At 38.6% G+C, this 283,839-nt stretch overlaps 23 protein-coding genes, 2 long non-coding RNA genes and 3 pseudogenes across 29 annotated transcripts; 21 read left to right on the forward strand and 7 right to left on the reverse strand.

The window, feature by feature from the left end:
• Window positions 1-792: 792 nt before the first annotated feature.
• Window positions 793-2,060, reverse strand: LOC136277961 (uncharacterized). The gene is made up of 2 exons (XR_010716121.1): window positions 1,946-2,060; window positions 793-938 (listed from the first exon to the last, which is right to left on the reverse strand). It is a non-coding gene; the product is annotated as an uncharacterized lncRNA (long non-coding RNA).
• Window positions 2,061-3,838: 1,778 nt separating this feature from the next.
• On the forward strand, window positions 3,839-15,940 carry LOC131797891 (uncharacterized). Its single transcript, XM_066161243.1, has 8 exons — window positions 3,839-3,975; window positions 4,044-4,141; window positions 11,874-11,959; window positions 12,383-12,943; window positions 13,438-13,737; window positions 14,197-14,526; window positions 15,038-15,322; window positions 15,723-15,940. Exons 2-8 carry the CDS (start codon window positions 4,050-4,052, stop codon window positions 15,938-15,940), a joined length of 1,872 nt encoding a protein of 623 aa, XP_066017340.1. The 5' UTR covers window positions 3,839-3,975; window positions 4,044-4,049.
• LOC131797901 (macrophage colony-stimulating factor 1 receptor) lies at window positions 15,043-27,362 on the forward strand. The gene is made up of 15 exons (XM_059115560.2): window positions 15,043-15,322; window positions 15,844-16,146; window positions 16,815-17,114; window positions 18,561-18,851; window positions 19,359-19,664; window positions 20,085-20,435; window positions 20,592-20,715; window positions 20,954-21,153; window positions 21,386-21,570; window positions 21,981-22,061; window positions 22,556-22,783; window positions 23,192-23,403; window positions 24,107-24,147; window positions 24,927-25,023; window positions 25,605-27,362. Exons 2-15 carry the CDS (start codon window positions 15,978-15,980, stop codon window positions 25,837-25,839), a joined length of 2,820 nt encoding a protein of 939 aa, XP_058971543.2. The 5' UTR covers window positions 15,043-15,322; window positions 15,844-15,977; the 3' UTR covers window positions 25,840-27,362.
• A 4,902-nt stretch (window positions 27,363-32,264) lies between these two features.
• On the reverse strand, window positions 32,265-40,874 carry LOC131797893 (aldehyde dehydrogenase, mitochondrial). Of its 2 annotated transcripts, none has more exons than XM_059115552.2 (14): window positions 40,735-40,874; window positions 40,107-40,221; window positions 38,989-39,027; window positions 37,955-38,059; window positions 37,444-37,584; window positions 36,697-36,826; window positions 35,805-35,995; window positions 34,949-35,062; window positions 34,211-34,498; window positions 33,674-33,838; window positions 33,425-33,582; window positions 33,254-33,328; window positions 33,045-33,084; window positions 32,265-32,737 (listed from the first exon to the last, which is right to left on the reverse strand). In XM_059115552.2, exons 2-14 carry the CDS (start codon window positions 40,209-40,211, stop codon window positions 32,705-32,707), a joined length of 1,584 nt encoding a protein of 527 aa, XP_058971535.1. In that variant the 5' UTR covers window positions 40,212-40,221; window positions 40,735-40,874; the 3' UTR covers window positions 32,265-32,704. The 2 variants fall into 2 exon arrangements, with proteins under 2 accessions (XP_058971535.1, XP_058971536.1); XM_059115553.2 differs by lacking the exon at window positions 40,735-40,874 and adding an exon at window positions 40,677-40,719.
• LOC136277960 (uncharacterized) lies at window positions 39,602-40,219 on the forward strand. The gene is made up of 2 exons (XR_010716120.1): window positions 39,602-39,712; window positions 39,943-40,219. It is a non-coding gene; the product is annotated as an uncharacterized lncRNA (long non-coding RNA).
• Window positions 40,875-42,165: 1,291 nt separating the features above from the next.
• Window positions 42,166-45,390, forward strand: LOC131797894 (microfibril-associated glycoprotein 4-like). Its single transcript, XM_059115554.2, has 4 exons — window positions 42,166-42,498; window positions 44,024-44,138; window positions 44,454-44,865; window positions 45,168-45,390. Exons 1-4 carry the CDS (start codon window positions 42,166-42,168, stop codon window positions 45,388-45,390), a joined length of 1,083 nt encoding a protein of 360 aa, XP_058971537.2.
• A 2,213-nt stretch (window positions 45,391-47,603) lies between these two features.
• On the reverse strand, window positions 47,604-65,455 carry LOC131797896 (aldehyde dehydrogenase, mitochondrial-like). The gene is made up of 5 exons (XM_066160907.1): window positions 65,416-65,455; window positions 56,590-56,704; window positions 53,155-53,193; window positions 52,491-52,631; window positions 47,604-51,067 (listed from the first exon to the last, which is right to left on the reverse strand). Exons 2-4 carry the CDS (start codon window positions 56,692-56,694, stop codon window positions 52,503-52,505), a joined length of 273 nt encoding a protein of 90 aa, XP_066017004.1. The 5' UTR covers window positions 56,695-56,704; window positions 65,416-65,455; the 3' UTR covers window positions 47,604-51,067; window positions 52,491-52,502.
• Window positions 58,897-63,396, forward strand: LOC131797895 (microfibril-associated glycoprotein 4-like). The gene is made up of 4 exons (XM_059115555.2): window positions 58,897-59,268; window positions 62,034-62,148; window positions 62,464-62,875; window positions 63,174-63,396. The coding sequence occupies exons 1-4, from the start codon at window positions 58,936-58,938 to the stop codon at window positions 63,394-63,396; spliced, it is 1,083 nt and encodes a 360-aa protein (XP_058971538.2). The 5' UTR covers window positions 58,897-58,935.
• A 5,656-nt stretch (window positions 65,456-71,111) lies between the features above and the next one.
• Window positions 71,112-74,564, forward strand: LOC131797900 (microfibril-associated glycoprotein 4). The gene is made up of 4 exons (XM_059115559.2): window positions 71,112-71,444; window positions 73,095-73,209; window positions 73,607-74,018; window positions 74,342-74,564. Exons 1-4 carry the CDS (start codon window positions 71,112-71,114, stop codon window positions 74,562-74,564), a joined length of 1,083 nt encoding a protein of 360 aa, XP_058971542.2.
• A 4,042-nt stretch (window positions 74,565-78,606) lies between these two features.
• On the forward strand, window positions 78,607-80,841 carry LOC136278055 (microfibril-associated glycoprotein 4-like; annotated as a pseudogene).
• Window positions 80,842-85,375: 4,534 nt separating this feature from the next.
• LOC136278151 (microfibril-associated glycoprotein 4-like) lies at window positions 85,376-89,240 on the forward strand. Its single transcript, XM_066161521.1, has 4 exons — window positions 85,376-85,620; window positions 87,527-87,641; window positions 87,957-88,368; window positions 88,665-89,240. Exons 1-4 carry the CDS (start codon window positions 85,387-85,389, stop codon window positions 88,885-88,887), a joined length of 984 nt encoding a protein of 327 aa, XP_066017618.1. The 5' UTR covers window positions 85,376-85,386; the 3' UTR covers window positions 88,888-89,240.
• Window positions 89,241-94,928: 5,688 nt separating this feature from the next.
• Window positions 94,929-97,170, forward strand: LOC131784411 (microfibril-associated glycoprotein 4-like). The gene is made up of 4 exons (XM_059101227.2): window positions 94,929-95,261; window positions 95,933-96,047; window positions 96,371-96,788; window positions 96,948-97,170. Exons 1-4 carry the CDS (start codon window positions 94,929-94,931, stop codon window positions 97,168-97,170), a joined length of 1,089 nt encoding a protein of 362 aa, XP_058957210.2.
• A 4,180-nt stretch (window positions 97,171-101,350) lies between these two features.
• Window positions 101,351-105,045, forward strand: LOC131784323 (microfibril-associated glycoprotein 4-like). The gene is made up of 5 exons (XM_066161578.1): window positions 101,351-101,484; window positions 101,996-102,254; window positions 103,700-103,814; window positions 104,108-104,519; window positions 104,823-105,045. The coding sequence occupies exons 2-5, from the start codon at window positions 102,021-102,023 to the stop codon at window positions 105,043-105,045; spliced, it is 984 nt and encodes a 327-aa protein (XP_066017675.1). The 5' UTR covers window positions 101,351-101,484; window positions 101,996-102,020.
• A 6,242-nt stretch (window positions 105,046-111,287) lies between these two features.
• Window positions 111,288-122,297, forward strand: LOC131769974 (microfibril-associated glycoprotein 4-like). The gene is made up of 4 exons (XM_066161503.1): window positions 111,288-111,620; window positions 113,087-113,201; window positions 113,478-113,889; window positions 121,704-122,297. Exons 1-4 carry the CDS (start codon window positions 111,288-111,290, stop codon window positions 121,924-121,926), a joined length of 1,083 nt encoding a protein of 360 aa, XP_066017600.1. The 3' UTR covers window positions 121,927-122,297.
• A 5,109-nt stretch (window positions 122,298-127,406) lies between these two features.
• LOC131769975 (microfibril-associated glycoprotein 4-like) lies at window positions 127,407-130,933 on the forward strand. Its single transcript, XM_059085703.2, has 4 exons — window positions 127,407-127,663; window positions 129,573-129,687; window positions 130,003-130,414; window positions 130,711-130,933. The coding sequence occupies exons 1-4, from the start codon at window positions 127,430-127,432 to the stop codon at window positions 130,931-130,933; spliced, it is 984 nt and encodes a 327-aa protein (XP_058941686.2). The 5' UTR covers window positions 127,407-127,429.
• Window positions 130,934-137,739: 6,806 nt separating this feature from the next.
• LOC131797886 (microfibril-associated glycoprotein 4-like) lies at window positions 137,740-139,872 on the forward strand. Its single transcript, XM_066161517.1, has 4 exons — window positions 137,740-137,970; window positions 138,641-138,755; window positions 139,073-139,490; window positions 139,650-139,872. Exons 1-4 carry the CDS (start codon window positions 137,740-137,742, stop codon window positions 139,870-139,872), a joined length of 987 nt encoding a protein of 328 aa, XP_066017614.1.
• A 4,817-nt stretch (window positions 139,873-144,689) lies between these two features.
• LOC131784410 (microfibril-associated glycoprotein 4) lies at window positions 144,690-149,763 on the forward strand. 2 transcript variants are annotated; one of them, XM_066161423.1, is made up of 5 exons: window positions 144,690-144,800; window positions 145,743-146,010; window positions 147,699-147,813; window positions 148,120-148,537; window positions 148,836-149,763. In XM_066161423.1, the coding sequence occupies exons 2-5, from the start codon at window positions 145,780-145,782 to the stop codon at window positions 149,059-149,061; spliced, it is 990 nt and encodes a 329-aa protein (XP_066017520.1). In that variant the 5' UTR covers window positions 144,690-144,800; window positions 145,743-145,779; the 3' UTR covers window positions 149,062-149,763. The 2 variants fall into 2 exon arrangements, with proteins under 2 accessions (XP_066017520.1, XP_066017519.1); XM_066161422.1 differs by lacking the exon at window positions 144,690-144,800 and having other exon boundaries at window positions 145,678-146,010.
• Window positions 149,764-152,749: 2,986 nt separating this feature from the next.
• Window positions 152,750-155,427, forward strand: LOC136278177 (microfibril-associated glycoprotein 4-like). The gene is made up of 4 exons (XM_066161582.1): window positions 152,750-153,082; window positions 154,053-154,167; window positions 154,482-154,899; window positions 155,202-155,427. Exons 1-4 carry the CDS (start codon window positions 152,750-152,752, stop codon window positions 155,425-155,427), a joined length of 1,092 nt encoding a protein of 363 aa, XP_066017679.1.
• A 1,412-nt stretch (window positions 155,428-156,839) lies between these two features.
• LOC131784398 (uncharacterized) lies at window positions 156,840-165,781 on the forward strand. 2 transcript variants are annotated; one of them, XM_059101209.2, is made up of 11 exons: window positions 156,840-156,941; window positions 157,711-157,811; window positions 158,763-158,850; window positions 159,404-159,492; window positions 160,058-160,134; window positions 160,923-161,000; window positions 161,109-161,155; window positions 161,899-161,982; window positions 162,300-162,395; window positions 162,521-162,604; window positions 163,017-165,781. In XM_059101209.2, the coding sequence occupies exons 1-11, from the start codon at window positions 156,843-156,845 to the stop codon at window positions 165,057-165,059; spliced, it is 2,886 nt and encodes a 961-aa protein (XP_058957192.2). In that variant the 5' UTR covers window positions 156,840-156,842; the 3' UTR covers window positions 165,060-165,781. The 2 variants fall into 2 exon arrangements, with proteins under 2 accessions (XP_058957192.2, XP_058957193.2); XM_059101210.2 differs by lacking the exons at window positions 156,840-156,941; window positions 157,711-157,811 and adding an exon at window positions 158,486-158,544.
• A 7,646-nt stretch (window positions 165,782-173,427) lies between these two features.
• On the reverse strand, window positions 173,428-181,125 carry LOC131784400 (tartrate-resistant acid phosphatase type 5-like). Of its 2 annotated transcripts, none has more exons than XM_059101211.2 (5): window positions 180,880-181,125; window positions 178,631-178,852; window positions 178,056-178,145; window positions 177,017-177,231; window positions 173,428-173,992 (listed from the first exon to the last, which is right to left on the reverse strand). In XM_059101211.2, exons 1-5 carry the CDS (start codon window positions 181,079-181,081, stop codon window positions 173,735-173,737), a joined length of 987 nt encoding a protein of 328 aa, XP_058957194.1. In that variant the 5' UTR covers window positions 181,082-181,125; the 3' UTR covers window positions 173,428-173,734. The 2 variants fall into 2 exon arrangements, with proteins under 2 accessions (XP_058957194.1, XP_058957195.1); XM_059101212.2 differs by lacking the exon at window positions 173,428-173,992 and adding an exon at window positions 173,999-176,447.
• Window positions 181,126-182,883: 1,758 nt separating this feature from the next.
• Window positions 182,884-233,639, forward strand: LOC131784321 (cytoplasmic dynein 2 heavy chain 1). The gene is made up of 76 exons (XM_059101124.2): window positions 182,884-183,642; window positions 184,504-184,898; window positions 185,095-185,346; window positions 185,630-185,703; window positions 186,624-186,795; window positions 187,220-187,395; window positions 188,394-188,589; window positions 189,240-189,497; window positions 190,065-190,163; window positions 190,629-190,768; window positions 191,150-191,500; window positions 192,081-192,324; window positions 192,729-192,878; window positions 193,387-193,589; window positions 194,036-194,191; window positions 194,615-194,726; window positions 195,258-195,428; window positions 195,616-195,774; window positions 195,989-196,212; window positions 196,728-196,860; window positions 197,376-197,606; window positions 198,033-198,158; window positions 198,541-198,844; window positions 199,495-199,733; window positions 200,241-200,423; window positions 201,026-201,249; window positions 201,564-201,673; window positions 206,951-207,159; window positions 207,852-208,028; window positions 208,598-208,893; window positions 208,987-209,272; window positions 209,688-209,786; window positions 210,234-210,397; window positions 210,754-211,000; window positions 211,227-211,378; window positions 211,985-212,129; window positions 212,759-212,970; window positions 213,326-213,570; window positions 213,873-214,105; window positions 214,539-214,902; window positions 215,404-215,630; window positions 215,943-216,080; window positions 216,248-216,522; window positions 216,805-216,928; window positions 217,200-217,321; window positions 217,569-217,655; window positions 218,048-218,174; window positions 218,737-218,988; window positions 219,353-219,451; window positions 219,583-219,706; window positions 219,829-219,886; window positions 220,192-220,297; window positions 220,684-220,803; window positions 221,012-221,146; window positions 221,518-221,661; window positions 221,986-222,075; window positions 222,182-222,247; window positions 222,692-222,745; window positions 223,343-223,420; window positions 223,992-224,123; window positions 224,488-224,560; window positions 224,916-225,025; window positions 225,639-225,689; window positions 226,027-226,152; window positions 226,662-226,772; window positions 227,032-227,187; window positions 227,346-227,427; window positions 229,454-229,596; window positions 230,132-230,200; window positions 230,336-230,440; window positions 230,763-230,879; window positions 231,044-231,256; window positions 231,781-231,980; window positions 232,553-232,637; window positions 232,889-233,005; window positions 233,381-233,639. The coding sequence occupies exons 1-76, from the start codon at window positions 183,018-183,020 to the stop codon at window positions 233,537-233,539; spliced, it is 13,011 nt and encodes a 4,336-aa protein (XP_058957107.2). The 5' UTR covers window positions 182,884-183,017; the 3' UTR covers window positions 233,540-233,639.
• On the reverse strand, window positions 203,031-204,384 carry LOC136278169 (adenosine receptor A3-like). The gene has a single exon (XM_066161564.1). It carries the CDS (start codon window positions 204,373-204,375, stop codon window positions 203,458-203,460), a length of 918 nt encoding a protein of 305 aa, XP_066017661.1. The 5' UTR covers window positions 204,376-204,384; the 3' UTR covers window positions 203,031-203,457.
• LOC136278025 (cannabinoid receptor 1-like) lies at window positions 227,793-228,758 on the reverse strand. The gene has a single exon (XM_066161194.1). It carries the CDS (start codon window positions 228,756-228,758, stop codon window positions 227,793-227,795), a length of 966 nt encoding a protein of 321 aa, XP_066017291.1.
• Window positions 233,640-235,417: 1,778 nt separating the features above from the next.
• LOC131784324 (PDZ domain-containing protein 8) lies at window positions 235,418-249,644 on the forward strand. The gene is made up of 18 exons (XM_066161461.1): window positions 235,418-235,606; window positions 236,163-236,403; window positions 237,812-238,038; window positions 238,696-239,049; window positions 239,714-239,934; window positions 240,546-240,812; window positions 242,005-242,251; window positions 242,642-242,761; window positions 243,220-243,329; window positions 243,891-244,038; window positions 244,508-244,539; window positions 245,029-245,104; window positions 245,742-245,836; window positions 246,368-246,572; window positions 246,709-246,819; window positions 247,763-247,825; window positions 247,991-248,104; window positions 248,338-249,644. The coding sequence occupies exons 1-18, from the start codon at window positions 235,460-235,462 to the stop codon at window positions 248,443-248,445; spliced, it is 2,886 nt and encodes a 961-aa protein (XP_066017558.1). The 5' UTR covers window positions 235,418-235,459; the 3' UTR covers window positions 248,446-249,644.
• A 1,068-nt stretch (window positions 249,645-250,712) lies between these two features.
• On the forward strand, window positions 250,713-255,482 carry LOC131784391 (G2/mitotic-specific cyclin-A). The gene is made up of 8 exons (XM_059101199.2): window positions 250,713-251,111; window positions 251,231-251,483; window positions 251,687-251,841; window positions 252,520-252,819; window positions 253,296-253,436; window positions 253,793-253,906; window positions 254,429-254,562; window positions 254,957-255,482. Exons 1-8 carry the CDS (start codon window positions 250,917-250,919, stop codon window positions 255,006-255,008), a joined length of 1,344 nt encoding a protein of 447 aa, XP_058957182.1. The 5' UTR covers window positions 250,713-250,916; the 3' UTR covers window positions 255,009-255,482.
• Window positions 255,483-264,726: 9,244 nt separating this feature from the next.
• Window positions 264,727-267,392, forward strand: LOC131784396 (uncharacterized; annotated as a pseudogene).
• A 2,618-nt stretch (window positions 267,393-270,010) lies between these two features.
• Window positions 270,011-283,126, reverse strand: LOC136278364 (uncharacterized). The gene is made up of 4 exons (XM_066161961.1): window positions 283,095-283,126; window positions 272,614-272,681; window positions 271,383-271,488; window positions 270,011-270,461 (listed from the first exon to the last, which is right to left on the reverse strand). The coding sequence occupies exons 2-4, from the start codon at window positions 272,663-272,665 to the stop codon at window positions 270,077-270,079; spliced, it is 543 nt and encodes a 180-aa protein (XP_066018058.1). The 5' UTR covers window positions 272,666-272,681; window positions 283,095-283,126; the 3' UTR covers window positions 270,011-270,076.
• Window positions 273,836-279,652, forward strand: LOC131784325 (uncharacterized; annotated as a pseudogene).
• Window positions 283,127-283,839: the final 713 nt, after the last annotated feature.

The following is a 283,839-nucleotide window of genomic DNA, read 5'->3' on the forward strand; positions in this document are numbered from 1 at the left end:
CGAACGTTCTTCCGAGAAAATGGAAACACTCTCTCTGAAGTCACTCTTAAACCTTTGTATGTCATTGTTCTGTCGCCTTGTAAAGGCGTAAGAAGATCCAATGCTTTGGAAAATCCAGGTAAACTGAATATTTTGGAAAAGTTTTTTACCACAGTGGCTTCTTCGCCGAATGACACTATCGCAGTATTAAGTTTTGGACATAAATTAAAGATCTGGCCAGTGACCGCTTTGACAAAGTATCGTACCATCCACAAGTCAATGTCTTTCACAATTCCACTTACATCCAAAATTAAAGCTATGTCAGGCCCATTCTCGCACTGGCTATCAACTGTAAAAAATTTTAAAAAGATGATTAAAGGACTGAAAATGAATCCTATGCAAGATAAATTCGCATAAATTTCAAATGGGTTTTCCCGAAGCATAGGGCAGAAGGACAGACGGAATAAAAAAGAAACTGTTTTCAAAGCTCGAAGATAGTTTGATCGGAATTGTAATTACTTTTTCTTTTTGATGAAGATGACAACCAAAACCAAAGCAAGGGCGTTTATCGAAATTTTTTGTTTCAATCAGATTTTCTAATAAATAATCTGCCATAACTGAGGTTCTGGTATTTCTGAGAAAGAGGGTGGGAGAGGGCGGGTTTGGCAACATACCTGAAAAAAGAATAAAGAAGGAAACGTTTGCACTTAGTTTCGATTTGCCTCTCGTTAGAGAAAAATAACTCGAGGATCAATTACAAAGAAAATCACGATATATTAAAGGCACAGTTTTGGTCTCACGATAACACAGATAAAGAGCACACGTCCTTTATTCAAAATTGTTTTTACATACGCGTCACTGCAGGTTTTTGAGCTACCAAAACACAATAAAAAGCGATAAGGAGTCGACAATATTCCATCGCTATCACCTTTACTTGAAGGAATACAATCAAGAAAGATCTGAAAGAAAGAAAATAGACATAGTTTTCTTAAGAGATATACGAACCTTAAACCCTGAAAATAGAAGCTTCAATCTTATTCAAATATTTCTTCATTGAAAAACTGAAGGAAGGAATCAAATTTTCATTAAGAAAGAACTCTTGAATATCAACAATATATTCCTTTTATTTTATATGGAAAACCCGTCGCATTTCTTGGTTGCTCAGGACGTTATGATTCTTTTCTTTTTGACAAAACATCACAGTTTACTTGGCTAAATTTGCTTTTGTTCTCTGAGTTTTTAAAGTGATTCATGATTTGAAAAGGAAGAACGTTTTAGAAGTTTTTGGTGTGCCAGTTTAGGAGAGCAAATTAAGTAAGTTCGCGATTAAATATTAAACACACTGAAATTGCCACAAGCTTGAATTCCTCGATATAAAGTTTTATAATTCCGTCAAGGTTTTGGGTCAGTTTTATTCCTTGAGGAACGATAGATTTACAAAGCAAAACAGTTTTTCACAATAATTTCTCTACTTTAATAGCACGTTTTATTCGACAGAAGCAAAGCCGTAATTTTCAATGAAACCTGAAAGTATCGGTGCTGTTCAAAAACTGCAGTCAAATGCTAAGGAAATGCTCAACGTGCAGATGTTGGAAACTCCTTGTGTATGCTTGTATTTTGGTTAGGTACATGGTTCCATAGAGAATAAAGAGGTTTTCCTTTACTTTAAGTTTCTGCTTTTGATCATGCGAAAATCTAAAAAGGTGACCAGGAAACCTAAATTTATCCTTTGATTTCGATTAAAGGTAAGCAAAGAAATTACTGGAAACAAAAATATTGCCCCTTCTTTCAGTTCTCCATTCAGTAAAGTGAAAAAATTGAATTTATTATGACAAGACACATTTTTTGGCTTGTTCTGACGCAGAATTTTGGGAAAAGAAAACAATGTTAAGAGGAAGTTTATTTTAGCAGTTTTCCCGCATTGCCAGGAACCTAATGCGCATCTCTTTATCGTAAAATTTCGTACCTTGATGTATTTAGTTCAACCAGGTTTGTCCTGTATTGATAAGAATAGATCACAATCTACAGGTTTTCCTCTGTAATTTTCAGCGTTTGAGAGTACCTATTTTGCCTTCGCTCAGAGATATATTATTTAGCATATTACGGTCAATAATTGAAATACACAGGAACATAAGTTCAATAATAATAAGCAGGTGATATTTTATAGTCCGTCATTTACTGAGGATGAAATACTTCTCGATTGGAGGATCTATAATACAATCGTCAACAGAGAAAGTTTTTTTCACTTATTGATATTAAGTGTCCATTACCTGTTCAGTGTTTTAAGTAAGGGAACATTCTATTTTGCATTTTCCAACAACCTCACTTTCTCATCCTTTTTTGAAAGTGATCGTAAAAGTTCTAGGACAAAAGAACATGAGCGCGGCATTGTTCATCACGATCATGATTTTTGTATGTCATATTTTTGTTCTTTAGATCTTTCCCGTTTCAAAAATTTTGAAGCTTGGGTTATCAACTTCACAAATGGTGTGCTTCAAAAGTCAGAAGTGCACCGGTTAAACCGGTGCTGTCGATTCCTCGAAAGGAGAAAGATTAATTCGCATGTTTATGTGATAGAATTGAGAAAGTCACTCTTGCCTGACGTAATTTAAGTCTGCTGAACAATTATTAGTCACAATTCGCTTCGGTAGTCACTTGTAGTCGGACAAAGAGCAAAATTGGCAGCTTATCGAGAGTAAAAGTCTGGAACATTCTACATGACAAGAGATCTTTCGGTACGACTAGAGATCTCTGTGCCACAATGGTGTAAAGAATTTCCATCACGAGAAAGGGAAAAAGCATCGGCAAACGTGCCAACTGTCCTCCGCTAGAGGATCAACAGAGCACAAAGTTTGACCAACACCTAGCTTTATGAACTCGAAAAACGATTTTTACAAACCAGCCAATTAAGAAGCTGTACGTGGACATGACGATAACGCTTAAGTGAAAGATTGAATAAAACACTCATGAATATTGCGAGAGGCTTGACGCGTTTACCATCTCAAACAGCGCCATTCCTTTCTTCAGAATAACGTGCGAAGACAAAGTCAACTTGAAAATGGAAGATCGAACAATTTTCTGCCGGGGTTCCCCATCTCTGATTTAAAAAAAAATTGGAGATTTTACGCTTTCGTTGTAAATTGGCTTGCTCTACTCTTATTAAGTTCAAAAAACCAATATGTTATCGGGATCGCTTCAGTAGTCACTTGTAACGTGCAACACTGAGTAATATTGACAGCTTTTCGAGAGTTAAAGTCTGGAACATTCTACATGACAGGAGATCTTTCGGCACGACTAGAGATCTCTGTGCCACAATGGTATAAAGAATTTGCATCACGAGAAAGGAAAAAAGCATTGGCAAACGTGCCAGCTATACTAACCCAGAAGTACGCTTTTGTTTTACAAAGCAACTTTGAAAATTGAACAAAATTTTATGCGGCAGGTGCACAATCACTAATTTGTTCACATAATTTTTATTTTCTCCACATATAATCTTGCTATCAATAAAAAGATGTAGATATGATAATAGAGCTTTACGTTTAATTGTTTAAAAGTTATTGCTTTGTTTAATGAATATGCCTTGAACGCGAAGCTCATTTGATTGATTAGCTGGGCCTATCTAGCGAATTTAAAACAAGATGTAGTCTTTTGATATGTAATTACTAAAAACTCCAAGAAATTTACGTTAATTTCGATTTTTAACGAGCAGTTACATATTACTTTTCCATAATTGGCGTGTTGCCTTTGAAATTTGACACCAAATTCACTTTCGTTCGTTACAGAAAATTGGACACATCAGGTGAGGACATGATCTAAAAGCTTCGTGTATACGCCGCCTAACATTGAGTAAAAATACTTGGGAGAAATATCTCAGTGGTGTGCAGGCCAGAGGTTGATAAGAATTTGTACAGCATCACTGTACTTGCTCGACATTACAGAGAAACCGTCTAAATCACTTGCACCATCTGTCTAAAATTTAGACCGGCACATCACAGCGTAAGTACCGCAAAGATGAAAAATGTTTCGTTGTGGATCATGTTGCCTAGACTACCTGTGTCCCCTAGGAGCTGATGATGCCTTCAAATACATGCATGACTCGAATACATGGAATACGTGAGCCAGGAAATAAGAAACATCAGCTTGTCCACGCCTTTAAACTGCAGTAAGTAGAAAACCTTTAATAAAGTTAAGGAAAATGCACAAAAAACAATTTATTCTTTTGAATGTAAACTGTAACTCGCCTTCTTTCGAGTGTGCAGCTGCTTCCGTTGAAGCTAAGTGTTACCGCTTCCGAGAAAAGCTACGAAATATTTTCTGGTTAGGTTGATGCTCCCGTGATTAGTTCTTTTACACAGAAAATTATAGTTAGAGTTTCAGTTCAAGATAAGACCCGGAGTGATCAAGATCGTTTTTGAATAGAAGACAAGTTAGACTGTAATCCTCGATAAAGTAATCAAGACCCCCAAACGTTGGTAAGCAATAACTTGTTTTGTGATTATGTTATCTAGCTCGTAGTCGTTACTCAAAGCGAAATTTATCGCTCGTTTTTTACCTTTCTTTTGATTCTTTTAATTACCACGTGCTCGTTTCCAAAATCGAGATTATTCTTAAGCTATGATCACAATACTTAGGTGATTTCTTTACAAAATAATTTCAGTTGACCACTTCGATATAATAACGCCCCAAGGAATAGGAAAAGGAATAAAGAAAAAAAGGATCCTATTTTGGTTTGTTGTTTATCGCATGCGCGTGTATCAACCCGGGAATCGAGTTTTCAACTCTAGCTTAAGAAGAAACATCTACAGAGTGCTTTAGAAAAAATTGCAAGTTGAGTTCAGGAAAAGTTTGACCGAGGTTGAAGAGAAATTTCTTTGCCCTGTTTAATCGTTGTGGAATGGTTTTAGTATGAAAACACTTGATGAATAGAATGTAGCATGTACACGATTAGTGCGACCTTAAACAACGTGACTTAACACTGAGCATGTGTCACCCGAATAAGGTTTATGCCAATGAAGCAAGTCACCTTGAACCACGTACTCGATAAGAAGGAAAAAAGGTTCGGTCGTAGTCCAACAGCCGAGGAAACTTAAAACATTCCATTGTTTACCAACTAGCTTCATCAGGTCTATTTCATCTAGGAATTGCCTTCTCTGCTCTTCACCAGCATTTTCTAATTAACGAAAGATATAAAGAGAATAACACATGGGCGTGCGTTTACATGGAATTCCTCTTCGAGTGTTTAACTCGATAGCACACGAGTAAGATGTCGAGTTGAACAGGAGAAGAGAGATTCAGGATTTCAGTGTAATCTGAGAAAACATCACCGTAGGGAAGAAGCATGGCGGGTTTAATGAGTTCATTTTGTTGACATCACTGACTTTTAATTTTAAACTTGATGAAAACGCACAAAAGAACGAACTGACCTTAATGAACGACGGAAACGATGCAAACTCAACGAGATCGAATTCGAAGTGACTTTACTACGTAACCAACGTTTATGGTTTTTTCCTTTTGTACTCACTTGTATGTCGGTATTTATTACCTTTTCATTAATCCTCTACTCAATACGTATTTTTTTCACTTATTGAAATTTATTGATTACCGAATACCCAGATTAACTTTTGAGATTTTCGCGTGCACTAAGTCTTTTTTTCCGATAAACTTTCGGCAAACAGATGTATACACTGATGTTCGTTTATTCGAAAGAGAGGGTTTGCTTTACCTTCTCTTTTTTATTTGTTTTAGAGAATTAAATTCCTCATTCTAAATACTCTGTCAACTATGATATGAAAAGAGATAACAACCCCGTTAGTTAATGTAATAGTTGCAGAAATGTTAGCATAAATATGCATGTTCCGTTGTTTTCAGTTTAAATTGCATTGCCTACTGTGCAAATCTTTGAAAACTGAAAAGCAATAAACGAATCTTTGCTGCTTTAAAACCTTATATGATCGAATCGCAATAAGTCAACTCTCCGAGCAAATTGATAGGGGCTCAATTTATCGTGAGTTCGAGTTAACGGGAGTCGGGAAAAATTGCCTAGCCAGAGGAAAAACAAAGCTGTAAATCTATTGATGAAGGATCCGTAGGATGTACGTTTTAATGGAGTTTTAAAACGTCCCACAAATATGAACCACTTTTAACATGGAAATAATTATTCGTTTATCTATCATCTTATTATTTTTAGTTTATATGATGCATCGCGTACACTTCGGTTACTAAGGAGTACCAGTCCATGGTTACTTTTCAATAATAATTGTTAAGTAGACGATGCCATTCTTGCTTTAAAATTAGAGTTTTGTATCCTCATGATCGAATGCGTCGTTTTCAAAGTCCTCTCTCTCTGACTATTCAGCATCTTGAAGCATTCCGCAAGGTTTTCACTTCCTTTGTTTTACGTTGATCAGGCCTCTGCACGTTATAGCCCAGAGCTCATTATTTCCATCTTGATCGAGAAGAAAATCATATTTTCTTACATACGGAGTTAATTCAGAAAGCTAAAAGCTCTGCTAGAGGGTCACAGAACATAAAGTTTCACCAACGCCTAGCTTTATGAACTTAAAAAACAATTTCTATAAGCCAGCCAATTAAGAAGCTGTACGTAGACATGACGACGACGCCTAAGTGAAAGATTGAGTAAAAACACTCATGAATTTTGCGAAAGACTTGACGCGGTTACCATATCAAACGGCGCCATTCCTTTCTTCAGAATAACGTGCTTGATCGAGAAGAAACGAAATCATATTTTCTTACACACGGAGCTAATTCAGAAAGCTAAAAGCTCTGTTAGAGGGTCACAGAACATAAAGTTTCACCAACGCCTAGCTTTATGAACTTAAAAAACAATTTCTATAAGCCAGCCAATTAAGAAGCTGTACGTAGACATGACGACGACGCCTAAGTGAAAGATTGAGTAAAACACTCATGAATTTTGCGAAAGACTTGACGCGGTTACCATCTCAAACGGCGCCATTCATTTCTTCAGAATAACGTGCGAAGACAAAGACAACTTGAAAATGGAAGATCGAACAATTTTCTGCCGGGATTCCCCATCTCTGTTTCAGAAAAGAAAAGTGGAGATTTTACCCTTTTTTTAGCAAAGCAAATTTGAAAGTTTTGAAAAAAACACTTATTTTTTCATTAAGAATTTTTTTCTCCTTGTATTAACTAGCTATCAAAGCAAAGATGTAGATATGACAATAAAGCTTTACTTTAACTTGTTTAAAAATTATCGCGAAGGTAATTTGATTGATTAGCTAGCCCTTTCTCGTAAATTTAAAACTAGATGTAGTCTTTTGATATATAACTACGAAAAACCACAAGAAATTAACGTTAATAATCTTACCGAACATTTACATATCACGTTCGATGCATTTGAAATTTGACACTGAATTCACTCCCCTTCATTGTGGAATAATTTGACATGTTAATTAGGTAAGGACATGTCCTAAGAACCTCACGTATACGCTGCCTACTGCTGAGTTAAAATACTTGAGAGAAATATGTCAGTGATGTACAGCCCAGAGATCGATAAGAATTTGTACGCCATCTCTATACTTGTACGACATTACAGAGAAACCTTCTTAATCACTTGCACCATCTGTCTAAAATTTAGACCAGCACATCACAGCGTGAGTACCGCAAAATGAAAAATATTTCACTTTGGATCATGTTGCCTAGACTTCCTGTGTCCCCTAAGAGCTGATGATGCCTTCAAATACATGTATGACTCGAATACATGGAATACGTGAGCCAGGAAATAAGAAACATCAGCTTGTCCACGCCTTTAAACTGAAGTAAGTAGAACACCTTTAATGAATAATCTTGGTCAGAGAAAATGTACAAAAAATAATTATTTTAAATGTAAATTGTCACTAATTTCCTTTCGAGTACTTTTGAAAAAATTGCAAGTTGAGTTAAGGAAGGTTGAAGAGAAATTTCTCTGCCCTGTTTAATCGTTGTTGAGTGGTTATAGAATTTAAACAAACGACGAATGGAACGCAGCATATTGGAAAGGAATCTACAAGGACTGATCTTCTTTGCGAGGCAGGGCGAATTTAAAGGAGCTAATTCGAGATTGGACGTGCATCAAGCATTAATTTTTCACACTAACTTGAGTCAGTGAAGCATTTTCCGATTATATTATCCTAACAAAAAAATTCATAACATTCTTGGAAAGATTACAACTCTTCAAGGCCATCTATTATCCCATCATCGTCAGAGAAATTGAGAGAAATTTAGAACACAGTCATTTCTGCGTAAACAAAGCCTAGATATTTAGGTTTTGAATAACTCTTTATCGGTGGAAGTTATATTGCACGAAAATTACTCATGATTTACGTACAATACACCTAGAGCAGTTTTATTAAGGCTTATTCACCGAAAATTTGGTAGATATTCGTCGAAAGTTACCGTGGATAGTGACTTACAAATGACGTATGCTTTAGCAACCTTGTATGATACAAAATGTTAAAATATGTTGGTTTGTCATTTCAAACAAAGTCATATCGAAAAGAAATGTCGAAAATTTTACTATGGTTTATTTTCAGAGCCGCAAGAAAAAATGGTTCTGCAGAACTTTTGTTCAGGGAGGCATAAATTCCATTTGAGGTTACGAAAAAGGAACTTTTTAAAGGCGTCACGTCTTCGTGAAGCAAATTCAAATATTTCCCAATCTTTCGCGAGCCAAAAACTGGCAAAAATTTTGGCGGCGGTCGCATCGAACTTTAACTAAACTTCATTGATTGACACATACGTCAATCACAAACCAATCTCCCTCTAATGAAAGATAAATAAAAATTCTCGCTCGAATTACGAAAGCAAAATTACAGAAAGTCTGAAAGGCTCAAAATTTAACGAGCGAACAACTAATAATGTAATAAACGCACTGACTCTTATGCATACCCTTTGTAAATACGTAGTTGAAAAACTGACAGCTCAATTACAGAAACTCTGAAAGGCTCAAAATACAGCAAGCAAACAACTGTTGATGCAGTAAACGCACTGACTCGTATGCATACTCTCTGTAAATATGTATATGAAAAGCTGACAGCCCTCACATATTGGGTATTTAATTTTGAGGGCGCAGAAACGTTCGTATGAAGCCGGTTGTTTTCCAAATTACCGCCAGTGGAAGGGCCCACGGTAAGAGTCAGACATTCGAATAAAAACCTCAAATTCCTCGTTACCCTCAAACGAAAACTGAGGATCAGATGGACAAAGAAAAAAATCGTGTCGTGCCATCGCGTGCGCAAAACAACACTAGCGGACTACTGTGTATTTTTCCCGCTTAAATGTTATCTAGACATGTCCTGCGTACGATGACAGCTTAATGGTTAAAAAAACAAGATTGTTTGGTTTTCCAAAATTTGGAAGCCTTCAAGGCAGGACATTAGCTCCTTTGTAGATTGGCGAAATTTTGGCTATCCGCAAAAATTTGGGGAGTTTTTAAAATTGGTGGTCGAACTTGTTGACAGATTTTTCCGCTGAAAGAAACAAAATATGTTCTAGTGCGACCCGGACCGAAGTAATACGCTATGCTCAATTGGCTGTATATATGAAATTCTATTCAGTTCTGATTGGTTAGAAAAGGAGAAGTTCTCATGTACCATAAGTGAAAAATTTGTAATACTAGTGCAAATTATTTAAGGACTCTCATTGGCCTAAAGACAATACAAGAAAACAGGAGCCAATCAGATGAGAGCTGTTTCTATAGCAACATTTTGGCGGAAATTCGAGAAAGAATGGTCGGGATCTTCAGCAACAACGATTTGGATTTGCGAGGGAAACAGCTAATAAATTATTCAGAAACCCAAACAATTAAAATAACGTATTTTTTTGACTGGCTGAGGGGAAAACGAAGTTTGAAGAGGAGAATGTCGACAAAGGAATCAAGGAAAGCGAGCCAGAGATAAAGACACTAAAGATAAAGCCAAAAATGGTGACGACTACGAGCCAGAAAACTTAAGAGTGATGATAGTTTCTCTTGATCGACTTTAAAATGAAGGATAAAACAAGAGAGTTTCACACCTCCAAGCAAGTATTATAAGGAGAAGCTAGGCAGCTTTGTCGGTTCGGCATGGGTGAATATCCAAAAAAGGGGTGAAGTTAACTGAAAAAGAAAAGGAAGGACTATGGAGGGCAAAAAAATTGGGTTTCAAAGCTTCGGACGCACTACTAGTTCCTTTATGTAGTGATTTTTGGACTAAACGGCCGTCAAGAAAGTTAAAGTACGAAAAAGGGAGATTTTTGACAATACAAAAGGACGAAAGCGTGAAGTTCATACATGTTACGGACGGTTCAACAAAGACGAGACAGAATGGCGGCAGAGCAAGAATATAGATTTCTGAAGAAAAAACCTTCTTGTCTCGATTTGTTTAATGATCTAACGCGATGAAGGCGTCCTATAAATAAATAAGTAAAGGGGGTAAGTTTCTAGAGAAACTGTGGTGCTGCGTCGTTGGGAGAGTATAGCAGGTAATTTAGTGTTAACAACTGAGTTGAAAACGTAAATTGGCCTCTTTAAAGAGTAAAAAGGCTGACGTTTGGAGCGTTAGCCCTTCGTCAGAGCGATGGTCGCTTATTTACGTTCTCAACTCAGTTGTTAACCCTAAATTACCCGCTATAAATAAATACTCAGGTACGATTACGATGGCATTAACGGACTAAATAATCCAGCGAGGACCGAACAATGTCCTGAGAGCTGGCTACCAGTAACAGGCGTACTTACATGAAAATATACGCAAATAATGTTCCATGAAGTCAGGAGAAAGTTCGGATCGATAAACAAAACAACATGACCGGCTCCTTTCTGAGCCAGTCCGTAGTCCTGAGGTCTGATTGGCCCTCCGTACATTAGTACAGAGGTGAACTCTTCAATTTCCAGCCACCAATGCTAGCAGTTGGTGGAAAAAGGTGTCCAATTGCTCTCATCAAACAATTTGTTGAACGAGGCCAATAGCAGCCAATAGGTATAAAATAAGTGGGTCCTTTCCACCTAAGTGCCAAACGGAACCTAAACTTGAATAACAACTTCAACCTATGGGCGTTAATACCATGAACATTACGATGAAACGACTGTGGTGCGTACTAGCCTTGAATGACAAATCGAGAAAAAGTTCGCGAATCATACAGCAGGTAAAACAACTGTCAGCAAGCTGAAGAATGCAAATGCTGGGTTCTCAGGTGTCGTCAAAGTCCCAAATCATAGAAGCTTTAAGTCCCACGACGACTACGATGAAGCCGATGAGCAGGAGCACCTCTATCTTACTATATCAGAAAAAGAAATTATGCAAGCGCTTAACTAAGTAGAATCCAATATCAGTTTCCAACATCTCGACAACTGTGAATTTGCCCCAAATTACAGACGATCTCATAGTCGAAAAAAAACATACTCCCACCTGCAAATTTGTGTTTGAAGTCTCTGAATTTCTTCATAAGTTCAGCCACTGCAACAATATTGTCGTTTCAATAGCAGACCATGATGAATATATTTAACAACTGCCAGGTTTCTTTCAATTTTGGCACTCAAAGCGTGCACCTGAGGTTTAAAAACGCCAGTCGAGTTCTTGTAGGCGTAAAGGTTTCATAATCATGGGTGATACCGACGTTTACCATCACTGATCATTGAATTTCTTAATTTGTTTAGACTACATGTCAAGTCGTATTTCAGTGCCTTTCGGGCTTATTTCATTTTTCCGGTTAGTCTAAAAATTGTCCTCTTGCTTATCTATATCAAATTAAACTCAAAATCATGTGAATATTGATACTTGAAGACATCACCTGTTAAAGCTACAATGTTTTCAAGAAATAGAAATCGAACGTAAACCGAGGGAGGGAGTACCATCCGCCGTGCTTTTGACAGAAAACTGATTTTAAAATTATTTTCGTTTCAGGATGATTTCCTTGGTCAAGGTGGAGGCAGTTTTTATCACCATTCTGTTGTGCTTTCTTTGTTCTCAACTTCCATCTTCGGCTGCAGGTAAAAAAAAAGCATCATAACCAGCCTGTGGGAGAAAGTGATTTGTTAAGACACAATATTTTTGTATTTAAGGAATAAACAAAGTCGCTTTATTTCAGTCTAAACATATTTTTCCGAATGGTTCGGAAATCATCTGGATTTTTTTACTAAAGACCACCGAAAATTTCGTTCGTCCATTACTTACTTCATTCATACATAAATTCACCCATTTATTCTCTTTGCCCAATTTGCCGACTGGATACAGCTCTCAAGTCTCTTCTTCGGTATATATAATGCCTATTTCATTTACCCATCTTTATGGTACATTTTATGCTATCATTAAGATATCTTCCTTTTCTGTCCAAATCTTTGAAGAGATGTTTAACTCCAACTGCACAATTCAGCGAGCCAAAATACATATACTCTTTTTCTTATTGTTTGCAGAAGATAGCTACTACGCTGATAGAGCAGATATAGCAATCGTCGTGGATGACAGTGGAGGTTTATTTCAAGAAGAATACCTGCTACAAAAAGATATTATTATGAAAATTGTGGGAAGAATTGCCCCAAACGTTACTAAGCTCTCTATCTCATTAGTTTCATCAAACAGTGGCCGTGTTCTTTTTATATCTGATTTGAATCAATTTATACAAAATGGAGAGGGTTTTCCACTTCATGAATATGGTTGGCCATTTGCCAACTTGAACTTACCTTTGAATGCGGTATCGAGTGAAGTTTTCAAGAATCCTGAGCAGAACGTATCTAAGATTACAATTTTTTTTTCCAAAGGGTTTATTATTGAGAGTCTTTCAAACTCACCTCCTGCACCTGTGAAAACACTAAGACAAAAAGGTGTTCGAATTTTTGCCGTCTCATTTGGTGAATATGTTCCAGATATGCTGGAGACGATTACAGAGAGAAAAGAAGACTTAATTGTTGAGAGGAGCTTATACACTTTACAGGATAATGTTGAACATCTGGTTAAAATGATTCTTCAAGCCATTGGTAAGCTGGAAAAAAAATTTAACTAAAACTAATACAATTCATCTCTGTATTTGCTTTAAAGCTATGTTATTGCGTTAATCTCTTTCCAGGCCGGGGTAGGTATAAATGTATATTCTTTAAAAAGCTAACTAATCAAAGTGTTAAGCTTCAATATGCCACGACTGTTGATGAAACAGAAATTACCGTGGCTCCTGATGTTACCATTGTTGTTCGTGAATTAAAGGATCTCGATTCCTATACGATGAACGATTTTTTTATCCTTTCTTCGCCAAAAAAGCATCCAGTTGGAAAGTTAGATGGAATTATGTGATATTTCATTCTTTGGGGGGATGCTTTCTATCAAAAGAATCCTCAGGTCTTACGGTGTGGGACTTAGATTTTTTACCAGGGTGTCACGCTACATTTCAATCATAAAAAGATTTGTTGCTACTGTTTAAGCAACGACTTTTCCATTGAAGACTTGTTCTAAAACAGTTGGGTGATTTTTTCGGCAGATAATCCTTCAGTTCGTTTTAGGAAGCATCAAAACTGGTTTTTCGCCGGAAGAAAAGCTGAATTACGTTGTGTTGCATCAGGCTGGCCCCCTCCAACAGTCAAGTGGCTGATGAACGGCAAGCAAGTTAAAGATGGGGACCTTAACGAAACGGTTTATTTCAGTGAATCAGTTGCCGAAGAATCAATAACTCTGTCGCTTCACTTTTCTGAGGTAAAGCCTCAGCATGTTGGAGAATTTACCTGCGAAGCTGAAAACAAGTTCAAAGTAACAAGGCGTAATACTGAAGTATCAATCAAATGTAAGGGACTATTTCGTATTTTGCATACTTGTAATAATAAGTTGAGTAAGGACAAAAATAGCATTAGAGCTCTATACATTTAACACTTTTTCCTTGCATAACCCCCTCTCAGTTTCTATTGTTTTACACCTCCACAAAAGCTGCTTACCAGCTGCAAAACACTTCCATTTTCCTGCATTGACTCCAAGTACGCATGACTGTCCTGATCCAGCAAGAGTACTGTTGAAGAGTGTCAGAGAGGGAGCTCCATCATTTATGAGAAGGAATTCAGCATTAGTTAGTTTGTTTTAAGAAACTCAGTTAAAAAAAATGCCTTACTTGTTCCATTGATGCCCATCCTATTTGCACGTGGATGATTAAAGGCTAATAAACAGCTTGTGCAGAATCAGAGCAGATAGTTCTAGGGAAAATCAATCTTACTTCAGACGCAACCAGTAATATATGAGTTGTGTTTCAAAGGCCCACCAGTTGTTATTACGCTAACTGCAAGTTACAAGGCATTTCGATCAAACTCAAGTGTTACATTAAGATGTCGAGTTGACGGTCTGGATTATCAGCAGCTGCCTTCTTACCACTGGCAATGGAAGTTCCAAGGCCGGGAAATAAAAGACACGGCAAGGCACAAAGTGTCCAATGATACTCAGTCTCCCAACGTATGTCAGCTGTTTAGAGGATCTACAATTCTTTGTATAACAAACATTTCCAGTGAGGATTTTGGACAATACACCTGTGTAATACTACATTCTAATACCAAATTTGCAGAAAGAGAAATATCTTTTCATTCATTTGGTAAGCTTTCGATTATTTTGATGATTTTTAAGTTAATTTTCTCTTTTAATCATTGTGAATTTTAGCTTTGTTTAAGTATTATATAATGAGAGTTGGCTGGCTTAAGTTTTGTTTTTCTTTTTTAATAAGTATGAATTTTAGCTATGTTTAAGTATCATATAATAGGATATGGTTGTAAATTTTTATAAATATTGTATGATTTCGTACGATTGTAAAGCGCCTTAAGCAGAGGATACGAGCGCTATATCAATAAAGTTCTTATTATGTTATTATTATTAACACCATTACATTCTCGAGAGACTTTAGCAGTCTCCACTTCATTACTTTGAAGAAACCTGGGTGACAGCGGAACTCGGAACAAGTGCCATCGAAAGCTTTATTTCAATTGTCAGTATCATCATTGTATATGATGCCATTTAGATGTGAATTGTTCAACTGGTCAATGTGTTGTTAGTTTTACTTCTTATATTGATTTCCTCGTCATCGTTAAGTGGTTTGTTGAATTTTTCAGAGCTACCACCACCCCAAATTGTCAGGGCGGATTCTTATAAGTGTGGACGCGCTATAAAGCTGCAGTGGAAACCTCCACTTCTGATCGAGAGTGAAGTGAATGGTTACCAAGTTACTTTGAGATCAGTCAATGGAAAATCCAAGCACATATCTAATTTCTCCGACGAAGTTTTTTCCCACGAATTTGACGGACTCGAGATCAATGCAGTTTATGAACTCAGTGTTCAAGCAAGAGATTCAAACGGATTTGGTTTTTGGGCAAGAGAACAACTAACGACGGCCGCAGGTAAGATCGAAATGAAACCATTGAAAATATCCTCACCAAGACATGTTCATCTTCTGAAGGCGATAGTTTGTGTAATTTGATATTTGATAAAAGTCTCTCTAACTGAAATCGCCGTTGGGACTAGATGTAACCTGCCTATGAAGCATTTACAACAATAATGGTGCCACGTGCGACAACTGTGTCTTTAATATGCATATAACCTTGTTAATAATATACATAAAGAAAATTACGCGCGTCTGATTTGCTTATAACACTGGAGTGCTTTTTTCCTGTAACACAAGTGGAAAGCTGTAACATGAATGCAATTACAAATAGCGCGCTGCCAAAAATTTTGTCCGTCTTGACTTTCTGGGATGCATTTTTTATGTAAATTAGTAACAATTAACAACATGATTTTTAGTGCAATTTTGTGTAAATAAGCGCTTCAAAGACCGTAAATTGCACTCGCCCTACGGGCTCGTGCTTATTGACAACAAATTGCGTTCAAAATCATGTTTTTACGTCTACAAATTGTATTACAGATGTACCAGCCGCGTTGAAAGTCCAAGCAAAACCGTTTGGCTGCAGTGCCAACCTGTCGTGGAATACAGCCGTGAACCAAAGCTGCCCAATCACTAAGTACGAGATTTACTATAGGGAGTCAACTACAGGAAGGATGTCGGCCAATAGCAGCGTGTGGTTCGTGAAAAGCCTCAAAGGGGCAAACAAATATCGTCTCTTGTTGGATTGTGCCCAGAGATATGAAATCATGGTTATGGCCTGGAATCAAAGGGGACATAACGACTTCAATGAAAGCTCTGTGTTATCAGTACTTACCGAAGAAGGTAAAGATACGGATTTCATCGGCATACACCATGGAAAATGCTCCATCAAAATTAAATTTCTCACCAAACAGGATGGTCCTTTTTACAGTTGTGTGCTTGGTTGCCAAGCCTTTGAACAGGAGTGAGGCTAAGATTGACTTTGTTCTTATGATATAAACCTTGCTGCTTTTCGAGCTTTTTCGAGTGCAAATTACTTTGTTGTCATGCTAAGTAGATACTGGTCTCTATTACAACAGGATCACTTTCAGTCCAAATCAAAGGCTTGGCAACGAAGTACACAACTGCAAATGGCCTATTAGCTGTTTTTATTCTTGTTCATATTGTTGTTGTTGTTGTTTTAAATAAATGCACACATAAGACATGGCGGTATCATCCCAGGGGCATCATCAATATATCATTTTAAAGTGAAGAAAAGAGAAGTTTAAACTTAACATCTACGAAGCGTGGCAAAGGAAAGAGTGATAGCGTGGAGTGGACATACACGAAGAACTTTCTGTGTGTCTCCTTCATAAGGTCATCCCTTATCCGATATGTGTGAAGTAGAGGTTGCTTTGATCGGGGGCACAATATCAAAAGACCAGAAAAAGGAATGCACATTGACGATTCTTATGCATTGAGAAATGAGTTATTGTATGTTAGTTTTTAATTAATCATGAATGTGTTGTTAGGTTTCCCGTTTACACCGTCGATAACAGTTATCAAAAGAAAGCAATGTGGTATTGTAGAGGTTTTGGGGAATAGATCACCTTCAGATTCTGGTGGAGGTCCAATAACTGGTTTCGAAGCGCAGATTAGAAAGAGGAATAGCCTGAACTGGAATAATTGCACGTATGATCTTTCAAATGTTAATTATTCCTGTTCGTTCGATGGTTCACTGAGTAAGAATACCTATGATATTCGCGTAAGAGCCGTCAACCAGAAAGGGCCGAGTCACTGGGCGAACCGAACATTTACGACAAAAAGAGTAGGTAAGTAATACAATTACTGCGGGTAAAACAAGAAGTGATCTGGTCTGGCGATTCATTCTTTCTCCTAGTTAATGAATCATTATTTGTGGTTAAGTGTATAATTAACAGATCTAGATAAATTTATCGAATTTGAGCTTTCAAGCAACCGTTTAAAAATCCTTTCCAAAGGATGCAAATGCTTTCGTAAACAGTAATTTGCACGGTAGAGTCATTCAGTTCTTTTTTTATACAATTATATAATTTTATACAATCAATACCTTGCATGCTTTTAAAAGCAGGTCGCATGATTTAAGCTGATATCTATCAGATAATGATAACAAGATCTGGCCATTGTGCATGGAGGTCATTTTAAAAACAACCTTGTAGTCATTTGTATATGCGTTTCACTAGAAAAAAAAAGTCTTGCACATTGTCGTCAAGTGCTTTGATGACAACAATAGAGGGTAATACATGATTGCGCGTACACATGGATACACTCTACGAGTTTTATAATTAATTAGGTATCTCGTAAATGAGGGAGTTATCAAATTCAACCTGAGAGGAGGAATTCCGCATCTTCAAGCAACCATACATTATTTTGTTTCTCTGACAAACTAACAGGAACAGGTCAACTTCATTAAAGATTGAAATATATATTAGGAGATTATAACCTAGTGATGGGAAAAGTGAAGAGTCAAAAGGAAAAAGCTGAGCTTCAATGGAAAGTAATTAAGTGAGCGATAGGGCTTAATAATATTAGAGCGAAAATTTTCTTTTAGAACTAACCTGCTGTCTAATCCTGTTGGTAGTAGAAAGTAAATCCCTATTTTTTTTTCATTTTCCGAGAAACTGTAGAAATGCCCTCAAAGTAGCTGCATTACCCTTGGTCTTTATATGAGTGTTTTTGTAATCTTCCAAGCCACTTATCTACATGCATCATGGTTGTTGAACTATAGAATTATTTCACTGATTGGCGATCTCAGACGTACATAGAATTATCACAAAAAATCACGTGTTGAGATACGTCTTTCTTCTTGGTGATCGAAATCCACCAAACAGAGCAGATACAGTGAAACAATCATGATGCTATTCCATGAGTGCAGCTTCGAACAATTATAGAATTAGCGACGTGCACACGCTTTAGCAGCTTTAAACACACTGATTTAAGTCAAAACGTCGTTCCTGTAGAACTTTTTTTAATAAACACTTAGTGGAAAATTTTGGCAATGATGCCAAAGATTTAAAAGTTTCTTTAATTCTTGCGTAATATTGATTGCATGATTCTCATGCAATTTTACTTTGGCTCATTAATATTGATAGTTTCAGCTATCCGGACTCTCGGATAGTTTATAAAATAACTTGAACAATCTCTTCGAAGTAGTTTTATAAGTGTAGCAAAGCTGCATTTGGAGTTTTTTAGTGCTTTTTCTCTCATAAATCAAGCTAGTATGTTCAACTGGGTTACAGGTCCACCTGATTCACCTAAGATTTTGTACGACAATTCTACAATTTCTGGAAGAAATGCTTCCGTGAAGTGGACTTCTCCTGAACACTATCATTGCAACATTACCATGTACTCCATTTGCTACAGAGAGACAGAACCAAGTGTCAATGGTTGGAAGCAATTAAACGTTTCGGGAATAACAAGTTATGAACTGCATCTTAAATACAGCAAGAAATATGAAGTCATAATTGCTGCTTGGAACAAACTGGGACGAAGCGAAAGCAGCCAAGCGTGGGAACCAAGAACAGCACAAGGTACTGACATTATTGTGCTAAATATGAAATCAAGGTCTGCATTTCAAATTTTCGCCATGGTGCAAATCAAATAAAAGCCCTTCACATCACATGGTTCAAAATCTGTGTTGCTGGGTAATACATGTCTCCGAGGCAATTGCGCGAGATCAATCTCTTGAATGGTTGATTGCTGTTTGTTTTAGATTTACTCGTGGATATCTGGCCTTACAATGCTGGTAAATATGTCCTATTTAATAAAGTCAAACAAGGAGCCTATAATCGCTCAGAAAATTTTTTTCTTCTGATTTTTTTTGACTATTACTTTAATGAAGAGGAAATTACCGGTATTTTATAGAGTTATAATCTACTTATTTATATCACTGGCCATATATTTTGATGAAATATATATTGACTTTTTTCGCAAAGGAAGTAAAGTAATGACAGCTACAAGGTGATCATTCTTTTCACATACCTTTTACACATTTATCCCAGCGTTGAGTGTTGTTTTCATATCTACGATACTTACAGATGTGCCGTATGAACCAATCTTGCATCAGCCAATCCTTGGACAGTGCAACATCATCAACGTATCTTGGAGTCCCCCAACGCGAGAGGCACTCGGAGATCCAGTTACCCTCTATGTACCTCAGATAAAAATGACTGAGCCTAAAGGATCTTGGATCAACTGCACATGTTTCAGCGTTTTAAATCCAATGTCTTGTCTGTTTACTAACTCGACGCAGTATACACATTATGACGTCAGAGTGCTGGCAAAAAATAAAATAGGATACAGTTTGCCCTCCAGCGTATTGCAAATTTCTACAGAAGAAGCAGGTATACAGAGCAATCATCATCATTATTCAATAATAAATTATGATTTAAAAAAAAAAAACCTGTTTCATACATCACTTAGCAAATAACAGTAATAATACCTTAAACAACCAAGAATTTTCAGTCATTTTAGAGGGAAGAAAAGAACTTCCTGTAGTGGATTAAATACATATTCAAAACATAATTTATTTGCTTTATGGAATGAGTGACCCAATCAAAGGGAAAAGCCTGAACTGTGTTTTTCGGTATTATATATCTGTTCTAACAAAATATTTCCCTTTGTCATCTCTAAAAAATACTCTCAGTTAAAACAGAAACTCTCCCTATCTTATGCCTAACGGCGTAATAGGTAAACTTTGAACGATTATGTCAATAACACAAGCATCATACAAGTATTCCACTCTTTTCTCTTAAAATTTTCAGACCAGCCTGGCACACCTGAAATAATTGAACGGAAAGTGTCAGGATGCAATGTGACCTTAAAGTGGACCACGCTTTTGTCAAAAAACTGCCCAATACGTTTCTACACAATCAGCTACAGACAAAAAGGTGCACCCCCTGATGCCATCGAGTGGACTGTGATAAATATTACGGACGTTGCAGTCAATCAAGTCACCATCAAACTGAATTGCACCACGACTTATGAGTTTCAGGCCAGGGCTTGGAACCTGTTGGGAGGGAGTGCCAATTCTAGAAGACAGGCGGCAACTACAGAAGATGTTCAATCTGTTCAATCTGACTTTGACCAGGTGACTGCGAAACATCACCCATCAGGTATGGACATAAAACGAGCAAAAGCTTCTTGCTCTCCGTAGGAGCTAGGATATGTCATGCAATAAATTGAAAATGAGAGAACAAAAGATATGGATATTCAGCCTAAAAAGTTTGCTAATGCTTTTAAGATCATAGCTTTGCTTATTTACCTTGTAGATTCCTCAATGATGACCAGTCTAATAGGAGCGCTGATCGCCTGTTTGGGTTTCTTGCTCTTTATCCTACTGGTCATTGGCTTTTGGTATTTCCACAAGAATCAGGCGACTAAACGTTCAAAAAGGTATACGTTATTATTATTTTTTTCAGGTACTTAGAAATTGATTCGTTGTACAGGATCTAAAATGGCAAAGGAACGCTCGTTCTAAGAGAGAAATAATGCAGCAGGAGTAACTTCACTTCCAAGTTTCTCTTGATAACGGCTAAAAACAAGATCGAATATCGAACGAGGAGCTAATTAGTACAAGTTTAGTTTATACTTAAATATGTCTCTAAATAAAGATGTATTCTTTCCAATAAAGAACTGCCAAAGACCTTCAGGTTTTGGAGCAGTCCGAAATCCATCCGATCAGAATAGAATTTCTCGAAGCACTGGGCGAAGGAGCGTTTGGAAAAGTTCACAAAGCAAGACTTAAGGATAGTTTGGATCTTTTTGCAAACGATGAAAAATTTTTTGGAAGAAAAAAGCAGTCAAAGACTGTAGCAGTGAAAGAATTACATGGTATGATGGAATTATATTACGTTAATGTTTTTCTGTTTGCTTGCTTTAGTTTTACCACATATTAAACGCAGACCATTGGTAAAATTCACGTTACGATTTTAAAAAATCAAAATGAAGTCCTTATATTTGATCATTATTAATACCACTAATATTATAAGGATGCAAATATGTTCCAAATAATTCTGAAATAATGTTTGTAATTTAATGAGCCCTTGTTTGCTTATCAAAAAAGAACGCGCTGACGAGGAGCAAAGGAGAGAATTTTTAGAAGAGATTGACCTCATGAAGCAAGTGGGAAAACACCAGAATGTGTTGAGTTTCCTAGGTTGTTGGACCACAACCGAACCTTTTCTTCTGATGCTCGAGTATGTAGCCCATGGAGATTTGCTTCAATGGCTGAAAAGGAAAAGGGTCCAGGTAATTCTGATAAATAATAATAATGATAATAATATTAATAATAATAAACATCGCAAACACCACTCTCTAATTAGCTAGGTAACGTCTGCATTTCTCAAAAGTTATTTTGCTTTACCACAACAACACGGTTAGAATCTCATATTTTGCACATCCTTCCTCTTTTATCTTCGCACACTAAGATGTTCCCCATTGTTTCGAATGTTGAAAATTACAAAATATCCATCATTGATGCCAATCATTTAGTAGCTCAACGAAACTCGGAGGGGCGAGCATAATTCAACGTAGAAACCGATCAGATCGAACTTTTGTATTTTATTCCTTTCATTCACACAATGAGACCAAAAAGGAAGAGAGAACGAAGGTAAACTGTGTAAATTTAGACAACTCATGACTTCTCGTCGCCGTTACAGATTAACAGTTCCACCAGCAGCTGCCCACAGGGAATTAGTTTTTATGCTGAAAGCACGAATCTCAAATCAACTGCAGAAGAGGTAAAAAAAATAAATTTGCAATCAACTTTTGATTAGTAAGGCACTTAGGAGGGTTCTTATGCATTTCCCCCAAATGGTACTGAGCTGCAATTCATGATTATATCTGTTTAACAACTGAAGAAGTTACAGTAAAAGGCATTATGTGGGGCAACAGAATAGGAATAAAGAATGATTGTCCAGCGCTTGGAGGCAAAGAGTGGAATAAAACACTGTAATTCTGGACGTTCTATAAAAGGATAGAGATACAAAAAAACAGCCAAAAAGATGATTATAGAATAATTGAAGCAGATTTAAACATACGACGTTTGGAGTATTGACGAATGCGTCCTTGAGGAGAATAAAGAGTTCTTTTGTTGTAATTTAGTTTAAACTTGGTCAGTAAAAGAATTCTGTCCTTCTAGTGAGAGGCTCTAAGCCGAAAATTAGAAGGTGTTTCAAGTACTTAACACATTATGTTCCATAACCTAATTTTAAGAACCTATCTTTTGGATCAGGTCAGTGATGTAAGAGGCAAGAACATACCAGAGGCATGCAACTCTGCCCCTTCTCCTGGTGACACATCACAACCAACTGAAGCTAAAATTCCTCTCGTTGTTTTCTCCACTGAGCTGCAAGAGGGTGACGCTTTGACGGAGAAGAAAGACGATGAGTGCAGTGATGATTGCGAGTCATTTATTCCGGCTGATCTCATGTCCATGGCTTGGCAGATCGCAAAAGGCATGGTAGGGTGAGACTTAAGTGCATGCAGGGACCGTGTTTTTGGCTTTAATAATTAATATTCATTTCGGTATTCATTAATACCCCTAAGAAATAAAATACCTCGATGATAAAGATTATAATATAAGCCCTTCGTCGTTCGCTCTGACGAAGGGTTAACGCCACGGGGCCAATTTTCGTTATCAACTCCGTTGATAATACCAATTCACCCTGTTATATACTATCCCACCGACGCAGCACCACAGTTTCTTTAGAAACTTACCCTCTTTGCTCAGTTAGAATAGTTTTGCAAATTCGGCAAGGGGAACATCGTCCAACGTTTCCCTTTTCGAATCAATCTCAAATACTTTCCCAATAAGGATCTCCTCCCCTTACGGCAATCATCAAATTAATTTCACTATCTTATTGGTCAGGCTTACCTTTCCGGAAAGGGGCTAGTCCATAGAGATCTTGCGGCAAGAAACATTCTAGTTGGACACAGCAAACGGCTCAAGATTTCAGACTTTGGTCTAATGCGAGAAATGTACCATGAACTGTATGAGGTAAAAAAGCATACAAAGCTACCAATCAAATGGATGGCGCCTGAGTCACTTTATAGGCAGATATTTACGTCAAAAAGTGACATGTAAGTAACTTTATTACTTTTGTGGTTGTTTAACGAAACCAGAAGTAATGCAATGACAGCGACAACAAACATATGATACCTGTTGATGATGACGACTGAGATGATAGTGATAATAATAATAATAATAATAATAATAATGATAAAAATGATAATAGACATTAATAATAATAATAACAAAAGTAATTAAGACGTGTCTGTGAATTTTTAACCCTTTAGCTAGTAAAAGTGACCGGCATTTAATTTCTCCTTACTATATCCTCCCTGAATCAAACATGAAAGTCATGAGAATAGAAAAGATGACCAACTAAAGCAGCTCTTGATTGTTAAACAAATTCTCCTTGTCAGCCTCTTTAGAAATGTATGGAGAACAGTATGGAGAATATGCATACTGATGTTAGGATGTAAAGGGTTAAGGTAAACAGAAATAAACAGATGATTCTATGACGCTAAACTGATAAAAGTTACGACAGCGACTACAAACCAATGATAACTGTTGACAAAGACGACAAAGATGGTAATGATAATAATAAATTAAAGTAATGATAATTATCACTTAAGGATGATGACAGAAGATAATAGTATTTTTCTTAAAAGAAGTGTAGCATATTGTGGTGTAAAATAAATTCTACTCATTGGATGATGTATATATACTATATGTCTATCCTCTAACCTAATAGATTTATTCATTTTCTTAATTTTACAGTTGGTCTTATGGAGTAGTCATGTGGGAAATCGCGACTGTCGGTAATCTAACCAGAGGGGGCCCAATCTCTTTATGAAAGGGACAGATATTACAGGGTTTAGTATGAGAGTTTAAACTCCGCTATGTAACTCCGTAAATAATGAAGTAAATAAACTCTAATTAACCTTTGGGTAGTGGTGCTTGTGTTATGTGTTCTCTGGTAGCAATTTAAGGCCATTTCGTCGAGTTTTAGCTGAGCTCTCATCCCACTGCTGCCTGTTCTAAGTCTCATTCTTCTTACTTCAATACTATTACCTTGAAACTCGCCTCGAGGGCCTAAAAACGCTACTAGAGAACAAAAATAACTCACGAAAAAAGAAACACTACAAAGAGTTTAATTACTTTACTATCTACGGAACTATAGAGCAGGGCCTAACCCCCTATAGAAAGCTCTATACTGTTATCCTCTTATCGAGAGCTTGGGCGCCATGTGATCTAACTTAAGATAACAATAACAATCACAACACACAGATTACATTACATCTCGTTGAATCAAAATCCAATCTTTTCCAATTGTGCGTCATGATGGGATATCATAATTCAAAAAATAAATTGAACGAGGATTCCTGTTACTAAAAATTTCTCGAATGTACTACATTTTTCTATCTAGCTGTCTATAAATCTCCTTAGTTTTTGTCCCGAACGGCTTTCACAGCCCTTACCATTTTTTATTTTGCGTTGTAATGGGATGATGCAAAGTCCGCATATCCACGGAAAGCAACCTTCCACAACGCTCTAATTTATTTTCATTTATTCTTAAATCTGTATTTTTTTTTTCTAGGTGGTTCTCCATATCCACTGTTAACCAATACAGAGGTCATGAGACGTTTGAAGACAGGTTACCGCATGGAAAAACCTGATTTGTGCTCAGATCATGTGTAAGTTGATTTGTTTTGCGATCAATTAATTTCCTGTTGAATTAAATTACGTTTCAATATTCCTCTCTTATTGAAAACCTACTTTAAATCACGGAAAGCTAAGTATATATTATTCACCAGAGGGAGGTCCGTATTGGGAAAAACTGTACCCGAGGTCTTGGATACCGCCCGAGGCCCACGACCCCGGGCGGTACACAAGACATAAGGCACAGTTTTTCCCAATACGGACCGACCTTGGCTGATGAATAACATTTTTATTTTTTCCTAAAACCTAACCAATGGTTGCGAAAAGAACCGCCCGCTGTGAGCGGGCCGGATGGGGAGAATACTGCCCACTCTCAGAACCAATCAGATTGCAGGATTTGTAGAATACCGCCCGCTCACGAACTGAGAAAAAAATAGTCACCCATTATTCTTACGGTATCCACACACCGTGCTCCAGCTCTAGGTTTTGGCTCGAGTTCACTTTTGTAAGTATCTTCAACATGGCGAATTAGAGAAAATTTCCGGTGTGCTGAGGTTTGGAGACTATTTGACATTTTAATCGGAGTGCTTCAATTTGTCCTGTATTTTTGTCTCAGTTACTCTTTGATTTTGGATTGTTGGAAACAAGACCAAGATGAACGGCCTAGTTTTCAAGAGATGGTTGGAAGGCTAGAAGAGCTGATGCATCAAGAAGCTGAATATTTTGATTTTAACCAAATGGACGAGTCAAAAGATTATTATCAGGTGCAGGATTCAGAGGCTGAAGACTTGGAAGATGGCGAAGATAATCATGAGAATGATGATGTAAATTCTAATTTACTGCATAACTGACCCTGCTAACTTAGTGCACTTTATTTTCTCTCTGTCGCGCATCATAGCGCATTTTGCGGGCTAACAGGGAGATTTCGGTAGTCTAAAATAACGCATTAGTTGGACAGAGCGGAAAAAAAGGAGAGAAGCTCTGATGAAGCCAGCGACCCGACGCAAATCTCCTCTCCTTTCTTTCTGCCTACCTATCACCCTTCTCATGGACAAGTAGAACAGGCTGTCTGAACACCCCTCTTGGAGCGCACGTGACATGAAGCTAGTCGATCGTGCGACACGTGTAATCTGCCTAAGTTGGTTTTATCGATTGAATTTATAACGTGAATTGGCCCCAGTTAAAAGTTTCGAGCGTCAGCCCTTCTGCAGAGCGAAGGTGTGTCTAGGATATATGGGAAAGGTGCCGCACGCCTAACGGTTTAATTTCACCGAGGGATTTTTTTTTGCAAGAACAGCCCTGACCATTACCCTCTTTCACAGCCACTTGCAGCTTTCATGTTGTTTTTTATGTACATTTGAGCTGGGGATAACAAACGTCGAGGGCGTTTCTGCACTACACTGACATCCTCGATGTAACATTCTTGATTAAGGATTTAGCATGCATCTTCGGAAAAATTTTGGTCAAAGATTCCCATTTAGCCGAAAATAACCCAGTGCGCCCCATAAAACGGGTGTTCATTATTTCTTTGGACAGTGTTGAAGGTCTTTGTTAAGTTCCAGCAATGTCAATCTCCTCAGGTTCAAAACCCTGAAAACATCTACATTGTGCATCAAAAACATCCCTAAACTTCATTATTCGAAAAACTTGTATCGATGCGTCTTACATCTTCCTCACTCATAAAATAAGTCGGAAAATTGTTAGTTGCATGCATAACACCCAGTGAAGCATATGTAAATAGCTATGGTTTACAAATTCAATTGGATAAGAAGAAAAGAACGTAAAAAGAAACAAAGCTGAAAGGACGGGTGTAGGTGTGTGAGAAGATTTGTAAGGTATGCAAATTTCCTTGCACTTTTCACACGCTTTCATGAATACCTCGGTTCGGTTTCTTCTGACGGGTGCCCTCACATTTTCAAACACTCACAAAGCTTGCCAAAAACCTTGCCATGCAAGACGTGCAAGGACCCGTCGTTCAGTACCAGCGACCGTGAACACGCAAAGCACGTGAGTTATAACTAGTTTTTGAATACGGATTATGGCAGATAATTGGCGCTAATTGCTGTTCTAGTTTTACAACAGTGAAACACTGCCCCAGAAATCACATTTTTAGATGCCCTCTGTCGCAAGAGGTCCTAGACTACAACACTTCAAAATTAGAACAAGAAACTTCCTGTCATGTGTTTCAACCCTGATCTCGAGTGAGTTTGTCATAACTTGCGGGAATATCGTTTTGAGAGACCAATTCAGGGTGCCTCAAACATTTCAATTGATCCTTTGTTTCTTTCACGTAAGGTTAAATGAGTGTTCAGAAGTTACGCATCTCTTGGATTTTACATTCTTTATTGAGATTAAACAGGTGAAATGTTCCAAAGTTTATGTTTATTTCAAGAACTTTGTTATCTATCTTTTATTCCATCTATTTGATTTCTATCAAAATTTGCGGAAGAGTTCCTCTAAGAAACAATGACATTTGTTCTAAAGCTGTACCTTTTCAAGTCAGAGAATGGTTTGGTTCATTTTGCTTTATTCTTTCTTACCACTTCTAATAGACTAATCAGTTTGTGCTTAATCCTCTTCAAACGAAAACTACATCGTTCATGCTTCCTGAGCTTCTTAGCATCAAAACAAACTAAATTTTTAAGCTCAGTGGAAGAACATTCACGTTCTATAAACAATTTCTCGTTTGTAAGGTAACGTCCGGGCAACGGTTTATCCACACAGTAAAAATGCAGTACAAGGACAGTTTCTGGACAAAAAGTCAACTTCAATCTCATTTGCAAAGTTATCTCTTCGTCATAAATACAAGCTTTCCTTGCGATGCGATAGGGAAGTGAAGCCATAATAAATACTGGAAACACGGCACACCAAAAGAGCCAGTGATTTGTTGATAAGAACTGGTTTGGTCTGCAGTGGTTGGTGATATAAAACTCACAGTTAAACCAGTAAACGAAGCTTTTGAACTTAGCCAGAGTTGATCCCTCTAAAAGATCAGAAAAGTGGGTTTTTAAACAGAATTTTTGTACAGACTTTAGGCGCTCCTCGACGCGATCAACAACTTTTTGAATCTGCACTGCAACATTTGGATGTTTAGGATCCAGCAGTATTACGAAGTCCGTATCAAATCCGTTGATCATTGCCTCACATTCTTGTCTTCTGGTGGCACAGAACACTATCGGCTTGCTCAACATGACCCTCAAGTCTTCCAGATCGTCAGTACTTTTGATTCTAAACAATTGTTTGTCTGAACTCCAAATTGGCTCCAATTCGTACACAGGTTGGAACATTTGATTGCAGGACAGAACAGTTACCACGTTTGGATTGTATACAATCCAGCCAGGTCTGATTTCGAAATCGAGCAGAAAGCCCTCTTGCAGCTCTGGTCTGCTGTTCAAAATGAATGGCAATGATGTTATGGGAAACATCAGTACTTCTGGGGAAAGGTTCTCCATTACTTCTAAAGTCGTGGTCTTCAGGAACTGGTGCAGCCGTGCAGAGCGAAAGTGGGTCTTATAGACTTTAGAGCTAATCACGCTTAGTCTTTATGCAGAGGCACTTTGTATTGTTCGGTAAGGTATTCTAGAACGACGCCGATGACTAATGGCTTGTAAATGAAAGTCTTTATCGGAAGCATTGTAAGGACAATAGATAAAAGCTCTTTGAGCTTAATTACTGAACGCAGCCCGTGTGGTCGGTCTCTGCATTGATTTGAACTCAAAATTCAGCTATTTTTTTAATTCACTCCCAGTAAATTAAAAAGAAAAGATTTGAGACGATGAAAATAACAGCAGGTTAGTTTTTTCGTTTAATCCCGTTTTTGACATTACTCGCATTTTTACTAATTATCAGTTATGAAAATCACAACATTTTTCTCGTGTTACGTAAGAGGATATTGCAAAATTCGAGCATTTGCGGAGTTGACATACCGCGCAACTTCAAATTCCAGATACAGGTAAAGTGACAGCCTCACAGACAGCGAGTTTCTTTAGGAAAGTACAGTAAGTTACGACGAACGACAGATTTTTCTAGCAATTTAGAAGACTGCACATATGTACTTCGAGATAAAATTTCACCTAAGGGATAACGTTACCCTGCTACGTGACCTTGTAGTTCATCCTGGCTTGGTCGAGAATTCCAGTGAATCATTTCACGCTTGGTTTATGTCGTTAATCTGTTATCAGTCAACCGAAAGCAGTTTCCATCAGATCATATACCTCCTGGACGTTTTAAAGTCATCTGGAATTCAAGTCACATACTTTGTTCTCCCTGTCATTCCCCGTTTCGTGACCACTAAGCCAGGTAACCGTTTGACATGTGAAAAACTTGTCGGCCAGGTTACACAGTTGGAATACAGGTACGTGACTTGTTTCGCTTGACATGTGATTCGTATACAAGTTGCGTGAGAATAACGGCTACAGTCACTATTTAGCAGATAGGTTTATTGTATAATTTTCAAAACTTTTGATATCCCCATCTTGATTAATCTTGAATGAGACAGAACAGCTTTACGGGCCCGTAAAGTTACCGGGACCTTCAAGAAACGGGCCCCAGGTCCCCCTGTGAAATGGCGGGGTGCGACTGTACATCACCGTCATTATCAATATTAATGCATTAATCTAAATTAACATCATCATAATCATCGTTATCGTTATTACTGAGTCAGTTGATTTGTTTGCTTGTTCTTTTATTTATTCTAAATTTAGTGTTTTTTCTTTCTGCTTCATTTTGAGTGTCTGAACTTCCGCCGGAAGTGATTGTTAATAAAAGAAAACCTATGAAAAAAATCACTTGTTTCCCTTCAAATGCAAGTTGCGTTAACACAAGAATCGAAGACGAAGATTTGGAGAAGGCCTGTGTCAGAGAAACTATATTGAGTACTAGCAGTTCATTAAGTAGAGTAATGATCTAAGTTCTGTCCCAGGGCAGGCTCGCAAATGGTATTTGTGGCTTTCAGTTCGGTAACGACCGGGGTTGGGCGGGCAACCAGAGAAGAAGTACAAAGCTAAAGGCACGGAATCTGTCGCTTCCAAAAAGAACTGAATGTTCAAGTCTATTTTCCTGTCCACACAGCGCAGCTTTCTGTAGAGTCTGTAAGGCAATGCAACGGCGATACAACATGGCAGAAGAATGAACCAAAGATAGAAGATGTCCAGGGTCAAAACGGGATTGGGTGCATGGTAATTTGTGACGTGAAAAAAACAATTCAACCACATAACGTGTTTCTTGAAATCCAACGGTGATATTTCGTCAAGCTTCTCTGATAAATCTATCGTAAGGTGAAATTTCTTTCTTTTACGAAGATGTTTTTCGACATATTCGGTTACTCTTGAAAGTTCTTGCGCAACTTTGGAATCCGAAGGGTCGAAAACGATAACGAAGTCCGTGTCGAAGCCATTGATCATGGCCTCATCTTCTTGTCTCCTCGTAACGCACATGATTAGCGGTTTCTTAAACAACGCTATCAAATTCCCCAAATCAACGTCCGAGTTTATTTTGAAGGTGTGTTCTTCAGGGTGGAAGAGATGAGGCACTTGAAGAATCGGCTCGAACATTTCATTACTTGATAGAATTGTAACCTTGTCTGAGTTAAAATGAATCCACCCCGGTTGAATTTCGCTGTCGAAGAAAAGACTATCCTCGAGGCAAGAGATCTTTCCCTTTTCGATCAAATCTGGCAAAGATGAGATTGGACAGAAAAACACACCAGCGCTGTATAAAAGTTCTCTACTCATTTCTAGCCGTATAGATAATTCGTCTTAATCGAGTTAGTTTTACAACGGGAATATTGTGCTTTTGGTTTTTCCCAGTGGAATGAAACAAAGCAAAAATTTCGCTCAAAAGAAGTTGCTAACGGTTACACAGAGGAGAATCATGTAAACGAAAATTGCACATCTTAGTAATCGCTTGATAACAGTGAGCAGGTTCGCCGAGTTTTTTCAAGAGGGCCAAATTCGTTCTCGCAACATTCCTATTAGAATCTAGGAGTATAGCTTGCCTAATGTATCGTCAGCCAACATTCCTGACAAAAATTAACTTATTTCCCTCTGGAGTTGGGACAAAGCCATTAAGAAATGCTCAGATTTAATGTGATGGTCATGCAAATTGAGTTGACCACACTACAAAGAAACTTCTCTTTGTTTTGCGGTTGACTGATTAAGCCAAGAACTACGGGTTCTACTGTTGTCCCTATTGAATAAATAGATCTATTTTTAAACGTGAACAACGAATTTCGAACTTTAAGTAAGCATCAGGTACAGTTGTGCCAAAACATGCTTATGCTGATAAGTAGGTGACAGGGCATTGTCGCAAGATGGTGACGTATTTTTCAGCATAGTGTATTCCCTTTCAACACTTTTCCTCTTCTTTATCTTTGTTTTCGTATTTCGTAATAAAATATGATCAGCTTATGTCAAAGGGCGCTAAAGTTGTGTTTACGGCATTTTAAAACTTCAATATCAATATTCTAACGCTACGGTTAACGAGGGATGACACTGATTCCATAATCTAAATAAACATCATCATCACACTTCTCATTAGGGTACCAGGTCGTTCCGTACCCAAGTTTGAGTCGATTTGTATTTCATCTGAAAGTGTAGGAATTTCATCAGTATCTATAAAATAGAGTGCTGAAAGTATCTCTCAAAAATAGTATCTCTCTAAAATTGGTAAACGAACACACAAACAGGTCTACTGACCGGTAATAGGGATAATATTACCTACGTTAAATAAGTTTTGTTAACATGGAGTCCCTTTTTGAGGCGCGACCACGGGAAATACTATGGAGTATCTCTCTCGCTTCGCTCACTCGTTAGAGATGCTTTCAGCACTCGAAGATAAAATTCGTATCCTCAAGCGGTCATCTCACCATGTCAACAAAACTTATTTAACGCAGTAATATTTCTATTCACACTAAAAACCGACCATACTTTCTCCGTACTTAACATGGAAAATATACTTTATTAGTTTGGCTACGAAACGACCGAGCTGGGTACGAAACGACCGTGGGTACGAAACAACCGTGAACCCTCATTATCCCCATTACCAGGTCAGTAGACTTGTTTGTGTGTTCGTTTACCTATTTTACTTTTTCAGTGTTATTTTTCTGCATCATTTTAATAGTCTGATGGTTCGCCCGACGTGACTCTTAACAAAAGAGAATCCTTCAAAAATTTTACAATTTTTTCCCCTCAAGTTGCACTGCGCAAGTAACGTCAACGTGAGAATCGAAGATGAAAAGGTTCTGCGGTGAATATGTAGATTAAAAATTTTAAAAAAATCAGGAGGTTTCTTTTTATTAAGTTACGATTTATCATTGCGATTACAAAAAGAGATTTTAATTTGGACTACGAGCATTAACTGTACTAACTGGACAATTACATGTATGTATTTGTCGTTCAGTGAGGTGTAGAACGTTTGGGCTAGTTGAACATGATTTAAATTTCTAAATCATACTGGTAAAAACGGTTTTGACCAACAGGCTACCTTTTCCACGCAATGCAAGTCACAGCTTAAGAAGTTGAGCATATTTATGAAAAGAAAAGTCTGTTGAAGTTCCTTATGATTACGGTACAAAAAATTGTCGAAGTTACGTTAACTGAGTGCTACACTTTGGGTTTGAGAATGAGGGACGTATTAAATAACTTGTGAAAATCGCCTGAACTGAATGGTTTTGAAGACATTTCAAGGTTCAGAGCATTCGATTTACCACTCAGCTGTTTAAGAATTCTTCTGCGGGAGCTTGATCGTTATCTGTCAAAACAAGGAACAACAAGTTACTGAACAGAAAAGACAAGGTAGGAAGAGAGGTGAACTTTACGATCAGACGATAGACTGAGTGATTGCCAGGGCGTCGGAGCGCATAACCAACAAAAACAAAATTATAAGAATTAAAATAACACTTAACCTTTAATGGTGTTTTAGTTCGTGCTTATTGCTTTATCAGGGACTGGATAAGATGGAAGGGTTTATGTTTCTGTGGAAACTACGTGGAACACCACCTATAGATCCTATGAACACACCAGTGGAGAAAGCACAGTTTCCATAAATTGTCACCTACCGTTTTCACCTCCGAATATTGCTCAAGACCATACTCTCCCCTAATAAATAAAATAAAATAAAAATAAATAAATAAGTATCAAATAAGAAAATAGATAGAAATAAAATAAGCAGAATTTCCTTATGAGCGTGAGATGTTATTTATGGCGGGTATTTTGGGAACATTGCACGAAGCTGTGAGAGAAAGAAGCATCAAATACGAGAACTCACAATTCCCTCCCTGATCCAGACATTTTAAAGCCACCAAATGGCGCTTGGACATCCAGAACATCGTAGCAGTTGACCCTGTAACAGGAGAGAAACACACGTTCCCATATGGAAATATAATGAATTCATTCAATTAACTTGTGGAGTAAGGTGTTCCTTAAATCTGATACTCACCAAACAGTGCCAGCACGGATGCTGTGGGCGATAGTATTCATCTTGTCAATGTCCTTGGTAAACACAGAGGCAGCCAAACCATAAATGGTATTGTTAGCTCGTTCAATCAATTCGTTCATGTCCTTGAATTTCATGATCTGCATCACGGGTCCAAAAATCTGACACAACACAAAATTATAGTCATTAGTTCGCTAATAGCTTCTGTCATCTTATTAATATTTTAACGACCAATTCAATCAATTAGTGCACCTCTTCCTTTGCAATTCTCATGTGATCTTGGACATCAGTAAAGACGGTGGGCTGCACAAAGTAGCCTTTGTCACCATGCCTCCCTCCTCCAAAGACCATATTGGCACCTTCCTTGTTTCCACTTTCTATCAGGGACATAACCTTGCTAAACTGCTCCTGATCAACCTTTAGGAAAGTAAAGAGAGCAGCAGTTTTAGAAATTTTGCAAAGACCAGGCGTTTCCATAATCTTTCCTTCGGTGTAGCGCGAAAAGCAGGAGTGGCATCCCGAATCCGTTGGCTTAGGGATGAATTGGGCGGGGAAGAGTTGATAGTTCTACTCTTTTCCTGTCCAGTATCAACAACCCCCCCCCCCAAAAAAAAAAAAATTTTTTTTCCAGTTGGCCATTAAGAAACGGCAACATTGGATTGTAAGGTTGGCACTAAGGAATGGCCAAAGAGAGCACGACTATCCAAGCCAAAGGCAACGGATGTCTACCGAAAACGACGACGGCGAAGATGACCGAAGCGCCCTCCATTTTTCACCAATTATTATTACCTGTGGTCCTTGTTCTGTATTCAAATCAAAAGGGTTGCCAACGACACGGCTTTTGGCCCTCTCCACACTTCTTTGCACAAACTCGTCGTAAATCGGCTCCTCTACGAAACAGCGGCTGCCAGCGCAGCAACACTGACCCTGGTTGAAGAACAGAGCAAAGTGACTCATTTCCACTGCGCTGTCGATATCGGAATCAGCAAACACCACGTTAGGACTCTTGCCACCAAGTTCCAGGGTGACGTTCTTCAAGTTGCTTCTGCCAGCTGCTTGCATAATTACATGCCCAATCTACGAGATAAAATTACACGTGAAAAAGAGTAATATTCGCTTTTTGCAGGAGTAGTTCTGTCCCAGATTTCACAACAAATATTCTATGACTAAGAAGTTCAACCGTATAAAAACATTCAAAAATAAAACATTCAAAACGGCCCCAAAAGAGTGTAGACTCCCGACAATATCCCATGATGAAAAAAAGGCCTAGTGGAATTTGGCGGACTGGATAATGATCATTGTCTGGAAGAGATTTCAGGTTTGGTTTTTGCTTTTTTCTTTTTTTCTTTTTCCTGTGCTTTTTTAGGCTGTGATGATCAGTTCATCTGTTTGCTTTTACATGCAATCTTGGGCCAATTTAAACAAAACACTGTCTACCCTCTCCTCTTTCCTAGAAGAATATTTACCGTTCAATTTTTAAAACAAACCACTTTTCAGTGTGTTCTCGTTATATTACATGACCTTTACCTCAGTGGAACCAGTGAAGGCAACTTTATCAATCTCCATGTGTTCAGCGATTGACATTCCTGCTGTAGGTCCGTAGCCTGGAACCATATTTACAACACCTGGCGGGAAACCAGCCTGTCAAGAAACCAACAAAAAAGGTTTGTCTTCTTACTGGGCTGAACTCGGACAAACTTTTGGCGAAATAAGCTGTCCTTTCAGCCTCCCCTCCCCCCCCCCCTCACCTTCATTATGCATATTCTTCATATTGTTGTCAATAGATTAAAAAGTTACTTAGTTGGCCATCATTTCCTTCATTCTCATTATCTAAGTGTGTTTTTTAGAGGTGATAATGTACGGGGAATTTCGATGCTTGTCCCCCCTACAAGTTAAAAGAGTTACAGTAAAAACCCGCATATTGAAACCTAGGTTTTCCAAGTTTGCCTCCATAGGTTCTTACATAAATGGTGTTTACTGTGAAATAAGGCTACCTAAGTTCTTAATTACGTTCTTAATTTTTGTTTAAAAACAAAAAACAAAAAAAAATAAACACTTGTATTGGTTGGTGTGGGTGTGATAATGCGCTGTTTGCCAACCTCATAGTGCCCTACTTTACACGGTTTACTTGTACACACAGTCTGATATGTTGTACAACTATGGGTGTATCGACAATACAGCATTGTGGTCTTAAAACACAGCCAGTGTTCTGGCGTTGTTACCTTTTTGTATTGCATGCGATTTACCGTGTCAAATTTGAACAAATTGCTCATTCCAAAAACAAGAACCTGTATAGAGATTTTAGTCTTAAATGAGTTTTTATGAGAGGAGTGCTTAACAGGGAAATTTTAGACTTTCTATCTTTCTAATTAAGATTAAGTACCTCAGCAATTAGAGACGCCACATATAAGGCAGTCAGTGGTGTCTGTTCTGCTGGTTTCATTACAATTGCATTTCCAGCCGCCAGGGCTGGACCAAGTTTCCAGGCTTGCATCAGCAGTGGGAAGTTCCATGGGATTATTTGACCAACAATACCAACAGGTTCATGGCGGGTATAGGTTAAGAAACTGCCATCTGTTGAGTGAATTAAACGATTCATAACAATGAAAATACTACGATCAGCATCAAATGATAGAACACATTTCTTTGCTACCAGGTAAAACGTTTGAAAAGGTTTGTAGGGGGAATATAAGGAAGAGGTCCACAAACTTAATGTTCGCCTCTTGTTATCACCCTATGGGTAGAGCTGGTTGTTCCATGGAGGTTAGGCAGAAGCAAGCAGCAGGAAGCAAATAACTGGCATCAAAAATGATCAATTTTTTGAGAGTTAACCAACATCATTTGACAATGAACACTTCAGCAGATGTTAAATTGACATAAAATGCAAACACATTGATATCAATTATCAACTGAAGTTCCACAGGGTGTAGAATGAATAAAAGAAGACTGGACACATATTTACAGCACTACTGTTTTGTGAGAGCATAAGTGAGCCTGTCTAAGATAAGCCAGTCTGTTTCATTAGTGCACCACGTGCCTGTCTTTCAAAAAGTAACTACAGGCATAATGCCTTAAAGCTGGGTTTCCAAGAGAATCACAACCAAGGAATGAACAAGCCTTACTGGAGGAGCTTACTGCCTATTATAGTAAAAGCTTAAAGAATTCTTGGTCACCTAAGACAACATGTGGTTATGTGGTTGATAACTCGTTAAAATGAATATGCAAAATTCCATTGAGTTTATTGGCTTTCCATAACTTCAAAGTAATAAACTTACCAATTGGAATTGTCTTGCCATGAATTTTGTCTGCCCACCCAGCATAGTATCGATAGCACTTAATTGTCATGGATAAATCAATATTGAAAGAATCATTGAATGGCTTGCCATTGTCCAAAGTCTCTAAACTCTAGGAGAGAAGAACCACATTTTGTCTTATTTCATACTTTATAGCTGAATTAACAAAATGTACAAGGTTGTGTACTCTGAGAACAACCAATGTTGTGAGTACGTTTTTCTTTTTACAGTCAGAGTTTGAACACCCACAGAATGATTTAATGTATATGTTCTTGCAACAAAATGAGGCTGGCTTTCTTAACAAGCTTAACTAAAACAAATCAAGAATGCATCCTGACTAGCTAATCTAGTTTACAAGATTACATATAATTGAACTGCCTAGAACTGCCTGCTTTGCTGCAAAAAAACAAAATTCACATGAAAATATGCAAACAAATAAGACAAAAATTGCCTCTATTTCACTTTGAAGTACAGCAGACATGCTTTACCCTTAGTGTAGTCATTAGGCTAAAATATATCACAGATCATTCATTCCCTTCACTCATTTTGGTCAAGATGGCTTTATTTAATTTCTTTTTTTTTTGCATTTGTTCACGGCAAGTTTATGTAACAGCTTTGATTGACTCTAGTTATTGAATAAAAGGAAAGGACTTCACATTTTACCTCTAAAGTTTAGGACTATGATTGCTAATAATTTCACTTTTACTCCAACAAAATGTTAGTACTTACTGCAAGATAAGCTTGATCTCGTTCAAGCAAATCAGCCAGTCTGTTCAAAAGCTTTCCACGTTCTGATGCATCCATTGTTCTCCAAGGACTGCCTAGCTTAAAGGCCTCTTTGGCTGCCTTAACAGCAATATCAGCATCTGCCTAAAGAACATATTGGTTATTAGCACTTCTGCATGCCTCACCTGCATAAGCAAGATTCAAGCATTTTGCAAATCTATCTCCCACAAGTCCATACATGTAAATCACATTTTGTTTGTTCCCATACTGATAATTTGTAAAACATTTTATCTGTTTAGACTAAATTAAAATCCCTCCTGATCAAAAGTTTTTGCATTGATTTATCAGTTTTGTGGTGATTGTTACAATTGTAGCATTGATCTCTATCAGTGTTTACAGCCATTTTCCAACCAAGCCTGTTTTCACCAAATAATGCATGAATGACCACTGCAATAAAAATAGAATGTTATCTTCAAAGCCAATGTTATCATAGTTTGTAAAGTGTATGGTTTACCTTGTCACCCTCAGCCACATCACATATTTTTTCCCCAGTTGCAGGGTTGATTGTGGGGAATGTCTTGCCACTGACAGAGTCCACAAACCTGTTGTTGATGAAAACCTGGGGAACAAGGACTTAACTTTTACCATACTGATTCAGTCACATTTTTGCTTAAGTTATGCTAGCAGTTACTGCTAACCAGTAAAGTTTAGTTGAGTTAACTAAACTTAACTGATTAGCAGGGGCATTAAAGAACCCATACACTTCTCTCAAAGAGTGGGGAACATAGCTCCTGGAGTTGTGGCCAGGCCTCGTGACAGTCACTGTTTATTACAAGCCCCAATTTAAATCACCTTTGTGTTGAACTAGACCAGCCTGTTGAAATATTGCAAATACATACAACACATATATGTATGTACAGTGTGTACACACATCATTTGCAAAGGGTTTTAATGGCAGCCTACTTATGGAGATGCTATGCCCACTGAAACTGTATCTACATAACAAAGATGACAAACAAAAAATTTCTTAATTGGCCCAGTCCCTAAAAGCCTGCAAAGGTCAGAGAAAGGCATGCTTCATAAAACCCAAGACACAACAGTTTCAATGAACACACTTCTCAAAATTCATTGAGACAATTCTTCATTGGATTTCAGTTAACCCTTTAACTCCTGTGAGTGACCAAGACAGAATTTCTCCTTCTATATCTAGACAATGTTAAGCAGACAAGTGATGAGAATAAAGTAAAATATCAATTATGGGATTGCTACTTGATCCCATACCAAATTCTCCAAATTGACATCATTATAATTGTATGGAAGGTAGTAATGAGAATTACAGAGAGATCTTGAGAGTTAAAGGGTGAAAAATCTTTGGGAAAACCATATTCTTAACTACGAATGATTAATAAATGTCTGTGTTTACCTTTATCTGAAAACTATACTCTGACTGCTTTCATTGCGAAAACAAGATAGCAAAAGCTTACACAAACACTTAAAAAAGCATATGCAAAGTGTCACAGTGGATGAGAATTTTTCAAAATGATTTACCTGATTGTACTTCACTTCAGGACTGTCATCAATCTTACGCTGTCAAATAAAAAAAGACCCATGTCAGACAACTGTCATATTTATCCTGATATTTTACAAATTTTAATCACTGTCAAAAAATGGAAGTTAATCAGATATGAAATCACTACACATAAGGGATTACATTGTGAGATAACAGGGCTGTAGCCAGACTTCAGAACAAGATGACGCAAGTTTCAAGCAATGAATATGCAAGCCACTATGGGGGTCTGGCATGCCCCTCCAGAAAATTAATTTTCAAAGCTGGAGGCTCAGAAATGCTCTTTTAAGCATTTTCCATGGCATTTTTCTCCAGAAAAGTCAATCTTGGGCCAAAATCAGGACAAGGCCTCGTCTTGCCTCATGCTAACTACAGCCCTGGATAATTATAATGCAGTTATGTGGTTTACTTGCATTTCTACATTGGTTTGTTTTCATGACTTTTTCCAAAACCTCAAAATGACCTTTACCTCACAGAATTAGTTTGCTCCAATCAACCATAATAAAAGAACAATGCGCATTGCCTATTTTAAATAGTACAGTTGACGCCATGTGGTATATATTGTCAATATGCTCAACTTTCCTTTTCTGCTCATGTACATCACATTGCTAGAGAGAAAATTTTAGTCAGAGAACAAAATGTGGAAAATAAAAAAGTCCTAGAGGCAAGCTTCAGTGAGAGCAGAATGTAAACATTCTTACACAGGTATGTTTAAAATTCATGTTTTTTTTTTTCCTGTAGTCAAAGTAATCACAAGTCATCTGACGTCATTGCTCTAGAGTTGTTACTCGCCAAGATATTCTACAAGAGGGGTTTGCAAAGGTCTTGATCTTAAAAACAAAATAAAACTGCAAGATGCGAAATAATAAACACTGCGTCACGTTCGTGAAGCAGTCATGATTTTGTTCAAAACTCTGATTAGCTCAATATTGTAGGTTCCTTTTTTAATCGAATACTTCGAAAACTTGTAAACCTGCCCACAGACGAGAAGTTAGAATAAAAGACGCTGTTTACTTGACCTACATCGTGCAAGAACAAATACTGTTTCCCGTGGTGCAACATGAAACCAGCCAACATTTAACGTATTTGATTACGTTACCTCAGCGAGCGTTGCGAAAGAAGACCGACTGATGGAAGCAGGAGGAGCAAAAAGCCTTCTTGGAACGACTCGTGAAAGTGACCTCAAGGGAAGACGAAATGCCATGACGAGATTTCTAGAAGAGGAGAAAAAGAAACACCCCACTTAATGTATCCGTTAGAATGCAACATTGTAACTCAGAAAAGTCACTGCATAATGTTAAATTTCAGTTGACTCGTCAAATCTCATAAGGTTAGAGCTCATAAGATGACTTCGACAACCAGACATCGCATTTATTTTGTTTCCATTTATATGTAAACACGCCTCATTCGAAAACAACTCACGTTTAGCAAGTTTCAGTCAGATATGTAGAGTACAGGCACATTCGTTTTCAAATTTTCGGGCATCATACTATTGACTTCAAAATTATACAAACAATATATGTACGCTAAGAAAACACTAACAACGACAGGCTCTGAATACAGCTCATAATTAGATAACGAGCATTTGCGAACACGAAACTATAATTAGAGAGCTTTCTCGCGCGAGATTCCCAAATCCCAACACGACGTTCGTAAAAATGCACCTTACCCAGGCACCTACAATCGTTCCCAACTAGGAGGCCACGCAATTAGGGTCTTTCACTCACCTTTCGATAGAAAAACCACCGTGATCACCTGAGTCGATCGAACTTTCTACGCGTTGGCTTAAGGAAACCGCACTTATCGAGTAGTGTCCAATATCTCCTCGGATCAAACACTCCCTCTGGGAGCCTGGGGAAAAGGTGTGTTGAAGTTCTTGAACGATAAAAGTTCAAAATTAATAGTTTACAGAGAGATATCGCACAGCGTTTTTATTACCTAATAGGATAATGGTTGCTGTGTTGGTTTCGCAAGAAAAATGGGGCAAGTTGAGGAAGAAAGTGTCCCTAAATATGAGACGCTCACTTCGTTCCTTAGCCCCCTCCCCCAGACACACCTCTAGATGGTCAGCCAACCACGAGGCTTGGACGCACGTACGGCTGTCATTCTCGCTAAGCTTCAGTGAACACGCTGTTGGATTGTATGACCGCCTGTCGAGGCAGATCCTTCCAAACAATTCTTATGAATTGATTCACGTTTTAGTAAGACTTACTTATGCATTAGTAATTACTAATCGATCTTTCTACTCTTCAAATACTCTCTCTTAGAGCCAATAGAATCATAACTGGATTAACATCGTGAGAATAGCGATAATAAACCGTCACAAAGGAAACTTCACATGTAAAAACGCGTAAAATGTAAATTTAATATCCTTTCAAGAATACAGCGCAAGAAGCAGAAGCTTTTACTGTAATCTCTAGGATTTCTATGCAAGACTTGTTCACATGCAGTCTTCGTGTGAGGGTGTCACGCATTTCTTACAGGCAGAGTTTCGTGACGAAGGGCTACCGCCGAAACGTCAGCTTCGAAACTCTTTGCGATGAACACCACAGTTTCTCTAGAAAATTATCCCCTTTATTCATTTTTTCCTTATCCTACTTATCATTTGTGTTCAGCTCACACAATTGCGAAGAAAGCCTCCCAATCAATTCATCGCAAGCCCGTTAAAAAAAAAAAAGTTTGATGAGAGGACTAAGCTTTAAAAAACAAGTAACAAAGAAACCGTTGGCAAAATATCACTTATGCCCTATTTTTTAGATAAAAGATACCTCTTCCGACGGATCTTTTAAATATTAAATAGAGAACTGCTAGTCTAGCCTATCTGAAAGGTCCAAGTAGGTTACAAAGACTAAACTATTTCCATCCTAATTGTTTTTCTCTTCAAAGTAGAAGTGATTACATGAGATAATATTTGTTTGAAATTACGCCAGATGTTAACCACCTAGTGCTGACTGGCTGGGAATTCAGCAAATAATTTTTACAATAACAAAGGTAGAATTAAAAATAGGCAAAATTGCCAGGTGCCAAGCGCATTGTGATTAGGAGTCTTTCGCTGGATCAGAGTCAAAAACGAAATACACAACGAGTCTAAATAATAACCCTGGCATCCCAATCTTGGCTAAGGAACTGAACCTCTTTATCTACCTATCTACTTAAACATGCACCTACTAATATTGTTCTTGATCTGTGTCACTGCTTATGCAACAAGTCGCATTTCAAACAGGTTTCCCAGATTTCAAGCCGCTAATTTTGGCGAGAGGATGGACGGGAGACAACTCAACGGGAGCGTGATAAAGGAGATAGAGGTGGAATCAGAAAGTTCATGTAGATTGGAGTGTGTCAACGAAGAGCGATGTAAGTCTTACAACTTTGGAGGCAAAAAGAACAAACCTGAGAGATGGAAGTGTCAGATCAGTGACTCGGGTCGATTTGAGAGGCTAGCTAGGGCCAACTTCATTGAGAACAAAGACTTCAGTTACAGAGGGATAAAGGTATTTGCAATGCATTTCAAATGACTTTGACTACCGCCTAGATATACGAAAAAATTCGAGAAAAAGACAATTAATGGTAAAAGAAAATAAATTGATAAAATTGCAGAATTCATCTAAGGAGGCTCTATAGTGTATTTTTCTTAATGTTGGCGCGCACGCCAATGTATTGTTTTTGAAAAGTTTAGAAAAGTTTTACGATTTTGCCTTTCAGGGTCACTAAAAGCCATCAAAAGGCGATGAGCAAGGTTCGGACAATCGTTTGCTGTAGCAAATTTTATCAAAGTGATTTTCGTGATAAAGCTGAGGCTCCACGAAGGGAGGCGCTCGCCAGTTATAATTCTTCAAATTCGATGAAATTTTTCAAAATATTCATAAGTTGTGAAATTTGTCCTGCCGATCATTTTAAAGTTGGAGAAAAAGGGTTACAAATTAAAGGCAGTTTCCACACTATTTGCAATTTGGTGTTATCTTTCTCTATCTCAAATTTGGTCCTATGAATTGTTTTATCAACAGGCACTAGGAAGGGCACAAATATGTTTAATGGTCCGACAAATCTTAGGAAATTCCATCTTAGGAAACGCCATAAATCGTGCTCAAAAGATCCCTAATTTCTCTGTCGCAAAACATTACGCGATGGAATAGAACTTCGCTAGGATCTACATCTGAGCAAGCGTAAACTTTCGAGTCTGTCGCCTTTTAGCAATCTTTCCCATTGTGTTTTGTTTTCGGTTGACCTCTTTTCAGGCGTATTGAGCCGCCATGTTATTTTGTCACTTTCAAGGCCCCCACTATGTTCACACCCAGATCTCGCGCGATCAAAAAACCCTATGAAGCCTCCTTAAACGACAAATATAAAAAAAAAATGCGAAATTGAAGCAGACACGTTCGTTCAAGCATTTTTACAAAACATTAGGGAATCATAGAGAACTCTCTTTCATTACTAACCACAAAGTTTAGTTAAGAAGTTTTTTTTCTCCGATTGAAAGCTAGAGATTATCTCAGTTCATCATAACATAAAACGACCTAGTAGATTGACAATGGCGCTGCTATTTAACAAGTCGAGAGTAGCCTAGCGTGGTCTATACTCTTATCGACAAAGATATCGGTCATTACATTGGTCAGAGAGCTGATAAAGCCATTGTGTGACACATAGACGCCAGCAGCCGACATCGACAAATTGGCCAATCAAATTGCGACTTTGCTACTAATTGTGGTAAAAAGATTTCAGTTTCCAAGCGTATTGTAGTAGATTGGCTAATTCTTTTGTTATCTGTATGGTATAAACTAAAACAGTTACTCTCCTCTGTGTCGTTGAAAGCGGTGGATATTTACCTCGTAGGCCACTCAAAGGCTCGCTAAATATCCAGCACTATCCACCTCTACTTCGATAAACAATTGTTAATAATAATAATGACATCATCTTCATCAATTTAATCGTCGGCATCATTGATATATTATCATCATCATTATAAATTTTATTACTCTCACTAATATTATTATCATCATTGTTGTTGTTTACAATCAGAGCGTATGCGAACGAGATAAGTCAGATTGCGGCAAAAACGAAATCTGCATCGTAGACATTCGAACCAACAGTGCACGATGCATTTGCAAGCATGGTTACACGGGAAAGCCCTGTAGTAAGTGAAATAATAATGACAATAATAATGCAAAGAAAAAAAGCAAAGAAAACCGGCACAATAGTGCTTTCACTGCTCGAACTTAGAAATTTCACACCTCGAGCACTAGGTGTACACAATTTCTATATTTGTTGATCAACCCCTCCTCTCAATAAATTTCCTTTGTTGTTGTAATTGTTGTTGTTGTTGGTATTTTCCAAACGTAATAATCATTCATCATCAAGAGAAACACTACCCCCATGACTAAGTAAAAATAAATTACTTTTACTATAGTCCAAGCGTACGATTCAAATCAAATTTTTCGTCAACCAGGAGAACCCAAAAGTTGTGCTCTACTTTATCAAGATGGTGTCACATCTAGCGGCGTGTACACTATTAATCCAGATGGCGGAAATGCCATGCAAGTGTTGTGTGACATGACCACGAACGATGGAGCTTGGACTGTTTTTCAGAGACGTTTAAACGGCTCTGTTGATTTCTATCGAGATTGGTCGTCCTACAAAAATGGCTTCGGAGATTTACACGGCGAGTTTTGGCTTGGAAATGACAATCTTCATCGTTTGACAGCCGCTGGTAACGTTTCGTTGAGAGTTGACCTGGAGGACTTCGAAGGTAACATCACATACGCTGAGTACGCGACATTTAAGGTGGCGGACCAGACAGATAAATACCGAATTCTTATTGGTGGATACAGTGGGACAGCTGGAGACGGTATGAATGTACACAGGTATTAAAAACAGTAGTTTAGAAATGAGGAATGGGGTTGTTGAAAGTAAAATGTCTGATAATTTGCAGGCAAATATTTTTATATCTATTCTTTTACGAGACTTGTGCGAGTAAAGAGATGGAATCCTAAAAATATTCTCAATTCATTCATTTTCTATTTATTTTCCTTTTTGTATCTGCCATTTCCGATTTTGGCTTATGAGATGTTGAACTAGTGTACCAAAAGCTCAAATTCTATCTAATGTTCATTCAATTTAATCATAAGATCTACAAACCGTATTTTGTGGTATTAACTTTTTGTAGTGATATGCAGTTCTCCACGAGAGATAGTGATAACGACGTAAAACCGGACGGCAGCTGTGCTCAGAAGTTCAAAGGCGCCTGGTGGTACAGAGCCTGTCTGCATTCCAATCTAAACGGGTTGTATCTCAACGGAAGTCACTCCTCATATGCTAATGGTGTCAACTGGTTTCCTTTTAAAGGATATCTCTACTCACTGAAACGTACAGAAATGAAAGTAAAGTAGATCAGTGTTGTTGTTTCTTTTCTTTTTTCTTTTGATTTTTCACAAAGAGACTAGCTAGGTCCAGACCACGGCCATAACACACTCCAGTTATCGATCCTTTTCGCATTTTTTATTAACGTATATAACGAAGCTACACATTGGTTTGTTGATCGGGCTTTTGAGCCCTGTACAGCGGTTTACGTAATTTTAGGGCCATTTTCAATTCATCCTGTGGAGGTGTGAATTATAATGTGATTCGGAAAATTAGCGGCACCGCCAGAACCAGTTCAGTGCAGAACTAAAACAATTGGCGAGAGTGGGCCACCTCATGCGATACTAAAGGAGATAATTCATTGTTCTAATGGTCATTATTTTTTTAGCTGCTGGTAATAGGAATGAATATAATCACAGTAGTTAACATATCGGTTACATATTGCATGGTCAAGATAAAGGAGCAAACTCAACAAAATTAACATGGGAAAGGGATTAAATATTTGAAAAACTTTTAAAACATTTATTGAACTTAGAATAATGCAACTTTCTTCTCATAGAATATGTGTGTGAAATTATTATGATTTCATTATTTTCAACTTATAATTCTGTTCACTTCCCGTTTTTTTTTTATTTGCCACTTTTTGAGTATTCATCTGTCTACATGTTAATGATTAAGTTGTCTTTGTTGATCCTGGCGCAAAGTAACATTTGTTGGGAAAGGGAGCCTAATGTAAAGGGTTTTAATGCATATGCCGTCAATTTTATTTAAGAAAACCATAACTTCATCTCTAGCTTCTGGTCTTACCATAGCCGTTTACTATTATTCCGGGTTTATTTCCTTAGTTATTGAATAATCATTTTTATAACAGTCTACAGTCACGTGGCTGTAGCATTATATCAAATCAAAAGATTAGTTCATATTATGCAGTTCTGTATAATAAAGCAGTTATGTAAAGCACTTGTCTACTGCTTGCTCTTTATTGTGGTCGTCCAAGTCCGAACGCACGGCACTTCATAATTACTGTGCGTAATAACTGCGAGCAGACACGTATCCTGACTTTAAAAAATCGAGAAATTATTTTCATAAATGGTGTGTTCTGCATCAGATGGTTGCCGCGGGAATGTCAAGCATATTTGCAAAATTGTCAGGAGTTGTACCATGCATCCAGCCCAGGCTGAGTTATTTGATAACAGGTCACATTAACTTGGGTAACTAAAAACGGTTACCCCTCCCCCCTCTCACCCTGCTAGAGAGAGGTTATGTCATAATCTCCTGCCTAGGTCCTACCTGAAATAGTCGTGGAAGGTCAGGATAGTAGATTAGATGTGTCAAGCTAACTATCACGCTACATATTCTGAATAAAGAGGAATAAAGAAACTGTTATTCTGCGTGAATGGAAAAGTATAACAGGGTAATGAAGTATTATCAAGTGAGTCGATGACGTAAATTGGCCTGCGTAAAGAGTTTCAAAGCTGACGTTTCCAGGCTTAGCCTTTCGTCAGAGCGATTCGTCAGACCCTGGTCGATCGAACCTTTCGGTGTGTTGACTTGAGAGAAAACCGCAGTTAGTGAGTCGTGTCCAATATCTCCTCGGATGAAACACTTGCCCTGAGGGCCTGGGGAACAGTTCTTGAACGATAAAAGAGGGTCTGGGTGGGGTTAACTGACAACTGACACATGGCCAAAATTTTTACTAACAACTGTATGGTGGGCTTTCACTGACAGGTGACAAAAGACCGGAACGCCCTAAATACCCTAAAACTGGATGTAAAATGAGGAGTTGATTTATTTCGTCCCATAAAAGTACGTTTTTTATCACATATCAGTAAGAGTAGACCAGAGTGTCATATTTCGTTAATAATTACCGCATGGACCATCCACATCAAGGTCATATATCACATATTGGTTATATGGTCTTTGATACCCAACTCGAGTGTCAAATTACGCGATGGCCATCAATGCTTGTAAGCTTTTATCGAATTGATTCGGAAACGGCATTTGAGAGTCACAGAAGCCGCATTCCTATTAAGAATATAAACACCGCACTCACGCTGAAAAAGCACCTTATTTGGTTCCTTGGTCTAAAGGAGTTGCCCAGTAAATATGGCCTCCGAGATTAACTAAGGAGGGAAGAGCGTCAATTTTGTCTTAGCTACGGACGAGCAGTGGAATCTGGGGCTTCCGACCATACTGGCTGGAACAGGAAGCGAATTAAACAGTATGTATTGGCATGGTTTGGTATTTGGTATTGATATAAATATATTAGTTAAAAGTCTACTCTGTTGTATAGAACGCCTATAGATACCGATTTATAAGCATTAAAGCATAGAGAAAGCACACGTCTCTTCAAGATGCCGTAGACCAAGCATCGTATGTAAACGACAACATCACAAAGACCGTTTCTGAGGTGGAACAACGGCACGGTATAAAAGAAACCACAGCAACCAATGGCCCTAAAGAAACTGTGTCTAATAAAACTCAAGTCTCACGTCTCGAAGAAGGAATGCGCCGCGTGCACAACAGCATAGCTTCAATTAACAATAATTATGTCGAAGACATTGAATTATGCACATTACTCACAACAGTTGTGGAGAATCTACACGAAGTTTCCCATTTTAAGGATAAGACCTTCACCACATGCAGTATTCCCAAGACTTTGGAATAATTACTAAGGAGTCGTTGAAGAGAGCAACAAATGGGCAACAAAGTATTTTACTCATGTAAAATCCTACTATTTTGTCCCCCGCACCAGCACGGAGTTTGCAAATGTCAACATTTTGCGACCGCTACCTTTAGAGGAGATCAACCTCGAGGCTGAAAGTGCTATGAAAGAATTTGTGGAGAGGTATCGTCCGTTGAGGCAAAGGACAGTTCGGGAGGAAACTACCAAGGGTAAGACAGGGGCTTTACCACTGGGCGTCTACACGAAGCAACAAGATTCCACCAAAGTGGACTTGTTGGCGGACTAGGGAACGATTTTAACTCTGGAGATCAGCCAGTGGGGCTCAGCAGCGATAGAGGCATTCAAGCTACTTCGGAAGGTGGGAATGTGACAGATGTCACATTTGTTGAGACTGTGCCGTTGAAGTAGCAGTTAAGGAAATATGCAGACGAATATGACACTCAAAAAACGACTTCCCTCATCGAGAGGTGGAAGATATTACCCCAATTACGGTTTCTAAATCCCGGCGGCCCATTCGCGCCCATTTTCGTCAGGATTTCTAAGGTACGCTTACAGTAGATATCTCTAATAACCTAATTGAAAAGTAGACAAAAGAACATTCCTTTCCGATCATTTCATTGTAGCCGATCGCAATCGACGCATTGTAAAACAAAACATAAAACCATGTGCTAGAGGACTCTTCACAAGTTTGTTGTCTTTCTGACGATCTTCTTTCCAACATTTTGACCGTTAAGTGGTTGAAAAGGAATGTTTCAATGTTTTGCACGGGCAAACAGAAGTTTGCTTGCAGAAGAGTTGTAACACCCTTCCAACAAAGACTGAAAGTCACTTGGAAGATCTTGGAATTATTTCATTCTAGAACTGATAAAAAGGAGTTCCTATTGTTTCAATTTTCGACTTAATTTTCGAGTTTAAACTACATGTGCCTTACTAGCCAAAAAGTAGGTCACAAATATAGGCTGTGACCAAATGCTCGGCAGCCGGGCACGGTCTCAAATAGACTAAATGCCTGGCACTCAAAAGTTTTCATGCAACTTCCAAAATTTAATTTGTTTTTTTTTTTAGTGGACAAATTCTCCGAGCTTGTGCATACCACCGCTTGGTTGTCGACACTTGGAGATTCTGCGCTTCTGATCAAACTGCCGGAGAACTTATCCAATAAAAAGAAAATTCATCTTTGGAATCGCTTTACATTTCTTAACAAACATCTGATTCTTTTAAGAAGTTTGTGGCATTTTGGTGAATATTTCTAACTGCCGGGCATTTAGATCATTTGAGACCATGCCCGGCAGTCCGATCAGAAGCGTAGAATTTCCAAGTTGTCGACAACCGAGCGATATTATAGTATGCACAGGCTCGGAGAATTTGTCCCCTAAAAAACCAAATAAATTTTTGTAATCGCTTGATATTCCTTCACAAACATTTGACATTCTTAAGAAGTTTAAAAGAACCTTTCGGCGGAAATTGCGTGAAAACTTTTGACTGCCGGACATTTAGTCTATTTGAGACTATGCCTGGCTGCTGGAAATTTAGTAGTTTAAAGAAAGAAATCGCACACTGTTTATATTACGACGTAGGATAGTGGTTGCCGTATTGGTTTCACAAGAAAAACGAAGCGAAAGTGTCCCTAAATATGAGAAACTCACTTCGTTCCTTCGCCCCCTCCCCCAGACACACCTCTAGATGGTCAACCAACCACGAGACTTCAATGCGTATGCAGCTGTCATTGTCACTAAGCTTTTGTAAACACACTGTTGGAATGTCTGACCGCCTGTTGAGGCACATCTTTTCAAACATTTGTTATGAATTAATTTCTGTTTTTTAGCTTTGTTTTGCTTGATCACAAGCAGTGTTTCGTGACGAAGGGCTAACACACGAAACGTCAGCTTTGAAACTCTTTACGGTGGCCACCACAGTTTCTCTAGAATATTACCCCCTTCGTTCATTTGTACCTTACCCTACTTATCAGTTTGTGTTCAGCTCACACCATCACAATGAAAGCCTCTCAGTTTATCGCAAGCACATAAAAAAAAAATTTAATGAGAGCAACTTCAAAGCTATTGAAAATAAGTAACAAAGGAACTGCAGGTAATTTAGTGTTAACAACTAAGTTGAAAACGTAAATTGGCCACCGTAAGGAGTAAAAAAGCTCACGTTTCGAGCGTTATCCCTTCGTCAGATCAATTAGTCAGCACTCTTCGCTAATCGCTCTGACAAAGGGCTAACGCTCGAAACTTCAGCTTTTTTCCTCCTTACGGTGGTCAATTTTGGTTTTCAACTTATATTTAACACTTAATTACCTGCTATACTCTCCCACCGACGCAGGACCACAGTTTCTTTAGAAAATACCCCTTTTAATAAAGGAGCTGTTGGCAAAATATTCCTTTTATCCTATTTCTTTTCAAATTAAAGGGATCTCTTCAGACGGATCTTTTAAATATTAAATAGAGACCTTCCATTCTAGCTTATCTGAAAGGTTCAAGCAGGTTACAAAGACTAAAATATTTCTATCCCAATTGTTTTTCTCTTCAAAGTAGATGTTATTTCATAACATGGTTGTTTAAAATTACGCCAAATGTTAACCACAGAGTGCTGGAGGTGCTGACTAGGAGTTCAGCGAATAATTTTTACAAACAAAGGTAAGAATTAACAAGAGGCAAAATTGCCAGGTGCCAAGCGCATTGAGATTGGGAGTCTTTGGCTGGATCAGAGTCAAAAATCAAATTACGCAACGAGTCTAACTAATATCCTAAGCATCCTAATTTTGGCTGAGGAAACTTCTTGACCTACCTATCTGCTTAAACATGTACGTACTAATATTATTCTTGATCAGTGTCACTGCTTATGCAACAAGTCGCATTTCAAACAGGTTTCCCAGATTTCAAGCCGCTAATTTTGGCGAGATGATGCCAGGGCTGGACCAAGTTTCCAGGCTTGCATCAGCAGTGGGAAGTTCCATGGGATTATTTGACCGACAATGCCGACGGGTTCATGGCGGGTATAGGTTAAGGAACTGCCATCTGTTGAGTGAATTAAACGATTCGTAACAATGAAAATATTACGATCAGCATCAAATGATAGAACACATTTCTTTGCTACCAGGTAAAACGTTTGAAAAGGTTTGTAGGGGGAATATAAGGAAGAGGTCCACAAACTTGATGTTCGCCTCTTGTTATCACCCTATGGGTAGAGCTGGGTGTTCCATGGAGGTTAGGCAGAAGCAAGCAGCAGGAAGCAAATAACTGGCATAAAAAATGATCAATTTTTTGAGAGTTAACCAACATCATTTGACAATGAACACTTCAGCAGATGTTAAATTGACATAAAATGCAAACACATTGATATCAATTATCTACTGAAGCTCCACAGGGTGTAGAATGAATAAAAGAAGACTGGACAAATATTTACAGCACTACTGTTTTATGAGAGCATAAGTGAGCCTGTCTAAGATAAGCCAGTCTGTTTCGTTAGTGCACCACGTGCCTGTCTTTCAAAAAGTAACTACAGGCATAATGCCTTAAAGCTGGGTTTCCAAGAGAATCACAACCAAGGAATGAACAAGCCTTACGTGAGGAGCTGACTGCCTATTATAGTAAAAGCTTAAAGAATTCTTGGTCACCAAAGACAACATGTGGTCATGTGGTTGCTAACTCGTTAAAATGAATATGCAAAATTCCATTCAGTTTATTTGCTTTCCATAACTTGAAAGTAATAAACTTATCAATAGGAATTGTCTTGCCATGAATTTTGTCTGCCCACCCAGCATAGTATCGATAGCACTTATGGAAAAATCAATATTGAAAGAATCATTGAATGGCTTGCCATCGTCCAAAGTCTCTTATTTAGTACTTTATGACTGAATTGACAAAATGTACAAGGTTTTACACTCTGAGAACAACCAATGTTGTGACTACGTTTTTCTTTTTACAGTCAGAGTTTGAACACCCACAGAATGATTTAATATATATGTTCTAATGCAACAAAATGAGGCTGGCTTTCTTAACAAGCTAACTAAAACAAATCAAGAATGCCTCCTGACTAGCTACTCTAGCTTACAAGATTACATATAATTGAACTGCCTAGAACTGCCTGCTTTGCTGCAAAAAAACAAAATTCACATGAAAATATGCAAACAAATAAGACAAAAATTGCCTCTATTTCACTTTGAAGTACAGCAGACATGCTTTACCCTTCATGTAGTCATCAGGCTAAAATATATCACAAATCATTCATTCCCTTCATTAATTTTGGTCAAGATGGCTTTATTTAATTTCTTCTTTTTCTTTTTTTTTGCATTTGTTCATGGAAAGTTTATATCATAATAACAGTTTTGATTGACTCTAGTAATTGAATAAAAGGAAAGAACTTACATTGTATCTCTAAAGTTTAGGACTATGATTGCTAATAATTTCACTTTTACTCCAACAGAATGTTAATACTTACTGCAAGATAAGCTTAATGTTGTTCGAGCAAATCAGCCAGTCTGTTCAAAAGCTTTCCACATCCTGATACATCCATTGTTCTCCAAGGACTGCCTAGCTTAAAGGCCTCTTTGGCTGCCTTAACAGCAATATCAACATCTGCCTAAAGAACATATTGGTTATTAGCACTTCCACATGCCTCACCTACATAAGCAAGATTCCAGCATTTTGCAAATCTATCTCCCACAAGTCCATACATGTAAATCGCATTTTGTTTGTTCCCATGCTGATAATTTGTAAAACATTTTATCTGTTTAGACTAAATTAAAATCCCTTCTGATCAAAAGTTTTTGCAATAAGCAGACAAGTGATGAGAATAAAGTAAAATATCAATTATGGGATTACTACTTGATCCCATACCAAATTCTTCAAATTGACATCATTATAATTGTATGGAAGACAGTAAGGAGAATTACATTGAGATCTTGGGAGTTAAAGGGCGAAAAATCTTTGGGAAAACCATATTCTTACTACTTATGATTAATAAATGTCTGTCTTTACCTTTATCTGAAAACTATACTCTGACTGCTTCCATCGTGAAAACAAGATAGCAAATGCTTACACAAACACTTAAAAAAGCTTTAGCAAAGTGTCACAGTGGATGTGAATTTTTCAAAATGATTTACCTGATTGTACTTCACTTCAGGACTGTCATCAATCTTACACTGTCAAATAAAAAAAGACCCATGTCAGACAACTGTCATATTTATCCTGATATTTTACAAATTTTAATAAACTATCAAAAAATGGAAGTTGATCAGATATGAAATCACTACACATAAAGGGATTACATTGTGCATTTATCTAAAGATAACAGGGCTGTGCCAGACTTCAGAACAAGATGAGGCAAGTTTCAAGCGCTGAAGGTGCAAGTCACTATGGGAGTCTGGCATACCCCTCCAGAGTATAGTACAGTTGACGCCAAGTGGTATATATAGTCAATATGCTCAACTTTCCTTTTCTGCTCATGTACATCACATTGCTAGAGAGAAAATTTTAGTCAGAGAACAAAATGTGGAAAATATCTAACAAAAATTTTCAAAGCTGGAGGCTCAGAAATGCTCTTTTAAGCATTTTCCATGGCATTTTTCTCCAGAAAAGTCAATCTTGGGCCAAAATCAAGACAAGGCCTCATCTTGCCTCATGCTAACTATGGCCCTGGATAATTATAATGCAATTATGGGGTTTACTTGCATTTCTACATTAGTTTGCTTTCATGACTTTTTCCAAAACCTCGAGATGACCTTTACCTCACAGAATTAGTGTGCTCCAATCAACAAATATAAAAGAACAATGCACATTGCCTATTTTAAATATTACAGTTGACGCCATGTGGTATATATAGTTAATATACTTAGCTTTCCTTTTCTGCTCATGTACAATCATATTACTGGAGAGAAAAACTTAACTTGACTCCAGAAAAGTCAATCTTGGGCCAAAATCAAGACGAAGCAATTGCCTCGTCTTTTTTTAAAATTTTTATTTTTATTTATTTATTTTTTATTTATTCCTCCAATTCCTAGCTGATACATAGTTATGTAAATATAACATGATATAACATAGTATCAGATAAAGATTTACAAAGGAAAAAATGCGTATAACAGAAATTACAACACTTAAATTGAATTACATTGTATATTGAAGGAGAGGAGAGGGACACATCTAGAAAAACTAATATTGTGCCCCTTAAAGTTATGTATAACAAAGGACTCGAGATTTTTAATAAAAAAGTAAAGGAAAAATGACAAATAGCTCAGAAAATTATAAAAGAGATAATGTTTCATTAGTATTGTGCTAGGTACCAGCCCAAAAGTGCTTTCTAAACATTTTTTTAGATGGTTTATCTCTAATGGATTGCGGAATATCATTCCAAAAGAAACTTCCAATGATGCTGGGGCCAAATCTCCTAAGACTAGTTCGAAATAAAGGTATTGCAACTTGATTGGATGATGCACTGTGGGTAGTGTAATTATGTAGTTCAGATACTAACAAAACCTACTTTACTTTTACTTTCATGAAAAGTTTCTTAGTGTAAACTTTTCATGGTGGAAATAATCATAAAAAAGCATACATGTGTTCAGTTTAACAATATCAGGAAATTTCAAAAGGCCTAAGGATGTGTAGTGTGGATTTATTGATTCCATTAAAGGAACATCATTTATAACATGAACTGCTTTGTTTTGTAACTTTATGATTTGAGACAATGGAGCATTATAATTATTTCCCCAAAGTGTACAAGCATAAGTAAGGTAAGGATAAATAAGAGAATAATACACACTTATAAGCATTGCTTTTGATATATAATGCTTCAACTTAACCATTATATTTATATTTTTGGTCATTTTGCCACATATGTAGTCAATATGGTCGTGCCAAGTAAGGTGACAATCAATATACACACCAAGATATTTTACACAAAAGGACTTTTCTAAATGAACATTTGCTACAGTTAATGGTGGATAAAGATTGTAGCTTTCCTTTTGACGAGGCATAAAAATGAGAAACTTAGTTTTTGTAAAATTAACAATCAATTTATTACTGCATAACCATTCGTAGACAGCTGGTAAATGATTGTTAATTTCACGCAATAAACTGTCAAGATCACTTCCAGAAGCAGTTGAAGATGTATCATCAGCATATAATCTAGTAGAAAAAAGGTGGAAGACTTTGGAAGGTTACTAATGAAAATAGTAAACAGCAAAGGTCCTAGTATCAATCCTTGAGGCACACCAGTGGAGATAAAACGTGTAACAGAAGCAACACCATTTGCATGCACCTGCTGTTTCCTGTTACTTAAGTAAAATTGAAACCAGTTGTATTCACTTTGTTGTAATCCATAAGTTTATTTAGTGATATTTGATGGTTTACTGTATCAAATGCTTTACTTAAATCTAAGAATAAAGAAACCACATAAAGTCCTTTATCAACAGAAGAAGTTATTTCTTCAGTAAGGTCAATTAGACAATCAAAGGTTGTAAAACCTGTTCTAAATCCATAATGTTTTGAGGAAATCATGTTATTATTTGTAAAATAGAACATCAGCTAATTAAAAATACATCTCTCAAATATTTTACTTATGGAAGAGAGAATTGAGATAGGTCAATAATTACTACATGCAAAACAAGAGCCTTGTTTAAAAACTGGAACAACTTTAGCACGTTTCATACTATCAGGAAAAATACCGTAGTTGATGGAAAGATTAAAAACAAATGTTAGGGGATGGTATATTTGAAGTGCTGCAGTTTTTAATAACAGTGGATGAATCTTATCAACCCTAATGACCTGTTTGTATCAAGACTTTCCAGTAATAAGAATACCTCTATTTCAGAGACTTGTGTGAAGCAAAATTGTTTTTGTTTCTGAGAGAGATAAGAGGTTGCACTCTTATCAGATTTAGGCCGTTGTTCGAAAACCTCCAGATGACCTTTACCTCACAGAATTAGTGTGCTCCAATCAACCATAATAAAAGAACGATGCGCATTGCCTATTTTAAATAGTACAGTTGACGCCAAGTGGTATATATAGTCAATATGCTCAACTTTCCTTTTCTGCTCATGTATATCACATTGCTAGAGAGAAAATTTTAGTCAGAGAACAAAATGTGGAAAATATCTAACAAAAAAAGTCCGCTTCAGTGAGAGCAGAATGTAAACATTCTCAAACAGGTATGTTTAAAATTCATGGTTTTTTTTTTTTCCTGTAGTCAAGGTAATCACAAGTCATCTGACGTCATTGCTCTAGAGTTGTTACTCGCCAAGATATTCTACAAGAGGGGTTTGCAAAGGTCTTGATCTTAAAAACAAAATAAAACTGCAAGATGCGAAATAATAAACACTGCGTCACGTTCGTGAAGCAGTCATGATTTTGTTCAAAACTCTGATTAGGTCAATATTGTAGGTTCCTTTTTCAATCGAATACTTCGAAAACTTGTAAACCTGCCCACAGACCAGAAGTTAGAATAAAAGACGCTGTTTACTTGACCTACATCGTGCAAGAACAAATACTGTTTCCCGTGGTGCAACATGAAACCAGCCAACATTTAACGTATTTGATTACGTTACCTCAGCGAGCGTTGCGAAAGAAGACCGACTGATGGAAGCAGGAGGAGCAAAAAGCCTTCTTGGAACGACTCGTGAAAGTGACCTCAAGGGAAGACGAAATGCCATGACGAGATTTCTAGAAGAGGAGAAAAAGAAACACCCCACTTAATGTATCCGTTAGAATGCAAAATTATAACTCAGCAAAGTCACTGCATGATGTTAAATTTCAGATGACTCGTCAAATCTCATAAGGTTAGAGCTCATAAGATGATTCGACAACCAGACATCGCATTTATTTTGTTTCCATTTATATGTAAACACGCCTCATTCGAAAACAACTCACATTTAGCAAGTTTCAGTCAGATATGTAGAGTACAGGCACATTCGTTTTCAAATTTTCGGGCATCATACTATTGACTTCAAAATTATACAAACAATATATGTACGCTAAGAAAACACTAACAACGACAGGCTCTGAATACAGCTCATAATTAGATAACGAGCATTTGCGAAACACGGAACTATAATTAGAGAGTGTTCTCGCGCGAGATTCCCAAATCCCAACACGACGTTCGTAAAAATGCACCTTAACCAGGCACCTACAATCGTTCCCAACTAGGAGGCCACGCAATTAGGGTCTTTCACTCACCTTTCGATAGAAAAGCCACCGTGATCACCTGAGTCGATCGAACTTTCTCCGCGTTGGCCTAAGAAAACCGCACTTAACGAGTAGTGTCCAATATCTCCTCGGATCAAACACTCCCTCTGGGAGCCTGGGGAAAAGGTGTGTTGAAGTTCTTGAACGATAAAAGTTCAAAATTAATAGTTTACAGAAAGATATCGCACAGCGTTTTTATTACCTAATAGGATAATGGTTGCTGTGTTGGTTTCGCAAGAAAAATGGGGCAAGTTGAGGAAGAAAGTGTCCCTAAATGTGAGACGCTCACTTCATTCCTTAGCCCCCTCCCACAGACACACCTCTAGATGGTAATTTAGTGTTAACAACTGGGTTGAAAACGTAAATTAGCCACCGTAAAGGGTAAAAAAGCTGACGTTTCGAGCGTTAGCCCTTCGTCAGAGCGATTAATTTCAATAAAGAAACTGTGGTGCTGCGTCGGTGGGAGTGTATAGCAGGTAATTTAGTGTTAACAACTTTAGCCCAGCGTTAGCCCTTCGTCAGAGCGATTAATCGCTCTGACGAAGGGCTAACGCTGGGCTAAAGTTGTTAACACTAAATTACCTGCTATACACTCCCACCGACGCAGCACCACAGTTTCTTTAGAAACTTACCCCTTTACACCTCTAGATGGTCAGCCAACCACGAGGCTTGAATGCACGTACGGCTGTCATTCTCGCTAAGCTTCAGTGAACACGCTGTTGGATTGTATGACTGCCTGTCGAGGCAGATCCTTCCAAACAATTCTTATGAATTGATTCACGTTTTAGTAAGACTTACTTATGCATTATTAATTACTAATCAAACTTTCTACTCTTCAAATACTCTCTCTTAGAGCTAATAGAATCATAAACCGTCACAAAGGAAACTTCACATGTAAAAACGCGTAAAATGTAAATTTAATGTCCTTTCAAGAGTACAGCGCAAGAAGCAGAAGCTTTTACTGTAATCTCTAGGATTTCTATGCAAGGCTTGTTCACATGCAGTCTTCGTGTGAGGGTGTCACGCATTTCTTACAGGCAGAGTTTCGTGACGAAGGGCTACCGCCGAAACGTCAGCTTTGAAACTCCTTGCGGTGAACACCACAGTTTCTCTAGAAAATTATCCCCTTTATTCATTTGTTCCTGACCCTACTTGTTATTTGTGTTCAGCTCACACAATCGCATTGAAAGCCTCCCAATCAATTCATCGCAAGCACGTTAAAAAAAAAGTTTGATGAGAGGAACTTCTAAGCTTTAAAAAAAAAGTAACAAAGAAACCGTTGGCAAAATATCACTTATGCCCTAGTTTTTAGATAAAAGGTACCTCTTCCGACGGATCTTTTAAATATTAAATAGAGAACTGCTAGTCTAGCCTATCTGAAAGGTCCAAGTAGGTTACAAAGACTAAACTATTTCCATCCTAATTGTTTTTCTCTTCAAAGTAGAAGTGATTACATGAAATGATATTTGTTTGAAATTACGGCAGATGTTAACCACCTAGTGCTGGCTGGCTGGGAATTCAGCAAATAATTTTTACAATAACGAAGGCAGAATTAAAAATAGGCAAAATTGCCAGGTGCCAAGCGCATTGTGATTAGGAGTCTTTAGCTGGTTCAGAGTCAAAAACAAATTACGTAACGAGTCTAACTAATATCCTTAGCTTCCCAATTTTGGCTAAGGAAACCTCTTGACCTACCTATCAGCTTAAACATGCACGTACTAATATTATTCTTGATCGGTGTCACTGCTTATGCAACAAGTCGCATTTCAAACAGGTTTCCCAGATTTCAAGCCGCTAATTTTGGCGAGATGATGGACGGGAAACAGCTCAACGGAAGCGTGATAAAGGAGGTAGAGGTGGAATCAGAAAGTTCTTGTAGATTGGAGTGTGTCAACGAAGAGCGATGTAAGTCTTACAACTTTGGAGGCAAAAAGAACAAACCTGAGGTATGGAAGTGCCAGATCAGTGACTCGGATCGATTTGAGAGGCCAGCTAAGGCCAACTTCATTGAGAACAAAGACTTCAGTTACAGAGGGATAAAGGTATTTGCAATGCATTTCAAAAGATTTTGACTACCACCTAGATATACGAACAAGTTCCTGAAAATGACAGTTAATGGTAAAAGAAAATAAGTTGATAAAATTTCAGAATTGCATCTAAGGAGGCTCTATAGTGTATTTTTCTCAATGTTGGCGAGCACGCCATCGTATTGTTATTGTAGAAAAGTTTTATGATTTTGTCTTTCAAGGTCACTAAAAGCCATCAAAAGGCGATGAGCAAGGTTCAGACGATCGTTTGCTGTAGCAAATTTTATCAAAATGATTTTCGTGATAAAGCTAAGGCTCCACGAAGGGAGGCGCTCGCCAGTTATAATTCTTCAACTTCGATGAAATCTTTCAAAATGTTCATGATTTGTGAAATTTGTCCTGCCGATCATTTAAAAGTTGGAGAAAAAGGGTAACAAATTAAATTAAATCAAATTTGGTCCTATGAATTTTTTTTATCAACAGGCACTAGGAAGGGCACAAACATGTTTAATGGTCCAACAAATCTTAGGAAATTCCATCTGAGGAAACGCCATAAATCGTGCTTAAAAGATCCCTAATTTCTCTGTCGCAAAACATTACGTAATGACATCGCGTTTTGGCAATCTTTCCCACTGGGTTTTGTTTTCGGTTGACCTCTTTTTCAGGCGTATTGAGCCGCCACGCTATTTTGTCACTTTAAAGGCTCCCACTATTTGACTCCCACTATCTTGACTCTGATGATGACTTCCGCTCAGGTTGTCGAAACGTCAGTCACCACTACCGACAAAAGTTCTTCTCAGGACTACACTCACCCGGACGATCAAACTACACTATTACATGTTACCCCCGGGTTCAAACCATTTACTGTAAGGCTCCCACTATGTTCACACCCAGATCTCGCGCGATCAAAAAACCCTATGGAGCCTCCTTAAACGACAAATATAAAAAAAAACGCAAAATTGAAGCAGAAACGTTCTTTCAAGCATTTTCACAAAACATTAGAGAATCATAGAGAACTCTCTTTCATTACTAGCCACAAAGTTTAGTTAAGAAGTTTTTTTTTTCCGATTGAAAGCTAGAGATTATCTCAGTTCGTCATAACATAAAACGACCTCGTAGATTGACAATGGCGCAATGGCGCTGCTATTTAACAAGTCGAGAGTAGTCTAGCGTGGTCTATACTCTTAGCGACAAAGATATTGGTCATCACATTGGTCAGAGAGCTGATAAAGCTATTGTGTGACAATAGACGCGAGCAGCCGACATCGACAAATTGGCCAATCAAATTGCGACATTGCTGCTAATTGTGGCAAAAAAATTTCAGTTTCCAAGCGTATTGTAGTAGATTGGCTAATTCTTTTGTTATCTGTATGGTTTAGACTAAAACAGTCACATATCAAGCTCTTTCCCCAGTGCGACGAACATTTGTTTTTTTCGGTTCCAGGTGTACGCAACCACTAACCCCACGTAGTGCGCATGCTCTCCTTTACGAATTTTTAAAATGGTGGACAAGCCCAAGAGGGAAATAAAAAAAAAAGCGATTTTGCAATGAATACTCAACATACACCCTCGTTAGAAAGGCAAATCTACGGAAGAAAGATACAAAACTGTATGATATTGAGATCGATATGATATTAAATCGATACCGAGGGCCCGTTTCCATCTTGCTAAGAAGTGCATTTAATTGCCTTCCGCCACGATTAATAGCTTTCTTGACAGCTTTCTGAAGACAGAATACTTTCTTTCTGAAGACTTCTGATATGCAGCTATTGATTATATTACACCTCGTATACCTGACTGTTCAAACACTTTGTTTACGATGGTTGAAAGGACCTACTCATGGTTCTCCGTCTTCGTCTTTACATTGCTTTGAAATAGTATAGATTAGTAAGCTGAAACGAAAAATTAATCAGAGAAGTTTACGAAAAATACAGCAAACAAGCTTAAAAAAGGCATTTATTTAGACTTCATACTTCAACGAACTTCACAAATCTTACTTGTTTATCTTGTAAGTAAACGATGGCAGATTAATTCCCGAAGCGCTTACTGAGTTTCCCGATCCCTTTCCAACTGCTTTCACACTTACAAAACAGGAAAAAATCAAAAAGAGGAAGATACAGCTGTTTTGAAACGCCATTTGACGAGGGTAAATCTGCTTTTTGTTCGACACTTTACATATCAAAACAAAGGAAATTTGTTCCTCTTTTTGATTCTGGTAGTACATTTTTAATTTGCGCCTGCGTAAAGGAGATATCGCCCGAGACCCTTCGCTCGGTCGTGTTTTGATCAAAAACGCCTTGTCAATTTCACGCAACCGCTCGGAGAAAAGGTAAAAATGACGAGGGAAAAACTTTACCTTCAAGTTAGAAAATTAGCGAAATAGAAAGCCACAATATTGTAGTTTGATATTTCAGAGGTACATTGAGTGCTTTTTCCGTAGAGAATCCGTACGATGCTAAAACATTCGAAAATTACACTCGATTTGAGTGGGGTGTTGAAGTGGGCGTGGTCACCACATTCATGTTGAGACTACTTGTACCCCATGAGTTTGATATGCTCCTCTGTGTCGTTGAAAGCGGGGGATATTTACCTCGTAGGCCACTGAGCGTCTCGCTAAATATCCACCACTATCCACCTCTACTTCAATAAACAATTGTTAATAATAACTTCATCATCATCACCAATATCATCGTCGGCATGATTGATATATTATCACCATCGTTATAAATTTTATTACTCTTACTAATATTATTATCATTATTGCTGTTGTTTACAATCAGAGCGTATGTGAACGAGATAAGTCAGATTGTGGCAAGAACGAAATCTGCATCGTAGACATTCGAACCAACAGTGCACGATGCATTTGCAAGGATGGTTATACGGGAAAGCCCTGTAGTAAGTGAAATAATAATGACAATAATAATGCAAAGAAAAAAAGCAAAGAAAACCGGCACAATAGTGATTTCACTGCTCGAACTTAGAAATTTCACACCTCGAGCACTAGGTGTACACAACTTCTATATTTGTTGATCAACTACTCCTCTCAATAAATTTCCTTTGTTGTTGTAATTGTTGTTGTTGTTGGTATTTTACAAACGTTATAATCATTCATTATCAAGAGAAACACTACCCCCATGACTAAGTAAAAATAAATTACTTTTACTATAGTCCAAGCGTACGATTCAAATCAAATTTTTCGTCAACCAATAGAACCCAAAAGTTGTGCTCTACTTTATCAAGATGGTGTCACATCTAGTGGCGTGTACACTATTAATCCAGATGGCGGAAATGCCATGCAAGTGTTGTGTGACATGACCACGAACGGTGGAGGTTGGACTGTTTTTCAGAGACGTTTGAACGGCTCTGTTGATTTCTATCGAGATTGGTCGTCCTACAAAAATGGCTTCGGAGATTTACACGGCGAGTTCTGGCTTGGAAATGACAATCTTCATCGTTTGACAGCCGCTGGTAACGTTTCGTTGAGAGTTGACCTGGAGGACTTCGAAGGTAACATCACATACGCTGAGTACGCGACATTTAAGGTGGCGGACCGGACAGATAAATACCGAATTCTAATTGGTGGATACAGTGGGACAGCTGGAGACGGTTTGAATGTACAAAGGTATAATAAACAGTAGTTTAAAAACGAGGTTATTAAAAGTAAAATTTCCGATAATTTGCAGGCAAAAATTTTAATATCTATTCGTTTCGAGACTTGTGTGAGTAAAGCGATGGAATCTTAAAAATATTCTCAGTTCATTCATATTTTATTTATTTATTTATTTATTTATTTTTTTGTATCTGCCATTTTCGATTTTGGCTTATGAAATGTTGAACTAGTGTACCAAAAGCTCAAATTCTATCACAATATTTAATTATAAGATCTACAAACCGTATTTTATGGTGTTAACTTTTTGTAGTGACATGCAGTTCTCCACAAGAGATAGTGACAACGACATAAAACCGAACGCCAGCTGTGCTCAGCAGTTCAAAGGCGCCTGGTGGCACAGGAGCTGTCATCATTCCAATCTAAACGGGTTGTATCTCAATGGAATTCACTTCTCAATGGCTGATGGCGTCAACTGGATTCCTTTTAAAGGATATTACTACTCACTGAAACGTACAGAAATGAAAGTAAAGTAGATCAGTGTTGTTGTTTCTTTTCTTTTCTTTTCTTTTCTCTTTTGGTTTCACGAAGAGACTAGCTAGGTCCAGTCCACGGCCACAACACACTCCAGTTATGGATCCTTTTCGTCCCAGTCTCCCGTCGCATCTTTATTTACGTATATAACGAAGCTACTCATTAGTTTATTGATCGGGCTTTTGAGCCCTGTACAGCGGTTTACGTGATTTTGGGGCCATTTTCAAATCACCCCGTAGAGGTGTGAATTTTTATGTGATTCTTCGGAACATAAGCAGCACCGCTTCAACCAGTTCAGGGCAAAACTAAAATCATTGGCGAAACTGGGCCACCTCATGCGATGCTAAAGGAGATACTTTTATGATTTCATTACTTTCAACATATAATTCTGTTCAATTCATGTTTTTTTTTTCATTTGCCACTTTTTGAGTATTCATCCGTCTACAAATAAATGATTTATTTGTCTTTGTTGATCTTGACGCAAAGTAACATTTGTTGGGAAAGGAAGTCTAATGTAAAGGGTTTTAATGCGTATGCCTCCAATTGTATTTGAGAAAACCAGGACTTCATCTCTGCTTTCTGGTCTTAATGTAGCCGTTTACTACCATTCCAGGTTTATTTCCTTAGTTATTGAATAAACTTGTTATAACAGTCTCTAGAGCACCTTTACCACAGTCACGTGGTTTTACCATTATATCAAATCAGAAAAATAAGTTCATATTTTGCAGTTCTGTATAATAAAACAGTTATGTGAAGCATTTGTCTACTGCTTGCTCTTTATTGTGATTGTCCAAGCCTGAACGCACAGCACCTCATAACTACTGTGCGAAATAATTGCGAGCAGACACGTATCCTGACTTTAAAAAGTCGGGCAATTACTTTCATAAACTTACTCCAAAGCTATGGACTTTTTTCTTATCGTTCGATAAAAAACGCCTAGGGAACCCTGGGGAAGTGTTTCGCAAGTGGTAAGAAGAGAGAGAACCCTAGAAACGACGTTGGTTTGTACTTAGACTAAGTCTCTCTTCAACAAACAGACCTCCGAAACATGGCGGACTTAGGAGAGGGTTAAACCTGTTTAGAATGTGGGAAAAGTTACAACAAGAAATGGAGGCTTCAGAAGTATAAGAGGTCTCATACAGGAGAGGCAGGTTTGTTTCCTGCGTCCTTCGAACAAAATCTGTAAATTTTAATCACTTTAAATTGTGAATTTAAAGGGTACTTCATCTGAAACGTGCTGTTACTCTGTTCGTCTGGTACGTTTTGGTTCGTCACCAAGGCATTGAGCGTAGGTTCGAGGAATTGTTATATGTTGAGAACTTGGCCAAGAAAATATGTGATTTCGAGAAATTTGAAGGTTTTTAAACACAACTCGCTTTTTTCCTTTAACTTTCATTTAAAATGAATTTAGCATCAGTTTGCGATTCGGTTATGCCGAAATCCTGCATTCCAGACGACGTCATATAATAGCCGCAAGTTGCATGTATTACATGATCTTACATGCTTCTTTCACACCAAAACGCCAACTCCTTGAACTGTGGAAGATACAGTGCTTTCTTCTCAGAAATACACAGTGAATTTTATTGGAAAGCAATCAAAGGCAAATTCTCTCCACTCCAATTTTGCCACTTTCTGGCTTTCTTCTATGGGGTGCACGTTGACTTTATCAATTGAGGTGAAAATCTAAACTTAGGGGATGCCAGATTTTTATGAAGGTGGATGGATACTGAGCAATTTCTTTTTATTGCATTTTTTGAAATTTGGCCTATTTATAGCCTTTATGAACACTTGCTCATTAATCCATGTGTAAGAAATGGTAAACTGCAATAAACGCGAGATAATGGCATTCAAACATGCTTTCTCCCTGCAGTGTTTGTTTAGAAATATAAGTATTGGTTGTAATCGTAATTTTACTTCCAGAGACCTTTTAAGTGCGAGTATGAAGGATGCGAAAAATCCTTACCCAGGCACCTACAATCGTTTCTAAATTGAAGGCTATGCAACTAGGGTCTTTTACCCACCTTTCGATAGAAAAACCACCGTGATCACCCGGGTCGATCGAACCTTTCTCCGTGTTGATCTGAGAGAAGACACCAATTGAGTGTCCAATATCTCCTCGGATCAAACACTTCCCCTGAGGGCCTGGGGAAAAGGTGTGTTGTTAAAGTTCTTGAACAATAAAAGTTCAAAATAAATAGTTTAAAGAAAGATATCGCACAGCATTTGTATCACCTTGTAGGATAATGGTTGCTGTGTTGGCTTCACAAGAAAAATGGGGCAAGTGGAGGAGGAAAGTGTCCCTAAATGTGAGAAACTCACCTCGCTCTTTAGCCCCCTCCCCTAGACACACCTCTAATAATCAACCAACCACAAGGCTTGAATGCGCATACGCCTGTAAAAGTCGATAAGCTTTTGTAAACATGCTGTTGGATTATCTGAGCGCCTGTCGAGACAGATCCTTTCAGACATTTCTTATGAATTGATTCATGTTTTAGCAAGACTTATTTGCGAACTACTAATCACCACTCTATTTTCCTACTCTTTCAATACTTTCTCATAACGCTAAAAGAATGGATTAATATCGTGAGAATGGCGGTAATAAACTATTATAGAGGAAAAACTTCACACGTAAAAACGCGTAAAATATAAAGTATAATTTCCTCACAAGAGCACACCGCAAGAAACAGGAGTTTTTACAGTAATCTCTAGGATTTCTATGCAAGACTTATTCACAGTCCTCTTGTCACGCATTTCTTACGGGCAGTGTTTCGTGACGAAGGCTCTTTACGGTGGCAGCCATAGATTCTCTAGAAACTTACCCCCTTTATTCATTTGTTCCTTACCCTACTTATTATTTGTGTTCAGCTCACACAATCACGATAAAAGCCTCCCAATTAATTTATCGCAAGCACGTTAAAAAAAAAAGTTTGACGAGAGGAACCTCTAAGCTTTTAAAAACAAATAACAAAGGAACTCTCGGCAAAAGTATCACTCCTACTCTATTTTTTAAACAAAAGAGACTTCTTCCGACTGATCTTTTAAATATTAAATAGAGAACTACCATTCTATCCTATCTAAAAGGTCCAGGCAGGTTACAGAGACTAAACTATTTCTATGCCAATTGTTTTTCTCTTCAAAGGAGATGTGATTACATGAATTTTTTGTGTAAAATTACGCCAGATGTTAACCACGTAGTGCTGGAGTAGCTGACTGGGAATTCAGCAAAGAATTCTTATAATAACAAAGCTAAGAATTAACAATAGGCAAAATTGCCAGCTGCCAAGCGCATTGAGATTACGAGTCTCTGGCTGAATCAGAATCAATACGCAATAATGAGTCTAACTAATACCCTTGGCATCCCAATTTTGGCTGAGGAAACCTCTTGATCTACCTATCTGCTTAAACATGCACGTACTAATATTATTCTTGATCAGTGTCACTGCTTATGCAACAAGTCGCATTTCAAACAGGTTTCCCAGATTTCAAGCCGCTAATTTTGGCGAGATGATGGACGGGAGACAACTCAACGGGAGCGTGATAAAGGAGATAGAGGTGAAATCAGAAAGTTCTTGTAGATTGGAGTGTGTCAACGAAGAGCGATGTAAGTCTTACAACTTTGGAGGCAAAAAGAGCAAATCTGAGAGATGGAAGTGCCAGATCAGTGACTCGGATCGATTTGAGAGGCCAGCTAGGGCCAACTTCATTGAGAACAAAGAGTTCAGTTGCAGAGGGATAAAGATATTTGCAATGCATTTCAAATGACTATGACTACCGCCTAGATATACGAAAAAATTCGAGAAAAAGACAATTAATGGTAAGAAATGATGTGATAAAATTGCAGAATTGCACCCAGGGAAGTTCAGAAGGGTTTTTGCTCAATGTTGGCGTGCACGCCATCGTATTGTTTTTGCAGAAATGATTTTTCTTTTCAAGGTCACTAAAAGCCGTCAATAGGCGATGAGCAAGATTCGGATCATCGTTTGCTGCAGTAAATATTATCAAAATGATTTTCATTATCAAGCTAAGGCTTGACGAAGAGATGCGCATACTTTATCTAGATGGTGTCACATCTAGCGGTGTGTACACCATCATTCCAGATGGCGGAAATCCCATACAAGTGTTATGTGACATGACCACGAACGGTAAAGCTTGGACTGTTTTTCAGAGACGTTTGAACGGCTCTGTTGATTTCTATCGAGATTGGTCGTCCTACAAAAATGGTTTCGGAGATTTGAAGGGCTTGGAAATGACAATCTTCATCGCGTAACAGTCGCTGGTAACGTTTCTTTGAGAGTTGACCAAGATGACTTCGAAGGTAACATCAGATACACTGAGTACGCGACATTTAAGGTGGCGGACCAGACAGATAAATACTGTATTCTAATTGGTGGATACAGTGGGACTGGAGACGGTTTGAATAAACAAAGGTATAATAAACAGTAGTTTAGAAATGAGGTTATTGAGAGTAGATGTCCGATAATTTGCAGGCAAATATTTTTATATCTATTCAGCCATAACACACTCCAGTTATTGATCCTTTTCGTACCAGTCTTACGTCGCATTTTTATTTACGTATATGACGAAGCTACTCATTGGTTTATTGATAGAGCTTTTGAGCCCTGTACAGCGGTTTACCATATTTAGGGGCCATTTTCAATTCATCCAATAGAGGACCGCTTCAACCAGTTCAAAGCAAAACTTAAAACCAATCGCGAAATGGCCACCTTATGCAATGAAAAGCAATATTCACTTATGATTGTAATGGCCATTATTTATACGCTGCTGGTAATATGAACAAAGATCATCACAGGAGTTGGTATATCAGTTAGATATTGCATGGTCAAGATAAAGGAGCAAACTTAGCGAAGGTAACATGGGAAAGCTGCATTAAAATTTGGATCACTTTTAAAACATTTATTGAACTTAGGATAACGCAACCTCCTTCTAAAAGAATATGTGTGTGAAATAATTATTTTCAGCATATACTTCTGCTCAATCCCTGTTTGCTTTCATATTTGAATAAAGGGGTAAGTTTCTAAAGAAACTGTGGTGCTGCGTCGGTGGGAGAGTATAGCAGGTAATTTAGTGTTAACAACTGGGTTGAAAACGTAAATTAGCCACCGTAAAGGGTAAAAAAGCTGACGTTTCGAGCGTTAGCCCTTCGTCGAGCATTAGCCCTTCGTCAATCGCTCTGACGAAGGGCTAACGCTCGAAACGTCAGCTTTTTTACCCTTTACGGTGGCTAATTTACGTTTTCAACCCAGTCGTTAACACTAAATTACCTGCTTTCATATTTGCCACTTTTTGAGTATTCATCTGTCTGCATATAAATGATTAATTTCTCTTTATTAATCCTGGCGCATAGTAGCATTTGTTGGAAAAGGGAACCGTATGCGAAATTGTCAGGAGTGGCACCATGCATCAAGCCCAGGCTGAATTATTGGATAACAGGTCACATTAACTTAGGTAACCGAAAACGGTTCCTCCCCCCTCTCAACCCTGCCAGAAAGAGGTTATGTCATGATCTCGTACCCAAATCCCACCTGAAATGGTCGTGCACGGTCTGGATACTGAATTAGATGTGTCAAGCTAACTGTCAAGCTAAATATTCTGAATAAAAGGAGTTAGTTTCCAAAGAAACTGTCGTCCTGCGTCGTCGCCCTTTGTCAGAGCGTTCGATCGAATCACTGGCTCCAATTTTGCCACTTTCTGGGTAGAATCTCATTTTATGGGGTACATGTTGACACTATCAATTCAGTTGAAAGCTTAAGCTTAAGATTTCTATGAGGGTAGATAGATACTGGGCAAATATTTTTTGTTATGAAGGGTATAAAGAGTACAAGCACGTTCTTTTTTCAAATTTACGGGCATCAAACAATTGACTTTAAAATTATACAAACAATATATGATCGCTAAGAAATCACTAAAAACGACAGGCTCTGAGTACAGCTCTTATTTAGATAACGAGTATTTGCCAACAAGAAAATGTACATGGTGAGCTTTCTCGCGCGAAATTCCCAAATCCCAACGCCACGTTCATAAAAATTCACCTTACACAGGCACCTACAATCGTTTCTCACTTGAAGGCTATGCAACTAGAGTCTTTCATTCACCTTTCGATAGAAAAACTACAGTGATTACCCGGGTCGATCGAACCTCTCTGCGAGTTTGCCTTAGAGGAAACCGCAGTTAGTTAGTCGTGTCCAATATCTCCTCGGATCAAACACTTGCCCTGAGGGTTTGGGTAAAAGGTGTGTTGTTGAAGTTCTTGGATGATAAAAGTTCAAAATGAGTTGTTTAAAGAAAGAAATCGCACACTGCTTATATTACCTAGTAGGATAACAGTTGCCGTGTTGGTTTCACAAGAAAAACGAGACAATTGTTGGTAGAAAGTGTCCCTAAAAGTGAGAACCTCACTTCGTTCCTTAGCCCGCTCCCCAGACACATCTCTAGATGGTCAACCAACCACGAGGCTTCAATGCATATGCAGCTGTCTTTGTCGCCAAGCTTTTGTAAACACGCTTTTGGATTGTCTGACCACCTGTCGAGGCACATCCTTTCAAACATTTGTTATGAGTTAAATTCAGTTTTAGCTTTGTTTTAGCAAGACTTATTTACGCACTACTAGTAACTACATACTCTATTTTCCTAGTCTAAAAATACTTTCTCTTTGAGCCAAAAGAATCGTAAATGTATAACATCGTAAGAGTGGCGAAAACTTCACATGTAAAAACGCGTGAAATATAAATATAACTTCTTTACAAGAGCACAACGCAAGAAGCAGAAGCTTTTACAGTGGTCTCTAGGACTATGCTAGACTTGTTCACAAGCAGTGTTTCGTGACGAAGGGCTAACACACGAAACGTCAGCTTTGAAACTCTTTACGGTGGCCACCACAGTTTCTCTAGAATATTACCCCCTTCGTTCATTTGTACCTTACCCTATTTATCATTTTGTGTTCAGCTCACAGCATCGCAATGAAAGCCTCTCAGTTAGTTTATCGCAAGCACATAAAAAAAAAGTTTAATGAGAGCAACTTCAAAGCTATTGAAAACAAGTAACAAAGGAACTGCAGGTAATTTAGTGTTAACAACTACGTTGAAAACGTAAATTGGCCACCTTAAGGAGTAAAAAAACTGACGTTTCGAGCGTTATCCCTTCGTCAGAGCGATTAGTCCGAACTGTTCGGATTAACACTTAATTACCTGCTATACTCTCCCACCGACGCAGCACCACAGTTTCTTTAGAATATACCCCTTTTAATAAAGGAGCTGTTGGCAAAATATCACTTCTACCCTAATTCTTTTCAAATTAAAGGGATCTCTTCTGATGGATCTTTTAAATATTAAATAAAGAACTTCCATTCTAGCCTATCTGAAAGGTTCAAGCAGGTTAGAAAGACTAAACAATTTCTATCCTAACTGTTTTTCTCTTCAAAGTAAATGTAATTTCATAACATATATATTTGTTTGAAATTACGCCAAATGTTAACCACATAGTGCTGGAGGTGCTGACTGGCAATTCAGCAAATAATTTTTACAATAATAAAGGTAAGAATTAACAATAGGCAAAATTGCCAGGTGCCAAGCGCATTTAGATTACGAGTCTTTGGCTGGATCAGAGTCACAAACAAATTACGCAATAATGAATCCAACTAATATCCTTAGCATTCCAATTCTGGCTAAAGAAAACTTTTGATCTACATATCAGCTTAAACATGCACGTACTATTATTATTCTTGATCAGTGTCACTGCTTATGCAGCAAGTCGGATTTCAAACACGTTTCCCAGATTTCAAGCCGCTAATTTTGGCCAGATGATGGACGGGAGACAACTCAACGGGAGCGTGATAAAGGAGATAGAGGTGGAATCAGAAAGCTCTTGTAGATTGGAGTGTGTCAACGAAGAGCGATGTAAGTCTTACAACTTTGGAGGCAAAAAGAACAAATCTGAGAGATGGAAGTGCCAGATCAGTGACTCTGATCGATTTGAGAGGCCAGCTAAGGCAAACTTCATTGAGAACAAAGATTTCAGTTACAGAGGGATAAAGGTATTTGCAATGCATTTCAAAAGATTTTGACTATCACCTAGATATACGAACAAGTTCCTGGAAATGACAATTAATGGTAAATAATGCGATAAAATTGCAGAATTGCACTTAAGGAGACTCTGTGAGGTTTTTGCTCAATGTTGGCGCGCACGCCATCGTATTGTTTTGGTAGAAAAGTTTTATGATTTTTCTTTTCGATGGCATTGAAAGCCATCAAAAGGCGATGAGCAAGGCTCGGACAATCGTTTGCTGCAGTAAATATTATCAAAATTATTTTCCTTATGAAGCTAAGGCTCCACGAAGGGAGGCGCTCGCCAGCGATAATTCTGCTTTGCAATTTGCTTCGATGAAATATTTCAAAATGTTCACAATTTGGGAAATTTGTCCTGCCGATCATTAAAAAGTTGGGAAAAAAAGGAATTACAAAGGCAGCTTCCTCGCTATTTGCAATTTTGTGTCACCTTTCTATATCTCAAATTTGGTCCTACGAATTTTTTTTATCAAAAGGCACTAGGAAGGGCACAAATGTGTTTAATGGTCCGACAAATCTTAGGAAATTCCATCTGAGGAAGCGCGATAAATCTTGCTTAAAATATCCCTATTTTCTTTGTTGCAAAACATTACGTAATGGAATAGAACTTCACTAAGATCTACACCTGAGCATGCGTAAAATTTCCAATCTGTCGCCTTTTAGCAATCTTTCCCACTGTGTTTTGTTTTCGGTTGACCTCTTTTTTCAAGCGTATTCAGCCGCCACGTTATTTTGTCACTTTAAAAGCTCGCGCTATGTTCGCACCAGGTTCTCGCGCGGTCAAAAAACCCTATGGAGCCTCCTTAAACGACAAATATAAAAAGTCGCGCAAGTTCAAGCATTTTTTACAAAACATTAGAGAATCATAGAGAACTCTCTCTCATTACTAGCCACAAAGTTTAGTTAAGAAGATTTTTTTTTCGATTGAAAACCATAGATTATCTCAGTTCGTCATAACATAAAACCACCTAGTAGATTGACAATGCCGCAATGGTGCTGCTACTTAACAAGTCGACAGTAGCTTAGCGTGGTCTGTACTCTTATCGACAAAGATATTGGTCATCACATTGATCAGAGTGCTGATGAAGCCATTGTGTGACACATGGACGCGAGCAACCGACATCGACAAACTGGCCGATCAAATTGCGACATTGCTGCTAATTGTGATGAAAAAATCGCTGTATCCCTTATTGGTATATACCACAAAGGTGAAGAGTGCTTTTCGCGCTTTGATTGGCTGGTTAAGAGGCGATTAGCAAATACTTCTCACCTCCGAGCAGCCCGAGAGACAAAGTCGCGCGTCAACTTGTCAGTTTCCAAGCGTATTGTGGTAGATTGACTGATTCTTTTGGTATATGTGTTGTATATACTAAAACAGTTACTCTCCTCTGTGTCTTTGAAAGCGGTAGATATTTACCTCGCGGGCTACTTAACGGCTCGCTAAATATTCACCACTATCCACTCCCACTTCGGTAAACAATTGTTAATAATGATAATGACATCATCATCATCATCAATATAATCGTCGGCATCATTGATATATTATCATTATCATTATAAATTTTATTACTCTCACTATTATCATTATTATTATTGTTGTTGTTGTTATTTACAATCAGAGCGTATGCGAACGAGATGAGTCAGATTGTGGCAAGAATGAAATCTGCATCGTAGACATTCGAACCAACAGTGCACGATGCATTTGCAAGGATGGTTACACAGGAAAGCCCTGTAGTAAGTGAAAATAATAATGACAATAATGTTGCAAACAAAAAATGCAAAGAAAACCGGCGCAATAGTGCTTTCACTGCTCGAACTTTCACACCTCGAGCACTAGCTGTACACAACTTCTATATTTGTTGATCAACCCCTCATCTCAATAGATTTCCTTTTTGTTGATGGTATCTTAGAAACGTAAGGATCATTCATTATCAAGAGAAACACTTACCCCGTGACTAAGTAAAAATAAATTACTTCTACTATAGTCCAAGCGTACCATTCAAATCAAATTTTTCGAAAACCAACAGAACCCATCGCCAAATGTGTGCTCTACTTTATCAACATGGTGTCACATCTAGCGGTGTGTACACTATTAATCCAGATTCAAATCAAATTTTTCGTCAACCAGGAGAACCCAAAAGTTGTGCTCTACTATATCAAGATGGTGTCACATCTAGCGGCGTGTACACTATTAATCCAGATGGTGGAAATGCCATGCAAGTGTTGTGTGACATGACCACGAACGGTGGAGGTTGGACTGTTTTTCAGAGACGTTTTAACGGCTCTGTTGATTTCTATCGAGATTGGTCGTCCTACAAAAATGGCTTCGGAGATTTACACGGCGAGTTTTGGCTTGGTAATGACAATCTTCGTCGTTTGACAGCTGCTGGTGACGTTTCGTTGAGAGTTGACCTGGAGGACTTCAAAGGTAACATCAGATACGCTGAGTACGCGACATTTAAGGTGGCGGACCAAACAGATAAATACCGAATTCTAATTGGTGGATACAGTGGGACAGCTGGAGACGGTTTGAATGTACACAGGTATTATAAACGGTAGTTTAGAAATGAGGTTGTTGAAAGTAAAATGTCCGATAATTTGCAGACAAATATTTTTACATCTATTCGTTTCGAGACTTGTGCGAGTAAAGAGATGGAATCCTAAAAATATTCTCAATTCATTTATTTCTTACTTATTTTTCCTTTTCCTTTTTTTTTTGTTTTTTTTGTTTTTTTTTTTATCCGCCATTTTCAGTTTTGGCTTATGAGATGTTGAATTAGTGTACCAAAAGTTCCAATACTATTACAATATTCATCCAATTTAATAAGATCTACAAACCGTATTTTGTGGTATTAACACTTTGTAGTGATATGCAGTTCTCCACAAGAGATAGTGACAACGACATAAAACCAAACAGCAGTTGTGCTCAGAAGTACAAAGGCGCCTGGTGGTACAGTGACTGTCATCGATCCAATCTAAACGGGTTGTATCTCAGCGGAAGTCACTCCTCAATGGCTGATGGCGTCAACTGGATTCCTTTTAGAGGATATCAATACTCACTGAAACGTACAGAAATGAAAGTAAAGTAGATCAGCGTTGTTATTTCTTTTCTTTTTTCTTTTGATTTTTCACGAAGAGACTACCTAGGTCCAGATCACGGCCATAACACACTCCAGTTATCAATCCTTTTCTTTCCAGTCTCCCGTCGCATTTTTTATTTACATTAAAGCTACACATTGGTTTATTGATCGGGCTTTGAGCCCTGTACAGCGGTTTACATAATTTTAGGGCCATTTCCAAATCATCCTGTAGAGGTGTGAATTGTAATGTGATTCTTCGGCACATTAGCGGCACCGCTTCAACCAGTTCAAAGTAGAATTAAAACCACTGGCGAAACTGGGCCACCTCTGGCAATGCTAAAGGAGATAATTTATTATTCTAATGGTCATTATTTTTAAGGTTCTGGTAATAGGAACAAATATAATTACAGAAGTTGAAATATCGGTTACATATTGCATGGTCTAGGTAAAGGAGTAAACTCAATATTTGGATCACCATTAAAACATTTTTTGAACTAAGAAAACCGCAGCTTTCTTTTCATAGAATATGTGTGTGAAATTATTATTATTTCATTATTTTCAACATACATGTATACTTCAGTTCAACTCTCATTTTTTGTTAATTTGCCACTTTTTGAGTACTCTTCTTTCTACATATAAATGATTAATTTTTCTTTATTGATCCTGGCGCAAAGTAACATCTTTTTGGAGAGGGAGCTTAATGTATGGGTTTTAATGCGTATGTCGTCAATAGTATTTAAGAAAACCATGACTTCATCTCTAGCTTCTGGTCTTAATGTAGCCGTTTACTCCTTTTCCAGGTTTATTTCCCTAGTTATTAACAGTCTAGAGCACCTTAACCACAGTCACGTGGCTGTACCATTCTATAATATCCTAAAAATTACTTCATATTAAGCAGTTCTGTATAATAAAGCAGTTATGTAAAGCACTTGTCTACTGCTTACTCTTTATTGCGGTTGTCCAGGCCCGAACGCACAGCACCTCATAATTATTGTGCGCAATAGCTGCGAGCAGTCACATATCCTGACTTTAAAAAATCGGGCAATTACCGACATAAATGGTGTTTTCTGCATCAGAAGTTTAACGCGGGAATGTCAAGTATACTTGCGAAATTGTTAGGAGTGGTACCATGCATTAAGTCTGGGCTGAGTTATTTGATAACAGGTCGAGGATCTCTTGTGTTCAGGTCACATTAACCAAGGCTACTTAAAGCGGTTACTCCTCCCCCTCTCAACCCCGCCAGAGAGGCTATGTCATAATCTCGTACCCAGATCCTACCTGAAGTGGTCGCGGAAGGTCTGGATACTAGATTAGATGTGTCAAGCTAACTGTCAAGCTAAATATTCTGAATAAAGGGGGTAAGTTTCTAAAGTAACTGTAATGCTGCGTGGAAGAGAATAACAGGGTAATGTAGAATTAACTAAGTTGATAACGTAAATTGGCCAACGTAAAGACTTTAAAAGCTGACGTTTCGAGTGGTAGTCCTTTGTTAGAACGAATTACTGGCTTCAAGACCGCAGACATTTCATAACCGTACGATGAAACACCCTTGGGGAAGTGTTTTGTAAGTGGCAAGAAGAGAGAGGACCCTGGAAACGATGTTGGTTTGTACTTAGAACTAGTCTCTCTTCAACAAACAAACCTCCAAAACATGGCAGACTTCGGTGAGGGTCATACCTGTTTAGAATATGGGAAAAGTTACAACAACAAAATAAGGCTTGAGAAGCAAAAGAGGTTTCATAAAGGAGAGGTAGGTTTATGATCTGTGTCCTCCGAACGAAATCTGTAAATTTTAATCGCTTTAAACTGTGACTTGAAAGGGTAGTTTATTTGACACGTGCTGTTACACTGTTCGTCCGGTACGTTTTTTAGTTCGTCATTATGGCTTTGAACCTGGGTTCGAGTGATTGTTATATGTTGAGAACTTGACCAAAGATATATCTACTTTCGAGAAATTTGAAGGTCTTTCAATACAACTCGATTTTTTCCTGCAAGTTTTATTTAAAGATGAATTCAACTTCAGTATGTATTTCGGTTATGACTGAATAGTGCATTTATATGCTCATCCAATAGCCGCAAGCTTACATGTATTACACGATCTTACATACTTGTTTCACACCAAAGCGCAAACTCCCTGAACTGTGGGAGACACGATGCAATGCTGTCTTCTCCAGAAATACGGAGTGATTTTTACGGGAAGGCAATCAAAGCAATTTCTCTTCACTCCAACTTTTCCACTTTTTGGGTAGAATCTCATTTTATGGGGTACATGTTGACGCTATCAATTCAGTTGAAAGTCTAAACTTAAGATTTTTATGAAGGTAGAAGGATACTGGCAATTTTTTTTATGAAGAGTAGGAAGAGAACAAGCACATTCTTTTTTCAAATTTACGGGCATCAAACTATTATACAAACAATATATGATCGCTAAGAAAACACTAACAACGACAGGCTCTGAGTACAGCTCATATTCAGATAACGAACATTTGCGTACACGGAAATGTACTTGGTGAGCTTTCTCGCGCGAAATTCCCAAATCCGAACACCACGTTCGTAAAAATTCACCTTACCCAGGCACCTACAATCGTTTCTAACTGGAAGGCTATGCAACTAGGGTTTTTCATTCACCTTTGGATAGAAAAACCACCGTGATCACCCAGGTCGATGGAACCTTTCTACGAGTTGGCCTAAGAGAAAACTGCAGTTAGTAAGTCGTGTCCAATATCTCCTCGAACCCAACCACTTGCCCTGAGGGCCTGGGGAAAAGGTATATTGTTGAAGTTCTTGAGAGATAAAAGTTTAAAATAAGTAGTTTAAAGAAATAAATCGCTCAGTGTTTATATTACACCGTAGGATAATAGTTGCCGTGTTGGTTTCACAAGAAAAACGAGGCAATTGGAGGCAGAAAGCATCCAAATGTGAGAACCTCACTTCGTTCTTTAGCTCCCTCCCCCAGACACACCTACAGATGGTCAACCAACCACGAGGCTTCAATGCTGTGCAGCTGTCATTGTCGCCAAGCTTTTGTAAACCCGCTGTTGAATTGTATGACCACCTGTCGAGGCACACCCTTTCAAACATTTCTTATGAATTAATTTCTGTTTTAGCTTTGTTTTAGCAAGACTTATTTGTGCGCTACTAATTACTACATACTTTATTTTCCTACTCTAAAAATACTTTCTCTCTTTGAGCCAAAGAAATCGTAAATGTATAACATCGTAAGAGTGGCGAAAACTTCACATGTAAAAACGCGTGAAATGTAAATATAATTTCTTTACAAGAGCACAACAAAAGAAACAAAAGCTTTTAGAGTGATCTCTGGGATTTCTATGCGGGACTTGTTCACACACAGTCTTCGTGAGGGTGTCACGCATTTCTTATAGGCAGTGTTTCGAGACGTAGGGCTAACGCACGAAACGTCAGCTTTGAAACTCTTTACGGTGGCCACCGCAGTTTCTCTAGAATATTACAGCCTTCATTCATTTGTACCTTACTCAACTTATCATTTTGTGTTTAGCTCACACAATCACAATGAGTCATTAGTCTATCGTAAGCACATAAAAAAAGTTTAATGAGAGCAACTTCAAAGCTGTTGAAAACAAGTAACAAAGGAACTCATGGCAAAATATTACTTCTATCCAATTTTTCCTTTAATTAAAGAGACTTCTTCACATGGATCTTTTAAAAATTAAATGGAGAACTGCCATTCTAGCCTATCTGAAAGGTCCAAGCAGGTTACAGAGACTAAAACATGTTTCTGTCCCAATTATTTTTCTCTTTAAAGAGTGATGTGATAACATATTTGTTTGAAATTACGCCAAATGTTAACCGCGAAGTGCTAAAGGTGCTGGCTAAGAATTCAACAAAAAATTTTTATAAAAACAAAGGTAAGAATTAACAATAGGCAAAATTGCCAGGTGCCAAGCGCATTGAGATTACGAGTCTTAGGCTGGATCAGAGTCAAAAACAAATTGCGCAACGAGTCTAACTAATATCCTTAGCATCACAATTTTGGTTAAGGAAACGTCTTGATCTACCTATCCGCTTAAACATGCACCTACTAATGTTATTCTTGAACAGTGTCACTGCTTATGCAGCAAGTCGCATTTCAAACAGGTTTCCCAGATTTCAAGCTGCTAATTTTGGCCAGATGATGGACGGGAAACAGCTCAACGGGAGCGTGATAAAGGAGATAGAGGTTGAATCAGAAAGCTCTTGTAGACTGGAGTGTGTCAACGAAGAGCGATGTAAGTCTTACAACTTTGGAAGCACAAAGAAGAAATCTGAGAGATGGAAGTGCCAGATCAGTGACTCAGATCGATTTGAGAGACCAGCTAGGGCCAACTTCATCGAGAACAAAGAGTTCGGTTACAGAGGGATAAAGGTATTTGGAATGCATTTCGAAAGATTTTGGCTACCACCTAGATACACGAATAAGTTCCAGAAAATGAGAATTAATGGTAAAAAAAATAATAATGTGATAAAATTGCAGAATTCCACTTAAGGAGGCTCTGTGGGGTTTATTGCTCAATGTTGGAGCGCACGCCATCGTATTGTTTTGCTTTACAAGGTCACTAAAAGCCATCGAAAGCCGATGAGCAAGGTTCGGATAATCGTTTGTTGTAGTAAATCATTTTGCGTACACAGAAATATACGTGGTGAGCTTTCTCGCGCGAAATTCCCAAATCCGAACACGACTTTCGTAAAAATTCACCTTACCTAGACACCTACAAAATGATTTTCGTTATGAAGCTAAGGCCCCACGAAGAGAGGTGCTCGCCAGTAACATTCTGCTTGGCAATTTGCTTCGGTGAAATCTCTCAAAATGTTCACAATTTTTCCTGCCGATCATTAAAAAGTCGGGAAAAAAGGGATTACAAAGGAACTTTCCTCGCTATTTGGTCCTATGAATTGTTTTATCAACAGGCACTAGGGAGGGCACAAATATGTTTAATGGTTTCACAAATTTTAGGATATTCCATCTGAGGAGACGCGATAAATCTTGCTCAAAAGATCCCTATTTTCTATCTGCTGTTATTGTTGTTTACAAACAGAGCTTATGCGAACGAGATAAGTCAAATTGTAGCAAGAACGAAACCTGCATCGTAGACATCCGAACCAACAGTTAACGATGCATTTGTAAGGATGGTTACACAGGAAAGCCTTGTGGTAAGTGGAAATAATAATGACAATAATGTTGCAAAGAAAAAAAGCAAAGAAAACCGGCACAATAGTGCTTTCACTGCTCGAATTTAGAAATTTCACACCTCGAGCCCTAACTGTACACAACTTCTGTATTTTTTGATCAACCCCTCCTCTCAATAAATTTTCTTTGTGGTTGTAGTTGTTTTTGTTGATGGTGTTTTAGGAACGTAATGATCATACATCATCTCGAGAAACACTACCCCCCGTGACTAGCTGAAAACAAATGACTTCTACTATAGTCCAAGCGTACCATTCCAATCAAATTTTTCGTCAACCAACAGAGCCCATCCCTAAAAGTTGTGCTCTACTTTATCAAGATGGTGTCACATCAAGCGGTGTGTACACTATCAATCCAGATGGCGGAAATCCCATACAAGTGTTGTGTGACATGACCACGAACGGTGGAGCTTGGACTGTTTTTCAGAGACGTTTGAACGGCTCTATTGATTTCTATCGAGATTGGTCGTCCTACAAAAATGGCTTCGGAGATTTGAAGGGCGAGTTCTGGCTTGGAAATGACAATCTTCATCGCTTAACAGTCGCTGGTAACGTTTCGTTGAGAGTTGACCTGGAGGACTTCGAAGGTAGCATCACATACGCTGAGTACGCGACATTTAAGGTGGCGGACCAAGCAGATAAATACCGAATTCTAATTGGTGGATACAGTGGGACAGCCGGCGACGGTATGAATAAACAAAGGTATAATATACAGTAGTTTAGAATTGAGGTTGTTGAAAGTAAAATTTCCGATAAGTTGCAAGCAAACATTTTTATATCTATTCGTTTCGAGACTTGTGCGGGTAAAGAGATGGAATCCAAGATTTGCAAACCGTATTTTATGGTGTTAACATTTTGTAGTGACATGCAGTTCTCCACAAGAGATAGTGACAACGACATAAATCCGGACGGCAGCTGTGCTCAGCAGTTCAAAGGCGCCTGGTGGTACAGTTACTGTCATCATTCCAATCTAAACGGGTTGTATCTCAATGGAAGTCACTCCTCAATGGCTGATGGCGTCAACTGGATTCCTTTTAAAGGATATTACTACTCTCTGAAACGTACAGAAATGAAAGTAAAGTAGATCAATGTTGTTGTTTCTTTTCTTTTTTCTTTCCATTTCTCACCAAGAGACTAGTTAGGTTCAGACCACGGCCGCAACACACTCTAGTTATCGATCCTTTTCGTCCCAGTCTCCCGTCGCATTTATTATTTACGTATATAACGAAGTTACTCATTGGTTTATTAAATTAAACGGGTTTTTGAGCCCTGTACAGCGGTTTACGTAATTTTAGGGCCATTTTTTTCAAATCATCCTGTGGAGGTGTGAACTGTAATGTGATTATTCGGAACAGTAGCGGCACGGCTCCAGTTCAGGGCAGAACTAAAACCATTGATGAAACTGGGCCACCTCATGCGATGCTTAAGGGGATAATTTATGATTGTAATGGCCATCATTTTTAAGATGCTGGTAACAGGAACAATGATAATCACAGGAGCTGACATATCGGTTACATATTGCATGGTCAAGATAAAGGAGCAAACTCAGCAAAAGTAACATGGGAAAGGATATGAAATATTTGAAAAACTTTTAAAACATTTATTAAACTTAGAATAATGCAGCTTTCTTCTCGTAGAATATGTTTGTGCAATTATCATGATTTCATTATTTTCATCTTATACTTCTGCTCAATTCTTGTTTTTTTTTATTTGCTACTTTTTGAGTTTTCATCTGTCTACATATAAATGATTAAGTTGTCTTTGTTGATCCTGGCGCAAAGTAACATTTGCTGGGAAAGGAAGCCTAATGTAAAGGGTTTTAATGTGTATGCCGTCAATTGTATTGAAGAAAACCATGACTTCATCTCTAGCTTCTGGTCTGAATGTAGCCGTTTACTTCTATTTCCTTAGTTATTGAATAATCTCTTTTATAACAGGTTAGAGCACCTTAACCACAGTCACGTGGCTGTAGCATTATATCATAAAGATAAGTTCATATTATGCAGTTCTGTATAATAAAGCAGTTATGTAAAGCACTTGTCTACTGCTTGCTCTTTATTATGGTTGTCCAAGTCCGAACGTACAGCACCTCATAATTATTGTGCGCAATAACTGCGTGCAGAGACGTATCCTGACTTTAAAAGATCGGGCAATTACTGACATAAATGGTGTGTTCTGCATCAGAAGTTTGTCGCAGGATTGTTAAGTATATTTGCGAAATTGTTAGGAGTGGTACCACGCATTAAGTCTGGGCTGAGTTATTTGATAACAGGTCGAGGATCTCTTGTATTCAGGTCACATTAACCAAGGCTACTGGAAGCAGTTACCCCTCCCCCTCTTAACCCTACCAGAGAGGCTATGTCATAATCTCGTACCCAGGTCCTACCTGAAATGGTCGTGGAAGGTCTGGATACTAGATTAGATGTGTCAAGCTAACTGTCAAGCTAAATATTCTGAATAAAGGGGGTAAGTTTCTAAAGTGACTGTAATGCTGCGTCGGTGGAAGAGAATAACAGGGTAATGTAGAATTAATTAAATTGATAACGTAAATTGGCCAACGTAAAGAGTTTAAAAGCTGACGTTTCGAGTGGTAGCCCTTTGTCAGAGCGAATTACTGGCTTCAAGACCGCAGACATTTCCTAACCGTACGGTGAAACACCCCTGGGGAAGTGTTTTGTAAGTGGCAAGAAGAGAGAGGACCCTGGAAACGATGTTGGTTTGTACTTAAAACTTAGTCTCTCTTCAACAAACAAACCTCCAAAACATGGCGGACTTCGGTGAGGGTCATACCTGTTTAGAATATGGGAAAAGTTACAGCAAGAAAATGAGGCCTTAGACGCATAAGAGGTTTCATAAAGGAGAGGTAGTTTATGATCTGTGTCCTCGGAACAAAATCTGTAAATTTTAATCGCTTTAAACTGTGACGTGAAAAGGTAGTTCATTTGACACGTGCTGTTACACTGTCCGGTACGTATTGGTTCGTCACGCAAGCTTACATGTATTACACGATCTTACATACTTGTTTCATACCAAAGCGCCAACTCCCTGAACTGTGGGAGATACGATGCAGTGCTGTCTTCTCCAGAAATACGGAGTGATTTTTACGGGAAGGCAATCAAAAGCAATTTCTCTTCACTCCAATTTTGCCACTTTTTGGGTAGAATCTCATTTTATGGGGTACATGTTGACACTATCAATTCAGTTGAAAGTCTAAACTTAAGATTTTTATGAGGGTAGAAGGATACTGGCAATTTTTTTTTATGAAGAGTACAAGCACATTCTTTTTTCAAATTTATGGGCATCAAACTATTATACAAACAATATATGATCCCTAAGAAAACGCTAACAACGACAGGCTCTGAGTACATCTCATATTAAGATAACGAACATTTGCGTACACGGAAATGTACATGGTGACCTTTCTCGAGCGAAATTCCCAAATCCCAACACCATGTTCGTAAAAATTCACTTTACTCAGGCACCTACAACCGTTTCTCACTGGAAGGCTATGCAAATAGGGTCTTTCATTCACCTTTCGATAGAAACACCACCGTGATCACCCGGGTCGATGGAACCTTTCTGCGACGTGACCTAGGAGAAAAACCGTAGTTAGTGAGTCGTGTCCAATATCTCCTCGGATCAAACACTTGCCCTGAGGGCCTGGGGAAAAGGTGTCTTGTTGAAGTTCTTGAACGATAAAAGTTCAAAATAAGTTGTTTAAAGAAAAAAATCGCACAGTATTTATATTACATAGTAGAATAATGGTTGCCGTGATGGTTTCACAAGAAAAACGAGGCAATTGAAGGCAGAAAGTGTCCCTAAATGGGAGAACCTCACTTCGTTCCTTAGCCCCCTCCCCCAGACAGACCTCTAGATGTTCAACCAACCACAAGGCTTCAATGCGTATGCAGCTGTAACTGTCGTTAAGTTTTTGCAAACACGCTGTTGGATTGTATGACCGCCCGTCGAGGCACATCCTTTCAAACATTTCTTATGAATTAATTTCTGTTTTAGCTTTGTGTTAGTAAGACTTATTTATGCACTACTTATAACTACATACTCTATTTTCCTACTCTAAAAATACTTTCTCTCTTTGAGCCAAAACAATCGTAAATGTATAACATCGTGAGGGTGGCGAAAAGTTCACATATGAAAACGCGTAAATTTAAGAATTTTGTCATGCTTAGCGTGCGTACATTGAGTTATAGATGCACGCAGGAAGTTTGGAGAGCACGACAAGGATCTGCGCGAAGAAGCCTTTTATTATGATAGAGTGCAAAATTCTCACAAAGCACAAAAAAAAAGGAACCAAACGTCCCTATTGGCTGGTCAAAAACACGCCACATTTTATACTTTTGTTTGAGCGAGTACATTTGATCCAGTTAACCGATAACTGTGAATGAGAAGCTTAAAATTTACGCGGAAAATGGAGAAAATCAGAGCTAAATGAACTCAAGTGTCACCCAGCTGGTCTTCCGGCAAATTTGCGAAACTTGCAACTTGCGAGTTTTTTTTGGCTTTATTTTTGTTGTTTGTTGGATCAGGACCCAAAAGGTCAATGCCGATAGGAAAATTGGGCAGTTCTTCGTTGGTTTCTTCCATATTTCAAAGAGAAGGAAACTTCACTGCAGCTTAACAGGACGGAAACTCTGAAGCCAGGTAAAAAAATGCTCACGTCATTTGATTTACGCACGGGCGTACGTAAATAAAGATTTTGTTCATAGCGGCTCAGTAGCACTTACAGAGGGCAAGCACGCGCGCTATGTTATAAATAAATATAAATTCTTTACAAGAGCTCAACGCAAGAAGCAAAAGCTTTTGTAGTTTATAGTGATCTCTGGAATTTCTGTGCAGGACTTGTTCACACGCAGTCTTCGTGAGGGTGTCACAAGCAGTGTTTCGTGACGAAGGCCTAACGCACGAGACTTGAGCTTTGAAACTCTTTACGGTGGCCTCCACAGAATATTACCCCCTTCATTCATTTGTACCTTACCTTACATATCATTTTGTGTTCAGATCACACAATCACAATAAAAGCCTCTCAGTTCGTTTATCGCAAGCGCATAACAAAAGGTTTCATGAGAGCAACTTCAAAGCTGTTGAAAACAAGTAACAAAGGAACTCATGGTAAGATATTACTTCTATCCTATTTCTTTTTAAATTAAAGAGATCACTTCGGACGGATCTTTTAAATATTAAATAGAGAACTACCATTCTAGCCTATCTGAAAGGTCCAAGCAGGTTACAAAGACTAAATAAAACTATTTCTATCTCAATTGTTTTTCTCTTCAAGGTAGATGTGATTTCATAACATATTTGTTTGAAATTACGCCAAATGTTGACCACGTAGTGCTAAAGGTGCTGGCTGGGAATTCAGCAAATAACTTTTATAATTACAAAGCTAAGAACTAACAATAGGCAAAATTGCCAGGTGCCAAGGGTTAAAACAAATTACGTAACGAGTCTAACTAATACCTTAGCATCCCAATTTTGGCTAAGGAAACCTCTTGACCTACCTATCAGCTTAAACATGCACGTACTAATATTATTCTTGATCAGTGTCACTGCTTATGCAACAAGTCGCATTTCAAACAGGTTTCCCAGATTTCAAGCCGCTAATTTTGGCGAGATGATGGACGGGAGACAACTCAACGGGAGCGTGATAAAGGAGATAGAGGTGGAATCAGAAAGCTCTTGTAGATTGGAGTGTGTCAACGAGGAGCGATGTAAGTCTTACAACTTTGGAGGCAAAAAGAACAAACCTGGGATATGGAAGTGCCAGATCAGTGACTCGGATCGATTTGAGAGGCCAGCTAGGGCCACCTTCATTGAGAACAAAGAGTTCAGTTACAGAGGGATAAAGGTATTTGCATTGTATTTCAAAAGATTTTGACTATCATCTAGATAGATAGTTCCAGAAAATGAAAATTAATGGTAAAAATAAATAAGTTGATAAAATTGCAGAATTGCATCTAAGGAGGCTCTATAGTGTATTTTTCTCAATGGTGGCGCCCACGCCATTGTATTGTTTTGTAGAAAAGATTTATGATTTTGCCTTTCAAGGTCACTAAAATCCATCAAAAGGCGATGAGCAAGGTTCGGACAATCGTTTGCTGTAGCAAATTTTATCAAAATGATTTTCGTGATAAAGCTAAGGCTCCACGAAGGGAGGCGCTCGCCAGTTATAATTCTTCAATTTCGATGAAATCTTTCAAAATGTTCATAATTTGTGAAATTTGTCCTGCCGATCATTTAAAAGTCGGAAAAAAAGGGGGTTACAAAGGCACTTTCCTCGCTATTTTCAATTTTGTGTCATCTTTTTCTATCTCAAATTTGGTCCTTTGAATTTTTTTTATCAAAAGGCACTAGGAAGGGCACAAATATGTTTAATGGTCCAGCAAATCTTACTAAATTCCATTTGAGGAAACGCAATAAATCTTGCTCAAAAGATCCCTATTTTCTTTGTCGCAAAACATTACGTAATGGAATAGAACTTCGCTAGGATCTACATCTCAGCATGCGTAAACTTTGGAGTCTGTCGCGTTTTGGTAATCTTTCCCACTGTGTTTTGTTTTCGGTTGACCTCTTTTTTCAGGCGTATTGAGCCGCCACGTTATTTTGTCACTTTAAAGGCTCCCGCTATGTTCACACCCAGATCTCGCGCGATCAAAAAACCCTATGGAGCCTCCTTAAAAGACAAATATAAAAAAATGCGAAATTGTGAATCATAGAGAAATCTCTCTCATTACTAGCCACAAAGTTTAGTTAAGAAGTTTTTTTCTCCGATTGAAAGCTAGAGATTATCTCAGTTCGCCATAACATGAAACGACCTAGTAGATTGACAATGGCGCAATGGCGCTGCTATTTAACAAGTCTAGAGTAGCTTAGCGTGGTCTATACTCTTACTCACAGAGACGCGAGCAGGCGACATCGACAAATTGGCCAATCAAATTGCGACATTGCTGCTAATTGTGGTAAAAACATTTCAGTTTCCAAGCGTATTGTAGTAGACTGGCTAACACTTTTGTTATATGTGTGGTATAAACTAAAACAGTTACTCCCCTCTGTGTCGTTGAAAGCGGTGGATATTTACCTCGTAGGCCATTCAACGGCTCGTCAAATATCCACCACTATCCACCTCTACTTCAAAACATTAGGGAATCATAGAGAACTCTCTTTCATTACTAGCCACAAAGTTTAGTTAAGAAGTTTTTTTTCTCCGATTGAAAGCTAGAGATTATCTCAGTTCATCATAACATAAAACGACCTAGTAGATTGACAATGGCGCTGCTATTTTACAAGTCGAGAGTAGCCTAGCGTGGTCTATACTCTTATCGACAAAGATATCGGTCATTACATTGGTCAGAGAGCTGATAAAGCCATTGTGTGACACAAAGACGCCAGCAGCCGACATCGACAAATTGGCCAATCAAATTGCGACATTGCTACTAATTGTGGTAAAAAGATTTCAGTTTCCAAGCGTATTGTAGTAGATTGGCTAATTCTTTTGTTATCTGTATGGTATAAACTAAAACAGTTACTCTCCTCTGTGTCGTTGAAAGCGGTGGATATTTACCTCGTAGGCCACTCAAAGGCTCACTAAATATCCAGCACTATCCACCTCTACTTCAATAAACAATTGTTCATAATAATAATGACATCATCATCATCAATTTAATCGTCGGCATCATTGATATATTATCATCATCATTATAAATTTTATTACTCTCACTAATATTATTATCATCATCGTTGTTGTTTACAATCAGAGCGTATGCGAACGAGATAAGTCAGATTGTGGCAAGAACAAAATCTGCATCGTAGACATTCGAACCAACAGTGCACGATGCATTTGCAAGGATGGTTACACGGGAAAGCCCTGTAGTAAATGAAATAATAATGACAACAATAATGCAAAGAAAAAAAGCAAAGAAAACCGGCACAATAGTACTTTCACCGCTCGAACTTAGAAACTTCACACCTCGAGCACTAGGTGTACACAATTTCTATATTTGTTGATCAACCCCTTCTCTCAATAAATTTCCTTTGTTGTTGTAATTGCTGTTGTTGTTGGTATTTTCCAAACGTAATAATCATTCATTATCAAGAGAAACACTACCCCCATGACTAAGTAAAAATAAATTACTTTTACTACAGTCCAAGCGTACGATTCAAATCAAATTTTTCGTCAACCAGGAGAACCCAAAAGTTGTGCTCTACTTTATCAAGATGGTGTCACATCTAGCGGCGTGTACACTATTAATCCAGATGGCGGAAATGCCATGCAAGTATTGTGTGACATGACCACGAACGGTGGAGGTTGGACTGTTTTTCAGAGACGTTTGAACGGCTCTGTTGATTTCTATCGAGATTGGTCGTCGTACAAAAATGGCTTCGGAGATTTACACGGCGAGTTTTGGCTTGGAAATGACAATCTTCGTCGTTTGACAGCCGCTAGTAACGTTTCGTTGAGAGTTGACCTGGAGGACTTCGAAGGTAACATCAGATACGCTGAGTACGCGACATTTCAGGTGGCGGACCAGACAGATAAATACCGTATTCTTATAGGTGGATACAATGGGACAGCTGGAGACGGTATGGATAAACAAAGGTATTATAAACAGTTTAGAAATGAGGTTATTGAAAGTAAAATGTGCGATAATTTCCAGGCAAATATTTTTATATCTATTCGTTTCGAGACTTGTGCCAGTAAAGAGATGGAATCCTCAACATATTCTCAGTTCATTCATTTTCTATTTATCTTTCCTTTTTTTCGTATCTGCCACTTTCGATTTTGGCTTATGAGATGTTGAACTAGTGTACCAAAAGCTCAAATTCTATCACAATATTCACCCAATTTAATCATAAGATCTACAAATCGTATTTTATGGTGTTAACTTTTTGTAGTGATATGCAGTTCTCCACGAGAGATAGTGACAACGACATACAACCAGACGTCAACTGTGCTCAGCTGTTCAAAGGCGCCTGGTGGTACAGTGACTGTCATCATTCCAATCTAAACGGGTTGTATCTCAACGGAAGTCACCTCTCATTTGCTATTGGTGTCAACTGGCTTCCTTTTAAAGGATATTACTACTCACTGAAACGTACAGAAATGAAAGTAAAGTAGATCAGTTTTGTCGTTTCTTTTCTTTTTTCTTTTGATTTTTAACGAAGAGACTAGCTAGAGGTGTGAATTGTAATGTGATTCTTCGGAGCATTAGCGGCACCGCTTCAACCAGTTCGGGGTAAAACTAAAAGCATTGGCGAAACTGGGCCACCTCAGGCAATGCTAAAGGAGATAAGTCATTATTTTAATGACCATTATTTTTAAGCTGCTGGTAATAGGAACAAAGATAATACCGTAGTTGACATATTGGTTAGATATTGCATGGTCAAGATAAAGGAGTAAACTCAGCAAAAGTAACATGGGAAAGGGTATTGAATATTTGAAAGACTTTTAAAACATTTATTGAACTTAGAATAACGCAGCTTTCTTCTCATAGAATATGTGTGCGAAATTATCATGATTTCATTATTTTCAACATATACTTCTGTTCAATTCCCGTTTTTTTTTTCTTTGTTACTTTTTGAGTATTCATCTGTCTACATATAAATGATTAATTTGTCTTTATTGATCCTGGCGCAAAGTAACATTTGTTGGGAAAGGAAGCCTAATGTAAGGGTTTTAATGCGTATGCCGTCAATTGCAATTGTATTGAAGAAAACCATGACTTCAGCTCTAGAGGGTCTGAATGGGGTTTAGTGTTTAGTGTTATTTGCCCATATTTTTTAGTGTTTACTGTTAAATTGGCCATTTTTTTAACGTTTACTGTTCTTGAAAAAAATACTGTTTAGTGTTTGAAAGGAGACCCCAAAGTTTTTTTTCAAGCATTTTCAAATTTTATCTGCTCTTTTAAATTCTGCAAGAAAATCAAGAAAATCACTCGCAAACAGTGAGCCAAAGCTGAAATGCTCTTGTCCATAGAACCGATAATGCGCCTTACTAGACCTCAGTACTAGATTTACTTAAGGGGATACGTTTGGTAATCCACACAATAGCTCCTGAAAGGTATCGCTTCTGAAAATCCAACCAAAGTAGTGTTTGCAAAAGACACTCAGGCTTGAAATTGGGCCCCAAGGCAAAGTACTGGCGTTAGAATACGATTTCGACTCTCGATAGTCTCGTAGAACTGCATTTACACCGACCAGTCGATGTAAATGTTCGGAGGGAAGTATTCAAGGATGCGCGGGACCTATGCTTTATCAATGGCCTAGTCTTCGTTGCAGAGAGAGGCTCATCAGCAATCCATTTCATTGAATTGAAAGGCGAAGTACTTTTCAAACCCGGACGCCTAAAATCGCGAGCTGATTTGCTTTCGCAGCTTAGTCGTTTCAGATTTTCACTTGAGGGTACAGGTCCAGTTCTACAGAAGCGGTTGACGACACATCGGAGATCTTTAGCTGCACTAGTCGAGAATAAACAAATTGTTCAGATTAACCCACCTTTAAGTAAATCAACTTCCATCTGTGCGGCAAGTAAGGATATCCTCTTGTGTGCAGATGATGAGCAGAGAAGCATAATGCAGCTGGAGTTAGAGTACAATGGAGTGGCTATCATCGGTAGTAGGTTGAGACAGATAAACTACTCTAATGACGTGACAAGTGTTGAATCTCTTTATTTTCTGCGGCAATCAGCATACTTGGCTGCAACTGGCGCAGCTGGAGGGTTATATGGTTGTAACCTCGATTCTGTCAATATTGAGCGACTCTTGCGGAATTCTTCAGATTCTTGTAAGGAAATCAAGAGGCTGTATGGTTATGGGGGCAACATTTTTTTCACCGACAACAAAGATCAAAAGATTAAGACCTTTAATCCCTTAAGTGCAACAGTCGAGACCTTGTTAGGTACTGGCCATGAAGGAACCGTTGATGGAACTGAAGAAAGCTGCTCACTTACACAAGTTCATGCAATCTGTTCCTTGTAGAAAATTTTTTTTGTTTCTGATATAGCTGCTGAAACAATCAAACTAGCTTCGGGGCCTACTGGCAAAGTGTCTTTTCTTCGCGACCTCGAATGTCTCTATGATAGTTTTGGAATTGGTGCACATACAATCGGCGCGGTCCAATTATCTCTTCAAGATGCTGTGTGCAGGGACAGACAATGAAGAACGATTCGATCAGGATACAAATGTTCCACGAGCTACAAAAGAAGTACCGAGAATCACCTTTGTTGACGAAAGCATGCTCGAAGTTGTCGCAGTTTGTGACGCGACAGACCTCCCCGAGGTATTCATACAACGGATGGCAATCCGTAAATTTGCTTAATTTTACTGTTTATTTCGATGTTCTATCCCATTGGCTGTTTGATTTGAATATCGTAATCTGATTTGTTACTAATATATTCTCTCTAAGTGGTCATGGTTGGTGAATCCTCGCTGTAAAAGCGCTCTAAGGATAGAATTGTTATGAGTTACACAAGCCAAATCTGCGGTAGTCTTCAAATATCGTCGGTCATGACTCTGTGGACATCTTTCGCAGTCTCAGTGGACATCTTCGGCAGTCTTTGGACATCTTCGGCAGTGTTCGGACATCTTCGGCAGCCTTCAGACATCTTCGACAGCTTTCGGAAGTCTTCGGCAGCTTTCGGATATCTTCCTCACTCTTCGGAAGTCTTAAAATAATCCCGAATTGTTGGAAAATGGCCTAAAAAACCTCTTTGATACAATAAAAATAGGCCCAACATAGATATTTCCCCTTTTAGGGTGTGGTTTGTTTGTTTATGGGAAAAAAAATAATTTTAAAACGAATTTTTTAATGTTAGTGTTAAAATGGCTGAAAGTTAATTGTTTAATGTTATACAGTCAAAAAAAAAAAGTGTTTAGTGTTATCGAAGTACCCCCATTCAGACCCTCTCTCTACCTTCTGGTCTTAACGGTAGCCGTTTACTCCTATTCCAGGTTTATTTCCTTAGTTATTAAATTAACTTGTTATAACAGTTTAGAGCACCTTAACCACAGTCACGTGGCTGTACCATTATATTATATCATAAAAATTACTTCTTATTATGCAGTTCTGTATGATAAAGTAGTTATGTAAAGCACTTGTCTACTGCTTACTCTTTATTGTGGTTGTTCAGGCCTGAACGCACAGCACCTCATAATTATTGTGCGCAATAAATGCGAGCAGACACGTATCCTGACTTTAAAAGATCGGGCAATTACCGACATAAATGGTGTGCTCTGCATCAGATGTTTGCCGCGGGAATGTCAAGTATATTTGCGAAATTGTCGGCAGTGGTACCATGCATTAAGCCTGGGCTGAGTTATTTGATATCAGGGCGAAGATCTCTTGTATTCAGGTCACATTAACTTAGGCTACTGAAAACGGTTACCCCTCCCCCCTCTCAACCCTGCCAGAGAGGCTATGTCATAATCTCATACCCCGATCCTACCTGAAATGGCCGTGGAAGGTCTGGATACTAGATTAGATGTGTCAAGCTAACTGTCAAGCTAAATATTCTGAATAAAGGGCGTAAGTTTCTAAAGTAACTGTAATGCCGCGTGGGTAAGGGTATATACAGGGTAATGTAGTATAAACTAAGTTGATAACGTAAATTGGCCAGGGTAAAGAGTTTAAAAGCTGACGTTTCGAGTGGTAGCCCTTTGTCAGAGCGTTCAATCGAATTACTGGCTTCAAGACCGCAGACATTTCCTAACCGTACGATGATACACCCATGGGGAAGTGTTTTGTAGGTGGTAAGAAGAGAGAGGACCTTGGAAACGATGTTGGTTTGTACTTAGAACTTAGTCTCTCTTCAACAAACAAACCTCCAAAACATGGCGGACTTCGGTGAGGGTCATACCTGTTTAGAATATGGAAAAAGTTACAACAAAAAAAATGAGGCTTGAGAAGCAAAAGAAAACTGTGACTTGAAAGGGTAGTTCATTTGACACGTGCTGTTACACTGTTTCTCCGGTACGTTTTGGTTCGTCACTAAGGCATTGAACCCAGGTTCGAGTGATTGTTATATGTTGAGAACTTGACCAAGGAAATATCTACTTTCGAGAAATTTGAAGGTCTTTCAATACAACTCGATTTTTTCCTGCAAATTTTCGTTTAAAGATGAATTCAACTTCAGTGTGTATGTCGGTTATGACTGAATAGTGCATTTATATGCCCATGTAATAGCCGCAAGCTTCCCTGTATTACACGATCTTACATACCTGTTTCACACCAAAGCGCCAACTCCCTGAACTGTGGGAGATACGGTGCAGTGCTGTCTTCTCCAGAAATACAGAGTGATTTTTACGGGAAGGCAATCAAAGGCAATTTCTCTTCACTCCAATTTTGCCACTTTTTGGGTAGAATCTCATTTTATGGGGTACATGTTGATGCTATCAATTCAGTTGAAAGTCTAAACTTAAGATTTTTATGAGGGTAGATGGATACTGGGCAATTTTTTTTTTATGAAGAGTATGAAGAGTACAAGCACATTCTTTTTTTCAAATTTACGGGCATCAAACTATTATACAAACAATATATGATCGCTAAGAAAACACTAACAACGACAGGCTCTGAGTACAGCTCATATTCAGATAACGAACATTTGCGTACACGGAAATGTACTTGGTGAGCTTTCTCGCGCGAAATTCCCAAATCCAAACACGACTTTCGTAAAAATTCACCTTACCCAGGCACCTATAATCGTTTTTAACTGGAAGGCTATGCAACTAGGGCTTTTCATTCACCTTCCGATAGAAAAACCACCGTGATCACCCAGGTCGATCGAACCTTTCTACGAGTTGGCCTAAGAGAAAACCGTAGTTAGTAAGTCGTGTCCAATATCTCCTCGGACCCAACCACTTGCCCTGAGGGCCTGGGGAAAAGGTGTATTGTTGAAGTTCTTGAGAGATAAAAGTTTAAAATAAGTAGTTTACAGAAATAAATCGCTCAGTGTTTATATTACACCGTAGGATAATGGTTGCCGTGTTGGTTTCACAAGAAAAACGAGGCAATTGGAGGCAGAAGGCGTCTCTAAATGTGAGAACCTCACTTCGTTCATAAGTCCCCTCCCCCAGACACACCTCTAGATGGTCAACCAACCACGAGGCTTCAATGCTGTGCAGCTGCCATTGTCGCCAAGCTTTTGTAAACACGCTGTTGGATTGTATGACCACCTGTCGAAGCACATCCTTTCAAACATTTGTTATGAATTAATTTCTGTTTTAGCTTTGTTTTAGGAAGACTTATTTGTGCACTACTAATTACTACATACTCTATTTTCCTACTCTAAAAATACTTTCTCTCTTTGAGCCAAAACAATCGTAAATGTATAACATCGTGAGAGTGGCGAAAACTTCACATGTAAAAACGCGTGAAATGTAAATATAATTTCTTTACAAGAGCACAACAAAAGAAACAGAAGCTTTTAGAGCGATGTCTTGGATTTCTATGCGGGACTTGTTCACACACAGTCTTCATGAGGGTGTCACGCAATTCTTATAGGCAGTGTTTCGAGACGTAGGGCTAACGCACGAAACGTCAGCTTTGAAACTCTTTACGGTGGCCACCACAGTTTCTGTAGAATATTACACCCTTCATTCATTTGTACCTTACCCAACTTATCATTTTGTGTTTAGCTCACACAATCACAATGAGTCATTAGTCTATCGTAAGCACATAAAAAAAGTTTAATGAGAGCAACTTCAAAGCTGTTGAAAACAAGTAACAAAGGAACTCATGGCAAAATATTACTTCTATCCAATTTTTCTTTAATTAAAGAGACTTCTTCACATGGATCTTTTAAAAATTAAATGAAGAACTGCCATTCTAGCCTATCTGAAAGGTCCAAGCAGGTTACAAAGAAACATGTTTCTGTCCCAATTATTTTTCTCTTTAAAGAGTGATGTGATAACATATTTGTTTGAAATTACGCCAAATGTTAACCGCGAAGTGCTAAAGGTGCTGGCTAAGAATTCAGCAAAAAATTTTTATAAAAACAAAGGTAAGAATTAACAATAGGCAAAATTGCCAGGTGCCAAGCGCATTGAGATTACGAGTCTTTGGCTGGATCAGAGTCAAAAACAAGTTGCGCTACGAGTCTAACTAATATCCTTAGCATCACAATTTTGGTTAAGGAAACGTCTTGATCTACCTATCCGCTTAAACATGCACCTACTAATATTATTCTTGATCAGTGTCACTGCTTATGCAGCAAGTCGCATTTCAAACAGGTTTCCCAGATTTCAAGCCGCTAATTTTGGTGAGATGATGGACGGGAAACAGCTCAACGGGAGCTTGATAAAGGAGATAGAGGTGGAATCAGAAAGCTCTTGTAGACTGGAGTGTGTCAACGAAGAGCGATGTAAGTCTTACAACTTTGGAAGCACAAAGAAGAAATCTGAGAGATGGAAGTGCCAGATCAGTGACTCAGATCGATTTGAGAGACCAGCTAGGGCCAACTTCATCGAGAACAAAGAGTTCGGTTACAGAGGGATAAAGGTATTTGGAATGCATTTCAAAAGATTTTGGCTACCACCTAGATACACGAATAAGTTCCAGAAAATGAGAATTAATGGTAAAAAAAATAATAATGTGATAAAATTGCAGAATTCCACTTAAGGAGGCTCTGTGGGGTTTATTGCTCAATGTTGGAGCGCACGCCATCGTATTTTTTTGCTTTACAAGGTCACTAAAAGCCATCGAAAGCCGATGAGCAAGGTTCGGATAATCGTTTGTTGTAGTAACTCATTTTGCGTACACAGAAATATACGTGGTGAGCTTTCTCGCGCGAAATTCCCAAATCCGAATACGACGTTCGTAAAAATTCACCTTACCTAGACACCTACAAAATGATTTTCGTTATGAAGCTAAGGCTCCACGAAGAGAGGTGCTCACCAGTAACATTCTCCTTGGCAATTTGCTTCGCTGAAATCTCTCAAAATGTTCACAATTTTTCCTGCCGATCATTAAAAAGTCGGGAAAAAAGGGATTACAAAGGCAGTTTCCTCGCTATTTGGTCCTATGAATTGTTTTTATCAACAGGCACTAGGGAGGGCACAAATGTGTTTAATGGTTTCACAAATTTTAGGAAATTCCATCTGAGGAGACGCGATAAATCTTGCTCAAAAGATCCCTATTTTCTATCTGCTGTTATTGTTGTTTACAAACAGAGCTTATGCGAACGAGATAAGTCAAATTGTGGCAAGAACAAAATCTGCATCGTAGACATTCGAACCAACAGTGCACGATGCATTTGTAAGGATGGTTACACAGGAAAGCCCTGTGGTAAGTGGAAATAATAATGACAATAATGTTGCAAAGAAAAAAAGCAAAGAAAACCGGCACAATAGTGCTTTCACTGCTTGAATTTAGAAATTTCACACCTCGAGCACTAACTGTACACAACTTCTGTATTTTTTGATCAACCCCTCCTCTCAATAAATTTTCTTTGTGGTAGTTGTTGCTTTTTTTTTTGTTGATGGTGTTTTAGGAACGTAATGATCATTCATCATCTAGAGAAACACAACCCCCCGTGACTAGCTGAAAACAAATGACTTCTACTATAGTCCAAGCGTACCATTCAAATCAAATTTTTCGTCAACCAACAGAGCCCATCCCTAAAAGTTGTGCTCTACTTTATCAAGATGGTGTCACATCTAGCGGTGTGTACACTATCAATCCAGATGGCGGAAATCCCATACAAGTGTTGTGTGACATGATCACGAACGGTGGAGCTTGGACTGTTTTTCAGAGACGTTTGAACGGCTCTGTTGATTTCTATCGAGATTGGTCGTCGTACAAAAATGGCTTCGGAGATTTGAAGGGCGAGTTCTGGCTTGGAAATGACAATCTTCATCGCTTAACAGCCGCTGGTAACGTTTCTTTGAGAGTTGACCTGGAGGACTTCGAAGGTAACATCACATACGCTGAGTACGCGACATTTAAGGTGGCGGACCAGATAGATAAATACCGAATTCTAATTGGTGGATACAGTGGGACAGCCGGCGATGGTATGAATAAACAAAGGTATAATAAACAGTAGTTTAGAATTGAGGTTGTTGAAAGTAAAATGTCCGATAAGTCGCAAGCAAACATTATTATATCTATTCGTTTCGAGACTTGTACGAGTAAAGAGATGGAATCCAAGATTTGCAAACCGTATTTTATGGTGTTAACCTTTTGTAGTGACATGCAGTTCTCCACAAGAGATAGTGACAACGACATAAATCCGGACGGCAGCTGTGCTCAGCAGTTCAAAGGCGCCTGGTGGTACAGTTACTGTCATCATTCCAATCTAAACGGGTTGTATCTCAATGGAAGTCACTCCTCAATGGCTGATGGGGTCAACTGGATTCCTTTTAAAGGATATTACTACTCTCTGAAACGTACAGAAATGAAAGTAAAGTAGATCAGTGTTGTTGTTTCTTTTCTTTTTTCTTTCCATTTCTCACCAAGAGACTAGTTAGGTTCAGACCACGGCCGCAACACACTCCAGTCCACACTCCGTCGCATTTATTATTTACGTATATAACGAAGTTACTCATTGGTTTATTAAATTAAACGGGTTTTTGAGCCCTGTACAGCGGTTTACGTAATTTTAGGGCCAATTTCAAATCATCCTGTGGAGGTGTGAACTGTAATGTGATTATTCGGAACAGTAACGGCACTGCTCCAGTTCAGGGCAGAACTAAAACCATTGATGAAACTGGGCCACCTCATGCGATGCTTAAGGGGATAATTTATGATTGTAATGGCCATCATTTTTAAGCTGCTGGTAATAGGAACAATGATAATCACAGTAGTTAACATATCGGTTACATATTGCATGGTCAAGATAAAGGAGCAAACTCAGCAAAATTAACATGGGAAAGGATATTAAATATTTGAAAAACTTTTAAAACATTTATTAAACTTAGAATAATGCAGTTTTTTTCTCGTAGAATATGTTTGTGAAATTATCAGGATTTCATTATTTTCATCTTATACTTCTGCTCAATTCTTGTTTTTTTTTTTTATTTGCTACTTTTTGAGTATTCATCTGTCTACATATAAATGATTAAGTTGTCTTTGTTGATCCTGGCGCAAAGTAACATTTGCTGGGAAAGGAAGCCTAATGTAAAGGGTTTTAATGTGTATGCCGTCAATTGTATTTAAGAAAACCATGACTTCATCTCTAGTTTCTGGTCTTAATGTAGCCGTTTACTTCTATTTCCTTAGTTATTGAATAACCTTTTTATAACAGGTTAGAGCACCTTAACCACAGTCACGTGGCTGTAGAATTATATCATAAAGATAAGTTCATATTATGCAGTTCTGTATAATAAAGCAGTTATGTAAAGCACTTGTCTACTGCTTGCTCTTTATTATGGTTGTCCAAGTCCGAACGCACAGCACCTCATAATTATTGTGCGCAATAACTGCGTGCAGACACGTATCCTGACTTTAAAAGATCGAGCAATTACTGACATAAATGGTGTGTTCTGCATCAGAAGTTTGTCGCGGGATTGTTAAGTATATTTGCGAAATTGTTAGGAGTGGTACCACGCATTAAGTCTAGGCTGAGTTATTTGATAACAGGTCGAGGATCTCTTGTATTCAGGTCACATTAACCTAGGCTACTGGAAGCGGTTACCCCTCCCCCTCTCAACCCTGCCAGAGAGGCTATGTCATAATCTCGTACCCAGATCCTACCTGAAATGGTCGTGGAAGGTACTAGATTAGATGTGTCAAGCTAACTGTCAAGCTAAATATTCTGAATAAAGGGGGTAAGTTTCTAAAGTGACTGTAATGCTGCGTCGGTGGAAGAGAATAACAGGGTAATGTGGAATTAATTAAGTTGATAACGTAAATTGGCCAACGTAAAGAGTTTAAAAGCTGACGTTTCGAGTGGTAGCCCTTTGTCAGAGCGAATTACTGGTTTGAAGACCGCAGACATTTCCTAACCGTACGGTGAAACACCCCTAGGGAAGTGTTTTGTAAGTGGCAAGAAGAGAGAGGACCCTGGAAACGATGTTGGTTTGTACTTTAAACTTAGTCTCTCTTCAACAAACAAACCTCCAAAACATGGCGGACTTCGGTGAGGGTCATACCTGTTTAGCATATGGGAAAAGTAACAGCAAGAGAATGAGGCCTTAGACGCATAAGAGGTTTCATAAAGGAGAGGTAGTTTATGATCTGTGTCCTCCGAACAAAATCTGTAAATTTTAATCGCTTTAAACTGTGACTTGAAAAGGTAGTTCATTTGACACGTGCTGTTACACTGTCCGGTACGTTTTGGTTCGTCACTATGGCATTGAACCTGGGTTCGAGTGATTGTTATATATTGAGAACCACTTGACCAAAGAAATATCTGCTTTCGAGAAATTTGAAGGTCTTTCAATACAACTCGATTTTTTCCTGCAAATTTTATTTAAAGATGAATTCAACTTCAGTGTGTATGTCGGTTATGACTGAATAGTGCATTTATATGCCCATATAATAGCCGCAAGCTTACCTGTATTACACGATCTTACATACCTGTTTCACACCAAAGTTCCAACTCCCTGAAATGTGGGAGATACGATGCAGTGCTGTCTTCTCCAGAAATACGGAGTGATTTTTACGGGAAGGCAAACAAAAGCAATTTCTCTTCACTCCAATTTTTCCACTTTTTGGGTAGAATCTCATTTTATGGGGTACATGTTGACACTATCAATTCAGTTGAAAGTCTAAACTTAAGATTTTTATGAAGGTAGAAGGATACTGGCAATTTTTTTTTTATGAAGAGTATGAAGAGTACAAGCACATTCTTTTTTCAAATTTATGGACATCAAACTATTATACAAACAATACATGATCGCTAAGAAAACGCTAAAAACGACAGGCTTTGAGTACATCTCATATTAAGATAATGAACATTTGCGTACACGAAAATATACATGGTGACCTTTCTCGCGCGAAATTCCCAAATTCCAACACCACGTTCGTAAAAATTCACTTTACTCAGGCACCTACAACCGTTTCTCACTGGAAGGCGATGCAACTAGGATCTTTCACTCACCTTTCGATAGAAACACCACCGTGATCACCCGGGTCGATGAAGCCTTTCTGCGACGTGACCTAAGAGAAAACCGCAGTTAGTGAGTCGTGTCCAATATCTCCTCGGATCAAACACTTGCCCTGAGGGCCTGGGGAAAAGGTGTCTTGTTGAAGTTCTTGAACGATAAAAGTTCAAAATAAGTAGTTTAAAGAAAAAATCGCACAGTATTTATATTACATAGTAGAATAATGGTTGCCGTGTTGGTTTCACAAGAAAAACGAGGCAATTGAAGGCAGAAAGTGTCCCTAAATGGGAGAGCCTCACTTCGTTCCTTAGCCCCCTCCCCCAGACACACCTCTAGATGTTCAACCAACCACAAGGCTTCAATGCGTATGCAGCTGTCATTGTCGTTAAGCTTTTGTAAACACGCTGTTGGATTGTATGACCGCCCGTCGAGGCACATCCTTTCAAACATTTCTTATGAATTAATTTCTGTTTTAGCTTTGTTTTAGCAAGACTTATTTATGCACTACTTATTACTACATACACTATTTTCCTACTCTAAAAATACTTTCTCTTTAAGCCAAAATAATCGTAAATGTATAACATCGTGAGAGTGGCGAAAACTTCACGTGTGAAAACGCGTAAATTAAAAAAGAATTTGTTCATGCTTAGCGTGCGTATATCGAGTTATGGATGCACGCGGGAAGTTTAGAGAGCACGACAAGGATCTGCGCGAAGAAGCCTTTTATTGTGATAGAGTGCAAAATTCTCACAACGCACAAAAAAGTAAACAAACGTCCCTATTGGCTGGTCAAAAACACGCCACATTTTATACTTTTGTTTTGAGCGAGTACATTTGATCCAGTTAACCGATAAATATGAATGAGAAGGTTAAAATTTACGCGGAAAATGGAGAAAATCAAAGCTAAATGAACTCAAGTGTCACTCAGCTGATCTTCCGACAAATTTGCAAAACGTGCAACTTGCGAGTTTTTTTCGGCTTTATTTTTGTTGTTTGTTGGATCAGGACCTAAAAGGTCAATGCCGATAGAAAAATTGGGCAGTTCTTCGTTGGTCTCTTCCATATTTTGAAGAGAAGGAAAACTTCACTGCAGCTTAACAGGACGGAAACTCTGAAGCCAGGTAAAAAAAATGTTCATGTCATTTTATTTACGCACGCCCGTACGTAAATAAAGATTTTGTTCATAGCGGCTCGGTAGGACTTATACAGGGCAAGCACGCGCGCTATGTTATAAATAAATATAAATTCTTTACAAGAGCTCAACGCAAGAAGCAAAAGCTTTTATAGTTTATAATGATCTCTGGGATTTCTATGTAGGACTTGTTCACACGCAGTCTTCCTGAGGGTGTCACAAGCAGTGTTTCGTGACGAAGGGCTAAAGCACGAGACGTCAGCTTTGAAACTCTTTGCGGTGGCCACCACAGTTTCTCTAGAATATTAACCCCTTCATTCATTTGTACCTTACCCTACTTATCATTTTGTGTTCAGATCACACGATCACAATGAAAGCCTCTCAGTCCGTTTATCGCAAGCGCATAACAAAAGGTTTAATGAGAGCAACTTCAAAGCTGTTGAAAACAAGTAAAAAAAGGAAGTGCAGGTAATTTAATGTTAACAACTAAGTTGGCCACCGTAAGGAGTAAAAAAGCTGACGAAACAAAGGAACAAAGGAACTCTTGGTAAGATATTACTTCTATCCTATTTCTTTTCAAATTAAAGAGACCTCTTCAGACGGATCTTTTAAATATTAAATAGAGAACTACCATTCTAGCCTATCTGAAAGGTCCAAGCAGGTTACAAAGACTAAATAAAACTATTTCTATCTCAATTGTTTTTCTCTCCAAGGTAGATGTGATTTCATAACATATTTGTTTGAAGTTACACCAAATGTTAACCACGTAGTGCTAAAGGTGCTGGCTGGGAATTCAGCAAATAACTTTTATAATAACAAAGCTAAGAACTAACAATAGGCAAAATTGCCAGGTGCCAAGCGCAGTGAGATTACAAGTCTTTGGCTGGATCAGAGTCAAAAACAAATTACGTAACGAGTCTAACTAATACCTTAGCATCCCAATTTTGGCTAAGGGAACCTCTTGACCTACCTATCAGCTTAAACATGAACGTACTAATATTATTCTTGATCGGTGCCACTGCTTATGCAACAAGTCGCATTTCAAACACGTTTCCCAGATTTCAAGCCGCTAATTTTGGCGAGATGATGGACGGGAGACAACTCAACGGGAGCGTGATAAAGGAGATAGAGGTGGAATCAGAAAGTTCTTGTAGATTGGAGTGTGTCAACGAAGAGCGATGTAAGTCTTACAACTTTGGAGGCAAAAAAAACAAACCTGAGAGATGGAAGTGCCAGATCAGTGACTCGGATCGATTTGAGAGGCCAGCTAGGGCCAACTTCATCGAGAACAAAGACTTCAGTTACAGAGGGATAAAGGTATTTGCAATGCATTTCAATAGATTTTGATTACCACCTAGATATATGAACAAGTCCCAGAAAATGACAATTAATGGTAAAAGAAAATAAATTGATAAAATTGCAGAATTGCATCTGAGGAGACCCTTTAGGGCTTTTGCTCAGTGTTGGCGCGCACGCCATTGTATTGTTTTGTAGAAAAGATTTATGATTTTGCCTTTCAAGGTCACTAAAATCCATCAAAAGGCGATGAGCAAGGTTCGGACAATCGTTTGCTGTAGCAAATTTTATCAAAATGATTTTCGTGATAAAGGTAAGGCTCCACGAAGGGAGGCTCTCGCCAGTTATAATTCTTCAATTTCGATGAAATCTTTCAAAATGTTCATAATTTGTGAAATTTGTCCTGCCGATCACTTAAAAGTCGGAAAAAAAGAGGTTACAAAGGCAGTTTCCTCGCTATTTGCAATTTTGTGTAATCTTTTTCTATCTCAAATTTGGTCTTATGAATCTTTTTTATCAACAGGCACTAGGAAGGGCACAAATATTAATAGTCCAGCAAATCTTAGGAAATTCCATCTGAGGAAACGCAATAAATATTGCTCAAAAGATCCCTATTTTCTTTGTCACAAAACATTACGTAATGGAATAGAAGTTCGCTAGGATCTACATCTGAGCATGTATAAACTTTCGAGTCTGTCGCCTTTTGGCAATCTTTCGGTTGACCTCTTTTTTCAGGCGTATTGAGCCGCCACGTTATTTTGTCACTATAAAGGCTCCCGCTATGTTCACACCCAGATCTCAAAAAACCCTATGGAGCCTCCTTAAAAGACAAATATAAAAAAAATGCGAAATTGAAGCAGACACGTTCGCTCAAGCATTTTTACAAAACACTAGAGAATCAAAGAGAACTCTCTCCCATTAGTAGCCACAAAGTTTAGTTAAGAAGTTTTTTTTCTCCGATTGAAAGCTAGAGATTATCTCAGTTCGTCATAACATGAAACGACCTAGTAGATTGACAATGGCGCAATGGCGCTGCTATTTAACGAGTCTAGAGTAGCTTAGCGTGGTCTATACTCTCACTCACTGAGACGCGAGCAGCCTACATCGACAAATTGGCCAATCAAATTGCGACATTGCTGCTAATTGTGGTAAAAACATTTCAGTTTCCAAGCGTATTATAGTAGATTGGCTAATTCTTTTGTTATCTGTGTGGTATAAACTAAAACAGTTACTCCCCTGTGTGACGTTGAAAGCGGTGGATATTTACCTCGTAGGCCATTCAACGGCTCGCCAAATATCCACCACAATCCACCTCTACTTCGATAAACAATTGTTAATTACGATAATGACGTCATCATCATCATCAATATAATCGTCGGCATCATTGATATATTACCATCATCATTATAAATTTTATTACTCTCACTAATATTATTATCATTATTGTTGTTGTTGTTTACAATCAGAGCGTATGCGAACGAGATAAGTCAGATTGTGGCAAGAACGAAATCTGCATCGTAGACATTCGAACCAACAGTGCAAGATGCATTTGCAAGGATGGTTACACGGGAAAGCCCTGTAGTAAATGGAAATAATAATGACAATAATAATGCAAAAAAAAAAGCAAAGAAAACCGGCACAATAGTGCTTTCACATCTCGAGCACTAGGTGTACACAACTTCTATATTTGTTGATCAACCCCTCCTCTCAATAAATTTCCTTTGTTGTTGTAATTGTTGTTGTTGTTGGTATTTTACAAACGTAATAATCATTCATTATCAAGAGAAACACTACCCCCATGACTAAGTAAAAATAAATTACTTTTACTGTAGTCCAAGCGTACGATTCAAATCAAATTTTTCGTCAACCAGGAGAACCCAAAAGTTGTGCTCTACTATATCAAGATGGTGTCATATCTAGCGGCGTGTACACTATTAATCCAGATGGTGGAAATGCCATGCAAGTGTTGTGTGACATGACCACGAACGGTGGAGGTTGGACTGTTTTTCAGAGACGTTTGAACGGCTCTGTTGATTTCTATCGAGATTGGTCGTCCTACAAAAATGGCTTCGGAGATTTACACGGCGAGTTTTGGCTTGGAAATGACAATCTTCATCGTTTGACAGCCGCTGGTAACGTTTCGTTGAGAGTTGACCTGGAGGACTTCGAAGGTGACATCAGATACGCTGAGTACGCGACATTTAAGGTGGCGGACCAGAGAGATAAATACCGAATTCTAATTGGTGGATACAGTGGGACAGCTGGAGACGGTTTGAATAAACAAAGGTATAATAAACAGTAGTTAAGAAATGAGGTTGTTGAAAGTTAAATATCCGATAATTTGCAGGCAAAAATTTTTATATCTATTCGTTTCGAGACTTGTGCGAGTAAAGAGATGGAATCCTCAACATATGCTCAATTCATTCATTTTCTAATTTTATTTTTCCTTTTTATTTTGTATCTGCCATTTTCGATCTTGGCTTATGAGATTTTAAACTAGTATACCAGAAGTTCAAATTCTATCACGATGTTCATCCAATTTAATTATAAGATCTACAAACCGTATTTTGTGGCATTAACTTTTTGTAGAGACATGCAATTCTCTACGAAAGATAGTGACAACGACATAAAACCGGACGTCAACTGTGCTCAGGAGTTCAAAGGCGCGTGGTGGTACAGTAAATGTCATCAATCCAATCTAAACGGGTTGTATCTCAGCCGATGGCATTCCTCAGAGGCTGATGGCGTCAACTGGTGGCCTTTTAGAAAATATCACTACTCACTGAAACGTACAGAAATGAAAGTAAAGTAGATCAGTGTTGTTGTTTCTTTTCTTTTTTCTTTTGATTTTTCACCAAGAGACTAGCAAGGTCCAGACCACTGCCATAACACACTCCAGTTATCGATCCTTTTCTTCCCAGTCTCCCGTCGCATTTTTTATTTACGTATAAAACAAAGCTACACATTGGTTTATTGATCGGACTTTTGAGCCCTGTACAGCGGTTTACGTAATTTTAGGGCCATTTTCAATTCATCCTGTGGAGGTGTAAATTGTAATGTGATTCTTCGGAACATTAGCGGCACCGCTAGAACCAGTTCAGTGCAGAACTAAAACCATTGGCGAAAGTGGGCTACCTCATGCGATACTAAAGGAGACAATTCATTATTCTAATGGCCATTATTTTTTTAGCTGCTGGTAATTGGAATGAAGATAATCACAGGAGTTGACATATCGGTTACATATTGCATGGTCAAGATAAAGGAGCAAACTCAACAAAAGTAACATGGGAAAGGATATTTAATATTTGAAAAACTTTTAAAACATTTATTGAACTTAGAATAATGCAGCTTTCTTCTCATAGGATATGTGTGTGAAATTATCATGATTTCATTATTTTCAACCTATACTTCTGTTCAATTCCCGTTTTTTTTTTATTTGCCACCTTTTGAGTATTCATCTGTCTACATATAAATGATTAAGTTGTCTTTGTTGATCCTGGCGCAAAGTAGCATTTGTTGGAAAAGGAAGCCTAATGTAAAGGGTTTTAATGCGTATGCCGTAAATTGTATTTAAGAAAACCATAACTTCATCTCTAGCTTCTGGTCCTAATATAGCCGTTTACTCCTATTCCGGGTTTATTTCCTTAGTTATTGAATAATCTTTTTTACAACAGTCAAGAGCACCTTAACCACAGTCACGTGGCTGTAGCATTATATCATATCATAGAGATTAGTTCATATTATGCAGTTCTGTATAATAAAACAGTTATGTAAAGCACTTGTCTACTGCTTTCTCTTTATTGTGGTCGTCCAAGTCCGAACGCACAGCACCTCTTAATTACTGTGCGTAATAACTGCGAGCAAACACGTATCCTGACTTTAAAAAATCGAGAAATTATTGACATAAATGGTGTGTTCTGCATCACAAGTTTGCCGCGGGAATGTCAAGTATATTTACGAAATTGTCAGGAGTGGTACCATGCATCAAGCCCAGGCCGAGTTATTTGATAACAAGTCACATTAACTTAAGTAGCTAAAAACGGTTACCCCTCCCCCCTCTCATCCTGTCAGAGAGAGGTTATATCATGATCTCCTGCCTAGATCCTACCTGAAATAGTCGTGGAAGGTCAGGATAGTAGATTAGATGTGTCAAGCTAACTGTCATGCTAAATATTCTGAATAAAGAGGGTAAGTTTCTAAAGAAAATGTTTTTCTGCGTCGATGGAAAAGTAGAACAGGGTAATGAAGCATTATCAACTGAGTTGATGACGTAAATTGGCCACCGTAAAGAGTTTAAAAGCTGACGTTTCCAGCCTTAGCCTTTCGTCAGAGCGAATCGTCAGACCCTGGTCGATCGAACCTTTCTGTGTGTTGACCTGAGAGAAAACCGCAGTCAGTGAGTCGTGTCCAATATCTCCTCGGATGAAATACTTGCCCTGAGGGCTTGGGGAAGAGTTCTTGAACGATAAAAGAGGGTCTGAATGAGGTTACCTGACAACTGACAAATGGCCAAAATTTTAACTGACAACTGTGTGGTGGGCTTTCAGCGGACAGGTGACAAAAGACCGGATCGCCCTAAATATCCTAAAACTGGATGTAAAATAAGGACAGTTGATTTATTTTGTGCCATAAAAGTTTTTTTATTACATATCAGTAAGAGTAGACCAGAGTGTCATTTCGTTAATAATTACCGCATGGACCATCCACATCAAGGTCATATGTCACATATGGTTATATGGTCTTTGATACCCAACTCGATTGTCAAATTACGCGATGGCCGTCAATGCTTGTAAGCTTTTATCGAATTGATTCGGAAACGGCATTTGAGCGTCACAGAAGCCGCATTCCTTTTAATAATGTAAACACCGTACTGGCGCTGAAAAAGTACCTTATTTCGTTCCTTGATTTAAAGGAGTTGTCCAGTAAATATGGCCTCCGAGATTTTGATAAGAAACTTTATCACATGGCTCCGAAATCAGGAGGGAAGAGCGTCAATTTTGCCCTAACTACGGACGAACAGAGGAATCTGGAGCTTCCGACCATACTGGCTGGAACAGGAAGCGAATTAAACAGTATGTATCGGAATGGTTTGGTATTTGGTATTGATATAAATATATCAGTTAAAAGCCTACTCTGTTGTATACAACGCCTATAAATACCGATTTATAAGCGTTAAAGCATATAGAAAGCACACGTCTCTTCAAGATGCCGTCGACAAAGCACGGTATGTAAACGACAACATCACAAAGACCGTTTCTGAGGTGAAACAACGGCACAGTATAAAGGAAACCACAACAACCAAAGGCCCCTAAAGAAACTGTGTCTAATAAAACTCAAGGCTCACTTAAACGTTTCGAAGAAGGAATGCGCCGCGTGCACAGCAGCATAGCTTCAATTAAAGATGATTATGCCAAAGAAATTGAATTATGCACATTACTCACAACAGTTATGGAGAATCTACACGCAGTTTCCCATTTTAAACATGAGACCTTCACTGCATGCAGTATTCCCAAGACTTTGGAATAATTACTAAGGAGTCGTTGAAGAGAGTAACAAATGGGCAACCAAGTATTTTACTCATGAAAAATCCTACTGTTGTGTCCCCCGCACCAGCACGGAGTTTGCAAATGTCAACTTTATGCGACCGCTACCTTCAGAGGAGATCAACCCCGAGACTGAAAGTGCTATGAAAGAATTTGTGGAGAGGTATCGTCCGTTGAGGCAAAGGACAGTTCTGGAGGAACCAACCAAGGGTAAGACAGCGGCTTTACCACCGGCCGTCTACACGAAGCAACATGATTCCACCAAAGTGGACTTGTCGGCGGTCTAGGGAACGATTTTAACTCTGGAGATCAGCCAGTGGGGCCCAGCAGCGATAGAGGAGGCGTTCAAGCTACTTCGGAAGGTGGGAATGTGACAGATGTCACATTTGTTGAGACTGCGCCGTTGAAGTGGCAGTTGAGCAAATATGCAGACGAATATGACACTGACTCAGAAAACGACTTTCCTCGCCGAGAGGATGAAGACATTACCCCAATTACGGTTTCTAGATCCCGGCGGCCAATTCGCGCCCATTTTCGCTTGGATTTCTAAGGTACGCTTACAGTAGATATCTCTAATAACCTAATTGAAAAGGAGACAAAATAATTTTCCTTTGCGATCATTTATCGGAGCCAATCGCAATCGACGCATTGTAAAACAAAACATAACACCAATAAATTGTGCCAAAGGACTCTTCACATGTTTGTTGTCTTTCTGACGATCTTCTCTCTAACATTTTGACCGGCTAAGTGGTTGAAAAGGAATGTTTCAATGTTTTGCACGGGCAAACAGAAGTTTTCATGTAGAAGAGTTGTAATGACAACTGACAGATGGCCTGAAATCTAACTGAGAACTGATAAATGGCCGACATTTAAGTGACGACTGACATTTGTACCCCCTCCCCCCTTCCCATCCAGACCCTCATAAAAGTCACAAAATAAATAGTGTAAAGAAAGATATCGCACAGTGTTTGTATTATCTAATAGGATAATGGTTGCCGTGTTGGTTACACAAGAAAAATAGGGCGAGTGGAAGCAGAAAGTGTCCCTAAATGTGAGAACCTCACTTTGTTCCTTAGCGCCCGCCCCCAGACACACCCCTAGATGGTAAACCAACCACAAGACTTCGATACGTATTCAGCTGTCATTGTCGCTTAGCTTTTGTAAAAACACTGTTGGATTGTCTGACCGCCTGTCGAGGCACACCCTTTCAAACATTTGTTATGAATTAATTTCTGTTTTAGCTTTGTTTTAGTAAGACTTGTTTATGCACTTCTAATTACTACATACTCTATTTTCCTACTCTAAAAATACTTTCTCTTTGAGCTAAAAGAATCGTAAATGTATAACATAGTGAGAGTGGCGAAAAACTTCACATGTAAAACCGCGTAAAATGTAAATATAAAAATGAATCATTAATTAACATCATGAGAGTGGCGAAAGCTTCACATGTAAAAACGCATAAAATATAAATGTAGGCTGTGACTAGATGTTCAGGAGCCGGGCACGGTCTTAAATAGACTAAATGCCTAGCAGTCAAAAGTTTTCACCCCGCTTCCAAATATCAATTTGTTTTTTTAGTGGAAAAATTCTCCGAGCTTGTGCATACCACATATCTGATCAAACTGCCCGAGAACTTATCCAATAAAAAAAAAAAAAAATTTGGAATCGCTTTACATTTCTTAACAAACATCTGATTCTTTTAAAAAGTTTGTGGCATTTTGGTGGATATTTCTGACTGCCGGGCATTTAGTCCATTTAAGACCGTGCCCGGCAGTCCGATCAGCAGCTTAGAATTTCCAAGTTGTCGACAACCGAGCGATTTTATAGTATGCACAGGCTCGGAGAATTTGTCCCCTAAAAAACTAAACAAATATTTGGAATCGCCTCACATTCCTTAACAAACATTTGACATTCTTAAGAAGTTTGAAAGAACCTTTCGGCGGAAATTGCGTGAAAAATTTTGACTGCCGGACATTTAGTAGTTTCAAGAAAGAAATCGCACACTGTTTATATTACCTAGTAGGATAATGGTTGCCGTGTTGGTTTCACAAGAAAAACGAGGCAATTGGAGGCAGAAAGTGTCTCTAAATGCGAGAACCTCACTTTGTTCATAAGCTCCCTCCCCCAAACACACCTCTAGATGGTAAACCAACCACGAGGCTTCAAAGCGTATGTAGCTATCATCGTCGCTGAGCTTTTGTAAACACGCTCTTGGATTGTATGACCACCTGTTGAGGCACATCCTTTTAAACATTTGTTATGAATTAATTTCTGTTTTAGCTTTGTTTTAGCAAGACTTATATATGCACTACTAATTACTACATACTCTATTTTCCTGCTCTAAAAATACTTTCTCTCTTTGAGCCAAAAGAATCGTAAATGTATAACATCGTGTGAGTGGCGAAAAACTTCACATGTAAAAACGCGTAAAATATAAATGTAACTTCTTTACAAGAGCACAACGCAAGAAGCAGAAGCTTTTACAGTGATCTCTTGGATTTCTATGCAGGACTTGTTCACAAACAGTGTTTCGTGACGAAGGGAAAACACACGAGACATCAGCTTTGAAACTCTTTACGGTGGCCACCACAGTTTCTCTAGAATATTACCCCCCTTCGTTCATTTGTACCTTACCCTACTTATCATTTTGTGTTCAGATCACACAATCACAATGAAAGCCTCTCAGTTATTTTATCTCAAGCACATAAAGAAAAGGTTTAATGAGAGCAACTTCAAAGCAATTAAAAATAAGTAACAAAGGAACTGCAGGAAGGTGCTGTGGTGCTGCGTCGGTGGGAGAGTTTAGCAGGTAATTAAGTGTTAACAACTAAGTTGAAAACGTAAATTGGCCATCGTAAGGAGTAAAAGAGCTGACGTTTCGAGCGTTAGCCCTTCATTAGAGCGATTAGTCAGCACTCTTCGCTAATCGCTCTCACTAAGGGCTAATGCTCCAAGCTTTTTTACTCCTTATGATAGCCAATTTAGGTTTTCAACTGAGTTGTTAACACTTAATTACCTGCTAAACTCTCCCACCGACGCAGCACCACAGTTTCTTTAGAAAATACCTTCTTTTAATAAAGGAGCTGTTGGCAAAATATCACTTCTACCTTATTTCTTTTCAAATTAAAGAGACCTCTTCAGACGGATCTTTTAAATATTAAATAGAGAACTTCCATTCTAGCCTATTTAAACGGTAAAACCAAGTAGGCTACAAAGACTAAACAATTTCTATCCCAATTGTTTTCTCTTCAAAGTAGATGTTATTTCATAACATGTTTGTTTGATATTACGCCAAATGTTAACCACATAGTGCTAGAGGTGCTGACTGGGAATTCAGCAAATAATTTTTACAATAATAAAGGTAAGAATTAACAATAGGCAAAATTGCCAGGTGCCAAGCGCATCGAGATTACGAGTCTTTGGCTGGATCAGAGTCAAAAACTAATTTCGCAATAATGAATCTAACTAATATCCTTGATATCCCAATTTTGATCTAACTATCTGCTTAAACATGCACGTACTAATATTATTCTTGATCGGTGTCACTGCTTATGCAACAAGTCGCATTTCAAACACGTTTCCCAGATTTCAAGCCGCTAATTTTGGCGAGATAATGGACGGAAAACAACTCAACGGGAGCGTGATAAAGGAGATAGAGGTGGAATCAGAAAGCTCTTGTAGATTGGAGTGTGTCAACGAAGAGCGATGTAAGTCTTACAACTTTGGAGGCAAAAAGAACAAATCTGAGATATGGAAGTGCCAGATCAGTGACTCGGATCGATTTGAGAGGCCAGCTAGGGCCAACTTCATTGACAACAAAGACTTCAGTTACAGAGGGATAAAGGTATTTGCATTGTATTTCAAAAGATTTTGACTATCATCTAGATATACGAACAAGTTCCAGCAAATGACAATTAATGGTAAAAGAAAATAAATTGATAAAATTGCAGAACTGCATCTCAGGAGGCTCTATAGTGTATTTTTCTCAATGTTGGCGTGCACGCCATTGTATTGTTTTGTAGAAAGGATTTATGATTTTGCCTTTCAAGGTCACTAAAAGCCATCAAAAGGTGATGAGCAAGGTTCGGACAATCGTTTGCTGTAGCAAGTTTTATTAAAATGATTTTCGTGATAAAGGTAAGGCTTCACGAAGGGAGGCGCTCGCCAGTTATAATTCTTCAATTTCGATGAAATCTTTCAAAATGTTCATAATTTGTGAAATTTGTCCTGCCGATCATTTAAAAGTCGGAAAAAAAGGTGTTACAAAGGCAGTTTCCTCGCTATTTGCAATTTTGTGTAATCTTTTTCTACCTCAAATTTGGTCCTATGAATCTTTTTTATCAACAGGCACTTGGAAGGGCACAAATATTAATAGTCCAGCAAATCTTAGGAAATTCCATCTGAGGAAACGCAATAAATCTTGCTCAAAAGATCCCTATTTTCTTTGTCACAAAACATTACGTAATGGAATAGAAGTTCGCTAGGATCTACATCTGAGCATGCGTAAACTTTCGAGTCTGTCGCCTTTTGGCAATCTTTCCTGCTGTGTTTTGTTTTTGGTTGACCTCTTTTTCAGGCGTATTGAGCCGCCACGTTATTTTGTCACTTTAAAGGCTCCCGCTATGTTCACACCCAGATCTCGCGCGATCAAAAAACCCTATGGAGCCTCCTCAAAAGACAAATATAAAAAAATGCGAAATTGAAGCAGACACGTTCGCTCAAGCATTTTTACAAACATTAGAGAATCATAGAGAACTCTCTCTCATTACTAGCCACAAAGTTTAGTTAAGAAGTTTTTTTTCTTCGATTGAAAGCTAGAGATTATCTCAGTTCGTCATAACATGAAACGACCTAGTAGATTGACAATCACGCAATGGCGCTGCTATTTAACAAGTCTAGAGTAGCTTAGTGTGGTCTATACTCTTACTCACTGAGACGCGAGCAGCCGACATCGACAAATTGGCCAATCAAATTGCGACATCGCTGCTAATTGTGGTAAAAACATTTCAGTCTCCAAGCGTATTATAGTAGATTGGCTAATTCTTTTGTTATCTGTTTGGTATAAACTAAAACAGTTACTCCCCTCTGTGTCGTTGAAAGCAGTGGATATTTGCCTCGTAGGCCATTCAAAGGCTCGCCAAATATCCACCACTATCCACCTCTACTTCGATAAACAATTGTTGATTACGATAATGACGTCATCATCATCATCAATATAATCGTCGGCATCATTGATATATTATCATCATCATTATAAATTTTATTACTCTCACTAATATTATTATCATTATTGTTGTTGTTTACAATCAGAGCGTATGCGAACGAGATAAGTCAGATTGTGGCAAGAACGAAATCTGCATCGTAGACATTCAAACCAACAGTGCAAGATGCATTTGCAAGGATGGTTACACGGGAAAGCCCTGTAGTAAGTGAAAATAATGATGACAACAATAATGCAAAAAAAAAAGCAAAGAAAAACTGCACAATAGTGCTTTCACACCTCGAGCACTAGGTGTACACAACTTCTATATTTGTTAATAAATTTCCTTTGTTGTTGTAATTGTTGTTGTTGTTGGTATTTTCCAAACGTAATAATCTTTCATTATCAAGAGAAACACTACCCCCATGACTAAGTAAAAATAAATTACTTTTACTATAGTCCAAGCGTACGATTCAAATCAAATTTTTCGTCAACCAATAGAACCCAAAAGTTGTGCTCTACTTTATCAAGATGGTGTCACATCTAGCGATGTGTACACTATTAATCCAGATGGCGGAAATGCCATGCAAGTGTTGTGTGACATGACCACGAACGGTGGAAGTTGGACTGTTTTTCAGAGACGTTTGAACGGCTCTGTTGATTTCTATCGAGATTGGTCGTCCTACAAAAATGGCTTCGGAGATTTACACGGCGAGTTTTGGCTTGGAAATGACAATCTTCATCGTTTGACAGCCGCTGCTAACGTTTCTTTGAGAGTTGACCTGGAGGACTTCGAAGGTAACATCAGATACGCTGAGTACGCGACATTTAAGGTGGCGGACCAAGCAGATAAATACAGAATTGTAATTGGTGGATACAGTGGGACAGCTGGAGACGGTATGAATGAACACAGGTATTATAAACAGTAGTTTAGAAATGAGGAATGGGGTTGTTGAAAGTAAAATGTCTGATAATTTGCAGGGAAATATTTTTATATCTATTCGTTTCGAGACTTGTGCGAAGAGATGGAATCCTAAAAATATTCTCAATTCATTCATTTTATTTTTAATTTTTCCTTTTTGTATCTGCCATTTCCGATTTTGGCTTATGAGATGTTAAACTAGTGTACCAAAAGCTCAAATTCTATCTAATATTCATTCAATTTAATCATAAGATCTACAAAGCATATTTTGTGGTATTAACTTTTTGTAGTGATATGCAGTTCTCCACGAGAGATAATGACAACGACGAAAAACCAGACGGCAGCTGTGCTCAGAAGTACCAAGGCGCCTGGTGGTACAGTTACTGTCTTGATTCCAATCTAAACGGGTTGTATCTCATTGGAAGTCACTTCTCATTTGGTGTAGGTGTCAACTGGTTTCCTTTTAAAGGATATCACTACTCACTGAAACGTACAGAAATGAAAGTAAAGTAGATCAGTGTTGTTGTTTCTTTTCTTTTTTCTTTTGATTTTTCACGAAGAGACTAGCTAGGTCCAGACCACGGCCATAACACACTCCAGTTATCGATCCTTTTCTTCCCAGTCTCCCGTCGCATTTTTTATTTACGTATATAACGAAGCTACACATTGGCTTATTGATCGGGCTTTGAGCCCTGTGCAGCGGTTTACGTAATTTTAGGGCCATTTTCAATTCATCCTGTGGAGGTATAAATTGTAATGGGATTCGGAACATTAGCGGCACCGCTAGAACCAGTTCAGTGCAGAACTAAAACAATTGGCGAGAGTGGGCCACCTCATGCGATACTAAAGGAGATAATTCATTGTTCTAATGGTCATTATTTTTTTAGCTGCTTGTAATAGGAATGAATATAATCACAGGAGTTGACATATCGGTTACATATTGCATGGTCAAGATAAAGGAGCAAACTCAACAAAATTAACATGGAAAAGGGTATTAAATATTTGGAAAACGTTTAAAACATTTATTAAACTTAGAATAATGCAGCTTTCTTCTCATAGGATATGTGTGTGAAATTATCATGATTTCATTATTTACATCTTATACTTCTGTTCAATTCCCGTTTTTTTTTTATTTGCCACCTTTTGAGTATTCATCTGTCTACATATAAATGATTAAGTTGTCTTTGTTGATCCTGGCGCAAAGTAATATTTGTTGGGAAAGGAAGCCTAATGTAAAGGGTTTTAATGCGTATGCCGTCAATTGTGTTTAAGAAAACCATAACTTCATCTCTAGCTTCTGGTGTTAATGTAGCCGTTTACTACTATTCCAGGTTTATTTCTTTAGTTATTGAATAATCATTTTTATAACAGTCTAGAGCACCTTAACCACAGTCACGTGGCTGTAGCATTATATCATATCATAAAGATTAGTTCATATTATGCAGTTCTGTATAATAAAGCAGTTATGTAAAGCACTTGTCTACTGCTTGCTCTTTATTGTGGTCGTCCAAGTCCGAACGCCAGCACCTCATAATTACTGTGCGTAATAACTACGAGCAGACACGTATCCTGACTTTAAAAAATCGAGAAATTATTCAAATAAATGGTGTGTTCTGCATCAGAAGTTTGCCGCGGGAATGTCAAGTACATTTGCGAAATTGTCAGGAGTGGTACCATGCATCAAGCCCAGGCTGAGTTATTTGATAACAGGTCACATTAACTTAAGTAACTAAAAACGGTTACCCCTCCCCCCTCTCACCCTGCTAGAGAGAGGTTATGTCTCCTGCCTAGATCCTACCTGAAATAGTCGTGGAAGGTCAGGATAGTAGATTAGATGTGTCAAGCTAACTGTCAAGCTAACTGTCAAGCTAACTGTCAAGCTAACTGTCAAGCTAAATGTTTTGAATAAAGAGGGTAAGTTTCTAAAGAAACTGTTTTTCTGCGTCTATGGAAAAGTAGAAAAGGGTAATGAAGCATTATCAACTGAGTTGATAACGTAAATTGGCCACCGTAAATAGTTTAAAAGCTGACGTTTCCAGCCTTAGCCTTTCGTCAGAGCGATTCGTCAGACCCTGGTCGATCGAACCTTTCTGTGTGTTGACCTGAGAGAAAACCGCAGTCAGTGAGTCGTGTCCAATATCTCCTCGGATGAAACACGATAAAAGAGGGTCTGGATGAGGTTAACTGACAACTGACAAATGGCCAAGATATTAACTGACAACTGTGTGGTGGGCTTTCAGTGACAGGTGACAAAAAACCGGATCGCCCTAAATATCCTAAAATTGGATGTAAAATAAGGACAGTTGATTTATTTTGTCCCATAAAAGTAAGTTTTTTTATTACATATCAGTAAGAGTAGACCAGAGTGTCATATTTCGTCAATAATTACCACATGGACCATCCACATCAAGGTCATATGTCACATATGGTTATATGGTCTTTGATACCCAACTCGATTGTCAAATTACGCGATGGCCGTCAAAGCTTGTAAGCTTTTATCGAATTGATTCGGAAACGGCATTTGAGCGTCACAGAAGCCGCATTCCTTTTAATAATGTAAACACCGTACTGGCGCTGAAAAAGTACCCTATTTCGTTCCTTGGTTTAAAGGAGTTGTCCAGTAAATATGGCCTCTGAGATTTTGATGTGAAACTTAATCACATGGCTCCGAAATCAGGAGGGAAGAGCGTCAATTTTGCCCTAACTACGACGACCAGAGGAATCTGGAGCTTCCGCAGACCATACTGGCTGGACCAGGAAGCGAATTAAACAGTATATTTTGGAATGGTTTGGTATTTGGTATTGATATAAATATATCAGTTAAAAGCTTACTCTGTTGTATACAACGCCTATAGATACCGATTTATAAGCAAAAAGCACACGTCTCTTCAAGATGCCGTCGACAAAGCATGGTATGTAAACGACAACATCACAAAGACCGTTTCTGAGGTGAAACAACGGCACAGTATAAAGGAAACCACAACAACCGATGGCCCCTAAAGAAACTGTGTCTAATAAAACTCAAAGCTCACTTAAACGTCTCCAAGAAGGAATGCGCCGCGTGCACAACAGCATAGCTTCAATTAACAACGATTATGTCAAGGAAATTGAGTTATGCGCATTACTCACAACAGTTGTGTAGAATCTACACGCAGTTTCCCAAATTTAAGCATGAGAACTTCACCGCATGCAGTATTCCCAAGACTTTGCAATAATTACTAAGGAGTCGTTGAAGAGAGTAACAATTGGGCAACCAAGTATTTTACTCATGAAAAATCCTACTGTTGTGTCTCCCACACAAGCACGGAGTTTGCAAATGTCAACTTTCTGCGACTGCTACCTTCAGAGGAGATCAACCTCGAGACTGAAAGTGCTATGAAAGAATTTGTGGAGAGGTATCGTCCGTTGAGACAAAGGACAGCTCGGGAGGAACCAACCAGATATTACCCCAATTACGGTTTCTAGATCCCGGCGGCCAATTCGCGCCCATTTTCGCTTGCATTTCGAAGGTATGCTTGCAGCAGATATCTCTAATAACCTAATTGAAAAGGAGACAAAAGAATATTCCTTTCCGATCATTTATCGGAGCCAATCGCAATCGACGCATTGTAAAACAAAACACAAAACCAATAAATTGTGCCAAAGGACTCTTCACATGTTTGTTGTCTTTCTGACGATCTTCTTTCTAACATTTTGACCGGCTAAGTGGTTGAAAAGGAATGTTTCAATGTTTTGCACGGGCAAACAGAAGTTTGCATGTAGAAGAGTTGTATCACCCTTCCAACAAAGACTGAAAGTCACTTGCAAGATCTTGGAATTATTTCATTCCAGAACTCCTAAAATGGAGTTCCTATTGTATCAATTTTCGACTTAATTTCGAGTTTAAACTACATGTGCATTTTTAGCCAAAAAATAGGGCCGGAAAGTAATATTTAACTCGCCAAGTTAATTATTAACAGTCATTTAACTGACAACTGACAGATGGCCTGAAATCTAACTGAGAACTGATAAATGGCCGACATTTAAGTGACGACTGACATTTGTACCCCCTCCCCCCCTTCCCATCCAGACCCTCATAAAAGTCACAAAATAAATAGTGTAAAGAAAGATATCGCACAGTGTTTGTATTATCTAATAGGATAATGGTTGCCGTGTTGGTTACACAAGAAAAATAGGGCGAGTGGAAGCAGAAAGTGTCCCTAAATGTGAGAACCTCTCTTTGTTCCTTAGCGCCCGCCCCCAGACACACCCCTAGATGGTAAACCAACCACAAGACTTCGATACGTATTCAGCTGTCATTGTTGTTAAGTTTTTGTAAACACGCTGTTGGATTGTCTGACCACCTGTCGAGGCACATCCTTTCAAACATTTGTTATGAACTAATTTCTGTTTTAGCTTTGTTTTAGTAAGACTTATTTATGCACTTCTAATTACTACATACTCTATTTTTCTACTCTAAAATTACTTTCGCTTTGAGCTAAAAGAATCGTAAATGTATAACATAGTGAGAGTGGCGAAAAACTTCACATGTAAAAACGCGTAAAATGTAAATATAAAAATGGATTATTAATTAACATCATGAGAGTGGCGAAAGCTTCACATGTAAAAACGCGTAAAATGTAAATGTAGGCTGTGACTAAATGTTCAGGAGCCGGGCACGGTCTTAAATAGACTAAATGCCTAGCAGTCAAAAGTTTTCACCCCGCGTCCAAATATTAATTTGTTTTTTTAGTGGAAAAATTCTCCGAGCTTGTGCATACCACATATCTGATCAAACTGCCCGAGAACTTATCCAATAAAAAAAAAAAATTTGGAATCGCTTTACATTTCTTAACAAACATCTGATTCTTTTAAAAAGTTTGTGGCATTTTGGTGGATATTTCTGACTGCCGGGCATTTAGTCCATTTAAGACCGTGCCCGGCAGTCCGATCAGCAGCTTAGAATTTCCAAGTTGTCGACAACCGAGCGATTTTATAGTATGCACAGGCTCGGAGAATTTGTCCCCTAAAAAACTAAACAAATGTTTGGAATCGCCTCACATTCCTTAATAAACATTTGACATTCTTAAGAAGTTTGAAAGAACCTTTCGGCGGAAATTGCGTGAAAACTTTTCACTGCCGGACATTTAGTCTATTTGAGACTATGCCTGGCTGCCGGACATTTAGTAGTTTCAAGAAAGAAATCGCACACTGTTTATATTACCTAGTAGGATAATGGTTGCCGTGTTGGTTTCACAAGAAAAACGAGGCAATTGGAGGCAGAAAGTGTCTCTAAATGTGAGAACCTCACTTTGTTCATAAGCTCCCTCCCCCAAACACACCTCTAGATGGTAAACCAACCACGAGGCTTCAAAGCGTATGTAGCTATCATCGTCGCTGAGCTTTTGTAAACACGCTCTTGGATTGTATGACCACCTGTTGAGGCACATCCTTTTAAACATTTGTTATGAATTAATGTCTGTTTTAGCTTTGTTTTAGCAAGACTTATATATGCACTACTAATTACTACATACTCTATTTTCCTGCTCTAAAAATACTTTCTCTCTTTGAGCCAAAAGAATCGTAAATGTATAACATCGTGTGAGTGGCGAAAAACTTCATATGTAAAAACGCGTAAAATATAAATTTAACTTCTTTACAAGAGCACAACGCAAGAAGCAGAAGCTTTTACAGTGATCTCTTGGATTTCTATGCAGGACTTGTTCACAAACAGTGTTTCGTGACGAAGGGATAACACACGAGACATCAGCTTTGAAACTCTTTACGGTGGCCACCACAGTTTCTCTAGAATATTACCCCCTTCGTTCATTTGTACTTTACCCTACTTATCATTTCGTGTTCAGATCACACAATCACAATGAAAGCCTCTCAGTTATTTTATCGCAAGCACATAAAGAAAAGGTTTAATGAGAGCAACTTCAAAGCAATTAAAAATGAGTAACAAAGGAACTGCAGGAAGGTGCTGTGGTGCTGCGTCGGTGGGAGAGTTTAGCAGGTAATTAAGTGTTAACAACTAAGTTGAAAACGTAACTTGGCCATCGTAAGGAGTAAAAAAGCTGACGTTTCGAGCGTTAGCCCTTCATTAGAGCGATTAGTCAGCACTCTTCGCTAATCGTTCTCACTAAGGGCTAATGCTCCAAGCTTTTTTACTCCTTATGATAGCCAATTTAGGTTTTCAACTGAGTTGTTAACACTTAATTACCTGCTAAACTCTCCCACCGACGCAGCACCACAGTTTCTTTAGAAAATACCTTCTTTTAATAAAGGAGCTGTTGGCAAAATATCACTTCTACCTTATTTCTTTTCAAATTAAAGTGACCTCTTCAGACGGATCCTTTAAATATTAAATAGAGAACTTCCATTCTAGCCTATTTAAACGGTAAAACCAAGTAGGCTACAAAGACTAAAAAATTTCTATCCCAATTGTTTTCTCTTCAAAGTAGATGTTATTTTATAACATGTTTGTTTGATATTACGCCAAATGTTAACCACATAGTGCTAAAGGTGCTGACTGGGAATTCAGCAAATAATTTTTACAATAATAAAGGTAAAAATTAACAATAGGCAAAATTGGCAGGTGCCAAGCGCATCGAGATTACGAGTCTTTGGCTGGATCAGAGTCAAAAACTAATTTCGCAATAATGAATCTAACTAATATCCTTGATATCCCAATTTTGATCTAACTATCTGCTTAAACATGCACGTACTAATATTATTCTTGATCGGTGTCACTGCTTATGCAACAAGTCGCATTTCAAACACGTTTCCCAAATTTCAAGCCGCTAATTTTGGCGAGATAATGGACGGAAAACAACTCAACGGGAGCGTGATAAAGGAGATAGAGGTGGAATCAGAAAGCTCTTGTAGATTGGAGTGTGTCAACGAAGAGCGATGTAAGTCTTACAACTTTGGAGGCAAAAAGAACAAATCTGAGATATGGAAGTGCCAGATCAGTGACTCGGATCGATTTGAGAGGCCAGCTAGGGCCAACTTCATTGACAACAAAGACTTCAGTTACAGAGGGATAAAGGTATTTGCATTGTATTTCAAAAGATTTTGACTATCATCTAGATATACGAACAAGTTCCAGCAAATGACAATTAATGGTAAAAGAAAATAAATTGATAAAATTGCAGAACTGCATCTCAGGAGGCTCTATAGTGTATTTTTCTCAATGTTGGCGCGCACGCCATTGTATTGTTTTGTAGAAAGGATTTATGATTTTGCCTTTCAAGGTCACTAAAAGCCATCAAAAGGTGATGAGCAAGGTTCGGACAATCGTTTGCTGTAGCAAGTTTTATTAAAATGATTTTCGTGATAAAGGTAAGGCTTCACGAAGGGAGGCGCTCGCCAGTTATAATTCTTCAATTTCGATGAAATCTTTCAAAATGTTCATAATGTGTGAAATTTGCTGAGTACGCGACATTTCAGGTGGCGGACCAGACAGATAAATACCGTATTCTTATTGGTGGATACAATGGGACAGCTGGAGACGGTATGGATAAACAAAGGTATTATAAACAGTTTAGAAATGAGGTTATTGAAAGTAAAATGTGCGATAATTTGCAGGCAAATACTTTTATATCTATTCGTTTCGAGACGTGCCAGTAAAGAGATGGAATCCTCAACATATTCTCAGTTCATTCATTTTCTATTTATCTTTCCTTTTTTTCGTATCTGCCATTTTCGATTTTGGCTTATGAGATGTTGAACTAGTGTAGCAAAAGCTCAAATTCTATCACAATATTCACCCAATTTAATCATAAGATCTACAAATCGTATTTTATGGTGTTAACTTTTTGTAGTGATATGCAGTTCTCCACGAGAGATAGTGACAACGATATACAACCAGACGTCAACTGTGCTCAGCTGTTCAAAGGCGCCTGGTGGTACAGTGACTGTCATCATTCCAATCTAAACGGGTTGTATCTCAACGGAAGTCACCTCTCATATGCTATTGGTGTCAACTGGCTTCCTTTTAAAGGATATTACTACTCACTGAAACGTACAGAAATGAAAGTAAAGTAGATCAGTGTTGTCGTTTCTTTCCTTTTTTCTTTTGATTTTTAACGAAGAGACTAGCTAGAGGTGTGAATTGTAATGTGATTCTTCGGAGCATTAGCGGCACCGCTTCAACCAGTTCGGGGTAAAACTAAAAGCATTGGCGAAACTGGGCCACCTCAGGCAATGCTAAAGGAGATAAGTCATTATTCTAATGACCATTATTTTTAAGCTGCTGGTAATAGGAACAAAGAGAATACCGTAGTTGACATATTGGTTAGATATTGCATGGTCAAGATAAAGGAGCAAACTCAGCAAAAGTAACATGGGAAAGGGTATTGAATATTTGAAAGACTTTTAAAACATTTATTGAACTTAGAATAACGCATCTTTCTTCTCATAGAATATGTGTGCGAAATTATCATGATTTCATTATTTTCAACATATACTTCTGTTCAATTCCCGTTTTTTTTTTCTTTGTTACTTTTTGAGTATTCATCTGTCTACATATAAATGATTAAGTTGTCTTTATTGATCCTGGCGCAAAGTAACATTTGTTGAGAAAGGAAGCCTAATGTAAGGGTTTTAATGCGTATGCCGTCAATTGTATTGAAGAAAACCATGACTTCAGCTCTAGAGGGTCTGAATGGGGTTTAGTGTTTAGTGTTATTTGCCCATATTTTTTAGTGTTTACTGTTAAATTGGCCATTTTTTTAACGTTTACTGGTCTTGAAAAAAATACTGTTTAGTGTTTGAAAGGAGACCCCAAAGTTTTTTTTTAAGCATTTTCAAATTTTTTCTGCTCTTTTAAATTCTGCAAGAAAATCAAGAAAATCACTCGCAAACAGTGAGCCAAAGCTGAAATGCTCTTGTCCATAGAACCGATAATGCGCCTTACTAGACCCTCAGTACTAGATGTACTTAAGGGGATACGTTTGGTAATCCACACAATAGTTCCTAAAAAGTATCGCTTCTGAAAATCCAACCAAAGTAGTGTTTGCAAAAGACACCCAGGCTTGAAATTGGGCCCCAAGGCAAAGTACTGGCGTCAGACTACGATTTCGACTCTCGATAGTCTCGTAGAACTGCGTTTACACCGACCAGTCGATGTAAATGTTCGGAGGGAAGTATTCAAGGATGCGCGGGACCTATGCTTTACCAATGGCCTAGTCTTCGTTACAGAGAGAGGCTCATCAGCAATCCTTTTCATTGAATTGAAAGGCGAAGTACTTTTCAAACCAGGACGCCTAAAATCGCGAGCTGATTTGCTTTCGCAGCTTAGTCGTTTCAGATTTTCACTTGAGGGTACAGGTCCAGTTCTACAGAAGCGGTTGACGACACATCTGAGATCTTTAGCTGCACTAGTCGAGAATAAACAAATTGTTCAGATTAACCCACCTTTAAGTAAATCAACTTCCATCTGTGCGGCAAGTAAGGATATCCTCTTGTGTGCAGATGATGAGCAGAGAAGCATAATGCAGCTGGAGTTAGAGTACAATGGAGTGGCTATCATCGGTAGTAGGCTGAGACAGATAAACTACTCTAATGACGTGACAAGTGTTGAATCTCTTTATTTTCTGCGGCAATCAGCATACTTGGCTGCAACTGGCGCAGCTGGAGGGTTATATGGTTGTAACCTCGATTCTGTCAATATTGAGCGACTCTTGCGGAATTCTTCAGATTCTTGTAAGGAAATCAAGAGGCTGTATGGTTATGAGGGCAACATTTTTTTCACCGACAACAAAGATCAAAAGGTTAAGACCTTTAATCCCTTAAGTGCAACAGTCGAGACCTTGTTAGGTACTGGCCATGAAGGAACCGTTGATGGAACTGAAGAAAGCTGCTCATTTACACAAGTTCATGCAATACTGGCAAAGTGTCCTTTCTTCGCGACCTCGAATGTCTCTATGATAGTTTTGGAATTGGTGCACATACAATCGACGCGGTCCAATTATCTCTTCAAGATGCTGTGTGCAGTGTTTCATCTGTAAATACTTATATTAAAAACAAAGTCGCTGAAGTAAGGCAGCACTATAAAATGAAAGAAACGGCAACAATAAATGGCCCTGAAGGAACTGTTTCCAGCAAAACACAAGAGTCATTGGTGCTTCTCGAAAGAGGTATGGAACAGCTACCAAATAATGTTAAGAATGTAAACGAGGACTACTTTGGTGACATTGAATTGCGCACGCTGCTAACAACTCAGGTGGAGATCCTTCATGCAGTCTCCCACTTCGAAAACGAGACGTTCACCGCTCTTCAGCATGCTCAAGACTTTGGAACAATTTCAAAGGAATATTTAAAGAGAACAACGAAGTGGGGTGCGGATAATGATACAGACATAACGTTCAGCAGATTTGGTCGCACCACCGGCGCTCATTTCCGCCTTAATCTTTAGAAACAGTTGGGACAATCGGGACTATTCAGGTATGGAATATAATCAAAAGTTTTTTGGCCAGGATGGAGTGACATGTCTGTCATTTTTGTTGACCATTATATATTGTGAGCACTGTAGCCGATCTTATTGGTAAAAGAATATTCTGTTCTTGCATTCATTGCTAGTCAAATTTAAACACTCATATATGTTAACTCTGATTTTCCTTGTAATTTTCGTATTTATCTCTTTTTGTTTACGGTGCAGATACACCAACTGAGACCATCTCACAAAGCCAACCAATCATACTGAGGTATTCATACAACGGATGGCAGTCCGTAAATCTGCTTAATTTTACTGTTTATTTCGATGTTCTATCCCATTGGCTGTTTGATTTGAATATCGTAATCTGATTTGTTACTAATATATTCTCTCTAAGTGGTCACGGTTGGTGAATCCTCGCTGTAAAAGCGCTCTAAGGATAGAATTGTTATGAGTTACACAAGCCAAATCTGCGGTAGTCTTCAAATATCGTCGGTCATGACTCTGTGGACATCTTTGGCAGTCTCAGTGGACATCTTCGGCAGTGTTCGGACATCTTCGGCAGCCTTCAGACATCTTCGACAGCTTTCGGAAATCTTCGGCAGCTTTCGGATATCTTCCTCACTCTTCGGAGGTCTTAAAATAATCCCGAATTGTTGGAAAATGGCCTAAAAAACCTCTTTGATACAATAAAAATAGGCCCAACATAGATATTTCCCCTTTTAGGGTGTGGTTTGTTTGTTTATGGCAAAAAAAATAATGTTACAACGAATTTTTTAATGTTAGTGTTAAAATGGCTGAAAATTAATTGTTTAATGTTATACAATCAAAAAAAAAAGTGTTTAGTGTTATCGAAGTACCCCCATTCAGACCCTCTCTCTCGCTTCTGGTCTTAACGGTAGCCTTTACTCCTATTCCAGGTTTATTTCCTTAGTTATTAAATTAACTTGTTATAACAGTCTAGAGCACTTTAACCACAGTCACGTGGCTGTACCATTATATCATATCATAAAAATTACTTCTTATTATGCAGTTCTGTATAATAAAGTAGTTATGTAAAGCACTTGTCTACTGCTTACTCTTTATTGTGGTTGTTCAGGCCTGAACGCACAGCACCTCATAATTATTGTGCGCAATAGCTGCGAGCAGACACGTATCCTGACTTTAAAAGATCGGGCAATTACCGACAAAAATGGTGTGTTCTGCATCAGATGTTTACCGCGGGAATGTCAAGTATATTCGCGAAATTGTCGGCAGTGGTACCATGCATTAAGCCTGGGCTGAGTTATTTGATATCAGGGCGAGGATCTCTTGTAATCAGGTCACATTAAAACAAACATTTGTAAACACGCTGTTGGATTGTATGACCACCTGTCGAGGCACATCCTTTCAAACATTTCTTATGAATTAATTTCTGTTTTAGCTTTGTTTTAGCAAGACTTATTTGTGCGCTACTTATTACTACATACTCTATTTTCCTACTCTAAAAATACTTTCTCTCTTTGAGCCAAAAGAATCGTAAATGTATAACATCGTGAGGGTGGCGAAAAGTTCACATATGAAAACGCGTAAATTTAAGAATTTTGTCATGCTTAGCGTGCGTACATTGAGTTATAGATGCACGCAGGAAGTTTGGAGAGCACGACAAGGATCTGCGCGAAGAAGCCTTTTATTGTGATAGAGTGCAAAATTCTTACAAAGCACAAAAAAAAAGGAACCAAACGTCCCTATTGGCTGGTCAAAAACACGCCACATTTTATACTTTTGTTTGAGCGAGTACATTTGATCCAGTTAACCGATAACTGTGAATGAGAAGCTTAAAATTTACGCGGAAAATGGAGAAAATCAGAGCTAAATGAACTCAAGTGTCACCCAGCTGGTCTTCCGGCAAATTTGCGAAACTTGCAACTTGCGAATTTTTTTCGGCTTTATTTTTGTTGTTTGTTGGATCAGGACCCAAAAGGTCAATGCCGATAGGAAAATTGGGCAGTTCTTCGTTGGTTTCTTCCATATTTCAAAGAGAAGGAAACTTCACTGCAGCTTAACAGGACGGAAACTCTGAAGCCAGGTAAAAAAATGCTCACGTCATTTGATTTACGCACGGGCGTACGTAAATAAAGATTTTGTTCATAGCGGCTCAGTAGCACTTACAGAGGGCAAGCACGCGCGCTATGTTATAAATAAATATAAACTCTTTACAAGAGCTCAACGCAAGAAGCAAAAGCTTTTGTAGTTTATAGTGATCTCTGGAATTTCTGTGCAGGACTTGTTCACACGCAGTCTTCGTGAGGGTGTCACAAGCAGTGTTTCGTGACGAAGGCCTAACGCACGAGACTTGAGCTTTGAAACTCTTTACGGTGGCCTCCACAGTTTCTCAAGAATATTACCCCCTTATTACCTTACATATCATTTTGTGTTCAGATCACACAATCACAATGAAAGCCTCTCAGTTCGTTTATCGCAAGCGCATAACAAAAGGTTTAATGAGAGCAACTTCAAAGCTGTTGAAAACAAGTAAAAAAAGGAACTGCAGGTAATTTAATGTTAACAACTAAGTTGGCCACCGTAAGGAGTAAAAAAGCTGACGAAACAAAGGAACAAATGAACTCTTGGTAAGATATTACTTCTATTCTATTTCTTTTCAAATTAAAGAGACCTCTTCAGACGGATCTTTTAAATATTAAATAGAGAACTACCATTCTAGCCTATCTGAAAGGTCCAAGCAGGTTTCAAAGACTAAATAAAACTATTTCTATCTCAATTGTTTTTCTCTTCAAGGTAGATGTGATTTCATAACATATTTGTTTGAAATTACGCCAAATGTTGACCACGTAGTGCTAAAGGTGCTGGCTGGGAATTCAGCAAATAACTTTTATAATTACAAAGCTAAGAACTAACAATAGGCAAAATTGCCAGGTGCCAAGGGTTAAAACAAATTACGTAACGAGTCTAACTAATACCTTAGCATCCCAATTTTGGCTAAGGAAACCTCTTGACCTACCTATCAGCTTAAACATGCACGTACTAATATTATTCTTGATCAGTGTCACTGCTTATGCAACAAGTCGCATTTCAAACAGGTTTCCCAGATTTCAAGCCGCTAATTTTGGCGAGATGATGGACGGGAGACAACTCAACGGGAGCGTGATAAAGGAGATAGAGGTGGAATCAGAAAGCTCTTGTAGATTGGAGTGTGTCAACGAGGAGCGATGTAAGTCTTACAACTTTGGAGGCAAAAAGAACAAACCTGGGAGATGGAAGTGCCAGATCAGTGACTCGGATCGATTTGAGAGGCCAGCTAGGGCCAACTTCATTGACAACAAAGACTTCAGTTACAGAGGGATAAAGGTATTTGCATTGTATTTCAAAAGATTTTGACTATCATCTAGATAGATAGTTCCAGAAAATGAAAATTAATGGTAAAAATAAATAAGTTGATAAAATTGCAGAATTGCATCTAAGGAGGCTCTATAGTGTATTTTTCTCAATGGTGGCGCCCACGCCATTGTATTGTTTTGTAGAAAAGATTTATGATTTTGCCTTTCAAGGTCACTAAAAGCCATCAAAAGGCGATGAGCAAGGTTCGGACAATCGTTTGCTGTAGCAAATTTTATCAAAATGATTTTCGTGATAAAGCTAAGGCTCCACGAAGGGAGGCGCTCGCCAGTTATAATTCTTCAATTTCGATGAAATCTTTCAAAATGTTCATAATTTGTGAAATTTGTCCTGCCGATCATTTAAAAGTCGGAAAAAAAGGGGTTACAAAGGCACTTTCCTCGCTATTTTCAATTTTGTGTCATCTTTTTCTATCTCAAATTTGGTCCTATGAATTTTTTTTATCAAAAGGCACTAGGAAGGGCACAAATATGTTTAATGGTCCAGCAAATCTTAGTAAATTCCATTTGAGGAAACGCAATAAATCTTGCTCAAAAGATCCCTATTTTCTTTGTCACAAAACATTACGTAATGGAATAGAACTTCGCTAGGATCTACATCTCAGCATGCGTAAACTTTGGAGTCTGTCGCGTTTTGGTAATCTTTCCCACTGTGTTTTGTTTTCGGTTGACCTCTTTTTTCAGGCGTATTGAGCCGCCACGTTATTTTGTCACTTTAAAGGCTCCCGCTATGTTCACACCCAGATCTCGCGCGATCAAAAAACCCTATGGAGCCTCCTTAAAAGACAAATATAAAAAAAAGCGAAATTGAGAATCATAGAGAAATCTCTCTCATTACTAGCCACAAAGTTTAGTTAAGAAGTTTTTTTTCTCCGATTGAAAGCTAGAGATTATCTCAGTTCGCCATAACATGAAACGACCTAGTATTTTGACAATGGCGCAATGGCGCTGCTATTTAACAAGTCTAGAGTAGCTTAGCGTGGTCTATACTCTTACTCACAGAGACGCGAGCAGGCGACATCGACAAATTGGCCAATCAAATTGCGACATTGCTGCTAATTGTGGTAAAAACATTTCAGTTTCCAAGCGTATTGTAGTAGACTGGCTAATTCTTTTGTTATATGTGTGGTATAAACTAAAACAGTTACTCCCCTCTATGTCGTTGAAAGCGGTGGATATTTACCTCGTAGGCCATTCAACGGCTCGTCAAATATCCACCACTATCCACCTCTACTTCAAAACATTAGGGAATCATAGAGAACTCTCTTTCATTACTAGCCACAAAGTTTAGTTAAGAAGTTTTTTTTCTCCGATTGAAAGCTAGAGATTATCTCAGTTCATCATAACATAAAACGACCTAGTAGATTGACAATGGCGCTGCTATTTAACAAGTCGAGAGTAGCCTAGCGTGGTCTATACTCTTATCGACAAAGATATCGGTCATTACATTGGTCAGAGAGCTGATAAAGCCATTGTGTAACACAAAGACGCGAGCAGCCGACATCGACAAATTGGCCAATCAAATTGCGACATTGCTACTAATTGTGGTAAAAAGATTTCAGTTTCCAAGCGTATTGTAGTAGATTGGCTAATTCTTTTGTTATCTGTATGGTATAAACTAAAACAGTTACTCTCCTCTGTGTCGTTGAAAGCGGTGGATATTTACCTCGTAGGCCACTCAAAGGCTCACTAAATATCCAGCACTATCCACCTCTACTTCAATAAATAATTATTCATAATAATAATAATGACATCATCATCATCAATTTAATCGTCGGCATCATTGATATATTATCATCATCATTATAAATTTTATTACTCTCACTAATATTATTATCATCATCGTTGTTGTTTACAATCAGAGCGTATGCGAACGAGATAAGTCAGATTGTGGCAAGAACAAAATCTGCATCGTAGACATTCAAACCAACAGTGCACGATGCATTTGCAAGGATGGTTACACGGGAAAGCCCTGTAGTAAGTGAAATAATAATGACAATAATAATGCAAAGAAAAAAAGCAAAGAAAACCGGCACAATAGTACTTTCACCGCTCGAACTTAGAAACTTCACACCTCGAGCACTAGGTGTACACAATTTCTATATTTGTTGATCAACCCCTTCTCTCAATAAATTTCCTTTGTTGTTGTAATTGTTGTTGTTGTTGGTATTTTCCAAACGTAATAATCATTCATTATCAAGAGAAACACTACCCCCATGACTAAGTAAAAATAAATTACTTTTACTACAGTCCAAGCGTACGATTCAAATCAAATTTTTCGTCAACCAGGAGAACCCAAAAGTTGTGCTCTACTTTATCAAGATGGTGTCACATCTAGCGGCGTGTACACTATTAATCCAGATGGCGGAAATGCCATGCAAGTATTGTGTGACATGACCACGAACGGTGGAGGTTGGACTGTTTTTCAGAGACGTTTGAACGGCTCTGTTGATTTCTATCGAGATTGGTCGTCCTACAAAAATGGCTTCGGAGATTTACACGGCGAGTTTTGGCTTGGAAATGACAATCTTCGTCGTTTGACAGCCGCTAGTAACGTTTCGTTGAGAGTTGACCTGGAGGACTTCGAAGGTAACATCAGATACGCTGAGTACGCGACATTTCAGGTGGCGGACCAGACAGATAAATACCGTATTCTTATTGGTGGATACAATGGGACAGCTGGAGACGGTATGGATAAACAAAGGTATTATAAACAGTTTAGAAATGAGGTTATTGAAAGTAAAATGTGCGATAATTTGCAGGCAAATACTTTTATATCTATTCGTTTCGAGACTTGTGCCAGTAAAGAGATGGAATCCTCAACATATTCTCAGTTCATTCATTTTCTATTTATCTTTCCTTTTTTTCGTATCTGCCACTTTCGATTTTGGCTTATGAGATGTTGAACTAGTGTACCAAAAGCTCAAATTCTATCACAATATTCACCCAATTTAATCATAAGATCTACAAATCGTATTTTATGGTGTTAACTTTTTGTAGTGATATGCAGTTCTCCACGAGAGATAGTGACAACGACATACAACCAGACGTCAACTGTGCTCAACTGTTCAAAGGCGCCTGGTGGTACAGTGACTGTCATCATTCCAATCTAAACGGGTTGTATCTCAACGGAAGTCACCTCTCATATGCTATTGGTGTCAACTGGCTTCCTTTTAAAGGATATTACTACTCACTGAAACGTACAGAAATGAAAGTAAAGTAGATCAGTGTTGTCGTTTCTTTTCTTTTTTCTTTTGATTTTTAACGAAGAGACTAGCTAGAGGTGTGAATTGTAATGTGATTCTTCGGAGCATTAGCGGCACCGCTTTAACCAGTTCGGGGTAAAACTAAAAGCATTGGCGAAACTGGGCCACCTCAGGCAATGCTAAAGGAGATAAGTCATTATTCTAATGACCATTATTTTTAAGCTGCTGGTAATAGGAACAAAGATAATACCGTAGTTGACATATTGGTTAGATATTGCATGGTCAAGATAAAAGAGCAAACTCAGCAAAAGTAACATGGGAAAGGGTATTGAATATTTGAAAGACTTTTGAAACATTTATTGAACTTAGAATAACGCAGCTTTCTTCTCATAGAATATGTGTGCGAAATTATCATGATTTCATTATTTTCAACATATACTTCTGTTCAATTCCCGTTTTTTTTTTCTTTGTTACTTTTTGAGTATTCATCTGTCTACATATAAATGATTAATTTGTCTTTATTGATCCTGGTGCAAAGTAACATTTGTTGGGAAAGGAAGCCTAATGTAAGGGTTTTAATGCGTATGCCGTCAATTGCAATTGTATTGAAGAAAACCATGACTTCAGCTCTAGAGGGTCTGAATGGGGTTTAGTGTTTAGTGTTATTTGCCCATATTTTTTAGTGTTTACTGTTAAATTGGCCATTTTTTTAACGTTTACTGTTCTTGAAAAAAATACTGTTAGTGTTTGAAAGGAGACCCCAAAGTTTTTTTTTTAAGCATTTTCAAATTTTATCTGCTCTTTTAAATTCTGCAAGAAAATCAAGAAAATCACTCGCAAACAGTGAGCCAAAGCTGAAATGCTCTTGTCCATAGAACCGATAATGCGCCTTACTAGACCCTCAGTACTAGATGTGCTTAAGGGGATACGTTTGGTAATCCACACAATAGTTCCTGAAAAGTATCGCTTCTGAAAATCCAACCAAAGTAGTGTTTGTAAAAGACACTCAGGCTTGAAATTGGGCCCCAAGGCAAAGTACTGGCGTTAGACTACGATTTCGACTCTCGATAGTCTCGTAGAACTGCGTTTACACCGACCAGTCGATGTAAATGTTCGGAGGGAAGTATTCAAGGATGCGCGGGACCTATGCTTTACCAATGGCCTAGTCTTCGTTGCAGAGAGAGGCTCATCAGCAATCCATTTCATTGAATTGAAAGGCGAAGTACTTTTCAAACCCGGACGCCTAAAATCGCGAGCTGATTTGCTTTCGCAGCTCAGTCGTTTCAGATTTTCACTTGAGGGTACAGGTCCAGTTCTACAGAAGCGGTTGACGACACATCTGAGATCTTTAGCTGCACTAGTCGAGAATAAACAAATTGTTCAGATTAACCCACCTTTAAGTAAATCAACTTCCATCTGTGCGGCAAGTAAGGATATCCTCTTGTGTGCAGATGATGAGCAGAGAAGCATAATGCAGCTGGAGTTAGAGTACAATGGAGTGGCTATCATCGGTAGTAGGCTGAGACAGATAAACTACTCTAATGACGTGACAAGTGTTGAATCTCTTTATTTTCTGCGGCAATCAGCATACTTGGCTGCAACTGGCGCAGCTGGAGGGTTATATGGTTGTAACCTCGATTCTGTCAATATTGAGCGACTCTTGCGGAATTCTTCAGATTCTTGTAAGGAAATCAAGAGGCTGTATGGTTATGAGGGCAACATTTTTTTCACCGACAACAAAGATCAAAAGATTAAGACCTTTAATCCCTTAAGTGCAACAGTCGAGACCTTGTTAGGTACTGGCCATGAAGGAACTGTTGATGGAACTGAAGAAAGCTGCTCATTTACACAAGTTCATGCAATCTGTTCCTTGTAGAAAATTTTTTTTGTTTCTGATATAGCTGCTGAAACAATCAACTAGCTTCGGGGCCTACTGGCAAAGTGTCCTTTCTTCGCGACCTCGAATGTCTCTATGATAGTTTTGGAATTGGTGCACATACAATCGGCGCGGTCCAATTATCTCTTCAATATGCTGTGTGCAGTGTTTCATCTGTAAATACTTATATTAAAAATACAGTCGCTGAAGTAAGGCAGCACTATAAAATGAAAGAAACGGCAACAATAAATGGCCCTGAAGGAACTGTTTCCAGCAAAACACAAGAGTCATTGGTGCTTCTCGAAAGAGGTATGGAACAGCTACCAAATAATGTTAAGAATGTAAACGAGGACTACTTTGGTGACATTGAATTGCGCACGCTGCTAACAACTCAGGTGGAGATCCTTCATGCAGTCTCCCACTTCGAAAACGAGACGTTCACCGCTCTTCAGCATGCTCAAGACTTTGGAACAATTTCAAAGGAATATTTAAAGAGAACAACGAAGTGGGGTGCGAAGTACTTCACACTTGAGAAGTCTTATTATCCAGTGCCTAAATCCAGTGTGGAGTTACGGGACGTAGATTTGATGAAACCTTCTCTAGCTGATAATGCTTTTTGTTTACAGTGCAGATACACCAACTGAGACCATCTCACAAAGCCAATCAATCATACTGAGGTATTCATACAACGGATGGCAATCCGTAAATTTGCTTAATTTTACTGTTTATTTCGATGTTCTATCCCATTGGCTGTTTGATTTGAATATCGTAATCTGATTTGTTACTAATATATTCTCTCTAAGTGGTCATGGTTGGTGAATCCTCGCTGTAAAAGCGCTCTAAGGATAGAATTGTTATGAGTTACACAAGCCAAATCTGCGGTAGTCTTCAAATATCGTCAGTCATGACTGTGTGGACATCTTTGGCAGTCTCAGTGGACATCTTCGGCAGTCTTTAGACATCTTCGGCAGTGTTCGGACATCTTCGGCAGCCTTCGGAAATCTTCCTCACTCTTCGGAAGTCTTAAAATAATCCCGAATTGTTGGAAAATGGCCTAAAGAACCTCTTTGATACAATAAAAATAGGCCCAACATAGATATTTCCCCCTTTAGGGTGTGGTTTGTTTGTTTATGGCAAAAAAAATAATGTTACAACGAATTTTTTAATGTTAGTGTTAAAATGGCTGAAAATTAATTGTTTAATGTTATACAGTCAAAAAAAAAAGTGTTTAGTGTTATCGAAGTACCCCCATTCAGACCCTCTCTCTACCTTCTGGTCTAAACGGTAGCCGTTTACTCCTATTCCAGGTTTATTTCCTTAGTTATTAAATTAACTTGTTATAACAGTTTAGAGCACCTTAACCACAGTCACATGGCTGTACCATTATATTATATCATAAAAATTACTTCTTATTATGCAGTTCTGTATGATAAAGTAGTTATGTAAAGCACTTGTCTACTGCTTACTCTTTATTGTGGTTGTTCAGGCCTGAACGCTGTGTTAAAATGGCTGAAAATTAATTGTTTAATGTTATACAGTCAAAAAAAAAAGTGTTTAGTGTTATCGAAGTACCCCCATTCAGACCCTCTCTCTAGCTTCTGGTGTTAACGGTAGCCGTTTACTCCTATTCCAGGTTTATTTCCTTAGTTATTAAATTAACTTGTTATAACAGTCTAGAGCACCTTAACCTCAGTCACGTGGCTGTACCATTATATCATATCATAAAAATTACTTCTCATTATGCAGTTCTGTATAATAAAGTAGTTATGTAAAGCACTTGTCTACTGCTTACTCTTTATTGTGGTTGTTCAGGCCTGAACGCACAGCACCTCATAATTATTGTGCGCAATAAATGCGAGCAGACACGTATCCTGACTTTAAAAGATCGGGCAATTACCGACATAAATGGTGTGTTCTGCATCAGATGTTTGCCGCGGGAATGTCAAGTATATTTGCGAAATTGTCGGCAGTGGTACCATGCATTAAGCCTGGGCTGAGTTATTTGATATCAGGGCGAAGATCTCTTGTATTCAGGTCACATTAACTTAGGCTACTGAAAACGGTTACCCCTCCCCCCTCTCAACCCTGCCAGAGAGGCTATGTCATAATCTCATACCCCGATCCTACCTGAAATGGCCGTGGAAGGTCTGGATACTAGATTAGATGTGTCAAGCTAACTGTCAAGCTAAATATTCTGAATAAAGGGCGTAAGTTTCTAAAGTAACTGTAATGCCGCGTGGAAGAGAATAACAGGGTAATGTAGTATTAACAAAGTTGATAACGTAAATTGGCCAGGGTAAAGAGTTTAAAAGCTGACGTTTCGAGTGGTAGCCCTTTGTCAGAGCGTTCAATCGAATTACTGGCTTCAAGACCGCAGACATTTCCTAACCGTACGATGATACACCCATGGGGAAGTGTTTTGTAGGTGGTAAGAAGAGAGAGGACCTTGGAAACGATGTTGGTTTGTACTTAGAACTTAGTCTCTCTTCAACAAACAAACCTCCAAAAAATGACGGACTTCGGTGAGGGTCATACCTGTTTAGAATATGGAAAAAGTTACAACAAAAAAAATGAGGCTTGAGAAGCAAAAGAAAACTGTGACTTGAAAGGGTAGTTCATTTGACACGTGCTGTTACACTGTTCCTCCGGTACGTTTTGGTTCGTCACTAAGGCATTGAACCCAGGTTCGAGTGATTGTTATATGTTGAGAACTTGACCAAGGAAATATCTACTTTCGAGAAATTTGAAGGTCTTTCAATACAACTCGATTTTTTCCTTTAATTTTCGTTTAAAGATGAATTCAACTTCAGTGTGTATGTCGGTTATGACTGAATAGTGCATTTATATGCCCATATAATAGCCGCAAGCTTCCCTGTATTACACGATCTTTCATACCTGTTTCACACCAAAGCGCCAACTCCCTGAACTGTGGGAGATACGGTGCAGCGCTGTCTTCTCCAGAAATACAGAGTGATTTTTACGGGAAGGCAATCAAAGGCAATTTCTCTTCACTCCAATTTTTCCACTTTTTGGGTAGAATCTCATTTTATGGGGTACATGTTGATGCTATCAATTCAGTTGAAAGTCTAAACTTAAGATTTTTATGAGGGTAGATGGATACTGGGCAATTTTTTTTTTTATGAAGAGTATGAAGAGTACAAGCACATTCTTTTTTTCAAATTTACGGGCATCAAACTATTATACAAACAATATATGATCGCTAAGAAAACACTAACAACGACAGGCTCTGAGTACAGCTCATATTCAGATAACGAACATTTGCGTACACGGAAATGTACTTGGTGAGCTTTCTCGCGCGAAATTCCCAAATCCGAGCACGATGTTCGTAAAAATTCACCTTACCCAGGCACCTACAATCGTTTCTAACTGGAAGGCTATGCAACGAGGGTTTTTCATTCACCTTTGGATAGAAAAACCACCGTGATCACCCAGGTCGATGGAACCTTTCTACGAGTTGGCCTAAGAGAAAACCGCAGTTAGTAAGTCGTGTCCAATATCTCCTCGAACCCAACCACTTGCCCTGAGGGCCTGGGGAAAAGGTGTATTGTTGAAGTTCTTGAGAGATAAAAGTTTAAAATAAGTAGTTTAAAGAAATAAATCGCTCAGTGTTTATATTACACCTTAGGATAATGGTTGCCGTGTTGGTTTCACAAGAAAAACGAGGCAATTGGAGGCAGAAAGCGTCTCTAAATGTGAGAACCTCACTTCGTTCATTAGCTCCCTCCCCCAGACACACCTCTAGATGGTCAACCAACCACGAGGCTTCAGTGCTGTGCAGCTGCCATTGTCGCCAAGCTTTTGTAAACACACTGTTGAATTGTATGACCACCTGTCGAGGCACATCCTTTCAAACATTTGTTATGAATTAATTTCTGTTTTAGCTTTGTTTTAGGAAGACTTATTTGTGCACTACTAATTACTACATACTCTATTTTCCTACTCTAAAAATACTTTCTCTCTTTGAGCCAAAAGAATCGTAAATGTATAACATCGTGAGAGTGGCGAAAACTTCACATGTAAAAACGCGTGAAATGTAAATATAATTTCTTTACAAGAGCACAACAAAAGAAACAGAAGCTTTTAGAGTGATCTCTGGGATTTCTATGCGGGACTTGTTCACACACAGTCTTCGTGAGGGTGTCACGCATTTCTTATAGGCAGTGTTTCGAGACGTAGGGCTAACGCACGAAACGTCAGCTTTGAAACTCTTTACGGTGGCCACCACAGTTTCTGTAGAATATTACACCCTTCATTCATTTGTACCTTACCCAACTTATCATTTTGTGTTTAGCTCACACAATCACAATGAGTCATTAGTCTATCGTAAGCACATAAAAAAAGTTTAATGAGAGCAACTTCAAAGCTGTTGAAAACAAGTAACAAAGGAACTCATGGCAAAATATTACTTCTGTCCAATTTTTCTTTAATTAAAGAGACTTCTTCACATGGATCTTTTAAAAATTAAATGGAGAACTGCCATTCTAGCCTATCTGAAAGGTCCAAGCAGGTTACAAAGACTAAAACATGTTTCTGTCCCAATTATTTTTCTCTTTAAAGAGTGATTTCATTACATATTTGTTTGAAATTACGCCAAATGTTAACCGCGAAGTGCTAAAGGTGTTGGCTAAGAATTCAGCAAAAAATTTTTATAAAAACAAAGGTAAGAATTAACAATAGGCAAAATTGCCAGGTGCCAAGCGCATTGAGATTACGAGTCTTTGGCTGGATTAGAGTCAAAAACAAATTGCGCAACGAGTCTAACTAATATCCTTAGCATCCCAAGTTTGGCTGAGGAAACCTCTTGACCTACCTATCAGCTTAAACATGCACGTACTATTATTATTCTTGATCAGTGTCACTGCTTATGCAGCAAGTCGCATTTCAAACAGGTTTCCCAGATTTCAAGCCGCCAATTTTGGCGAGATGATGGACGGGAAACAGCTCAACGGGAGCGTGATAAAGGAGATAAAGGTTGAATCAGAAAGCTCTTGTAGACTGGAGTGTGTCAACAAAGAGCGATGTAAGTCTTACAACTTTGGAAGCACAAAGAAGAAATCTGAGAGATGGAAGTGCCAGATCAGTGACTCAGATCGATTTGAGAGACCAGCTAGGGCCAACTTCATCGAGAACAAAGAGTTCGGTTACAGAGGGATAAAGGTATTTGGAATGCATTTCAAAAGATTTTGGCTACCACCTAGATACACGAATAAGTTCCAGAAAATGAGAATTAATGGTAAAAAAAATAATAATGTGATAAAATTGCAGAATTGCACTTAAGGAGGCTCTGTGGGGTTTATTGCTCAATGTTGGAGCGCACGCCATCGTACTTTTTTGCTTTACAAGGTCACTAAAAGCCATCGAAAGCCGATGAGCAAGGTTCGGATAATCGTTTGTTGCAGTAAATCATTTTGCGTACACAGAAATATACGTGGTGAGCTTTCTCGCGCGAAATTCCCAAATTCGAACACGACGTTCGTAAAAATTCACCTTACCTAGACACCTACAAAATGATTTTCGTTATGAAGCTAAGGCTCCATGAAGAGAGGTGCTCGCCAGTAACATTCCGCTTGGCAATTTGCTTCGGTGAAATCTCTCAAAATGTTCACATTTTTCCTGCCGATCATTAAAAAGTCGGGAAAAAAGGGATTACAAAGGCACTTTCCTCGCTATTTGGTCCTATGAATTGTTTTTATCAACAGGCACTAGGGAGGGCACAAATATGTTTAACGGTTTCACAAATTTTAGGAAATTCCATCTGAGGAGACGCGATAAATCTTGCTCAAAAGATCCCTATCTTCTATCTGCTGTTATTGTTGTTTACAAACAGAGCTTATGCGAACGAGATAAGTCAAATTGTGGCAAGAACGAAATCTGCATCGTAGACATTCGAACCAACAGTGCACGATGCATTTGTAAGGATGGTTACACAAGAAAGCCCTGTGGTAAGTGGAAATAATAATGACAATAATGTTGCAAAGAAAAAAAGCAAAGAAAACCGGCACAATAGTGCTTTCACCGCTTGAATTTAGAAATTTCACACCTCGAGCACTAACTGTACACAACTTCAGTATTTTTTGATCAACCCCTCCTCTCAATAAATTTTCTTTGTGGTTGTAGTTGTTTTTGTTGATGGTGTTTTAGGAGCGTAATGATCATTCATCATCTAGAGAAACACTACCCCCCGTGACTAGCTGAAAACAAATGACTTCTACTATAGTCCAAGCGTACCATTCAAATCAAATATTTCGTCAACCAACAGAGCCCATCCCTAAAAGTTGTGCTCTACTTTATCAAGATGGTGTCACTTCAAGCGGTGTGTACACTATCAATCCAGATGGCGGAAATCCCATACAAGTGTTGTGTGACATGACCACGAACGGTGGAGCTTGGACTGTTTTTCAGAGACGTTTGAACGGCTCTATTGATTTCTATCGAGATTGGTCGTCCTACAAAAATGGCTTCGGAGATTTGAAGGGCGAGTTCTGGCTTGGAAATGACAATCTTCATCGCTTAACAGCCGCTGGTAACGTTTCGTTGAGAGTTGACCTGGAGGACTTCGAAGGTAACATCAGATACGCTGAGTACGCGACATTTAAGGTGGCGGACCAGATAGATAAATACCGAATTCTTATTGGTGGATACAGTGGGACAGCCGGCGACGGTATGAATAAACAAAGGTATGATAAACAGTAGTTTAGAATTGAGGTTGCTGGAAGTAAAATGTCCGATAAGTTGTAAGCAAACATTATTATATCTATTCGTTTCGAGACTTGTACGAGTAAAGAGATGGAATCCAAGATTTGCAAACCGTATTTTATGGTGTTAACTTTTTGTAGTGACATGCAGTTCTCCACAAGAGATAGTGACAACGACATAAATCCAGACGGCAGCTGTGCTCAGCAGTTCAAAGGCGCCTGGTGGTATAGTTACTGTCATCATTCCAATCTAAACGGGTTGTATCTCAATGGAAGTCACTCCTCAATGGCTGATGGCGTCAACTGGATTCCTTTTAAAGGATATTACTACTCACTGAAACGTACAGAAATGAAAGTAAAGTAGATCAATGTTGCTGTTTCTTTTCTTTTTTCTTTCCATTTCTCACGAAGAGACTAGTTAGGTTCAGAACACGGCTGCAACACACTCCAGTTATCGATCCTTTTCGTCCCAGTCTCCCGTCGCATTTATTATTTACATATATAACGAAGTTACTCATTGGTTTATTAAATTAAACGGGTTTTTGAGCCCTGTACAGCGGTTTACGTAATTTTAGGGCCATTTTCAAATCATCCTGTGGAGGTGTGAACTGTAATGTGATTATTCGGAACAGTAGCGGCACTGCTCCAGTTCAGGGCAGAACTAAAACCATTGATGAAACTGGGCCACCTCATGCGATGCTTAAGGGGATAATTTATGATTGTAATGGCCATCATTTTTAAGCTGCTGGTAACAGGAACAATGATAATCACAGTAGTTAACATATCGGTTACATATTGCATGGTCAAGATAAAGGAGCAAACTCAGCAAAAGTAACATGGGAAAGGATATTAAATATTTGAAAAACTTTTAAAACATTTATTAAACTTAGAATAACGCAGCTTTCTTCTCGTAGAATATGTTTGTGAAATTATCATGATATCATTATTTTCAACGTATACTTCTGCTCAATTCTTGTTGTTTTTTTTTATTTGCTACTTTTTGAGTATTCATCTGTCTACATATAAATGATTAAGTTGTCTTTGTTGATCCTGGCGCAAAGTAACATTTGTTGGGAAAGGAAGCCTAATGTAAAGGGTTTTAATGTGTATGCCGTCAATTGTATTTAAGAAAACCATGACTTCATCTCTAGTTTCTGGTCTTAATATAGCCGTTTACTCCTATTCCGGGTTTAATTCCTTAGTTGTTGAATAATCTTTTTTATAACAGTCTAGAGCACCTTAACCTCAGTCACGTGGCTGTAGCATTATATCATATTATGCAGTTCTGTATAATAAAGCAGTTATGTAAAGCACTTGTCTACTGCTTGCTCTTTATTGTGGTCGTCCAAGTCCGAACGCACAGCACCTCATAATTACTGTGCGTAATAACTGCGAGCAGACACGTATCCTGACTTTAAAAAATCGAGAAATTATTGACATAAATGGTGTGTTCTGCATCAGAAGTTTGCCGCGGGAATGTCAAGTATATTTTCGAAATTGTCAGGAGTGGTACCATGCATCAAGCCCAGGCTGAGTTATTTGATACTAGGTCACATTAACTTAAATAACTAAAAACGGTTACCCCTCCCCCTCTCACCCTGCTAGAGAGAGGTTATGTCATAATCTCCTGCCTAGATCCTGCCTGAAATAGTCGTGGAAGGTCGGGATAGTAGATTAGATGTGTCAAGCTAACTGTCAAGCTAAATATTCTGAATAAAGAGAGTAAGTTTCTAAAGAAACTGTTTTTCTGCGTCGATGGAAAAGTAGAGCAGGGTAATGAAGCATTATCAACTGAGTTGATGACATAAATTGGCCACCGTAAATAGTTTAAAAGCCGATCGATAAATAGTTTAAAGGTCGATCGAACCTTTCTGTGTGTTGACCTGAGAAAAAAACCGCACTCAGTGAGTCGTGTCCAATATCTCCTCAGATGAAATACTTGCCCTGATGGCTTGGGGATTCTCGATTGTCAAATTACGCGATGGCCGTCAATACTTGTGAGCTTTTATCGAATTGATTCGGAAACGGCATTTGAGCGTTACAGAAGCCGCATTCCTTTTTATAATGTAAACACCGTACTGGCGCTGAAAAAGTACCTTATTTCGTTCCTTGGTTTAAAGGAGTTGTCCAGTAAATATGGCCTCCGAGATCTTGATGTGAAATTTTATCACATGGCTCCGAAATCAGGAGGAAAGAGCGTCAATTTTTCCCTAACTACAGACGAACAGAGGAATCTGTAGCTTCCGACCAAACTGGCTGGAGCAGGAAGCGAATTAAATAGTATGTATCGGAAAGGTTTGGTATTTGGTATTGATATAAATATATCAGTTAAAAGCCTACTCTGTTGTATATAACGCCTATAGATACTGATTTATAAGCATTAAAGCATATAGAAAACACACGTCTCTTCAAGATGCCGTCGACAAAGCACGGTATGTAAACGACAACATCACAAAGACCGTTTCTGAGGTGAAACAACGGCACAGCATAAAGGAAACCACAGCAACCAATGGCCCTAAAGAAACTGTGTCTAATAAAACTCAAGGCTCACTTAAACGTCTCGAAGAAGGAATGCGCCGCGTGCACAACAGCATAGCTTCAATTAACAACGATTATATCAAGGAAATTGAATTATGCACATTACTCACAACATTTGTGGAGAATCTACACGTAGTTTCCCATTTTAAACATGAGATCTTCATCGCATGCAGTATTCCCAAGACTTTGGAATAATTACTAAGGAGTCGTTGAAGAGAATAACAATTGGGCAACCAAGTATTTTACTCATGAAAAATCCTACTATTGCGTCCCACCGCACCAGCACGGAGTTTGCAAATGTCAACTTTATGCGACCGCTACCTTCAGAGGAGATCAACCTCGAGACTGAAAGTGCTATCAAACCCATTCGCGCCCATTTTTGCCAGGATTTCTAAGGTACGCTTACAGTAGATATCTCTAATAACCTAATTGAAAAGTAGACAAAAGAACATTCCTTTCCGATCTTTTCATCGTAGCCGATCGCAATCGACGCATTGTAAAACAAAACATAAAACCATATGCTAGAGGACTCTTCACAAGTTTGTTGTCTTTCTGACGATCTTCTTTCCAACATTTTGACCGGCTAAGTGGTTGAAAAGGAATGTTTCAATGTTTTGCACGGGCAAACAGAAGTTTGCTTGCAGAAGAGTTGTAACACCCTTCCAACCAAGACTGAAAGTCACTTGGAAGATCTTGGAATTATTTCATTCTAGAACTGATAAAAAGGAGTTCCTATTGTTTCAATTTTCGACTTAATTTTCGAGTTTAAACTACATGTGCCTTTTTAGCCAAAAAGTAGGTCCGGAAAGTAATATCTAACTCGCAAAGTTAATTATTAACAGTCATTAAACTGACAACTGACAGATGGCCTAAAATCTAACTGAGAACTGATAAATAGCCGACATTTTAAGTGACAACTGACATTTGTACCCCCTCCCCCCCCCTTCCCATCCAGACCCTCATAAAAGTCACAAAATAAATAGTGTAAAGAAAGATATCGCACAGTGTTTGTCTTACCTAGTAGGATAATGGTTGCCGTGTTGGTTACACAAGAAAAACAGGGCAAGTGGAAGCAGAAAGTGTCCCTAAATGTGAGAACCTCTCTTTGTTCGTTAGCTCCCGTCCCCAAACACACCTCTAGATGGTAAACCAACCAAGAGGCTTCAGTGCGTATGCAGCTGTCATTGTCACCAAGCTTTTGTTCAGATGTAAAAACGCGTAAAATGTAAATATAGGCCGTGACCAAATGCTCGGCAGTCGGGCACGGTCTCAAATAGACTAAATGCCTGGCACTCAAAAGTTTTCATGCAACTTCCAAAAATTAATTTGGTTTTTTAGTGGACAAATTCTCCGAGCTTGTGCATACCACAATATCGCTGGGTTGTCGACACTTGGAGATTCTGCGCTTCTGATCAAACTGCCGGAGAACTTATCCAATAAAAAAAAAATTAATCTTTGGAATTGCTTTACATTTCTTAACAAACACCTGATTCTTTTAAGAATTTTGTGGCATTTTGGTGAATATTTCTAACTGCCGGGCATTTAGTTCATTTGAGACCGTGCCCAGCAGTCCGATCAGAAGCGTAGAATTTCCAAATTGTCGACAACCGAGCGATATTATAGTATGCAGAGGCTCGGAGAATTTGTCCTCTAAGAAACTAAATAAATTTTTGTGATCGCTTGACATCCTTTCACGAAAATTTGATATTCTTTAGAAGTTTGAAAGAACCTTTCGGCGGAAATTGCGTGAAAACCTTTGACTCACGGACATTTAGTCTATTTGAGACTATGCCTGGCTGCTGGACATTTAGTAGTTTAAAGAAAGAAATCGCACACTGTTTATATTACGTAGTAGGATAGTGGTTGCCGTGTTGGTTTCACAAGAAAAACGAAGCAATTGGAGGCAGAAAGTGTCCCTAAATATGAGAAACTCACTTCGTTCCTTCGCCCCCTCCCCCAGACACACCTCTAGATGTTTAACCAACCACAACGCTTCAATGCGTATGCAGCTGCCATTGTCGTTAAGCTTTTGTAAACACGCTGTTGGATTGTATGACCGCCTGTCGAGGCACATCCTCTCAAACATTTCTTATGAATTAATTTCTGTTTTAGCTTTGTTTTAGCAAGACTTATTTATGCACTACTAATTATTACATATTCTATTTTCCTACTCTAAAAATACTTTCTCTTTGAGCCAAAAGAATCGTAAATGTATAACATCGTGAGGATGGCGAAAACTTCACATATGAAAACACGTGAATTTAAGAATTTTTTCATGCTTAGCGTGCGTATATCGAGTTATAGATGCACACAGGAAGTTTGGAGAGCACGACAAGGATCTGCGCGAAGAAGCCTTTTATTGTGATAGAGTGCAAAATTCTCACAACGCACAAAAAAAGGAACCAAAGGTCCCTATTGGCTGTTCAAAAATACGCCACATTTTATACTTTTGTTTGAGCGAGTACATTTGATCAAGTTAACCGATAACTGTGAATGAGAAGCTTAAAATTTACGCAAAAAGTGGAGAAAATCAAAGCTAAATGAACTCAAGTGTCACCCAGCTGGTCTTCCGACAAATTTGCGAAACGTGAAAATTGCGAGTTTTTTTCGGCTATATTTTTGTTCTTTGTTGAATCAGGACCTAAAAGGTCAATGCCGATAGAAAAATTGGGCAGTTCTTTGTTGGTTTCTTCCATATTTCAAAGAGAAGGGAAACTTCACTGCAGCTTAACAGGACGGAAACTCTGAAGCCAGGTAAAAAAATGCTCACGTCATTTTATTTACGCACGGGCGTATGTAAATAAAGATTTTGTTCATAGCGGCTCAGTAGGACTTACATAGAGCAAGCACGCGCGCTATGTTATAAATAAATATAAATTCTTTACAAGAGCTCAACGCAAGAAGCAAAAGCTTTTATAGTTTATAGTGATCTCTGGAATTTCTATGCAGGAATTGTTCACACGCAGTCTTCTTGAGGGTGTCACAAGCAGCGTTTCGTGACGAAGGCCTAACGCACGAGACGTGAGCTTTGAGACTCTTCGCGGTGGCCACCACAGTTTTTCTAGAATATTACCCACTTCATTCATTTGTACCTTACCTTACTTATCATTTTGTGTTCAGATCACACAATCACAATGAAAGCCTCTCAGTTCGTTTATCGCAAGCGCATAACAAAAGGTTTAATGAGAGCAACTTCAAAGCTGTTGAAAACAAGTAACAAAGGAACTCTTGATAAGATATTACTTCTACCCTATTTCTTTTCAAATTAAAAGGATCTCTTCAGATGGATCTTTTAAATATTAAATAGCGAACTACCATTCTAGCCTATCTGAAAGGTCCAAGCAGGTTACAAAGACTAAATAAAACTATTTCTATCTAATTGTTTTTCTCTTCAAGGTAGATGTGATTTCATAACATATTTGTTTGAAATTACGCCAAATGCTAAACACGTAGCGCTGGAGGAGCTGGCTGAGAATTATCAATAGGCAAAATTGCCAGGTGCCAAGCGCATTGAGATGACGAGTCTTTGGCTGGATCAGAGTCAAAAACAAATTACGTAACGAGTCTAACTAATACCATAGCATCCCAATTTTGGCTAAGGAAACCTCTTGACCTACCTATCAGCTTAAACATGCACGTACTAATATTATTCTTGATCGGTGTCACTGCTTATGCAACAAGTCGCATTTCAAACAGGTTTCCTAGATTTCAAGCCGCTAATTTTGGCGAGAGGATGGACGGGAGACAACTCAACGGGAGCGTGATAAAGGAGATAGAGGTGGAATCAGAAAGCTCTTGTAGATTGGAGTGTGTCAACGAAGAGCGATGTAAGTCTTACAACTTTGGAGGCAAAAAGAACAAATCTGAGAGATGGAAGTGCCAGATCAGTGACTCGGATCGATTTGAGAGGCCAGCCAGGGCCAACTTCATTGAGAACAAAGAGTTCAGTTACAGAGGGATAAAGGTATTTGCAGTGCATTTCAAAAGATTTTGGCGACCGCCTAGATATACGAACAAATTCCAGAAAATGACAGTTAATGGTAAAAGAAAATCATTTAATAAAATTGCAGAATTGCATCTAAGGAGGCTCTATAGTGCATTTTTCTCAATGTTGGCGCGCACGCCATCGTATTGTTTTTGTATAAAAGTTTTACGATTTTGCCTTTCAGGGTCACTAAAAGCCATCAAAAGGCGATGAGCAAGGTTCGGACAATCGTTTGCTGTAGCAATTTTTATCAAAATGATTTTCGTTATGAAGCTAAGGCTCGACGAACGGAGGCGCTCGCCAATGATAATTCTGCTTTGCAATTTGCTTCGACGAAATCTTTCGAAATGTTCACAATTTGTGAAATTTGTCCTGCCGATCATTTAAAAGTTGGAGAAAAAGGGTTACAAAGGCAGTTTCCTCGCTATTTGAAATTTTTTGTTATCTTTCTCCATCTCAAATTTGGTCCTATGAATTATTTTTATAAACAGGCACTAGGAAGGGCACAAATATGTTTAATGGTCCAACAAATCTTAGGAAATTCCATCTAATGAAACGCGATAAATCTTGCTCAAAAGATCCCTATTTTCTCTGTCGCAGAACATTACGTAATGGAATAGAACTTCGCTAGGATCTACATCTGAGCATGCGTAAACTTTCGAGTCTGTCGCGTTTTGGCAATCTTTCCCACTGTGTTTTGTTTTCGGTTGACCTCTTTTTTCAGGCCTATTGAGCCGCTACGTTATTTTGTCAGTTTAAAAGCTCGCCCTATGTTCGCAACCAGATCTCGCGCGATCAAAAAACCCTATGGAGCCTCCTTAAACGACAAATATAAAAAAACGCGAAATTGAAGCAGACACGTTCGCTCAAGCATTAATAAAAAAAATTAGAGAATCATAGAGAACTCTCTCTCATTACTAGCCACAAAGTTTACTTAAGAAGTTTTTTTTTCTGATTAAAAGCTAGAGATTATCTCAGTTCGTCATAACATAAGGCGACCTGGTAGGTTGAAATTGCCGCAATGGCGCTACTATTTAACAAGTCCACAATAGCTTAGCGTGGTCTGCACTCTTATCTACAAAGATATTGGTCATCACATTGATCAGAGAGCTGATAAAGCCATTGTGTGACACGTAGACGCGAGCAGCCGACATCGACAAATTGGTCAATCAAATTGCGACATTGCTGCAAATTGTGGTAAAAAAATCGCTGTATCCCTTATTAGTATATACCACGAAGGTGAAGAGTGCTTTACGCGAGCTTTGATTGGCTGGGTAGGAGGCGATTAGCAAGAACTACTCACCTCCGAGCAGCCCGAGAGACAAAGTCGCGCGTCAACATTTCAGTTTCCGAGCGTATTGTGGTAGATGGACTAATTCTTTTGATATCTGTGTGGTATATACTAAAACAGTTACTCTCCTCTGTGTCGTTGAAAGCTGTGGATATTTACCTCGCAGGCCACTTACAAATATCCACCACTATTCACCTTCACTTCGGTAAACAACTGTTAATAACGATTATGACATCATCATCATCATCATCATCATCATTATAATCGTCGGCATTATTAATATATTATCATCATCATTATAAATTTTATTACTCTCACTATTATTATTATTATTATTATTATTATTATTATTATTGTTGTTGTTGTTTACAAACAGAGCTCATACCAACGAGATAAGTCAGATTGTGGCAAGAACGAAATCTACATCTTAAACATTCGAACCAACAGTGTTAGATGCAATTGCAAGGATGGATACACAGGGAAGCCCTGTGGTAAGTGAAAATAATAATGACGATAATAATGCAAAGAGAAAAAGCAGAGAAAACCGGCACAATAGTGCTTTCACCGCTCGAACTTTCACACCTCGAACACTAGGTGTACACAACTTCTATATTTGTTGATCAACCCCTCCTCTCAGTAAATTTTCTTTGTTGTCGTAGTTGCTGTTGTTGGTGTTTTACAAATATAATGATCATTCATCATCTAGAGAAACACTAACCCCGTGACTAAGTAAAAATGAATTACTTCTACTATAGTCCAAGCGTACCATTCAAATCAAATTTTTCGAAAACCAACAGAACCCATCGCCAAAAGTTGTGCTCTACTTTATCAAGATGGTGTCACATCTAGCGGTGTGTACGCTATCAATCCAGATGGTGGAAATCCCATAAAAGTGTTGTGTGACATGACCACGAACGGTGGAGGTTGGACTGTTTTTCAGAGACGTTTGGACGGCTCTGTTGATTTCTATCGAGATTGGTCGTCCTACAAAAATGGCTTCGGAGATTTACACGGCGAGTTTTGGCTTGGAAATGACAATCTTCATCGTTTGACAGCCGCTGATAACGTTTCTTTGAGAGTTGACCTGGAGGACTTCGAAGGTAACATCAGATACGCTGAGTACGCGACATTTAAGGTGGCGGACCAGACAGATAAATACCGAATTGTAATTGGTGGATACAGTGGGACAGCTGGAGACGGTATGAATGAACACAGGTATTATAAACAGTAGTTTAGAAATGAGGAATGGGGTTGTTGAAAGTAAAATGTCTGGTAATTTGCAGGCAAATATTTTTATATCTATTCGTTTCGAGACTTGTGCGAAGAGATGGAATCCTAAAAATATTCTCAATTCATTCATTTTCTATTTATTTTTCCTTTTTGTATCTGCCATTTCCGATTTTGGCTTATGAGATGTTGAACTAATGTACCAAAAGCTCAAATTCTATCTAATATTCATCCAATTTAATCATAAGATCTACAAACCGTATTTTGTGGTATTAACTTTTTGTAGTGATATGCAGTTCTCTACCAGAGATAGTGACAACGACGTAAAACCAGACGACAGCTGTGCTCAGAAGTACAAAGGCGCCTGGTGGTACAGTCACTGTCTTGATTCCAATCTAAACGGGTTGTATCTCAACGGAAGGTACTCCTCCTCATTTGCTGATGGTGTCAACTGGCTTCCTTTTAAAGGATATCAGTATTCACTGAAACGTACAGAAATGAAAATAAAGTAGATCAGTGTTGTTGTTTCTTTTCTTTTTTCTTTTGATTTTTCACGAAGAGACTAGCTAGAGGTGTGAATTGTAATGTGATTCTTCGGAACATTAGCGGCACCGCTTCAACCAGTTCAGGGCAAAACTAAAAGCATTGGCGAAACTGGGCTACCTCACGCAATGCTAAAGGAGATAAGTCATTATTCAAATGACCATTATTTTTAAGCTGCTGGTAAAAGGAACAAAGATAATATAGTAGTTGACATATCGGTTACATATTGCATGGTCAAGATAAAAGAGCAAACTCAGCAAAAGTAACGAAAGGAAGGAAAGGAAAGGGTATTAAATATTTGAAAAACTTTTAAAACATTTATTGAACTTAGAAAAACACAGCTTTCTTCTCATCGAATATGTGTGTGAAATTATTATGATTTCATTATTTTCAACATATACTTCTGTTCAATTCATGTTTGTTTTTTTTTTTCATTTGCCACTCTTTGAGTATTCATCTGTCTACATATAAATGATTGATTTGTCTTTATTGATCCTGGCGCAAGGTAACATTTGTTGGGAAAGGAAGCCTAATGTAAAGGGTTTTAATGCGAACGCCGTTGATTGTATTTAAGAAAACCATGACTTCATCGCTAGCTTCTGGTCTTAATGTGGCCGTTTATTCGTATTCCAGGTTCATTTTCTTAGTTAGTGAATAATCTTGTTAGAGCAGGTCAGAGCACGCTAACCACAGTCACGTGGCTGTAACATTATATCTTATCATAAAGATAAGTTCGTATTATGCAGTTCTGTATAATAAAGCAGGTTTGTAAAGCACTCGTCTACTGCTTGCTCTTTATTATGGTTGTCCTTGCCCAAACACACGGCACCTCATAATGACTGTGTGTAATAACTGCGAGCAGACACGTATCCTGACTTTAAGAAGTCGAGCAATTAGTTACATAAACGGTGTGTTCTGCAACAGAAGTTTGCCGCGGGAATGTCAAACATATTTACGAAATTGTCAAGAGTGGTACCATGCATCAAGCACAGGCTGAGTTACTTGAGAACAGGTCACATTAACTTACGTTACTGAAAACGGTAGCTACCCTTAGTACAGATTAATGAAGGATGAAGGATCGTAGTAAGTTAAAACTGGTCCTCCAACCCCCCCCCCCCCCACTCCCCTCTCAACCCCGCCAGAAAGGTTACGTCAGATCTTACATAAAATGATAGTGGATGGTCCGGGTATTAGATGGCACAAGGATACACGACTCCCTAATCATAAATCAGATTACTGACTCCAAAGTCATAGACTTTTTCCATATCGTTCGATAAAAAACGCCTGGGGAACCCTGGGGAAGTTTTTCAAAAAGCAAAGAAAAACAGCACAATAGTGCTTTCAAACCTCGAGCACTAGGTGTACACAACTTCTATATTTGTTGATCAACCCCTGAAACATTTGTTATGAATTAATTTCTGTTTTAGCTTTGTTTTAGCAAGACTTATCTATGCACTACTAATTACTAGTCAATTTTTCTACTCTAAAAATACTTTCTCTTTGAGCCGAAAGAATCGTAAATGGCTTAGTAATTAACATCGTGAGAGAGTCGAAAACTTCACATGTAAAAACGCGTAAAATGTAAATATAAGCTGTGACTAGATGCTCGGCAGCCGGGCGCGGTCTCAAATAGACTAAATGCCTGGCGCTCAAAAGTTTTCATACAACTTCCAAAAATTAATTTAGTTTTTTAGTGGACAAATCCTCCGAGCTTGTGCATACCACAATATCGCTCGGTTGTCGACACTAGGAAATTCCACGCTTCTGATCAAACTGCCCGAGAACTTATCTAATAATAAAAAAAATAATGATTTTTGGAATCACTTTACATTTCTTAACAAAAATCTGATTCTTTTTAAAAGTTTGTGGCATTTTGGTGAATATTTCTGACTGCCGGGCATTTAGTCCATTTGAGACCGTGCCCGGCAGTCCGATCAGAAACGTACAATTTCCAAGTTGTCGACAACCGAGCGATATTATAGTATGCACAGGCTCGGAGAATTTGTCCCCTAAAAAACCAAATAAATTTTTGGAATCGCTTGACATTCCTTCACAAACATTTGACATTCTTAAGAAGTTTGAAAGAACCTTTCGGCGGAAATTGCGTGAAAACCTTTGACTGCCGGACATTTAGTCTGTTTGAGACTATGCCTGGCTGCCGGACATTTAGTAGTTTCAAGAAAGAAATCGCACACTGTTTATATTACCTAGTAGGATAATGGTTGCTGTGTTGGTTTCACAAGAAAACAGAGGCAATTGGAGGCAGAAAGTGTCTCTAAATGTGAGAACCTCACTTCGTTCCATAGCTCCCTCCCCCAGACATACCTCTAGATGGTAAACCAACCACGAGACTTCAATGCGTATGCAGCTGTTATTGTCGCTGAGCTTTTGTAACACGCTGTTGGATTGTATGACCACCTGTCGAGGCACATCCCTTTAAACATTTGTTATTAATTATTTTCTGTTTTAGCTTTGTTTTAGCAAGACTTATTTATGCACTTCTAAATACTACATACTCTATTTTCGTACTCTAAAAATACTTTCTCTTTGAGCCAAAAGAATCGTAAATCCATAACATCGTGAGGGTGGCGAAAACTTCACATGTAAAAACGCGTGAAATACAAATATAATTTCTTTACAAGAGCACAACGCAAGAAGCAGAAGCTTTTACAGTGATCTCTAGGATTTCTATGCAGGACTTGTTCACAAACAGTGTGTCGTGACGAAGGGATAACGCACGAAACGCCAGCTTTGAAACTCTTTACGGTGGCCACCACAGTTTCTCTAGAATATTACCCCCTTCGTTCATTTGTACCTTACCCTACTTATTATTTTGTGTTCAGCTCACACAATCACAATGAAAGCCTCTCAGTTAGTTTATCGCAAGCACATAAAAAAAAGTTTAATGAGAGCAACTTCAAAGCTGTTGAAAATAAGTAACAAAGGAACTGCAGGTAATTTAGTGTTAACAACTAAGTTGAAAACGTAAATTGGCCACCATAAGGAGTAAAAAAGCTGACGTTTCGAACGTTAGCCCTTCGTCAGAGCGATTAGTCAGCATTCTTCACTAATCGCCCTGACTAAGGGCTAACGCTCGAAACGTCAGCTTTTTTCCTCTTTACGGTGGCCAATTTTGGTTTTCAACTCAGTTTTTAACACTTAATTACCTGCTATACTCTCCACTGTTTCTTTAGAAAATACCCCTTTTAATAAAGGAGCTGTTGGAAAAATATCCCTTTTATCCTATTTCTTTTCAAATTAAAGGGATCTCTTCGGACAGATCTTTTAAATATTAAATAGAGAACTTCCATTCTAGCTTATCTGAAAGGTCCAAACAAGTTACAAAGACTAAACAATTTCTATCCCAATTGTTTTTCTCTTCAAAGTAGATGTCATTTCATAACATTGTTGTTTAAAATTACGCCAAATGTTAACCACATAGTGCTGGAGGTGCTGACTGGGAATTTAGCGAATAATTTTTACAATAACAAAGGTAAGAATTAACAATAGGCAAAATTGCCAGGTGCCAAGCGCATTGAGATGACGAGTCTTTGGCTGGATCAGAGTCAAAAACAAATTACGCAACGAGTCTAACTAATATCCTTAGCATCCCAAGTTTGGCTGAGGAAACCTCTTGACCTACCTCTCTGCTTAAACATGCACCTACTATTATTATTCTTGATCAGTGTCACTGCTTATGCAACAAGTCGCATTTCAAACACGTTTCCCAGATTTCAAGCCGCTAATTTTGGCGAGATGATGGACGGGAAACAGCTCAACGGGAGCGTTATAAAGGAGATAGAGGTGGAATCAGAAAGCTCTTGTAGATTGGAGTGTGTCAACGAAGAGCGATGTAAGTCTTACAACTTTGGAGGCAAAAAGAACAAATCTGAGAGATGGAAGTGCCAGATCAGTGACTCGGATCGATTTGAGAGGCCAGCCAGGGCCAACTTCATTGAGAACAAAGAGTTCAGTTACAGAGGGATAAAGGTATTTGCAATGCATTTCAAAAGATTTTGACCATCACCTAGATATACGAACAAGTTCCAGAAAATGACAATTAATGGTAAATAATGCGATGAAATTGCAGAATTGCACTTAAGGATACTCTGTAGGGTTTTAGCTCAATGTTGGCGCGCACGCCATCGTATTGTTTTTGTGGAAAAGTTTTATGATTTTGCTTTTCAAGGTCACTGAAAGCCATCAAGAGGCGATGAGCAAGGTTCGGACTATCGTTCGCTGTAGTAAATATTATCAAACTGATTTTCGTTATGAAGCTAAGGCTCCATGTAGGGAGATGCTTCGTTCAAGCATTTTTACACAACATGAGAAAATCACAGAGAACTCTCTCTCGTTACTTACCACAAAGTTAAGTTAGGAAGTTTTTTTTTCCGATTGAAAGCTATAGATTATCTAAGTTCGTTATAACATAAAACGACCTAGTAAATTGACAATGCCGCAATGGCGCTTCTATTTAACAAATCGACAGTAGTTTAGCGTGGTCTGTACTCTTATGGACAAAGATCTTGGTCATCACATTGGTGAGAGAGCTGATGAAACCACTGTGTGACATGTAAACGCGTGCAACCGGCATTGACAAATTGGCTCTCAGCCCGAGAGACAAAGTCGCGCGTTAACATTTCAGTTTCCGAGCGTATTGTGGTAGATTGACTAATTCTTTTAGTATCTGTGTGGTATATACTAAAACAGTTACTCTCCTCTGTGTCATTGAAAGCGGTGGATATTTACCTCGCAGGTCACTTAACAGCTCGCTAAATATCCATCACCATCCACCTCCACTTTTGTAAACAATTGTTAATAATGATTATGACATCATCATCATCATCATCACTGTAATCGTCGGCATCATTGATATATTGTCATCATCATTATAAATTTTATTACTCTTACTATTATTATTATAATTGTTATCGTTGTTGTCGTTGTTGTTTACAATCAGAGCGTATGCGAACGAGATAAGTCAGATTGTGGCAAGAACGAAATCTGCATCGTAGACATTCGAACCAACAGTGCACGATGCATTTGCAAGGATGGTTACACGGGAAAGCCCTGTAGTAAGTGGAAATAATAATAACAATAATAATGCAAAGAAAAAGTAAAGAAAACCGGCACAATAGTGCTTTCACTGCTCGAACTTAGAAATTTTTCACCTCGAGCACTAGCTGTACACAATTTCTATATTGGTTGATCAACCCCTCCTCTCAATAAATTTCCTTTGTTGTTGTAATTGATGTTGTTGTTGGTGTTTTACAAATATAATGATCATTCATCATCTAGAGAAACACTAACCCCGTGACTAAGTAAAAATAAATTACTTCTACTATAGTCCAAGCGTACCATTCAAATCAAATTTTTCGAAAACCAACAGAACCCATCGCCAAAAGTTGTGCTCTACTTTATCAAGATGGTGTCACATCTAGCGGTTTGTACACTATTAATCCAGATGGCGGAAATGCCATGCAAGTGTTGTGTGACATGACCACGAACGGTGGAGGTTGGACTGTTTTTCAGAGACGTTTGAACGGCTCTGTTGATTTCTATCGAGATTGGTCGTCCTACAAAAATGGCTTCGGAGATTTACACGGCGAGTTTTGGCTTGGAAATGACAATCTTCATCGTTTGACAGCCGCTGGTAACGTTTCGTTGAGAGTTGACCTGGAGGACTTCGAAGGTGACATCACATACGCTGAGTACGCGACATTTAAGGTGGCGGACCAAGCAGATAAATACCGAATTGTAATTGGTGGATACAATGGGACAGCTGGAGACGGTATGAAAGTACACAGGTATTATAAACAGTAGTTTAGAAATGAGGAATGGGGTTGTTGAAAGTAAAATGTCTGATTATTTGCAGGCAAATATTTTTATATCTATTCGTTTCGAGACTTGTGCGAGTAAAGAGATAGAATCCTGAACATATTTTCAATTCATTCATTTTCTATTTATTTTTCCTTTCTGTATCTGCCATTTCTGATTTTGGTTTATGAGATGTTGAACTAGTGTACCAAAAGCTCAAATTCTATCTAATATTCATCCAATTTAATTATAAGATCTACAAACCGTATTTTGTGGTATTAACTTTTTGTAGTGATATGCAGTTCTCCACAAGAGATAGTGACAACGACGTAGAACCACACCGCAGCTGTGCTCAGGAGTACAAAGGCGCCTGGTGGTACAAAAACTGTCTTCTTTCCAATCTAAACGGGTTGTATCTCAACGGATGGTACTCCTCCTTTTTTGCTGAAGGTGTCCACTGGTTTCCTTTTAAAGGATATCGGTATTCACTGAAACGTACAGAAATGAAAATAAAGTAGATCAGTGTTGTTGTTTCTTTTCTTTTTTCTTTTGATTTTTAACGAAGAGACTAGATAGAGGTGTGAATTGTAATGTGATTCTTCGGAACATTAGCGGCACCGCTTCAACCAGTTCAGGGCAAAACTAAAAGCTTTGGCGAAACTGGGCTACCTCACGCAATGCTAAAGGAGATTAGTCATTATTCAAATGACCATTATTTTTAAGCTGCTGGTAAAAGGAACAAAGATAATATAGTAGTTGACATATCGGTTACATATTGCACGGTCAAGATAAAAGAGCAAACTCAGCTAAAGTAACATTGGAAAGGGTATTAAATATTTGAAAAACTTTTAGAACATTTATTGAACTTAGAATAACGCAGCTTTCTTCTCATCGAATATGTGTGTGAAATTATTATGATTTCATTATTTTCAACATATACTTCTATTCAATTCATGTTTTTTTTTTTCATTTGCCACTCTTTGAGTATTCATCTGTCTACATATAAATGATTGATTTGTCTTTATTGATCCTGGCGCAAAGTAATATTTGTTGGGAAAGGAAACCTAATGTAAAGGGTTTTAATGCGAACGCCGTCGATTGTATTTAAGAAAACCATGACTTCATCGCTAGCTTCTGGTCTTAATGTGGCCGTTTATTCGTATTCCAGGTTCATTTTCTTAGTTAGTGAATAATCTTGTTAGAGCAGGTCAGAGCACGCTAACCACAGTCACGTGTCTGTAACATTATATCTTATCATAAAGATAAGTTCGTATTATGCAGTTCAGTATAATAAAGCAGTTATGTAAAGCACTCGTCTACTGCTTGCTCTTTATTATGGTTGTCCTTGCCCAAACGCACGGCACCTCATAATAACTGAGTGTAATAACTGCGAGCAGACACGTATCCTGACTTTAAAAAGTCGAGCAATTAGTTACATAAACGGTGTGTTCTGCAACAGAAGTTTGCCGCGGGAATGTCAAACATATTTACGAAATTGTCAAGAGTGGTACCATGCATCAAGCACAGGCTGAGTTACTTGAGAACAGGTCACATTAACTTACGTTACTGAAAACGGTAGCTACCCTAAGTACAGATTAATGAAGGATCGTAGTAAGTTAAAACTGGTCCTCCAACCCCCCCCCCCCCCACTCCCCTCTCAACCCCGCCAGAAAGAGGTTACGTCAGATCTTACATAAAATGATAGTGCATGGTCCGGGTATTAGATCGCACAAGGATACACGACTCCCTAATCATAAATCAGATTACTGACTCCAAAGTCATAGACTTTTTCCATATCGTTCGATAAAAAACGCCTGGGGAACCCTGGGGAAGTTTTTCGCAAGATGTAAGAGGAGAGAGGACCCTGGAAACGACGTTGGTTTGTACTTAGAACTAGAACTTAGTCTCTCTTCAACAAACAAACCTCCAAAACATGGCGGACTTTGGCGAGGGTCATACCTGTTTAGAATGTGGGAAAAGTTACAATAAGAAATGGAGGCTTGAGGAGCATAAGAGGTCCCATACAGGAGAGGTAGGTTTGTGTCCTGTGTCCTTCGAACAAAATCTGTAGATTTTATGCGCTTTAAACTCTGAATGGAAAGGGTAGTTCATCTGACACGTGCTGTTACTCTGTTCGTCCGGTACGTTTTGGTTCGTCACTAAGGCATTGAACGTGAGTTCGAGGAATTATTATATGTTGAGAACCGGGCCAAAAAAAATCTCCCTTTAAATATAACTCGCTTTTTTCCTTTAAATTTTATTTTAAATGATTTAAGCTTTAGTGTGTTATTCGATTATGCCGGAATCGTGCATTACAGACGACGTCATGCAATAGCCGCAAGCTTACATGTATTACACGATCTTACATGCTTGTTCACACCAAAGCTCCAACTCACTAAACTGTGGAAGATCCAGTACAGTGCTTTCTTCTCCAGAAATACAGAGTGAATTTTATTGGAAAGCAATCAAAGGCAAATTCTCATTACTCCAATTGGCCACTTTCTGAGAAGAATCTCATTTTATGGAGTACGTGTTCACGCAATCAATTCAGTTGAAAGGCTAAACCTAAGGACTGCCAGATTTTTATGAAGCTTGATGGATACTGGGCTTTCTTTTTTAGGCATTTTTTTTTTAAATTTAGCCTACTTTTAGCCTGAATGACCACTTGCTCATTAATCCATGTGTAATAAATGTGTAAAAAAGTGTAATAAACACGAGATAATGGTATCCAAACATGCTTTCTGCCTGCAGTGTTTGTCTAGAAATATGAGTATTGGTTATAATTGTAATTTTACCCTCAGAGACCTTTTAAGTGCGAGTTTGAAGGATGTGGCAAATCCTTTATCAGACCATACCATCTGAAGCGTCACTCACTGATCCACACAGGACAAGAAATTTTTAAGTATACAATTGTTTATTCATATACATGGCTTTTTATGGCCCTTAGGGAGAAAATTCCACATGTGAGGGAATTAACCCTTTAACTCCCAGAAGTGATTAACATGTAACTTCTCCCCATAACATCCCAATGTAATCCTGCTACAAGGTAATAAGAATACTCAAACTTATCTGGTAGTTGTTTTCTTGATCTAAAACCAAATTATTTTAACTAATTTCTTAGGAAATGTGCAGCAATTAGAGGGGAGAATTAAGGGTTAACTTTGTACACCCTAACATCAGTATGCATATTCTCCAAACTGTTCTCTATACTTTTCATAAGGCGCTGACAAGGAGAATTTGTTCACCAATCAAAAGCTAATGTTTCAATAGTGATCATTTCCTTTGTTCTCATGACCTTAATGTGTGATTCACAGGTGATACTGAAGGGAGAAATTAGATGTTAGTCACTCTTGAGGTTTAAAGGGTTAAGAACTGTGCAGTGGGGGACTCTATCAATTGCAGATGTGGACCCAAAGTTATGGATTTTTTTTCTAGACCTGATGTGCGCAGTCACTTGTATATGTTCTTTGCCCATTCCTTTTTTTATTTTTAATTTTTTTGAAAAATGTTCAAACCAGTTTCATTCTGATATTTTTCATCTTTGACTTTGATCACTATCTTAAAGACATAGAAGAAATGAAAGAAACTGCTTTGAATCTTAGACCATAAGATTTGATGTTAAATACAAAAGAAAGGTATTTTAAAACTTCATCTGCTCGTGTGCTCCTACCTTTCTTGAAGTCAGATACTGGCTCCAAAGATCCAAGTGTGTTACAAATGCATTCAATTAGTGATCATGGTTTAAACCATCCCTCTCCCAGCTATGGACATGTCAGTGTATGCCATCAGTACAACAAATAATGAATTTCTGTTTTAACTAATACAATTACAAATAATGTGTTCTTCTCTATAGATGTTCCTACCCAGGCTGTACACAAACCTTCTCTCTCAAGCATAATTTAAAGAGGCATGAGAAGAGATCACATAACAAACCATTTAAGGTAAAGATCTTATCAAATAACTTTGTAATTGTATAATTATGTACATGTATCTTTTGTGATCAAATTTTTTATCTTTTGCTCAAATTAAACTGTAAATTTTCATTTGTAATAAAAGAAGTCCAATCTATGTTTTTTTATTTTATTGATTATGTGAGAGGAAAAGACATATTGGTCTTAAACATGTGACATTTTTTTTAGAATTCAGTGGGTGCTTATCAATATGACCAGGTATTCGTCAGTTTGTGTCATTAAACTTGGATGAACTTTGAAGTGCCACTGTAATGGAATATTCTCATACTTTTTCTTGGGATTGTGACTTCATCAATAGAAAAATTCATCATGCCATGCATCAGTTTTAAGTCTGACTTTGTGAATGTTTCCTGTTTCAACTGTGCACCATCACTAGTTTACATTTTGCTCAAGGTGTAGATGTTGAGAAGAAAAGGATGTCAAAGACTTGCTACAAGTAGCTAGTTTTATCTAGGTTAAAAATGATGTGTTTCTAAGGTCCTCACGGGTTTTTTTCGTCTATTTTGTTAACACTATTTCACAGTGCCATTACGAGGGATGTGATGAGGCTTTCAAGAAAAGCACTCAGCTTAGGAGACATATTTGCATTCACACAAATGAAAAGCTGTATAAGTAAGTTGGACTGGATTTAGTTGAGTCCTCTTTCAGTACACTACACAAGGATAACTTCACCTATGTTATTTGAGTTGAAACAGGTTAAACATTATAATTGTATTTATTACGGTAATTACTTAAATAAGTGTGGCAGGGCTTATTTATTTTTTCTAGCCTTACATTCCACCCTTATTCTGCTAATGATACTCAAAAATGAGATGTACACTGTATCAAAGAAATGTTCTCTTTTTTATTTAACAGCATATTATCTATTTGTACGAAACAATTTTATAACTAACAGAGACGTCCTTTGATCCTCACCTTTCTTCTCTCCCAGCTCTTCCAATTGCATCACTAATAATGTCTTCACACAACTTCGATCTAAATAATGGCCCCTTTTTTGATCTGAGTCTATGGGGCCTAGCATGGGTTAATGCTCTCCGACATGTACATCTAAATCCTTACATTTACATTCCAAAGAATTTGCACATAGTTCCAATGAGGGAGGTGCATATTCAGGGATGGCTCTTTTTCAAGTACATAAGGTAGTCATATATGTTTGTATGTTTTTTTATCATCGCAGGTGTCAGGTGGAAGGCTGTGGCACTGGGTTTGATAGTCTATCGAAGCTTCAGAATCACATGAAGAAGCACAACAAAGGTAATACATGAGTGTTCTATGATAGATTTTAAACTATGTATGACTACGAAATATTAAGAATACAAGAAATTCTTTTGTAGATTTATTTCTGTTTTCTTCATTGAATTTTAACAAGATAGGCATCATCAGCCACTGGGTGTGATGTTTGGTTTTAAAATGTTTTAGGCACAAGTGGTGATTGTTTTGAAGCACAATAAACCTTAATTCAGATGATACCACCTGTATCATTGTCAATCTGGATGACAGCACCCTACAGGGTATATCACAACACTTTTAAATAAAGTGAACTGGGAAGAAAAAACTTATATCATGCTGCTGTCAATCATGTTGCATGGGAAATCTGTGCTTTGCACTTTATTGCAGACAGTTGAAAGGTTCTGTTACTGGGTTTTAAATGGAAGATTTTAGTCCGTTTTGCTTTGATGAGATTTGTGTGAGGCTACAGGAGTTTGAATGCAATGTAATGTGACAACTGTTAAAGAAATCAAACTAATTCTTAATATGCTAAAGAAACATAATAATAATTAACAACTATTCACCAGAGTGGAGGTGGCTAGTGGTGCCACTTGGGTGAATATCTTTTTTGGTATGTACTAAAACAGTGAGATAATGTACAGTAGCACAGAAAGATGATTGAAACTCATTTATTCCTACAAAGATCACAATATTTTGTGGTGCAAATCCTGTGCAAGTCTGAGTGTGTCTTAATGCTATCCACTGTTTAAACACGTAGTGATAAACTTTTAAACTTTTAAACTTTTAAATCATTCTGTTCTTTCTTAATCCAGGATACATTTGCAGTACACCAGGGTGCTCTGCAGCCTTTGACAAATTTTCAAAATTAGCAGTGCACATGAGAAGTCATGGTATGTATCTTACACTGAGAATGCTACATTTACTTGAAACCAAACTTTTGTTCTGCAAGAGATAATTATACATTTCCTCTATGTAAAAATTGTGATTTTATTTGTCAGGGGTTTCTTGCAACCATTGTGGCAAGACCTTTTCACAAGCTTGTGAGGTAAGTGTTTTATCCCTTATATGAGTTACTGTTAAATCCTGTCAGTATGGAATCAATTTGTATAGCAGACACATTGCAAATGAATTAATTTGTTTATTCAAAATGCTTTGATTCACTTGTTTGTACAAATAAAATGTCTATATTTTGAATTTGCCAGAAGAGGAACAAGTGTTCATTGTACCCCAGCCATTGACATGCCCTTCATATGGGGCTGGCATTCTTTGAACCTCTGTATTTCAGGCTAACAACACAAAGGAGCCTAATCTGCATGTGTAGGGGTTTCAATGACTTTTTTAATAAGTAACCAAGTGTGGTGCAATAGGCAGCTGCCAATGGTGCAGTAGGCAGCTGCCAATGGTGCATTAGGCAGCTGCCAATGGTGCAATAGGCAGCTACCAGTAGTGCAACAGGCAGCTGCAAATTGTGCAATAGGCAGCTGCCAATGATGCAATTGATGGCTGCAAATTGTGCAAAAGGCAGCTGCCAATGGTGCAATAGGCAGCTGCCAATGGTGCAATAGGCAGCTGCCAATGGTGCAATAGGCAGCTGCCATTGGTGCAATAGGCAGCTGTCAATGGTGCAATAGGCAGCTGTCAATGGTGCAATAGGCAGCTGTCAATGGTGCAATATGAGACTGTGGGGTAAGGCGAAACCCAACCTTAAGAGCCCACTCGCAGGCTAAACAGACTGTGGTGAGAGCACACTGTTTTGTTCACCTCAATGTCACCTGATTGTGTTTACAGCTCAGGAAGCATGCCGTCATACACAATACGAATCGGAAACTGTACGAATGCCCTAGAGAGGGATGCTCAAAAGTATATTTGAAGGTAGGTTACCTTAAAAAAAAGCTGCTGGAATCTGAAAAACACAACTTCTATTAAAGAGGACAGAAAGAAGCTGTTGTGTCAAATTACAATGGTTTATGTAAATTTTCAGCCCTCAAGACAATCGTAGGATTATTCATCTTGCTCAGAAAACAGTGATGGAGAGTTTCCCCGATAGCCGTCCGTCACTGAGCTAACGGAGCATGCTGTGCTATCCTGAGTATTGAAGGTCAACTGCTCGGCGTGTGTAGCATAAAACACTGTATTTCACTTTATGCCAGCTGCATTGAACTCGACATTTTGATTTGCTTATTTTTCAGGCATTTAACCTCAGAGTACACATCAAAGCCTTCCATGAGGGCCACCGGCCTTATCTGTGCACATGGGAAGGCTGTGCAAAAGGATTCGCCCATAAGGTACAGTGCTTTTTCTTTTTCATTTTTTTCCTTTTTTCATTAAATTTTTGTGAAATTATATTTCTGATATTTTGTGTTGCTTTTCACTGTATCTTGCTGTTTGTTTCCCCTTTGTGTATCTACAGAATTCTCTCAGAAAACATCTAGTGCTCCACGCAGAGAGAAGAATAAAGCCAACACCGTCTCCTCAAGACAGATCACCGTCTAAGGTACAACTGTGTCTGTTATTGAAAAAAATTCCATAGATTGACGAGTCTGATGTTTTTATGCAAAATCATTTTTTGTACAATTAGATGTAAAAAAAAAACACTTAAATTGTTACTATGAAACAGTTCAACACTACAAAAATACGAAAGGAAATAAAGAAATTTGAACGCCGCAAACAACCACACTGTAAAATTTAGTGTAAAACTGTGAAATTTTGGCGAATATTCTCTAAAAACTTTTTATTATTTTTTTTTAATGCTGCGTGCCGAGGTGTACTGTTTAACGTTAAATTTTAAAATATCGAAATTCAGTTGTTCACAAAAGCGTTCAAAATTACTTCTTAAATATCCTGTGTTCGTATATAGAGAAGAGTAGCACTCTTATGCTCATAATACCGGTTTGTCCCTTTTGTAGAAAAAAAAGAAGAGAAGAAAGCCACTATCACTCGCCAAAAAGCTCAGTGGGTATCGCTCCTCCTTTTCTGAAAGCTCCGACACCCAGTGCGCGGATACAGCGCCGAAAAAGAGAAAAACGTCATATACTCAATCCGGGAGGAATGAAACGGACAGCATCAAGCACACAGATCCAAATGTGAGGCAATATGTAAACATGCAACGAACTAATCTCAACACGAGTGGCTTAAACGGCATCACCGAGGCAGCGAAAATGGCGTCTACATCTCTTAACGTCGTTTCGAATAGCACGTTTGTGGCTCAATTAAGTGATGCTACTGTGAACCCTGAAACACGGGGTAGATTTGAAGGAGCTCAGGGTCAGGATATTGTAGCAGACGGTTCTTCGGTCTCTCTGACTTCATGTGATGATTTTGTAATATTGCCAAATGTGGTTGGTAAAAGACCCGAGGAACTGCAAGATGAAGTTACCTCAAGTCTTTCGACAAACAACGGTCTTGGACAAAATGCAGACTCTTTTGCAGGTGATGGTAGCATGTCTCCTTCCTCTGATGATGGAGGAGAATTCATGGATTTTGAACCAGCCGTTGGTGATAATTCTGTGGCTAATTCCCCTTTACCGTGCGAATCTGAACCTACAACTGACTTGGTGGAACCATTTAAGTTTGGAGAAGCTTCGAGTGACCAACAGTCATCCGCTGACCTAGTACGAAGGAACACTGAGGGTTCGCCTTTTAGAGGCGACGCGGAAATAATCTCGACCATGGTGACTACTGTATGTGTAAATGATTCATTAGGAGACAATGACTCGGGTTGTTCGAACTCGTCCAAAGTTTCCAGTCCAGTTGATCAAGTGAAATCAGTTGGAACAAACAGTACCCAAAACATTGGTGGGAAAGGGATCATGGAATCCAGTGACATCCGTTCTTCAATGACGGGTGATAAAAACAATTCTGACGCATTCTGCTCTGTATCAGATGAAATAGCTTCGGTTTCGCAGCCTGAACCACCTCTTGGGGGTGACAATAACGTAGACGAAAACGGTGTCAGCGACAAACTTGCCAACGTTACAAAAGTCGTAGACTTCCCGGTTATGGACGATGTGCTTCAAATTATCGAAGAAGAAGAAAACGAACATGACAGCGTTCGGTGTGGAAAAATTACTGACAGTAAGAGTGCTGATAAGGACGAGGTGGTGAGGATGGATAACCTAAGAGTCGATGATACTGGCTATAGAGCGGACATATGTATTGAAACACGGTTGATGAGTCCCACCAACCCGGGGGCGGAAGTCCCACACGGAAACGAGGGCGATGGAGAGTTACCGGAAGAGCAAGACATGGTAGATGATAATTTAAACGGTACTTCTCATCACGATAATATCGATAGCGATGAAGAGGACATCGTTCTTTCAGAACTGGTGAAACGGTTACGAGACTCTAGCGAGCATAAGACCCGAGCAACGAGTGACAGAGAACAGAAGGAACAAAGCTGTTCAACTAGTTCAAACCGTAACACGAGACGAGGAGATGAAACATGTGGTCTGGGACGTGAAACAAGTCAAAGTGAGGGTAAGACGACGGTTATTGAGAAAAATTCGCGGACGAAAAGTCCACAAATTGACTCAACCCGTGCCACTAACAGTGTGAACGACTCAAACTCCACCGCAGAAGTTGCTCCAGACAAAATTACCGTGGAAGTGATATCCGGGATACGTGAACGGTTTTGTAAGCCGAATTCAAAGCAGAAAAGTAAGAAAAATGTTGGTGTTCAACTAACCGAGAACAAGTCCGCCTTGCGCACCCAAGCAAAACCTCTAGCCCATCGGAAAGAAAAGTCTCCGAAAGGCGCCAGTCAAACTAATGGTAACAACTTGAAGGGTGACAATTCTGGCTCGGGGACAAGCAGGAATTCTGATATAATCGCGGGCAAGAAAGATGAATACGTCGGGGACGTTTCCAAAGCCAAGTTTCGAACTAAAGACAATATTTTTGCCTTTGATGTGCAAACGTTGGAATTATTGTGGAATTTTAAGGGGAAGTGACTGAAAACGCTTTTTAAGGCTGCCAGCAGTGAGTCACTAAGGCGGCTCACTGGGAGTTTCGAGTTCATTATCTTGCGGCAGCTCTGGCAGTTTGTAGGAAGACCCAAAACTTTATACACTAGTTTTGAGGAATTGACATTTTTCAGTCATCAGTCTTGATGTTTTGTCGACATATCTCAGTTCGTCTATCTAAATAGAGAACCCACCTGATAATTGCTTGTTTTTCCACCGGAAGTTCTGATAATTGTTATTGTTATTGAAACTTCTTGTAATTTTGGTTATCGATGGAGCTGTCTTCCCTGTTTTGATCCCTGAACACCGTCACTAACAACAGCAGTTAGAGAAAAGTTAGCAGATCTGTACGTTGAATGGTAGAACCTTAAAGCCTTTGTGTTATGGATAACTGCTACCGTTGTAAGGCAGTGAAAACTGTAAAAAATGGTCTGATTTTAAACCAAATCTGGGATTGCAATCAAACGTTTATTATTTCAATTGCTGTTTTCAAAAAGGATTAAAACTTTATCAGTAAATCAGGTGCAACACTATTTCTGTTTGACTAAATGCAGACGAGGTATAACCTAACTGGGTTTGCCTAAAATTTGTGAACAAAATAAGGTATTTATATTTATTTAAATGTATGATATTCGAAGTTCAAAAAAGAACAAAGGTATCAATAATTTGTGAAATAAAAAGCAGTCTATGACTGCATGTGCCTACTGTGGTATAGTTGTAGAGTATTGCAGTAAAAAAGCAAAGTGGTGTAAAATGCAGAGGGGTTAGAATGAACAACTCTTTTCAATGCCAAAATTGTGACAAAAGGACGACTCAGCTAGAACAGAGTTTGTGCAATGGTAAAGTGAAAGGTCGGAACAAGGCGGGAAATTAATCCTTTAATCCCTAAGATTGACAAGGTTCTGAGTTCTTACAATATCACCTCTGAATTTAAGTCACAAGAATAAAGAAAATGATGAGCAACTAACAAAGCACTTGATGATTTTACAAATTCTCCTTGTTAGAACCTAGGAAATGTATAGCGTACAGTATGGAGACTATGCATAATGATGTTAAGGTGTAAAGGGTTAATAGGGTAGGTACATGTATTTTATGTGCACCAGAGATTATGAACTGAGAAGTTTACAATCTCTTGACGCGCATCAAATGTATTTTTAGACAAAATTTTGCTGCATCGTAGGCCCTGCGTATCTAGCGCGATGTATATACCTTCTCCTCTCGAGTCTGAAGTTCAAAGGTTTTAGCCCTGGCCACTTTAACTTAATTTTGTCTTCCTTTTTCTCGTCTTTTCTTATTCTCTTTTTTTTTCCCTTTCAATTGAAATTCTTCTTCAAAGGATGTGTTAGACATGTGCAGAGTAAAATGCACATGTGAGAACGTTTGACGACGTAGCTTTCACATTGAAATCGATGAAACAAAAATGAATCTGTAGAAACCCGATCAGATTCGTTCAACTATGGCCAGAGTTGGAGCTGAACCAAATCAGAAGAGTGGTTACGAGTGTCTCACGATAGTCCGCTAATTTGGAAACCGTGAGGGGTTTGGCGAAGGTTCGCGGACTTGCACGACACCGTTACATAATGCTAACGGCCTTCCCGGAAGGAAGGCACAGCAGTCACAAAAACAAAAGCCAAAAAGGTAAGAACTAAATACCTCGTACTACTGCAAGACTGAAATAGAAATAATAATAAAACAATAGTGACCATGGTGATACTAATGATTGTCATGATAACTGGGCGATCGCCATTTGCATCAAGACAGATCAACCAATAAAGTAGTTTCTAGTTTCAAAAACATAACTCAAACGGTTTTGTGCTTTTATGAGGATGTGTTGAATAAGGTGTTTTGAGAATATGATAATGAGGTTTGGCTTTGTGACACTACCTTGATACCAGTGCTCTTTGCTCGTCAGCCCAGCTAACGGCATCAAACCAAGTGTGATTATTTTGAATAACACAGGGTTTAACAAACTTAAGGTAAATTTCAGAATTTGTAGGGAGAGGAACCCGAGGACTTAAGTTGTAGGTAGGTTAACCAGGGCTTTGATATTTTTTAGATTGTTATTTTGCGCATTCGGCGAAGAGGGAGCCATTCATTATTATCCATGCTCGGAAAGATCACCTAAATTTAAACTGAAATTTCACACAGTAGATTTCATTTTGTCGTGTTTGCAAGCAGCTTCTGTTACATGCACTCAGTTTGCATCCTCATCCTCTAAAAGCATTATTTACTGCACTTCGTGATTATGGTAATTATAAGAGTTGAACAATCGATTCTATATTCCCTTGATTGTGATCTTGTTTCACGCTCAGATTAGTGAACAGTCTAAAATGGCATTTGTGGAAATTTTGATCTTCGCTATGGTTTTAGCTGGAAGTACTACAACGATCGTGACTCTTTTTACACATTGTAATGGCGGCCACGATGGAGAGAAGCACAGAAAATTAACACCGGAAGGAGAGACGACTTCAAAAAACAGACATGTATGAAGTGGCAAGGCTTGTCAAGATTTGTACCGGACTTAACTGATCTTTATAATCGCATACTCACAAGGGAAGCTTGTTACAAATGGCGAAATTCATTGGGTTTTGTGGATTGCAGTAAAACCATTTTATGAATTTAATTTCCTCAGGATAAATTTACATACCGGCCTTGAGCTGTGGTTGCCGGTGAAACCAAGATTATTGTCCAAATATTAGTTGATAATTTCTTAATTAATATACATCATTCTATCATTTACCTTGTATTTAAGGCCGTATAAGAATACAGAAACGTTTTTTGCTCGTGGAGAATTGAGAGTGGTTAATGTATTTGCCCAAACGCCTTTTAAGGTACGTTTTGGTTAAGTTTCCAGGGAAACCAGTCTTGCCTTAAAGCATTTAGGCAAAATTTATTCAGGAGAAGCCAGAATGATGGGCGCACATTCAACTCGCGTCACAAAAGCAGAGATATAGTTTTACGGTTATCTTTAATGAAAGACTTTATCTCGGAGTTTCTCTCACAAGAAAGTTTGTACCAAAAAGAAGAATAGAAGTGAGTATTTGGGGGAAAATTTAGTTGATTGAACAACAGTAAGTCATGCAGTTATACTCGCGTTCGTCAGCAGGAAATGAAATGGAACATTTCATCTAACACAAAGAGGGAATAGTCCAGACCATTCTAAGCGATTTATTACACAATTTTAACCAATCACTGTTTATTGAACACATTGAAGACTTTACCCGTCAGTAGGTCAAAAAAGCAAACGATTTTGATGGGGAGAGATTAATCATTTCTTAAGTGAATATTCAAATCCTAATTTACATATGTAACAAACAGGGGTCCTTTTGACAAACTCTTTGAATCTATTTACATGCCTTAACTTTAGTGTTTCTTATCAAAGGGGAAATTGAAATTCGCATCTGTTGCTTAATTTTTGATGCGGAATCGCTTTATGAAATCCGCCGCATACTGACTCCAGTAGCTCGAATCCTGCGTTACATGTGTCTTGTGTTATCGAAACACTGACCGATGAGGGGCGATGTGTTATTGTGCTTTGTTTTTTTAGATAGACTTTGGTGGCATAATTGATGAGTTTTTCGTCTTTGTCTGAACTAAATTTAGCTCATATCAGTGGAAATAATTACAAAGTTTAATGTAACTTTTCAAGGTAGCAAACACTCCAAATCAAAGTTATTGATAAAGGAACTTATGAAGTATATTGGCAAGGACACCTTAGAACTGAACGATCGGCGGTAAATCCACTTTATCCACACTTCATGCAAGTGTATTATGCGTGTGGCTTTGTGATGTGATCAGTTGTGTGTGACGTTCATGCACGGTTGTCAGTTTTTTGTCAGCTTTTATTTCTGGCGATGATGCAATGTTAAAAAAAAATGGGGGAAGGGGGAGTGTTTTGGAATTTAGAGTTTCCCGATACAAATACCCCTCTCTGAATATCCGACTATACGGCTATAACTGTTCTAGAAAACCACATGGAAATTTCCTTCTCGTTTTCAACCAGCCTTTGTTGTTTTTTTCAATGTCCTAATTAATTCAAATTTTATCCATTCGACAACGCCAATATGATTGCTAAGTTACGTCAAGATGAGGAAAACACTACTAATCATAAAAAAAAATTTTTAACACCTTCGGAGGTTCTTAATAAGATTCCCCACACCTTGTTTGTTCGATCTGTTGGCTCTGCGCGGCCGGTTCCACTGTCTCATCGTTTCCTTACTGAACGGCTGAGAGAGGCTCAAATTTTTTTCAACCAGAAACGATCGTATGAATTTCGATCTTGCAAAGGGTCTTTACACCTCTGCATCACCAACATACGTTCATTCTGCTCCTCCATTCGTTATGTCATATGCCATTAACATTAAGTATGAAGGCCTTATAAACTTACTGTTTTTTTTCTCAATACGTTTTGTCTACTAGTCCACTGCTACAGTCATGCTGGTGGTTGAATCAATTCTGATTGGTGTCTGTACAATGATTGGTGCGCTAGCTGCAGTACTGGCCGTCTCCCATTGGAAATGTAGAAAATCTAATAACAAGGAGGGAACCCGAAAGAAAGAGTGATATAAGAAAATTTTTGGTACCCGTATAGGAACATTATTTGAGAAGCTTCTGTAATTATATCTATCTTAATTTTTTATTCCACCATGCAGACTACTGGACAAATAACAAGCGATTTCATCCGCGTTTCATTTAAGACCACCGGTTACTTGGAGGGTGAAACACCTTGGAGTTAAACATGCCAGAATTTGATCAGCCTTAAAGTTTTCTCTAACCACAAGCGTCACATGGAAACACATGAGCTAATTTGTTTGGGGCGATATGAAAGAACAAATTTACCTTGCTGATATTGTACATAGCTTGCTATCCATCATAGACCAATAACTGTAAAACTACGAAATCATTTAATCAAGTAAAGTTTGCCTTATGTCAGATTAGAAATTAATTGATGTCTTTGATTGGGATAGATCTGTAAATCTGGAACCATTTTGGTTTCCTAAACAGAGAGGAAGATCTGCCGGCGACCATTGGTTAAATAATATATTTATTTCACCATTTCTTAAACTTTCAAGAGGCAAATACCACAAATGGCAAACGATATTATATTGTTATGCTTCCTCTGACTCTCTATACTCTGGTTGGTTTCTTTATTTACCATTAACATCTTCACAACCTTACAGTTTGTAGGACTAGCTCCCACAAAGGTGATAATAATAAGGCTCTCGATCCTTGACCATCGTCCATCGTGCATCTTCACACTTAACTATAACGAATCACGTTTAGTTACAAAAAGTGGGCCTTGCAAACTTGGCATTTCCTTCGAGATGTTGACTCTTTACGAAGTGATTTTTCTATACCAATTACCATGGAACAAAACAAAAACAAGACTGACTATTAAAATAAAAATTTAGGGACCCTACGGATGAAATAAGAACTACATTTAACAGGAGATCTGCAGAGAAAATAACCTTTACAGACTGTTACATAAAAATATCTAAGATAGGCATAAAAACCAGAGAAGAAAGGGTTTATCTAAGGTAACGCCTTTCTTATACATTGCCGAGCTATATGCTCTTCAAACAAGTTACCTGATTATAAATTCATTGCGGATAATAAATGCTTGGAGTTGTCTACACGCACAGTCCCTTTGAAGGAAGAGGCGTCAAACGTGCTAAAATTGAAAAGAACAGAGTTATTTCCTGATCGTGAATTTGACACGGTACGGTATTGTTTGTGTAGGTAATCAAATGATTTCGAGTGAATTTGGAATAAATAAGCAAGAGAAAATTTTTTCAAAGACTAACAAAATTGCACTACGGGCTCGTGCAATTCGTGGTCTTTGAAAAAAAATTTACAAGTGCCTCCAAATTGCACGAGAAAATCATGTGATTACGTATTAATAATATACATCAAAAAAATATGAGATAGCTCATCATAATTATGCAGAAGCAAAGAGCGCGCATCAAGTGGAAAAACAATTTACTCAAACCCTGCAAGTGACATTGTGCGTTCGGTCAAAACAACCGCGTACGATCAAAATAATAATATGCGATGATACTTTCACACATTTAAGGCGCAATAAAGTTCAAAGTCCGGCTAAACAGTTCAAGGAATTGTTCACTGAGGTTTGTTACTTCTTTGCACTGAATTTACCCTCTTCTGCTTTGAATTACGTGAAAACTGTATTTATCTTAACCAATCAGAACTGAGTAATTTTTTCATGTATCTTATTAGGACGATAAATGACTACTATAAACGCAGGAGGTATTAAGAATGATGGAAACTTACTCATAAACATGTAAAAAGTCTCTGCATGATCCCTGCGGGCGCCGAAAGGTTTGAGTCTGTTATGATAATTAGACAGATGGTTAATTTGAACGAGGTCGTCGAGTAGTTCCCTTGGAACACAAAGTTTTGAGGTTCGCTTCCTCGCTATTAATTTTTCGGTTTCATACTCGTGACAAAACGAACCACGATTGAACCTCGCCAATTGTGCTCCTTCGCTTTCAGGATGATAATGTATGAGCATGCACCATTCAAATTCATTTAAATTTGGGATTTTGCGCCTCTGATCTCAGATCGCCGGGAACTGAAACACCCAACTATGTGTTGATTTCCTCCCCTGTTCTCCTATGATGCGAGGTATCACAGTTCCGTCCGAGAATCACAGAACTGAAAATAGAGCAAAATAACTGATAAGCTTCATTAGCACTCAAAACTGATCAAGAAAACATGTAATAGGCCTACTTAAGAAGTTATTATTTTACCCGTATTTCTCTGCATCTAAAGTTTTCGCCCTTTGATAAGTTATCAAGATGAACGAATCGATCCGAGTCACTCAGCTGACACCTGAATCTGTTTTTGCTGTTCTTTTCTGCTTCAAAGTTATAGAACTTACATCGCGGTTCCTCCAAACACTCAAACTGACAAGATATTTCTGAATCTACTTCTCTTTTGGTAATCAAGCTTGTAATTAGCCTTAATTTCTGCTGTATCCTTAACATATAGTTAACAGCTTCCAGACTGAGCTCTGATTTACGACTAATCCCATAAACAAACTTACCTTAAGGATTAAGCATAGCAGATTCATGCTCTGTTCGTTAACAGTGAGACGGTTTAAATAAAATATTGCCTTGTTTTAAGTGAGTTTATGGTTAGGTTTGCATGATTTCCAAATTCATAAGGTAACAGGTGAACTGAAATCATGATAACTTATTCATTATGACGGTGCTATCATCTCATTCTCTTTCCGCAGTTCTTAAATGAAAAACCATCCGCACTGTTGATGATGCAACAACTAGGTTTTGGTGATACGTTTTATTTAAACATGTTTCTCATAGTTAAACAGCGCGCGGGGCTGTAAGGGTTATATGATAGTGTGTGCCAAGTTTGTCGAGGGCTTGGTTAGAAAGCCAGTGACTTTTTGAGATATCTACTGAAGACGTCCATACTGGAACCCGAAAAAATCTGACATAAACCTTGAGCAGATAATCAAAGTATTTCGTAATATAATCGTTAATAGGAAAGTCTGGTCTTACCAAGCCAAATGTAGGATACAGGCGCATTTTTGTTCTACCCTACATGCACAATGTTGAGATCAGGAATGTGAACCACAGACTAACTCCTTTAATTAGCTGTGTATCGGCTAAGGAAGGGAAGCTAGCGCTAAGGCCATCATCAGGATGACGTTTGTGAGAAGCACCGGTTAAGTAAACTACCCTGTGTAATCATTCCTGCGATTGTATAAAGGAGGTAAGTTTCTAAAGAAACTGTGGTGCTGCGTCGGTGGGAGAGTAAAACAGGGTAATTTAGTGTTAACAACTGAGCTGATAACGTAAATTGGCCACCGTAAAGAGTTTAAAGACTGACGTTTCGAGCTTTAGCCCTTCGTTAGAGCGATCATTCGTTTAAGTATCCTGTCGAATATTAAACTCCGCCGAACTGCAAAACAGTTTTCTGCCTGTTGATGATGGAGCGAGCTGGAGCTGGAATAATCATCAACTAAATGCATCACTAAATATAACAATTTAAAGGTAGCTATACTACTCTCAGTCTTTGGGTTCAAAATTAGGGAGCTCCACTCTGACTGCTTGAGAAATGTTTGAAAGTCAGCGGATGTAATGCTTACATCATTTTTATCCTACCTTTTCTCATAATTCTATGTGTTGTTTCTTTGGAGTATGACTCAGGTAATATTTATCTCCACATAGAGTAGTAAAATACCATTTTACGAGACCTGTTTTACAGACATCATTTTTTTGCCTCGCTCTTCTCTCGCGCTTTTTCCCGCTTGTTACAAAACGTCCTCTCATCGCATCCCTTCCCTCTCCCTCTCATTTCATAAAAAAATTAGGCCTTTCATGCTGGTTTCATTTACTAGTAACTCCGATGGAATCATCTTTACGTACAATAATATCACATAGGGAAGTCATAAGATCAACTGATTGCTACAGTTTTCTTTAAGAGACAGTTGGTATTCTCTTGTTTTCTTATAATAATCTTAGTTGACATGTCTTTTCTAAAGATTATCTAACAATTTTAGATTTTTTCTACAATATTCACCTATAGGGTCCTATGATAATCTTAATTGACATGTTTTGCTAAAGATTACCTGCGAGGATCTTCTAATTTCATCAATTTTAGATTTATTCTACAATGTTCACCTATACGGCAACTTTCATTTCAGAGCGAGGATAGAGTATTCTTTTGTAAAGACTACTTTGGAAGGAATCTACAAATTCCACAGTCAATTTCTCCACCGAGGCGCGTACCACAGCAAATCCTCCTAATCTTAAGTACTCAGCCCAGAAAAACAGCGAGCTTCCTTGTGGTACTTTGTCTTTGTTCGGGGTGCTTTTCCACAAAAAGTCGCCAGCTCCAATGACGAAATATTCAACGGAGGAATTCTGTTCTTTCAGATGCTGGAGGTTGCCATTGCGTCATAGATTTTGAAAAGAATAAACAGAAGGAAAGAGAAGTAATTCAAATGGTTAGCGAAAGGGATATAGGTGGTAATTACCTACATCTGACACTTGTTATTATTGTTACCAACCTAACATATAAGTATGTCTGACTAATTTAGTATTATCAACTGAGTCGATAACGTAAAATGGCCATCGTAAAGAGTTTAAAAGCTGATGCCGGTTTCGGGCGTTAGCCCTTCATCAGAGCTAATGACAAAGGGCTGACGCTCGAAACGTCAGGTTTAAAACTGTTTACGATTGCCAATTTACGTTATCAACTCGGTTTATAATACTTAATTACCCTATTTTTTTTTTGATGAAGGGCTAACGCTCGAAAGGTCAGCTTTTAAGCTCTGTACGGCGGCCAATTTACGTTATCAGCTCAGTTGATAATACTTTATTATCCTGTTATACTCTCCCACCTAAGCAGCAACGCAGTTTCTTTGGAAACTTATCCCCTTTATCTATAATCAAGTATGGACTACTATGAACTTTAGGGAGCAAAGAGAAGTTTAATGCTAACTGTCGGGTTCATGTTAGTGAGACTGCAGCTCATCGCGTACGGGTATTTACCTTTGCCCGAATACCTTTCTGGGTAATCGGGACTGGCGAAACTTATAGGTAAAATTAAGTTTTTTTCTTATTCATCTGTTGTATAAGACTATGGGACTTTCGAACTGGCTCCCGAAGGATTTTTATACTGGACACTTTAGTCAAGGGACAGCCCGACTTACCACCTGCGCCCAGAGAAAGAGTCCCTTCTTTCGTATCGCCTCACAAACTAGGTATTCACACATTCCCTTAAGAAGCCAATTCCCTTAACGAACGTGCTCACTACTTCTCAGTTGTATCCACCTATAAGAGCTTTACTTGAATCGATCGTTTCGTTAGTGCTGGTGATATTCACACAAGAGAATATTTTGTAAATAGAGAAATCGAGATCCCTTTCTTTTTGTCCACGAGAATGACAGGGAAGCACCCACGACAATCAAAAGGAGTAATACATTCAAATTTTGAGGTAATGTTGGTGATGATCATTATGATGATGATGGTGATGACAATGAGTGGTCATGATAACAATAATGATGATGACGACAGGGGTGCGAATGAGACGTCGAAGCGGAAGGAAGAAGAGAGAGTGAGTGAATGGGCGAGGGAATCACGAGGATGGCGAGGACGATGATGTTAGATGCTCATAAGGCCTGTCTACGAGGCGCATAATTGCCGCAGCGTGACTCGGTTTCTGCATCATGAAGCGATTTGGCCTGAATACTGATATTCTCCAAGGATGACGTATTGGTTTACCCCTGGCACACCTCACCTAAACCATTTTAGAGAAGTACCGTGCGAGCTTTGTCCTTCGTAGGGTATTGTAACAGCATTGCTTAATATGCAGAGCTAACACGATGAACCTGAAGGAGTTCAACACGGATTGACTTCTGCATTAGGCACAAGGCTAAAGCGTTTCCCAATTAAACTTAAAATGGATATAGCAAAACCTAATCATCTACTTTATGGGATAAAAAGTCATTAATTGTCTTTCTGAATAGAGTTATTCCTACAAAATTACAATGCATCTGCAACACGTGCAATGGAAAGGTAAGAGAAATTGTTTTGGACCAACAGACCCAGTGACTCAGAATACTGATAAGCATTGGAAAAAGGCAGAGAAAGGAGTACCTCTAACAGAGTAGTCAGCTTTGCAGGTTAGACATAGGTAAAGTAAACGACGATGCAATTATTTCCGTTCCTTGGTTTACCCCTGAGTAGTTTGTTAAAAAGATTAAGGTACTAAAAAGTTGCTAAGCTCGTTACCATGTCTCTCTTCATTCCGCCCAACGGAGTGCGTATAGAAGAGAAGGCTTGGTATTAAAATTGGGAAATTTTATACTGATCAAAAGATTTTTCATTTCTAAAATTGAAAAGTCAAAAGGGTGCAGACGGGAATACTTCGAAAAGATTAAGATGAAATGTAAATAGTTAAACTAGAAAACCTCATTCAGTCGTAGATTTCCACGACAACACACACAAAAAAACTATTTAACTCATAAAACCAAACAGATAAGGTACTGCGACGCTTTGATTTAAACAAACATTGCGAGACACAAAATAATTTGCGTGAAACGAACTGACAGGACAAAGGGTACAGAGCGGAGCGTAATAACTAAGCTCCTGAATGACGAGGGTTGAGCTGAGCTTTATAGACAGAGGATCCATGGGAATCCAACATCTCTAGTGTAGTGCTATCCACCGCCATGTGCACCACAGCAAATCCTCCTGCCTTGCTGGAGTCAGCCCAGAAAAACAACGAACTATCTTTGGGAACTTTGTTGCTGTGGCTGGTATTGTTGTCTATTTTTGCGCCAGCTCCAATTACAAAATAATTGACCGAGGAGTCCGCTTCTTTCAAGTGCTAAAGGCAATCGATAGAATTAAAGGTAAATCCATGGATATGAAAGAAACATAGAAAAATAATGAAGTTTATCACATGATGGCAGCATTTCTTCGGCTTGCGTTCTGATGTTGAAACTGAAAACGACTACAGAGCCAATTATGATGGTGATGATAATGATGATGATGATGATGGAGGAGATGGCTTTCAAAATGGTAAAAGTGATGGCGATGTCATTTTTAATGTTGAGAACAAAGAGGGCTGGGAGAGATGACAACATTAAGGAGAGAGGAGATATTATGGAGGAGAAACAAGGGCCGACTTCGTAAATTTTATTAGTTTACCATCGCAAAAACGCAGACAGGTGTAAGAATAATATAGGAAAGTTCGTTAAAACCTTAGTCGTGGTCAGTGATTCACATGCCTTATTTAGTGTTCTCCCGTCATCTCAAGTGTGTTCTGATTACAGCAAGCAAAGTAGTGTGGAATATAGGGAATAACTCAAGAGTGAATTGGTTAACCTAAGCAGAACTACTCGAGAGACCATCACAAAAGTTTATATTCAATTTTTAAAGAAATATGCCAGTTACCTGTAGGTTATGATCATGTCCACTAATATAAGCAGTCACGTGATATTTCTCCAACAAAGGTCTTAGTCGATCAACTAAACATTGGGTTGGTCCGTGCTCAGCTATAGACCAGACTGGAAAATGGCCTCCAACGATCAGATAATGTGCTGTGGACGAACGAAGGGTAGATTCCAACCAATCCCATTGTGCCTCGGCAACTTCAATAGATTCGGGCCCTGAAAGTTATGGGCGAGAGAAATATTGAAAACGCAAAAGAAAGAAAATTTTCTTGAATACAACATTAGAAGCATAAATTGGTTGATCTGTTGTCAGGGCCAATCAGTCAGACATATTATCATTGAAATGATAATGATCTGGAATAGCTTAACAATTTTATCCTTAATACCCCTCTCCAAGTCAATTGTTGTAGTTTGCTATTTGCGATTGTACAACATGGAATGGGGGAGCCGAGCGCAAGTCCATTTCTAAGAGTGGATTCGTGTTTTTGTTTGTTGGTTTATTCTGTTTTCCTTGGTTACTCAAGCTGTTTGCCATTTTAGCGGAGATGTGTCGATGAGGACCCGCTGAGACACAGGTTAAGTCAAGAAAGCAACACCAGGAGATCGGGAGAATTGTGATTTACGCAGGCCCTATAACCCTCCAAACCACTAAGTGTAACCCCGATCTAACTTGTCCTTGCAAAATAACTGCTAAACCAAAACAAACATCAAGGTCATGGAAATAAAAAAAAATGATCGCCAACGTAGGAAGCTCTTGATTGTAAAACAGATTCTCCTTTTCGACACCATAGGAAATGCCCAGAGAGAAGCGCAGAGATTAACTCCTCCTGCCAGTAATTAGAGTAAAAATTTCGGAAATGGCACCTACAGTATTTTACCGGTGGGACTGAATTAAGGTCGCCCACTTTATGAGAGGCTAAGTGTGTGGACCTAATTCCACAATGTGGCTCGGACTTTTGCAATCAAAGTATTTTTAATCTTGTAGTTGATTTTTTGGGAAAAAAGAAAGAAAGAATACTATCATAAAGAGGTCATGATACCTTCAGGTTGAGTATGGGTGTGATCATGTCCAGTATTACCGCAGAGTAGAACCGTGTCTATAAGAACCAACTGCAATTCCAAATCAGAGCCTTAAAAAAATGAAAACAAAAAAATTAATGACCAAACCAAAAGGGAAAAGAAAGATCATCCATCCATCCAGTTATCTATTCATTCTTCCCTCCGTCCCATCTTTTAGGCACGCCTCCATTTTTTTCTGTGGATCCTTTGTTTCCTCACTCCCTCGGTTCACTCGGTTCACTCGGATCCCTCGGTTCACTCGGATCCCTCGTTCCCTCGTTCCCTCGTTCTCTCGTTCCTCGATCCCTCGTTCTCTTGTTCTCTTCTTCCCTCGTTCCCTCGTTCCCTCGTTCCCTCTTTCCCTCTTTCTCTCGTTTCCTCGTTTTCTTGCTTCCTCGTTGCCTCATTCATTTGCTTCATCCCTCAACTCTCAGTTTGACTCTCAGTCCTCGTAAGTTTACTTCCCCGCTGTTAATTCAACACCTCTCCCCTTAGTCCACCTTCTGCATGATTCCTAAACCCCACCCTCCGACTCAGTAACGAACCACTGACTTACCAGGAATCTTCCAGGATTTAGTGTAATAAAAGTCTGGAAAATTCCAGCGTTCGGACCTTGAACTGTAGGCAATCTGAGCAGATGCGTTGCCATAGTGATCGTGATTTCCGGCGCAAAAGAACCACGGGGTCATCAGTGATTCGGCAGTGAACACGTCCTCAAATGTTTCTTTAAATCTTTTATCATCCACGTTTTTCACCCCCGTAATATAAAAATTATCACCTGAAAAATAAAATAAAATAAAAAAAAAATAATGAGGTGGTAAAGGGAACAGAGGGTATTAAACTAAGGAATTGAGGTCGGAAGACTTTGGTGGCCTATTAATTATTTTCTATGGTTTCCCTTCTTCCTTATACCCTGTTGGCGATGACCAATTCCTCCCCCCCCCGCCAAGTTCACTCTCAAAACCATGTGATAGCTAAAATCCTTCGACCCTACTTTCGAATCCAACCCCCTCAAGCGATGAATAACTCCATTCTCGCAACTGTTTAGAGGAAATACTTTCCTGACAAAAACAATAACAACTGAAATGGCCTTTCCTTTCCTTTATATTTTGGATATAGCCTGTGCATTGACACGAGAGCAAAAAAAAAATTCGTAAAAACGTAGAAATTGAAGTTGATCAGGGCACAATTAACTTGTCATTGTGACCCTAAGGTTCAAGAAAAAATATCTGAATTTTACTCTGATGTCATTTTTTCATTGTTGTCCGAGGTCTCTTTATAAACGACTTTGATATAAATTAAAATAAAATTTCGATTTCAAATTGGTTTCAGTACGCAGAATGGAAATTCTATAGATGTGTTATTGTTCATCGTGGTTTTATAGATAAATGAGCGTTTGTCTCACGATGTAAGATTCAGGCTAATCAATCGTGTATTGATTGCGACGTTTCTACTACTATGCTGCTAGACTTTGTCAGGCGACGAGCTCGAAAATTTTCGTGTCGCCGTTTCTAGCACATTGGTTTGATGTTATTAGAGAGTTACTCAAAAGGTTACCTATGTGACTGAGCATACAATACGAACGCACACAGTGATCTCTATTCATTTTAGATGATGGCGCTAAGACGTAATTTTGCTTGATGAGAATAGCGGTTGAGGTTACGTGGTTCGAACTAAAAGAAAATACAACAGAAACTAAACTAAGTAGAATGCGTTGCGAAACGTAAGGTTAACCTAACTAAAAATGAAGCGATTGCACGGAAAACTGAATACGAGAACTACACCAATAATGCATACAAAAGGTAAACAACGTAAATGTAAAAGAAATATAGACTGACTTTGGTCTAGCTCCTAACGGTAACAAATAGCTAGTAGCGATTATCTGGCAACGACGATTTAGCAGCGATGATTTAGTAGCGATGATTGAAATAGAATCTTTATACGTGTACTTAAATGGGAATTGATCGGAGATAAACAAACTTGTTGGGTAATAATCATTAACTAACAAAAGACTTATTGATTAAAAACGAATCAGAACAAAAACGATAATAAAGTGTGTATTAACTAAGCGTTTCGAAACTAATAACTGGTGCATTTTCATCCTCATTATTCAAAAGTTTCTCTCCTCAGTTGGGGCGCTGAGAGTGGATGTAAATTCACTATTTTGCTGGATCTTCGCAAAACATTTTCTTTAGACAAGCAAAATCTTGCTTTTGAAGAGATAAAATGTATCAATCATCAGCTTTTGTGGGGCTTCACACTCATGGAATCCCATTATAACTCTTAAGAAAAAAGAATTTGAAAAAGCCTAGGTAGTGGAAAGGAGATATTTGAGTTTTAAAATCAAATGTCGTTTTCAAAGAATTCTCTATCGCGCAGAGGACAAATTTCTAAACTTTATTTTTCATTCCGAGTTAATCGGTCTGCTGTGATATTGCTGTCAGTTAATATCAAATTATTATTTGACCTACATTGCGTAATAGAGTCTGACATGATATCTCGTTTCGAATCAAGTTTAATTTAAAATAAGCAAGCGTAATCACAGCCTGTTGAAGACGATCATTTAGCAAATAGCTTTGCGATAGTATAGACAGAATAACGCAAAATGAAGCGAGACTCAATGCAGCTCTACGAGTTCTATTGCGAACTCGCCGCCGTTTAATAACCTTCTGAGCGCCCGGAACAAGCGACGAGCTAGTGAAAATATCATAGGCATAATCGTAATATCTTTCACCTAAACCTTAAAGACTTAAGTTTACAACACCCTTCAAAATTGATCTGGAAAGCAATGAATTTTTTTCTTACCAAGAGCGACGGTAAACTGTGTTCCCAGTTCCTGTGCGACTTTTCCCATAGCAATGCTAACGGCTGTCTCGTAAGGAGTAGTATACGGGAACAAAGGCATGCCGCCCCAATCACCCACCACCAGAAATCTCAGTTCATCGCAGCGAACGTAAGCTACGCTAGTAAGGAAGATCGCCAAGAGAATATGCTTGATCGCCATCATGTTTTCGTGCGTTATCAATGAGATTATACCCGGGATTATGGTAAAGTAAACCAGCTCTACCAGCTGACCCTCACGTGATAGTGATGGCATGATGTTAAACTTCCGGTGTCAAAGTACTTGTTCCGGCCTACCACCTCTGATAATGGGTAGCCTGCAGTGCAGGGGTCTTATTAGTGCGGGCTAATGTTATAAGCTCGCGATCGTATATCAGACCGGCCATGTTTGATTTGGAGTTAAAGTGGACGGCGGGGGTAGGGGGCAGGGGAAGGGCGAAAATACGCCCGCCCGAAGTAGCTTTCGTGTAGCCGTACCCTTCCCCCTAGGGTGAAACGGAGGCGCTTCCGTTTCACCTCACTTTTCATTTTTGTTCTTCTTCGTATTCTTTGTGCAAACGAATACTATTTAATTTCTCGCTTCATCCACTTTTTGTTTCTTTTATGCGCAGTTCACGGATTAACCATGATCTGCGCATTAGACTCCGTGAATCTTTTCTTTTCGATGAGTGATAAGTTGGAAGCAAACGAATGAAGTCAAATAGACAGATTCGCTCTGAAAATCACTGAGATAATTACTGAAGAAGAAAATAAGTCATTAGCCTCAGTCATTGGAAAATATGACCGTGGAAATGTTAGATTATTTTGGAACTACTCTTTACAGCACACAGCTCGCCAGTCAGTGACTTTAAATTGACTCAGTTACCGCTCCTCTGCAATGACTGCAATGACTGTTTTGTTATAAAAATCCTCAAGCCGCCCTCCAGCGTGTCACGCCATGCCCTCTAGTGCGTCACGCAAAGCATAGCGAAGTTTACCGCTTGCTTTGCTCTATCTTCGCCTTATGCTCAGAGCAACACATAGATAGGCCTTGTAGTTTAGATTGTAAACGTTCTTGTGCTCCACCAAATAAGTTGATTGTTAATTAAAGGAATGACATAACATTTTAATGCGGTTAATAAATGAAATCTGCTTATGATATGAATCGGATATAAGATTTGCTCTCGTTTTATCCTCTCACTATATTTTTTTACCTGTATGTTCCATACTTCGTTGATGTACACACACTGTTTGTCTTTTGGTTTGTTTTTTAAGGTATGACACCCTACTCAACGAGTTTTTCTTTCCTTCACATTCTACGAATTATTCATGAAGTAATTTCAAGCTGCTTGTAATGCGAGAAAGGGCGGGCAAACTGTTGACCAAATTGTGTATAATTCAGCTTACTATAGAATATCGAATGGACTCCCTCCGAGGATAGGACGTGACAACATATTTACTCCAGTAGAATGCCTCGTCTTAAAGAAAATTAAATGTCGAAAGAAATCCTACGGATTCATCGAGCCATTTAGCACAATCCTATTTAGTGGCGTTAAACCTTGACCAAAGTAATCAGCACCAGCCAGTTAGAGCAAAGGAATATATCACGAGGCGCCCATAAAACGCAAAGCAAAAACGAGCAAACTGCGTAACTCGGGAAAACGCGAGTGACCAGGTCGGGATTTGCTGTAGATTTGAAACTACGAAAGTACAAGGTCGACTGTGTTCACGTCGTCTTATGTTCTGCAGTTATTATTTGGTAAAATATTGCATTTCATATGCTTTCCCCTTTAAAATTCCCCCTGATTTTTGTCGGAACTACTCGGTTTTCTTTGGTCTTTTCAGGTAAATTTGCATCAAGAAATTCCTATTTCTAAGAGCTCGATATCCAATCCACTGATCATGAATTTCCTCCAAAAACACCGAGGCGCTCGCCTCAGTCTTTGCTCGTTCAAGCACAATTTTCTCTCTAGGCGAAGTACATAACACTCTCTGCAAAGTGTTGTTTTTCGATTACCATTTTATCTTGTTTCTGCTCACAAATAATGTGATCATTGAAACTTAAACATTTGGTGCTGATTTTATGTCCATTTAGAATGAGACATAACTGATAGACGCCTAGAATGCCGTCTGAAGATGTTAGGAAAGACTTTATTGTCGCAACGACCGGCAATTATTTTGGTATCCAAAGTTCTGACAATGTTCTGGCTGAAGTTACTGCCTCGAAAGAGCTCAATGTTTTCCTGGATGATGGAAATTCGCCGGTTTTGGCTGCAAAATACGACGTCCATCAAGGAAAGAAAACGATCAATTTGTTAAACCATGTCGAACCCAGTGACACTGCTGAGAAGGTATTAGTGTTCTTCAAGCTTCGTCCGGAGGCCATTACACCAGACAATGTCCACGAAAATGTTTTCGTCTCTTCGATGCTTTCCTCGCCGGTGAACACCTTGTATCATACCGTGCAGAAATTATTTGCTCCTTTGCTGCTAAAGGATGAAAAATGGAGCCGAAATTTTGACCCGAAATTGCAGAGTTTGTTGAGCGAACTCGAAGCTGGGCTAGGAAGTGTAGTACGTAAACAGGACAGCTCATCTTCGCGAGCAGCTAATGTGGGCGATGAAGAAAACCTCGGTGGTATTTTGACTCCTCAAGACGAGTTTCAATACTGGTCAGACGCAGCAGTATCAGGCTATGATCTGTCTGAGAGGGAAAGAGCGTCTTTTTTCCAAGAAACTTTTCAGAAAGGTAAGCCGCCATCTTAAAAATAAATGATTTGCTTATATTGTCGTCCATAGCAACTGATGCAGGTCGGACGCGATAATTTTCCCCGTTAACTGATACAAGAAGAGATGTCTCAGATTGAAACAGTAATTTTCCTTACGGCTTTACTGACAAGTGTTCATGATTTGTTTTCGTTATATAAATACAGTTAACTTATGTGTTACAAGGACAAGGTGAAATAAGCAACACCATTTTGAATCATGGTTTTCATAGGTTGCTATTTGGCTGAGTCACGCATATTTTCAAAGACATTTCCCTCACTCATCCGTCAATCCTCAAAATTTTTAAGAAAAGAAACCTTTTATTTTTTTCTTATTGTAATGGAGAAAGAAAACTCCTTTTTTCCATAATTAAGTTTAAAATGTGCTCTAGTGTGGAAATATATTTAAATGGTAAATTGGGAAAAAAAATATTTCGATATACAGGGTTCTTGGTACATTTCGAGATAGGCTAGTATTCCTTAAAGGTAACTATCGATAAGTGTCAACCCATTTGCTCCTGGGAGTCAGAACTGAGGAAAATTTTCTTTTTATATTAATGGCAACATCAATTTCAAGCAGAAAGGCATGAGAACAGAAAAAAATGGTTTGATGTAGCACTTAGTTTCCAAACTAAAAGTATAAGAAATATATAGCAAACAGGGCACAAATTTCATATTTTGATCTTTGGATGGGAGTGAGGGGGATGAGTTTTAACATCAGTCATGTGATTTTCATTTTTGCTTTCTTCACATGACAAGTGTCAAATTTTACCAGAATCTGATGGCAAAGGAGATCAAAGTGTCTTATACTAAAATTATGACCAAACCTTTTATTGATATTACAGGAAATGTCTCTCAAGACTTTTCCAATCTTGATGCATTGGATCTTGATGAGACTCTAGAACTTCTGGAGTCTGCCCAAGATTCTCTAGATGAGATTTGGAAACAAGAAGACCATAAGCCTTACCTTGAGGCACGCATGAAACATCTCCTTGATGTTATGGCAGGGGCCTTGGGTCGTTATGTTCAACGTAAACTTGGAATGCTTGACATCTGGCATGACTCATTTCAGCAAGTGAAAGATTCCATGCGCAAGGGGATTACAGTTTGTGAAAGGTGGGTGTCCACCTGCAGTGAGACACTCACATCGCAGTATTGGAAAAGGTTTCCTCCTCACCCATGGAGAGGTGAAAAATTTGTTCCTGAAAATTTGTCACAGCTTGCAGCAAGGCTAGAAGAGGTAACTGATTCAGTAAATACTTTGAAAAGATTTAATCTAATCCAACACTGAAATGTTCATAATATTCAATTAACAAATTTTAGTTTTGAAGTACATAGTTTACCTAATTTTGCATATTTTTGTATTTTGGCATTCCCTTAAAGATGCCATTTTTTTCAAATCCTCTTGTCTATTTGTCTTTATTTTTTTTCTCAAGGTTCTTACACTGAGAACAGTTCATGAACAGCTTGTCAGATTGCTGTCAACTTCAGAGAGGCAGCAGTTGCGAACATCAGAAGCCTTTCTTCCTTTCTCGGGACTAAATCCACTGCACCACAACCCCTACACAGAACCTCTGTGGAGGGCAGCTGTGGTACAGTACGAGAGGGGAATGGCTCCTGCTGAGCAGAAAATAGCTGGAAAGCTGCGACAGCAGCTCAGTAACTTGTCTGCAATGAAGTCACATCAGGTAAGTTTTATAGAATTTTGTCTTGTGTACAATGAACCAATTTAATCAAAATGGAACCAGCCAACTGTTAATGACAAATCATGGAATGTTTCTAATTAATCAGTAGTTGGATGTAAGGGATAGAAAAAAGAAATCATTCAGCATTTTGAAAGGTGCATGTCCAGAAAATTTGTAGGTGCTGAACTCAAAAACTTAATTCTTAATTATTGTATTTTTATTTTTTATGACACAGTATAATTTTGGTTGGTGTTTTTATTAATCACAATTTACTTTTTTTTCCTAGCTTTTGAGAGAATTTCAGAGATATCAAGAGCTTGTGAAAAGGCCAAGTATCCGGAAAGAATTGGCTCCTGAAAGGTGAGCTGGTTGGATAAGGTTACAGACCGCTCAAATATATGTTAAGTGACCCATTAAGTGACCCATTTTCATATGCTTAGATGCAAGGTAGTGAGACAGGCATATACAATTTTTATGCACCCATAGACAAAAAAAATGTGCGACTTATGTACCCTTGTTATTAAAGGCTACAAGTTTCCTTTGAGTTGCATTGTTGTGTAAAACAAAGAACCTTTGGGTTTGGAAAAGTGATAAGTTGACAACGGAAATATTTCATAATAAAAAGGCTGTTATGTTACACACAAACACGTTGCATGGCTTTGCAAAGTCATTGAATTACAAGTGATAGCAGTAGATTTGCTGGATTATATTTATGAATAAATTATGTCTACCTTAATAATAATAACTTTATTTGTATAGCGGTATATACAAAAGCTCTATATCGCTTTGAAATTCTTTTCTCAAGTCGAGTGCTAACAATTTTCCTATCCATATCACCCAAATTTTAAAAACATCTGGGCCCAGTTGTTCAAACAGTGGATAACACTATCCAATGGATAAAATCACTATCCAGCAGACAACTGTTAAGAAAATGTATTGCACTATCCACTGAATAGTGTAATACATTTGAACAACTAGGGCCTGGCGACCACCAGATATTACCAAAGGCAGCTGAAGAAACATTCAGATCATTTACATTACATGAGCAAATGTGCACCTACACACCCCCCCCCCCCAACCTAAGAACAGTTGACTGATGACAGGGTAGGGTTAATTTTGGGCTAGGGGAGGGGTAGGTGCAGGTTCTTTATGGTAAGAGTAGACTTGACCTGGGGACTAACAGATTGCTGGTCGGATGCTCTCATCTCTTGGCCAGGCTGCCTCCAGATATATATATTTGATGTGTGCTTTTCTTCCTTTTTACTTACATCTTGTTTTAGAGAAACACTGCTTGGTCAGTTGACAGTGTATGTGAAGGGCATTCGGGATGACTTCATTTCAAAGACTCAGAATTCTTACTCAGGTGGAAAGGATGGTGGTGGTCCCCCTCAGGGACGTAACATGCCTGAGATTGTCAATAACATTGTATGGGTCAGACAACTTGACTCTAAGGTGGGTAAACCAAGTCTTTGCTCCTGACGCACTTGTATGATCAGTGTTAGCAGAAGTTTATAGGAAAATTGTCTTTATAAGTCTTAGCTCTGACAGTGGCTTTCAAATTAATGTTCTTATAGTACCATATGTACCTTGTGCCACATTGTCTCACACGCATTTGTACATGTTCTCTGGAAGTATTGAGAAATGTGATGAATTATTCTGATGCAATTGTGATACAGCAGATCATGAGCCTTTATTTACTATTATAAACTTTTTTGATACAAATGTAATCAACTTTTCTTGTTGTGTAGAACATGCTGTGTGGGAATATGATGAAATAAGATTGGGATATTGCATATTTACTGTACAGAATACAATTTTGTACTTTTGGGATGGTATTAGTTTTCTAGTGTACAGTATTGTAATTTTGTAATTCCAGGTGAAAGAAACACTGAGCACTGCCGAGAGCCTATTGGGAGACTTGTCTGGGTTCAAAGGCTTTAAGAGAGAGGCAACTGAGCTGAGCGAGGAGTTAGGCTCATACTGCAAGGATCAGTTTGAGAGCTGGGTTAGTGAAATGATGACAGCTATTGATGATCCAAAACAACCTCTCAGGTAAACTAACAACGGTATTTCTCAAGGTTATTCTATGACAGGGTACTGCAAATCCTTCCCTCGCAGAATATTCATTCAGAGAAAAAGCAAGTCATGTATGAACAAAATAGAAGCTCCTGTAGTAGTTCTAGAGGTCACCAGGGAATAAGATTGTCTGAGCCATAATTCACTCCCCTATTTTTATTGGTATTATTGACTTGAAATAGATACGATGTTAAAAATACGATTTGGAGAAGGAAAATTGGAAAGCAGAAGTTGTACAGAAATGCTCGCGTGCACCGCGGCATTTAATACACGCTTGATGCGCGTCCAAAACTTACGCACTGCACGCGCGAATCGTGCACACTGCACGTCACGATATGCACCTATGTGTAATAAAAAATGCCCGTATATGAGAGTAACATGCGGGTAGGTTACACGAATCAGTCAAGTAGAACTTATTGAGGGCGCACATAATTCTTCAGTAGATTTTGGATCAGCATGAGCAAGTCACTGCACTTTGTTGCGTTTCTTGCAGATCGAAAATGCCTTCTTCACCCGCCCTCGGTACTCAATACATGCTTTCGTTACACATTTGCACCCTCAATTCGCCTCGGTTTGGTTCTTCTTAGGTTGAAATTTATCTGTTACAACCCAGATGGTGTGTTACAACCCAGACAAATAAAAAAAAAATTTGCTTTTGAAAGAACTCTGCTCGCCTGATTATTTATGTTCTGGATAGATTTTTGTCCAATCTTGTTCATACTAATTCTTTGTATATTTTTAACTCTTGCCAATAACTGGTCGGCTGTTGTTTTTGTAAAACTGTATTTTTAGCGAAGGGGAGTATGAGATACCTGTAACACCATGAGGGTGCATTTTTCTTTACACCTATTGCAAGATCAGGCATTCAGATGCATGTTTCTTCAATTACATGCATTGACCCCCATCAGAATGCAAGAGGTTTTTGTTGTGCAAATGAGAGAACTTAGAACTGAACAAGTTCTTTTCCCTTGAAGCTTACAGACTAGTGGTCGATTGATGGATCTGGACCAGAGGGATGGGAAGTTAAGAGTTCACTATGGTGATAGGCTTGTGACATTAATGCGAGAAGTTAGGCAGCTTTCTGCTCTGGGATTTGCTGTTCCAGCTAAAATTCAACAAACAGCAAGCATAGCCAATAAATTCTACAGACATGGCATGATCCTGAAACAGGTAAAGTGACATCGTGCTGAAGATTTTAAACAAGCCTGCGTGGAAGCCCTCATTATTATCAAGCGTTTTTCGCCCCCAGAAAAAGTAGGGGGTCTGCCCGGGGTCTAACAATGATAATGAGTCCAGACCCTCTCCCACACTCGTCTCAAACCTTCTTAAGGAGGGAGGGGTGAGAAACGCGCGTCTTGCAGCCGTAATGACGAGAGCCTGCTCGTACTGTAGGCTAAGCTTGGCCCGAAAAAGGGTGTTGTGCAAGAGACTTAAAAACTTTTTTAAAATTGTTTATTTCGTATCTAGTTTCGTGAGTAATCTTTAAGCTTGCCTTTTTGTAAAGCCTCTTGCTACCATATGATAAGGTTTTATTTACATGTAAGAGTTTCCCAGGCTCCCTTTTATGCGCTATTTTACCATCAGCATGCGGTTCACTTGTGGAAAAGCCTGTTATTCAAAGAGTCGAATGCGTTAGTGTGGGAAAATTAGATAAAATATTGTTGTGATTTACAGCAGCACTGGAAATTTTAATCGATTTCATCTTGAAATGATAGCTATAAGCACCTGTAACTAAATGAGTAACAGTCTGTAAAATAAAATGGTTCATACAGCTTTAGATTATTTAAAGTTTCATTTTCAGACTGATCTTTATCCTCCAGGTTGCTCATTTCTACAACACAATAGACCAGCAAATGATTCCAAGCCAGCAATCCATGATGTTGGACTCAGCTCTGTCATTTGAACGCCTGGTGAAGAATCCCAAGACAGGCTCTAAAGAGAGTGGTGGAAAAACCCAGGTGACTTGGGACAATCCACTGGAATTGGAGGCTTACATCGATAAACTTCAAGCTGCCGCCGACAAGTTGACATCAGAGAACAGGAGGCTACGCAAGTGTCATTATAACATCAGTGACAAGGTAGAATATTTGTTGTTTTCATGTAAATGTATGTTGAAGTATAGTTATACTGTATTTATTTCATCTTTCTCTGCTCCCTCTCCATCTCTTTTACCCTGAAAAAAGCCAAAACACAGAAGCAACATAGACAGCAGCATCTAATCGTGTGAAAAATAAATCGCACAAAACATCCCTAGCTTCACATCTCGAAATCCTCGAAACGTGACCAAAAAAATTTTCACGAAAACCCTGAATAAATTCTTGAACGGCCCTGAATGTCTGGAAACTTGACTCCCGTCTCAATCCTCAAGGTTTTCGAGAGTGAAAGGTTGGGAATCGTGGATCGAGGATCGAGGATCGAGGATCGAGGATCGAGGATCGAGGATCGAGAATGGTAGATCGAGTTTCGAGAGACTCTCAACTCACATTCGAGCAATTCCGCACTCTTAGTCGCTTCAGTTTGTTAAAACATGCATGGGATAAGCATAAGTAGGTATAAGACTCTGGCTTTTAGGACTAAAATTCTTAGGTTCCTGGATGTTGTGCACATTCATTAACATGAACAACGTTCCTTATCTCATGTCGAAGGTTGTGAATTTAATGAGCATCGATCTGCTCAGACAGCAACCCCGCTGGAAAGAAGCTCTTGTGTCCTTAAGAGAGATGATGACATCCCTTGTCCAGCAGGTACTGTTTTGTTTTTTGTTTTTTGTTTTTTAACAATGTTATGCTTGTAGTTTAAATGGTAGGGTCATCTACAGTGATAGCTGTCACGGCACCATATGACTTCAACCACATGTACCCTAAATCCTCTACCCTAAGTCTCCATCAAGAGATTCAAATTGTTTAAGATACTCCTTTCCCCCGGTTCACTAATTCCTAATCAAAACAGTGGACAGATCAAGTGTCAAGTGTGGTGTGGTCATTCATTTGGGCTAAGTAGGGTTTAAAATATACTTGTATTTAAAGGCCTGCAATATTTTCCGTTTTCTGCATGTCTGGGTGTCCATGCTATTTAGTTCCATGGATGGATAGGACTAATACATGTAAATGCACACTTATTGGTTCCGGCAGTGTTAAAAACAGCTTTAGGGGTGGTGTGGCAGTGGGGAAGTTGTGGAACACTTCGAATTACCTTGTTTTTTTTAAAAGGGGTTTAAAGCAGACAACATGAAGACCTGGAAGATGCACTGGGATCGTCAGCTGTACAAGACTTTAGAACATCAGTATCAGATGGGACTTGAGGCCCTGAACGAGAATCTGCCAGAGATAAAAGTTGAACTGGTCTTTAGGTTGGTAGATATTCAAAACCCTAAGCCCTCTGATCCTATGACGAAACCTTTTACTCCCGGAAGCGACTCATAAGTAAATTCTCCTCGTAATATCGATCAAAATGTTTAAGCCAAAGTTGGCGAGAAGAAAGCCAGATATCAACGAGGGGATTTTCGGTTTGTTTTCACACAGATTTCTTTGAGTTTAAAATATGAAACAACAATATTGAAAACAAAAGCTACAAAAATTTAAGGGCATGTAGAGAGCATTGACACAGAGATCTTAATAACACCTAGAAAGCTGACTACTTTCGGAAGTGGGTAGATTTGTAGTCTTCTTCTGGTGGTTCGCTCGAAGAATATCACATTCATTATTTTATACTGCTTTTCCTCCAATTGTAGACAGCAAAAGCTACAATTCCGTCCTCCACTGGAAGAAATCCGAGCCAAGTATTACAGAGAAATGAGAAAATTTATTTCTATTCCAAACCATTTCCGAGGAGTCGGTGAAGACAACAGTATCTACCCAATCATGATTGATCAAAACTCTGCAGGTTTTACAACTGTCTACAAGAAAGCAGAGGATCTCTTCAGGCGTCTAGTGGAAGTACAGGATCAGTTTAAGGACTGGGTAGTATTGGGGACTGTGGATCTTGAGAAGCTGATTGAGACTCACTTGCAGACTGTTCCAGACTGGGAGAGGAACTTCAAAGCCATAAAGACTAAGGGGAGAGAAGCTGAAAAACTACCTTTGTGAGTTGTTGCTAATTCTCAAAAGCCTGAATATATCGCTGCTACCCATAACTCGAGTATCTGGTGCACTTTTCGTCGGTAGTTTTTGTTGGAGAAAAACCTCAATGTTTGCAAATATTGTTTATTTTAGGGGGTCAGGATCGACCGTTATTATTTTATTTCAGGGAAGGGTTAACTATTGTACATGTAGGAATACAATGGTTGATACTTTGTAAATTTGTGAGAATGTCATGCACATTGTATATTAAGAATTACGTAAGTATCTGTAATTTTTTCCTTAGCATAAGGGAATCTGGTTTGCTCCTCCAATTACGGTTTTTTTATTTCGCTAATGAAGTCTGTGCAATCAGATCAAAACAGTCAGAAAGTGGAGGAGCATAACGTGTGCACTGTTGGCCTCTAATCGTTAAATAACTATGCAATGGTTAAGACATTTTCCCACTCCTTCAGTTTATGAGTTTGCAAAACTTGATGCACGGTTACTTCTATATCAAGAGGATCATAAATGATGTATTTTTCATCAAGTCAATCCAAAATTCGCGATTCTTCTATATGAAATCATTCTTTTTGTTCCGGACAGGAATATAAAGGTTGACTGCATCAGTGTTTCTACTTCACCTGTCAAGTCAACAATCGACGACCTCATACAGCAGTTATTTGATGCGCTGTTGACGTCTCTGCGGCGCTCCATAACAAATGAAGTGCAGATCATTGACACCTTTTTGACATCTGCCACGGAAGCTCTATCATCCAGGCCACAAACTGTTGAGGAGATAGGAGAGGCCAATGCCAAACATGCAGAACTGGCCACAGAGAAATTAAAGGCATGTCTTTGAACTTGTAAGGTGTTGTTATTTTCGTTAAAAAGCGAGAGATCGTGCACTTTAAAAATGGCTCGTGTTCGCAACACACATAATTCACTTAAACCACTATTTGAAGCCTCTCGGTTGTTTAACCCTTCACATTCCTCTCTATAAATTTTCTTTGGTACGGACAGAGAGATGTTATTGTTTTGGAGTGATACTGTAAGAAGAAATCTGATACTAGTAACTTTTAGGGTTTATGGTGTTGATGCTTGGAATGTGCAACTATTGCCCCCAAGATCACCTGCTTGTCTACATGCAAAATTTCTTCCTTCAGAAACAGCTGACTTTGATCGATTTTCTGTCAGAACAAAACATATACCATAGTATAGGCATCATGCAGTAACTTTCCTGATTATCTGTAGGTTTTCCCATTATTTGAAAAAGCTGAATCCAAGAACAAGTTGTTGCGTTCAGTTGCTGGCGGAGGGGTGGATCAGATTGGCCAGCTGCAGGCGAGGTGGGACAAGTTTGAAATGATGATGGAGAGTCATGAACTGATGGTTAAAGAACAGGTTAGTAAATGCAACTTGACCAGCACGCTATGAATAGTCGCCACTGATTTTCGAAAGTAACCTATATAGCAATTTTTCAATGGTAAAACCTAAAAATGCTCCTTCTCTCTTACTCCAATGTTCTCGACGTTGAGTACCTATGCATGCAAAACTTTTCTGGAAGTGAATTTCTGATGCGGTGAATGCTGTGGAGTGGTTAAGACACTTGACATACGAAGTATCGATTGCATAAAGTGCAGCTTTAGGTTTTGAGCGTCCTAAATATTTTTTTTTGTGTGCGTGAAAAACAAAAATACTGTCAACTCAGAGGGCAGCACAAAACATCAGCTTGATGAGATAGAGAAGTGGATGGCAGGCAATACTGTACAAAGAAAGTACTAGGGTGGCTGAGGGTGGGGAAGGTTAAAATGAATTCCAAACAACGAACAGTCTCAGTCTGTCGAGCTATAAAGTTTGCAAGATGCAGGGACCGTTGTCGGTACCAAGCTTTGAAATGATCTTTTGACAGGTGGAGGTGATGAAGAGCAATGTCGAGTCAAGGGTGCAGGCCTTCCAACAAGAACTGGACAAATTCAGTGCCCGCTGGCACCAACTGAAACCCCGTGACATCGATGAGTACAAGGACAAACAGTCGTGCCTGGCAGCAGTCAATTCAATCAATGAGAGAAAGGCAGAGTTTAGTGAACTGGAGGAAACGATGAAAAAGCTCATGTAAGGGCACAGATACATGTAGTTCAGTAACTTGGAGATAGCGTAGACAATCGTATTCATATAAAACTTGTTGAATGGATCTGTATTACTTAAATGAGATTTTGATAGATCGCCTAAGTCACGGATTTAAACGTGATTATGTGGTTTAGAAACCCTTTAATTCAACTATGTGCACTCGAAGTCTTCCTTTGAAAAACAAATCATGGCAATCTATAGGAAGTAAAAGGGTAAAGTTCCTTTAACTCTAATTCAAATCCTGAGTCGTGAAAGCTTTGACAAGTTTTTTTTTAGCCTTATTTCCCCACCATCGCTGGTTCGCTCACTAGATGTACTTTTTTTCGTGGCTTCTTTTGTCGTCGATTCCCTGCTAGCTACCAACTTTTGATCGACTTAGTGCAGAGCTGTAAGGTTTGCAGTGAACAAATGAGATAACCTTAATTTTTCAGCTTTGAATGTCAGCACTTTGGCGTTGCTGAGCCTCAGTTTACGGCAGCAGAAGAACTCAAAGTCGATATCTCTCAACATGAAGCAATGTGGGGACTGTATGAAGAGTTCAGTAACGGATTGGAGGAGCTGGCTAAGGAAGACTGGATATCATTCAGGTAAATTATACTGCAATAGGCTATGGTAGGTTGTCGAGAGATCTTCGGCACATGAAATTTGAAGAAAAACTCCAATAGTGCGTCGTTAAGTTATAAGATAATGAAGCCGTTCATGACCTTCAATGAATGCGTCTCAAAGACAGTCGACTGGGAGGTGGACCTTAATGAAACTATCCGAAGAACTGAAAAAAGTAATCGTCCAAATCAGGTTAGTTGGCGGCTACGATTCAGTACAAATCAATGTTTCGTTGCACAGTGAAACAAAAAAAAAACGTGAAACTAGTAGTTGACAATATTAAATAGCAATGCCAATATGTTTGAGCTGCGTTGAAAATATTAGATAAAGTGTTTCCCCTTCCTACAATGCAATTTGGCATGAGTGTAGACAGAAGGAATGACGATTACTGCAATCTTTCTGTACAGGGGTCATCTCTATAGATTTGATGACTTTTTGACGGCTTGGTCCGAGAAACTAAGAGCTAAGGAACCAACAAGTATGACTGTGAGACTGCAGAAAGATGTCGACAAATACAAGGTTAAGACTGATCCAGTGACTTAGTTGTCGTTGTAATGTACAGAAGTTTTAAAAACAGTGTAAGGCTTAAGAAATCGCCTGAGCAGGAAAACAAAAAGTCGACGTTTTGAACATGAGCCCTGCAGTAGAGGACTCCTTTGTTACATGCCACTGGTTGTAGCTAGAGAGAATCATTCTGTCTTGCTCCGAAACGGAGCAAACGCTTTATAGCTTGTGAGGGGTACGAATCCTTTTCAGGGAGTGAAAAGCGAAGTGATCGCAAAGCTAAACATCACAGGGAACTGGTGAAAAGTTGGCAAGATACAAGTGGCATGAGAAACGCGAATTGGGTCATTGTTAAATGTGTTGGGTTGGAGGGCATGGCGCAAATTTTCAAGATCAATTATTCTGCGTGGTAAAGTTAGGATATTGCATTGGAGTACTATCAATTGAAATACGTTCAAATACTCTATAATTAGATGTTCTAGTGTATTGAAATACGATAATTCCGATTGTAGTGAGAAGACTTCAATGTGTTCTCCTTTTCTTTAGAATATTGTTCCTCTTCTAAAGTATGTCCGTGGAGAGGCGTTATCTCCTGACCACTGGTTAGAGCTTTTCAGGCTTCTGAAGATGCCCAGAGGTACCATCTTGGAGAAGCTGACATTTGGAGATGTTCTCGAGAGTGCTGATCAAATCATTGCACACGCTGATGCTCTTAAGGTGAGATTAAGGTCACCTTAACTGGGTAAATACCAACAACAGCCAACAGCCAACGACGGCTCGTTACTGACCTACGCACAACCGCGTGATCAACGTCAATTAAGTCCTGTCGATATCATGGTTAAGTGAGCTGTTTTCCCTCAAAGGCTAGGAAGTGACGTTTATGATAAGTCTTTTCTTTTGACAGGAACTAAACAGTCGGGCTCAAGGAGAAGTTTCAATCAGGGAAGCCCTTAGAGAATTGGAACTGTGGGGTGCTGGTGCTGTATTCTCTCTCACGTCATACGTAGACTCACACAGCAAAGAATTATCCATCATCAAGGACTGGAAAGATCTGGTCAATCAGGTTAAAAAAAAATTCAATCTTGAATTCAATTTGCAATTGTACGCAATTTTTTCTTACAGCAATGTAATAGGGCCACTTTTACTCGGTGCAATTTTTACCTAGTAAGGCAGAGCGAGCATGCAGCTTTGTATGCTATTTTTTTATGTTAGCACCACCTCTCAATACTTGATAAGGTTTGATTCTTACTTTTTACATCATCTTGTTTCATTTCAAGGTTGGTGACAACCAATGCCTGCTGCAGTCATTAAAGGACTCTCCTTACTATAAAGGGTTTGAAGACAAAGCTTCCTTATGGGAAACCCGTTTAGCCGACCTTGATGAGTATCTTCACAACCTTAACCAAATCCAAAGAAAGTGGGTTTATCTGGAGCCCATTTTCGGCCGAGGAGCTCTCCCCAGAGAACAGGGAAGATTCAAGAGGGTGGATGATGATTTTAGGTTTGTTAAAGTTAATTTTTATTGAGATTATCGACATGAGTGAAAAGCAGATGTCTTAAAAATAAGATAACGGTGCCTTCAGAAAGGAGGCAATCGCGGGTCTTTTTTTTTTTTGGCTAATCTTTGTTTCGATATATGCAAATAAAATGCTTGGGATGGGTATTTGCTCACCTGCAAACTTATTAAAAAGCTGTGATTCTGGTTGTTGAGTTAATGTGCGTTAAACGTAGCAGAAGTAGACGTGCACACTTAGGCTTAATGAAAGAGAAAGAACGAATAAGTAATGGAAATTTACTCGGGCCACGATATGTAAAATTGCTGCAGATATCGTCTTTACATGTTTGTGTGCATGAGGCGAATTTTGGTACATGTTGGTTGGTAGGTCTCAAAGTACCCATTTAACCGCAGTTGGGATAAACTTTTAAGAGTTCTCGCGTAATATTGATTTTTCTTTATCATTGCTTTTCCATTCTATTAAACATGAATTAAATTTTGAAAATGTTTTTGCTGTTCAGGGCCATAATGCACGACGTTTCAAATGACAACCGAGTGTTGTCACTTGTGGCTCAGTCAGGCATCAGAAACACTTTGGTTACACTCTTAGATCAGCTGCAGAGATGTCAGAAGTCTCTTAATGAATTTCTTGAGGTAAGAATTGTATTTCTATAGATTTTCATTGTGCTTTTGGTACAGAGAAATGGGCAGAATAGATCTAATTTCTGAAGAAGGTTGTATCAAGTACCCGTTGAGTAAAGGGTCCGCTCTCATTTTCGCTATAAGCTATTGTGTCATTTCTTTTTATACCACGCACTTTGACGTTCTCTTTGGCAATTAGCCTTTTCACCTTCCAAAGTGATCACATGCCATTTCTCCGTACAACAGTTGATAAGAATAAGGTTATCTTATCTGCTAGAGTAAAGTAGTACATGTATCTTGATTCAAGGTACCACTTACCTACAGTAACTATTAATTAGGAGTTGTTGAGTAACAAGAGAGCGGAATCGCTTATAAGATAAGTTTCATCAGCAATGGAAGCCTAATGGCTAAACTCATTCATACCTTGAAAAACAGAACAGAGAAATTAAACTAACGCGATATCTCGTTAAAAATAACGACGGATTTCAACGAGTGTCGTTCACATTGAGTAATAATTTTTCACACAGGAAAAGCGCGCGCTCTTCCCACGGTTTTATTTCATCGGTGATGACGATTTACTAGAGATTCTTGGTCAAGCTACCAACCCACTAGTGATTCAGTCGCACCTGAAGAAACTCTTCGCAGGGATACACAGTGTTGTGTTTGATGATGGATGTAAGACCATTATGGCCATGAAGTCCCTGGATGGGGAAGTTGTCCCTCTCAAGAGGCCAGTCACAATAACTCCAGAGGTTGAGGTGAGTAGTAGTGGTGTGGTTTCCAATGAGAGCTTGAGATAAGTTTTTTTATACTGAGTTTCGAAAGTAATGCAGGACTGCATTTTTTTTTTGCTACCCTTCAATGATTAGCCTGGTAACCTTTCGCCATCTCTTCAATAAATCAGATGCAAAACTAAAGCTAAACTGAAGTAAACACAGCAACTACTCAGAACACAGGTGAACGTCATTATTAGCTAATGAGAACTCAAGATAAAAACAGGCAAACTGTTTAAAGTGCAGGAATGCGCGAGTGATTATTTCGTGACAATTTGTAGTTTTGCATCTGTTTGCTTGTGTAGATGATGCGAGATTTTTTCTTATCACAATGCAATGCAAAAGTCTATATTACAAACTGTTTTAATTATCCTCCACCGTTGTTGTTGATGTTTTTTTTTTCATTGATAGGTTTGGCTCGGTGATCTTGCTACTGAAATGAAAGACACACTGAAAAAGCTGGTGGTTGATTGTTTAAATGCCAGCAGGAAAGGAGGATCGAGTGGTGGAGTTGACCCTTCCAAGTTCCCCTCACAGGTGTGGAAGTTTTTTTTCTATATTCTTACGCATCTAAGGTTCGGTTCATGGCTGGTGTGATGAGGCGTCTCGTGTCGGCAAGAAATGTTCTCCGTAAAGATATTTGATGATAGGAAGTAGCCGCCTTTAACTAGGCACTACTAAGACTTTAATCGTTCTTTTCCTGAGAAGATTTTATACACAGAATATGATTATTTCATGCGCTGTGTGTAATTTGAAGTTTTTCAGGAATTTATTTTTGGTCAGCAATTCTTCAGTTTTGACTTGAGTTGTCAGATAACGGTTTGTACAACAATTTTGCTAAGATATTCTTAGCAGTTATCAGTTATTGATAGTAGTATTATTATAATTGTTATTATCGTTATTATCTTATTTCGCACAGATACTTTGCCTTGCTGAACAAATTCAGTTCACAGACCGCTGCGAGGCGGCCATCAAAAGCAACTCCCTCCAAGAGTTTCAGATCGAGATGGAGTCCCAACTGGAATCTTACACAAACACTGAGATCGGAGGCGGGAACTCATCTGACTCGGAATCTCGTGTTTTGGAACTCAAGCTGAAGGCGCTGATCCTGGATACGATTCACGCCATTGACGTGGTACAGCAGTTGATCAAGCACGGAGTCAAGTCACTGGACGACTGGATTTGGCAGAAACAACTTAGATTTTATATGCAGAAACAAAGGGGTCTGTTGAGCAACGAAAGTTGTCATTGGTTCTCTCACAATTGTGGAACAAAGAAACTTCTGAGTCCCACACGAGGGATTGAATCCCACGCATTTGGCACTTCAATGCTCTACCACAGGACGCTCTTGTCACCGCTTATCCAAGCGGTATATAGGAAGCCTGTGGTATATGACCTAGAAATCGCCCTGCTTACCAGCGAGTTCTCTGTAGTTCAGTGGGGGACTCGGATGTTTTTCTTTTTCCCAAGCTAGTTAGCTAACAATTTACCATTTTTCTTTCTATGCTTACACATAAGAGTTTGATTAACTTTAGTTGCATGTCTTTTCTTATGCACGCGAAAGATAGGTAGGGCGGTTCGCAAACAAGGGAGACTGTTTCGGTTATGCCACGATATTTCGAGTCACTGTTTCTAGGATTTTCCTCGTGATAATTTTTGGATGAAAGGTTTAAGCTAGTATAGTAAGTTAAGAAATGATTGACGAAGTAACGGCTATCTTTAAATACGCTAAGTTTTGATAGCGAAAAAGAGATTTACAGAGACACTTGCGTTGTTTTCAATCTTCATATTCTTGATTTTTCCTTTTAGTTTGGTGGACTTATTGCACACATGATTCTTAGAGGTAATTTTGAATAATTATTTTACTTCACAGAAATCTGTTTGATTCGAATGTGTGATGCCGAATTCTACTACACTTACGAATATCAAGGAAATGCGGCCAAACTTGTGCACACTCCTCTCACGGACAAGTGTTACCTAACTCTCACCCAGGGCATGCACATGGGGCTTGGTGGAAACCCATATGGGCCGGCAGGAACCGGAAAGACTGAGTCAGTTAAAGCTCTGGGAGGCTTGTTTGGCCGGCAGGTTCTTGTTTTCAACTGTGATGAGGTAAGAAAGTCAAACGCTTCAGCGAATGACCAAGACAAAATTTCTCCTCACAAATCAACACAATATGAAGCAGGCGAGTGATGAGAATAAAGAAAAATATTAACCAAGGGATTTTTAGTTGATCCAATACCAAATTCTCAAAACTAAAATCACGAGAACTACAGTTTGTTTATCACAGACAGTAAGGAGAATTACTGATGAGATCTTGGGAGTTATAGGCTTAAGCCTCCTCGTGCAAGTGGGAGTTCTCTTAAGCTGAGTTTCAAGAGCATCTGAGCTGAAATCGATGCTGGCTGTAGTTAGAATCTTAACAAGAGAATCATTCAAATTTTACTCGTTCCATTATCGTGATAGATGTTTACCATTTATCTTACCTTAAAAAATGCATGCTTTCTGATGAGCAGAGTTCAATAATTACAGTGTAGTTGGTGCTTAGATTGATTTTGTTCCATGTCTTTGTTTTTGTAGTTTGCATTGTTTAATTGATAATTCAACTTGTACATTAAGGGTATTGATGTCAAATCCATGGGTCGTATCTTCATCGGGCTGGTGAAATGCGGAGCGTGGGGCTGTTTTGATGAGTTTAATCGTCTGGAGGAAGCCGTGTTGTCTGCTGTGTCTATGCAGATTCAGACCATACAAGCTGCGCTTAAGAGTAAACTGTCCTCCACTGAGCTGCTCGGGAGACAGGTACAGTATGTTTGGATTTGTAAAGCTGGATTTCTTCTACACTTGGGTGTTGAAGTGGATTTCATTTGGCTTGTTGTGTTTTTAGAGTTAATGCAACAGTTTTATCCAATTTATCGTTCTTTCACGACGTATTTATTTTTCAGTTGGAGCTCTCGTGGGCACTCTCCTTCGTGTTTACTCTTGTTCACTTGCTCTTTTTTTTCCTTTTCCGACGGTGCGGTCCGCCTACGCCAGCTTCAACTGTATTTTGTTCATTACTTTCATTTTATCTTCATCAGGAAATTTTCAAACCGAAATTACACCTAAGCGCAAGATGCGTCCTCTACACGGCGCACACCAGTAAAATGATGTAATCAATTGCCAAATATCGGTTGAAATGCGTTCTCTCTCTCTCTATGCATTATAATGTGTTAGCTCTTGGGGATAAACCTGATATAAAAGTATTTTTCCCAGCGTTTCCAACTTACCACACTAATCACACAATAAACTCTGTTTTTGCGAACTACAAGGTCGCAAATATATAACGTCTACTTTATCTATTTTTCACCGGTAATGCTTAAAGCAATTTACATGATCTTTACTTCAGGTTTTCTTCATTGTAGGTTGAGTTAGATCCTAATTCAGGGATCTTCATCACTCTAAACCCGGCGGGTAAAGGCTACGGGGGACGTCAGAAACTTCCAGATAATCTGAAGCAGTTATTCCGTCCTGTGGCCATGTCTCGACCCGACAACGAACTGATTGCTGAAGTAATCATGTTCTCAGAAGGGTTTAAGGAAGCCAAGAGCTTAGGGAGGAAACTGGTGGCCATTTTCAATTTATCAAAGTATGATAGTACACTGATAAGTGTTTAATGTTGGACTTAATCCGGAAATGCATTGTGTTTTCTTCGCTTCGCCCTGTGATTGGTCTGGAAAACTCGTGCTACCCTCTTACTGAGCCAGATAAAAAACTAAAACCAATGGCGGCTTGCTCAGTCACGTGCTCGCACTGATATGCCTGTTTGCTTGCATTGACTTTAATTTTAATTTAGTAATTCTGTTACTTCCTGTTTGTTCTGATGAACTCGAATGAGAGAAGTGGGAGAATTGACGATAACGTAATTCGAACTGAAAGAGTTTTTGTCCTTTGATTTTTCAGGGAACTTTTATCCCAACAGCAACATTATGATTGGGGGTTGCGTGCACTTAAGACTGTTCTGAGGGGATGCGGAAACCTGTTACAGTCGCACAAACTGACGAACGGGAAAGGTAGGGCTGAGTACACCCCGAACAGAGGCTAAGGAAAATAGAACAATTGTAATCACTTGTTTAGTTACTTTTTATGTTCCTCCTTGTAATTTCATTTTTAAGAGGAAACAGAGCTTCGGACCCGGGTATAAATTTCAATTTTTCAGTAAGGACAAATGTGAAGCTCCATTAACGCGGTCTCAGAATCTTTCTCTTTTGCAAAAGCTTGACTGAAAGGAAGTAAGACTAATTGTTGTTAACACGATTCGTGCGCTAAAGGATATTCGTGCTCAAGAATGTATCCTTCCTCAAAGAAACTAGCCGCACTTAGCGATGGCAAAGTAAAACTACCACCCCAGCAAAGTATTTTTGGAAGATAGTTAAAAGTCACTGCATTTCCCAGGAATGCGGCGATGGAGAGAAATGTGCAGGGCGACCAAAAATACAGCTGACTGTATCCAAATGCGGTGGCAGTTACGCTCTAAGTGTCTCCATCTCTTCCGATTACGTGCAGCATTTTTTCATTAGTAGCATTAGGTTATTAACATTACAGAAGTTTTGTGTCTGGGCGGATATGCATTCGATAATACAATCAGCTGATTTTTTATCTAAACAGCCCTCCGTGAACCAGCAAAGAACACGACATCCTTAAAATCAGACCTATTCCTCATTTTTATTCCATTCAGAGAAACGTATGGTGATGAAATGAGCTTCATTATTCATGAAAATACCACAAACTGATGCCAGCGTTTACAACGGTGCTCTCAAGTTATCAGTTTCAATTTTTGTTTTGATATTGTTTGTGTGAAACATTGTAGTGTATTTTGCTGTGGGTTTAAAATGATTGAGAGGTTCTTTATACGTGTAGTTCAAAAAGTCTCTTGAAATTGCCTTGAAAACTGCTTTGACCTTACTTGTTGCTCACTTTTAGTGGTACAAATTATACTTGCTCCTGTGTTGAATGTTTTTACAAACTTCAAATATACAATGAAACATAAACCGCAGTATGTTGTCGTCGAATGAAAATTTGTCGATCCGCATACACCACACAATCTGAAATGTTCTTAGAATGCAAATGACAATGCCTGCCATTAAACGACTTTTTATTCATTACAATCATAACAAGATGTTGAATATTATGATATTGATATATTCTTTCTTCAAAATGTTTGCATCAATTTTTTTAACTGCTTATTTGGAATTTTTTCTTGATTTGCTGTTTATATTTTTTTTCCGATTGACGTTAACTTGCGTGTTGTCATAAACTTCGAAACTCGTATTGATTTGTCGATTGATTCGTTTAATTAATTCGTCCTGCTGTAACAAAATTGACCTCGTATCGTAAAACCTACCAACACAAGTCTTCGCTTCGAAAAAGGACTGATCAAAGTCTAATGTACATGCGATTATTCTTGTTAAATTTCACGTGTCCATCAATCAACAAATTACTGTACAAACAAAACAAGTATCTGGTTTCAAAAGGTAACGAAATTTTTCTTGTGTGGGGCGTCTCCATGTTTCCGACACATGTTCCGTTGCAATCGATGATACCCTAGTTTGTAAAAACATCTGCGTTGGGTGTACTAGAATTGCCTTTAATGTCTCTCAGCCTTTATCTGTCAGAAGTGATCTACTGAGGATGTTACTTCTTAAAATTTTCAATACATTCCATATTAAATGTGTGATAATAATGGACATTGCAAAGTGTTCTGCAAGAGATGCGAAGGAGCGACGAAATTCTGTCCCGCTAACTTAGTTGGAATTCGAACACTGAGCCATTTCTTCCCTGTAGACAGCGCACGAGTTCAATTTGGCTCACGGCAGTTACACAACTGTCTGATCGCGTCCTTCATTGCTTGTTTTACATCTCTGATCTTCCAGCAGTAAAGAATTGGGTTCAGCGACGAGTTAAGGTAAACAAGCGACAAGAAAGTGTACTCAAACATTTCAGGAATAACGGCTGGTTCTTTTATGAACATCATGAAATACACGCTAAAGGGAAGATAGCAGGCAAATAATCCTAGCTGTACCCATGCTATGGTGGAGACTGTTCTCTTGTATCGTGCTAAATTTAATGCGGTTGCTACGAAGCCGTTTGTCGCTGGATGTTGTTGAACATGGCCCTGTACATGCAGCAACTGGTATCGGAGACGAATATAGATCTTGATGTAAGAAAAGGCGGAGATAACGAGAGAAACCAACATCATGGCAAGGTATATGGATTGAGGTACTCGATCTATAACAAAAACCGAGCCGAGAAACGCAAAATTAAAAAACAAAAAAGAAACAAGAGCCGCTTGGACCCGCCTTAATGTAACAACTTGTCTGTATCTCAGCCCTAAATACAGTGCGAGAAGTCTATCCACACTTATTGCAGTTGCTGTCAGGAGAGATAGTCCACACAAGAAGCACATGGAGGTTATCTGAATAACGACCGATACGCTGAAGTTGAAATATGATTCGTGGCTCAGAAGATTATATACGAACAGCGGTTGTGAAATGAGTCCAACGCAAAGATCAGTAAACGCCAGACATCGAAACATCAGTTTTGTTGGAGGAAAAATCGAAGATACCTTACAAAAAGAAATTAGGATCAGAAAATTGCCAAGCGATGCAGTGATGGAGAAAAATAGGTTTAGTACAACGAGAGCCGCAACCACCTCTACTTGTAGCAGGGAGGTTTCCAATGAAAAGTTTCCCTCCATAGCAGTTTTATTCGTCATTTTCCAAGAGCGGTGTTAAGCTGGTTTGAAGCAAAGAAGGCGCGTCTAAAGTCTTCCAAGCGTGACCGCCTCATCTGATTATACGAAATTAACAGCGGATCCTTTACACTGATCTTTTTCTTCGCCGCGTTAATGGATATTTTATTATGTCGAGTAAATCAGCGACGACGTATGGGTTTTTTTCTGATTGACTTTAAGAACTTTCAGCTTTTACTTCTGTAGGTTTGTCGGCGAAATTTCTTCTGTTCAATCAAGTGACAAATTGGCAAGTCACCTTGAAGTATGGTCGGTGATTAAAAGTATGTATTCAAGAGAGCAACGTCAAAAGAAAAAAGAAAAATAACAAAACACTAAAAAGCCATCATTTTGATGTCAGCAAACGAACACGGTATTTCGTAAATTAAAGGTTTCCCTGAGGTAAAGATGTATACAGCTGTTTGTTGAAGTAGCAATCTTAGATCCTATTTTTGTTTTTTGTTTTTTGTTTTTTATCTTTTTATGTTTGACTTTGTCATGTTTTGTGGGTCTGTCATGCCTTCCCGAGAACCTATGATGTTGAGACGGTTTGTCCTCAGCAAACGTTTGATTTCAAAATCCTTGGAACTTTGCATAACATTAATCCACATCTAGTTATTCTTTTCATTTCGGTTGATTTTTAAAACTACTTCTTAATTGAGTAGCAAACTGCAGAAGTGACCTTTTACGTCAGACATTATTTTTTATATGCAGTCGTTAAATTAAGCCATTTTCGAAAAAGTCATGCACTTACCGTTCTTTAGAGCCATTTTTATCTAATTCTTACCTCTTCATTCGACTTTTCAAGGTTTCAAATGTTTAGAGAATATTTCGTTAATCAAATGTCTTCTTTTATTTTTTTTATGAGAAACAATTCCCAACTTATCAGTTCTTAGTGAAGGAAACCAACTCCAGCAAGCCACCATCATAATTTTTATTCTTTGGACATTTGCAATATTTATGTGTTTTTTTTTTGTTGGAACGCAGTGAACATCTTCCTACATTTTAAGCTCCTCGGTACCAGGAGCAGGTTGTCGTTCAAAAAAATCAAGAGTTTCTTTATACATTTGACTTTAAAGTGCCTCAACGTTGTGTCGTTTTATATTCTTAAGACATGCTCCGAACCTAATTTGATCCTCATCCCTTGTGGGCAGATGGCTAAAAAATCAACTTTTGTCCTTCACTGCTTGTTTCGCCTCTCTGATCTTCCAGCAATAAAGATTGGGCTCACAGAGAATTTAAATTACCAAGGTTTAAGAAAACTCGCAAAACAATTACAGAAGTATTACCTGTAAATGTCAGGAGCTTCCTTTCAAATACGCGAAAGGAAAGATAGCGAGCAAATGATGCGAACAGTATCCATGTTTTAAGGGAAACTCTTAAGGCTGTTCTCTCTGTGGCCCTACAAACGCAATATTTGAAGGTAGAGACCAACATAAATCCTTGTATTAGAAAAGACGAGATAAACAGAGAGTACGATATTACGAGGTAATATCAATATGAGAACAAGATATCTGAATGTCTATTTGAAATAAAGAAGGAACCAACGAATTGAGGTTAAAAATTTAGGTGCTCAAGATAAATCCTCGAATCCACCTTTATTTGACAGCGATCGGCAATTCGTTTGATGGCATGTTTTAATGAACATCACTTTAGTTGTCAAACAGCCTTCTAACTTTGACTGTGACACCGCTTTTTTATTAAACAGCACTTTGATTGTTAAAAAGCTATCTATCAAAATTTGCCAGAGGGTTCGATTTGGGTACAATTAGGCTTTCAAATATATGGCGGCTTTTTTGTTATTTCTGTCAAAATTTCGAAATGCACTGATGGAAAATCACCCTTACATATGTGCATGTGACGATTCCGATTCTTGCGTTTAATTTAGTAAGAGCAATTATGTAGGAAGCGTCACATGAACAAAGCTTCTTCTTTGACTCTCCGTCTATTCATAACTTAAAAATCTTTTAACTCACCTGTCACTTACACATTACATACATGTAAAACGCCCCGAGTTACATGCAAACCTCAATGAAGCAGCTTAAGAAAGATCGCAATTCTCTTAAAGAAAGCTACCTGCCTAAAAAAAAAAGCTTATGTAATTGTCATGAAAACTGTTTCACACCTTTCTCGGTGAGCCCCTTTTTTTGCATTACTAAGCCGCTATCGAAAAATTATAACGATCGATCGAAAAATACCCTGAATATCGAATTTGAGTCAAGCTGTGTCGATTTGCATTTAGTACGTAAAATGTTATTAAAATGCAAATGAAAGAGCCTGTTTTGTTTTTTTGTTAGTTTGTTTGGAGACTTTTTGTATTTAATAATCATCATGTTGGATATTCTAATATTAATTTTTTGGTCCAGTTATACTTCTACAGTTGTCTTTATCCGTCGTTTATACGATATTAAAAACCCAAATTCCAAATTTTTTTAACGAAGATTTACACCCTGCACAACATTTTAAACACGTTCCACATTAAATTCTTTCCATTTGTTCGTTATTTCAGAATTTCGCTCTTTTTCATCCGCGCCATTATGTTTTAATTCTCCTATTTCAGTGAATGCTAAGGTGGAGGCTCGCTTAGTTGTTCAAGCCCTCCGTGTGAACACACTATCCAAGCTGACGTTCGCAGATTCCAAGAGGTTTGACTCCCTTGTTCGAGATATCTTCCCTGGTGTGGACTTCAAAGGCGTCGAGTATGCTGAATTGGCGGAGGCACTGAGAACCTCAGCTCAGGAATCCAACTTGATGGTCATGGAAACTCAGGTGATCATTGCCGAGAAGTACAGCTAACTATAAATAAAGGGTAATTTAGTATTATCAACTGAGTTGATAATATAAATTGGCCACCGTAAAGAGTTTCAAAGCTGACGTTTCGAGCGTCAGATCAGCTTTTGAACTCTCTACGGTATAGCCAATTTACGTTATCAACTCAGTTGATAATACTAAACACCCTGTTACACTCTCCCACCAACGCAGCACCACGGTTTCTTTAGAAATTTACCCCTTCATTAACCATAAATACACTGGGCATGAGTGTAGTTACCTTTTGAAACAAACCTACATTAGTCAGATATTACAAGATGATCATTTCAAACTAATAGTTGATGTGAGGGGTGTACTTTAACATTGAGTCGAATAATTTTCACTTGAGCGTCGAAAGTAATCTCAGATTGCATTAGTCATGAAGACTCGCGCCATCCTCTCAACCAATCAGATACGAAACTGGAACCAATCGTGACTCGGTCACACTTGTTTTCCCGCGCTACAGGCAGTTTGCGTGATTTTACTTTGTCGGAATTCTCGTTGTTTTTGTTCTGCTTGGCCGTTGTGCTTACTTTGGTTTTGGTACTACAATATGCTATGGCGAATTGCTAATAAGAATGCAACAGAGAGCTGGAATATCGCTATATCTCCAGGCGTTTCTTAACACTAGGTGGTTATATTCATTTACCCAGGTGAAGAAAGCACTCGAGTTGTACGAGCAGCTTCGTCAGAGGATGGGTGTTGTGGTCATTGGTCCCTCGGGCTCAGGAAAAAGCACCATCTGGAAGCTGCTACGCCTTGCCCTTGGCAAAGTGGGCCAGACAGTGAAGCACTATACCATGAACCCGAAGGCGATGCCGCGAACTCAGGTTGGTTTTATGTCAAAGCGTAACTTGCTTTCAAACAGCATCGTTGCACTCTTAATCGTGGTTAACTAATCTTTGGTCCCCACTCTCCTTTTCCTACTTGTTCCCTTGCTTCCCCAATGCCTGGTACCCAATGCCTGATTAGGTAATCCCCGCTCTCCTTTACCTATTTGTTCCCTTGCTTCCCCAACGCCAGGCTATTTTTTAACTTTCACAAATCTGGTTGTTTTTATATAGGGAGGGAGATCTTGTTTAAGATTTAGATCTAGTACTTTGACGCTTTGTGTGTTTTGGTCTTTTTCAACGTCTGGAAACAGGTTTTTTTGAAAAACCCTTAACATAATGCATTTGAATGCGCAGCCATAGGCCTGATCGTACAATATTCTAGATAGCTTGCTAATTTCGTCGTCATGCAAAAAAGCTAACGTAAACAAGTAAACTTTGAGGGTTAATTTGTTTAGGTTTGTTGTTGTGTTTTTGATTTGGTACTGTATTCAAATAGACACTGCAGTTAAGACAACTGTTTGCTTATTGTCATTACCAGAAATTTGTATATCTCATTCCGCCAACAGCTTCTAGGACAGATTGACATGGACACTCGCGAGTGGTCGGACGGAGTTCTAACGAATGCTGCCCGGCAAGTCGTTCGTGAACCAATCGATATCCAGTCGTGGATCGTCTGTGATGGTGACATTGATCCGGAATGGATCGAATCGCTGAACTCAGTTCTGGATGACAACAGATTGCTGACAATGCCCTCCGGTGAAAGGATTCAGTTTGGTCCGAATGTGAACTTCCTTTTTGAGTCTCATGACCTGAGTTGTGCGTCACCTGCTACGATTTCGCGTATGGGGATGATATTTTTAAGGTAAAGCAGTTCGAGTGGGTATAGAACTGTCGCCCAGCTTTAGTGAATACCGTATAAATTTAATGAGAAAACATTTTCATTTTCTCCTGATAGTGATGAAGACACCGACGTCAAAGCTCTGGTCAAATCTTGGCTCCAGAGCCAACCCGAGGAGGATCGTCGCATGTTGGAAGCGTTCTTAGAAGATCATTTTTACAAGGCATTGGACTGGGTGCTAAAACAGAACGAGTTTGTAGTGGAGACAAGCTTGGTTGGCGTGGTCATGAATGGCCTGTCCCACATGCATGGCGTCAAGGTCAAGTCAGAGTTCGCCTGCAGTTTGATCAGAGGATTGGGAGGCAACCTGTCTTCATCAGCCAAAACTGCATTCGCTAAGGAGGTGACTTACTGTGGTTTTTTTAAATGTCAGAGAGACTGTGGGAATGATTCTTGTCTGCTTTCCCTTACAACTTCTCTTGGGTCAAGTGAATGTGACCTCAATTATCTACAGGGCGAAGTCTTTAAGTTATGCATTATAGCTATAAACGAACAGATTGATGATTCAAGTCTCAAAAGTTCTTGGATACCTGAAAACTGTTCGATACCTTGATAATGCTTTTCTTAAGATATGTGTGCATAGGAAGCTTTGTGATCTCTGTTCTCTTGATGGTTAGTCCCTTTTGGAAACCAAAACCAGTGATAGATATGTTTTGGACATAGAGTCCGTTCTTGTTGATTGCTCGCAAAAGCTGTCTTCGTGTTGTTTAATGCCATAATACGTTTGTGTGGCTGAGGAATGAAATATTTTTTGACAGGTGTTTCATTGGACTCATGAGATGCCGCCGGATCAGAAGAGGCCGTTGGACACATATTATGATAACGACAGAGGAAGACTGGCTTCATATCAGTTGGAGGTGAGTTGGTACCAGTATTTACCTTGTCTCAGTGACAAAGAAGGAAATTGACAATGTTGTGGAGTAAAACGCTATGGTAAAGTCTCGTATTCGAAGCTTATAGTTCTGGGCCCAGTTTTTCAAATGGCGCATAGCGCTATCCAAGGGATACATCGTTATCAGCGGATAAGAATTAATGAAACGTACTGCGCTATCCACCGGATAGAGATTTATATAATGAAAAGTGTTATCCATCCTTCCAACATCCGGGGCCTTCGCAAGCAATATGACGGCAATCTTCCAAGCGTTTTCCTTTGATATTTGGATCGGATAAATTCAACGATAGGACCAGCAATGTTGTGACCAATCGTTTTGTAGGAGCTTTTCTTCTCATTTTCTTTAATTATCTTTTTAAATTCGGTCGAGACATTCCGCACTAATCTGTTGATCTGTCTCCTTCCATACCAGGTCCCAGACTCGCTCAGTGTAAACGACCTAAATCAAAACTCAGGTCTTTTGCCAGTTATTCAGACCGCGGACATCAAGAGAGGTCTGGACATGTTTTCTCCCTGGCTTCATCCAGATCAAAAGAAGCCTTTCCTGTTGGTCGGTCCAGAAGGGTGTGGCAAGGAGTAAGTCTCTGTTCTTGTTGTTTTTGTCGCTGCTGCAAGTGTCCCTGCTTATTTGTGCCCAGATACAGAGGAGCACCAATTGGCGAGCACTAATTCAGCTCGCGTGGACGCTGTTTCGAAGACATATTCTAATGGCAAGATCATATATTATAAAACTTAATTCATGAAGCTTTCAAAATCTTTTAGGGCTATCTAACTTTGCGTAATTGTGCCCTGATGCGGAAGAGCACTGATTGGCGCGCACAAATTCAGCTCTTGTTTACGCTGTTTCGAAGAAACATGGGTTTCGAAGACCCATTCTAATCATATTCTATAAAATTTAATTCACTTTGTGTCTTTGGTTCGTTAATCTCTAGGCTTCTGTTGAGGCACTGTTTTGAGCAACTTCGCTCGACCCAAGTCGCTGTGGTGCACTGTAGTGCCCAGACCTCTCCCATGCATGTTCTTCAGAAGCTTCAGCAGTGCTGTATGGTGATTAGTTCCAACACTGGCCGAGTGTACAGACCAAAGGATTGCGAAAGACTGGTACTCTACCTCAAGGACCTCAACCTGCCAAAACCGGACAAGTGGGGAACTAGTCAGCTCATTGCCTTTTTACAGCAGGTAAAAACGGTTTTGCCAACAGTCTAACAGTAATTTATGATGGAAGTGGAATTGATGTAGAATCCTATTCTAACTACATTTTGCAGCTTTCATGCAGGATAAATTACTGTGCTTCAAATTAAAGCTAAACTTTGTAGCCCTCAACACTTCTTAAGCATACTACACTTCTGCTACTACTGTGGTGTTAATTTTTGCTATGAACGCATTACAACTCATCTTTCTATAGGTCCTGACCTACAAGGGATTCTATGACTCGAATCTTGAATGGGTTGGTCTTGAAGGTGTTCAGATTGTGGCATCCATGAGCGCTGGGACTGGCATGGGGAGACACCAGCTGACAACCAGATTTACATCCATCGTCGGTGTATGTTCCATAGGGTAAGAGTGGTTAAATATTGTCTCTATGGTCCGTGCGAGGATTTTATGTATGGTTAATATTCCCTTGGAAAGTCACTCCGGTTGAAAGTTGCTTGGGTAAATAAGATAAAAAAATGAATTGAAATTTTAAGAAACAGGAAAATTCCTAGCCACTTTCTCATAATTTTTTTTCTAAATGGTATCGTCTCACTTTTTAAGTTATGTTCTTGTGCAGCAATGAAATGGTTTAAGTGTTTTAGAAGGATGATATTGGGTCGCTTGTCAACATTACCTTTAGAAAACATAAGAGTATCCTCAGTAGAAACTAAACCTACCATTCGAAGCTTTTTTTTTCTTACAGAGTTGAAACAATATGATTGCCCTTTGAAAGCTTAAAATGTCTGAAACTCGAACAAACTTGTTGAGCAATTAAAGATGATGAATGTATCTGAGCTATAAACAGATTAAATAAAGCTTAGGGGTCATTCTAGTCTTTAAGAGAGGAGACAAAAACTTCGCTTCACTCCGTGTGGTTTCTATGTGTTATTTTGACAGGTTATGAGAAATGTTTTTAGAATTATTTGGCTTCCGCTATGTTAATCCCCTAATTACTCCTCTCTTCTGTAGCTATGCTGATCGAGATCAGCTGCAAGCAATCTACAGTGCATACCTTCAGCCCGTGCTAAGTTCATCCCTGAAGTCCCATCCAGTGTGGGGTGCGGTAAAAAATGTCCACACTTTGGCCGGCTCAATGGTTTCTGTGTACGAACAGGTCAGTGGCTAGCCTTAAAATAAAATCAAAAGAGGTAGGAAGGGATGATTCAAATGTTTTTGTCGGTTAGTTTTTAACTGAAACATATTTAGCTCTTGTTTACAGCTGGCAGAATCAAGGTTACTGTATAATCGAACGAAAAATTGATCGGCGACTCTGTACATTTATTTCATCCAAAAGGACATTAGACAGATATTTGTTACTATCAAAATGAAAGCCAGACAGCCAGACAGAAGTTCAGTTGTTGTCGTTTCCCGTTCGCGTAAACGTAAAGTTGCTTCTTAGTTTCTCTGCTGTAAGAGGTTGAAATAGTAAAGACAGTGTCTCTCAAATAGGAAGGCATTTAAAGATGAGTTTGTAAATGAACCTCAAATATTTTCCTTGTACATTGTTTTACGGATCACAAATTGGACACGAAAATTTTGGACAACTGTGTCAGGTTAAAAACTCTTAAAAAAGAAATGCGTCTCCCTTGATTTTCTAGTGTAAGTTTAAGTCGTGACTTAGGAATTGCACGAAAAGTTTCAAGGTCGGGAAACAAATATATGTGAAATGTAGGTAATGGTTAAACCTCCCTTTGTTGTTTTGTTGGTTTCCTTAAACTTTAATTATTTACTTGATTTTCTCAGGTTCGCTCCAAGTTTACTGTCGACGACTTTTCTCACTACCTGTTCACCCCGCGTGATCTGACTAATTGGATCCAAGGTCTTTTGCGGTACAATCTGGACTCAGGATCTGGGGATAGCTCCACTCAGCATCTCTTGGAAATCTGGGCTTACGAGGCACGTCGTCTTTTCAGGGACAGACTTGTAGGAAAACAAGGCCTAGATAAATTCGACAGGTAAAATCAGTTTGGCAGGTATTAGTTTGATGATTTATTTCTTTATCTATCCCAAAAAGTTGCTTTATCTATCCCAAATCGTAGCGAAGGGTTATCACAACAGGGATGGGGATAAGATGGGGCACTACAGGCTGGAAAAAAGGGAAAAAGCACCGCAAGCGTTTCCATCCTTCTGGTATATCTAAAGATTTCAAAACAATTTTATAAGAGCTTCATGTTAATGCGTGAATTGCGTTTTGCTAGAATTGATTACGGAACTCAATGACTCCGATCATTCCATTATCAATGAATTACTTATTAAAATAAACAAAGAGGGTCCAATGAAACTTTTTGACACAATTTGGGATTAATTTAGCATTCTAGCCTCCCAACTGCGTGCTGATTGGTCTGTTACTCTTGATCGCCTTGACAACAAGTATTATGTCACATGGGGTAGCAGTCTCACTTCTGCATCAGCACCCTCAAGTAATGCCGGGAAGGAGGGTGAAGCGCCTGTAGCCACGACGTCTGGGGGCTCACTTCCGCCTCAAGGAAAGATGCTCGGGAAACTGGATCCGAAGGACTTAGTGCAAGTAATCAGCAAAGGAATGAAGACCTATGGTATGTTCAGATGCATTGCAATCTTTATATCATCGTTGGTGTTGTTGGTTTTTAAACTCTGCAGCTATTTTAACTTTTCATTTACTGACGATTGTTAGAAATGAAAGAAGTCATCAAAATACTACTTGATACGTTAGCTATCATCTGGGTTGTGTCAAACGTAAGTTGCACCACAGTCCTATCAATAAAAATCGCAACAAATGAATATTCTTCTCAATGGATTTTTAATCTTGATTGTATCCCGTGGAAGTCCTTGTTACTTTGGGTAATACACAAATTTTACTTTGGGTTTGTTCATGCAGCGCGTGAAAACCGTGAGCTAGACATCCTCATTTTCAAAGAAGTCCTGGAAAACATCGCCCGTGTCGATCGCACACTCACCAAACCTGGCGGCTCGCTTCTCATGGCTGGCCGAAGTGGTGTTGGAAGGAGAACAGCGGTTGCTCTGGTTGCTCACATGCACAACGTTCAACTATTTACACCCAAAGTATCCAGAGCTTATGGACTGAAACAGTTCAAGACTGACCTTAAGTCGGTAAGGAAGATCTTTGCCTGAGAGATGTTGTCCAGATCGAATTTTTTAAGAAGTCTCTATGATGAACAATGAACAAACAGAGAGAAAAATATAATCTTGTGGAGATAAAGTACAACTTAGTATGAAATTGGTATAGTCTGGAAAGGATCTCAAGTAATTGAAGACATCTGGAGATTTCCGATCACTTTTGACGGTCGCCTCGCACAGCCGAACACTTCTAATTTTTTTTGAAATGTTATTTTTATGCCAGCAGATATTTCCCAACACTTTCACCAAAAATTATTGATAAGCACTTGAATCGTAAAATATGTCAATTAAAGCCCCTATACCGTTCATACTTGATGACCTTCTCCCATGAAATTTATTATAAGTGTCACTTTCATTATTAATTTTCTGAAAATAAAAGTAAAAAATGACCCTTTTTCAATTGCAGGTCATGCAGCTGTCTGGTATCGACGGAGAACAAGTAGTTCTTCTCCTGGAAGATCATCAGGTCGACCCATCATATTTAGAGCTTATCAACAGTCTACTCAGTGCAGGTGAAGTTCCCGGTCTCTACACTCCTGAGGAGTTGGAACCCCTGTTGGGTCCCCTTCGGGATCTTGCGTCACAAGATGGTTTTCGTGGCACGCTTGTCTCGTACTTTGCTTCCCGTGTGCGAAGGAATTTGCACGTTGTGTTAATAATGGATTCGTCTTCCAAGAATTTCACGGCTAACTGCGAGTCCAATCCAGCGTTCTACAAGAACTGCTCGTTCCAGTGGATGGAACGTTGGAGTAAAGAGAGCATGGCACAAAGTAAGTGATTTTTTAAACAGATTTTAAATGTCCCCTTTCTCAGGTGTATTCTGTGGCCCCTCACTGAAAAATCTAGCCTGATATACAGTCTGAAATTATACTAGTTACAATTTTTATCCTAGTCTTACGACTTACAGGAAAGGTTTGTGCACTTGCCCAATAATTTATGAAGTGGAAGGTAGCTGATATTGACTTTCCTTGTCGTCGATACAAATTTTTATATATTTGTTCAGTGGTACCTTATTTTATCTGTGTGTCTTTGGCGCATATCGCCCCTTTTTGGTGGTATGTTCGAATCTGTAACGACAATGACGCCTCTGCCGATTATTCCAGAAATAACGAAGAAACCAAGAACAAAATATTGTAGGTGTCCTTTTTCTGTTCCCTTCATCCTTTCATGGTGCAAGATGAACCAAAATACAAATGCTAACTCCGAAAACGCCGGGCATACAGCAGCACCCTAATCGTGGCTGACAAATCTTTCATATTTTACTTTATTAGTACCCGGGATGCTTCTCTCTGATGAAGGGCTGCGCAGTGATGAAGGTACTAAGGGTAAAGATGGCAAGTCTGGTGTTGAGGAGCTGGTGAAGAACTTCCTTCAAATTCACGAGTCGTGCAGTGATAAAGACGCAGCCCCAAGACGCTACATGACTTTCCTGAAGACTTACAAACGAGTTTATAACGAGAAGAAGGATGGAGTGGTGAAACGACAGCAGCATTTACAGGTATGATGGTATTTGGTTGGCTTTGTAAATTTAGCCTTAAGTTCTTCATTTGGAATCTGCAATAATCTCTGCCGTCTCTTTCCTGATAGACTGTAATTTAAAGTGTTAATTATATTTCTATAAAGTGTTTCTAGTATCGGCGGCTCATTCTACGTTAAGTTTCATTAATAATGTGAGTGGAAGATCGAAATGCGGCTCACTTAAATGCACTATTTTCTTTACGATGAAAAACTGACTGAAGCACGCTCGTGGAAGATCAAAGCTTATGAAGACTTTATCAAACAGTGTAGTGTTTTTTTTTCGTACTTATAGGCTGGTGTGTCAAAGCTGACCGATGCTAAAGCGCTGGTGGATGATCTGAAACAGAAGGCAGGAGAACAGAGCCGACAGTTGGCTGACAAACAGGAAGAGGCTGATGCAGCGCTCAGGGAAATAACCGCCAGCATGCAGGTAAATATAGACATGAGTTTGAATGAAGAAATGTAAAGCGCGTTTTTTCTGTTAATAATCAGCCATTTGTGACAATAGCGTAATGGATATTTGCAAACCTAAGATCTATGATACGTCTCCTCTTACCAAAATTTAAAAATTTGCTTTTTATTATCCTCTCAACAAAGCGTGCTAGCGAGTCCAAAAGTGAGATGGAGACGCTCAAACAAAAACAAGGGGAAGAGTCTCTTAAGCTGGAGAAAAGAAAGAAGGCCATCGAAATTGAGTTGTCTGAGATTGAGCCGCTCGTCCAAGAAGCAAAGGATGCTGTTGGTGACATTAAACCTGAGTCACTCTCTGAGATACGCTCCTTACGCATGCCTCCAGATGTCATCCGGGACATCTTAGAGGCTGTGCAAAGACTGATGGGGATTTTTGACACATCCTGGGTCAGCATGAAAAGGTAAGATTAAGGTTGAGATGTTAGAAGGATCTTCAATTTGTCTGTGCGTTTTGTTGTTTTTTTTGTTGTTGTTGTTGTTGTTGTTCCCACTATTTCTAGTGGTCGCTTATTCCGCCAAGTCTTAGATTGGAGTGACTTGACCAAATCAACAAGCGTAAGCTTCCGCATACTCCATACTTGTGTCGAAAATTTCCATGTTTCACATAGGTAACCCCGCCTGATAATACTTTAGCGCGACTTAAATACTATTAAAGCAAGAAGTGTAAATTTGTTTTTCTACAGTTTCCTGGCCAAGCGTGGTGTTAAGGATGAAATCTGTTCGTTTGATGCTCGAAAAATCACTCCTGACATCAGAGCAAGTGTGGAAGAACTCCTGGAGAAAAATGCCAACTCATTTGATCCGAAGGTGAGAAAAAATATATTTTACTGTGAAATTACAAAAGCATTGACAATTTTCACTCCTGCTACGCTGTAGAGAGTTAGTTATGCACCTCTCTGAACTTCACTGCTGTTAACTAGCCCAAGCGGGACTTTGTGTTTGCAGGGATGCGAAGTTTTGAATTTGAGAAGTTGGCTATTTTGGAGGTATTTAGACTGACAATACAGATAGAGGATTATCCTCAAACTTGAGTATGAGGATGTTTTACAGTAAGCTTTTTAAATTCTTCATCCTTCAGATTGCAAAGAGAGCCAGTGTGGCAGCTGCTCCATTGGCTGCCTGGGTGGTAGCTAACGTGAAGTTCTCTGTGGTCCTGGAGAAGATTGAACCGCTAGAAAACGAGCAGGCGCAACTGGAGAAGTATGTTATTGATATTTCACGTGGACTTTTATCAATTTATTTTTATCAATTTTTATTTTTGGACTGATCTCTGTTTTGAATGGGGAACTAAAATGTGTTTCACTCGCTCTTTTTACTGACAACTGTTTAGGGACAGTAGCTCAAGTATTTTCTCGTCGATTTTATCATTCACATCTTATTCTGACTTAGTTAAATTGTAGACACCTCTGTGGAATTCGCGTTGTCATTGTTCTATCTTTTTTGATAGAAATCTCGCGAAATCTCAACAAAGGCTGGTGAAGCTTGGCAATGCCTTGGACAAAGTAGATAGAGAAGTTGCCGAAATGCGTAAAAGGTGCTGTATGCCAAACTATATAACACCAAATCATCTTGTAAAACATAATACTAACGCAGCACCACAGTTTCTCGCAAAACGTACACCTTTACTCAGTGGTCCGCAGCATCACAGTTTATCCAGAAACTTACACCCTTTATTAAGTGGTCTGCAGCATCACAGTTTATCCAGAAACTTACACTATTTATTAAGTGGTCCCCAGCACCACAGTTTCTCCAAAAGCTAACACCTTTATACCGTAGTCCGCAGCACTACATTTTCTCCAGAAATTTACATCCTTTATTTGGTGGTGTGCACCTCCAAAGTTTCTTCAGAAACTTATACCCTTTATTCATTGGTCCGACTTACTTTCAACATTCAGTTGATGTAGCACTGTAATTATAATTGATCAGGTTCGAGCTGAGGACTCAGGAAGCAACGCAGCTGAAGATGGAGCTTGACAAAGCGCAGGAGACAATTCAAGCTGCTGAGACACTTGTTTCTAAACTGGATGGTGAATTCAAAAGATGGTCAGGACAGGTACAGGCACACAAACACTCTAGGATTATTCGAAGAAACACATCCATTTTGACAATTTTTGCCTAAGAGCTCGTGCAACGAAATTGTTCATTAATTTTGCTTATTTTTATTGCATTTGCAAAGTAGTATAGAAGGGAAAAATAGAACGAATACTCGAATCCTTCAATGCAAATATTCCCTTTTTTGGTGGAAAAATCGCTAAACCATTTGTCCTTTTCCTTGATTTTCACCGCTAGGTCTTGATAGTGAGTTTGAGCCCGGTGCAAAAAAGCCTTAAATCAATCCCATAGAAAAAGAGAAAAATAACTCTTCTTGAAAAATTAAACTACCAGTTTAGTCTGACAACGGCGAAAGACAACCGGGAAAGGGTCGACGTCCTTGTAAACGGCACTTGTTTCCATCCTAAATAGTGCACGTTCTAACATCACTGGATCCGTTTTCCGCTCCTGTCGTCGGGTTTCCTGTAAAGCGTTTCATGCCACGCCGTTACGTACGGAAACGTACGAAGAGAAATTCAATGCAAACCTATGAGATAAACTATGATGCACACCTTGTTTCTAAGGTCCACGAGCTCACCGCTGAACTGGAACAACTTCCAAGGCGGGCTCAACTGGCTGCTGGATTTATCACTTACCTGAGCAGTGCCCCAGAAGACGTGAGGAAGGCCACCATGTCTAAATGGTGCGAGGCAGCAGGACTCCAGGGATTTGACTTCAGAAGGTTCATGAGTACTGAGAGTGAGCAGCTTGGATGGAAAGCTGAGGGGCTGCCATCTGATGACCTCTCCATGGAGAACGCACTTGTTATCTTGAAGGTCAGTTGATGAGCACCTATCCATCTTCTTGACTACGAGATAAAGTTTGTTATTAGGATTCAATAACACGTGTTCGGATTGGTGCACTCGGTAAGTAGGGTGACGGGACTTCGTTTGGTCGATTTTACGGCAATCACGATTGTAGAACACGAGCTGTGACTGGATGACGTTGTTAAGATGCCTAAATGATACGCCATGATTTGATAAATTCACAGTTTTGATTCTTTAACAGCCTCTCTGATAGGCTGAAATCGAGTCGAGTCTCGAAGGAGTCTTTATGTCTATCTCCATGTATAGTTATTATTAGTAGTAGTAATTATTAGTAATAGTTTATTAATTTATGAAATCATTTTGTTTTTGACAGAGTACCATGAGACCATTCCTGGTGGATCCATCATGCCGCGCAACAGAGTGGCTCAAAACAAATCTGAAGGAGCAGAGACTGGAAGTCATCAACCAACAGGTACAGACCTGCTAAGTCTGTCGTTCTTTCTCTGTTGAGATTTAATTTTTGTTTTGGTTGTTATTGTTTTTCCGTTTTCGCTGTAATACGATGCATTACTGATTTGTATACTTTGTTTCGTACCTTGTCAGGACTCGAATTTCTCCACTGCCTTGGAACTGGCTGTACGGTTTGGTAAGACGCTTGTCATTCAGGAAATGGATGGCGTGGAACCTGTCTTGTACCCAATCCTACGCGGAGACTTCATCAGCCAAGGTGAGATTAAGTTATGCATTTCTACTTCAGCTTAAATAAAAAAAATCAACCCTTGTTTTGTGTTCTACTTACCTCGCTTTCTTACAAACTAATCTGGCATACTTTTGCATTCTTTTAATCAGGTCCGCGATATGTTGTTCAAATTGGTGAAAAAGTTATTGACTATAACGAGGACTTCAAGTAAGTATAATTGTTTGTGACCAAATATGTTTCCGTTTTTTTTTTTTTTTTTAATTAAAACTACAGTTTAGAAACCAGAAAATTAACGCTATGACAGATTATATTTGTGGACGTTGAAGAGTGGCGGCACGTAAACTGTAAGGAGACGAATGAGAAAGCTGCAAAATTTCACGTTTTCTGTGAAGATAACGATCTGGGACGATCTGGAAAGAGGGGATTCTTTGCCCTGTCTGAGATTTTGCATTCGTTTTTGAGACCCTTGTGTGAGTAGTCTCACTAGAAGTGACCCCTGTTTGAATTTTCAGACTGTTTATGACCACAAGGAATCCTAACCCTGAGCTTCCCCCGGACGGGTCTGCTATCATCTCTGAAGTGAATTTCACCACCACACGGGCTGGATTGACAGGACAGGTACTGAAATAAAAATTGAATAAAACTCTAGGTATTCTTTTAAGGCTACTTCCTGTATTTTGGAGCTGAGTGCTAGGATATCCAAATTGACGGTTCTAGAAGGTTTCGTCGTAAAGAAAAGGGACATTATATTTTATTGTAAAAATTTACCTATCTCCTATCTATAGAACACCAACGAGGCATGGTGAAGAAAAAGTTGGAACATCAGAGATCAGAGATTTGCATCTATGGGAAACTAATAATATATTGATAGTCTTCTCTTTTTTTTCAAAAAGAAGGGAAGGGTAACATAATGCAACACATCTTAAGCATTTGCATCATTTTTAGCCATCTTCATACTCACTCACTGTAACGTGATTACCATTTCCACTTTGCCATTATCAAAGTTGCTAGGAATAACCATCCAACACGAGAAGCCGCAACTTGAAGTACAGAAGACTGAACTGCTGCGGAAAGAAGAAGAACTGAAAGTGCAGTTAGCCGAGCTGGAGGAATCGTTACTAGAGGTACGCAAAAATACAGCACAACCAAGAGGACATCAACTTGAATCAATTCTAGTTCCCGTAAATCGAGGTTTATCGTAGAAAAACGTGTGGATAAAAAATAAACGGTGATAAAGGAATTTCAGTTTTAACAGTCCGCCTATATCCCAATATTAGCCAATATCCCCCCCTTTCAGTAAATTATTGCCTAATATTCCATTTCTTATGGCAGACATTGGCCAGCGCCGAAGGTAACATCTTGGAGAACAAAGTTTTGTTGGAGTCATTGAACAAAACCAAGGCGAGCTCCATGACTATTGCAGAGTCACTCCAAGATGCACACAGAATACAGACTACGCTGGATCAGGTGAGTCGCAGCTTGACGTTTGCAAAATTAATTTATTTACTGCAGACTTTGTTTCAAGGTCATGATACGTATTAAAGCAAAGCAGGGAAAGTTTTGCAGAACTATCTCGCGAAAGAAGACACTTGTCAGTCTGAAAAGGTGACTCGAAGTTAAAAAACTCAGATTCCATTCTTTTACCGTAGGCGCCCTTATGGTAGTCTTTCAAATTCTGTAAACCCAGTAGCAAATTTCAGATTGTCTCCGATTTATATCGTTTTCAATTCTTCCTGTTTGAACATATTAGGATCAATTTTATTAATGACTGATGCCATCGTCTGTTACCTTGTATGGTAGTTTCATTCACGTGCTTTGTTTCCTTTTTTATGTGACAGGAGCGTGACGCATACTTACCTCTAGCTGAGAGTGGCAGTACCCTGTTCTTTGTCATCAGCGACCTGGCCAAGCTGAACAACATGTATCGCTTTAGTCTGAGTGCTTTCCTGAGGCTTTTCCAACGATCGCTGGAAACAAAACAGGTAAAAGACCAAGTACGGTTTGTTTTTCCGTCGATGATGTACAGCCGTGGCAAGGAAATCTTAACGAAATCATTGTTAAATATTCAGTTGGGTGACATCACCAAGGTACATCGCGTTTCACAGAGAATCCTAAATCTTAAGGTTTTTCAAGCGAGTAAAAGTAATTCACAATTTTTCGCAGCAGGCGCACCCCTTATTGATGCATTTTAAGGTTCACCGTCCCTTCAACGGAGCCGTTTCAGCCAAGTTCATGACATTAACAAAGTAAAGCCTTTGACACAAGTTTCATTTTAACATTTTGGATAATATTGTTTTTCCTGTTAGGAATCTAGTAGCACAGAACAAAGGATTAAATCACTACGAAGTTCCCTGCAGTCACTGGTCTACGAATATGTTTGTAGGTCTCTTTTCAAGGTAAGGTGACAACAAGATGCGATCTTTCCAGCCTCTTTCACAACAATTCACTCGTTACTTTCGCCTTTAAAAATTGAGAAATTGAGTCTTGTTTGTTCCCATTCAGGCCGACAGGTTGATGTTTGCCTTACATTTAGTACACGGAATGCATCCAGAGCTGTTTGAGGCACAGGTAATCAACTGCTGCACGACGATATATTTGGCTCTTTATTTTGATAGTCAAGTTTCAAATTTTGTTATTAGTTTATGGTTATCCATGAACTCTTTGTTTGTTAACATTCAGCATCACGTATAAGTCTCATTTTAGAGTAGATTTTAACACCGTTTTGACTTCCTTGGTGCATTAGAAACTGCTTTTCGCTCTTTACCTGGGGGGCGGGAGGATTTAGCGTTGTCAACTACGTTAAAATCTCGTAAAAGGGAAGTCTCGCTTTAGGTGGTATCTCAGCTTGGCGCAGGCACTGTGTAGAGCAGATGCAATCAAACAGTGATCATTGGTCTCGTTATGATGCTGCACTAATGACCAATGAGTCCTTCTGCCTTTTACTATTTTCCTCTTTACAAGGGTTATCTCAGTCTTTGTCCAATGAACTAAATTGTTTTATTCTCTAATCAGGAATGGGAATATTTCACTGGTTTGCTGGTTTCAGATAGCGTGTTTAAAAGACAGGTAGGCTTAAAAACTCTGTGGTAAAAAAGGAAAAAAAAAAAATATATATATATATATATCTATATATATATTGTCATTAGGTGTAGAGATTTCAATCAATATGTAAGAGTGATCCATAATGAAAAAGAAAGAAAAACAACAAAATCGCCCGAGAATGTCCTGATGCTTTTCGGTTTGTTATCACATATACTGAGTTGCCTTTGCGGAAATCTGAAGGCTTTTTCGCTCGATCGCTTACTTGTTTGAGCGTGGAACGTGTTGGTCGTTACAGTGTTAAAAGGTGCCAAACTAAAAGCGTTTGCATTTCGTCCATGAAAAAATTTACAGCGAAATTAAACAGAAGATGGAAAGAAACTCCGAGAAAGGTCTCTACTGAATTTTTCCGGCGAAATTTTGTTCACTGTCACTTAAAATCTTCTTTTGCAGAATTATTGTACCTTCACCCCAACGATCACACCACAAATCTTTTCCAAATCTGTAAACAAACTTTTTTTTATCGTGTCGAATGGTAGAAATTGTCAACACTACCTTACTTTTTGTCTTTCGCAACAAGTATTTTTGCTCTAAATTGTTTCGTTTTAAATTTTTTTTCCGCAGGAATCCATGAAGAACCTCCGAGACAGTCTTCCGTCATGGATCGATTCTGATCGTGCTGCTGCTGTAGGATCACTCAAGGTTCGCTTTAAATTTAGGATACAAAGTTACATGTTAATTGCACTTTCCCCTCATGGCAATCTTTAAGAGATGCCAAAAACATTGACGCGTGGTTTACCCATAAACCAAATCTAGAGATTTTCATTTGAGTAACGCAAAATCAAAATAGCCAATACACCCAACACGAAATCTAAAGAGCCAATGGGAATTCAAAATAAAAACATAGTGAAGAACTTGAAGAGTTGGAAATCGCGCCAGACTGTGATGAGACCGGCTTGAGCCTTGATTGGTGAAAACAGTGGCGCGAGTTCAATAGACAGATAACAAAACTAGCTGAAACAAAATGGCTACGGTAAACCAAGATTGATTTCCACATGAGATGAAAGCTACTCTATACCAAATATTCACAAAACACCCGGCAATCGCATGATATCAACGGAGCTGTCATTCTCCCAAGATCAATCCCACACCATAGAGACAAGAAACCATCGTCTGATCATAGCGGACAAGGTCTTTGGATTTACGCTTTGTTTCACCATACATTCATGGGTAAAGGTACAAATTTAAGCCATGTTTTTGTTTGTTTTCGTAGAACACCTTTCCAAACTTGTGTAAGACTCTTCAGCTGGACAGCTCAGACTTGTGGATGCCGTTTCAGCGTAGTTCCCAGTGTGAGCAAGACATCCCTCCCGCTGTGGCCAAGAAGATCAGCCTCTTTCAGCAGGTTAGAACACTCGCAAAGCGTTTGAAGATAACTCTTCTGTTTGATCTCTTTCCATGCATGTTTGGAGATGATATGACGGCCTGACAGAAGCCTGAATTCTGTTCTTGTGAATGAACTTGTGTGAAAATACTTTCCAAGGGGTGCGTGGGCAAACGATATCCTCGGACCTGTAGCTTCATTACTCTTTCCGTTTTCTGTTGTCATGCGACATAAAAAGACAAAAAGCATCGAAAACCCTACCGCTTTTTCTTATATTTCTTCGGTGTGTGCTCCGCTTCTTTCACATACTATTTCAGCCTTAACAGAAATTCAACTGAAATTCGTTTCACGGATGATCGTTTGTGATTTTCTGTGTTATATACAGGTGTTGATTGTCCAAGCTTTCAGACCAGACCGTTTGCAGAGCGCGATGAGTCTTTTTGCTTCAAAGGCACTAGGTAAGATTATATTTTTGAAAACACTTCAGAAACATGTTCCGTAGACTTTTCAACCACCCTTCCAGGTGTTCTTACTTTGAGAGATTCCCAAACTTTTGTTGTATAGAAATTTCCAGGTTGGTCGTGCTTATGAATATATCATTGTCTTACTGCCCGAGTTCTGTCAATCAACATAGAGAGTACGATCATTGAAGGGGAGCCCGTGATCTCGACCCAGATAAGCTGCCTTTTAAAGATTCTGAAACTAGGAAAAACCGCGAAAACATAATCGCTGACGTTTTACTGTATGAAAGAGTGAAGTTAGAAATAACATTTTATTTATGGGTCATAATATATCGTCTCCTCTCATCCATAGGAATGAAAGAGCTGTCCCCTCCAGCCCTGAACCTCAAAAGGCTTGTAAAGGAAACAGTTCCAGGAGAACCGATCTTGATTGTGATCTCGCCTGGAGCAGACCCCTCTCAGGTAAGTTTACACTTAGGCAACCAGCTTGTTCTTATAAAGACACTGTGTTATGCGTTGAAAAAATGGTGATCATTGTTGATGCAGGAGAAAAACACTGTTAGTTGTTGCCACAATTTTTTTTTTCGTTTTTTGTACCTACATTTACAAAGCTTAAAAACTTGTTCTATTGCGAACTTTAATGGCTTGATTTTGTGAGCGAGGGAGTCGTAGTTGGATTCCTTGAGCACCCACGATCAAGGCAGAGGTAGAGACGGAATGAGATTTGTCAAATGTCAGAAATGTCCAATTTATTCCAATTCCGTGCTCATTATCAGCTGAAAACTGTTTTGTCGGAGTCTTATGGAGACCTTAGAGGGAGGAACAAACCAATTGCTAGTTCTCAGGCCCACCGTGTAAAATCAGATGCGTACGACTCCGGAATCTAATTTTTTCTAGATCTTAGGCGACGAAGTCATTCTGAGCGGCATGGGAATTTCGGCTTCCTATCCGTTAGTTTCATTTTTTACCTATGAGATCATATTGTTTTACGGTTCTGATTCAGATATCGACTTAGTCCTTAGTATAAACCAGGCATAGTAGTAGTCCGTTTGGATGAAGCCCTCTTTTTTTTTAGGAATTACAAGATACGGCTGCTGACGTCATTGGAGTGGACAAATACCATCAGGTGTGTTTTCTGAAACAAAGCGGAAATGTTCTATAGTCACTGGTTATATTTTGCTTCTTACTGCTAGAAAAATGTCGTGGCGTTCACAAGAATTCACACCAAATCGGATGTGTCGATTTTTAGTTCCGCGCGTTTTACACGGAAAGAAATATTAGCTATCAAAACTGCAAAATTTCATACTAGCAAAAGTGGTTATCAGTCCATGAGTTCGTTGGTGAATTGATAGTTGTTGTCATTGTATTGCGTGTTAATTGTTTTTTATTTAATTTAGATTTATTCATGTGTTCAACCCTTAATTCAACTTCCTTGCTTATGTTTTTACGTTCGAATCTTGCAGGTGGCCATGGGTCAGGGCCAAGCGGACATTGCCCTTCAGCTTCTTCATGACTGTGGCAGGAATGGGGAGTGGCTGTGCTTGAAGAACCTCCACCTTGTTACCTCTTGGCTTCCGGTCCTGGAGAAAGTGAGCGCCCTTTCATTTAAACCTAGTCGGTATAAATAGCGACAGTAACAACAAAGTATGGCAGAAAATAGGTGTTTGGTGGAAATTGTGATCTTCCGAAGAGTGCCCTATGACTGTTTTATTTTTCAAGTGCAATTTACTGTTCTTTTCTATTGTCTGTCATAATAGTAATTTTGTTTGCTTGTTTTGTTTTTTTTTTTTTTTTTGGCGCTGGTTTTTTTTTGTTTTTGTTTTTATTTATTTCCGTTAATTTTTACACGACGATAAAGACATGCTCTACTGAGGCTCACGCTAAAAACTTACGCGCATAAAAAGAAAGCCCCAAGATGATTTATCAAGATTACTACAATAAAAATTTGTTCACCTGTGGTATGATTGGCATTCTGGATTTCATTCGGCTTTACGGGTAACGCGCATTTACTTATTTCTTTTTCGATGCTTTTGTTGTCTGCAAGCAAGTAGTTGATGTTATGCTGGCCAAGACTGATTGTAGTTTGTGAATTTTGCAGGAATTGAATTCCCTGGAGCCTCATGAAAACTTTCGTCTGTGGCTAACAGCTGAGACGCATCCGAAGTTTCCTACAATCCTTCTGCAAACTAGTCTTAAAGTCACTTACGAGGTTCGTGGTTTGTTACTTGCGCTTTTCCATATAGAGTCAAATTACGAAGGCAATGTGAAACTTAACATAAAAAGCTGGAAACAGCTTGGGATTAATGTGAGAATTTGGTCATTCTCGAGTACGGGTTCGGTGCATTTATTGACAGAAAAGACATCTGCAAAACAGTGCTATTCACTTGCGGTAAAATCTGTTTTTACCCTCTCCTTTTTAACTTTCAATTCTTTGAGTTACTTATTAGGTTTAAAACTTTTCCTCGCAGGCTCCACCAGGAATTAAGAAAAATCTTCAACGAACCTACGACTCGTGGAGTCCGCAGTTTATCAGCCGTGGCAACTCTTCCATCAGAGCGCAAGCGCTGTTTGTGCTGGCTTGGTTTCATGCTATAGTGCAAGAAAGAAGAAACTACATTCCACAGGTTTGTAAAATGTTTCTATTATCCTTCGAGCCTTCGCGGCAAAAAGATCAGTGGCTGTTAAAGACATCTAGTACTTTGAGTTAGGTTAAACACCTGTCACAAACAATAAACGCTGTTCGAGTTTCTCTTGAGTCCCAAATGTTGCCTTAATTTTTCAGGGTTGGACAAAGTTTTATGAGTTCGCTTTTGGTGACTTGCGCGCGGGAGCTGATATCATCGACAGACTTTGCACAGCTGCCGGTAAGTAAATATAAATTTTGCAACATCCTTAATCAAGAATCATGCGAAACAAAAGCAAACAAAACAAACAAATAGCATTTAAACAAACAGAGAAGCAGTTCTGCTGTCAGAATATATCGGAATAAGTGAACCGCATCACGACGTGGACGTCTAAGAAAACAATTCCCGTTTTATAAAAGGCTAAAAATAACTTTGGTAGAATCTACATATCTCAGCCAACACCCTGATTTCCCTTCTCTGTCCCATGTTAACATCAGAAGTGCGTCCGTTTTTTTCATCTTCTCCCAGAATCCCGGTTAAGTTTTTATGATGGTAATGATCTATTTGCGTAAACGAACAATTCCTTCCTTTGTGGCAACACTTTTTTAACTGTTACTGCAACGTGTGTGGTCAGTGCGGTTGTCGACAGTGTTTCTTGGTAGTCGAAAACAGCCACTGAAAACCGCCTGAAATGCTCTTCTGTAGGTTGGAATTCTCCACGCGTAGACGAAGGGGTTCAGACAGCAGTTTACTAGGATAACTTTGTTTGTTGTATACAAAACAAATCGAAAAGTATCTATATATATGTATTTTGGGTGAAAAATAAATATATTTTGAACAATAAACTGTGGGGCGGAAGATGCGTAAAACAAGATAAGAACTAAGAGAAATGCGGACACCATTTTGCATTCTCTGTTCCTGTGGGCCATGCCCATGTGCTGTCTTCGCTCGTTATCAGCTACATCTTGCACCTGATTATTGTGTAGGCGAAGCGCACGGAATGTTTTCCAGTATACCATAGGCAAGATGATCAGGGGAACTGAAACATGAAGATGGCAGTACAAGAGAACGAATGTAGATGTCGCTACCCCCATCAACGGAAGACAGGCGAATAACAGGGAATAAATCCAGATAAACGCCATTGCTACTTTTATCTTTGTTTTTGTTACCAAGACTTTGTAGTGAAGAGGAGACGAAACCATGAACAAACGGTCAAAAGACATCGCAGTAATCGTGCCAGAAGAAACGATATTAGTCACAACAGCGGAAATGGTTAAGAAACGCTGGATACCTACAAGATTTGCTCTTCTCTGGCCTCTTAAAATAGAGATGTCATAATAAAGGCTCCCGTATCCAGGCACAAGACCAGCCAGTAGGTCGCACATGCCTAGGTTGACCACCAAGAGAGTTGCAGGCGTTTGCCAAATCCTCTGACTCGCGTTTGTACTTCGAGAGATGGTGATCAGTAACAAGACATTTGAGAGGACGGCTGGTGTGGCCAACATGATGCTTAGAATAGTTTGTGAGAAGAAGAAATGGTCGTCATCTAATGCTGCCTTCGAGTTGGACATCTTTAAAATATGAACTAAACTTGAATTTTCCTTTTTACTTACGTAGCGGAAACGAATAAATAAGAACCGAAACACTTTAGCGACGTTGGTTATAAATTATAAAGCCTATTTCAGCTGTTATAAAGACAGCTGAGAAAACAAGACATTTCAGTTGCAGTTGCAGTGGAGATGAGGAAGGCGTCTTTCACGCATCTTTCACATATCTGACAACGCTCTTTTCTCTCCTGTCTCTTGATGACGTAAAGACGTAAAGAAAAGAACACAGACTCGATTAAAAATTTAATTAAATGGAAGAAAGTAAAATAGGATAGGATAAAACAAGTGACTTTATTTTAGAAACTGGAATCTCGAGACTGCGTCCGGTTGGTGTTTCTGTGCAAGGTTAAGGTCGTCTGTGATTTTGATCGCATAGCTTTTTTATCGAAATGGAGTGAAACACGTTTAAACATTTTAGTTTCATTTTGAACCTTTGGTAGAATTATACGATTTGATACACGAGTAGAGAAGTAGAATAAAATAATATAGAAATAGATCTCGGAAGCTGAGAAACTTAGATTTTAAAATCATCCTGCAACATACCACGTGATAACACCTCATACGTGCGCTTATTGTTGATGGTATCTTTTTTTTCATTTAAATGAACAGTCGTTCCCGACGATTGGCTGAATTTTTGACATTTCTTGTTTGTTTTTTAGGTTCAGGGTCTGTTCGATGGAAGTTTGTTCACGGTTTATTTGAAAATGCCATTTACGGGGGTCGCGTTGACAACACGTTTGACGCCAAGGTTCTTCAATCTTATCTGCTGCAGTATTTTGAACAAGCTGTCTTTCCAGGCCAGGTGAGATGACTGCCACAAAATACTTTTCTTGAAATCAAACTTGTTAGTAGGTACTACTGTGCCCTGCAATCTTTGCGCGGTCAGAATGGACGATTAATTGCAGGGTTTAGGAAAGTACCTCGGTGAAGAATAATCCGCGAACGGCTTCCCCTTTTTAGTAGCGCAGTGTATGTAGATTCAATGAATTTCAAGAAAAGCTTCTGAGCTCTACGGTTACGTTGTCGGCGAACGACAAAATCAATTCAGATTTTGTCCACTCCTTCTCTAATCCTGAAGATTAAATCCTTCAGGAAAAGAGGGCAAGATGTAGCATTAAGAGTAAATGAAGTTTTTTTTTTTCAGTAAGAGCAAATGGCTAAATTGTGCGGCATTTTCATCTGCTATTTTCCGTAAAATTCATGGATATACTGATTGGAACTTGCGATAGACAAGTATTCCATCCGAGGAGAGGCACGATTCTCCCACTTTCTTCTTGCTGATGGAAAACGATATAAGGTGTTTATGAGACTCGTAAAACTTTTTGCAATTTTTTTAGGGAGGAAGCCGATCCAAAGCTAAGAAAGTGATTCCAAATGTGACTCTGCCGACATCTTGTCATCACAGGGTGAGAAGTTTATTTGTTTTAGTACTATCCATCGGTACAAGTTGTAATGATTTGTGAAGAAGATTGATGGTAGTTCACTTTCCACATCTTTGACCGACTGGATAAAGATTTGAAAGTGGTTTGTATGTTTTTTAGGATTATTTGGAGATTATTAACTCGCTTCCCGACGATGACAAGCCGTCCTTCTTTGGACTACCAGCAAACATCGAGCGATCTTCGCAGAGAATCATCAGCTCTCAGGTAAGGCACACAGTTAGCTTGGGTCTTTCTTTGTAAGTTGGTCGCATCTTTTACGTTACCTTTATTATAAAATAACCGTTTCAGCTGGGTGATAACATGGTGAGAACGCTGGAATCAAGAGTTCAGTACCTGTCGTATTTCTGTCTTCAGCTTGAAAAAATAGGGTAGCCTTTGTATCATTTCGATGATCTAGAAGGTCACCTTAGGGGGTAGGAGTTGTATTGAACTGAAGATGCTTTGATAATCAGCATTACACACGAGCTTTGCGCGCTAGCGTGGCTGTCAGCGAACTAACCCTCTCTTCTTTGTTATGATTCCTCAGGTGATAGGTCAGCTCAAAGTGTTGATGCGCTCCAACCTGGAGGCGAGCAAGTTTGACAAAGAAAAGTGGTCCACTGAGCTGTCGCCGATCTTGAACTTGTGGAAGAAACTCAACCAGGTATCCTTGGGTAACTCCGCTCCTTTCCTATCCCTTGTACAATATGATTTTTCATGTGAGTTTATTGATCTCAGTTCGTGTGTGAGGGAACATTGTCAATGCCCTACCTGAAAGCCCTGTCCTCGTATTTACTCTATTTGCTGATCGCCATTTTGTGGTTGCAGGGCTCCCAACTGATTCAAATGAAAATCTCGGCACCAACGGAGACTGGTGAGGAATCTCCAGTGACGTCATTCGTGCAGCTTGAGCGTTACAATGCAATCCGATTGGTACAAATCGTGCACGCGTCTCTCTCCTCCCTCAGTAAGGTCATCCGAGGAACGGCATTGCTGGATGCTGATGTTCAGGCTTTAGCGGGGGCTTTACTCAAACAAGAGGTGAATTTACTTCAAATCTTTAAGGAAGACACATCCAGCAACAGTAACAACAGTAACAACAGCAAATATATATTTCAAGAACGAGAGAACATCGGAAAACCTCAAATCGCAAAAGTTAAAAATACGGCGTGTATACCAGAATAGAAAATGAATCTAAGAATTTAGGACAAAAATAAAACTGAAGTTTTGCTCCCCTAGAAAGTCTTGATAACTACTACTAAAAGACAGTCGCACCCTTTAAGTCAATCTTTGGTGATATGTTATCAGAATAAGAGTTTAGACTCCGTTATTATGACTGAATAGTCCACTTGAAATCGTTTGGACTACAGCCTCCCACTTGATCCAGTTCAAGAAAGTTTATAACTTAGACGGGAAGTGTGGAAGAAAGCCTTAACCTTTCGTAGGTCGTGATCAAACACATTGAGTGTTTTATATGCGTACATAAAATGTTCAGGTTATTCATGGAAATCAGTGCTTTTTAACATAGATCTCAATTGACTAATCTCTGCTGTTTGCATGTGTAGGTCCCTCTCTCTTGGAGCAATCGTTTCGAGGGCCCCGAGGACCCTATTCAGTGGTTGAGGTCCCTAGTTGCAAAGTCCCTAGCACTAGGCTCCTGGGTGGAGAAGTGCAGCTCAGATTCCTTGTTAAGGGACGTGTTGGACCTCTCAGACCTTTTCCATCCAGATACGTTCCTCAATGCCCTACGTCAGCAAACAGCACGGTAAGAGAATATATGTCGCTGCTTTTATCACTCTGTGTCCAATTTTAATAACATTTATATCATTCAAGTCAAAAGCGCCAGTTTTTAGAGGCAAAATTTCGCTTAGAGTGTTTGGCGATGGCCGCTCAAGGAGCCCTGGCACTGTTCTTTCCGAAATCGTTGAGTTGTACTCCTGGATAAAACCCGTGTCTGTATGGATTTCTTTCCATCAATAAGCGTGAGCAGGCGGCTACCGTAAACCCACAAAAAACCAATAAACCCTCCAAAGGCGGGCACCTCATAAGAGGTGCAATTAGTATTGCTTGAGTTGGTCACCTATGGGAGGTATTTAGAGGGAGTTTACCATATTTTCCGGTGGAAGAGCAGTCCACTTACGAGAATCTCTTTGAAGAAAGCTTTGACTGTTTTAACTTTGAGAAAATCGCCTTGCAGCTCTTACTTTCCGTAGAAATTTTGCATCCAAGTAAGAAGCTAGAAAGAAGTACTGAAGCCCAAGCTCTCCGCAAGGGGATGTAAACGATTAGCATTATTGCTATTTTCAAATCCTAACTTCCATATTTAATTTTTTTTAGAGCGATGAAAACGTCCATCGACAGTTTGAAACTTGCTGTGTCTTGGAAGGGATCGCAGATACCTGGAGCCAAGTTTACAGTCAAGGTTTGTACCTGCCAGTAACTGTTTATGGAGGAAGGGGCTATTTTTCTCAATAGATACAACATTTTCACTTGATGTAATATGTTTGGAGCTCTGCGCCCTGTACAAATTTTTCTTTTTTTTTTTTTTTAGAACCTTATTGGGCTACATAACTGCGTAAATGGCTTGTAGTGCAGCCTGAAAACCTTTTAACATTTAGGTCTGTTCTCCACTTAAAAATGTTTGAATACCCACGTTGTTTTCTCTCTAATTAGCTCGGTGGTCTTCAGTTGGAAGGTTGTAGCTTTGACGGTAATACACTGACAGAAAATCAGCGAGACTCGCCCAGTGTTTCAGCGATCCCCACTGCTGAGGTGGCCTGGGTGCCAAAGGTACGTCGTTTATATATAGCGGTGATCGCTAATAGATTGGTTCTCTCTCCCTATAATATCCGCTTCACTCTTCTCGAATGTACACAGGCAACCATAAAATACACGTTAGAAAATGGAAGGCTAGAGTTGGACTTTCGCTTGTGTTATCTCAGGTTTAAAGTTGGCTATGTGTTATCCTGCTTGAGCAACGCACCACTCTTTGTCTGCGTTTGCTCAGGAAGAGCTTATCGTTAATGTACTCAGTATAGGAAACATGCTAATCGCTCCCGGATAAGTAGCTGTGAAAGCAAATTTAGTATTCCAATCTGACAATCTGAAGTACTAAATAGTCACTATTACTACTGTGTAATTTATTTGTTATTTTTTGACAATAAGAATACCGCTGACCCTTATCCAGAGAACGAATGCATCTCGATCCCAATCTACTACAGTGCTGACCGAGACAAGACAGTCACGTGTTTCAACATGCCGTGTGGCGGTAACCAGAGCAGGTGGACCCAGTGTGGCGCGGCACTTTTTTTAAAGAGTCAGTAAAATGATCTGGACACTAGAGTTGTACTTATGTTTGGAGTGCAAGTGGTATTGTGTTAAGCATGAATGTTTGGCTTCTACTGAATAAAGGAGTTGCTTCCTTGCTTTGTGCTTTTTTTTTATGTCGCTCCCCACTGGGGTGCAAGATAAAAAGTTTTATTATGCTAAATTGAAATTTACTAGCCTGAAAGTGTTCACAAGCGGAATCGTGTTGTTTAGCAATCATTTCCGTCGATCTTTACTGAGACTAAACTGTCGAATGTATGTCTGATGTCTACCAGATCTTTCATATGGCGTTTTTCAATCACCATTAAACTTACAAGTCAGTCCAAGCTTTTGGTGAGTTGTAAACGCATGTTGTAGACGCAAGAGACCCTTCTCCTTGACCTTGTAACACGATCGTGGATGCTGTTATCTACTAGTTGTTCTATTTTTAGAAAGTTACGTATCCCCTTATACTTCCTTATATCATTGGGACGGCTTTGTCGACCAAATGCGTACATGGAGATGCCGCCTCCAACAATAGTTCAATCAATGGCTTAATCTTCGTGCTGCTGTTGTAAACTTTACCCAATCTGCATTAATTGTTTGAAATTATTTGATTCAGAGTGACCAGAATTTATCAAAATTTAATTAAGCAGTAAACCGCACCTCCTATCAGTTGACTGGCGTAACAACCCACTTCGGATGGTAGAATAACATTTGGAATGTTTGTAAAAGGCCGGGGGCTATGGGCTTACAAGTGCAATGAACGACAGGTTGTTCACCAATCAAGACTCTCCTAGTGTTTTAGTTACTTCACAAGTAACAACAGTCTGAAATTTGGAAAGTAGGGCAAAGATAGCTACAAATAACTGATGCAGTCTTAAGAACCTGGGCTGGGTTTTTCAAAACATGGTTTAACTTACCCGGGGCTAGTGTGAAGTTTTAATTTAGTTTTATAGCTCTGCAAAGCGATTTCTCGTTTTCCTTTTCTCCCCGTTAGTTTCGAGTCATACTGAGATAAAAAAAAAACCCCAACAAAACCGTAGCACTTGTACACGCTCTTCTACATGAGAATTTAAAGCCAAGGTTAACTTTTAAACCTAGATTAACGTGAACCCCCTTTCTAACAACCTGGCCCTGTAACTTAAATATCTCACATCACTTGGATTAGAAATATTTGTTCATCAATTGGATAGAAAGGATAGAAATGTCAGTGTTAGAGCTGCTCTCGGGGCAGTACGTTCGTAAAAGGGTTTTAACCCAAAAGGATGATTTTATAAATTTCATGGAATCTCACTGTGAGAAGTTTTAAAGGTCAGCGATAAAAGAAATTTTCGGTAGTAGAGGTTGATAAGCTATACGTTTTCTTCCTATTGTTGGAGTTAGCTCGTCTATTGTTGGAGTTAGCTCGTCTCTCGTTTCATCGCAAAGTTTCGTTTGTTCCCTCTCACGTCCCATACTTATCCGGCCCCCAGGTGATAAATTGATTTTGCACCTTCTCTATTCTTTTCCCTAACTTTTTCCGGACTTGTTTCAAGAAATATGTATGAACTCCACATGAGCATGACAATCAAAATCGTGAGAGGACTCGGCGGGATTCGCAAGGATCGTGCCGTGTTTCTCGCTATGGACTCGGGATTTGATCTGAGATCTAACCCCGAGGATAGGGAAATACCCCTTCCTACGTTTTTCAGGGAAAGGATTCATAAATCACAACATAGAAAAGCGTTGAATACTTAGCTTCTTGTGTTTTTCAGTCTTTTAGATCATTTTTAGTATCGTAAAGGAGGTGGTCTGGAATAATTTCTGGATCTTGGTCCCAGATTCCAAAGTTTTCATCCCCCCATATTGGTCAGCGGACTGTTATTTCATATCCAGTCTCTCACCTGCCTCTGACCAAATCATGATTTCTCCGTTGCGTCGTCAGGAAATTCTCTCATGTTTATAGCCTTCATCCTCGCTTTTTTGATCGGGGTCTTTTCCGTTTTGCTTTTGGAAGCCTTTTTGCTTTACAAATGGTGGAGTTCTGCAGGTGTGGATGCGCAAAAACTTTACCCACAGCGCATGAAAGTCACCAATCCAGAGGTATTTCGCTCTTTCAGTTGCTTAAACAAAATCACCGGAAACATTGATTATAATTTAAGATCGCAATACAATGTACCAATTTTTGATCGCTGTATACAAGCCTATGATCTGAGAATTATTTATACCTGGTTTTATCTTTCTGATATTAAATTAGAAAATTTTGAGCGTTAATTATATTTCCGTTTCAATCAGAAAAAGAAAAATCATGCACGTTTTAATTTTCATCCTGAGGTGTAGTGCGACCTGGATCCAGCTGTAAGGTGCCATAATGGAAAGGGAAGGAGATTTTCAGAATTTTACTTAAATTTAAATACAATTCCTTTGGCTGTGATGATGTGTGAGTTAAAAGAATTGGAAAAAAATCCTTTCGTTTGTAATCACTAGAGCAACAAATCTTATAAAATGAAATTTGCAAGAATAACATAAATCTTTGTGAAGAAGTTGTGTGACATTAGAGAACACCTCTACGTACCAGAAATTGAGTCAGCTAAATCACCTAAATGAAAACACATACTAGGCACTTGTTGATGTAAATATTCTCCACATTTTTTTTTAGCCTCTAGCAGATTACTGCAAGAAGGATCAAGCCACTAAACCTGAGTCATGTGTTTGTATAAACCTTCTATTTTCCTTTCTGTGGAGAGAATGGAGAGATTCTCCACAGATGAAAACATACTTCTTAAAGAAGATGAACTCAGAGTTCACTGAACTTATTCAAGGAAAAGCAGCTAGCAAACTGATTGAGCAAATAACGATTGAAGAACTTTTTCTTGGGACATCACTGCCTGTTATTACAGGTTTGTGTATTTTCTTTACTTAAACACTTTACTCCCTAACTTAAGTATACATGTTCTCCAGACTGTTCTCCATACATTTCCTAAAGTGCTGACTTGGAGAATTTGTCTAACAATCAAGAGCCTCTTTAGTTGGTGATCATTTCCTTTATTCTCAATGAATTTCATGTGTGATTTGGGGGGGGTGATACTCTAAGGAGAATTTTGTATTGTATCAACTAATCATCCCCTAATTGATAAATTTCTTGGTTCTCATCACTTGTCTTCATGATTTTGTATTGATATTATAAGGAAAAATTCTGTCTTGGTCACTCGTGGGAGTTAACAGGTTAAGCTTTTTGCATATCTCCTTCAACGGACGAGGTTTGTCCTCTTTTAATTGCAAATGCAAAGGCACCATGCTGAAAGAGGTCATTTTTATCCAGGGCACCCAAGCTCTCTATAAAGGTATACTTTCCTCCTCTGAAGTTATCCACTGCAATTTCTTTACCAAATTAAATTTATTTCTTCACAATCTCTTCACACTTCTCTTTTCCAAGGCATACATGTAAGATAAGATTTTTGCAACACAATCATCTAGTTAATTATCCCTTCAGTACAACCCAGTAAGGGGCTTTTTGAGCATTCTTTCCCTTGTGATGTTAAGGAGGCTAATCTCTCATAGTTACTAGATGATTTACTTTTATCAACTGAGTTGATAATGTAAATTGGCCAAAGTAAAGAGTTTTAAGGCTGAGGTTTTAACCTTTTGTCAGTCTCATAGTCACTGCTTGACCCCAGTTACTCTGGCCTTTCAATTTTGATGCACTGTTAAACAGATGGGTAATGACAATTGAAGTCTGTAAACCAAAATTGGAAAGGCAACCATGGACAAATTGTCTTACTCAATCTACACAGGGCTACAGAAACACTGCAGGATGTAATAAAATTTAAATTCCTCATATTTATTAGTTTTTATCAACAGCACTACTGTCCTAATTTATTTTTATGTGTTTTTAAGGATTATTTTAACACTTTGACACCTATAAGTGAGCAAGACCAGAATAAAGAATTTGGGGAGTATTATTTGATCCATTACCAAGTTCTCTGAAATACCCTCATAAGAATTGTATAACAGATTGTAAAGAGAATTACTAATGACATCTTGGGAGCGAGAGGGTTAATTTTGTCCCTTATGCACTTAGTATTACATATCTATGATTCTGTTTCCCGTGCCATTCACGCCAAAATGGATAAAAAAAACAGCAGTAAAAAAAATTCTAGTGATTTACCACTCTAGGTTGGTCTGTATGGGGAAAAAACTATGGCCTAAGTCTTGATTATGTACTCAAGGCCTTATATACAGTTTTTTCTTCCCATACAAATCTCCTGCCTAGAAAATAAAATGTATTATTTTATTTTGTATAAACAGGTGCCACCATCATGAAGATAGGAACAAAAGACCCAAAGGAAGTTGCAAAGGAGTTAGACATTGCCTTTGACCTTGAATATACAGGAGGATGCCACATGGCTATACAGGTTGATCTTGTTTTCAACAAGTCTGTGTATGTGGCAGTCAAGTTGGTTTCTCTGAAAGGCCGAGCCAGATTACAGCTAAGCAGACATCCCCTTTCACACTGGTCTTTTGCCTTCTACGAGGTACTGGATGATAAAAATATTGAAGACCATTATCAGAGATATGATCATTAATTATTTTGCAGATAGTTGTAACTTTATGTTAGTTTATTAATAAATTCTGAAGGAAGGGTCTAAGGACAGAATTTCAAGCCCCTCAAGCAAAACTAGACAAAGTGGATCAAAATCTTTCTTTTACAACATTGGAACATGACCTTTTGAATCCTCTGAAACAGAACAACCTTTTGAAAGGTCAGTCACATGAGAGTGAAGAACACATTTTTGAAGAAATTTAATGCATTTATAACTGTAGGGTTGAAATGCAATTGTAAAGTAAAGTACCACTTTTGACAGACTGTTGATAAGGCTGAAATTTGCTCACATTCATCAGTCAACCAAAGCCTACACATACATGGGGTCAAATTCTTTGCATTTTGTTTTTTGGAGTTTTTGGGTTTTTGCTTGGTCTTTGTGTGTGTGTGTGTTATTTTTTTTTTGTTTTTGTTTTTTTTTCTTGGCGAGATGATGTTTTGGATTTTGCACTAAACTCTTAAAACAAAGAAGTATACGATCCTTTTATAGAGAAAATTAGCTTTTTTAATTTCAGAGAATGATCAATGGTATTCCAGTAGCTTTGTGTATTTATTTATTTTTTTATTTTTGTTTTTTTTTTCTATTCAGGAACCCGAAGTTGAACTTGAAGCTGAGTCCCAGTTTGAAGGCAAGAACTTCCCTCAACTAACATCCCTGATAATAAGCCATCTTCGCAAGTCTATACAAAAGAAACACACCCTCCCAAGCTACAAGATCCGATATAGCCCCTTTTTCCCACAGTTGATTCCTCAGGATGAAACCCAGGAGGTGTATGTTCATAACAGCAGTGTCACTGTGGGTAGTCTAGAGGTCACTGTTGTAGGGTGTACCCGTCTACCTGAATTAGAGAACGAGGCCTCTCAGTACTGCAGTTTGTCTGTGGACCAGCTTCCCTGGAGTCAACTTGTTGAGAACAGGAGAGCAATGTGGCCAACATTTGAGGTGGGGTCGACATGTGTCTGTTTTCACTTTCAGTGAGCGTCTATCCTTTAAATTTTGGGTTGGAATTCAAAGCAATTTACTCCAGGTGTAGTGTGGACCAATTTGGTTAACTCCTCAGTCAAGCCTAGAAACTCAACCTAAATTGTGGGTTGGAATTCAGGTGGGTGAAGGCGAGGTGGGGTCGACATGTGTCTGTTTTCACTTTCAATGAGCGTCTATCCTTTAAATTGTGGGTTGGAATTCAAAGCAATTTACTCCAGGTGTAGTGTGGACCACTTTGGCTGACTCCTCAGTCAAGCCCAGAAACTCAGCCTCTCAGCGTTCAGTAAATAATTTTGAAACGAAGCAACTGTCGTAAACTCATGAACATGCGAAACCTTAAATTTCACAGTTTTTGCCCAAAAAAAAATAGTGAAACGAGACTAAATCCGATTGCAATCGAGTAAGCTTTAGAATTTACCCAACTTTTTTCCGATTTGAGTCCAATTTATAGAAAACTGTCCTATGCAATGCCCTGACAATGTCTTTCTTTTAGTTTGATTCCAATATTTTGACTTGAAGAGGCTGATTTAGTGCAAATATGAAGCTTAGATCTCATAACAGGCAAAAAAAACACGAAATATCGACTACAAGTCCGTTTCATACTGACGTTTTTTACCCGCAGATTGAGATAAGTCGTGAGAACAATGAAGTATCCTTCGGTCTGACCTTGTGTAACGAGATCAGTGAAGATGAATTGGGAAAAACCATCGTGATAGAGACAGTTGTAATAGACTCCCCTGCATACAGTGCAGGAGTTATGGCTAAAGATGTACTGGTGGCTATTGATGGAAAAAAGATAGAGTCGCTCAAGCAAGCTGCTAAGCTGATGAAAAGTAAAAGCAGGTATCTTTAATACGCTCTTCCACGGCAATTATCAACGTCTAAGTAAACTGAAGATGATTTTTCGAGGATTTGAAAATCTTTTCTGGGTAGGCTCCGTGGAATCCAATAGAGATTTGTTGTTCCATTGATTTCGTCTTTTGAAAGTGAACTTCAAATTACATCTGGTGTATTTTTGGCAAATTTAAACTTCCGTAATTTCATGAAAATTTTCTGACGTCTTGGCACCTTCCAGCTCTCTCTTAAACCGTTTCTTAAGTTCACTTCAGACCACTTACCATTTAACCACAGTGGCATTATTACTGTCACTGATAGTACATGTAACTCAAAGCCTGACTGTCGTTGCTTGTCTTACAAACTATGGCTTAACGTTAATCCTGAACTGTCTGTTTCTGTGCACCAAACAGGAGATATTCGTCTGACAATGGACTCCTCTAAAATCTGCCGTTTACTTCCACTCAAAACTTTTGTCGCTGAGCGCATTAGTGGGCTTGCCCAGGAACCCCAGCCACGGCTCCATCACAGCCTACCAAGGCTCTTAAAACTTTCACACCCACATGGTTGTTGCTCATATTTTATAATCAATTTTTTTTATTTTTCTTTTTGCGTTCTAGATTCACTGGTACGGTTCAAAGACCACCTACAAGAATTTCGCAACGAGTCGATCGCGAAAAGCCAGAGAACGAACAAGATGAGAAAACTGTCGTGAACTTTAAGAATGTCGCACTTCACAATGACAGCGACTCCGAGGATGATTTTGTCAACATCGTGGTGCCACTGTTTGAAGTTGAAGACGACGAAATCGCCAAGTCTACAACGAAGGAAATGCTGTCACAAAGCAATGAACTGAGGCAGAGAGCGGAGAAAAAGATGAAAGGAAGGTAAGAACGAACTTTTTCTGAGCATTCCTTTACTGGGTTTGTGTAGATGAATCGTTATAGCGATTTGTCGTACCAAAATATTCTAAACTATAAATGAATAAGGGCGGTAAGTTTCTAATGAAACTTTGGTGCTGCGTCGGTGGTGGTATAACATGACAATTTGATTTATCAACAGAGTTATTAATGTAATAGTGTAGTTTGATCGTCCGGGTGAGTGTAGTCCTGAGAAGGACTGTTGTCGGTAGTGGTGACTGACGTTTCGACAACCTGAGCGGAAGTCATCATTAGAGTCAAGTGAAAGGTTGTTGTCAGTCGAATGTACTTAGTCCGGTTTGTGTACACTGATTGGTCAGTTTTGCCATGATGTTATTGGCTGTAATACTCAAGTGGCGTAGGTCAGTCGTGATTGGTCAGTTTGGATCCGTTAGTGAAGTTGGGTCGTTCTGTACGGTTCGTTTGTAATGTTAATGTCGTGGATGAGTCGTTTGTATGGTGCCGGTAGTGGTTGACACCTGTTAAGGGGAGTCTGTTCCAAGTTAGTAAACCAGTTTTTAGGGTCAGTCGTTGAAAGTAGGTGGTGCTGTAGGTTAGGCATTGCGCAGAGTCCCAGTCAATGGTGTGGTTCGTAAGTCGGTGATGTTCAGCAATGTGATTGTTGACATCGCCTTTCCTCGTCGCTCGTTTGTGTTCAGTCAGTCTAGTTGCGAGGTTTCTGCCAGTCTCACCGATGTAGGAGGCGGAGCAATCAGCATGCAAACAACCTTTTATTTGACTCTGATGATGACTTCCGCTCAGGTTGTCGAAACTTCAGTCACCACTACCGACAACAGTCCTTCTCAGGACTACACTCACCCGGACGATCAAACTACACTATTACATGTTATCCCCGGGTTCAAACCATTTACTGTATGAGTTACTAATGTAAGGCTGACGTTTCGAGCGTTAGCCCTTTATCGCTAGCTCTGACGAAGGGCTAACGCTCGAAACGTCAGTTTTAAAAAATCCTCTACGGTTGCCAATTTACATTTATTTATGAAGTCAATTGATGAAACCAAATTTCTAAACTTTGTTTACTTTATAATTAGTCGCATTCCTTTCGGTTTAAGACGCTTTTTGATTGGTCTAGAGAATGCGTCGCATGTATCCTGTCCGCCAAAATTTCAAGCTCAAATTTTCGCTTGTTTTGTCTTAGAGATCAGACATCAAGGGGGCAACCGACAAGGGAGACAAAACAGGGATCACCAGCATCCACACAGCGGGCGAACGCAGGCCAGATAACTCCTGAAGTGAACGATGAAAAGGCGTCTGTCGAAAAGACTCCTTTACCAAATGGCACCGACACTGCTTCGCCAAAACGTCCAAGGAAGGTGTCTGTTTCATCCCTGAAGGTGATGGACGGACCAGATACCACCAAAACCACGCTGGTGTCAGCAAGCTCGGTTAGTAGTGCTGTCACTCATTGGCGCTGATTATCGAAGGATATTGACGAAACACAGAGATGTCGATGACTTTTTCGATGATGCTATGCTAAAACCAATATGTTTGGTTGGCTGGCAGTCCCAACACTCAAGCAATATTGAACCTTTTATTTGTTTCCACAGACTATTAAAACACGAGGGGGACTAGAAACTAGAAAATATTATACCAACCCAGCACGTACATATTCACGCCCACAATTTACAATATGGACTTTGGAAGTAGAAATTTGGAAACTCTCCCGCGTAACAAAGGGAACAAAACGGGGTGGGGGAGAATTATGGAAAGGACCTCGGCGTAATAATTGGTATCCCTTCGCGGTCATTAAGACACATATTGACCTTCGTTTATAGGATCCAGTCTGGAATGAAACCTTCAAGTTTGATGTCCAAACCCCTAACCTTCGATACCTTAACGTGTGCATATGGAGCAAATCTCAAGAGAAAAACGAGAAAGATATTATACTTGGCCATGTGAGTAGAGATGATTTTGCACTCATAAGTTTTCTCTCGCCACTAGAATTGTCTGGAAGTAACTTTTAACTATTTGCTCAGCTGTAAGTGACAAAAATTATAGTTACCATAAAGGTCTATAACTTGAATTTCCTCAGTTAGTCGTCTTATCGATTCATCTTTAGGGTTTGCACTAGTGGAAAAACTGAAAAATCATAAAAAAAATTTTGCGGAAACGTCACTTTGCAGGCCTGTGATTTTACGGAATTTCAATGTGGCTTATGGAAAGCGAGGCGATCGAAAATTGCTGAAAAAGATTTTTTTCCAGAACGACATTACTGGAGTGAGAACGCGCTTAAGAACCCTTTAACTTATGATTTAGCGCACTTTCTTCCAGGTTGACGCCCTTAAGGAATCGCTGTTTTGTGCTTTTAGGCGAAACACTGATCGCTTATAAACTGCCGTTAATATTGTTGCAGGTAACCATTCCCTTGATGGACATTGCACTACGATGCTTGTCATTCTCGTCAAAGAGACACGAAGAGTGTTTCGTCTTGGTTTCCCCACACTCCGACAGGATTATATCAAAGTAAATAATAAATTTGAATGTGACATTCATGATTTCCTGTTTGGTACGGAGAAATTTTGGATTTTGAAAGAATGAGGAGCTGACTTCAAGAACCTCTTTTACTCCTGAAAGAAACTAATATTTTATATTACCGATTGCTAAAATATTTCCTTTGAAAGGAGAATTTTGAGTTTTAGCCCAACGAGACAATAACTTCTCATACGATGATTTCTTCACGCGAGGGGAAGGTCACGTGTAGCTTGCAGCCCGCGCTGCACAACCGAAGTAATTACAATGGCCAATCAGAATGGAGAAAAATCCCAGAATCCAGTGCAAGCTGAAGTTAAAAATATGCAAACTACCTGAAGAGAAAAAACGTGTGGGTCCAAGTTGCAATCGGTTGAGGTTTTGTAATCTGATTGTTTCAGAGGTGGTGCGTTTTTCTCTTGACCAGTGCCAAACAAATAAATGTAAATGCCAAACAGTTACTTTTGTGTCACACTGCGATTAATTTAATATTTCTTTATCAACATCTGTCTCAATGAAAACTTATTGGAACTGATTCTTTCTCATTTGCGCCAGTCAGCCATATCTTCGCAATCATCCCGGTCTGAAAGAGAGTCTGTGCTGTGGAGACATCACGTTGATTTTCCATCACAACCCATCTCTTACGGATTGTGATGAGTCAATCCTTGAAAAAGTGGAATCACTGAACGAGTCTGCACCAGAGGTATGACCAAGTTGTTTTCTTTTCGATTAGCAATTTCACTGATGAGCAGTGGCCTTGAAGCTACTAATGACAACTTAATGAATAGAAATATTTAGCATGTGTACCGAAACAACATTTAAACATAAATGCATTCGCTAAATTTGAGTGTTATTAGCTTAAACGTTAAGACATGGTATGGTGGGCAGACGTTCCACAATCCACTCTGAGCTCTCTCGATGGAAACATTTTCGAAGGTCCACCTTCAAATTCCCCCTTTCCATGTGTCTACCTCAAATTTCGCGATCTCATCATGGATGTCCTTTCTTGTAGTAGGGTACACCTTTAAACTTAATCGAACCCAATCGATAGTTGACATTTGCGTTCAGTTCTCCACTCGTTTAAAATATGTATGGTCCTTCTGGCTTGTCCTTTTTCACTCCGTAGCCAGCTATTTTATTGTAGCCTCTTGTTCATACCTTTCCCTTTGTAGGATGAAAGTCAAGAAAAAGACACTCTAGAAAGGTAAATAGAAAATTCTAAATTGTTATAGAGTCAATGTTTTTAGGGATCTCAAGGAGAAATTTTTTTGAGACGCAGAAGGTTGCCAGAAGTTTGGGGATCTTTGCGCCTGGCACAGATCTTTTACCGTGCCCTTTAGTTTGGAATGCTAAAACGAGGGCTTTCCACTCGATTGTTTGCTTTCAAAGCGTATGAGAAATACCTACATTCTCCTCCTAGTTGTTCACGTCGCATCCCTTGCGTAGAAATCAGCTTGAGATGAATGCAGATTCTTTTGTAGAAATGTGTCATGATTGCGATCAGATTTTTGTTCTCTTTCGTCCCTGTTTCTGTTTTTTTGTTTGTGACTCTACTGTGAAGTATTTTAAGTAATCTTCTTGAGATTTGTTTGTTGGTTAACATGAATGGCCACTACTTACAGGGATGAGTGCCTTTTCTTTGCTTTTTCTTTCTGTAACATTTGTTTAATGTATTGTCTGTTCTGCGTTGCAGTTTGGAGCCTCCCAAACATCAGTTTATCTTAACCCAGTTTCATTTTCCCACAAGATGTAGTTACTGCAACAAAAAGGTAATGACCGGTAGATAACAAGAAATCGTCTGAGCGTTTTCTCGTAAATTTTTCCGTTTATGGGATTTATCTTCTGTCAACTTTGTAATCGAAACGTTGTTCGAAAATTTTTAATCCTCGAGCTGATAGAGTTTTTCTTCCTCACCATCTGTGTGGAGGATAATGTTGCCATAATTTTGTCCTGTTGAGTGAGTGAGTGTGACAATGGAACGACCTCTTCACCCTCAACGGAGTCTGTCGAGTTTTATCCGACATTTCTCGCACGTGGGTTTTGTTTGCTTCAGAACATCTTCCTTCGTTCAACGCTTGATGACGATTTCTTCGAATCGCTTCGAATGTTACTCGGAATTAGCTCGTGATCACACTGTTTCCCGATCCTACTTATTGTTTGAGTACTACAGAAACAAATCTGCTACAAAATTACCTCCAGCATCATTATACAACCTCTAGTTCTTTTCAATAGTATAAAAATTGTGCTATATCAGTAGCCACATGCAGTCTTAAACTGCCTGTTTTTGTTCGTAAAGCTGACCATTTTTGGAAGTAACAATCATGTTAACTGATATGCGATTTTGTGGTCATTTGGTTGTTTATTTTTATTTCATATTTTTTACCAAAACAATGTTTTTTTGTACAGGTATGGACGAAAGTTGCGTTCCAGTGTAGAACATGTGCCATGATCTGCCACAAGAAATGTCTGCGTAATTGTATGGATTATACGCACTGTGCACAGTGAGTAATAGTAGTGACAGGATCTGTCGGTGTCGCTTTTGAATCTCGCATTCTAATATGAATTTGAGCGCAAGATTTTGGAAGGTGTCGGGGCAGGTGACCCTTTATCTTAATGTGAATTTGATGATTGGTAATCGTTTGTTTTATTCTTGAATAAATAAGACGTATTTAATGTCGAATTTCAGGCAGAGCATTCTTCCAATGAGTGTCGTAACACTGAAAACGAGGTTACAAACCGCCAATTACAACGAATGGAACATTTTAGGTCATCCGAATTCGGAGTTTGGCCTCAAGCGCGGGATAATGTCTTTATTCAGTTGTTAGTCTCAATATTGATTATTCATTTTCGCAGGAAGTTTTCTCGACAAGTCGTACAATAATCCACACCTAACCTTGTCCCCTTTTCATACGGAAAAAGAAACCGGCAGGAAATACAGCTATGCACAATTTTGTGTTTTGGGTTTATTTTTATACGTTGGTGGTTAATTTCTTGACAAGCACAAAACAAATCATGTTCGGGTGGTTTTCTAGACAGCAATCAAAGTCAGCGCAGGACAAAAAGGAAGAAAAAAATGAAGAGAATGAAGGCAGTGTGGTGGAGTCATCTGCACCTGATGTAGCAGAGGCTTCCAGTGAATCGGATGATGAATTCTTTCCTGCCACAAGTGAGCGATTATCGGACGAAGATGAAACAAAGTCAGAAGTGACAGATGATCCCGTAAGTGAAAGTGTTCAGGTAGGCAGCTCCGAATCTAGAGAAACCTTAGAAATATTCGACTCCTTGGTAGGGGGATTTAGAAATAGAGCCCAAGATGAGTAAAGTTAAAGCGAATCCCTGTCCTTGTTGATTTTGAATTAAATTCGTTCAACAGCATTCTGAAGAGACTGAAACTGCAGCTGAATCAGACGAGAATGTCTCCGATAAGAAAAATACGAAAGAGGAAGCGACTGCTATCATGAGAGCTTCAGAGCGAGTGAGAGAGGTCAGTTTCATTAGTGATGATTCTCACAAGCAACATATCAAGTAGACTGAATTTATTTTACAGATGATAAGGAACGAAGTGATCGTCGCTGGCAAACTGCATAAATCAAAACTATAACAAAATTCTCGAACGTGATCGGTCATCACCAGCCCGATTTGAGCACTAATAGGGCAGTGTCGCGTCATGCTTGTAATTGGACAGTGTAATAGGACAGTTAAAGGGACACAGTTAACACGTCATGCCTATGTAAGTGGACAGAACGCGTCATAAGCACGTGCTGTTGTCTCGCATTTTGCCGAGTTAACTGTTGATTTTTTTATGAAAACGTACAACCGATTTCTAGTTTCTTTCTCAAATTTTGTAATAGTTTTGACTAATTGGTAACAGTTCTTCGTGTTGTCCAATTCTGTCTGTAATCATACGAGTGATTAACAAATCGGACTCCCGCTTCGCGGTTGTCCGATTTTGTTTATCACTCGTATGATTACAGACCGACTTGGACTCCACTCGGTCATATTACCATTATTAATCGTTTCTTTCTTATAAATACCTTGAGGAAGTCTTCTATCTAAAATTGTAATTCTTAATGTCCTTTCAATAGTCTTTATTCTAGTATTGATTGTAGATTTTTAATCAATTTCTAAGAATTTTAGGTGGTATCCTTGATTAATGGAGTGTAATTGCTAGATTTTAGTGGCATTTTAATTAAGCTGTTATTATTATTATTATAATTTTTTTTAGTATTAGTATTATTATTATTGTTATTATTATCATCATCATTATTACCTTGAGGACTGAACCACTAACTAAACTACGAAAAGATTTGTTGAGAACGCAGCAACTGAACGACTTTATTAAGGAATGCTTGACCAACTAGATGCTATAACTAACGGTGAGACATTTGGATATCCATGATATGTATTTTGACTTAATTCCGTTTAAGGTTGGCAGAGAATTATTCTCCAATCTTCCTCTGGAGGCTCGCAAAAGCAAGTTAGAAGACATGGTGAGACATTTTTTGTGGATCCTCGTTAACTCCAAAATTCTTCCCACTTTCCGCAAAGTTTTCTTCGTTCTAGTAGCTGCCTTGTGCGTCAAAGGGCATAAAGAGGGTTATAGTGTAGTTGAAGTGATTCGCCTTTGATGTTAACTGTTTCTCTTTGATCTTAAGATGAACAAATTACAAGTAGAGATTGACGAAGAAAATGAAACGCTTACAGAATTGTACGACGAGAAGAATAAAGCTAAGGAAAAGAAACAGAAAGCTGCTATAGAGGCGCTATTGGTGAGTTCATTTGGGAAAACTTACTTCTGAAAACACTAGACGCTAGATGTAACATTGCCAACAACACGAATCGTGTTAGTGCCCGTCCTTATTGAGTCTGATAAATGTATAAGCGCAAAATGAATACAATTTCAAATCTTGTGGTTTGGGCAACTCAGTTTTTCCAATTTTTTTTGTTCCACACTCGTGACAAATGTTCGACATCCTTTTATAATAGTCATCTTACTTTTCAGGCCAAATCAGAAGAAAGAAGCCAAGCACTAGCCATGTTGATGTTACAGTACTGTGCTGGTTATCAGAGCTGTGTGGAGGCTGAAGAACTCGACTCTTATCGGTTGTGAAAGATCGCCACCATCCAAGTCAACCTTTAAACCCAGGCTCTAAGAGTGATCAGCATCTAATTTCTCTCTAAATTTTTACCACTGAATCAGACATTAAGGTTTCGGAATACAGGAAATGACCACCCACTCAAGAAGTTCTAATGTTGAATTCTACCCTTGATGATTAACCTTAAAAACTGCTAAAACATATGAGCTAGGTATTCAGTTTCCCTGTATGTAGACTAATTACTTTCAGAAGTGCTGTGCGTCTTTAGCTTTTTTAAGCTCATTACGCTCAAATATAGGGAACGAACTCACGTCGCCAAAGGAGCAGATAATGCTCTTTTAGCAACATGCTAAATTTGATTTCAAATATTCGTTTCCAGTGCCCTTTTCGAGTATGACTTGGCTTATGAAGAATCTCTTTTTGTATAATTATTATAGTATATCAAAGGAACATGAGCAAGTGACACTAATCTTGCTGTTGTATATGAAAAATTACTTAGTCTCTTGAATAGATTAATATATATGATTGATGTAATTTATATTTATAGAGATTTTTCGTTTTGTCTTTCTCAGATACCCAATTATTGATTTCTGTTATGCTTTACAGCGTAACCTCTGCCGTCGCGCAGCCTTCTTTCGCCAAAAATGTTTTCTGCTTAAACGTATCGTAGTTCACGTTGGTATTTTTTCCCTTTATGTCATGAGCATTTTAAATTGCCAGAAGTAATGGTGGATTTTCTGATGGAGGTCACATTGTGTTATTCAAAATAATATTTAAGGAGCTTCTAAGAAATTTTTGGCTAGCCTGTAGTTTTCACGTATTTGATGCTCAGTATTTCTTTGTAAAACTTTGATTTCCACTTTCTTTCTTTTTCGTTCGATGGTTGAAGAAGCTGAGAGAAAAGAGAAACTTTACTTGGGGTTGGACAATAAACAACAGGAAGAGGAGGGGGGGGGAAGGGAAGGGACATTCAAGGATGGATAATAGACTTATGATAAGCTTTATCGTAGTTAAGAATAGAATGAATAAATGTGAATTATTGACTGTTTCTTTGTTGGGCCCAAACTCCTTTTGTTTATTTTCATTTCGGGGAAAGGTATGGTCTGATTTAAGTATTTTAGCTCGATATAGGTGGAAAAAAGACTGGAAAACGAAGCTTCATATTTGAAATCGAGGCTTGCTGGAGGTATAATAAACGTCCAGGGAAACTGAATTATTATAATTTAATTTTTTTAATGAGAAAAAAGTTATTTGCTCTTGGACCGGCAGCCAATGCAGTTCATACAACACTGGACATGTGTTCACGTTTAGGTGTAAGCGTGGCGATTCTGGCTATCTCGTTTTGAACAAACTGAACTCTAGTCAAAGTTTGTTTCGGCAGTCCTTATAGGCAATGAATTACGTAAGTCCAATCTGGAGATGATAAAAGCATGTACGAGGATATTTAAGTAGTATGCCGACTGCATGATGTGTTTCTTAGTGCAACTAATCGTTCAAAGATGATGAAACCTGCTTTACATCTTGCAGTGACATTCAGTATCTTGAAAAACCACAATATTTCTTACTGTTGATGGCTTGTTGATTGACGTCGATGAGGAGGGTGGGTGCATGGTGACGGGCATGTGGTCTCAGGAGTTCAAATTACGCGTGCACAAGAAAGTATTTTCTCTTTGCAGAGTAGAGCCATGACGGTTTTCCCAAAGACTTCTTGTTTCATTCTTTAATGTCCCATAGGAATAGGCTTTTTCAACCTTCAAATAGTCTTCGAGATGTAATATGGTTGTGTTTTGAATTCTTCGCGCCTTTTGCGATAGTGGAATTTTTGTTACTAGTTTTGTATTCTTAGAGGTGCAGTTCAACGCGGAGCGGACAATAACTGAGACAAGAATGGTCTGACCTCAAAGAAAATTGATGTTTAGTGTCAAGGAACACGTAATATGCGCGAGGGCTTGTTATGCAACACCTGCAAAGATCCGATAAGGTGCAATCATTGCTCCTTCGGGAGCAAGAGATCAATTCTCAAATTGAAAAAAACTTGAATTCCTCAACCCTTTCGGGCTTCAACTCTGAAAATGGCGTATGACAACATTCAAATGTATCTCCTTCTACTAGCTAACATATTTCCAAACCTTTTACTTAAAGCAAAATAGTAGATTTAATTTTGAACTAGATCGAAAACGAACCTCTTGGGAGTCAGCGGTAGGTCGCGTAGTCCTAAATAGCAGTATGCGTGGTTCTGTGCTGTGATTGGCTCACGCTTTACAAGCGGGATTCTTGAAAAGCGAGAACGAAAACGTTCGCATTCGCGAGTCATTTTCTCGATACTGGACAGCTAAACTAGGAAACTTAATCACAGAATTTGAAGCCTCTCAAATTTGGTGCTTTTAGCTACGTTTTACTGTATTATACTCTTTACTTGTCTTTGTTGTCCGTTCAGACGTCGAGGTTCGTTTTACAATTTGAAGTCAACCGCCTCCTTGTTGAAATGTCGCTATCCATCAGGGAACCGTTTCCTATCTCAAACAACTTCGAAAACAATCAAGAAAGCAACGTGTTGAAGAAAGCAAAGATGGAAGATGGTCAAGTAAGAGCAACTCAACAAGGGCAGAAACGTGCGGCTTTGAGCACAATAACGAACAACGCAATGAGAATTCAGCCGTTTCGTGCTGCTAAACAACAGGTCGGTGAAACGAGGTCAATTTCATGCAACTAGTTTCTAAGACCTTTAAACTTTATGTACGTTTCTAATGCTGGTATTTGAGCCTTTCTTCGTTCAATTTATTTTTTGGATTTATTTAGGCTGGTTTTGCTAGTTCGAAGAACGACGAAAATGCTTTCAGTCGTTTACAACAAAAGACCTCGGTCTTCGCTGTACCGAAGAGTGCACAACAGAGTTTTAGCATTCACGAAGACCCAGAGCCTGTTATTGCAAGTGCTCAGAGTAGAACACATCATTCTAGTTCTTCAGTTCCAGAAATAAATCCGGCCATAACGTCGCTTTCAAGTTCGGCTCTAACAAACGTGTTCGTTGCAAACAGAGCAAGAAATGAAGGTAAGCTTCAACGCATTGAATTTGCACTTTGCGACCCAAATTTTCCTCATTCTTTAGAGCACCGTTTTTTGGCATTTGAATTTTTTCATTTTACCATAAGGTTCTTTTGAGTCATCATTTGATTTCTAAGGTTATTTAAAGCCCTAATACATCTTTCAAAATCCACTCATTGACTTATTTTTTAATTTCATTTTCATTTTCAGTGGATTCCCCCATGGTTATAGATTCCAGCGATGACGAGGACTTTGAATGCACGAAAGAAACAACGCCAGAAATACACGACATCGACAATGGCAACGACATTTTTGGTGTTACAGAATATGCTTCAGAGATATACCAATATTTGAAGAAGTCTGAGGTATTTTGTGTTTTGTACACATGCGAGTTGTGAAGATCGTGTTTGGAAAATGCTGTGATTTGAAATTGAATGAAATGCATGTGATTAGAATGTTATTTTTAAAGTGGTTGGTTTGATGTTCTTAAAGCCTTGTCTATTCCATTGTTTTTATCTTTTGAAATATACATACCTCTGCCTTTTCAATTTTTAATAATCGTCATTTCACCGCAATCCTGCAATAATTTATGGTGTACTCTGGAATTATTCAATCAGCCGGGAGCTTCCCATAATTCCTCCTCCAGTGCCCTAGTCTTAGATTGTGCACTGCCTGAATAAATTTGACCCACTACTTGATTTTAAAACTTGACTTTAAAATGGAGAATTTTAAAATCGTCCTAAATGCCAAAATCTGAGTAATCACAGATGAAATAAGTAGAAGAAAGCTCTAGATACGAGACATTACTAATGTACAAGACAGTAGATTCAAAATGCTCATTTTGAATTATGCATTAAGACTGAACTCTCAGTGTGAATTGCCCTTGAGGTGTGTAGGGGAAAAAATGCGAGCTCCGCTTTTAGGCTTGGCTAAATCTATATATTATAACTCTTGTTTGGGTTTTGATGATCTTTTTAAAAGAAACCTGTATCATTTAATTTGCAAACACATGGATCTGATGGGTGGAATGTCTATTTTTCCAGCTCAAGAACATGCCCAAACCAAACTACATGAAGAAACAAACTGACATCAACCACTCTATGCGTTCCATCCTTGTTGACTGGCTGGTTGAAGTGGCTGAAGAGTACAAACTTTCTCTCCAAACTCTTTATCTAACCATAAACTATATTGACCGATTCCTATCAGTTATGTCTGTTCTACGGGGTAAGCTACAACTTGTGGGGACTGCTTGTATGTTGATAGCAGCCAAGTTTGAGGAAATTTATCCTCCAGATATTTCAGATTTTGTATACATTACAGATGACACCTACAATGCCAAACAGGTATGTGCAAGTAACTGTTTGTGATTTTCCTCTTCTGTCAGTGAAGTACAGGATATGCTTATGACAAACTATTTAGTCTTCTATGGGCAATCCATTAGTCACTGATCTGAAAATGGTAGAGAGGGTTTTAGTGGGTGTCATGCAAGAAAGAGTGCACGTGCAAATTTAAATATTGATCTTTATAATAGCTGACTGCTTTTTTCATTTTGTATGGTGGACATACACCTGTAACTGTTTCTTGTTTTCTGGTGGTTTCTTTTTTCATAAAGAAAACTACAGTTTTTCTTGCATGAAAGAAAAATATTCTTCTGAGGGCATGAAATACTGTAAAAAATTAACATGATCCATTTGGCAGACAAATACCTGTCTTTTTAACAAAGCTGTATTTAGAGGAAACTCATTTTTTAAGACATTGCTTAAGTTCACTTTGTCTTCATTTGCTTGCTTTAAAAAATTCAACTTTTTTTTTTTGGCAGGTTCTAAAAATGGAGTCTCTTATTCTGAAGACTTTAGGATTTGAAGTTTGTGCGCCAACAATACTAAATTTCCTTGAAAGATTTTTGAAGGCTGCAGAATGTCCTGAAGCAGATAAATCCAAAGTTGAATCATTAGCAAAGGTATGTTTAGATTGTCTGTGCTTGATACTATCTGTATTGTACCAATGAGGAAGGAACTGTTTTCATTGATTTTAAAGACTTGATATCCAGAGTAATAATGGCAACATCATTTTAGGGAATTGTTTTGTTATCTGTGAGTAAGTTGGTTGATAATATAATGTGATCACCTGAGTGCAAGAATTCCTAAGAATAGACAATAACTCTGAGTCCAGAGTTATTGTCTGTCTTACCCCTGGCTGTTCAAGGAGTGGTGACTCTATCCAGACTGAATTGAAAGTTTTTAATCATTGGTACTGCCCTTGACAGGTTTTGCTCCTATCTTTACAACTGTACATATTTTACTTTTTTTATTGCAGTATCTCTGTGAACTTTCATTGCTTAATGGAGAACCTTTCCTACAGTATCGGCCATCTACAGTTGCTGCCAGTGCTGTTGTACTGTCTCTACATACCATCGGATTAACATCATGGGTAAAACTTCTGTTTGCTTGTTCATAATGTGTAATGTTCAAAACTGCTTACCTTCAAAGTGCAGGGAGAATCTCTTAAAAAAACACAAACTTTACATGCCCATAAAAATGCCTCTAGAACATGTTATCTAATTGACAGAATATCTCTATTTAGAGACATTTTTCAGTCCCTGAGGGTATTCCCCTAAATTAGGATACAAAGCCAATTTCCTCGGTTTAAGTGTTTGTTATAAAACAAGATACATGAACATTGTGTAGTGACCATGCTTGCATAAGTCCCCAACCCAAGACCAAACCTATCAATTGGTGACCTAGAGTGAAAACCAAACAGCAAAGGTAAAAATTTAACCCTTTAAGTCCCATTAGTGACCTAGACAGAATTTCTCCTTACACATCAGTACAATATCAAGCAGACAAGTAATGAGAATACAGAAAAATATCAATTAGGGGATTATTGGTCAATCCAATCCAAATTTTCCAAACTGACATCTTTTTTTTAACCTTTTCTCTTTGGTGTCTCCAGAATCCAACTCTGGCTCACTACACTGGGTTCCAACTCCTTGATCTTCAAGCATGTGTCCATGATCTTCATCGTGCATTCAGTCATGCACCAAAACAACAACAGCAATCTATAAGAGAAAAATACAAGAGCTCCAGGTAAGACACAAGAAATATTTTGGTAAGTTCCTCTGAGTTCCTTTACAAACACTTACTAAAACATTTAGGGGCAAATAAGCCTCCCTCTCTGCAAAAATTCTACAATAAAAACTAAGCTTAAATGATGAACCCATCAGGGTTTGAAAAAGCTCTTGATATATTATGGAAACTTGCAAACAAAGTTTAAAAATCTGAAATTTAATTTTGGCTTAAGAAATGTATGCTGTACTCACTCAGGCCTGGTAACAACTTAGAAGAAAAATAATTCACTTTGGCTCTCAGTGAGTTCTTGATAAGCTGCCCATCAAGAAGTCTTAGAAACTGATAACCATGTACTCTCCATCCCTTAGTCTCTTGTAAAACTCTTTCTCCAACTTTGTTTCCTTCATTTCAGCTGTCATGGAGTGGCAAATCTTCCAGCTCCAGAGATGCTTCCCCTAGCATAAATTCCCCCAATAATGATAAAGAATGACTGTGTAAATATTTACTGCTTTCTGAAAGAGAGGCTTTTATTAGGAAACAATTATCTTTACATATTCTCCAAGCTGTTTGAATATTTGTGTAAAAGACGTTTTCACAAACAAATGGTAAAATCTGTTATCTGATGGAATGTATCCAGAGTTATTTTTTTAACTTCTTATTATCACAAATATATACAGATGTATTTACCTTTAATTCACCTCTTAAATCTTTTTGACTCAACATTTTTACATTATAAGCAGCATTGAATATATTAATTAAGCTGGCTTTACTTTTTTTTTAGTTATAGAAATTCTCTAACATAATAAGTGAACCTATAATCATTATATTGAAATAATATTCTTTTAGGCATGTCAAGATACCTGTAGTTAGAAATGTGATTGTTTTAGTATTAACAGGCATTTACTACTTTTATAAACTAACCCCAATTGTAAGATATGTAAAATAAATAACTGATCAAAACTTGTGTTGAGTGTGTTTTTCTGGACAGATTGTTTCAAACCAAGGGCAAAGGTAAAACGTTTTAAAAACCTGTTTGGTTTGCTCCGAGTTAAAAAGTTTCACCCCGATTCAGATTCCTCTTTAGTTGATTGAAATCATGATTAAGTGAAAAAAGGAAAGGATGGAACACAAAAAAGCAGTTCTGTTTCAAGAATTCTAAGCTTAATATTTGACACACTGACACTGAATGGTGGTCATACTTCAAATGCAGACCACTACAACTGTTTCACTCAGATGAAGGGCTAATGCTCAGAACATCAGTTCCCAAACTCATAACGACGGCCAATTTACATTATAAACTTGTTACTGAAACCAAGTTATCTTATTATAACTTGGTCTGCTATTCAACCCATAACTGATGTGTTCAGGTTTTTTTCATGTCTTTATTGAAAGATTTTAATTCGTCTTTTTTTGCATAAATTTAAACTTATGATGATTGATCATTGATCAAGAATTGCTTGTGATCTCGGATTGTCAAGGGAAATGTCAGCCAAATCCCTGTGCAGCCATGTCAATGGCATATTTCTCTTAAAAACTACACACAAAAGCCCAAGAGAACCTTTCAGTGTTCATTTTACTACCCTCTCTCTCAAGATAGATTCCAATAACTTCACTCACTTTACCTCTAAGGTGTAGATCATTTTTCTCTTTTGCTAATGAGAATTTGTTTTCATCAAGATGATACTCTCTTAATTATTAGATTCTCATCATCTATTTGCTAAGAATGAAGTACTAATTGTGTAAGAGAAAGGTACACCAGGGTACCTCAAAGATTGAGGAATGCTGCCTCCCTTTCCTTTCTTTTCCATGCCCCTTCCCCACCCTTTAGTGGGTCAGAGTCTCAGCAGAGTCTCTTGAGGTTATGCCTGTGTGAATGTTATGGCATCATTTCTGAGCTTCTTTGTTGTCCTGGCTGTCAGGGATGACCTAGTGGTTCACATTTCAGTGCATTTCTTAACATGCATACCATGTACTTTTACAGGCTTGAGGAAATAATAATTTAAATGTCTATTTTGGAAGCACTCTAAGCTATAACCTTTTTGGTTGTATAGCAAGCAGAAAACAATTTGGTGACTAAATCCCAAGCTAAATTATGTTCAATAATTAATGTGATATTAGATTGATTCAGATATTTGCACAAGGTTGGTTGTTTTGTTATAAAAAAATGTGACACCTTAAAAGAGCATGGCCTGATTTTAGCTATGTAAGTCTCAGTTGTGTGTTCATTTGGGGTAAGTATCAGAAGTAGCTGAACATCCCTTGATAAGTGACACATAAAAACATTTTTTGGCAGTCATAATTGTGGAACAACAATTTACAGCTTCCTTCAGGTTTCTTTTGGGGTTTTTCTGTTTGATTTTTCACATTTACCATGATAATTGTAAAATAGAAGCTTGGTATTTTTATGTTTTTCCAAGAAAAAGTGGGTTTGAATGATTTTGTGGAATTTTGAAACTAACCTTGGAATCATAGGTTGTGGAAAATGTCAGAAAGACTGCACAAAGTGATGGAATTTTATAAGTTTGAACAACAACATGCCTTAACAGTGTTAGAACCATGTGCTAATTGGCATTTGTGGCCAGGATATAGACTTAGGGGGGAAGGAGAGGGAAGAGTGAATGTAACTAGGTGCAGTTGTTGGGCTTAGCAGACGGTCACTGTGTTCCCCCTTGGAAAATGCTGATGAAAAGGTAGGAGGTTCACTGCAATCTATGAGCATTCCATCCAGGGGGGGAAGAACTACACCATGTGTATCATTCTATGAAAAGGGTAAGCTCTAGGAGTGAGGTCGACCACTAAGCTGGGGAGCTGACTGTGCCCTCTTTTCCACCAGGGTATCCATTATCTCTGCCATGTACTTGCCAGCCAGCATACTTGCTCAGGTAAAACTCAGGCCTCCCTCCATCTTTCACTTGTCAGCCAATTTGTCACCCCTGTGGGGACACAAAAATAAAACAGTTTTGAAAATTGTATCCTAGGGTAACATAAACTTGTACCAATGTGATGAAGGAAAAGGAGCAAAACTCCTTAGAATGACTGATTGCATCACTGATTTTAGAAGGGAGAGTGGTAACTCTAAAGGAAAGTTTCAGTTGAAACCTTTAGAAATCTTCCATGGAATGATCACAATCAGAGAAACTGACAATGTCACAATTAAGTCTCATACTCCTGTGCTGTCACAATTTGGCACCTTACCAATGGTCATTTTTGGACCGGTGGAACATCAAGTCTCCACAGCAGCTGTTCTTCAGCTTCTGGTAGTGTTGCACAACAGTCATTTCAAAGGCTTGCCGTGAAGGAGACTCACTGAAGCGTGATAAAGAAGACTGACAATAACCCTGCATGCTCTGCTTGTCCTCATCTTTCTTTAGTTAACCCAGAAGTGATTGACATGTAACCTCTCCCTATAATTTCCATAAATTTTCCAGCAAAGCAGGTGATGAGAATATTCAAACCTATCAGGTAAAAGCCATCATTCTGAGTGAACACCAAACTCTTGCAACTAATTTACAGGGAAATATGTAGCAGCCATAGGAGAGAATTAAAAACTAGATCGTGGGAGTTAAAGGGTTGAGGAGCTTTCTGCCACTACTATCCCCAGGCCACCCCTTGAAACAAGGCCATTAATTAACCCTTTAACTCCCATGAGTGACCAAAACAGAATTTCTCCTTACAATATCAATACAATATCAAACAGATAAGTGATGAGAATAGAGAAAAATATCAATTTGGTGATAAATAGTTGATCCAATACTAAATTCTCTTAACTAATATTACATGAATTGCATGGTTGACAGTAAGGAGAATTTCAAATTTTATCCAGGAGTTAAAGGGTTAATTTAAAAAAGTTTTACGATTAAAACTGTGGGATTTTAAAATTGTTCTCAGTGCAGCTTGACAGACACTTAATTCATGATGCTTAGATTACTAATTGTTTCGGATTGTGGACATTTTCGTGATTTTCATGAATTTTTGGTTGAACTGGTCAAGAGGCGATTTTTTAGCACACCCAGAAGGTTAATTAAAAAGGGACAGCCTTTGGTCTTTTCTGGTTTTAAGTTTGCAATTTGCCCTGCAAAGCAAATTCAAGGGCAATTAACTGTTTGCATTTCCTCATAGGCTTCCAGGTGATTGGAAAGCTCCACAACTTCTTGTTGGTATGTGCCGAGCGAAACTTAGAAGGAGTGCCAAACCCAAAATCCCTTCATTGTCTCCCCCGGTCAAAAGCTTTTGGCTTTGTGTTTGAATCTTGGAGAATGTTGATAAACAAAAAGCAAAAATTCTGCCTTGGAAGTCTCGAGAGTCATTCCCCAAGGCAAATTATGCTTGTTTTATTAGCCAAGAGTATGGGGAAGGGGTCACTTCCTTGTAATAGGCTGATGGGGATGTGCTGCAGGATGGGGTCACATTTTCATTACTTGACTGACCATAACTGGTTTGCATTTTCGATAGTTACTAGAATGAGGTCGTACATTTCCGAGATTATTGAGGTACGAAAACTCTGGTAATAAGATATTTAAAATGGGAGGATCCATGGTTAAAAAGTTGTAAGTTACTGTATTACAAAATATGACCAAGATGGGTCTATTATTGGCCGTATAATAAACAATATTGGGATAGGGTTTCTGAGAAGCGAACAGCACATATCCAGGAGAAATTGATTTAGGATAATTTTGAAGACTTGCGAGCTATATATGTTATTTACTGGCTGGGAGGTTCCTATGATAAAAAAACTGTAACCAAGGTATTCAGAATACTGTCTGGAGGCCGAGAAAAGCATTTTTAATTCTTTGTACCGTTGAGTGAAATTACATCATTTTACTCAATTTCCCTACAAATTAAACACGCTAAAATGATGCCTTAAAAAAAAGGACCAAAATAAAAAGCTATTAATAATAAGTCCAGCGTGCAGCACTTTTGTAAATCAAGTGCTTAAATTGTCATTTGGATTCCAAAAAGCAAAAGGACTGAGAGAAGACAGAAAGCTTCAATGTTGATGCCGCCAGATTCAGGAGCTTTGGTGGTGCTCGCTTTTGTGGTGTTAGCTGCCGTCAGAGCAATGCTTGTTGATGCTGGGCCAGTTGAGTGTGGGAATGTAGTGGTATCAAGTCTGGAACGAGGTACTTGTTACAATACTCGGTTGAACAGCACTTGGCTTCACAACGCTTGAAAGGACTTACAGCACCAGTCATATTTTCAGTTCTGTTGCAAGCAGTGGTATACCTGCAGATGTCTTGGTCATTCCTCTTGATATAGCACTCTTTTAAGCTTATAATGGAACCGTTGTTCAACTCGGCTGTCACTGCAAAACATTCACTAAAAAACGAAAAATAGAAGCAAATGTCATATTCAGAACACCATGCAATCTTCCCTGCAAGTAGTAGCCTCCACCAGGAAATTTGCAAAAAAACGTTCCTTGGTATTACACCCAACATCCTCTAACCCCGCTCCGCTCCTAAAATTTGCGTCGCAATTTTTTGAGTCGCAGGGTGCGCAGCAACAGTTTTTAGGTTTATCATAGCCATTAAAAATTCCTCAAATCTTGTTAGTGCATTCGCAGCTTCATTTTTCACTTATCATTCTGTACAGTTGTAGTCGGACAGTTGGTTGTAATCAGACAGTTGAAGCAGCCAATCATACTAAATCCACTCAGCCAACCCACCAATTACAGAAATAATCAAAATAACCATAGCAACAACCACTAATCCAAAGAAAAACTGGGGAATTCCCAAATGGAGGAATTTTTTTTAACCAAAGACATTGTCTCCACTGGATATATTTGTTCTAGGTGTATTTGTTTTTCAAGAAATTGACATGGTTCTCACAAGAAAAAAGTATGAAAAAGCAGGCGCAACGATATTCTTGAGTTTTATTTAAATTTCACAATTTTTTTTGTTAGTTTTTTCGTTCCCACACATGTAAAACGACCTTGAGTAGTTCATGGTTCCCTAAACTTTACCTCAAATTAGAAAGAACCTCTAAACACTGCTATATTGGAGATGGGTTACACAAAACGTCAACGAGCCACAAATAGAATACAAAGCACCTATGATAGTCAAGAATAAGGAAGATCAAAATGAACTGCAAACAGGAAATTTAATAACTTTTGTAGTTTTGTAGGAATTGTGATGTGGCTTTTCTAGAGGTTGAGATAACGTACTCTTGGCTTAGAATTGCGAAGAAAAGATTGCCTGCAGAAAGATATTTATCGGTCTTGTCACGAGTGTAGGACAAAGGAAAAATTCTGGCTCCCTATGAGGAATCGATACTTAGACCCTCCGACACAATTCCCTCGAGCCATTAAGACTACGGAGTGAGTTGGGCTACTAGGTGAGTTGGGCCAATACGAAGTTTCAAATGCAACACACGTCCTGTCTATTGGAGCTCGAAATCCGAAGGTTTGAGGTTCGAATATTCATAGGAACTTTGTTTCCTTTTTCCTACACTCGTGACAAAAACAAACATCTTTCTCTACCTCATCACTGAGCTCAAAATTTACTATTTTTTTTATTCTCTTTACGCAAAAGATAACCTATCAAGAGAGCTGCCACCACAAGTCTTTCTTGTAGTTGACATGTTGCACTGGGATGAAGACTGGAGTGGATTTGTTAGACAGGTGTGGCAATGGAAACCACCAGCGGACACTGAAAAATAGCAGCAAATTCGTATAACTCCCAAGTTTAATGATAAATGATATTAGCAGTACAAATAATGAGTGTGATAATAATAATGATGATGATGATGATAATGATGGTTATTATCATAATGATAATAATAACATTAAAAATGATTTTTATGATAAAAAAACTTAACGATTGTTATAATGATAATGCTGATAATGATTATAATGATTCTGAAAATGAAATTGATATTCATATATAGAGGCTTTGAAGATGCTACGGAAATGGTCACCCTGACCTGTTGATGGGCTGGTTTATGATAAATTTGCCCCATTGCAAGTTCGCTCCCACAGTTATCAGCTCGCACACAAATCTTTCGAATTGTTTCCCTATCAGCGCACAACTAATGCACAAGTGATGCATAGCCGCTTCATCACTCAAGTGTCTAACGAGTTTGACATAATTTTCGTGCATTTTTTGGAAGCAATTTTTAAGGCTCACCTTCGAACTGAGTGCTGACCCAAAAACTTTAACAATTACGTAAACTGAAAATTCTTGGGAGAACTACATTGTTGTAAGTTTCTATGGACTAAGATGCTCACGAGGCAAACCCCTTTGACTGAGTTAAGTTCACAGTTTCATATTTGTCCATATCGATAATAATAATAATAATAATAATAATAATAATAAAGAAATTGTTTTGGTCACATTTTGTACGTTTTGAGTATCTGACCACCTGAAAACCACCAGACAAATCCTGAGGGCTTTTTCAAATCTAATAGAACTTTGTCTTGAAGATGATAAAGTCATTTCGCCAGAAGAAAAAAAACAAAGGAAAACGGCTCCTTTGGAAGCCAACAATGAATCTAAGACAGTGACTAACGTTCGTATACGTTCAGTATCCGCATTCGCGTTTGGGCCTCGAGTTTCATGGCTACCAATGAGATAAAAAACGATGAATGATTTTAATTAGTATGGGCTACTATTTCGTATTTCAGTTTTTGAACTTTGATAGGCTTTGCTGCGTTTATAAGCTTGACAGGTGGCTACGATTTCTTCTAAAGGGATGACGTTGTTGGGCGTTGAGGGGGAGCTGTCTTGGTTTGTTCAAGACTCAACTATTGGCCGTTTTCTTTCCTTAGTTTTCTGACTCTTGAACGTTTGGCGATGAACACCATTAAAATTGCATCAAACCTATGATCAAACTTAACGAAGAAATTATAATATTATCGATTAGGGGAATTTTAAGATTGAATTGCATTGCTACACTTAAATGAACATTTTACCGGATCATTCCCTCCGGGGACGTTACTTATCTATGAATTTGACTTCAACTGTTTAATGAGTAAATGGTAATGTATTTCCATTTGTGGTGATCAACTGATGGGATACTCAAAATTAGCTTCCGGTGATTAAATATCAAGTCTTATAAGATAACTATCGTTGAACGGGATACAAACATTTTTGTTTTAAGAATTCAAAACTTATCAAGAGAACATAAGGAAACAGAGAAGGAGGCCTCCGGTCTAGGCCGTGGGATATGTTATTTACGGATAGTCGTAACCGGACCATCCAATGCGTGTGTTGACATGTAAAACCCAACTATTAAGAATTAGGCTTACAAATCAAAGACGATTACATTAAAAAAGCACACGATAATATTATTTTTAGGCTAACTAAACATTACAAGTCCATTTTAAGTTGTACAAACCTTTATCAAATAAAACCCGTCTTACCAAAACACCTGTATATGCTGCAAGGCGAGAGTCACGTTTCGCCAAAACAGCGCTCCGCACCTGGTGCAAATAGCCTTTAGTGTCATTGGTCCGTTTTTAATAGAAAAAAAGAAAGTTGACACACTTCAGTAAGGAACGATATTAGGACGTCCATTACATTCTATACCTCCTGCAAAAGAGTTCGAAATACGTTGAAATATCTGCTGCACATTCGATGTTACCAAGTCACGAGCCCGTATAAGTGTACCGATAGCTGCTGACAGAAACTTCAGATAAATGGTGTGTTAAAGGAAGACAGTTAGGTATGATATTCACAGCCCTTTTTATACGTTGTACGCTGCGTAAGAACAAGTTCTACCACATCTGGAGGCTATGCTTTAGGAATTGAAGCGAAAAGTGAATGTCGAGATAAAGATATCTCGGTGTTTGAACATCTTGCACCCCCTAGCCAAAAAAAAGCCCCGTTCAAACACTCATGATAGTTGATGATAGTTCCAACTATCACGCGCGTTTGAACACGAACTATCATGCACTTTCGTCGACTATCATGCATCAGCTATCATGTTTTTTGGACGTGTTCAAATTAGACACGATTGTTGATGATAGTTTCTATCTTGCTGATTTGCAATTTTTTCGATTTTTTCTTTCTGTCTTTGTTGGATTCAGGATAAACAACTGTAACAACTCATTTCGGCGTAAATATATGTAAATTTATATCCGTCAGACCAAATCTGCTCAGGAGGCTAACATTTTTAAGCCTAGGATCATTGATTAATTCATGTTTAGACTTCTAAATAATTATAACAAACATCGGCATTACTCCTAAAGGTGAACAAACTTTGAAGAAATTGCAGAGAAATGTGCTAAGAGACAGTGATATTCGCATCGCTCCAAGCATGTGACAATGGTGCACATCTTGATACTGTATGACATATCTCACGGAAGTTTCATCAGATGGAGTACATCTGTGAAGTTTAAGCTTTAGTTTTGAGGCTCGAGGGAAGCAAAATTTCACGGAAAGATATTAAGAGCACATTTTCGCTCGAGGAAGAAGCTATTCCGTTTACAATTCTTCAACTTGCACTATTTTGTAGCTCTGAACTTCTAACACCACACTTCATTTCCGTCGAAAACGTTTTCCGTGTGTTTGCTGGCAGTTTTTGACTTTACTTTAAGAAAGGTTTGCTTCTTTTTCTGAAATGGCGTATCACCGCCATTCAGCATCTAAATTTGTTGGCTCGAGATCATCAAAATGTAGAGCAAAATTGATCAGATCGAAAATACATCGGGGCGGTGGAAATAGTTCGGTTGCCACGGTTGCACTAACTTTGCACGGAGACTGGAATCACGTCGGGAAATTCCACGTATTTCATCAGGCATTTTTTCACGCATTCATCAACCTACAATGAAGAAAACATTCTCGCAATTGGAATACTTCAATGTCAAATCACTTTAGTCACAAAAAGGTTTTAGTATTGAGCTTACGTAGAGCTACGAAAATTGACGATTATCGCGAAAATTAGAAGTTGACGACGATAATCAAACAATATCTTAAATGAGACGTTTTATAACTCAGCTATCGTTCAATTCACAATCCTGAATTCTCGTTTTCTCTGAACGACGTACCGTTTAAAGTTAACGATGTACCTCATGAGCTAAGCAATGTAACGTTTTCGCTCCACGATGAACCTCTACCGATTAAGCTCATTACTCTAACGAAATGTCGAAAAAACTAACCTAGTCATATTGAAATAAATCGTTCATTTCCAGAAGCCTTCAATCCCTTCACAACCACCCTAACTGATCTATTTATCTTTTCAGTAAAACTCAATCCAAGCCAGATGTTTGCTAGAGTCTTTCTTTTCTGCTCGTTATCTTTGATTCCTCTGCGCATGGCCACTAGTCAGCAATGTAAACCCGCTGAGCAGTCAGAGAGTGGAAAAGCTCTCAAAGGTCACGTCTTTAAATCGAAAAGGGTTCAAAATCCGTACGAATGTCTTATGTTCTGCTACAGCGAATTCACATGTCAGAGCTACAATTACGTCATGACTGGTAATTTTTGCGAGCTGAATAACAGAACCAAAGAAGCGAGACCTGAAGATTTTGTCCGAGATGAAACTAGATTCTACGTGCGACGGTGGAAGAACAGAGGTACGGATACAATGAAACAAAATATTTATTATCAAGTAAAAGTTAGAACCAAATGGAAGCTTATCTAAATCTGTGATATAATTATAAATGTCAACTTCCTTTCAGTTCCTGGACAATGATAGCCAATTTGTCTTGTTAAGTTAAAATTCCTCAACAAAATATCTTTTTAGCCATTCGTATGGCGGTAACCTATTTCTCAACCACTTTTGGAATAGAGAGGTTGTATTGGAGGAGTGAGAGCCACATACAAACAGACCGGGGGGGAAATCGTTTGAAGTAATCAAAACAGCCAAGCAGAAGATAGGAAGCTACCTTTAAGAGCCAATGAGAACAGACTCAAAGTCAGAAAAAAACCAAACTCTCAAAAGAGCGAGAAAACGCGAGCGATCAAGTCGTGGCCATTATTGGTTTCAGTTTCGCTTCTGATCGATCGAGAGAGTGGGCGAATTTTCTTAACCATTCACAGAGCGAAGTAAAACAAACCGATGCAAACTCGGATTACTTTCGGCAAAGAATTGAAAATTTCTGCATCATAGCATCACTGCTTAAATAAAAATTTTATTGATTCTGTCAGTTTTTTCGTTAGACCGAGGTAAAAATCACTCGTGTAGTTTATCCGATCAAAACCTCGCAATAATGAAAGTTTTTTGGGGGGGGAGGGGGGAACGAGGTTCACGTAGGTGTCTCCTCTGTTCAAACGGAAAGGCAGGTGGTGCAGGGCAGGGATACGAACTTAACGACGTTGGCCAACGCTATTTTTTTAAAGATGGTAGCTTCAGAGCATTCACGTTTTCCGCTACTAACTGGAATTCTTTTAAAATAAAAATTTAACATATCAGTTGTAAGCATAGAGTACTCAAGGTATTGTTAGATTCATAACTATATTATGCGAATCGATATGACCAGAATTGACCCTTCTTTATTGAAAATAAAATTTGGTTGGTGAATAGAACGTTAGAGTATCAAGAAGGTTATTGTCATCGAACGAGAAACATTTTACTGTTCCTTTTCCAAAGTCTCATTAGGTTCCGTTCCCGAGATGCCTGCCGAGTCTTGTGGAGAGGTCAAAGCCAGCGAACAAGGGATGGCGGTCAGCGGTAGATATTGGCTGAAACCCTAGGAGACAAACATGAAATCCAAGAACTTTCTGGTATCTAAATCATTAATCTTCACTTATAGATAATTGAAAAAAATAGAGTTGTATCGTAAAAAGTAAGAATGTTTGGAATTCATAATTTCTTTCTCATGGACAATTCACGAAAAAATAAATTTGGATTATTAAATGGAAGTTTGCATGGAATTCTTAATTCGTTTCCAGGTTTATTGTGACATGGTATCAGTGGATCAGGCCTGGACTCTCCTCGCTCGGTTTTCAAACAGAGACACTAAAAACTGGATAGATGACTTAGGAGACTGGTGGTACGACAGTGCTCAAGCTGCAGGAGAAACCGCTGACCCGTCATACAACGCAGACATGATCTCGCCAGCGTTCTGGCTGGTCAGTGGCAGTGAGCTTAAGATCACACGCAATGATGACTCTGGACACATTCCTTTATTGCAAACAACAGGGAATTGTCTGAGCGGGCAGACATTCCGCTCCAAAGTTACCAGCTACGGTGACTTCAGAAACGGTTCAGTCTGGTCCGATGGTAAGTGCCTCGGAAAATGCAATGTTCAATATGGCGGACAATACCTAACAACTAAGGGTTTCGGACAGGCTTCATGCAGCGGTGACCTACAAGGTGCTGATGAAGTCGGCTTCTGGTGTAGCAGTGGTTGGGGTTGTTCTGTGATCATGATTGGAGGGGGCGGAGCTAGTTGTTCAGATGCCGATCATGGAATTGGGACAACGGTGGCGAAACTTTCCTCTTTTAAAATAAAAGAAGATGGCAGAAAAGAAGCTGACTTTGGTGACAGTGCATGGGGTTATAAAGCTCTTAGTTACTCGTTGAATTTGTGGGTTCACTAATGTCTCCAATGTTACATGATTTGCCTTGCATCTTAGACATGTTTTCACTTGATAGTCGAAAAATTAAAACCAAAATAGTCCCAGCGACCCACCGAAACAAAGTTTTATATTATCATTAGCCTATGGAGATAAAATTGTATGGTTTCCACATCATACCTCTTCTTTAACACTGTATTAATGATGGTAACCTGCATTGAATAAAACACAGGAGAAAAGAAAACTTTCTGAAACTGTCTTTAATCAGTGTACATCACGGTAAAAGAGTAGAGACCGTAGAAGATGGAGTGAGAAGCGCAGCGAACGTAGGGAGAGGAGATAGTAGATTCTGCGTTACCCGTTTGTGGGTACTTGGGGTATTTTTGTGAAACGTATGGCGAGGTGATGATAGATTCTTCGCTACCCGTTGGCGGGTGCTTGGGGTATTTTTGTAAAACTTATGGCGAAGAGATGATAGATTCTACGCTACCCGTCGGTGGATGCTTGGGAAATGAAAATGAAATGTAAGTGGATAAATTAAACGTTGCAACGCGTTTGATAGGCTTTAACTGGTAAATCGACACAATAAAAATTGCATACGAGTACATTAAGTGAGTCATCAGTGAAGTCCAATGGTGGTTACTCTGTTTACACAGATAATTGCATATTTGTTTGCCTTTTCTAAAGGAAAGAGGCAGTGAACTTTTTCTGTAAGAGTCAGCTCAGTTGGGTTAACCGTTAGCCGCAAAACGGCCAAACTTAGCAGTTAGGCGTAAAAAATGACAAACTTTAACCGTTAGCCGTAAAAAGAGTTAACAGTCAAAAAATTTCTGATGACTACAGTGGAAAGACATAAACCGTTAGCCGTAAATTGGCTAACGTTGTAACCGTTAGCCGTAAATGCCATCACCCCATTGAGACCCTCATTTAAGGGTAGTCCGGTTGTATAACGATCTCCCCTAATGTTGGCCTGATGAAAAACCTATACTTGCGTCATAAAATGTCAAAATGTTATTGATTGCACTCCATAGTGTGACTTAACGGCTGAGATTCTTGTCGACGAGGAGAGCGAGGCATGCGCAGGCTACACCTGAAAGACAGTCAAAGAAGATAGCCCGAAACAGAGTGAAACACGGAAAGTTTTGCATGCATCTTTGCTCCGCTGGCTGTTAAGGGAATAAAACTTAATTCCATGAGCACTTAACGTCGCAATCAGTTAAGACGTTGCGTTATAATGAATTCGCGAGCATTTATTTTTCGCCTCCATGCACTTTAGGTAAACCCGTTTTGAATAATTTTGTTAATAATTTGTTATAATTAAGTCTTCCATTTGCAATTCGAGTAAATCTTTTTAATCCTTTGCCGACTTCAACCCATTTAGGGTAAAATTTTTTCTGTTTCAATCATTCTATCTCACTAAACTAATATTTGTTTTGAGAATTCTCTTTCTTCAAAAGCAATTTTTTACATATATTCTAGACTAAAGAATGTTGACGTAGCATCTTCAAAAATGCTCAGCTTTTGGGACAAAAAAAAATTTCCAAACAAATAATTACAATTCAACTGCAAATGCATTTTGAACGTCCATAGCGCATCGCTTCCGAATATCTTGGAATGGGTACCCAATGAGCATCTGATGGCAATGTAGATGCAATCAGCTGTTGCAATGATCTTTCTCTTTGGGTATGTTTTTCAAGTATGTCCAACACTACGGATCGATACAAGTCGTCTAATGTATTCACGTACGACGTGTATTCAGTCGTACGACCCGTGCCCCTCACTAGGGAGACCAACAGTTTTTAACCTCACACCACTGAAGTGCACAAACAACAACAGTAATCTTTGTTGTACTGAAAAGCAACGCGCGAAGTGCACAAAAAACAACAGTATTCCTCGTTCTAAAAGCACCGCGTGAAGTGCACAAACAACAAGAGTATTCCTCGTTCTAAAAGCACTGCGTAACGTGCACAAACAACAAGAGTATTCCTTGTTCTAAAAGTACTGCGTGAAGTGGACAAACAACAAGAGTATTCCTTGTTCTAAAAGTATTGCGTAACGTGCACAAACAACAAGAGTATTCCTTGTTCTAAAAGCACCGCGTAAAGTGCACAAACAACAAGAGTATTCCGCGTTCTAAAAGAACCGCGTGAAGTGCACAAAAAACAAAGTATTCTTCGTTCTAAAAGCACCGCGCGAAGTGCACAAATAACAAAGTATTCCTCGTTCGTTCTGGTTTCAAGTTTGCAATTTGCCCCGCAAAGCAAATTCAAGGGCAATTAACTGTTTGCATTTCCTCATAGGTTTCCATGTGATTGGAAAGCTCCACAACTTCTTGTTGGTATGTGCTGAACGAAACTTGGAAGGAGTGCCAAACCCCAAAAATCCCTCCCCCCTAGTCAAAAGGTTTTGGCTTTGGTGTTGGAATCTTGGTAAATGTTGATAAGAAAATAGCAAAAATTCCTTGAAATAGGCTAATGCAGGATGTGGTCACGTTTTCATTACTTGATTGACTATAAGGGGATTGCATTTTCAATAGTTACCAAAATGGGGTCGTACATTTCCGAGATTATTGGGGTAAGGAAATTCTGGTAATAGGATATTTAAAAATGGAAGGATCCATGGTTAAAATGTTGTTACCTTATTACAAAAAAGTGACTAAGATGGGGTCTATTATTGGCCAGAGAATAAACTCTAATGGAGAAGGGGTTCCGAGAGGCTAGCAGCACATGTCCAGAAGAAATTGATTATAGGACCTCCCCCAGCCAAGAGTAAAGCCATTGAAAATATTAGTAATGACCTCCCGTCTTTCTAAACGATTTACCAGTTGAAGATGTTATTTAGTGGCTGGGAGGTTCCTATGATTAAAAACTGTAACCAAGGTATTCAGAATACTGTCTAGAGGCCGAGAGAAGCATTTTAATTCTTTGCATCGTTGAGTGAATTGTAACTCCAAGTGGTGCATCATTTTACTCAATTTCGCTACAAATTACATAGGCTAAAATGACGCCTTAGAAAAAAAAGTAACCAAAAAAAGCTAGTGATAATAAGTCCAGAGTGCAGCACTTTTGCAAATCAAGTGCTTAAATTGCCATTTGGATTCCAAAAAGCAAAAGGACGGAGAGAAAACAGAAAGCTTCAATGTTGGTGCCGCCGGATGCAGGAACTTCGGTGGTGCTCGCTTTGGTGGTGCTGTTAGCTGCCGTCGGAGCAATGCTTGTTGATGCCGGGCCAGATTGAGTGGGGGAATGTACTGGTATCATGTCTGGAACGAGGTACTTGTTGCAATAACTGGTTGAACAACACTTGGCTTCACAACGCTTGAAAGGACTTACAATAGTCATATTTTCAGCTCTGTTGCAAGCAGTGGTATTCACGCAGATGTCTTGGACATTGTTCTTGATATAGCAATCTTTTAAGCTTATAATGGAGCCGTTGTTCAACTCGGCTGTCACTGCAAAGCATTCACTAAAAAAACGAAAAATAGGAGCAAATTTCATATTTAGAACACCATGCAGTCTTTTTTGCAAGTAGTTGCCTCCACCAGGAAATTTGCATAAAAAACCTTCTCTAGTATTACACCCAACATCCTCTAGCCCCCCTCTGGCCCTGAAATTTGCGTCGCAATTTTTTGTGTTGCAGGATGCGCTACAAAAGTTTTAAGGTTAATTAGTTATCGAGGAAATTAACACGGCTTCTCAAAAGGGCGTAACGAGATTTTCAAACAGGTTGTCGGAAATATTGCTCGGTGTTGCTGATATAAAACCGTATGAGAAAGCAGGCGCAGCGAGATTCTTGAGTTTTCTTTAAATTTCACACTTTTTTTTGTTAGTTTTTTGTTCCCACATATGCAAAACGGCCTTGAGTCGTTCATGGTTCCTCAAACTTTACCTCAAATTAGAAGGAACCTCTCATGTAGACACTGCTATATTGGGAATGGGGTACACAAAACACCAACGAGCCACAAAATAGACTACGAAGCACGTATGATAGTCAAGTTGAGATAACTTGACCTTATCTGAGTAGATAACGTACTCTTGGCGTAGACTGCTAAGAAAAGATTACCTGCAGAAAGACATTTATCGGTCTTGTCACGAGCGTGGGACAAAGGAAAAATTCTGGGTCCCCATGAGGAATCGGTACTGAGACCCTCCGACACAATTCCCTCGAGCCATTAAGACTACGTAGGTGAGTTAGGTCAATACGAGGTTTCAAATGCAACACACGTCCTGTATATTGGAGCTCGAAATCCGAAGGTTTGAGGTTCGAATATTCAAAGGGAATTGGTCTGCTTTTCCCACGCTCGTGACATGAAAATAAATTTTTCTCTATCTCATCTCCGAGCTCGAAATAAACCTTTTTTTTCAGTCTTTTTACGCAAAAGATTACCTATCACTGCCAACACAAGACTTGCTTGTAACTGACATGTTGCACTGGGATGGTGACTGGAGTGGATTTTTTACACAGAAGTTACAGTAGAAACCACCAGCAGACACTGAAAAATAGCAGCAAATTAGTATAACTCGTGAGTTTGATGACACATGATATTAGCAATACAAATAATGATTGTAATAATAATAATAATAATAATAATAATAATAATAATAATAATAACAATGATGATGATAATGATGCTTATTATCATAAAGATAGTAATAATGATTTTAATGATAGGAAAACCTAACGATTGTAATAATGATAATACTGATAATGATTACAATGATTCTACAAATGATATTGATATTTAAGTTGAGGTGTTTTGAAGATGCTACGGAAATGGTTACCCTGCGATGTTGATGGGCTGGTATATGGTGAATTTACCCCATTGCAAGTTCGCCTCCCAACGTAAAATAAGTTCGCTTTGATTTGAGCGGACTGGTAAAGGTAGGGGCGAACTCGTTTTACGTTAGGAATAGAACTCTTGAAGTGATTGGGGACGAATTAGCAATGGGGCAAATTCACCAATAACCATCGGCTAGGTAACTTTCCGGTCCAAACTACACTTGCATCTAATAGACTGCGTTGGTTTCTGTTTAAAATACTTAAGTTTCTTTAGGAGCCCATTACTTAGTAGTGGGCTCCTGGTTTCTTGACAAGAAATTCGATACTGTAAACGATATTCATTTGAAGTCGACGGGCGTTTAGAAGAAAAAATACTGGCCAGTTATGTAGTCCTACGACTTTCCAGTTCACCTTGAAGCTTCGAGTAATCGGGAGTCAACAGTGATTATCAGCTCTAAGAGATTTGATAAGCATTTCCTTCATTTCGAAAATACTGACTTCGAAAGATATCTGACCAGTAAAAAAACAAAAACAAATCTAGTTATGAAATTTTCAACTCCGAATATTACATTTCCGGTGTTCTCATTGGTTCACTCAACTTCGGTTATCAGCTCATATTCCGAGTCACCCTATAAGGAAATGCATTGCGCAAACTGTTGCGGAGCTGAAGAACGCTCCAGATGTCCTAAAGTTCAAGATTAATTTAATTTAATAAAACGATTACTCCATTTGCGCTTGTTTGATACGAGATCGGTTAAAGCCAACTCGGCGCAACGCGCCTTGTTGGCTATTAACCATCTCACATCCAGTGCGCGCTCATGGAATAATTGTTACTTACCTGTTGGTATAAAGATGGCAATACAAGCAACCATGTAAATCGCCATAGACATCTTTTCAGCTTGTGATCTTCGAAACACAAAAATGGTTTGTCATTTATGAAAGGTAATGCAACAGTGTAATAAAAGTATTCCGCAGAACAGGCGCCCTTAATTTTTTTTTAATTTATCTTTTTTTTATTAATCTTCATGCGAAGATCCGCGTGAAGTGAGCGCGAAGAAAAAGAGACAGGAAAGGCGAGGGGCTCGTGACACTTATCGCACTCCTTCTCTTGCATGTGACGAGTCCTTCCAAAAATGACTCAAATTTACGCCTGTTCCGCCGGCTTAAAATTGAAAGAGAAATTCAAATGTAAGCAAAATCCAGGTATCTTATCGGTTCTTAACTTTTGACAGCTCCTGGCTTATTTTATTTATTTATTTTTTTGCTGAAATATTTCTTTTAACCCGCTCCTTACCCACAAAGTTCTTACAATACAATTCAGAAAGAGTTATTCATGCAAGTATAGTAAGAAGTGGAGCGGTTTTTCTTTTTTTTTTTAAGCAAATAGCATTAGTTCTAAAACGAAATCATCTGCAAAGAAATCGAAGCCTGTTTCGGTCAGTATCTTAGGCCCAGTTCAGCCGTCGAGCTGCTGCCATACCGAACTTAATGGCAATTAGCACCAGGTTCGACTTTAGCACGGCAGAAACACAACTCTAATTCAGACATCGGGCTAGAGTCGTTAGTATTGCAACAAAACGACATGAGACGAAGGTAAGATCGCAACAGAGAGACAGTGACGAAGACATGTGAAGACCTTCCCATCTCAGTTCTGTAGTCGCTGTATGCGTGTTCGCTTTGTGCTGTGAGCATTGGATTTTTTCGTGTAAATTTTTAGTAAATTTTGCGGTGAAATAATTTTTGAACCTCAGTAAGTGGTTTCGAGCGAAGTGTCATTGAAAACTTTTCACGGAAGGATTTATCGAACTCTGAGGGAATTGTCTTTCTTTTCAGTTGCTGTAATGGCCGCTGTCTGCGTTGGATTTGTGAACTTTGTCAGTTTTTGTGCTTCGGTAAGTTATATTCAATAGTCCTATTTAGCGTTATGTTATTAAAACGCTTTAACGGTAGCATTTATCGAAATCTGAAGGAATAGTGTACCACTCCGCCGTGTTGTCATTGCAGCACTGAATGTTAAACACGCCCACCTACGCTGTCTGCAGCTAATTACACTCATAATCATGAACTGTGGTCAACAGATGTACAATGCACCGAGTTGTACAGCTCGGCGACGACAAATGACCATGACTTGTGGTCGAATTTCTAACTTTCTGAGTTGTGTGGCTCGGCGGCTATTATGGCACGTGCTCATGGTTGGTGATCACAACACTACGCAACTGAGTTATGAAGCTCATACTTCTGTTGAAGATGCAGATGAAGCGAGCAAATGTTGTCGAAGCATTGTTCCCTCGCACAAATCGGGTAGCCGAAGCATTCTTTTGTTTTACACGAACAAAACACGTGCACAATTTCTTGTCCAGATTTAGATTAATGGTAGCCGCCGATGTGACTATGAAACTGATACAAGTGGTATAATTGCAACAATCCCTGACAGTAGTGGTTCCGTGCAACTATTTCTTTGAATGCTCAGAACACCAAGCTGGTGAAAAAATGAATTTTCAATAGGAAACGAGACAGAGAACCATCTAGAATTCCTGTTACAAGAGTTATAAAATTGCTAAAAAGAAAGAAATGCAGGCGTGGCATTCAATATCTACTAAAACTTGAGTTTCCAAGGTTCTCGTCTATAGGGGATTTTTATGGCAATTACAAGAAATGGTTAGTTTGGTACAACTGCGAACATTTTTACTTTAAATATGTGTATTTCATAAACAAAGAAAAAGGTAAAAGGAAAATTAAACATGCAAACAAAGAGGTTTTTCAATCAAAATGCTACAATGGTCAGACTTCAGTCACCATGGTGATGATCATGTTTTCCAAAGTTTAAATTTAAAGGGTGTATGCCCCCAGCTAAAGACAATTGTAATTTGCCATGGGCCTGTCTTAATGAGAGACTGTCATGCATACGTTTAATACCTTACGATGCTGGTGGGAGTGGAGACTGTTTTTTCAGGTCAGTTTCACATCAACTCTATAAAACTGCCGAATTGCATTTTGAGATTCGCATGGCTGGAATTAATCACTTAAATAATCATCCAGAAATTTAAATTGAGAGCGTTTATGACAATTGTTGGAAATAGTACATTCAACAAATGTTAACACTAGTTACGTGGTGTTCCCCAATACCAGCAGCGAGAAATTGAAGTTGTTCAGCAGCAGTTACTTGGCCAATTGTAGATAATGAGCCAATAAATGAGTACGTTATCCCATTTTTAGCTACAATGGCTTTCCCAACTTAATTTCCCAATAGGAGGGGTGACCCAACTAATCCATCTCTTTATAAAGACATACCATTTGCCGAACGATATTAAACATCTTTTAAAATATACAGACAAAAATGGTAATAAATGGATTTACCGCTTTGCTTCACACCCTAGGTTTGCTTACAGGGCTTTAAACATGATTCAGAGAAAACAAATTTTACAACAAACAAGCATACTTCTAAAACAGAATCCAGGAGAAGCACATCTCACAACAGAAGAGCTACAGCAAACTAACTATTCTGCTAATATTTTTCTATGTAAAATATCACGGTATCTTAGCAATTTAACTAGATCTAATTCTTACTGGCAAAAAGGTAAGGAAGATTTAAAGGCAATAATTAACCATGCTGGTCCGCCAACATTCTTTGTTACTTTTTCTTCTGCTGAAATGCATCGGCTAGAATTACATGAGCTCTTTACTACTGGTAATAGTAACAGAGCTGAAAACATGTACCACCATGTTATAAACAATCCTCACATCACTGATTGGTTTTTCACTAAGTGTTCAGAAAATTTTATCAAACGCTGGCTGTATAACCCACAATATGCTGATTGGCACTGATATAGATTTGAATATCAAGCTAGAGGTAGTATTCATTGTCATGGTGTTACTAAATTGAAAATGATCTAGGGCTATGTAAACCCTTAGAAAAAGCTCTCAAAGGCTATTTGGGCGACAAATCACTTAATGATGTTGAGCTAACAGATTTATCAGTACTCATTCGAAAGATAAATGATCCTGAAAAAGCTTCACAAGAAGTATGTCAGTATGTAGACTAGTTAATATCCACAAACAACCCACACCCACCAGGAAATGCCACTTGGAGAAAGCCTTCATTTCATCCTTGTCAAAGACGACACAAGGATGTTCGAGACTCAGATAGTGATTGTATAGAACTATTAAATACTGTACAAAGACACTAATTGCAGTTCAAATTACTGTCTTAGGAAAAAAGAAAATGAAGTAGATCTTAGATGCAGATTGAAATTTTCATTTGAACCTTCTACAATTACAAAACTTGAATTTGAACCCATTAATTCTAAGGATAAAAATACTCAATACAAACCAAAGATAATAGCTAAGAGAAATGACCATAGGCTTAATAATCATTAGCGTGTTTAATGACAGGGTTGGAGGGCAAACTTTGACATTCAAGCAGTAATTGATTATCATGCATGCATTTAATACCTTGCAAAATATGCATCAGAATATGAACAACGCTCACCTCTCAATTCCATAATTCGCAACTGCAATATTAATACAAGTCCAACAAAACTAATTAATAGTTTGTGTAGTGTGATCGTCCGGGTGTGTGTAGTTCTGAAAAGAACTGTTGTTGGTGACTGACGTTTCGACTATCTGTGCGATAGTCATCTTCAGAGTCAAGTGAGGAGTAGTTGTCAGTCGATGATGTTATAAGGTCTGGTCTGTTGAACGTGATTGGTCTGTTTAGCCGTGATGTGATTGGCTGGAAGACTCGTGTAGAGTTGTTAACAGTCATTGGTCGGTTTCGATCCGTCTGTTGTTTGTCGGTCTGTTTGTCGGTTTGTTCACGTCGTTAATGAGTCGTTTGTAAGGTGCTGGTAATTGTTGGCATCTGTTGAGAGGCGTCTGTTCTAAGTTAGTGAACCAGCTTTCCAGAGTCAGTCGTTGAAAATAGTTTGTACTGTAGGTTAAGCATTTAGCAGAGTCCCAGTCGATTCTGTGATTAGTTTGTCGGTGATGTTCAGAAATGTGATTGTTTGCATCGCCATTTCTAGTTGCTCGTTTGTGTTCAGTTAGTCGCGTGTTAAGGTTTCTACCAGTCTCACCAATGTAGGAGGCCTGGCAGTCGGAGCATTCGATCTTATAAATCGCTCCCTGTCTGTTGTTGGGTTCGTCTTTGTCTTTAACGTTGGTCAGCAAATGTCGTAAAGTAGTAATAGGCCTGTGAGCTACGCGAATGTTGTAAGGTTGTAGGATCCGCGCGATAGCCTCAGAAGTGCCTTTGATGTAGGGTATAGCAGCTGTAGTCGTGATAGATGTGGAGTCCCTGTTAGTTTCTGTAGTGTCGGTAACTCTGTGAGTGTTTCGTCTAATGAAGTCAGTGTTGTAGTTGTTTTTGTCAAAAACGCGGTCAAGGTACTTGTTTTCGTCAGATAAACTGTCCGGTGTGTTGCAAACAAGTTGCGCTCGTCTTGTCAATGTCTTGATAGTCGTAGCTTTGTGGGAAGTCGGGTTGTAGGATGATTCGTCAAGAAGTCTGTCGGTATGCGTCGGTTTTCTGTATATTGTTGTTCGTAGTTCGTTGTTGTTTCGGCTTACCAAACAGTCGAGAAAAGGAAGCTTGCCGTCTTCTTCGATCTCCCTGGTAAACTGAATGTCGGTGTTTTGTTCGTTAAGGTGATTGTGAAAAGCGTCAATTTCGTCTTTGTGTACGGCGGTAAATGTGTCGTCAACGTAGCGTAACCAAAGCGGTATGGTTTGTCGGCAAGTTGCAAGGGCGCGTTCCTCGATGTTTTGCATCACAATTTCTGCGACAACAACGGAGACCGGCGACCCCATAGCTGTTCAGTGCAACTGCTTGTAGTGTTTCCCGTTGTACTGAAAGTAAGTCGATGTAAGGCAGAGGTTAAGTAGGTCCATAATGTCTTCTGTCGGTAATGGTAGTGCATCAGTAGACTGTTGGATGGCGGTTTCAGTACACTGTAGAGCCAATTGAAGTGGAATACTGGTGAACAGTGATTTCACATCAAAAGACACAAGTTTGTAGTCGTCAGGTATCTGTACGTCTTTGATAGCGTCAATAAAGTTCTCAGTTGATTGTAGTTTACGTCTCGATTTGTCAGTCAGTGGTTGCAGTATCGTCGTAAGGTATTTCGACAGTTGGTACGTCGGGGACCCACAGAATGAGATTATAGGTCGCATAGGTATCCCAGGTTTGTGTAGTTTCGGTAGTCCGTAAAGTTTAGGTGGTTGTGGTACAGAGCACCTCAGCCGGTAGTAGCGTTGAGTGTCAAAGGCTTTAGTCTTTTTAAGCGTAAGTAGTTTGTTGTTGAGTTTGCGTTGTAGTGCTGGCGTCGGGTCACGTTTAAGTAATTCGTAAGTTTGTTTGTCGTTAACAAGTGCGTCCATTTTGTCATGGTAGTCAGTCTTGTCCATAACAACAGTAACACGTCCTTTGTCGGCTGGTAGTATAACAATGTTCTTGTCGTTTTTCAGTCGTTTCAGTGCTTGTTGTTCGTCTTTGGTTAAGTTGCTATCAGTTATAGAGGCTGATTGTATCGTGGAAGCAATTCTACTCCTGGGTTCAAACCATTTACTTTAAAACTAATTAAGAAAGTCATAATGAAGTCAATTGAAAAAAGAGACTTTTCATCTCAAGAAACTATGCATCATTTCCTGTCACTAAAACTAGTGACCTCATCATCACAGTAATACCCATTAGTTTGAATATTTCTCACAAAATTAAATCAAATTCAGTTGATGGAGATCTTGCAACAAATGATGCAACAAATGATGCAACAAATGATTCTTTACTTGATGGTTATGCAAAGTGTACAAAGTATGCTGAAACCATCCCTGCTGTAATGAATTTGAATTTTATTATTTTTGCGACAAAGTACAAAGTTGTCAACCAAAAATTGTCAGCTCAGGCAGCTAATTCTATTCCTTCAGTGTTTCCAGCGTATTCTTCAAACCAAATTTTGCCCTTTACTGAAAATATCGGCTTCTTCGATATCAACCCTGGAACCCAACACAAGATAATACTTGGGATGACCAACCAGCCACTAATGAAATTTACATAACTAAATGGAAATAATTCCTGAGAACTTCATACGCAATAGAACATGTTCCAGACTGGTATGAAAAGTTACACACTGTTCAGAACTACTCTGAAGACGAGACAGGCACTATAAAAAGCCCACAAGAGCTCCCTAAACGTGAAAAGTGGATGCTCTTTGGAGATCTTGTTCCTGGATCCTTTGTAAAGACAGATGAATCACAAGAAACTCTTAACTTTGATTATGACTGGCAAAATGACAAACAAAAATATCAAGAAAGTCAAATCAGAGAAATGTCTTCATATATTAAAACCAAAAAGGATGAATTGACTACAGACATGATGATATTAGAAGAAAATGTTGATGTTAACACTTTTAGTAATATGAAAAAACCATGCATATGATATAATCAAAACACATTGGGAACAACCTTGTCCGAAGGATCCACTGTTTCTTATAATTATAGGTGTTGGTGGTACGGGAAAGAGCTACCTTATTGGTGCGGTGACTGCCACAACTAGCAAAGCTTCTTATAGCATACACACAGGCATAATTCACTCACTGTTAAAACTCTCTATTGGTCCAAAAGGGAACAAAGACTTAACTGGACAGAGCCTTGTTGGACTCCAAAATGTCCTTAAAAATGTAGATTATATTTTTACTGATGAATATTCTATTCTAGACCAAAAAATCCTTGCTTGGGTAGACGGGAGGTGCAGGCAAACGTCTGGTTTTATTAATCAACTTTTTGGTGGTAAGTCAATTATATTAGTTGGTGACCCTGGCCAATTACCACCTGTGGCTGGTAAAACTCTTTATCACTCAAAACCACCTAACTCAATACAATAACAAGGTTATTTGGCTTATTTTATGTTCAACACTGTTGTTAAACTAACCGTAAACCAGAAAGTTCGAGGCTTTACCCCGTAACAGGCTCAGTTTAGAGATTTACTCGAACGCTTAGGCCAGGAGATTGCAAAGAAAATGACTGAAAACTTCTCTTGAGTCGACAACCTTCTATGGTGAAGGATATTGCTGACTTTAAAGATGCCATAAGGCTCTACTATAGCAATGATGAAGTTGCTAATTAAAATTTTGAAAAGTTATCAGCAGTAAACCAACCGATATCTAGTGACATAGCTAAAAGCCGGAGCACTCCTGATGAAATGCAAGGACTACAACCTGTTATTTTTCAAGCAAAAGGAACACACGTTATCCTAACAATGAACTCGTGGACAGATGCTGTGCCTTGCAGTGGTGCAACTGGCACTGTTGTGGACTTTATGTATGCTTCTATTCAGCAACCTCCCGACTTGCCGATTGCTATTGTAGTTAAATTTAATGAATATAGAGGCCCATCTATTATTAATGACATTCCAGATTGTGTACCAATATTTGCATTAACCTTGACTTCTAACACATTTGACGGTGTACATGAGAGACAAAAACTGCCTTTAAAACTTGCTTGGGCAAAGACGATACATAAGAGCCAAGGTTTGACCTTTTAAAAAGCATGGATTGACAGTGGTAAAAGTGAAAAAAACTGCTAGCATATATCTTATGTAGCTATAAGCAGACTAAGAACACTTGCATCCTGTGCTATTGAACCCATGACCTTTGAAAGATTGAAAAGCCTTAAGAAATCATATGGGCTAAAATACAGGCTTCAAGAAGAAAGCCAACTTAACAAACGTGCTTCACTACAGAATAAAAATTAAATTCTTTTGTATTTCATTTTATCAAAATCGATCATTAACATTGTCAATAGTGTAGTGTACAATTGTTTTAGCTACAACAGTGTGTTGTATAGCACTAAATTCACATTTTTTCTTCTGCAATATTAGCAATTTTTACAGTTCGTTATATAGGTATAAATACATCATACAAAAGTAGTTTAATATCTTAAAGTTCTTGATTCACGTATTACTGCATGTGTTAACAGAAACAAATAAATTATATTTCGATTGTTTCATGCAGACAACTTTAATTTTCAATGTTAAACATTATTGTTAAACAATTTCATTATACTACAAGGCACATGTAAAATTACATTCTTCTCTCTCCGATACAGAAAAGATGAATGAAAGCAAAAACAAGTAGAAGGTAATTTCATTATTTTTCCTGATTTCATAACTTAATAATTTTTTTTTCGATGAGGGAGAGAAGGAAGGAAATACCTCAACTACTTTATGACAGATTATCTTTTTCCTCAATCGAACAATTTGTTTCTTCTACTAAATGCCTTTCCAATTTCTCTCTCTCCTGAACAGAAAACATGAATGAAGACAGCATTCAACTCGAAGGTAAGTTAACAAGCTATTTTTGTTCCTTTAATATTTACTATTAAAGGGGTTAAAAAAAACTATTAATAATTGTTTAACTTAGTGGCTGCATGCAAGACTAACTAATAACTAATAACTATTAGCAAGCTAATATTAAAATAAAAACACATCAATGTTCCTGCTGAGCATCATTGCCATAAATATTAAAGCTTTTTGCAATGCTAGTGTGACAACAACTGCTTTCTAGATAATAATAAAAATACATGTAAATTTTAAGCATGCATGTTGTAGGGTTAGAAATTAGCACTTGCCCACTTGCCCAGGCAAGTGTGAAAACTACTTGAACGAGTACAAACCTTACACTTTTTTATGCATTTATTAAAGACACTCGCCCAATGTCGAGTCCTGTCAAAATTTAGTTTCCATTCCTGTTGTTCTACATTTATATCTTGACATAATGTTATTTCTATAAACTAATATACAGAATTAATATTCTCATTACGGACTCTGCAGCAGATGCACCATTCAGCTGCTATATACATGCTGTTTCCCCAGAAAAAAATGCAAAATCATCAAACAAGAAATATTTCAACTTTACTCTGTAAAAAGAGGCAGAATCTGTGAGAGTAGTTTGCTTTTCATCATAAAAACAGCCAGAGCTAAAAACATTCGAGTAAACCAAAGCTGCAGTGAGAGTGAGTAACTACAACAAGTCCGTCACAGGTGACATTGTACTGGACCAACCGACAAAAGTGACACCTGTTGCCCAAATAGTGAAACTTTGACAGCAACAGGAATAATGCCCGTTTCATCCATAAATCAAGTTGCTGCCGAGCAACTGGTCATCAGTTAAAGCAGGAGTTACCCATGTTTCTGGTGTTAAGAAAATATCAACTCTACACCAAGGAGTGTTAAGTATGCAAGAGGTAATAATACGTGACCCAACAGCCTCCATTAAACTTGTACTATGGGAGTCTTTGGTGGACTCATTAAAAGTAAATAAAAAAATACCTACTACAGAATCTTAAAGTGAAAACAAACAAAAGCAAAAGACGAACAATTCATTTATAAAGAGGAACAACCATTCACTCAACCACTGGCAGAGGTAGACCCAGGCACAGAAACCACGTTGATAAATGGTAAAATAATTGGAATACAACAAGTAACCAGGACAATTACATGTTTATCGTGCAATAAAAGTGTTCTTCCCTGCTCAGGTGTTCACACCCTTAGGGAATGCCAGCAATGTAAGCTAATAAATATACTGTCTTCCTATGCCATACAATGGTCCATACGAATAACAGTTCAAAGCATGCCTCATTAAAAAGCCGCCGCGAGGCGGTTTACTTAAATTATGTTTTATTATAGAGGTATAACGCCTTTCAAATTCGGCGTTCCCTGCGTTGTGTTCGTTTTTGGACGATAAACAAAAGAGAATTGCCAGAAGTGTCATCAAGGAACGTTCCGATTTCTAGAACGGTCCTACATTTCTGCGAACCTAAAATATAGCATGAATATATGAATACTTAGCGACTAACGAAACGTGGGTACGAACTTAAATCGACGTGAAGTTGTAATGTTTTTAACAATTTCATTGAGAGTTGAGAACATCTCAAACGTTTTTTCAATAATATGGAGGGCTGTTCCCTCTCTACAAGAAATTAATGAAAGGCAGATCACAAAAGGCGAGCCAAGATGTAGTTCAATCACGGTAAACCGCATTAGTGCGTTAGATGCATGCGAATTAAAACCAAATTAATGTTTTAAATAATCCATCACACACCAAGCCTAGATTTCTTTCGATTCTTCCGGCGGGCAATAACGGTACGTGTTTTCTATGTTTACGATGCCACGTCTCTGGTCGAATCTGTCACAGTAGTCTGGACTGCTTGTTGTGCGACACAACGATATGAGATGGTGCACTTCTTTTTACACGGTATCTCTTAACATCAGTTTATATCGCCTATGGTAAATCATTGTCAGTAAAATACCTTACTTGTACACCTTACCTTAATGCAGTATGCTGAACTGACTTATTAGCTGTTATCTGGTAAGAGCCAAAATCAATGCAAATATTTGGTGGGGCGTTAGACACTTTTGTGTAGTAGCTCAAAGTTAATTGGACGCTTTAAACAACGAGAATCTTACTGAATATGAAAGCGTTGTTCGCAGTGATCAGAGGCGGCACAAGCTCCAGCTGTGAGATGATCATCTTACGAAATAAAAGTCATGGCGAAGTTTGAACAGATACGTTCTCATAAATATACTGTCTTCCTGTGCCATACAATGGTCCATACGAATAACAGTTCAAAGCATGCCTCATAAAAAAGCCGTTTCATACTTTATAATCAACAAATAATGCAACTGATGGCTGCCTTTAAAGTGTCACGGGACATTAACTCTGCGAGTGAAAAAACAATCACTTTCGCAAGCCTCAAGGCAAACAAAATTCTAACATTTGAATATGATTCATCCACCTACAAAGTCTCAGAGGTAAATGAATAATAATTTATTACTCATATTAAAAACGCAAACATTATTTTACCTCTAACTTTCTAAACTTAAATAAATTAGCCACACCAAACATGGCTTTATAAATGTGCTCAGTATTTGTTTTATTTCACGCTAGCAATGTTGTTGTTTTATTCTTGTTTGACGCATTTCAAGCTTTTCAAATATATTGTGATTTCATAATCCACTAATGTGCAGATATAACACTTTCGCACTACAATGTTGTTCGAAATTTTAGCAGAG

The sequence above is a fragment of the Pocillopora verrucosa genome, chromosome 14 (genome assembly GCF_036669915.1).
Source record: "Pocillopora verrucosa isolate sample1 chromosome 14, ASM3666991v2, whole genome shotgun sequence".
NCBI classification, from domain to species: Eukaryota; Metazoa; Cnidaria; class Anthozoa; order Scleractinia; family Pocilloporidae; genus Pocillopora; species Pocillopora verrucosa.

Coding starts and splice junctions, on each gene's coding strand:
- LOC131797895 (XM_059115555.2), top strand. CDS start 58,936: ATGCACGTACTAATATTATTCTTGATCGGTGTCACTGCTTATGCAACA. Junction 59,269..62,033: donor TCAGTTACAGAGGGATAAAG/GTATTTGCAATG, acceptor GTTTACAATCAG/AGCGTATGTGAACGAGATAA. Junction 62,149..62,463: donor TTATACGGGAAAGCCCTGTA/GTAAGTGAAATA, acceptor GTCAACCAATAG/AACCCAAAAGTTGTGCTCTA.
- LOC131797894 (XM_059115554.2), top strand. CDS start 42,166: ATGCACCTACTAATATTGTTCTTGATCTGTGTCACTGCTTATGCAACA. Junction 42,499..44,023: donor TCAGTTACAGAGGGATAAAG/GTATTTGCAATG, acceptor GTTTACAATCAG/AGCGTATGCGAACGAGATAA. Junction 44,139..44,453: donor TTACACGGGAAAGCCCTGTA/GTAAGTGAAATA, acceptor GTCAACCAGGAG/AACCCAAAAGTTGTGCTCTA.
- LOC136278169 (XM_066161564.1), bottom strand. CDS start 204,375: ATGACGAATAAAACTGCTATGGAGGGAAACTTTTCATTGGAAACCTCC.
- LOC131769974 (XM_066161503.1), top strand. CDS start 111,288: ATGCACGTACTAATATTATTCTTGATCGGTGTCACTGCTTATGCAACA. Junction 111,621..113,086: donor TCAGTTACAGAGGGATAAAG/GTATTTGCATTG, acceptor GTTTACAATCAG/AGCGTATGCGAACGAGATAA. Junction 113,202..113,477: donor TTACACGGGAAAGCCCTGTA/GTAAGTGAAAAT, acceptor GTCAACCAATAG/AACCCAAAAGTTGTGCTCTA.
- LOC131784410 (XM_066161422.1), top strand. CDS start 145,678: ATGCACGTACTAATATTATTCTTGATCGGTGTCACTGCTTATGCAACA. Junction 147,814..148,119: donor ATACACAGGGAAGCCCTGTG/GTAAGTGAAAAT, acceptor GAAAACCAACAG/AACCCATCGCCAAAAGTTGT. Junction 148,538..148,835: donor GACGGTATGAATGAACACAG/GTATTATAAACA, acceptor AACTTTTTGTAG/TGATATGCAGTTCTCTACCA.
- LOC131797896 (XM_066160907.1), bottom strand. CDS start 56,694: ATGGCATTTCGTCTTCCCTTGAGGTCACTTTCACGAGTCGTTCCAAGA. Junction 53,194..56,589: donor CTTTCGCAACGCTCGCTGAG/GTAACGTAATCA, acceptor TTTATTTGACAG/TGTAAGATTGATGACAGTCC. Junction 52,632..53,154: donor CTGAAGTGAAGTACAATCAG/GTAAATCATTTT, acceptor TATGTTCTTTAG/GCAGATGTTGATATTGCTGT.
- LOC131784398 (XM_059101209.2), top strand. CDS start 156,843: ATGGCGGACTTTGGCGAGGGTCATACCTGTTTAGAATGTGGGAAAAGT. Junction 158,851..159,403: donor CACATAACAAACCATTTAAG/GTAAAGATCTTA, acceptor ACTATTTCACAG/TGCCATTACGAGGGATGTGA. Junction 162,605..163,016: donor AAGACAGATCACCGTCTAAG/GTACAACTGTGT, acceptor TCCCTTTTGTAG/AAAAAAAAGAAGAGAAGAAA.
- LOC131797901 (XM_059115560.2), top strand. CDS start 15,978: ATGTCGGCCAATAGCAGCGTGTGGTTCGTGAAAAGCCTCAAAGGGGCA. Junction 17,115..18,560: donor ATTTACGACAAAAAGAGTAG/GTAAGTAATACA, acceptor ACTGGGTTACAG/GTCCACCTGATTCACCTAAG. Junction 21,571..21,980: donor TGAAAAGGAAAAGGGTCCAG/GTAATTCTGATA, acceptor TCGCCGTTACAG/ATTAACAGTTCCACCAGCAG.
- LOC136278151 (XM_066161521.1), top strand. CDS start 85,387: ATGATGGACGGGAGACAACTCAACGGGAGCGTGATAAAGGAGATAGAG. Junction 85,621..87,526: donor TCAGTTACAGAGGGATAAAG/GTATTTGCATTG, acceptor GTTTACAATCAG/AGCGTATGCGAACGAGATAA. Junction 88,369..88,664: donor GACGGTATGGATAAACAAAG/GTATTATAAACA, acceptor AACTTTTTGTAG/TGATATGCAGTTCTCCACGA.
- LOC131797900 (XM_059115559.2), top strand. CDS start 71,112: ATGCACGTACTATTATTATTCTTGATCAGTGTCACTGCTTATGCAGCA. Junction 71,445..73,094: donor TCAGTTACAGAGGGATAAAG/GTATTTGCAATG, acceptor ATTTACAATCAG/AGCGTATGCGAACGAGATGA. Junction 73,210..73,606: donor TTACACAGGAAAGCCCTGTA/GTAAGTGAAAAT, acceptor GTCAACCAGGAG/AACCCAAAAGTTGTGCTCTA.
- LOC131769975 (XM_059085703.2), top strand. CDS start 127,430: ATGATGGACGGGAGACAACTCAACGGGAGCGTGATAAAGGAGATAGAG. Junction 127,664..129,572: donor TCAGTTACAGAGGGATAAAG/GTATTTGCATTG, acceptor GTTTACAATCAG/AGCGTATGCGAACGAGATAA. Junction 129,688..130,002: donor TTACACGGGAAAGCCCTGTA/GTAAGTGAAATA, acceptor GTCAACCAGGAG/AACCCAAAAGTTGTGCTCTA.
- LOC131784324 (XM_066161461.1), top strand. CDS start 235,460: ATGTTTATAGCCTTCATCCTCGCTTTTTTGATCGGGGTCTTTTCCGTT. Junction 239,935..240,545: donor CTGATGAAAAGTAAAAGCAG/GTATCTTTAATA, acceptor TTTGCGTTCTAG/ATTCACTGGTACGGTTCAAA. Junction 242,762..243,219: donor AAGATATTATACTTGGCCAT/GTGAGTAGAGAT, acceptor ATATTGTTGCAG/GTAACCATTCCCTTGATGGA.
- LOC136278025 (XM_066161194.1), bottom strand. CDS start 228,758: ATGTCCAACTCGAAGGCAGCATTAGATGACGACCATTTCTTCTTCTCA.
- LOC131797893 (XM_059115552.2), bottom strand. CDS start 40,211: ATGGCATTTCGTCTTCCCTTGAGGTCACTTTCACGAGTCGTTCCAAGA. Junction 35,996..36,696: donor TGGCAAGACAATTCCAATTG/GTAAGTTTATTA, acceptor TTCACTCAACAG/ATGGCAGTTTCTTAACCTAT. Junction 35,063..35,804: donor TGGCGTCTCTAATTGCTGAG/GTACTTAATCTT, acceptor GTTTCTTGACAG/GCTGGTTTCCCGCCAGGTGT.
- LOC131784323 (XM_066161578.1), top strand. CDS start 102,021: ATGATGGACGGGAGACAACTCAACGGGAGCGTGATAAAGGAGATAGAG. Junction 102,255..103,699: donor TCAGTTACAGAGGGATAAAG/GTATTTGCAATG, acceptor GTTTACAATCAG/AGCGTATGCGAACGAGATAA. Junction 104,520..104,822: donor GACGGTTTGAATAAACAAAG/GTATAATAAACA, acceptor AACTTTTTGTAG/AGACATGCAATTCTCTACGA.
- LOC131784321 (XM_059101124.2), top strand. CDS start 183,018: ATGCCGTCTGAAGATGTTAGGAAAGACTTTATTGTCGCAACGACCGGC. Junction 208,029..208,597: donor AGGCGATGCCGCGAACTCAG/GTTGGTTTTATG, acceptor TTCCGCCAACAG/CTTCTAGGACAGATTGACAT. Junction 226,773..227,031: donor GTCTTAAAGTCACTTACGAG/GTTCGTGGTTTG, acceptor TTTTCCTCGCAG/GCTCCACCAGGAATTAAGAA.
- LOC131784400 (XM_059101211.2), bottom strand. CDS start 181,081: ATGATGGCGATCAAGCATATTCTCTTGGCGATCTTCCTTACTAGCGTA. Junction 178,853..180,879: donor ACAGTTTACCGTCGCTCTTG/GTAAGAAAAAAA, acceptor TTTATTTTTCAG/GTGATAATTTTTATATTACG. Junction 173,993..177,016: donor GACATGATCATAACCTACAG/GTAACTGGCATA, acceptor GGCAACCTCCAG/CATCTGAAAGAACAGAATTC.
- LOC131797891 (XM_066161243.1), top strand. CDS start 4,050: ATGATGCCTTCAAATACATGCATGACTCGAATACATGGAATACGTGAG. Junction 13,738..14,196: donor TACTGAAGTATCAATCAAAT/GTAAGGGACTAT, acceptor TGTGTTTCAAAG/GCCCACCAGTTGTTATTACG. Junction 15,323..15,722: donor ACAACTAACGACGGCCGCAG/GTAAGATCGAAA, acceptor CATGATTTTTAG/TGCAATTTTGTGTAAATAAG.
- LOC131784391 (XM_059101199.2), top strand. CDS start 250,917: ATGTCGCTATCCATCAGGGAACCGTTTCCTATCTCAAACAACTTCGAA. Junction 252,820..253,295: donor ACACCTACAATGCCAAACAG/GTATGTGCAAGT, acceptor TTTTTTTGGCAG/GTTCTAAAAATGGAGTCTCT. Junction 254,563..254,956: donor GAAAAATACAAGAGCTCCAG/GTAAGACACAAG, acceptor CCTTCATTTCAG/CTGTCATGGAGTGGCAAATC.
- LOC136278364 (XM_066161961.1), bottom strand. CDS start 272,665: ATGTCTATGGCGATTTACATGGTTGCTTGTATTGCCATCTTTATACCA. Junction 271,489..272,613: donor TGCCATCTTTATACCAACAG/GTAAGTAACAAT, acceptor GCTATTTTTCAG/TGTCTGCTGGTGGTTTCTAC. Junction 270,462..271,382: donor TCTTGTGTTGGCAGTGATAG/GTAATCTTTTGC, acceptor TCGTTTTTTTAG/TGAATGCTTTGCAGTGACAG.
- LOC131784411 (XM_059101227.2), top strand. CDS start 94,929: ATGCACCTACTAATATTATTCTTGATCAGTGTCACTGCTTATGCAGCA. Junction 95,262..95,932: donor TCGGTTACAGAGGGATAAAG/GTATTTGGAATG, acceptor GTTTACAAACAG/AGCTTATGCGAACGAGATAA. Junction 96,048..96,370: donor TTACACAGGAAAGCCCTGTG/GTAAGTGGAAAT, acceptor GTCAACCAACAG/AGCCCATCCCTAAAAGTTGT.
- LOC136278177 (XM_066161582.1), top strand. CDS start 152,750: ATGCACCTACTATTATTATTCTTGATCAGTGTCACTGCTTATGCAACA. Junction 154,168..154,481: donor TTACACGGGAAAGCCCTGTA/GTAAGTGGAAAT, acceptor GAAAACCAACAG/AACCCATCGCCAAAAGTTGT. Junction 154,900..155,201: donor GACGGTATGAAAGTACACAG/GTATTATAAACA, acceptor AACTTTTTGTAG/TGATATGCAGTTCTCCACAA.
- LOC131797886 (XM_066161517.1), top strand. CDS start 137,740: ATGGACGGGAAACAGCTCAACGGGAGCGTGATAAAGGAGATAAAGGTT. Junction 137,971..138,640: donor TCGGTTACAGAGGGATAAAG/GTATTTGGAATG, acceptor GTTTACAAACAG/AGCTTATGCGAACGAGATAA. Junction 138,756..139,072: donor TTACACAAGAAAGCCCTGTG/GTAAGTGGAAAT, acceptor GTCAACCAACAG/AGCCCATCCCTAAAAGTTGT.